The sequence below is a fragment of the Sporothrix brasiliensis genome (genome assembly GCF_000820605.1).
Source record: "Sporothrix brasiliensis 5110 chromosome Unknown Cont15, whole genome shotgun sequence".
Classification (NCBI taxonomy): domain Eukaryota; kingdom Fungi; phylum Ascomycota; class Sordariomycetes; order Ophiostomatales; family Ophiostomataceae; genus Sporothrix; species Sporothrix brasiliensis.
In genome coordinates, this window is record NW_024467134.1 from 2656917 (window position 1) to 2925966 (window position 269050).

General features: G+C 56.0%; 70 protein-coding genes across 70 annotated transcripts in view; 35 read left to right on the forward strand and 35 right to left on the reverse strand.

Moving 5' to 3' along the window:
* Positions 1-2197: 2197 nt before the first annotated feature.
* SPBR_05818 (sugar isomerase) lies at positions 2198-3880 on the forward strand (the record flags this gene model as incomplete). The annotated part of the gene is made up of 1 exon (XM_040764081.1): positions 2198-3880. One exon carries the CDS (start codon positions 2198-2200, stop codon positions 3878-3880), a length of 1683 nt encoding a protein of 560 aa, XP_040622497.1.
* Positions 3881-4591: 711 nt separating this feature from the next.
* On the reverse strand, positions 4592-5980 carry SPBR_05924 (uncharacterized protein; the record flags this gene model as incomplete). Its single annotated transcript, XM_040764187.1, has 1 exon — positions 4592-5980. One exon carries the CDS (start codon positions 5978-5980, stop codon positions 4592-4594), a length of 1389 nt encoding a protein of 462 aa, XP_040622498.1.
* Positions 5981-6878: 898 nt separating this feature from the next.
* Positions 6879-7820, forward strand: SPBR_06108 (20S proteasome subunit alpha 1; the record flags this gene model as incomplete). The annotated part of the gene is made up of 3 exons (XM_040764370.1): positions 6879-6885; positions 6989-7051; positions 7126-7820. The coding sequence occupies 3 exons, from the start codon at positions 6879-6881 to the stop codon at positions 7818-7820; spliced, it is 765 nt and encodes a 254-aa protein (XP_040622499.1).
* A 5933-nt stretch (positions 7821-13753) lies between these two features.
* SPBR_06182 (uncharacterized protein) lies at positions 13754-14457 on the forward strand (the record flags this gene model as incomplete). The annotated part of the gene is made up of 3 exons (XM_040764444.1): positions 13754-13763; positions 13853-14256; positions 14329-14457. 3 exons carry the CDS (start codon positions 13754-13756, stop codon positions 14455-14457), a joined length of 543 nt encoding a protein of 180 aa, XP_040622500.1.
* A 724-nt stretch (positions 14458-15181) lies between these two features.
* Positions 15182-16387, reverse strand: SPBR_05986 (uncharacterized protein; the record flags this gene model as incomplete). Its single annotated transcript, XM_040764248.1, has 3 exons — positions 15182-15249; positions 15343-15435; positions 16075-16387. 3 exons carry the CDS (start codon positions 16385-16387, stop codon positions 15182-15184), a joined length of 474 nt encoding a protein of 157 aa, XP_040622501.1.
* Positions 16388-19701: 3314 nt separating this feature from the next.
* On the forward strand, positions 19702-23150 carry SPBR_09197 (uncharacterized protein; the record flags this gene model as incomplete). Its single annotated transcript, XM_040767323.1, has 2 exons — positions 19702-19934; positions 20030-23150. The coding sequence occupies 2 exons, from the start codon at positions 19702-19704 to the stop codon at positions 23148-23150; spliced, it is 3354 nt and encodes a 1117-aa protein (XP_040622502.1).
* Positions 23151-23602: 452 nt separating this feature from the next.
* SPBR_05953 (oxidoreductase, 2OG-Fe(II) oxygenase family) lies at positions 23603-24914 on the reverse strand (the record flags this gene model as incomplete). The annotated part of the gene is made up of 3 exons (XM_040764215.1): positions 23603-24362; positions 24513-24658; positions 24741-24914. 3 exons carry the CDS (start codon positions 24912-24914, stop codon positions 23603-23605), a joined length of 1080 nt encoding a protein of 359 aa, XP_040622503.1.
* A 1394-nt stretch (positions 24915-26308) lies between these two features.
* On the forward strand, positions 26309-29218 carry SPBR_05593 (ino eighty subunit 1; the record flags this gene model as incomplete). The annotated part of the gene is made up of 2 exons (XM_040763856.1): positions 26309-26866; positions 27053-29218. The coding sequence occupies 2 exons, from the start codon at positions 26309-26311 to the stop codon at positions 29216-29218; spliced, it is 2724 nt and encodes a 907-aa protein (XP_040622504.1).
* Positions 29219-33396: 4178 nt separating this feature from the next.
* Positions 33397-38058, forward strand: SPBR_05491 (uncharacterized protein; the record flags this gene model as incomplete). Its single annotated transcript, XM_040763755.1, has 1 exon — positions 33397-38058. One exon carries the CDS (start codon positions 33397-33399, stop codon positions 38056-38058), a length of 4662 nt encoding a protein of 1553 aa, XP_040622505.1.
* A 1950-nt stretch (positions 38059-40008) lies between these two features.
* On the reverse strand, positions 40009-41169 carry SPBR_06008 (uncharacterized protein; the record flags this gene model as incomplete). The annotated part of the gene is made up of 1 exon (XM_040764270.1): positions 40009-41169. One exon carries the CDS (start codon positions 41167-41169, stop codon positions 40009-40011), a length of 1161 nt encoding a protein of 386 aa, XP_040622506.1.
* A 2024-nt stretch (positions 41170-43193) lies between these two features.
* SPBR_06030 (U3 small nucleolar RNA-associated protein 24) lies at positions 43194-44308 on the forward strand (the record flags this gene model as incomplete). Its single annotated transcript, XM_040764292.1, has 6 exons — positions 43194-43306; positions 43379-43454; positions 43554-43604; positions 43666-43842; positions 44070-44131; positions 44245-44308. The coding sequence occupies 6 exons, from the start codon at positions 43194-43196 to the stop codon at positions 44306-44308; spliced, it is 543 nt and encodes a 180-aa protein (XP_040622507.1).
* A 1022-nt stretch (positions 44309-45330) lies between these two features.
* On the reverse strand, positions 45331-46881 carry SPBR_05877 (uncharacterized protein; the record flags this gene model as incomplete). The annotated part of the gene is made up of 1 exon (XM_040764140.1): positions 45331-46881. One exon carries the CDS (start codon positions 46879-46881, stop codon positions 45331-45333), a length of 1551 nt encoding a protein of 516 aa, XP_040622508.1.
* Positions 46882-53468: 6587 nt separating this feature from the next.
* Positions 53469-56665, reverse strand: SPBR_05567 (uncharacterized protein; the record flags this gene model as incomplete). The annotated part of the gene is made up of 3 exons (XM_040763830.1): positions 53469-53815; positions 53877-55631; positions 55723-56665. 3 exons carry the CDS (start codon positions 56663-56665, stop codon positions 53469-53471), a joined length of 3045 nt encoding a protein of 1014 aa, XP_040622509.1.
* Positions 56666-57512: 847 nt separating this feature from the next.
* On the reverse strand, positions 57513-62616 carry SPBR_05480 (E3 ubiquitin-protein ligase SHPRH; the record flags this gene model as incomplete). Its single annotated transcript, XM_040763744.1, has 3 exons — positions 57513-58741; positions 58819-62295; positions 62523-62616. 3 exons carry the CDS (start codon positions 62614-62616, stop codon positions 57513-57515), a joined length of 4800 nt encoding a protein of 1599 aa, XP_040622510.1.
* A 1786-nt stretch (positions 62617-64402) lies between these two features.
* On the forward strand, positions 64403-65248 carry SPBR_06138 (uncharacterized protein; the record flags this gene model as incomplete). The annotated part of the gene is made up of 3 exons (XM_040764400.1): positions 64403-64578; positions 64862-64892; positions 65030-65248. The coding sequence occupies 3 exons, from the start codon at positions 64403-64405 to the stop codon at positions 65246-65248; spliced, it is 426 nt and encodes a 141-aa protein (XP_040622511.1).
* Positions 65249-65625: 377 nt separating this feature from the next.
* SPBR_06112 (hard surface induced protein) lies at positions 65626-66549 on the reverse strand (the record flags this gene model as incomplete). Its single annotated transcript, XM_040764374.1, has 1 exon — positions 65626-66549. The coding sequence occupies one exon, from the start codon at positions 66547-66549 to the stop codon at positions 65626-65628; it is 924 nt and encodes a 307-aa protein (XP_040622512.1).
* A 1916-nt stretch (positions 66550-68465) lies between these two features.
* On the reverse strand, positions 68466-71418 carry SPBR_05587 (uncharacterized protein; the record flags this gene model as incomplete). Its single annotated transcript, XM_040763850.1, has 9 exons — positions 68466-68581; positions 68686-69162; positions 69638-69766; positions 69838-69987; positions 70050-70112; positions 70174-70236; positions 70320-70397; positions 70478-70588; positions 70833-71418. 9 exons carry the CDS (start codon positions 71416-71418, stop codon positions 68466-68468), a joined length of 1773 nt encoding a protein of 590 aa, XP_040622513.1.
* Positions 71419-73157: 1739 nt separating this feature from the next.
* On the forward strand, positions 73158-73697 carry SPBR_06229 (methylated-DNA-protein-cysteine S-methyltransferase; the record flags this gene model as incomplete). The annotated part of the gene is made up of 1 exon (XM_040764491.1): positions 73158-73697. One exon carries the CDS (start codon positions 73158-73160, stop codon positions 73695-73697), a length of 540 nt encoding a protein of 179 aa, XP_040622514.1.
* Positions 73698-74353: 656 nt separating this feature from the next.
* SPBR_06223 (OsmC family protein) lies at positions 74354-74926 on the forward strand (the record flags this gene model as incomplete). Its single annotated transcript, XM_040764485.1, has 1 exon — positions 74354-74926. One exon carries the CDS (start codon positions 74354-74356, stop codon positions 74924-74926), a length of 573 nt encoding a protein of 190 aa, XP_040622515.1.
* A 1522-nt stretch (positions 74927-76448) lies between these two features.
* Positions 76449-76799, forward strand: SPBR_06277 (uncharacterized protein; the record flags this gene model as incomplete). Its single annotated transcript, XM_040764539.1, has 3 exons — positions 76449-76501; positions 76556-76617; positions 76705-76799. 3 exons carry the CDS (start codon positions 76449-76451, stop codon positions 76797-76799), a joined length of 210 nt encoding a protein of 69 aa, XP_040622516.1.
* Positions 76800-77028: 229 nt separating this feature from the next.
* On the reverse strand, positions 77029-79737 carry SPBR_05613 (het domain containing protein; the record flags this gene model as incomplete). Its single annotated transcript, XM_040763876.1, has 1 exon — positions 77029-79737. The coding sequence occupies one exon, from the start codon at positions 79735-79737 to the stop codon at positions 77029-77031; it is 2709 nt and encodes a 902-aa protein (XP_040622517.1).
* Positions 79738-80651: 914 nt separating this feature from the next.
* SPBR_05800 (uncharacterized protein) lies at positions 80652-82381 on the reverse strand (the record flags this gene model as incomplete). The annotated part of the gene is made up of 2 exons (XM_040764063.1): positions 80652-82230; positions 82290-82381. The coding sequence occupies 2 exons, from the start codon at positions 82379-82381 to the stop codon at positions 80652-80654; spliced, it is 1671 nt and encodes a 556-aa protein (XP_040622518.1).
* A 1097-nt stretch (positions 82382-83478) lies between these two features.
* Positions 83479-84664, reverse strand: SPBR_05993 (uncharacterized protein; the record flags this gene model as incomplete). The annotated part of the gene is made up of 2 exons (XM_040764255.1): positions 83479-84482; positions 84625-84664. 2 exons carry the CDS (start codon positions 84662-84664, stop codon positions 83479-83481), a joined length of 1044 nt encoding a protein of 347 aa, XP_040622519.1.
* Positions 84665-85752: 1088 nt separating this feature from the next.
* SPBR_05548 (uncharacterized protein) lies at positions 85753-89187 on the reverse strand (the record flags this gene model as incomplete). Its single annotated transcript, XM_040763811.1, has 1 exon — positions 85753-89187. The coding sequence occupies one exon, from the start codon at positions 89185-89187 to the stop codon at positions 85753-85755; it is 3435 nt and encodes a 1144-aa protein (XP_040622520.1).
* Positions 89188-90173: 986 nt separating this feature from the next.
* SPBR_05736 (uncharacterized protein) lies at positions 90174-92102 on the reverse strand (the record flags this gene model as incomplete). Its single annotated transcript, XM_040763999.1, has 1 exon — positions 90174-92102. One exon carries the CDS (start codon positions 92100-92102, stop codon positions 90174-90176), a length of 1929 nt encoding a protein of 642 aa, XP_040622521.1.
* A 255-nt stretch (positions 92103-92357) lies between these two features.
* SPBR_05637 (uncharacterized protein) lies at positions 92358-94888 on the reverse strand (the record flags this gene model as incomplete). Its single annotated transcript, XM_040763900.1, has 3 exons — positions 92358-94088; positions 94160-94752; positions 94861-94888. The coding sequence occupies 3 exons, from the start codon at positions 94886-94888 to the stop codon at positions 92358-92360; spliced, it is 2352 nt and encodes a 783-aa protein (XP_040622522.1).
* A 967-nt stretch (positions 94889-95855) lies between these two features.
* Positions 95856-98033, forward strand: SPBR_05684 (uncharacterized protein; the record flags this gene model as incomplete). Its single annotated transcript, XM_040763947.1, has 1 exon — positions 95856-98033. One exon carries the CDS (start codon positions 95856-95858, stop codon positions 98031-98033), a length of 2178 nt encoding a protein of 725 aa, XP_040622523.1.
* An 11912-nt stretch (positions 98034-109945) lies between these two features.
* Positions 109946-112455, forward strand: SPBR_05642 (c6 zinc finger domain containing protein; the record flags this gene model as incomplete). Its single annotated transcript, XM_040763905.1, has 3 exons — positions 109946-110702; positions 110729-110760; positions 110974-112455. The coding sequence occupies 3 exons, from the start codon at positions 109946-109948 to the stop codon at positions 112453-112455; spliced, it is 2271 nt and encodes a 756-aa protein (XP_040622524.1).
* Positions 112456-113371: 916 nt separating this feature from the next.
* On the reverse strand, positions 113372-115201 carry SPBR_05769 (allantoinase; the record flags this gene model as incomplete). Its single annotated transcript, XM_040764032.1, has 1 exon — positions 113372-115201. The coding sequence occupies one exon, from the start codon at positions 115199-115201 to the stop codon at positions 113372-113374; it is 1830 nt and encodes a 609-aa protein (XP_040622525.1).
* A 3225-nt stretch (positions 115202-118426) lies between these two features.
* SPBR_05677 (hexaprenyl-diphosphate synthase) lies at positions 118427-120655 on the reverse strand (the record flags this gene model as incomplete). Its single annotated transcript, XM_040763940.1, has 3 exons — positions 118427-118588; positions 118684-120229; positions 120603-120655. The coding sequence occupies 3 exons, from the start codon at positions 120653-120655 to the stop codon at positions 118427-118429; spliced, it is 1761 nt and encodes a 586-aa protein (XP_040622526.1).
* Positions 120656-120847: 192 nt separating this feature from the next.
* SPBR_06076 (uncharacterized protein) lies at positions 120848-121848 on the forward strand (the record flags this gene model as incomplete). The annotated part of the gene is made up of 2 exons (XM_040764338.1): positions 120848-121135; positions 121261-121848. The coding sequence occupies 2 exons, from the start codon at positions 120848-120850 to the stop codon at positions 121846-121848; spliced, it is 876 nt and encodes a 291-aa protein (XP_040622527.1).
* Positions 121849-122462: 614 nt separating this feature from the next.
* SPBR_09206 (uncharacterized protein) lies at positions 122463-123851 on the forward strand (the record flags this gene model as incomplete). The annotated part of the gene is made up of 1 exon (XM_040767332.1): positions 122463-123851. One exon carries the CDS (start codon positions 122463-122465, stop codon positions 123849-123851), a length of 1389 nt encoding a protein of 462 aa, XP_040622528.1.
* A 355-nt stretch (positions 123852-124206) lies between these two features.
* SPBR_06052 (uncharacterized protein) lies at positions 124207-125274 on the reverse strand (the record flags this gene model as incomplete). The annotated part of the gene is made up of 1 exon (XM_040764314.1): positions 124207-125274. One exon carries the CDS (start codon positions 125272-125274, stop codon positions 124207-124209), a length of 1068 nt encoding a protein of 355 aa, XP_040622529.1.
* Positions 125275-127457: 2183 nt separating this feature from the next.
* Positions 127458-128920, reverse strand: SPBR_05903 (phosphatidylserine decarboxylase; the record flags this gene model as incomplete). The annotated part of the gene is made up of 2 exons (XM_040764166.1): positions 127458-128763; positions 128865-128920. 2 exons carry the CDS (start codon positions 128918-128920, stop codon positions 127458-127460), a joined length of 1362 nt encoding a protein of 453 aa, XP_040622530.1.
* A 738-nt stretch (positions 128921-129658) lies between these two features.
* SPBR_06140 (uncharacterized protein) lies at positions 129659-130501 on the reverse strand (the record flags this gene model as incomplete). Its single annotated transcript, XM_040764402.1, has 1 exon — positions 129659-130501. The coding sequence occupies one exon, from the start codon at positions 130499-130501 to the stop codon at positions 129659-129661; it is 843 nt and encodes a 280-aa protein (XP_040622531.1).
* A 527-nt stretch (positions 130502-131028) lies between these two features.
* Positions 131029-133222, reverse strand: SPBR_05683 (2,4-dichlorophenol 6-monooxygenase; the record flags this gene model as incomplete). Its single annotated transcript, XM_040763946.1, has 2 exons — positions 131029-132528; positions 132614-133222. 2 exons carry the CDS (start codon positions 133220-133222, stop codon positions 131029-131031), a joined length of 2109 nt encoding a protein of 702 aa, XP_040622532.1.
* Positions 133223-134083: 861 nt separating this feature from the next.
* SPBR_06082 (uncharacterized protein) lies at positions 134084-135070 on the forward strand (the record flags this gene model as incomplete). The annotated part of the gene is made up of 4 exons (XM_040764344.1): positions 134084-134307; positions 134624-134816; positions 134866-134947; positions 135009-135070. The coding sequence occupies 4 exons, from the start codon at positions 134084-134086 to the stop codon at positions 135068-135070; spliced, it is 561 nt and encodes a 186-aa protein (XP_040622533.1).
* An 820-nt stretch (positions 135071-135890) lies between these two features.
* On the reverse strand, positions 135891-140967 carry SPBR_05481 (IQ motif containing GTPase activating protein; the record flags this gene model as incomplete). The annotated part of the gene is made up of 2 exons (XM_040763745.1): positions 135891-136281; positions 136379-140967. The coding sequence occupies 2 exons, from the start codon at positions 140965-140967 to the stop codon at positions 135891-135893; spliced, it is 4980 nt and encodes a 1659-aa protein (XP_040622534.1).
* Positions 140968-142518: 1551 nt separating this feature from the next.
* On the forward strand, positions 142519-144414 carry SPBR_05746 (IMP dehydrogenase; the record flags this gene model as incomplete). The annotated part of the gene is made up of 2 exons (XM_040764009.1): positions 142519-142996; positions 143276-144414. 2 exons carry the CDS (start codon positions 142519-142521, stop codon positions 144412-144414), a joined length of 1617 nt encoding a protein of 538 aa, XP_040622535.1.
* A 961-nt stretch (positions 144415-145375) lies between these two features.
* On the forward strand, positions 145376-147949 carry SPBR_05630 (uncharacterized protein; the record flags this gene model as incomplete). The annotated part of the gene is made up of 2 exons (XM_040763893.1): positions 145376-145553; positions 145623-147949. 2 exons carry the CDS (start codon positions 145376-145378, stop codon positions 147947-147949), a joined length of 2505 nt encoding a protein of 834 aa, XP_040622536.1.
* Positions 147950-148278: 329 nt separating this feature from the next.
* Positions 148279-148797, reverse strand: SPBR_06237 (uncharacterized protein; the record flags this gene model as incomplete). Its single annotated transcript, XM_040764499.1, has 2 exons — positions 148279-148382; positions 148443-148797. The coding sequence occupies 2 exons, from the start codon at positions 148795-148797 to the stop codon at positions 148279-148281; spliced, it is 459 nt and encodes a 152-aa protein (XP_040622537.1).
* Positions 148798-149577: 780 nt separating this feature from the next.
* SPBR_05774 (translation initiation factor 2 subunit 2) lies at positions 149578-151392 on the forward strand (the record flags this gene model as incomplete). The annotated part of the gene is made up of 4 exons (XM_040764037.1): positions 149578-149598; positions 149736-149765; positions 150252-151086; positions 151223-151392. The coding sequence occupies 4 exons, from the start codon at positions 149578-149580 to the stop codon at positions 151390-151392; spliced, it is 1056 nt and encodes a 351-aa protein (XP_040622538.1).
* A 1128-nt stretch (positions 151393-152520) lies between these two features.
* SPBR_05734 (uncharacterized protein) lies at positions 152521-154452 on the forward strand (the record flags this gene model as incomplete). The annotated part of the gene is made up of 1 exon (XM_040763997.1): positions 152521-154452. One exon carries the CDS (start codon positions 152521-152523, stop codon positions 154450-154452), a length of 1932 nt encoding a protein of 643 aa, XP_040622539.1.
* A 574-nt stretch (positions 154453-155026) lies between these two features.
* On the reverse strand, positions 155027-158800 carry SPBR_05521 (PX domain-containing protein; the record flags this gene model as incomplete). The annotated part of the gene is made up of 1 exon (XM_040763785.1): positions 155027-158800. One exon carries the CDS (start codon positions 158798-158800, stop codon positions 155027-155029), a length of 3774 nt encoding a protein of 1257 aa, XP_040622540.1.
* A 2246-nt stretch (positions 158801-161046) lies between these two features.
* On the forward strand, positions 161047-163502 carry SPBR_05648 (carbon catabolite-derepressing protein kinase; the record flags this gene model as incomplete). The annotated part of the gene is made up of 3 exons (XM_040763911.1): positions 161047-162355; positions 162432-163002; positions 163082-163502. The coding sequence occupies 3 exons, from the start codon at positions 161047-161049 to the stop codon at positions 163500-163502; spliced, it is 2301 nt and encodes a 766-aa protein (XP_040622541.1).
* A 503-nt stretch (positions 163503-164005) lies between these two features.
* On the reverse strand, positions 164006-164738 carry SPBR_06174 (uncharacterized protein; the record flags this gene model as incomplete). The annotated part of the gene is made up of 3 exons (XM_040764436.1): positions 164006-164269; positions 164341-164412; positions 164499-164738. The coding sequence occupies 3 exons, from the start codon at positions 164736-164738 to the stop codon at positions 164006-164008; spliced, it is 576 nt and encodes a 191-aa protein (XP_040622542.1).
* A 519-nt stretch (positions 164739-165257) lies between these two features.
* SPBR_06301 (uncharacterized protein) lies at positions 165258-165494 on the forward strand (the record flags this gene model as incomplete). Its single annotated transcript, XM_040764561.1, has 1 exon — positions 165258-165494. The coding sequence occupies one exon, from the start codon at positions 165258-165260 to the stop codon at positions 165492-165494; it is 237 nt and encodes a 78-aa protein (XP_040622543.1).
* A 31-nt stretch (positions 165495-165525) lies between these two features.
* On the forward strand, positions 165526-168654 carry SPBR_05570 (uncharacterized protein; the record flags this gene model as incomplete). Its single annotated transcript, XM_040763833.1, has 1 exon — positions 165526-168654. One exon carries the CDS (start codon positions 165526-165528, stop codon positions 168652-168654), a length of 3129 nt encoding a protein of 1042 aa, XP_040622544.1.
* Positions 168655-170907: 2253 nt separating this feature from the next.
* SPBR_05498 (cyclin dependent kinase (Pho85)) lies at positions 170908-175263 on the forward strand (the record flags this gene model as incomplete). Its single annotated transcript, XM_040763762.1, has 4 exons — positions 170908-170924; positions 170990-171108; positions 171415-175028; positions 175105-175263. The coding sequence occupies 4 exons, from the start codon at positions 170908-170910 to the stop codon at positions 175261-175263; spliced, it is 3909 nt and encodes a 1302-aa protein (XP_040622545.1).
* A 1400-nt stretch (positions 175264-176663) lies between these two features.
* Positions 176664-178270, forward strand: SPBR_05850 (uncharacterized protein; the record flags this gene model as incomplete). Its single annotated transcript, XM_040764113.1, has 2 exons — positions 176664-177053; positions 177131-178270. The coding sequence occupies 2 exons, from the start codon at positions 176664-176666 to the stop codon at positions 178268-178270; spliced, it is 1530 nt and encodes a 509-aa protein (XP_040622546.1).
* Positions 178271-178750: 480 nt separating this feature from the next.
* Positions 178751-179597, reverse strand: SPBR_06137 (uncharacterized protein; the record flags this gene model as incomplete). The annotated part of the gene is made up of 2 exons (XM_040764399.1): positions 178751-179212; positions 179274-179597. The coding sequence occupies 2 exons, from the start codon at positions 179595-179597 to the stop codon at positions 178751-178753; spliced, it is 786 nt and encodes a 261-aa protein (XP_040622547.1).
* Positions 179598-180513: 916 nt separating this feature from the next.
* SPBR_05657 (ATP-binding protein cassette, subfamily D (ALD), member 2) lies at positions 180514-182904 on the forward strand (the record flags this gene model as incomplete). Its single annotated transcript, XM_040763920.1, has 3 exons — positions 180514-181266; positions 181346-182088; positions 182166-182904. 3 exons carry the CDS (start codon positions 180514-180516, stop codon positions 182902-182904), a joined length of 2235 nt encoding a protein of 744 aa, XP_040622548.1.
* Positions 182905-183413: 509 nt separating this feature from the next.
* Positions 183414-184202, forward strand: SPBR_06161 (uncharacterized protein; the record flags this gene model as incomplete). The annotated part of the gene is made up of 1 exon (XM_040764423.1): positions 183414-184202. One exon carries the CDS (start codon positions 183414-183416, stop codon positions 184200-184202), a length of 789 nt encoding a protein of 262 aa, XP_040622549.1.
* A 191-nt stretch (positions 184203-184393) lies between these two features.
* SPBR_05940 (mevalonate kinase) lies at positions 184394-185740 on the reverse strand (the record flags this gene model as incomplete). The annotated part of the gene is made up of 1 exon (XM_040764203.1): positions 184394-185740. The coding sequence occupies one exon, from the start codon at positions 185738-185740 to the stop codon at positions 184394-184396; it is 1347 nt and encodes a 448-aa protein (XP_040622550.1).
* A 1553-nt stretch (positions 185741-187293) lies between these two features.
* On the forward strand, positions 187294-188922 carry SPBR_05840 (zinc finger protein; the record flags this gene model as incomplete). Its single annotated transcript, XM_040764103.1, has 1 exon — positions 187294-188922. The coding sequence occupies one exon, from the start codon at positions 187294-187296 to the stop codon at positions 188920-188922; it is 1629 nt and encodes a 542-aa protein (XP_040622551.1).
* Positions 188923-189402: 480 nt separating this feature from the next.
* On the reverse strand, positions 189403-190835 carry SPBR_05915 (chromatin spt2 protein; the record flags this gene model as incomplete). The annotated part of the gene is made up of 2 exons (XM_040764178.1): positions 189403-190752; positions 190833-190835. 2 exons carry the CDS (start codon positions 190833-190835, stop codon positions 189403-189405), a joined length of 1353 nt encoding a protein of 450 aa, XP_040622552.1.
* Positions 190836-192055: 1220 nt separating this feature from the next.
* SPBR_06280 (large subunit ribosomal protein LP2) lies at positions 192056-192391 on the forward strand (the record flags this gene model as incomplete). Its single annotated transcript, XM_040764542.1, has 1 exon — positions 192056-192391. The coding sequence occupies one exon, from the start codon at positions 192056-192058 to the stop codon at positions 192389-192391; it is 336 nt and encodes a 111-aa protein (XP_040622553.1).
* Positions 192392-193559: 1168 nt separating this feature from the next.
* Positions 193560-196891, forward strand: SPBR_05553 (checkpoint protein kinase; the record flags this gene model as incomplete). The annotated part of the gene is made up of 2 exons (XM_040763816.1): positions 193560-195935; positions 196007-196891. 2 exons carry the CDS (start codon positions 193560-193562, stop codon positions 196889-196891), a joined length of 3261 nt encoding a protein of 1086 aa, XP_040622554.1.
* Positions 196892-197445: 554 nt separating this feature from the next.
* On the reverse strand, positions 197446-198294 carry SPBR_06136 (uncharacterized protein; the record flags this gene model as incomplete). Its single annotated transcript, XM_040764398.1, has 1 exon — positions 197446-198294. One exon carries the CDS (start codon positions 198292-198294, stop codon positions 197446-197448), a length of 849 nt encoding a protein of 282 aa, XP_040622555.1.
* Positions 198295-199621: 1327 nt separating this feature from the next.
* On the reverse strand, positions 199622-201703 carry SPBR_05705 (uncharacterized protein; the record flags this gene model as incomplete). Its single annotated transcript, XM_040763968.1, has 1 exon — positions 199622-201703. The coding sequence occupies one exon, from the start codon at positions 201701-201703 to the stop codon at positions 199622-199624; it is 2082 nt and encodes a 693-aa protein (XP_040622556.1).
* A 1480-nt stretch (positions 201704-203183) lies between these two features.
* Positions 203184-203821, reverse strand: SPBR_06199 (uncharacterized protein; the record flags this gene model as incomplete). Its single annotated transcript, XM_040764461.1, has 2 exons — positions 203184-203235; positions 203337-203821. 2 exons carry the CDS (start codon positions 203819-203821, stop codon positions 203184-203186), a joined length of 537 nt encoding a protein of 178 aa, XP_040622557.1.
* Positions 203822-207227: 3406 nt separating this feature from the next.
* SPBR_05715 (tRNA splicing endonuclease subunit) lies at positions 207228-209252 on the reverse strand (the record flags this gene model as incomplete). Its single annotated transcript, XM_040763978.1, has 1 exon — positions 207228-209252. The coding sequence occupies one exon, from the start codon at positions 209250-209252 to the stop codon at positions 207228-207230; it is 2025 nt and encodes a 674-aa protein (XP_040622558.1).
* Positions 209253-210495: 1243 nt separating this feature from the next.
* Positions 210496-211873, reverse strand: SPBR_05930 (uncharacterized protein; the record flags this gene model as incomplete). Its single annotated transcript, XM_040764193.1, has 3 exons — positions 210496-210738; positions 210831-211715; positions 211796-211873. The coding sequence occupies 3 exons, from the start codon at positions 211871-211873 to the stop codon at positions 210496-210498; spliced, it is 1206 nt and encodes a 401-aa protein (XP_040622559.1).
* Positions 211874-215041: 3168 nt separating this feature from the next.
* Positions 215042-216626, forward strand: SPBR_05863 (small subunit ribosomal protein S4e; the record flags this gene model as incomplete). Its single annotated transcript, XM_040764126.1, has 3 exons — positions 215042-215055; positions 215247-215669; positions 216284-216626. 3 exons carry the CDS (start codon positions 215042-215044, stop codon positions 216624-216626), a joined length of 780 nt encoding a protein of 259 aa, XP_040622560.1.
* A 3622-nt stretch (positions 216627-220248) lies between these two features.
* Positions 220249-224352, forward strand: SPBR_05509 (D-lactate dehydrogenase (cytochrome); the record flags this gene model as incomplete). Its single annotated transcript, XM_040763773.1, has 4 exons — positions 220249-220294; positions 222415-222739; positions 222813-224240; positions 224307-224352. 4 exons carry the CDS (start codon positions 220249-220251, stop codon positions 224350-224352), a joined length of 1845 nt encoding a protein of 614 aa, XP_040622561.1.
* A 973-nt stretch (positions 224353-225325) lies between these two features.
* On the reverse strand, positions 225326-226129 carry SPBR_06154 (uncharacterized protein; the record flags this gene model as incomplete). The annotated part of the gene is made up of 1 exon (XM_040764416.1): positions 225326-226129. The coding sequence occupies one exon, from the start codon at positions 226127-226129 to the stop codon at positions 225326-225328; it is 804 nt and encodes a 267-aa protein (XP_040622562.1).
* Positions 226130-226961: 832 nt separating this feature from the next.
* On the forward strand, positions 226962-231740 carry SPBR_05487 (RNA-directed RNA polymerase; the record flags this gene model as incomplete). The annotated part of the gene is made up of 1 exon (XM_040763751.1): positions 226962-231740. The coding sequence occupies one exon, from the start codon at positions 226962-226964 to the stop codon at positions 231738-231740; it is 4779 nt and encodes a 1592-aa protein (XP_040622563.1).
* A 20177-nt stretch (positions 231741-251917) lies between these two features.
* SPBR_05957 (c2h2 finger domain containing protein) lies at positions 251918-253216 on the forward strand (the record flags this gene model as incomplete). Its single annotated transcript, XM_040764219.1, has 2 exons — positions 251918-252242; positions 252312-253216. 2 exons carry the CDS (start codon positions 251918-251920, stop codon positions 253214-253216), a joined length of 1230 nt encoding a protein of 409 aa, XP_040622564.1.
* Positions 253217-263552: 10336 nt separating this feature from the next.
* SPBR_05617 (uncharacterized protein) lies at positions 263553-266231 on the reverse strand (the record flags this gene model as incomplete). The annotated part of the gene is made up of 2 exons (XM_040763880.1): positions 263553-266095; positions 266189-266231. 2 exons carry the CDS (start codon positions 266229-266231, stop codon positions 263553-263555), a joined length of 2586 nt encoding a protein of 861 aa, XP_040622565.1.
* Positions 266232-267296: 1065 nt separating this feature from the next.
* SPBR_05690 (BTB/POZ domain containing protein) overlaps positions 267297-269050 on the forward strand; it is a gene marked incomplete at both ends in the record, with an annotated part of 2146 nt that continues 392 nt past the window's right edge. Inside the window, 2 exons of the mRNA XM_040763953.1 lie at positions 267297-267518; positions 267631-269050. The exon at positions 267631-269050 is cut by the window's right edge and continues 392 nt beyond it. Of these exons, the coding sequence (XP_040622566.1) occupies positions 267297-267518; positions 267631-269050 (1642 nt within the window). The remainder of the gene's footprint in view (positions 267519-267630) is intronic.

Sequence of the window (269050 nt, forward strand, 5' to 3'; positions counted from 1 at the left end):
AACTTGCAGCCCAGACAGAGCTGTGCCATGTCGACGGGTGCCAAAGTCCCCGAAGACCGTGAGCTTCGTCGAGAACGCAGCGCGAGAAGCCGATTCGCTTCCGTCGACGCAGATACGACTAACAAACCTCACAAACCAGTCGCCGGAGAGCCACCCTTCCTGCGCCGTACATTGTATTGTTCTGCGTTTCCACCCTGCTGCACATGTCATGTCCCGAGTCACGGCGCAGATTCGACGAGGAAACATCTCAAAGGAACTCCACAAGGACACCACCAATGAGACCCAGACGAGGCCAAGAAGGGGAGAAACGGCGGCGGACGCGAGCGCCGCGAGGCGGCGTGGTGGGCTGCACGGCCAATCTGATCGACAAATAGGCTTGGTGCGTCTCCTTAGCCTGGATCACGCAAGCCGCCGTTCCTGGCATTGGTGGCGATGGTGCTAGACGCCCTGCAGAAGACGATATAAGATCGGTGCATATTTTGGTGAGCAGATTAGGGATTTCTGCACGGGGAGGAAGTAGAGTCGGGACAATGGCAGCTGCCATTTGTCTACCGATTACTGACTCCTTCCGTTTGGTCTTTGATCTAGCCATTCGTTATGGCTGGGCTGGTCCTTCCGCACGGAGACATCTCACGTACTTCCTGCCGTTTTGTCCCACCGTTTGCCCCTCCGCGCCCACCCGTTCCTTCTTATTAATCGCTGCGACCGTTGCGATAGCGATTTCTCCGTCCCGCCGCTCCTTGCTACAATCGTGGCAAAGGAAGGGGCGCATCATGCTAAAATTGGAAAGAATGGACAAACACGCCCTACGGCCATCCCAGCCAAGAACTTCGTCCTCGGAAAACGTGCGCTTGCCAACGGAGTTAACACCGTGGGTAGCTCCTGCCCTCGCGTCGTCGTTCTTGCTCCGCGGGTATTCATCCGTGTTCTTGTTGTCGCCAAGTACCTGCCGCGGGTAGAATCTTTCTCCCATCCGAGCCGAGCTTCAGCGCTCTTTTGCGCTGTTTGAGAGGCGCCAATAGTCCCTTGCACGGCAAACAAGTCGAAAAATAGCTTTAGATTAAAACCAAAAAAAATCATAGTGAACCAAATATCAGAAAAGGGCCCTGCAAAGTGCAGATCCCCAGTGTCTTCTGGGCCAGACCCTTCCATTTCTGCCAGTCGTTCCGGCAGTATGTCGTTCCTTCCCTTTTCTTGTAGCGGTTGTTGACGCCCCTTCCACATTTGCATGTGCCCGCGCAATGCCATACAGGAAGGTAATCGACCCTGGCGCAGCTCGACACCCGTCGTTCCTGCCTCAAGATAGCAACGCTCTTTCCTTTTCGTTTCATTTTTGCTCCATCCTGCCCTCGCCTCTTGCTTACTCTCTGCTGTTCTGCCAATGCGCCTTCCTCTTCATCTTCCTCCTTTCTGCCTCCCCCGTACCTCCCCTTCTCGGCAATTATGCGAGTGAGCGTCCTTAGGCCAGACCTGCGGGATAAACAGCTTCAGTGCATTCCGAGCTCTCCCACTTGAGCTTCCTTTTCTTCCTTTTCCTCACTTCTCCCCGCCGGCTCGAGTTTTCGACCGCCCGTGCAGCCACTGTCAGCTAAACGAGAAAACGGTGGCCCCATTTAGGACTTCTGCCTCCGTCTTTGTTTCTGCTCCGCCCTTAGCGACAAACGGCCTCGAGCTAACGTTCCGTTACGTTCCTTGCGCCATCCAGCTTTCTTCACCGGCTTCCTTTATCTCTTCGTTCTGTTCTTCTACAGCTCTCTCTCTCGTCCTCTCCTACCTCCTCTTCGTCTTCATTCTGCTTCATTCCCTTCTTGGGCCTCATGCTCCAGTGTGCACTGTCGCTTGTCCCATAATATAGCGCAAGAGACCGCGCCACCATTGGAGACGGCCGTTCGTCCCGCAAATTCATCTCAAGAAAACAACATCTCCGGGAAACGGTGTACTTTGTTAGACCTTATTCACACAAGATGGGCGCTTTTTCGATCTAGTCCGCTGCTTCCCATAACCTTCTTTCCTTTCCTCCTTTCCTGCAATCCCCTTTTCCTTCCATTGCATGCCGCCGGCTGCGCCGTGCGACCTCTTTTCGGCCTCCATTCTCGGTTTCCTTCGGCTGTGTCTGCTCTGCTGCTCCGGGTTTCCTTATCTTTCACCAGACAACCCTCTGCCCCCCTGCCACACATAACACAGCCGTGCTGTCGCAATGGGCGAGCGAGTCGAGCGCTGCAGCGGGCCGGTCCAGACGAGCGCCGTCTACTTGCTCGGGACCTCTGCCTTCCCGGCAGTTCCACCGCCCTCGCCGCCCTCCCCTGTGACGCCGGGGAACGAGGAAGACCTTTGCAGCCCGATTGAGGACCTGTCGCTCGATGCTGTCGACAGCGTTACCATCACATCCCCTGTCGCGGTTGCGGCCTCAGCATCTGCTGCCCCACCAGCATTGGCCGCCGGGCCGTCTTCGTCCCCCAACAATACGACGGCCGCGGGCGTGCACGACGACACCGCTCTCTCATCACCGCCGGCCACAGCGCCAGCCTCGGCAACAGACTCGCCCGAGTTGTCTCCTTGTGTCCTGTCGCCAAATGTCTCCTCCACCTGCCTGAGCGTCACTACGGCTGCGACCTCGCCGGTAGCCTCTTCGTCCGCCTCTGCTTCTGTGTCCGGCAAGGCACCAGCATCGTCGGCCACTGCACGCCTGGCCGGCGCCGTGCATGTCCTTTCCACAGAGGCAACCGCCCTGCAGTCTGTTGCCCAGCTGTACGCCACATCACCGGCGGCGCAGGACGGCTTCCACCAGGCTGTTGAGGCCATTGTGCGCACGCAGACCTCGCAGCCACCAGGGAAGTTGGTGGTCGTCGGCGTCGGCAAGTCGGGCCACATTGGCAAGAAGCTGGTGGCCACATTCAACAGTCTAGCTGTGCCGGCCTCCTTCTTGCATCCGACCGAGGCGTTGCATGGCGACCTCGGCCACATCCGGCCACACGACGCCCTTCTGTTCATCACCTACTCGGGTAAGACACAGGAGCTCGTCACCCTCCTTCCGCACATCGATCCCGCCCTGCCGCTAATCATCTTGACGTCCCACGTCACCGCCGAGACCTGCGAGCTGGTCCGCCACCGCAACACCCTGCAGTCCGGTGCCAGAGCCAGCGGCGGCATCCCCGGCAGTGGCTCTCCTGCTGCGGCCGCCATCCTGCTGCCGGCGCCCATTCCTGTCGAGGAGAAGGTGTCCTTTGGCGTGGCCGCGCCCACCGCCAGCACGACCACGGCATTGGCCGTCGGCGATGCGTTGGCGATTGTCACGAGCACGGAGCTGCACCCGTCGACAGAGTCTGTGTTTCGCCGCAACCACCCTGGCGGTGCCATAGGTGCCGCCTTTCAGCATCCGGATGCCGCCGCCAACTCTCACCTACAGCAGCAGCAGCAAAAACAACAACAAAACGACACCATCCGCAACCTGGCCGTACCGTGGCGGGACATTCCCATTGTGCACTCCCAGCCCGACTGCGCCGACGTGCTGCGCGCCGGCTACAGCTCGGCCAATGGCTGGGTGCGTGTGGTGACGACGGCCGGCACGAACAGCGACGACAGCAACCTCGAGAGCATTGCCCCGCCGAGCCGCATCCGGGCCCTGCGGTCCGCCGACCTGGCCCGCCCTGTGCACGAGGTGCCCGGTCTTGTCATTGGCCGGCCTGATTTTGTTGCTGTGGCCGCTGACACAAAGGTGCGCAAAGCTGCGGAGTGGCTGCGGGCCGTTGCCGACGCGAGTGCCAGCGAGGAAGGCGTGGCGGCGGCCGATGCTGTCGTCGCCGTCATTGACAACGGTGAAGTCGCTGGCGTCCTGGAGCTCCAGGACCTGCTCAAAGCGTATGGCGATGTGCGTGCATGATTTGTTTGTGCTGGACAAGAGGTTGCGCCAGGTCAACGGCACTGGCGAGCCTTTTCTGTTTTTTTTTTTCTTTCCTTTTTTTCATTTTGTTTTTTGTTGTTGTTGATTGACTTGTTCTTGTTTTGTTAATGATGTTGCATCTTGTTGGTTTCATGGGAGGCAATGCTCTTCTCTTCCCGTTACGATTTACTGGTCATGTGCGTATTTGGATTTGGAATCATACTTTCGCCTTGCCCACATCAAGCGAAGATCCCGGAGATAAGTCCCGGGAACGGGTGGCTTTTTGCTTTTATACACATCTCATCACCGCATTTACAGTCTCTCGTAGACCTTGATTTGGGCGTTTACAGGACTTGCTCTTTGGTTATTATTTATGTTTATATGTCACGGGAACATAGACGTACAGCCAACACACAATGGCATCTCATAGTCAATTTCCGGTCCGTCATACGGAGCGTTTTACAGTTATCCATCATTACTTCGATGTTGCCGCCTCGTAATTGAAATAAGTCAATTCCCATTGCTCCATGTACTCCCATGATGAAGGACTGCATGAGCTGAACCAAATGGCTGGCATAAATAAAACAAAATAAAACAGCATCGTTTACCATGGTAACGCTATGAATTGTCGCTAGAGATGATTGACTCAGAATCGGTCACACGTTCTGTTGACAGTGTCTGTACGCCGGTTACTTTGTCTCTATCCAACTTCTAGTCGGAATCCGAGTCAGAATCAGACGCAGACGCCGGTGAGCTGCTGCTTGACGAAGACGATGATGTTTGTGCACCATTCGCCATGGATAAAGGCACCATCTCGTCGGACGAGTCGTCGGATGTGTCACTCGGCGAATCGGCGCCGCCTCCAACCTTTGCACCGTCGCCATCGTCGCCCGAGTCGGAATCCGAGTCCGTGTCTGAGTCCGAGTCCGAGTCGTCCGAGCTGGAGTCAACAGCCGTGCGCTGCTTTCGGCTCCGTTTCGGCTTCTGCGCCGAGCCATCGTTGAGCTTCACACGCTTGTCGTCGCCGCCGGATGTCGTTGCTGAAGACGACGACAGGTACGAGGCGCTCGGGACATCCGAGGTAGAGCCAGACTGCGCCGCCTTGGGTATTGACGCTGCTGCTGCTGCTGCTGCGGTCGCCGCCTCGCCGTCCTCCTCACTGCTCAGCTCATTCGCAACGTTCTCAGCCCGAATACGCCGCACCAGCCGCTTCTGCAGCACCGGGTCGGCAAACCGAAGGACATAGTCCACCTCGCTGAGACGCCGGAGCCGCTTGCCGTTGCCATTGACGGCGCCACTGGCGGCCTGGTCCCGGAAGCCGGCCACAATCTTGGCATACTCGGCTTCGGCCGCCGCTTCGGCCTCCGTCTTTGCCTTTTTCGGCGTCGCCTCTCCTGTCGCCGCTGTCGTTGTCGCTTTTGTTGACGTGCTAGTGCTGGTGCGTGGCGCATCTATTGTGTTGTCTGCCACGTCGTCCATCTTGCAAATGCTGGTCGCCTCGTCGCGAAGCCGTGTCCGGACGGCGCCTTGCAGCGAGCGGATGTAGTCGTAAAAGATGTCAATGTGCGATGTCGGAATGCCCGCGTTGTTGCTGCCGCCCGCAAAAACGTACTTGATCAGCAGCGTCTGGTGGTTCTTGTTGAACTTCCACGCGTCCCGTGCCGTCTTCCACTGCTGCAGGTACTCGAGTTCGCGGTCGAGGTTGGACGGCTCCTTGTTGGCCGGATTGGGCGCGGCCTTCTTCTTTTTGGCCTTCTTGGCCTTCTTGGCTTTCTTGAGTGCAGCCTCGCCGTTCGTCTTGTTGGCGGTGCCGCCCTCGGCGAATGAGACGGACTTTTGGCGTTTGGCGGCGGACGACGCGAGGGCCGACGCAGGCGGCTCTTTCCGCTTGCTGGGTGTGTTGGTCTGGGAGTAGGAGGAGGGCGATGATTGGTATGGCGGGCGTGTGGAGCCAGAGAAGGACGAAGGAGGAGGCGGTGGTGGTGGTACGGCAGTCGTGGCAGCGGGCGAGGCAGGATTGCCGTCCGACCCTTTGAGCTTGAGGCCCAACCGTTTCCAGGCCGGCACGCGCTGGGCTGGCGCAGTCGTTGGGTACGGCATGGCAGAGGTGGGGGTTGTATGCAACGTTGGAAGTATGCGAAGGCAGCGCCTTTTTAACAAAATACAAAGTAGAGCAGGGGACGTCTGACGGTCTGGAGAAGGAAAATGCAAAAAGTGCAGACAGAACCCAAGAAATGAGAGAATATGATTATCGTCAACAGGCGTCGTTTCCTGACGGCAGTCGGTCGGCAGTGTGCGGCGTTGTGCGTTCCACAAGGAAGCAATTGGCTCATAAACAATGAAAGGCAGATATACAATGTATATGCAATTCCAAAGTGTCGTCGCCTTAAGCTCCGTCGCCCTTCTGCTTGTTCGCCGCTCTCGTCGTTGCGTCTGGCATCAATGTAAATAGTACAGAGGCAGGAAGGAGAAAAACTAGGATCTTTTTAGCGGGTCCCTTATCGATAAGACGATTGGGCGGGAACTTTGCAGATCAGTCCACCGCCGTGACTTTTCACGTGATTCGGAATATTCAATTCTCCGGTTCCCTGCAAGCTCCCTCTGGAACTGGACGCACGGGCCAAGCATGCTTCCTGCCCCGTTCTAGCAGCACTTGCCTCTAGGCAAGCTCCTTGCCAACGCGTCGCAGCATTGAGTGTCGTCTGGCGGCAGGAGCAAGCGGGAAAACGAAGCTCTCCCTATCCAGCTCAGCCTCTCAGCAGCCTAGCCACCTCTATCGTCATCTACACATCCGCCACCACCATTGCATCGCCAAAGTAGCAAGCACACGATTTTTCTTTGCACCTTTCCTGTTTTTGTCCATCAATCTATCCATCTGACGAGCACATCCCATTCGAATTCGGTTTGCCGTTTCTGTGCGGCCTCCGTCCTCGTCTCCGCGAATCCCCGTACGAAGAAGAGAGGAAGCTCTTGAGGTCGCCTCAATCCGCGTGTCACCATGTCTGGTATGGCTGGACCTTCAGTCTCGATCTCGCATTGCGCTTGTCCCGTGACGTGCTTCATTGGAGGGCACACAAACGCAGGTGCAGCTAGCTAACAGGACCACAGGCAGCGCGGGCTTCGATCGGCACATTACCATCTTCTCCGAGCAGGGGCGACTCTACCAAGTCGGTACGACAGCGATCTCTTTCCGTCCTGCCGTCGATGGCGAGCCACCCACCATACTGACCTGTCTGTGTCTCTAGAATATGCATTCAAGGCCATCACGGCCGCCAACATCATGGCGGTGGGCGTGCGCGGCAAGGACTGCGCAGTAATTCTGTCGCAGAAGAAGGTCCCGGACAAGCTCATCGATCCGGCGTCCGTGTCCCACATCTTCCAGATCTCGCCGTCCGTCGGCTGCGTCATGACGGGCTCCATAGCCGACGCCCGCGCGTTTGCGCAGCGTGCGCAGGGCGAGGCGGCCGAGTACCGGTACAAGTACGGCTACGAGATGCCCTGCGACGTGCTGGCCAAGCGCCTGGCCAACATCAGCCAGGTGTACACGCAGCGTGCGTACATGCGGCCGTACGGGGTGGCGGCGACGCTGATCTCGCTCGACGCGGAGGTGGGGCCGCAGCTGTTCAAGTGCGACCCGGCAGGCTACTACACGGGCTACAAGGGCACGGCGGCAGGGCCCAAGCAGCAGGAGGCGCTGAACCACCTGGAGAAGAAGCTCAAGAACAAGGACCACGCCGAGGGCACATGGGAGGACGTCGTGGAGCTGGCCATCACGACGCTGAGCACGGTCCTGAGCATGGACTTTAAGAAGACGGAGATTGAGATTGGCATCGTGGGCGGCCCGCATGCCAACGGCGCCGAGGGCACGTACCCGGGCTTCCGGACGCTGACGGAGGAGGAGATTGACGAGCGGTTACAGGCGATTGCAGAGAAGGACTAAAGCGCGAGCGCCTTGTTTCCGAAGTGTGTGGCGGCAGCGGCGGCAATAAAGACGAGCGAGTCGACGTCGGTTGGCGTGCGCACGCCAGAGTGTATGGTGTGTGCGTCCGCGTGTGGGACCGGCGATCCGACAGGAAGGCATGGAAATGCGCGAATAACAAGACCATTAGCATCGCAAATGTACAACACAGATTTCTAAGCGAACAGCAAAAACGCTCCGCACGAACAAGTCGGCCAATGCCCGCACCCTGTCTTTCACAAACGACTCGACATCTGGCAGAGCTTGGCAGGACAGGAACGGCAAAAGAAAATGGAAGGTTCGATTCCAAAAATATGGGTGATTGGTCGGCTTCATCCCGGCCAACCATTCCATCGGACATGCCGCGATCGTCGCAAGGGACTGGATCCGATCCTGCATCCATCCTTTTGTAGTTGACTAGTCTTTTATGTGGCATTATCCTGGCATTTGCTCGTCTTGGATGGTATGCATATCGAGCCCCTTCTCCGGTCGCATCACCTCCCGCCGTGGCCCTCTCCATCCCTAAAAATCATCGCACACTGCTGCCAAGCGGTTCTTTGGACCAAGAACTAGCCATGCTGTATGTTGTAGGTCCAACAAAAAAAGTAAAATAAAATAAAACGACAGAAAAAAGAAGAAGCCAACTCAGAAAAAGCAAATCTACTTTGTGCTTTCGGCTCGCTTTCGTCCTTCGGTTGTTATGCTTCCGTGCAGTAGCCTGAGATCATTTACTGCAGCAGAAGAAGCAGGACCATCCAACCAGAGGTCAACATGGTGCCTCGACGTTGATGTGGAGGCCATCCAGGGGTCGGTTGTGCATGTGGCGCTAGGCCACGGAGAGGCTGGCACCCGGGAGGGAGGGCGTGGGATGGGCACCAGGAGAAGCCCACATCGAAGAAGCCAAGGAAGGAAAGAAAAACAGAGAGAAGGAAAAACGAGGTTCTTACGTGCAGGGCCCCATCAGACCCATCCATCCCATCCATCCCGTCCACCGTTCAGCCGGCTCTGTCTGTCGGGACGAGCTGAAAGACTGTTTCACGCGGAACCAGCGAGTCCACAAAAATGGATATACGGGGGGTTAAGGGAATGTAAGGTCCGGGCATGCATGTCCTCTGTTTCCTAATCCGTCCTGCTTCAAGACGTCATGTTCAATTGCGGATGTATATGTTTCGTTATCATTTGTTGTTTGCTGGCGATGTTTACCAGAAAGCAGCATGTTGATTTGCATGTGAGCAAAATATTGTAGCCCGAAATTATAATAACAAAACCTTAAACATAAGCACATAATAACTTCCCAGTTACTGTTTTCTTTGTCAATAGTTTTCTCTCTTTTTTAAAAAATAAAAAAAAGATAAAAATTAATTAATTAACGTAGAAAGGAAAGAAACTGTTCAACTTCCCACAACCACGAAAAGATGTTCTTTAGTGTGCCGTAACTTGGCTTACCCCCCCTGGTTGGACTATGTTGTATCCTCTCTCCTCTAACAGCCTTAAGTTGCCTCCCCAGGGCTTCGCCCCCGAATCTGTTGAGTTGGCCGTTTGAAACAGAACGTTGTGTAATTGTGGTTTGTGCTCGTCCCTTGTTTCCTTTTGTAGGGATTGACATTAAAAAGCATAACTGGGTTCGAGAACGTGATATTATTCGCCCTGTAGGGCGACCACTGAGACGACTGCATACAGTGTACTGCAGTGTACTAACAGCGGTTGGCAACGGGGAGGCGAAAACAAGGCAGGAGTTAGGGGAGGGGGGGTGAAGAACAACTGAGGTGGTAGTGGGGAGGGTGTCTGTGTTGTCAGTCGCCCCTTCCTCGCCGAAATTGTGAAGCATTCGGCTTGTTTCCCCATACTTTTCTACTCTGCACCATACACACAAATGTATGCAAAGCACGGATTAGGAGAATTGGAAGAGTTTATGAGACGGCAAAAATACGTAGAAAATACGTCATAATAATGTGGGGGACGAAACGAAACGGACGCCGTGCATCACGGGCCCAATCCAACGTGACGCATTATCAGATATGTCCTATTTCGGAATCGCACAAGGCAGACCAACTTGCCATGCAAGCGCAGGAACGCCTTCAAGCTGAGGAAGGCACGAGCAAAGGCATGAGGCAGGAAAGAACCATTTCGGGACACACTGAAAGCTTTGGAAGGATGGTAGCAGGTACGACCGACCGCCACCAACATCCGGAAGGGACGAACTGCAGCTCAAAGAACGAGAACCAAAAAGAGGGAAACAAGGGGGCCCCACAACCTTGCATGGCCCTCCACTGGCTCTTTCTCGTCCGTCGAGCTGGGATCACCCGTGATAGGCTAGGACGGCCCGGTGCAACGTACTGCGCCCATTTGCTCTTGCCGTTTTGGGCGAGTTCAGCGCTGTCTGGTTGTCAACTCGGGCTGGAGAGAGCCTGCTCTTATTTCTCCGGTAGGCATTGTCGGTGGGTTTGGACGCATTTGACGTGCTTTTCTGGTATTGTTTCGCGACGATTTTCGTAGTTGCACCACTTTGTTTGCAGTCCTTCCGCATCATGTCTTCTTGTTGCATCTTTGTTATTGTTCCTCGTACTACCGCTGCCAAGAAATATGATCGTCATCCAAAGATGCTCGGAGGGAGCCAAACAGGGCCAGGAAAAGAAAAGAGATATTTTCTTTAGCCGCATCGTCGTTCTTTTGATAATACATTGCAACGGGCCTGACAACAAGGGCATCGGCAGTTGTCGTCTGAAGGGCCATGCATATCGAGTCTTCGAGTGCATATCAGAGACCTCCACCGAAAGGTGAGGATGCGGTTTTTGCTGGCGTTTTAGCGTTTTGAGTGGAAATGCGCGGCCCCTCTTCAGCTCTGTGCTAGTAGGCCCGATCACCATCTGCTCTGTCATTGGAGCCCTCCTCTGGTGCGCCATTGGTCAAGTCAACACGGCCGGGCTTTTTTTGAAGCACGGACTTGTAGGTTACAAGTTTCTTGTACTCGTGAACTCTCTGTTTTGATTTTACTTCTCTCATCCGAAGAGAACCCACAACGGCAAAGTGTGATCTGGCACAAGAAGACAATGTCGAGTTTAACAATTATAAAAATTGATTTTAATTGGTTTGTCATTTTGTCAGTATCGCTGACTGTGGCTTTTGTTCTTGCGACTTGCAAGCTTCAATGTTACCTTTGCGTTTGACGGGTTTTTACTAACCTCGTTTGATTTTTTTTGATATGTTTTATCTATTTTCCCTCACGGTTTCCTTATTTCTCGGCTCTTTCCATAGTCTAAACCAAGGTTCGTCGTCAACATTTAGTGGGTGCAAGTGCCAGCTGCTGCTCCTTCTTCCTTCCCCAGGAGATTTATTTTGTCTTGCAAAGACAACTAATCCCAAGTAAAACAAACAATTGACCTGATATGCAGGATATAGTTGACGCATGACATTAGGAGGGGTGCAGAAGGGACTCACATAAAACAACAGGATTAAAGACAGAGAAAAAAAATATCCAAAAATACAATATCATCCTCTCACATCCCCGTGGTATTGGATACAAGCAACCCGTTTTATCCCCTTGGGCTGCTGCCCCTCGTTGCATAGCTTATATCGACCAGCCAAGAGCTAAGGGCGCAAAGCAACCCCTTCCAAAAAGAGGAGGACCTTCTTGAACCGAACTCGTATATCCGTCTACATCCTTTGTCTCTTTCCTCCTCTATTCTGTTTCCATTTTTATTCCTGACCCCCTGCCCCTCCCGCCTCTTATCCCTTCCTACCTTTTACACAATAGCACCTGCTTATTCTCTCCCAGTCCTCTAATTTCATTGGCTTCGTTATTGTAGCTGCAAGGTCGCCATGTCTCAGACACGTCCGGCCTCGTTCCATCTATTCACCCAAATATACAAGTGTGCTTTGGATTTCTTTCTTTATTTTATTTGCCACCGCCGCAATTTTAAAAGCTCGGATTCTTGTGTGAGAGAATATCCTGCTTGGGGACAAACATCATGTTAGGGACGAGGTACACAAAGAAGGACATGCCCATGCCGTGGTATGATATGCCGGTGCTTAACGAGGCCGTACAACGTGGAGACGGGGAAGAGGAACGAAGCTGGAAGAGGAAATCTAGAAGAGAACACATGGAAAATGGAGGGACGTGTACATAAACGTGGTGTGTATTTACACGACTCACAGACCACGGTCAACCGACCTCTCGAAATCCGATTGATCGCCAGGTCGGTCTCGTGCGAACGCTTCCTCTCCTCTAACGTTTATTGGATTGGTGACAATTGGCCGACTTGGCCACTGGGGTTAAACTAGAGCCTTTGCTACGTGTTTTCCAGGAAACGGCTTGGGGTCGGGGAGCTAAATTCAGGATTGTATATAGAGGCTTTCCTGCCAGAAGAGCTTTCATTTGGCGTGTTGGACGGACATACATCGTCTAGATTTCTCTTTATGGCTGACTTTGGTTTCTGGGTGACTTTCCTCCTTTTGCTTCTCATTCTCTGTTGATTACTTATTTTCTTGTTTACCTGTCATTTATCTGTTTCTTATTTTCTTTCTTTTTCACGTATCTCTCCACCAAAGTCGTCTCAAGCTCCAAAGCCAACCTATTACGGAGAGCTCTGAGGAGCTCCCCAGCTCTGACATTAACACGCCTCCCTCTCCACCGCACACCCCTTCTCGACTTTTTTACCCCTGCTCGGCTCCTTTTCGTTATTCTTATTATATCTCCATTTTCTGTTTTCCTTTTTCTTCCATTTTTCGTCTACTTTACTTCTTGTATCTATCCACACCTTCGTCCGAAGCCTTGTTTGGCTGCCAAGATACCTTCCCGCACCGGTGGCTTCCTCCGTCTCCCGCCTGAGCTTCATCAAAACAGGAATAGGGGCATGTACGTCGTCCATCACGCACGCCTATCCCTACCTTCTCCTTTCACCCTCGTCCTATCACGGTCCATTGCAAGCTCCTTGCTCGTTTTTCCACTCTCTTTCCTAGTGCCCGCTCGCGGCGTTCCTCAACAAGGGCAACAAGGCAATAAAAAGAAGAAAAAGAAAACCCAAGACAAGAGCAGCCGGTTGAGCCATCCAGCCTTACGCGCGCGTTCTTCTGTCTTCTATTTTCTGTCTGGTGTTTTCGGTCTTTCTAGGAATCCTGTTTCGGAAGACGACTTTGCGCTAGACAGGAGAGCCACGCTCACTCGGACGCCTTTTTTTCACGCACTCCGAAGCAGGCATTCAGAAACAACTGTGAAAAGAACCGACCAAAAAACGGTCCAAGAATAAGACCAAAAATCAGACCAAAACATCTGCATAACTACAGATGGGCAGGGCTGTCATCACATGTCTCGACCAACCAGAGCCCTTCATCACCATAATCAAACAGCTGCAAATTTTGATTCTTGGGCCCTCGCCATTTTTTGATTTGCTTTATTTCCCGCCCTTCCGTCTCCAGATTGCGTCTGCCTTGCCCACGTCCTTCTGGCATACCATCTACCAAGTCTGTCGTACCCAGAAGTGCACAATCCTCCTAAAATAACGAGTCGCTGGTCGGCTTTGTCTGCACCCCTTTCTTCGTTTCTTTTTCGTACCACACCCCTTTCCATACACCCCCTTCTTGCAACACGCTCGACATCCGTCGTGGCGCCCCCACCTGTCTCCATTTGCCTCCTCCACTTCAACGGCTGCCTCACCTATTTGATATCAATCTCTCAACAGACGTCTTCTCCAGGATCACTGCATCTTGCTACACCTTGGCGAAGAAGCGAAGAACCGGCCTCATCCAAGATAAAAGAACAACAGCCCCCTTCCTCTTGCCACCCGCACCTCTTCTATCCGTTTCCCATCTCCCCTTTCGACATCGGCAGCATCAGACAGCCTCCAACGGCCTCACGTATCCCGTCGCGATCCTCGACATCACACGACACGTGCGCACCTACACATTGTCCCGTCACAATGGACGGCCGTGAGTCCCGCCTTTCCTTCTTTCTCGCAGTATCTCTCCCTCCCCGAGACACAGCCCTAATACTGTTTGCTTTTGTGCAATCGCTCCAGTCAACGAGTACCGCCGCGCCCGCGTCGCCGAGCTCCTGGCCGACTTCACCAACCTCCAGTTTTTTATTGCTGCTGCGCCCGTCGACCCGCCCAGCCAGGAAGACTACTACACCGAGGGCTGGCGCGCCCTCCGCCAGTGCGCCGTCGACGGCCAGCACATTCTGAACACGGGCGCCGACACCCACGTCCCGACCACCAAGGGCGGCCACGAAGAGCAGTCGAAAGCCGAGCTCCAGCAAGTCCACCTCGACGCCCTCGCCCGCCGCCACCAGGGCCAAAAGATCTATCTGCGCCAAGCCGCTGCCCAGCGCTGGGTTGAGTGGCGCAACACCATCCTGCAGGGCCAAAAGCCGTCCGCCGAGCACCAGGACCAGCTGCGGGCCTGTGACGAGCAACTCTGGCTTGTAGGTGTCTTATTTTGGCTGTCCTCGCTTCGCTCGCTGGTGTACAGACCCGATCGTCCGCTGACAGACTAGGAACTGGCTCAAATCACCGACGAGGTGGTCTACGCCGAGCTTCAAAACTCCGACATCCAGATGGGCCGATGGGTCAGCGAGGACCCGAGCCTGCGAGCCGTCCAGCGCTGGGTCCGCTCTCGGCGGTGAAGACAGCGGCGTTGACGACGACATGGACGACGGTGGCACCAATCACCGATCACAACAATCAAAACCACTTAATATCACGACAGGCACTGGCTTGCTGTCTACGACCGTTTGACACGACTATTTCCTACAAAAGCGAACCGGACGAAACAAATATACAGGACACGACTTTTTCTTCTTTTCTTCTGCTCGTCTTCCTTATTCCTTATGTCTACTTCCTCCCTCTCTTCTTTTCACGGCTGCTTGCTTTTGAAAAGAGAGCTTGTTGATCTGTTTTGAGAGATACCATTTTTTGTACAGTGCCTTTACGCGTTTTGCTGGTCCTATATTTTGTTTCATATTTTTTTATACTTGCTTCGATCTTATTGGGTGGAAAGGGATACACCACTTGGCATACATCGGTCCACATTCTGCATACATCTTCATCTGCCTGGAGCAGATACTTGGTGCGGAGGTCGACCACGGAAACGGAATACACAATCATAGGGGCAAATATAAGAAAAGGAACATCACCAATAGAGACTACCAAAAACACCGAGAACGCCTCGCAACATGCAAACGAGACTACAGAGCAAAAGGGACAGCATGGCACGGGCAACATAATAACAAAGATCTCACGAATATAGTCGCAGTATAACGCATCAACACCACCGACGACGGGACGATATGTTGGGCCTTGTATACAGGACTGGCGGCCTCCTTTCGAATAGACACATTTGCGACATTTTCACGTCGTCTTACTATGAACACACAAGGCGATACCACACAGCGACAGAGCCATGCCGATGCACGTATCTTGATTGGCGAGGGGACAAACGTGTTAGTGGAACAAAGGCTGAATGCACGAGACAGGGGACAACGGAAAAGGCCGCTCGATCGGGGACGTACCACGGCTGATCACTTTGCTCTCAACCCACCACTCGCCAATGACGGTGAACAGGAAGGCCAAGGTATTGACGATAGGGACGGTCAAGCTTAGTTCTGTTGGGGAGCACACAAAAAAGAGGGCCAAGGCGGACGCAGCGCGCCATTGGCGAGGATTGGAAACGTGTTAGTTCTCCATAAAAAGAGGGACGTCAGGAAAAGGAAAAGGAAAACAAGAAAAAGAAAAAGAAAAAGGCGCCATGTTGCAAAACGAGTGCAGATCAGGTATCAGGTACGCATCACAAGGTAAGAGCAGGTTAGAGGTGTGGATGGTGTGTGGGGATGGACAGGGCTGGACGAATATAGACTGCATAGCGTGTTCGCCCAACCCAATGTTGCACCTGGACGACGCATGCAGGTGACGCTTGCAAAGGAGGACAAAAGGGGAGCAGACCACCAAACACCAATCAACAATGACGAGAGCAGAAGACAACAAGTCCGAAAGCATCTGACCCTTGACTAGGACGACGAAGAAAAGGAGACGTGCAGACGCCACGACGAAAGGTTACACAAGACGCTAACAGGTTGGATAGCATGTCGAAAAAGGAAAGGAAACAGGTGGACCGTGACCTCCGGAATACGCCGCGCCGTGACAAGACGAGGCTAACGGCAAAGGGTGAAGCGGGAAAGCACAGTAATACAGGACGAGAACGGGGCGCAAACAACCCAAAACAGAACGGTCGAAACGTATCTTACCCGCTTGGCCGATCAGCAGGAAAAACCACACGCTGCCAGTCAGGTTGAGCAGCAGCGGCACCGCGTAGCGCGGGTTGCGCAGCAGGTCGACCACCGCAAACACGGCCCCGTACACGCGCCGCTTCACCGTGCTGGCCTGGATGTCGGCACGCTCCAGCAGCGGGTGCGGTGGCGGCTTGTGGTCGCGCGCCGCTCTGCGAATAAAAGGCGTCGTGAAGCCCCAAGCAATGCCGACGAGCAGGAAGCCAAGCACGTAGTTGATGGCCGCTGGATGGGGCGTGTCCTCGGGGGGTGCAGCCGTGTCTGGACCCATGATTGGGATTAGCGTAGCGGTAGGGAGAGAGGATGTGGGCGGATGCGTTTGCGTTGGGAACGTGTCCAAAAGGGGTGTGTGGTGGGAGTTGAGTTTCAATGCGGTTGAAGATGTTTGCCTCGATTTAGGGGACAGCCACGACCTGCGGGAAAGAACGAGGCTGGATTAGGCGGCGCGCTAGCCTTGTTTGCAACGGGGGTTTGGGAAGGTGGGACCAACCAGAATGGCGATTGCCGTCTGGGATCCTTCCTCTCTTTGCACTTTCCACTTCTGGACCAAAACGACATCATCTCGACAAATCTATCTTACAATTGTTCCTTCCGAATTATTTTGCTTCGTGGCCCCTTTCCCCTTTCCCCTTTCCCCTTTCTCCGTACCTGCATCGAGGACGCTGCCCCATTTGCTGCATAGTGCCGGGACCCTCCCGAGGCTGAGAGCAAGGCTTTCTCGACCGCTGTGGTATGGGCTGCGTCCTGATTGGCTCCCCACACGCAGCCTTTCAGCTGGGACTGCCGCTCCGTGCCTGCGCAAACGAAAATAGGGCACGAACCACGGAGCCACCGCTCGGGGCGATCGTTCGATCATTCGGAGCATTTGCATCGCTTGCAACTACGTTCTCCTTTTTATTTTATTCAGCTGCCATGGCCACCCTCAATCGGCCCACGAGTGCCGGCCCTCGTCCGTGGGACGGGGTATGTCGGGGAGCAGGCCAATGAGCGAAGGCATTTTCCATGTGGAGCTAACAAACAGATCTGCTGCAGAAACATGGAACGAACAGTGGGAGCTTGAGCACGGGCAACGAGCAACAGCCGTTGGACACACCACGGGATGGGGGCCGTGAGCGAACAAGGCTCTTGTCTTCGTCTCGGCTCTGTGGTGGCTGATTGGTGTGGAAAAGACACGCTTTCCTCTGAACGTCACCATCGTCATGGACGCCCAGAAAAGTCCAAGGCTGGGAGGCCGCCCATTCAGGATTCTGCTCAGTATGACCGGGATCTGGATCGTTGAGCAGATAAACACCGCTCTGGTCTTTAGTCGTTCGTCTCTCGTTAGATTCTCGATTTCAAACTTTTCTTCCCTTTCGTCCTTTTCTTCCCCTGCATCCTTTTCTTTCCCTTGATATTCCCAACTGGCCACTGTGCCTGGCTTCCACTTACAAGCATGTCTCGGCTCAAGGCAACACCGCACACCACTACGTACAGTTCAAACTCAATTGGTAAGCCCCTTGCTAATATTTTAGAATAGAAATAGGCACTCGCCAAAATTCCCCGGCAGGGATTCCAATCCAACAACAGTCGTCATCTACGATTTCCCCACGCGGTCGCTGTCTACGAAAGCAAAAACCAAGTTAAAAATAGCAGCTTTCAAAAGTCGGATCCAGGCCGGAGACGGAAGACGGACGGATACACAGTCTCGCCGGCCTGCAGACAGTCCCTCTCCTCCCTGTCGCTGTTGACGAACTAGCTTACGCGTGCTGACATTATTGCTCTGACCCGTTGAGGCAGTTCAGGAGCGCCGGGTTTGCGATGAAGCCAAAGTCAATGCCATGGCACAATAGTAAGCTTGATCGAAGAACGCATAGATTTTCGTGTGTCTCCTTTATTCTCTGTCTCCTTTATTCCTCTTTTCGTCTACCAAGCCTTGTGGTGACGACAAAATACGACACACACCAAATACGACACTTTGTGCCCGCCAAAGTCGACTTTGCCGGGGGAGAACGCAAAAAGTTATAAATACAAATTAAAAGTAGAAAGAATCCGGCTGCCTGGACACAGTGAGACCCCGCAGGCTGTATTCGTAGGGTGTGGTCCCTTTTTGCTGTAGCTCCACGCCCCCAGCAACGCCGCTAAAGAGTGTAAAAATATCGAAAATAATACTGGAGATCACAGTCAACAACCAACCAGGATCGAGCAATCACAACATACATCGAACCGCCATCGGCGCACTCTGAGCGCTTTGTCCCTACGGAACGCGTACTGTCAACAACGACAGCAGCATTGACTCTGCAACATCGCTCTATTGAATTCAATTGGTGCTGTCCTAACGACGAGAAAAGGCTCACATATTGTTGGCTCCCGGTTCGCTCCAAACCAAGGGACACTTGAAACAAGGTGGCCAGCCGTTATTCGTGGATGGCCGCGGCCCGCACATCGGCTCTTACTTCTGTACAGTCTCGCGCTTGGGGCTCTGGGACGGCCTATGGCCCGGTAACGGTTCTCCGTTTGGCAGCATATAATTCTCTACGGAGAAGGCAATATTCTGCAATTTCTCAAGGAGTGGGATTTCCGCTCACGAACTCCTTGCCTCCTGCTCACGTATGGTATTATTCTATCCGAAGACTGCTTTACATCATAGACCCCTGTAAACAGTTAACAATTGTATCGAAACATCCCAGTTATGGTGTATGTATATTTTGTATGGTGGTACGTCGTCATACAATGCACAAAAAATTTACAGTGCATATGTCAAAAATAACGGTTGCTGTCGATTCACGCTGATCCCCTGTCGCTCCTTCTATGGGAACCCCTGGTTCGCTGTTGCCAGCCTCTGCTTTTTATTGTTGACAATAGCTCACTGGTTTGCCCCCTCCCCTTCTCGGGCGCGCCTGCCCCACCAGCCTCTCGAAGACGAGCACGGCACTGACAATCCTAGTCGCGAGGTACCTTCCCTGCAGATCTGGCCGCATGCGGTACCTTCCCTCTTGCCCAACCACAAAAGATTAAGTCGCACCTGATAGGCAGGCCGGCGCGCATGCATGGCAAGAGCTACCCACGGTCCCGCGCTAACTCGTCCAAGGCAGGATGGACAGGCAGCGCCTCCCCGAGGATGTCAACAAAGACTCATTTGCTTTGCGTCTCGACTATTTTGGTTTCCTTTCTATTCTGTAGCCTTCCAACCATTTCATCTTCGTCTTCATTCCGTTCCTTGTCGGCGAGCCTCTCTTTTCTCTCCGAGGACTGCTTGGAGGTTTTTCCCCCTCGGGATTCGTTCTTTTTTGTCACCTTTCTTATTGTCGTCTTTCTCTATCCGATTTTATTATACGCGATTGACGCCATTCTCTCCAATGGTTTATTTTGACTCGACATTTACGACTTCAACCAGACCACTTCAGATCACACCCAGCTCGACCTACTGCGACCACATGTTGTCGGCTCCCTAATCCAAACAACCGCGTGAACGAGCGGCTTGCTGCACCTTGACGACAAACAGACACGCCGGCCTGCGGCCCTCGCGAAGCCGCTTCTGCCTCCGTATGCGTCCGCCCGCCAGCAAGTAAACAAACCCGAATCCCCTCCACCTCCCCGCGTCTCGCAATGTCGTCCAAGTCAAAGTCCAATCCGCTCAACGGGGCACACACTGCCGGCATCTTCTCCGACCTCAGCGTCGACGGCCCCGTCATTGGCACCCTCGTGCTGGTCGTCGACCGTGCCAAGAACTTGCCAAACCGCAAGACCATTGGCAAGCAGGATCCGTACTGCGCGGCCCGCCTCGGCAAGGAGGCCAAGAAGACCAACACAGATATTCGTGGCGGCCAGACCCCGAGATGGTACGTTGGCTCCCGCTTCCAGCATCCCCATTCTGTGGCATTTGCCATTTGCCATTTGCCTATGGCCATGCCGCTCTTGCTGACACGCTGCACAGGGACCAGGAGCTGCGCTTCACCGTCCACGACTCTCCAGACTACTACCAGCTAAAACTGTCCGTCTTCAGCGACGACAAGAAGACCGAGCTGATTGGCGAGAACTGGGTCGACCTGCGGGACATTCTCGTCGCCGGCGGCGGCCAGAGCGACAAGTGGCAGTCTCTCAATTGCCGTGGCAAGTACGCTGGCGAAATCCGCATTGAGATCACCTACTACGACAGCAGACCCAAGCCCAAGCCAGCTGCCCCAGCTGCCGTCTCTGCACCTACGACGACAGCAGCGTCCAACACGGGGAGTGCCCGGGGACGGCCGACGGCGGATAACAGCGGACCAAACACAATGGGCCCGCGGGCGCCCATTGGCCCCAAACGGCGCCCTCTGCCGTCTGACCCAGTCACTGGCCAGCCGCCAGTCCAGCCGCCAGTCCAGCCACAGCCAGCAGCACAGTCGGCGCCTTCCCCTGGTCCCCCGGCACCAACACCGCAAGCGGCCCCTGCTGCTGCGCCGGCTGCAGTGCCATCGCCCGGCTTTGTTCAGCAGCAACAACTGCCCCAGCATATGCAGACACCACCGCGTCAGAGCTACACACCGAACCAGTCTCCGCTGCCCTCTGCCAACAACTACAGCTACAACAGCAGTGCCAACTCGCCAGCGCCGGTTACACCAGCAGGCCAGTACCAAGACTACCATGACCGGGATCCATACTTGGCGGGAGACGGCACTCGTTACGAAAGCACCCCCCCTGCTGTGCAACAACAGCAGCACCACGGGCACCAAAGCCAGCAATCCCACCACAGCGTCCACAGCCCCCACAGCCACTCACATGACAGGTCTCAGTACGGGAGTCGCGACTTCACCCCGGACAATGCCCACCAGCATCAGCAGCACCCATCGTACGACCAACAACAACAAGATTCTGGCGAGTACCATTTCGACGGCGCTCCTGCACACTCCATACCGCTCGCCATGCCGCCTTCGTTCCAAGACCCCAACTACGCGCAACCGGCCGACGACCGCCCACCGCCGCCGCCAGCTCACCGCAGTAGGAACAACAGCAGCGGAGCGCCGGGTACGGACAGCTCGTTCCGCACCAGCTTCAACTCCTCAACACAAAAAGATGGCATGCCCGCCATGCGTCGTGAAGTGCTGAGGAACGAGGCCCACCGGCACTCCGTCTCCACGGTGGCCTACCCAGGCCGTCCCACATACCGGCCAGCGGACGCGAGCCCCGTGTCGCCGGGTCCCCTGCCCGACCAGACATACCAGCCACCGGCTCCGCGCAACCTCTCTCATAGAGCCTCTTACGACGGACAATACGGGAGTGAGTTTGACAACACTCACGAGTCATCTTCTTTCCGTAAGAGCGGCAGCCGGCCCGCCCTTCCTCCAATTCCGCAGCAGCAACAGCCGGAGCCACCGCACCAAGAGCAATCCAACTACGATTATGGGTCGCAAGGATTCGAGAATGCGCCGAGCCCTGCACCTCTGAATCTGGGCTCGCATCGAGCCAGCTTTTCGGCGTCTCCGGCTCCTCTTTACTCTTCGTCCGCACAGTCACAGCATCGCCAGAGCGATGCAGGCCAGTACGTACACAGATCGCCGTCTCCCATGACTCCGCACGATTACGGTCGGAGAAGCCCAAGCCCGCTTCCCACGCATCCGGTCTTGTCGTCGTATGATTCATACGATGGCCAGGACGACCCGTACCAGAGCAATCACAACGAGCCGGATGCTACACATCACAGGGACAATCCGGACGCATATATGCTTCCTGCTGTCCCTGCGTCTCTTGTTCCTGGTGTACCTTCTTCGCTTGCCCTCGAACTTCGGTCCCGTATCCATAGTGAAGACCGCCGTGAGCCGCAGCTTCCGCAGCCGCCCCCGCAACAGCGGCGCTACACATCTGCCATGGATGCGCCTCCACAAGCAACACCTCCCCGTGGCCGCCAAATGCTCGAAGACCCATCGCCGGCCAGTCTCGACTACGACTATAACAAAGGGTCTCAGGTCCAGACGTACAGTACTCCGCAGCGCTCGCAATTCTCCCAGTCGTACAGCACACCGCCACAGCCCCGGTATGACCGTAGCCCGGGTCCGTATTCTTCAGGCGTTCCGTCGCCAGCTGTTGTTGCCAACGCTCAGGGCGCATCGCCGAAACCGCAACACACCATCAAGCGCAAGTCGGTCAGCCCGGCACCTCCTGCTGCCTCGCCCGAGGGTGAGCGTCGTTTGTCCGGCATTCCGTTCGGTCCTGACTCGTACGACTCCCTGAACCCGGCCCTGGCAGCATCCAAGGACCTGGCCCGGCCGGACTACAATGAAGCCAACGGCAAGATTATCGCACACGACGGCCGCGAGATCGACCCGTCCGATCATCTTCCTGTAGAATCATGGGCGCCGGAGCCCGAACCAAAGCCGAGCAATCCTGCGTCTGCCACAGCTTCCCCGGCCGACTACTCGACGCCGACGTCGGGGAGAAAGCAGCTACGCATTGCCGGCCGGCCGCAGTCCTCAATGGGCAGCTCAGGCGTGACATTCAGCTCAGCCGACGATCCCGGAACCACATACACACCGACAGCACGCAACCGTCTCCAGAAGAAGGCCAATCGCCAAAGTGTCGCCGCGATTTCGGTGAGTAGCGGCACGTTGTCTTCAGGCTCACCCCAGGGGTCTACTCCGCTCGCACCGCTCACCTATCCCCGCCAGCAGCAAGACAGTTTCACGCCACCACGGTCACTGGGACGCGCGAGCACGTTCGACTATCCCAGCGAGAACCACGCACCGTCGACGTATGGCAGCAGCCCAGGCCGCACTAGCTTTGGAAGCCCGGCGCCGCCTATTCCGGCCAAGGTCCCCGTCGGTAGCAGCCAGTACAATGGGGCATCCCATACCGGGAGCTTCAGAGGCAACAGCAGCTACGGTTATGATGACAGTGGAGACCGAAGCCCGGTGATGAGCGGCGCTTTGATGCCCACCGGACCCGCAACCAGAGCGCTGCCGTGGAATGACAACAGTACAAGTGGCGGCATGCATGGCGGCCCTGGGGAGATGGCTCTTTTGGAGGAGATGAGTCGAATCGATATTGGGACGGGCCGTGCTCGTCGTCACCAAGGTCGTTGAAGTCTCCGAACAGAAACTTTGAGAGTCGAGATGGGGAAGAAAGGGTGTGCATTTGTTTCAAAAGCCAATGCTTTCCTATGTATTGCTAAGCCACGATATGCGCATAGTGGCCGCCGACGTGGGCGGTGGTATCGATGGCGCTTGATTTCTTTCTTCTGTTATGTTTCGCATATAATTGGGATCTGGGGTGGGCCGGCTTCTTGTGTTTTTTTGTTTTTTTTCACCTTTGAGATACTGGGACTCTCTAATCTTGTACCTGTTTTACGTTTGCTCTATATTTTCCCGCATTTTGCCAGCAATCGATTGGTGCTGCTGAACACAATATACGAAAGTACAGCTCATCATAAATACCCCGAGATATGCTGGCACAGTGAAGGAAGCAGGAAAAGGAAGCAGGAACCAAACAATATCTTTTATATACAAAACGGCGGCTCGTATGCAAAGGTCATGTACTACTTTTCGTAGAGATCCAGGTACGTCGAGCGGAGGCGCATCTGCAGGTGCTCGTCCGCCGTCATGATCGTGCTGTCGGGCGCCGCAATGGCCTTGCCCTTGCCCTTCGCCTCGGCCACGGCCTCGGCTACGCGCTTGCTAGGGACTGCCGACAGCGGGCTCGCGCCCGCGGGGTGGCAGAAGAAGGCAATCGAGTACCGCGGCTCCTTGGTGCTCTCGCCGGGGGTCACGTTGGCGCTATCGACACCGGGCGGCGGGAAAATCACACGGTGCACGGTGCTCCGCAGCAGCCCCCCCGTCCAGTAGGACAGCAGGTCGCCAATATTCACGAGGATGGGAGGCGCGGCGTCGGTCTCGACGCCCGTGCCCGAGGGCAGCACGGGCACGGGGACCCAGCTGCCGTCGCGCGTGTTGATTTCCAGACCCGCCTGGCCGGCCAGCCGGAAGAGCAGCGTCATGGAACCGTAGTCGGAGTGCGCGCCCGCACGGACGCCGTCGGTGTCCTCGTCGGTGTCCTGACGCGCCGGGTAGTACAGCAGCCGCAGCGTGTTGCCCGACGGGCCGGCCGCCTTGCGGTGAGCGGCGGTGAAGAAATCGGGCGGGTTGACCTCGAGGCCGATGCCCAGCAGGTCGTTGAGCTTCAGACAGAGGCGGTAGCAGAGGTCGAAAAAGGCGTCAATCTGCGGCTCGTCCGAAGCGAGCGACGGGGGCAGCGGCTGCTGGGCCTTGCCGTCGACAAACTCGCCAAAGTTGAAGGCCCTGTGTCGGAGGAAGGCAAAAACACGCCTGTGTTAGCATGAAAAACGCTGCGGCCATGCAGTGGCGCATGTGCACCGCGAAATTCAGGATTCCCTTACTCTTTCGTGTCGCCGACCTGTATGAGCAGTAGCAGTTAGCAGACGAACACACGTGCTCAGGCACCAGTTATACGATGGACGCACCCGCTGTGTCTTGGGGTCGAGCGTCTCGACGTGCATGCCCGTCCAGCCGCGGTTGTTGGTCTGGATCTTGCAGGGCTCCTTCTCCTCGGCCGGCAGCTGGAACAGCTTGCGAGACTAGGAGAGTGGTTAGCGATGACGAACGGCAATGGGCCGGGCAGCCAATGCGCGACTGCACGGCTGGGACTGGAGAACGCACAATGTCAAAAGCGCCGTTGATGGCCGACGCTGGAATGTCCAGCCCCGTGTTGCGAATGTACACAAAGCCGTGCTCGACGGCAGCCTCGACGAGAGCACGGGCCACGGCGTCGCGGGCAGCACCGCCCTCGTCGGCACCGGTGAGGTCAATGACCGGAATCGGGGCAGCAGACATGGCGACGATTGTGGTTGTTGGGCTTTAATGCAGATAGAATTGGACGGGCTCTTTCTGAAGGTGGAAGTTGTCAGGCTGTCGAGTTGTGGCGGGGCGCTCCTCCCCCGGGCGATCTCTTTCCTCTTATACGTCAAGTTACAGTTGTACAGGGCCCAACGGCGTCGAGGCGCTCTTGCCCCAGACGTTTCTGTAGTAGCGGCAATGCAATGGATACAAGATAACACTCTTCACAAGTACAATGGATAGACTGCGGCCGCTCTCACAGCTCATCCGCTGGGGAGCCCGGAGCTGCCCGTCCTGGAGCTTAGCATGCCCAAGTTCCCCTCGATGGACCCTTAGCATGTTCTGCCATTCCGAATGAGGTAAAAAGGTGAAGTAAGTCAAGAGAAGCGCCGCCAGACAAGACTATCAAAATTAGGCAAAACGAGTCGCATTGGATCCGATGAGAATGCTCGGCAGGCCCTCAAAGCCAAGCCGCTTAGTCGCCGGCTTCTCGCCCGCTGGATACTGATATACTTACTCTGCTTTGCCTACTTTGTGCGCACTTGCCCCAGTTCTTACACATCAAGTCGACTGGGGCGCTGCTTCCCGTTTGGGCAACTTAAAACGACCAGTCAGAACCGTATTACTACATATCGCATATTGGCATACACACTGAGCCCTCTGTTATCGAGGCAGATCACGTGCAGCTAAGCTGGAGCGCAACGGGTGGAGTCCTTTGGATTCGCTCTGGACTCGGGACGTGTTCTCGCCAGAATTACGCGGTGTCTCGTACGAGGACCAGTGTGCGCTGAGGCGATCTACAGGTGATGGTTCGTCGCTCCTGCCGCTTGTCTCGTCGCCCATTTCCGGCACGAGCACAGGTGAAAAAAAAAGGAAAAAAAGAAGAAAAAAAAAATCAGGGCAACAGATCACCAGCCAATTCAGAGCTGGCCGTTTGCACTTTTTCTTTGGCCTGTCACTCGCTTCGCTCTCCCAACAATTCTATCCAGACCCCTTCACTGGCACTCGTTTCCTGGATCGTCAGCCCCGTCACTCGGCATCGTGATGACCTGCTCACCCAGCTCCTGCCTGGCGAGCTAATTTGCAGCCCCTTCCTTCCCTTTTCGACACCCATTTCTAGCAGCCAGTCGCCCTTTCCTTTTCCTTTTTCCTCTCCTTTTCTCAACACCACGTCGCTCCTTCTCTCCTTCCTTCAAAGCGCACCTACGCGATAAATAAATCTATTACGAAACGCAGAACGCCCCACAGCGCCATCATCCTTTTGTTTTCGACAACACAACTCCATCATCCATCGTCCCTGGCCACAACTTCATCACCGCGGCGATTTGGGTGGCATCCCCCATCAACCCACAGCCTCCCTGCATCTCCACGGCAGGCGCCATCAGCTCACAATGGCCTCTCCAAGCTCGGCCATGAGCACGACGGAAGTTGAGCCCCAAACGTCGCCTGCACCCAACGACAAGTCCTTTGCCGCAAACGCGGCGAATCTGACCGAAGACGACGCCAGCGACCGTGAAAATGGCACCCCGCGGAACACGTCACGGAACACGAGCCGCATGATTGACACACCCGACATATCAGAACGCCGCGGTGGTGCTGGCAGTGGGCGCGGTCGGGGCCGGGGCGGTCGTGACTCCTCGGCTGCCGGTGGTGCCAATGGCGCTGGGGGGCCCGGCGTGTTCAAGGACCCCAGCGCCATTGGCAAGATCCGGCATCTCAAGAAGGAGGATGGCGAGCCGCTGTGGCGTGTCGACATCCAGTACGACTTTCTGCGGGCCGTCTTCGCCGACGAGCACTGCGTTTTTACAAACAGCTACGAGCCCGACACGATGCCCAAGCAGTGCTTCGCGGACCTGTACATTGACACAATGGCCCGAAGCAGCAAGACCAGCAAGATTTTGCACGACAAGCTGCTGACGGACCGCGAAGCGGCCAAAAACATGGCCATGGTGTGTCTGCTGGTCAACATCGGCCGCATGAACACCACGTTGAATTGTGAGTCGTCCCTCTCTCTTTCCACACACACACTCTCTCTCTCTGAACGGTGCATGTCCTTTTCGCATTCTAACACCTGCTCAGTTTTCCCCGAGATGCGTGCGCAACTACGCACCTACCATGCGATTCCCTCTCTCCAGATCCACGAGAAGCCGCAGGACTACAAGCAATTGCAGGACGCGCCGCGCCTCAAGTCCATCCTCAAGGGCGGCACAGAAGACCGCGCCGAGCCGAGGTCGCTGGACCTCCTCAAGGACATGGACGTCCCGCGTACCAACCCGGTCAACCTTTTGTTCCTGATCTGCAACAATGCCTCTAAAGTAGCCGAGCTGCACTTCCCGCCGGGCCGCGAGTTCCACGATTTGATCATGAAGACCAACCTCACGAGCGCGTCGCGCGCGCGCGCGTTCCTCTGGGTCGTGTGGTTCTACCTCGAGTCCGACTTCACCGAGGAGGGCTGCGAAGAGAACCCGTTCGGTCCGGGCGTCGACTATGGCGTCGATGTCGCCAACCAGGGCGTCCCCGTCATGGAGGAGATGACGCCTGAGCAGGAGAAGCAAGAGAACATTGACACCATGGTCGAGATCGCCTTTGGCACAAGCAAGAAGCAGCTGCGCTCCCTTATTCTGCAAGACGAGCACTTTATTGACATGGCGTCGCAAAAGCGCAGCTCGCGCCCCTCGCGCCCGTCTGCGGCTGCTACGGCCGCGGCGGCGGCCAGGGACGCGGCGGCCGTCAAGGAATCAGCCGCTGAGCTCGCTGGCACGGACAATGAGCGGTCCCTACCGCCGGCTATCCTGCCGCGCATTCGCCCTTCCAAGCATGAGAGCGACGTCGAGAGCATGCGGTCCACGCCGCCGCCACGCTCGCTGATCCGCTCGTTTGGCGGCGGTGCCGCCGCAGGTTCTGCGCGTCGTGGCGGGCCGCACAAGTTTTCGTTGGGGGATGGGGGCGGGGGGCCGTCGCCGGTGCGTCAGCCTCCGCTGATACAGCAGCTTCACCAGCAGCAGCAGATGCAGCAGACGCGCCGCAAGCGCAAGTCGGCGAAGCCTGACGGCCGCAGCAGCCGGCACCGCCGCGACGACGACGACGATGACGGCGACGATGACGACGTCCGCGCCAACACATCGCTGGCGCCCAGCCGCAAGCCGCGCCCTCCGACGGCGCACCAGATTGCCGTGGAGAACAACCGCAAGCAGCGGATTGAGTACCTGCTGTCGCGCGGCATGCACCGCAAGCACCACCGGTCGCGCAAGACGCGGCGGACCGAGGGCGCGATTGTGCGGGCGCTGCGGCGCCTGGACGAGGTCGAGGACCCGTTTGAGAACAGCGAGGACGAATCCAACCTGGCGTTCAACCGTGAGCTGTTTACGTTTACAATGGGCGCGCCGCAGAGCATGGCGACGGGCACCGCGTTCCGCGAGCGCGGCTTCCACGGCCTGGTGCAGATCAAGACCGAGCCGGAGGACTTTGGCGAGGAAGTGTCGGCGTATGCCTCGGCGATGCGGCGCGCCTGCCGTCGGCTCAACCGCTGGGAGACGGACGGGATGGCCAAGAACATGGTGGTGCCGACAATCAAGCGGCCGCGCGTCAACGTGCCGGCGGTCGAGGACGAGTACCGGGACCCCAACGAGACGGAGGAGGAGCAAGACCTGGACCAGCCGGGCGGCGATGCCGACGCGTCCATGTCCATGTCGTTTGTCGAGACGACACCCGTTCCGGCAGCCAAGAAGCGGCGCGCGGCCGACGCAACGGGCCAGGTTCCGGCCGTGGCAGCCCTGAGCCGTGCGCGCGGCGGCCGCGTCTCGTCGGGCCGTGTTCCTAGCAACACACCGGCCGCCATTTCGGCGCGGCGGCGGCGCGCGGCCAAGGCAGCCGCGCTTCTGGCCAGTAGCGGCGGCGGCGACGTGGCGACGCGCGATGCCGGCGGCCGGAACGGCAGTGCGGGCATTGGCGCGGACGACGCCGGTGGCGAGGATACGACGGTCCTGGCCAGCGGCGCAGAGGGCGAGGGTGACGCCGACAACGATGTGGACGCTGCCGAAGGTGCCGACGGTGCTGACGGAGCCGACGACACAGAGGACGTGGCGTCGGTGTCGGCCGCGCCGGTCAACAAGACACGCGTGACGATCAAGAAGAAGACGTCCGGCGCGCCGGCCCGCGGCAGCAGTCGCGCGGCCAAGGTGAAGCGCGAGGACGAGGGAGGCGACGAGGCGGCCAATGGGGCCGGTGGCGGCGAGGACGACGAAGACGAGCTCAACGACGTGGATAAGGCGCTGCTCGGCATGGGCTCGGACTCGGAGTAGGCCTTTGCACAGACGATGCTGCATGAGGAAGAGAGCTGTTCCCTGAGTCTTGGTTCTTTTGGTTTGTAGACTTTGTACGAGAAAGACGGACGGAGTAGGATGTTCTTTTCACGGGTGTCTATTGTTCTTTTGTCTGGCTGGGGACAACTTTGTCTATTTTTTTTATTTTTTTATTTTATTTTTGTCACTCGTCGACTTGGGACAGCAACATTGGGGGTTATACAGACGATGTCGCTGGAGACTTTGAATCTGTTTCAGTATTGCGCTGCTTTCACTTTCACGTGGCGATGGATACGGGTTCTTACGAACAGGGTGCACGGTGTTTTGTTATTGTTGATGCTTGCATTTATTAATCGGTACATCCTAGCCTCATGTATATCGATGCGTTACTGTCGCCACTGTGATGTCTGAAATGTGGCTTGATGTCCTGTTTTATTAATAAATACACATTTTACAATTAGAGACTGCGCACCTGCCTTTCTTTACACCACCTGTGCTTCGCAAAAGGCAAATCATCGGTAACAGGCGTCGATGTCCGCCGATAACGGTGCCACTTCTTTACTCCTTCAGTATGTCTACGACGTAATGCTTTTTTCTCCTTCCGGAAGTGGCGTTCGCTCCACAGATGGGGAGGAGGGCAGCAAAACGGAAAACAAAACAGGAAACAAGGCTGGTCGATTCCATGCATTTATTTTATTTTATTTTATTTTATTACTTATTTTATTACTTATTTTATTTATTTATTTGGAGAGTCAGTCGCGCACACCAAGAGCCTGGTTTATGGTTCCGATAGCATGTCGGAAGGATTCCCTCAGGTGCCCTCGTGCCCTCCCATTGGCCCCCTCCCTCTGCTCCACATTTCTCGGACACCTTGTAGACGTGCTTTTCACCCCTGTAGGGCTAGTTGCAGTGGTCAAGTCATATTTCCTGCAGCATCCTTACAGGCTCCAATGAGCCGAGTGTGAGAGACGAATTCAGTCCCCAAGACGATCCAATTCCACAGCGGTATCTCTGTGGTCTTCAGCAGTGGCCATTCAGTTGTTTGACACTGGACAAATGTGTTTCTATAGTGAGCCTTCCCCTTGCTTTGGCCTGTATGATTGTATGGCACTGTTTGTCCGCCGTTTTGGGCCGTTCGTTTTCGTATTGTTTGCTTTCTTCGCTTTGTATTTTGTATTACCAATCAAGAGCGAAACCAAGCATTTTCGTCGTGCTGTTGGCGTTTTGGCGCACTTGTAGGACACAAGTCTAAATAAAAACCGGGGGTAATGCGAGTCCAACCGAAATGGACAAAACGTCGCCAATACTGCCCAATCCCTGCGGGAAGTCGGTGCAGATAACGTCCGACATTGCATTCTGTAGTGCGGAGCAATACTCCATACTCCGCAGGTGGTTCCTGGATCGCATTCTCTGGTGAGCTTTCTGAACGACACATTGCACTCCAGATATTCCGTCAGATGTGAGATGCGAATATCTTCGAATGTGCCCACCGCCCCAAGCAGTGCAGGTTGTCCACGCGATTGTCTGCTGTCGCAGTGGGTAACTGCCGGCATATGTCTGTGTCGTACCCACCCGCCCCGTCAAAGCTGGCCTGGAGAAGGAGCATGCGTCGGGGCCGGTGCCCGGCATACGCCGTCGAATATGTGGTGCATGAGGCGGATGGACTGACAGGTAGGCAACGATGGTCGGCACCGACTAGGGGGACAAGTCGAGTCATCTGGCGTCAACTGCCGCCAAGACTAAAGGTTGAGGGGGCCAGGGAGGTGGACGGTGCAGGGAGGTAAGGAAGATGAAGCAGGGAAGAAGGCGGAGGGACGGAAAGCAGGCCGGTGATGTTGGCCAGTCATGTTGCAAGGAAACATCGTACTCCAAGTCCCGTCTCCGAAAGCATGGGTAAGTCGGATCAGATGGCGGGGATTCAACAATTCAACGAGAACGGTTGTACGGTATGCCATGCAGGGCCATGCGCGTCAACGTTGCGCGCCCTGCCAGGTCGTGTCGTCGTGACGCGCCGCAACAGATGGAGCCTTGGTTTTTCTGTTTCCTTGGTTAATGGGGCTGGCCAGCCGTGCCGAAAAGCAGATACAACGTCGGAGCTTTTGCATGTCCGTGGCGCACATACGAAGTACTGTGTATTTTTTATTTTTTTGTAAAGGCTGCCGTGTGCCGTGCATGGACGGGAGTCGGACTCGAGTTTGTGCTTACTGTGTGCGCGGCCGTCTGGCTAGCCTGCTGCCAGCTTGCACCAACCTCGGAGTCCAAGTCCCATCCTCGGAGCACCAACCACGGGAGACGTCATTAGACGTCTTTCTTTCTCGTGGCCGGCACCGACACCGGCCAAGAAGCAGCCGCCTCATGGTGGCCGACTTGGACGAATCTTGGGGCTCGTCTTTGACTCTTCTTTGACTCACGGACGCTTGACTGGGCGGGTAGGATCCATTTCCTGCCCCGGCCCGTCATTGGTTCCCTGTGTTGTCTTTTGGTGCTGTGCGAGCCGTTGGATTTGTGGTGCGCATTCCCAGTCTCATTTTCGTGCGTCGTGGCGTTTTCGTCGAGTCTTTACCGCCTTTTTCTGCGCGGCCAGGGGTAAACAACGGCGATGCCCAAACGGAGATAGCACAAGCATCGTACGCGAAGACGTCCGCGAAAATACGCGACAGGGACAGCGTGGACGTCGTTTTCGCCATTCACCATTCGTAATGTGTTGCTCCGTATTTCCAGGAACAAAATCGCTTGTGGTTTACGCGAGCAACCCTGCCGGAATGCAGCAACCTCGCGTGTCCAAATCATTTTCTTCGATTTCGTTGCTTTGTTCCGCGCCAGTGTTGCTCCACAGTGGCTTTGCATTGGTCATGCAGTGGTGATAGCCTTTCCGGTGCCGATTTGCCGGGCCGTCCAACCAACCGCTGTTGGCCAACACAAGTACCCCCCTGCTGAAGGCTTGGCCTGGTCTCTCAACAAAGTCCATCTAGTAACTGCACGCCGTGGCTCGATATTCTCGTTGCGCTTTGGTGATTTCGTCCTGCGGCTCAGCTCAGCCTGGGACGGCAACCCATAACCCATGTGCCCGGTCGTTCCACACGCCGGCAGATTGACGAGCTGGCGACCTGCCCATTCGTTTGTGGACCGCCATGGTCAAATACCCAGACGGCTGCCGCTGTGACTCAGCTCCGATTGCGTGCGACACCGTTTTCTGAGAGATCCACGGCCGGAGCAAAAATCGGGGATAGGGCTTGTTCAGTGGTTGATCCAAGACCTGCATCAAGTCCTGCATCCTCAAGATTGACTGGAATTGTCGAGTCGGCTCCATTCACTGACTTTGCCATGTTTTCTTGTCGCCGGTTCAGGCAGTGTATGGGCGAAGGGGGCGACAGTGTGGCTAGCTTGCTGCCTGCCGCGGGCCCTTGCCGCAAAGAAAGCATCGGTTCTGTTTTCTGTGATGGTAGCGAACCAGTGGACGGTGACCCAGGAAATCAACGCAATCCTGACAAACCCATAACCCATCCCGCCTAGCACGGGCGGCCCACGCACCTGTCGGCACCCTCAGTCGCCGTCACCTCCGAGTCCTAGCACCGCACCACCTTCTGGAATCGGCCTAAGCGTCCTCCAGCCCGCTCTCCCCAGACGCCCTAGAAAAAGAACTAGTTAGATAATACCGTCGCATGTATTCTGTAACTCCGTACGACATCCATGACGGCTTGGAACACAGGAGAGAAAAAGAGGAGTGGCGGATAAAAAATAAAATAAAAAATAAAAGTCCGCCCGCAATCGATGCAAACTAACCACAACCCGCGTGGCAATCAGGACTTTGAGACGGAGAACCTACCTTGTATTTCTGTGCCGTAGTTTCCTCCTGTCTTTTCTTTTTCTTCTTTTTTTTTTGATCCGTTCCTTGTGTTCCTTTCTTTGTCGTGTTCAGCTGCTGTCGCTTTGGCTCGCTCCCTTCTTTATTTAATTAGTAGCCACGCTCCTTGTTTGTTTTGTATTGTCCCTCTCTGACGTCGACTGGCGCCGATCGACGGAACAAACCTTTAGGACAATCAAGACAAAATCAACAACGCATCATCGTCAGACCTATTGCCAAGGTGGACCATCTGAGCCGCCGTTTTGTTTGACCAGACGCCTTGGCAGCCGCATTTGGACGACATCGCCGCCCAACTGCGTGTAAGCCCACCATCATGGGCGACTCCGAATATGAAAACGAAAAGGAGCACGAGCGCGAGGTCGCCGATGTCCCCGACCCCATCAGCAGTTCCGTCGCCGCCGCTGCCGCCAACAAAAGCGACGAGGATGTCATAAGCGAAAAGGACGTTGCCATGGACGCCATGGGCGCCATGGACCAGGACTCCGACTTCGACGACGACGACGACAGCGGCCAGGTGGGCCGCGCCCAGCAGAGCCAGCAGGAGGAGATGCACCGCGTCCGCAGCACGGCCACCGACGCCAGCGCCACCAGCGCCGCCACCTCGGCTGCTGCTGCTGCTGCTTCCGCACTCCCGCCAAAGCGGTCGTTCATGCACAGAATCAACCCCTTGCGCTGGGGCAAGGTCCCCGCCGTCCCCGACGAGCGCACCGTGTGCCCGGAAGACAAGGCCAACTTCTTCAGCAAGCTCATCTTCCACTGGCAGGGCCCCCTCATGCGCACCGGCTACTCCCGCCCCCTCGAGCTCAACGACATCTGGCTCGTCAACCCCAGCCGCGCCGTCGAGCCCATGACCGACCGCGTCCGCGCCTCCTTCAAGCGTCGCGTCGCCCGCGGCGACAAGTACCCCCTCCTCTGGGCCATGCACGAGGCCTACTTCTTCGAGTTTTGGCTGGGCGGCATGTGCCAGCTCTCGTCCTCCATCTTCCAGGTCATGTCGCCCTTTACCCTGCGCTTCTTGATCCAGTTCGCCACCGATGCGTACAACGCCAGCAACAATGGCGGCCCGGCGCCCCACATCGGCCGCGGCCTCGGCCTCGTCTTTGGCGTCACCATCATGCAGATGCTCCAGAGCCTGGGCACAAACCACTTCATCTTCCGCGGCATGATGATCGGTGGCCAGGTCCGCGCCACGCTCATCAACCTCATCTATGAAAAGAGCATGGTTGTGTCTGGCCGCGCCAAGGCTGGCGGCCGCGCGCGCCCCGACGACCCTGCCGACGCATCCAAGGATGCCAGTGGCAAGGATGCGAGCGACGGCGATGACAAATCGGACAAGGAAAAGGCCAAGCGCATGAACATTGATGCTGCTGCTGCTGCTGCCGCCGCCGCCGCCGCCAAGTCGGGTGCTCTGGTGGCCGGCGACGGCATCGGATGGGGCAATGGTCGCATTGTCAACCTGATGAGCGTCGACACCTACCGCATCGACCAGGCCTGCGGCCTCTTCCACATCATTTGGTGTGCCCCCATCTCTTGCTTGATCACCCTTGTTCTCCTGCTCGTCAACTTGACCTATGCCGCCCTTGCGGGCTTTGGTCTGCTCGTCGTTGGCATTCCGGTGCTCACCCGGGCCATCAAGAGCCTCTTCAAACGCCGCAAGCTGATCAACCGCGTGACGGACCAGCGCGTCTCTCTTACGCAGGAAATCTTGCAGTCCGTGCGCTTCGTCAAGTACTTTGGCTGGGAGAGCTCGTTCTTGGCCCGTCTCGAGGAGTACCGCGCCAACGAGATTTCCATGATCCAGGTCCTGCTGTCCATCCGCAATGCCATCATGGCCATCAGCCTGTCCCTTCCCATTTTCGCCTCCATGCTGTCGTTCATCGCCTTCTCCCTGTCGCACCACAATCTCGCTCCCGCCAAGGTCTTCTCGTCTCTGGCCCTGTTCAATGGCCTGCGTATGCCGCTCAACCTCTTGCCCCTTGTCATTGGCCAGGTCACCGACGCCTGGACGTCCGTGAAGCGGATCCAGGAGTTCTTGCTTGCCGAGGAGCAGGAGGAGGACGTCGAGTGGAAGCCCGAAGGCCTCCATGCTGTCGAGATGCACGATGCCAGCTTTACCTGGGAGAGAACCCCTACGCAGGAGACCGACGACGGGCCGGGCAGTAAGAGACCAGGAGCCGCTCCCTCGAAGAAGGGTCAGAAGAAAAAAGAGGCGACCGCCAAGGCGGCCCGGCCGGCTTCGTCGGATGGGAGCGCTGGTGACACTGCCAGCACGCTTGTCGAGGAGCTCGACCCGTTCAAGCTCAACGACTTAAACTTCAGCATCGGCCGCAACGAATTGGTCGCTGTCATCGGCTCCGTCGGCAGCGGAAAGAGTTCTCTGTTGGCGGCGCTTGCCGGTGATATGCGCAAAACCAGTGGCGAGGTTGTCCTGGGCGCGTCCCGCGCCTTCTGTCCGCAGTACGCATGGATTCAGAACGCCACCCTCCGTAAGAACATCTTGTTCGGCAAGGAGTACAGCGACAAGTGGTACAAAGATGTTATCCAAGCGTGTGCCCTGCAGCCCGATTTGGACATGCTGCCGGCTGGCGACGCGACCGAGATTGGTGAGCGCGGTATCACCATCTCCGGAGGCCAGAAGCAGCGCCTGAACATTGCGCGTGCCATCTACTTTGACGCCGACATCGTGCTGATGGACGATCCCCTGAGTGCTGTCGATGCTCACGTTGGCCGCCACATCTTTGACCATGCCATCCTTGGTTTGCTAAAGGACAAGTGCCGTATTCTGGCCACCCACCAGCTCTGGGTGCTCAACCGCTGCGACCGTATCATCTGGATGGAGGCCGGCAAGATCCAGGCAGTCGACACGTTTGACAACCTGATGCGTGACCACGAGGGCTTCCAGCAGCTGATGGAGTCGACGTCGGTCGAGGAGGAGCAGGAGGCGAGCGCGCCCGCGGCAGCGTCTGCGGATGCCGAGGGCAAGAAGAAGAAGACGAAGAAGGGCAAGACCCTGATGCAGAGCGAAGAGCGCGCCGTCGCAAGTGTTCCGTGGTCCACCATCGCCGACTACATTCGGTCGTCTGGCTCCATTTTGAACGGCCCCTTGGTTGTCTTTTTGCTCATCCTCTCACAGGGCTCCAACATTGTGACGTCTCTGTGGCTCTCGTACTGGACGTCGGATAAATTCGGCTTCACGACGGGCGTGTACATTGGCGTGTATGCTGCTCTCGGTGCGGTCCAGGCCTTGCTTACTTTCAGCTTCATGGTGTCCTTGTCCATCTTTGGCACCAGCGCGTCCAAGGTCATGCTGCGTCGCGCCATTGGGCGTGTGCTGCGTGCGCCCATGTCCTTCTTCGACACGACTCCCCTTGGTCGTATCACCAACCGGTTCAGTCGCGATGTGGACGTCATGGACAACGCGCTGAGCGACGCCATGCGCATGTACTTCTTCAGCGTGGGCAGCATCGTCTCGGTTTTTGCCCTCATCATCGCCTTCTTCCACTACTTTGCCATTGCCCTTGGTCCGCTCTTCCTCATCTTCCTCTTCGCCACGTCCTTCTACCGGTCGTCGGCGCGCGAGGTGAAGCGCTTCGAGTCGGTGCTTCGGTCGACCGTCTTTGCCAAGTTTGGCGAGGGCCTCAGCGGCGTGGCCTGCATTCGGGCCTACGGCCTGCGGGAGCATTTCATGGCAGACCTGCGCAACGCCATTGACAACATGAACTCGGCATATTACCTGACGTTCAGCAACCAGCGCTGGCTGTCTGTGCGTCTCGACATGATTGGCAACCTGCTTGTATTCACAACCGGGATCCTCGTCGTGACGTCGCGCTTCAACGTCTCGCCGTCCATTGGCGGCCTTGTGTTGTCGTACATCCTGGCCATTGTGCAGATGATCCAGTTCACGGTGCGTCAGCTCGCCGAGGTGGAGAATGGTATGAACGCCGTCGAGCGCCTGCAGTACTACGGCCAGCAGCTGGAGGAAGAAGCACCGCTGCACACTGTTGACGTGCGCCAGAGCTGGCCGGAGAAGGGCGAGATTATCTTTGACAACGTGGAGATGCGCTACCGTGAGGGTCTTCCGCTCGTGCTGCGCGGCCTCAGCATCCACGTGCAGGGCGGCGAGCGTATCGGGATCGTCGGCCGGACCGGTGCTGGCAAGTCCAGCATCATGTCGACGCTGTTCCGTCTTGTCGAGATTAGCGGCGGCCGCATCAGCATCGATGGCATTGACATTGCGACCATTGGTCTCCACGATTTGCGCTCGCGCCTCGCAATTATTCCCCAGGATCCCACACTCTTCCGCGGCACGGTCCGCAGCAATTTGGATCCGTTCAATGAGCACAACGACTTGGAGTTGTGGTCGGCGCTCCGCCAAGCCGATCTGGTCACGGACGAGGCCGAGCAGCAGGCCATTTCCGGAGCCGCCAGTGGTGGCGCCAGTGGCAGCGGGAGTGGCAGTGGTAGTGGCAACAAGACTGGCGCTGTGAGCAGTTCTGTTGTGCCGGAGACGCACCCACCAGCGGCGGCTGGTCGTGATGCGACGCGCATCGGCTTGGACAGCGTTGTGGAGGAAGACGGCTTGAACTTCTCGTTGGGCCAGCGCCAGCTTATGGCCCTGGCACGTGCACTGGTGCGTGGCAGCCAGATTATCGTGTGCGACGAGGCCACGTCGTCGGTGGACATGGAGACGGACGACAAGATCCAGGCGACCATCGCCTCGGGCTTCCGTGGCAAGACGCTGCTGTGCATTGCGCATCGTCTGCGGACCATTATTGGTTACGACCGCATCTGTGTCATGGACCAGGGCGCCATTGCCGAGCTGGACAACCCGATGGTGCTGTACCAGAACGAGAACGGCATCTTCCGTGGCATGTGCGACCGGAGCGGCATTCGTGCGGACGACATCAGCGCTGCCCAGGACAAGCTGGAGAGCTATGTCGCCAGCCAGGCGGGCAAGGAGAAGGTGCAGTTGTAGGTGTAGAAGCAGCGTCTGCATGTTTGCTTGTCATATCGGCGGTCTTTTTGTTGAAACCAAGACGCCTAGTACCAATTATGATACCTTTGCTTTGTTATGTTTGACATTCTGAAATCCGAGAGACGGACCGGGAGAAGGAGAAGAAGAAAAGTCATTTGCCGTTAGTTACGTCTGCTCTTCGTCCATATAAAAGCCCATTGAGCGAGCTCATTGTTTATTACCCATAGAAAAAACACTGAAAGTAATACAATAAAACAGCAAACCAGGTTCGTTCCCTGTTCTAGTCGCATCGGGGTGACCTTGTACGCAAAAGCTGTTGCTGTTCGTAGCAAGACTCGCTAGACGTCGTTTGGGGGGTGGTGTCGTTTGACGATAAGAAAGATTGAGAAAAAGAGAGAATTTGAGAGTCCTTTGTTTTGTGGCGCAAAAGCAAGAAATCTAACGATCGACTCCATACGGCCCCAAATGGGCAGGAGTCAGACGGTCGTCCCTCCCCAGTGTTCCCCTGTGTAACGCCCCCCTGAAGCTCGTTCTTGCTCGTTTATCAGTCTTTGTTTTGTACAGGCAGGAACGACGATCCGTGCTCGTTTGCTCTTGCCACTGAAACAAACGGCTTCTCTTGCAGCGCGTTACGTGTTCTTTCCTCGTCTGACGAACCAAAAACAGCAGCTTTACGCGATGCTCACGTCTCACGGATCGCTCGTTCCCACACTTTCGGCCAATGAAGCCAGTAGTGGTTGTTATCGAGCCGTGAGCGAATACAAGGAAAGGTGTTAACACGGTGGCTACGATATGGTCAAATACCGCAATCAATAATACAAGACGAGGTGGGCTACAAGGCTCAATCGCAGAATGTAAGTGGAAGGTCCGGTGTGGCTATACATTGCCGTACATGACGACGAAGGATGCGGCCGAGACATTGGTGTCTCCAAACAGCCAACTGCTCAATTAACTCTGTATTTTAAAGGAGAGACAGGGCCGAGTCTCATGGCAGGAAAGGGTACGAACGTATGGCGTAGACCATTCCAAATGTTTACAGACACAGATACGATCTGTTTCTGATGTAAAGCAGCAGGCGGAAATCTGCGTCTGCCATCATCGAACGCAGGAGCACTTTGTCAAGATGTATTTATTTTGATGCTCGCCTGCCGACATGTCGGTGAGCAAGATGAGAAAATTTACGAAAATCTCGAGCCGGTTTTGGCCACCGGCGCGACATTGGAGCAATGATGGAACATAGTAAAATATATGGGATCTGAGGCTATGGCATATGCTACAAACGTACCACGAAACGGAAAGCGGACTAGTGAAGATAGGACAAAGATCATGACGAGATAATCAGTCGACCGCGACTCCTCTTTCATGCTGGGACACGCGTTGTCCAAAGAAAACAAGAACAGGGCAGGGGGGGCTGCTGCAGGAGAGTTGATGAGCAGTGCTGGGACGTGGCAACTGGGTCAGAAGGTGCCCACACATGCTACCTCTCGCTCCCCCAACGTCGCACCCCCCAGATTCCAAAATTAGGTTGACGAGCCGAGCCCATCTTTTGTAGAAAGCAACCAGGTAGATAGAAACAAAAGAGTAAAAAAAAAATCAGACTGAAAAGGGAAAAGCACAGAAGCCTTGGTAGACCAAAGGAAATGAATCGAACAGAGTAAAGAAATAAAACCGTTAGATCTGCCGCCGAAACCGTATAAAAACGCCGTCGAACTCATCGCGCTTAGAGATGGCCAAATATATCGAGAAGATAAAGCAGGGACAGGACGGAAACAAGCATGAACACTGCTGCCCTGCCGATATCCGTTCCCTCCCGCAAGGAAATGTATATTACGCAAATGTCATGTACAGAGTACAGATGCGTGCGGTGTACGTCGAGAAACACGCGCCGCAACACACCCCAACACGCCCCAACAGCTGTATCGCTCTAGCCCGAGAACCGACTAGAACCGACTAGAACCGGCTGCCACCGTGGCTGGACTGGCTGTACGAGTGATTGTGTGATGGGCCCGTGCCGGGAGGGAACAGATGCGGTTGGTCGTCCAGCAGGTCATCGAGAAACGCACTCGGGGCGCGGCCGCTCGCGGGGCGGTTGAGGCTGACGGAGCTGCCGCTCATGTTGCGACCAGCGAGGTTCGTGCGCATGGGGCCAAAGTTGGGCGAGTCGGGCGGGCTGGGCCCAATGTTCCGGCCGTGGCGCGAGTCGGGACGCAGGTTGGACATGTTGATAGCTTGTCCCTGTGCTGCACCTGCAGGCGAAGCAGTCCCGGCAGCGTAGAAGCCCGACGGCAGCAGTCGGGAGTCGCGGTTGCCGCCGGCACCCATGCCGCTCGCACCGGGAGCCGTGGGCGAGAAGAACAGGTTCGTCTGCGAAGGCGTGGCCGAGGGCGTAGGACCGCGGTTGGTACGGCGGACGCCGCGTCCGGAGCCAGCCACGCTGCCAGCACCGGCGGCGCCAACATTGAGCGACGATTCGCGATCCGAGTACTTGTAAAAGGGCGCGGCGGCGGGAGCAAAGGGAGCCTTGTCATTTGCAGCGTGCTGGGCCAGGGCAGCACGGGCGATGGAGCGGTGCAGCAGGTAGGCCACGACGGCTCGCCAGACAAGCAGCGCGGCGGCAAAGCCACCGAGAATGGCACCGACGGCAATGAAGACCGTGCCATCCGGCAGGTTGGAGTGCTGCATGAAGGGCGCGTTCTCAGTCGGGGGAACGGTCGGCGCCGGGTACGCGGGTATAGCGGTGTCGGTCGTCTTGAGCGTCGGCAGGTTCAGCAAGGTGGTGGTACCCGGAGTCGTCAGGGTAGGCACCGAGGCCGTCTCGGTCGGACTCTGACCGCCGGTCGGCGTGATGACGACAGTCCCCGCGGCGCTCGAGCTCTCGGGTGCGGGGGAGCTGGAGGCTGGATCGGGTGACGACTGCTGCTTGGGCGTGTTCTTGGGGGTCGACTTGGCCGGCGTCGAGGCAGGCGGAGGCGGATTCGAAGACTCTGGTGCGGGTGTGGACTTTTCTGCCGGGGTAGTAGGAGCACCCTTGGGGTTTGTCGTCGGTGTCTTCTGGGTTGCGGGCGTGTTGGTGTTGGTTGCCTTGTTCGGGGTGGTGGTGTCCGCGGCCATGGCGGTGGCGGAGAAGAGAGAGACAGCGACGACCGCCGAGAGGAGAAGCGTCCGCTTCAGTGAGACGCGTGACCGACTCATTTTCATAGTCGGTTGTGTTCTGAGGAGACGATGCAGGGGCAACGCTGTGGTGACGAGGTGAGCCAGACGCGGTGCAACGGCTGACACGCTGTCACGCTATGCTGTATCACGCGGAAAAGGGTGTGAAAGCGATGTGAAAGCGAGGGCAATAAGAGGCGAGCGTGCCCAATATAGCCAGCGAAGTACCGAAAGTCCGCAGATGGTTACGTATCAAACTTTGTATTGCGAGGAAGACGGCGTAGGAGATGGAAAGGAGGGCCGATGGAAAAGGTCGAAAAATGAGGCAAAAGCGCGCGTAAAAAAACGAAAGTAAGGCGGCGTGAAAGCGAAATCGAAATGAAATGAAAATCGAAATGAAGGAAAGAGAACGAAAGGACGCGGTCGAGAAGACAAGGTCGATGGCCGCCGGCAATACGATGAGCGGATGTCGATGTGTCGTTGTTGTTGTCGTGAGATGCTAAAGGAGAGGAAAAGAGAAATCGAAAGCTGAAGCAGAAGTTGAGAACAATTTACTGGGGACCAGCGGAAACGAGCGAACACGAGGCAGGAGGCAATGGGGCAGACCGAGAAAGGGGAAAGGATGTGCCAAATGAGGAAACAGGGAAAGTAGGCACAGTGGGTGTGGGCTGAAAGCTGCGGGCAAACTACGAAGTACAGCCAGAGCGGGACTCGACACTCTCGTATATTATGGAGACCAGGGCCAAAAAAAGAACGGAAAGCACGCCAAGCAACACGCAGGGGAAGGCAGGTGAGAAATGTAGAGTTGGACTGTGTCGAGGAAAGTACGCCATTTGGCGGGCAGACGGCAAGAGAGGAAGAGGGTCTCAATGGCATGTCTGAGAAGGACGGGAGAGCAGTTCTGGCGCCTGCATGGCCCTGGAGTGCCCTGACAGCGCCTCCATAGCGGCTACCGTAAGGGGAAACACAGGGCAAACAAGGGGGATAAAAAGGGGAAACAGTGCGCAGCGGGATGTTTTGCGCGGTGCCTTGCTCCTTCCCCGTGCCCCGTTTTAGTTTAGACAGCTGCCGATGCCACTTTGCGTTAGTGACAAACAAAGACAGTGCGAAGTAGATCACGGGCACTAGAGCACTGAGCTCGAAAAAGGTAGACGACAAGAACAAGACGATGCGCTGCTACAATGCCCGGATGCGATGGCTTTTCAACGGCCTGTGCCTGCATTTGTGATCCAGTCTCCTATCATGCTGCAGGCAATATGCCCTCCCCCAGCATTCGGTAAACGCGCCTTTGCGCGACGTTGCACGACTATCAAAAGCAGTCACGATTTGCATAGGTCAGTACTGTGATGGGATAGGGTGTGGCTGGGTATTCGCACGGTGCCGGCTGGTCTCTTTCTCAACCCGTCGAGAGAGGTGGGCCGGTCCTTCCTTGATCGTGCATTTTGGCAAATACTAGAGGAGCAAAACGTCAAACGGCGCCAACACACCCGCTGTGACAGTGGTTGAACTCTGCACTGTAAAAATGCACGGTGTAGATTACCTTATTGTACAAATTCGTAGGCCACAGCTCAGCCACGCATGACTGAGCATAGTGCCATTTTAGCGCGGATGCACTTCGCCCAGAACCATTCTCCCATTTTCGATTTTGGCGGGCCGTTATCGCGATAAGAAAAGTCGCCGCGCTCCAGCCAAAGAAAAAAGTCGAGATCCTTATCTACGGCTCGCATCACAGCATCGGACAGCGCTTCATCAATACAAAACACGGCACCCCGTCTTCGCCTCTTTGTGGTCTCATTCCATACCACCGAGCCATCACAACTGCACACGACCGCAAACATGGGTGTCGCCAAAAAGACAAGAAAGTTTGGGCAGGCAAGTTTTTTATTTGTTTTGTTGCACGGACGATGCATGTGGCCTCATCGTGAGATGGGCCCTCTGTGAGGACGCAGTGGCCGTCGGCTAACCCGTACCATCCACCCCGACAGATGAAGAGGGTGATCGGACAACGTGATGCCCGCTTGAAGAAGAACAAGGACAAGGCCGAGCTGGGGACGAAGAAGGCCGAGGCCGAGGCGTCATCCGAGCTCATCCGTTCCGTGTATGTGTTATGTTTTTGCCCTCCTTCTCTCACATCGCCTCCTCCTACCGTCGTATACTAACGCCGAGGCAGCCCGCAAATGTCCATCTCTCTCTTCCACAAGGCCAACACGGCGCTCGTACCGCCTTACCAGGTCCTCATTGACACAGTATGCCGCCTTCGTCTTGCCATGGCCGCTGGGCTGATTGTTCTTGCTTCATTGCATCATCGCAACATTGCATCATTTCATGCGCTGACGTCGCTGCAGAACTTCCTTTCACACACTGTTCAGCGTAAGCTGCCATTATTAGAAACGATGGTAGGCCATTTTTCTGGGCAGACGCGAGGTCCGCCAACGCCATCACTAACCGTGTGTGCAGATGGACTGCCTCTACGCAACATGCCGCCCCATCATGACCGACTGCGTCATGGCCGAGTTGGAGAAGCTCGGCCCCAAGTACCGTATCGCGCTCAAGATTGCCCGAGACGAGCGGTGGGAGCGGTCCAAGTGCACTCACAAGGGTATTTATGCCGATGACTGCATCTTTGACAGAATCGTCCGTCACCGGTATGTACCTCTTCCCTTTCCGTCTTCAGCTTGCCCCCTCCTCATTGCTTCGCTATCGATTCATGAGCTAACTTTTTTTGTAGTACTGTATGTTACATATTCTATTCACTGCTCGCGAAGCTTTCTTTCCATTGTTGGGCCGTGTGCACCGACACTACGACATGTGCGAACTCGTATGGCCAACGAAGGATGGCATGCTAACTTGAATGATCACAGTATATCGTGGCCACCAACGATCGCGACCTGAAACGACGAGTCCGCAAGGTGCCCGGCGTGCCGTGAGTGCAATCCGAATCCTTCCGTCCCCTGACCTGACTAGTCGTCTTCCAATTTCGTTCCAATGTTGTTCCACTTTTGTTGCCATTTCGAAACTAACATCTTGCCTGTCTAGAATCATGAGCGTCGCACGGGGCAAGTACGTCATCGAGAACCTGCCAGGTGCACCGGTGTCATAAGCCCATTGCCCTGGGAGTTGTCCCGAATGCGAAAGGCTGCTGTTGCTTTGTATTTGCGCGGTTCACTACTCTATCGCCCAAGTCATCTTTTTGTGCGGTGTTGGGCGTTCAGGTATCTCTCGCTGGTTCATAGTTTTGCATCGTTTACAATTCATAGATAATGGTCACGATTCACAGTTTTGCTTCTGCGGCATTTTGCGAAATAAGCAAGTGCAAAAGGCGCGTAGACGGGAACAACGTAAAGGGGAAGCATCTACGCCAGGGGCACATTTGCTTTCGTGATGCGTCATCATATGTAAAGAATTGTAATTTCGTTTGATTCCCTTGCTGTCATCTGCAGAGAAAACAATGCTATCCCAACATAAAGCGCAAAACCCCGCCGTTCCTGACACCCATAAAGTTCCAATCCACCTTTTTATTTCAACACGCCATGATTTTTTGTTTCTTTTCGATAACCAAACCGTACCCCTCTGTAAATGGAATAAAACGCCGTGGGCATGATGGGTCATTGCGAAGAGACCGTAACGCGGACAGTGTATATAAAATGTAAAACAGGACAAAGGAAAGCCTCGTCGAAAAAGACGGTAGATATATCAAGATGGAACATATGTAGATATGTCCACCGAATAGATAAACCCCGCGTCCCCCTCTCGCCCCTTTTCCATGACAATCAAGTGTCTGGTTTTCATAAAATTTCATCTCTCGTCGCCGTAAATTCAATTGCTTCTGGAACAAACAAGAGAATAATTTTTGGGTTTTGCTCTCCTTGTAAAACATGTCCCAAGCTCCAGCTCGCTTGCTGATGCTTTGAAAATAGAAACTGCTTGCTGAGTGACGGGCCTGTCTGCAAGATGGGGAAAATAAATGATTAACGTAACGACGGCAGGAATTGACACGAAACGGCAGGCAATGCGAGACCAGGTAGTATCGTTGGGAGAGGGTTGAATTAGCTCGCAATGACACCACAGAGGCGCTGCATGACCTGCCGCCATTAGTCGGTGGATTCGCAGATGGCTACGGCTCTAAGGCAGCCACTCTTCGTCGTCTCGTGCGGTAACGCGCATGACCAAGCCGTCGTCGTCTTCTTCGTCCTCGTCCTCGTCCTCCTGTTCGTTCTGCGCAACAACCAATTCGCCGACTGCACCACCATTCGAGCGTTGTGGCGGCATATGTAGCTGCTGATGCTCATTGCTCGGAGTGGGGTCGTCATCTTCCTCGCCATTGTCCTCTTCATCGTCCTCGTCCTCCTCCATCCATGTCAGGCCATTTGCCTGCTCCTCCAGAGGGAAGACCTCACGCGCGTACTCCTCGAGCCCACGTGGGGCCTCCCAGAGATTTAAGGCAACGGACGGCACATCCTCGTCGAGGGTTTGGCTGCCAAAGTATGGCGGCTGTTTCTTCGGGTCGTCGCCGCCGAGCATAAAAAGCTTCTCAAGGCCAACCAACTGCGCGCGGTACCCCTCGGGAACAGGCACGTTGATACGGATGGGGCCGCGCTTGTACTTGACGGGGCGGCCAACACCTCTTGAGAAGTGGCGGCAGGCCTCACGCGGTGAAAGCATCTCGTAAGCCAGGGCAATACGCTGACCACGCCCCCACTTTGCCACACCGTCCTTGAAAATCTGCAGAATGGCCGGACCAACATCGTGTTCTGCGTCAAGCCAGGGCAACTTGGCGTCTGGATGGAATGGTGCCTCCCAGAGGAAGGAGCCGTCTGGCTGCAGGTCCATACAGAAGAGCGGGTATTTGAGAGAGGTGAAGTTGTTGTTGTAGATGCCCGTGTAGACAAAGGTCGACGGGAGGCCGATCTTAAAGATGTACTCCTCCACCCGGTGCTTCGCCGCCCACAGCGGCAGTGACGGCCAGTACGCATCGTAGGCGTTGTGCGCGGGCATCGACGAGTAGACGTAGTGCTGGACACCAGCCTTCTTGGCAGCATCCGCGAGAGCCTGGCCAATCTCGAGCTCATCGCCATAGAAAGTCGTGTTGATAAAGGCCAACTGTGCTCCGCGGAAGAGCTCGTTGATCAGTTCGTGGTTGACGCCGATACCGGAGAGTGAAGGGCCTTCGCCCGTGACATCAATGTCCTCGGCGAGCGAGACGCCCTTGGCCTTGTCTGAGTCGGAGCGCGGCAGGCGCGTGTACAGCTCGCCCTCAAGGACTGTCACGTTCTCGTTTGTTGCAACCTCCGTAGCAATGACGCCTAGCCGGTTGCGCATCTGGGCGCGCACATGGTAGCCGACAGCCGTGGCATAGCGAATCAGCGAAGCTGCTTGGCGACCACTGGCATTGATGACGGCAATGGTCTTGCCTGGGGCCGGCATGGAGCGCTTTGCTGGCCGGAAAGTCAGAGAGTTGTTTCGAGAGATGAGCGGGGAGGCGTCCGAGTACGAGGACCGGGCGTGCTTTTGGCGCTTGTCTTCGAAGCTGTGGCCGTTGGCGGAGCCGTTCAGGATGGGAATGCCGACAGGAGCGCCGTTTGTACGAGCACTGCTGGCGCCGTTTATTACAATGTCGTGGTTATTTGTCGGAGCTGGCCGTATGGCAAGATCCGCGCGAAGTTCTCCAGGCATTCGAAGTGGTGCAAGCGGTCGCCCTCCTAAAATAGGAAAAGAAAGCTACCCCAGGGAAGGAAGGGTGGTAAGGTAGGAGTATTTTTATGCGGGTGAGCACACAGGGCGTTGTGTGTGTGTGTGTGTGTGTATGCGCGCGCGCGTTTCGTAAGGCGGGAGGGGCGGATGTCGAATCAAAGAGAGAGGGCTGTATGATGGAGGAAAAAATGAAGACGGAAAACCAAAAACGGTAAAAGAACGACAAGGTTGCGAAGAGAAAGGGAAACAGAGAAAACAGAATCGAGCTCCGAGGACTCTTCTCAGTCGTACCGTTTTAGATGGAGACCAGAATCAGCAAACTCCCACAAAAGTATGTGTTTTTCTCCTCTTTCTTTTTCTCGAGTTTCGTGGCTTGTCAGACTGTTGAGCCTATCGTGAATCACTCGGTTTGCGCGAACGGGAAAATACGCGGTCGTTAAGAAAATGAAAGTCATCGACCGACGGCAGTAATTAGTTTCCTATACAGGCAAAGCCAATGCACCCTGAGGGGTAGTGGTCAGGGGGCCAAAGCAAACGTCTCCTCTTTAAAATTTTCCAGCGCAACAAACGTGCTGCTACATTTTTTTTTGTTAGTGGATCCGGGAACCGTTTTCTTTCTTTCTTGCTGGGCGGGCTGAATGACACGGTTGGGGTCCATGCCAGTTTGGTAGTTTCGGCGGGAGAAAGGAAGGAAAGGAAAGGACTCCAGTCACTCATTATAAAACACGGCATGCAGTTAGCTTCAGTCTAGAGCTACTGGCTCTTTAGTTTGGCGGGTAATGCACCTGCTGGCCTTGACAGCAAAAAACCCCCATTGGCACGTAGCAAGCCCAGAAACTAAGACCGGGAAGCACGATCCTGCAGCATAAAGAGAACGGTAGACTGGACCTAGGAGTGAGAAATGGCAGGAGACGAAAAAGGTCTGCCTACAGACGCTGGAGGCCGTGGCAGCCAGAAGGAAGATGGAGTATGGTGAGGCCGAAGAATGGATTGTTGTCAGAGAAAGATGGCGATATCATGGCGACATTGATGCCCAGCTGGCAAGAGATTGACGGAAACAAAAGGCAGTCCGAAAAAAAAACGTAAAAAAAGTTGATATGACATGACGATATGGGTGAGAATAACAACGTGATGCGAGAGAGGGGTATGGAATTAGATCTAGCCGAACCCATCCACAACAACACAGGGAGTAAGACCACATCGGCCTAGAACGGAGGGGGGGTTGTTGAAGATGGTGGTGGCCAGGTTGCTAGACGAACAAGATGGCCAGGTCCAGGCAGATGAGGCAAATGCCCCCCGACCGAGTGTTGGTGTTTGGTCTTGGCCGTCGGTTTGGTTTGAAGGAAGTAGACCAGTGTAGGGCTAGGGATGGGGGGAGGGGGTGGGTGATGGAGGAAGGACGACGTTGGTGACTGGGGATCGTGGTAAGAGGGGTGGGAGCAAAGACGACGGATTTGCAGATTGTGGAGAAGGAAAAGGAATTGGTGGAGCAAGGAAATAAAGTAAAAAGGCTAACAACCAACGACACCCATGTGGCTACTTACAAGTGTTTTGAGGTTGGGCGGCGTCGTAGCCTGGGGTCTTTTCCGACTTATTGATTTCGGCCAATCGGCGTAAACAGGGCGCCGTCGTGGTATAAAGCTGTGGATGTGAGCAGGAAGAAATCAGAGGCGGCCGTCGAGTTGAATCACAAAATACAAAAATCAGAGCGGGGGGAAAATAAACAGATGGAATCGATGTAGGAGAAAGCAGTGCTCGTAAGAAAGTGGGCGGGAAGAGGGGAAAAGGGACCAAGGAAAGCGCGGAAGTATCGTGAGTTTTTCGAACGGTGTGTGTCGTACTCGTTGTGCTTCTTAGCCCGTCGGGCCGGCTGGACGCAAGGTCGAGACGAGCATCACAGGGCAATGAGAACCTAAGAGTAGCGCAGAATTAGCGGGGACTCAATTCTGTCCTCGTGGTCAATTTTTTTCGTCTGTCGCCAGGCACGATGCTGCTTCTTGTTGTGCTTGTCGTGCTTGTGGTTTTCGTCCCTTGTCTGTTCTCAGTTTATTCCCGCCCAGAGCCGTATCTTTTGTCCGCTTTCGTTTCCAGCCGGGAGGTTACCAAAAGGGCCCTCATTCAAAAGGAAATGTACTCGGCCACAGGGGAAGAAAATCCCGAGGCGACAAAGTGTCGTGTGATGCTGGCAGGATACTGGGGGCGTATTGATGAACCAATCGAGGCAAGTCCAGGAGTGAGATCTCGTGGGATCTAGAGTCGTTGCAGATGGGCTGGACAAAATGCAAATACAGCCAAAGGACGGGCCAGAACCATGTTGAGACGCGGATGCGGAGGAGATGGAAAGCGGAGTAAAGGAGATGGGAGGCCGCGAAAGGCAGGGGGAATGAAGGAAAGAAAAGGGGAAAACAAAGAGCAGAGGAAATTGTGGAATGATTAGAAAAGCAACGAAAAGCAACGAGAATTCAGAGAGTTATGACGCATGGCGTTGTCGCATGAAGAGCTGCAATAAGTGTTGCACTGCTGCTCCAGGCAGTTCGAGATAAGAAAAGGCCGTTTGCTTGCTTACCTTGTTCAAGTGATCAGCACAGACTGGAGAGATGAGCAAGGCGAAGAAAGACGAAAAAAAAAAAGACAAAGAGTAGGAATATCAGATCGAAAAGCAAAGATACCTCAAAGGTGAACTGGCAGTTGATCGCTGTTGCGAGGCACAATCGAAGCAACCGGTACGGAGTAAGAGGTGAAGGGATGCTTGTGTCACCCAAAGAGGCAGGTATTGTCGCGAAAGACCAGGACGAGATAAAGCACACAAGGTGAACTGCAAGAGGCGAAAGCCTTTGCAAAGAATGGCAGAATGGCCAACCGTGAGTGCGTGTGCCTCTGAGCGATGTCGCAATCTGTTCTTGTAATTTGCGCCCTGGGCTGGAAATAGTGTTGCGCTTTTAGGCTGACCTGACACACATTTGCACCGTTTCAATCAAGGGAACTGGCTGTATGTCGTAAGCCTGTTGTGTGAGGGAACGTAGTACCACGAGGCTAGGGACAAAGTAGGCGACTTGGGGCCAGCCTCGAGTACCTGATAAGACAAGGAGACGGTCGTCGGTTGCGCACCACAGTATTTCCCAAAGTGTTTCTCTGTCCGACAAGTGTTCAGGGCGGAGGTCTGTCGTACGCGGTGCTGAGATCGGCCTCGTGTAGTCCTTTTCGTCGTACGTGCAAGAAGCGATTCTCTGTCCAAAACGCTCCTGAGTGAGTTGAGGACAGGGAAGAGAGGGGCGACAGCGCAGGGGTGTGCCGTTTTTGCTGTCCTTGCGAATCTGATAAGAACCTTTCGATGGATGCGCACGCAATGTGATTGGTCGAAAGACACCGGGATCGCAAAAATGACGAACGCAAATTGTCAAAGGCCGAAGAGGTCTGTTAAAAAACAGCAGTGGAAATTAAGGAAAAGATGACGGGGCAAATAAACAAAGAACAGAGATGGCCAAAAAGGGGGCAAAAATTGGAATACGGGATAAAGCAGAGAGGAAAGACAGCAGCCGTACCTTCTGTTTGGGCCAAGGAAGGTGCAAACGGATGCTGGATGCGAAACGGGCAACTGCGAGTCAGCCTGTTCCAAAAGGGCCCCGAAACGGACAGGAAAACTTTTTCTCGCCTCTGGTTGGCTCTGCACGCTGCAAAACACACTGCTAAGACGGTGCCGCTCGGCATGGCTCATACGGGAGGAGGGGTGCAGGAATGGCAAAAAGATACGGCCGACTACTCCGTACAACAATGGTCGTTCACGTCTTTCGCCTTACTCTGATTCCTGTTCCCTTTGGGTTTGGGTGGCTCCGATTGGACCTTCCGATAAGCATTCCGGGAGTATCTGCAAAGTTCTTTCGCTGTTGGCCGATTGCACCTGCCGTTCCTCCCGCCCTGTCTTGCCACTTTCTGTTTTGGGGACATGTTGCTTAGAACGTTGCTCGCACAGGAAAGGGCTCGCACTGAGGATCGAACTTGCTTGGGAAAGAACGATGGGCGACGGACGGGAAGGCGGCGGAAGGGGGTTGAGATTAGGTAAAAAGCGAGCCGCGAATTGGTCGAAGGCAAAGCTGGTGCTGGGCTGAGCGTCAAATGCCGACCCCCAGTTTCTTCCTCCCTGGCGGCGCGCATGGGCCAAGTTTGACCCGGTAAACAAGCACATCGGCCCAGAAGAGGAGCAAAGAACAAATCCGTTTTGAGAGTGGGATGCCGCGATCGCAAAAGACGAAAAGATCGAGAGGAAAGAACGATCAGAGTGCTACGGAAGGAACATTGAGACACATAGGGGATTGTCTTAATTTAAGGACGTTTGAGACTGGCTCTTTCTCTCCTTATCCGTGATCGCTCAATCCGTTCTTTCCCCCCATGCCGCGGACATACTGATAACAATGCTGGCAACTTTCGTGGGTGAGGGAAGGCACGATCCAGAGACCCAGTGTGGAAGTTACGGAATAGGCTCGAGTCACTATCAATTCCCCACGGCGCGCGATAAAGCTGTGCAGCGCAGCGATGCAGCGAGAACTGTCGGTGTGCCTGCCTACCTGGTCATATCATATCTTTGCGTCTCTTGCAGAGTGGGATATCAAAGAGACACAGTCTGTGGGTAGGTCGAGAACAGCAAGGTGAATGTCTAAAATTGGGCGCGGCCGAACAGGGCCCAGAATTGGCCCAGAGCCATTCTCGCAGCTTCCTCTCCCAAAGCGCTACGAGGCTACTTGCTCCTTCCACCCTTCTGCGCGTCAATTGTCCATGGTTTGAAACAGAGGGCTGGCAACATTTGGCGGAAGACGCGTTGTGCACCGCCAGGCAAGAGCACGCCTGCGGTTCTTACAGGCAAGGCAATTACGATGAATGACGTTCGTCAGGGGGCTTGTCATACCGAGATTGGGTGCGTTCGCGACTTCCTCATTGGTACATTAGGATTGTTGATAACAATTTTGGAGCGCGACTGGTGAGACGGTCACAGTTGAACCCCGCATGCGATTTCCTGATTGAGACGGACGCATGCTGGCATGCTGTTTGTTGCTGTTTTCACAGCCTGACAACACGCCCCTCAGCTTCGATGTCTTGCCAAACGGTCGGGATTTGCTTTTGCCCGTTTCGTGCGGACCCACTTGCAAGGGATCTGCCTTTCCTTTTTCAATACGGAAGGACGGCGCACGTGAGTAGGTCAAAGGTTTGTCTGTTCCATTCAGGACGGGAATCTATCATCGTAGCATCGTGGCATCGCGGCATCGCGGCATCGTGGCATCGTGGCATCGTGGTCGCCATCGAGTGCCTGCATCCCGCGAGACGCCAACCAACACGTCAGAAGCAATCAGAATTTGCAAATGGGCCAGCGGACTGGATCTTCAGGTCACGAGCGCGGCATCAAGTGGATTCCATCTCGTTATAGATTGCTCGAAGAGAGGAATAGCAGGGGAACGAGGTCCAAGGCAGTGGACGTTCTTTGGGTCTTGACAATGTCAAAACATCAAATTAAAAAGCTCTTATCAGTTTCGTGGTCGATCGTGGACGCGCACCGTGATAGGTCCAAGGCTGAATGGTTGTCTAAGCGTTGTCTAAAGCCATAACTAACACAAAGGGCGGCAGCGAAACAGAATGCAGCGTTTTGCCATGCAAAGGCGTTTCCATTACACAAAGAAAGACGGGGAACGGGGCTCTAGGGGAGCAGAGTGGTAAGGCAAAGATCATTGTAAATGGTGGCGTGGCGGCCTGGCGGCCTGGCGGCTTGAACATCAGAAGAAAAAAAAGTCTGGGAAAAAGTAAGAAAAAACTGTGAGAAAGTGGGCCGTTCAACGTTTCGATTACGTACAATCGGCGTCTCTCCAGGCGTCCTGGGGCGACCTTTGGGCGGGCATTGGGCTTCTTAACGATAAGTCGACGACGTATGTCTTGGCTGGACGGACCTGAGAGAACCGTTTGAGCCGCGTTTTTGCTAGCGGCGAGGCGGACATCTCCGCGGAATGCCAACCTGCTGAATTCAGAGCCTGTGATTGGTCGACAGAAGGCTGTCAACACGGCGACAGTTTTCTTATCAGCGGCCTAACTTTTGGTGGGCCAGGACGCTGCTCACATGGTCTCGATGGTGTCTTTGTGCGAGATAGTTGGCTGTACGGCGTATGTCGTACTGAGCATGCCGCACACACATGCATGATTCGTGTTTTGACGCCGTCCTTTTCAACATTTGGATTGCTGGTGACGCGAGGGCCTCTAGCTGCAGTTGTATATTTTGAACTATTTTATCAATTAAATTTGAATTAATTTCAAATCGGCCGCTTTGCTGGTGGGCTCGAGACACCTTGTGCGTTCCCACTGCAGCGGACGGTGGGACTCGTCACAGCGACGCTGCTCACCGCCAGATGCCAAGGACGAGACGGCCTCGGCCGAGGAGGCGCTGCGCTGCGACGGAACATGTCTGGGACATGTACGGATCTTTATGGGCATATAACGAACGGCACGTCGGGCGAGTTTTGTAGTCTTCCGTGTCCTACTCCGTCACAGTAGTACGAGATACTACCTGTCCAAGTTCGCACACCAGCTCGCGCCTACTGCAAGCTTGGATCCGGCTGGTCCCACATGCCGGCGGCGACGTAGTTGATGTCGTTGATGACCGAGTTCTCGCCGGTCCACTCGGTTTCTTGGCTGTTGACGACGCGGATGCCACTGTCGACGGTGCCCCAGTCGAGGGCGTCGAGGGACAGCGGGATCCACGAGTCGTAGCGCGAGGGAGCGCCCATGTTGTTGGTGGCGCCGGCGGGCAGCTGGGAGGGCGGGACGAGATCGCGGCGAGAGAAGCCCATCTGGGCATCGCTGGCCGACATGTCGAGGGACGCCGGTGGCGGCGGCTGGCCCAGGGGATGGGCGGCGGGCATCACTGTGTCTTTTATGCCGACTGTCTTGTTAGGTGTCGTGTAGAGGAAAACAAAAATGACAGAAGGACAAAGATAGCTTACGAGTCTGGAGAGTGGCCTGCGACAGGGCCGGCACGCCGCCGACAAAGACCGGATCGACCTGGCCGTGCAGGCTCCCCATCCCTGTGGACTGCGGGGTGTTGTAAGAGTGGGAAGAGTGGCCCGGCTGCGACGACGGGTATGACCACTGCGCCGAGGCGGAGCGGGCGTTTTGTTGTTGCTGTTGCTGTTGCTGGTGGTGGTCGGGCTGGGTCTCTCGGCGGTTGTCAGGCGGCGGCGCCCAGTCGGGCGGGCTGCCGTTTTCGCGCATCTCGCGGGCGTAGATTTTGCGCAGCATGACGTTGAGCAGGTCGGCGGCCTTGAGGGTGTCGCTGTTCCTCTCGGCGGCGTCGGTCCAGATGCGGTGGGAGCGGCGCAGCAGTTCGATGAGGGCGTTGCGATCCACGGGTAGCGCCGGCGGGACATCGTAGTCTGCGGTGGCGGTGGCGGTGGTGGCGGCGGCGGTCGCTCCTGCTGGTGCTGCTGTGCCAGTCGACCCGGGCGCACCGCCTCCGGAGGAGGAGACCGAGGCAGACGCCATTGCGCCGCCGCTGCTGCCGCCGCTGCTATTGGTTGCTGGCCCGGACGGCGTCGCCGTTGCCGCCGCTTCAGTATTGCTCGTGGGGCAACTCGTACTGCCGCCACCGCCATCACGGCTCGTCAGCAGCTCCGACTCAAACAGGTTGTCGTTCTGCACCACCAGGTACACAATCATGGCCGCCAGCAGGAAGTCGTGCATGCCGAGCCCCGTGATGAACCAGCCAATGTGGTGCAGCAGGCCGCCCGGCTGCGTGGCCTCGTGGATGGCCTCGTGGTAGGCGAGCAGAGTCAGCGCGGACTGCAGGCATGTGCGGCGCGAGTAGGCGTGCTCGGGCAGCGGGACGGCCTCGACGAGGTAGGGCCGGTGCAGCACGCAGCGGCTCTTTTGGTAGAGCGAGGCGATGCCGAAGCGCTGGATGACCTGCATAGGCGGGTCGGCCACGCAGTCGCCGAGCGGGCGGACCTTCATAAAAGCCGGGATCTGGCGCCACTTGTCCTCGAGCAGGCGGTCGGTGCGCAGGACCTCGGCGTACTTGGGCGGCGTCAGCGTGTGGGCGAGGCGGGCGACCTGGCCGAAAATGCGGCAGAGCATGCTCTTGAAGATGGGGTAGCTCATGACGGTGTACTCGGAGTCGGGCCGCGGCGGCGGCAGCACGGGCGAGTCTTCGTTGAAGTCCTCGTCCAGCAGGTTGTGTGCCAGGCTCGTGTCGCTGGGAATGCCGTGGATCATGCTGGGCAGGCCGAGGTAGAAGGAGACGATGAGGTCGATCTGGATGGCCAGGTTCCACAGCCGACGGCGCATCTCGCCCTCAAAGGCGGAGATGTTGGGCAGGCGGCTGGGGTCGCGGTGCAGGCCCATCTTGAGCATGAGCCGGATGCACACCGCCAGCAGCAGGAAGCAGTTGGTCTGCGTGGCGCGGTTGACGAGGAACTCGGACTCGGCAAACATGAGCATCGCGCGGACCGTGTGCAGGTTGGGGCTCGAGAAGCGTGTCATGCCAAGCGCCGCCGAGGCCGCGCCCCGGTACACGCGGTACCGTTCCGTCGGGGTCATGCCTGTGCCGTCCATGTCGAGCTCGTGCGGCGCGGAATACGTCGAGAAGTGCACGCCCAACGCCAGGATGTTGAACAGCACGGCCAGAAAGTCGACGTCGGCGTTGGCCGGGTCCTGCCAGAACTCCTTGTACTTGCGCGAGAACGACGGTCGATGGAGGGTGTCTGGGATGTTAGTGTTGGTTCTCATAGGTCATAGGTCTCTCTAGTTATTCAAGTACACATAAGCTGCACCCCCCCACCCCCCGAAACTTACGCTGCGTCGGCGTGTTGGATCCAAAGTACCGCGCAATCAGCCGGTCCACCACAAGCCGCGGCGGCATCACTGCCAGCAGCTCGGCCCGCGTGCGCGGCTGCTGTCCGCCCAGCATCAAGTGCTCCGGCGAGTCGCCAGCCGCCGGCGACACGTCCTGCCACTCGTCCTCGGGGACGTTCTGCGGGTCGTCAAAGTAGGCCTTGAGGTCCTCGATGTCGTCGAGCATCGCCATAAAGTGCGTCGCGCCCACATACGTCGTCCCCCGCTTCCCCCGCACAACACGGCCCTTGCCGCGCGCCTGTGGCGTCGGGTGTGGATGCGAATTCGGATGGGCATGCGGATTCTGACTGCCGCCGGCATTGTCGCCCGCCGCCGTCGTGGCGGTCGGGGGGATCGGTCTGCCCATCCCGTCGTAGCCCTCGGCCTCAGCGTCGGTGAGCGTAGACACGAAGGACGGCTGGCCGTCGGTCGCGCCGTTTTTGACCCCGTTGGCCAGCAGGTCGGCGCTCGACACGCCAAAACTCGACATGGCTGCGGCTGCGGTGTCGTCGTCCATCATCTCGCGCAGCATGCCCTCGAGCCGCCGCAGCCGCGACGCCATGCCCTTGGCCGGCTTGGCGGGTTTCTTGGGCCGCGGCGCATACTCGCACAGGTCGATGCGGTCCTTTTTCAGGCAGTTGCCGCAGGGCGACTCGCGGTCGCACTTGAGCTTGGACACGCGACACGGCGCACAGCTCAGCAGCACGCGTGTTCGCTTCGGCTGCGCATTGTCTCCGCCGGCCGCACTGGCTGCCGGGTTGGCGGCCACGTTCGATGTGGTGCTCGCCACCGTACTTGCTGCCGTCGTCGACGCAACGCCGCTTCCTGCCCCAAAGCCGTCGCCGTCGCCGTACACCATGTCGTCGAGCATCACCAGGTTCCGTTCGACCTCCATTCTCGACATGGTACTTGCGTGGTGTAAGTGTGTTCCACGTTCCAAAACGGGCTCGACGGCAGATTCAGACGCATCCACAGCGCGCACTAATATGCGAGTCTCGTCTGTTTCTTGCCCCCCACTGTTGTCCAATGCGGTCCAATGTTGTCCGAGCCGGTCCAGAGTGAGATTTGCTGCCGTGTCGGGCCCTGGTTGTCCATGTTTTGCCTCCTCGCTCCGGCCTCCTTGCAGGTACCGGATTTTGGCTTGTCGTTAGCGGGTGCTCGTGCCGCATTACTAAGCCAGAGGGGCCATGCGTCGGTAATATCGCCCGCTGTATGTCGCAGCATGCCCCTGGCTGTCACATTTCAGCGCCCTAAATTAGGCATGCTAGCCAAGCGCCGTTCGCTAAGCCCTAGCAGGCGTCGGCCCTATTCAGCAACCTTGCAGGCATGCGACGTTTCTTTTCTTATTTCCACTTCCTGGTCTTGGTCGTATTCGGTTCCGATCTTCGCGTACTTTGGCAGGTGATGCGTCCTGCGGTTAGATGTTTCTTACTCTTAGAGTAAAGGGTAAAGACAAGTGTTGCCAAAGGGTGTCGTTGTCAAAAGACAAGGGTAAAAGAAAAGAAGTGTGGAAGCAGAGTCTAAAGAGGCAAAAGTAAAAGGTAAGAATAAAAAATGATATTCCAAGAAAATCGTTGCGTCATCACTTCGTAAAGAACATAAAAAACCATGAAGAGGAAATACCAAAAGAAACAAAGAAATGCTATCTCGCTCCGTCATCCCGACTCCGTATACAACGTACGACATGTACATAGCCCCCTCAGCCTCACGATTTTGAGTCCGGAGACTCTCGTCTCTGCACTTACCGCGGCCTATGCACTGCCAGACGCCTCGCCCTCGCCATTGTGTTGTTGCCTCTCTTCAGCCGCCGAGGCAGTCAAGTGCCGCCGGACAACCAGGTCGTTGCGCAGGCGGTCTTCGTTCAGGGCCGTGCGCGCTGCCTCGCTCGCGTTCGACGACGCATTGCCAAAGAGACACGTCCACAGATCGCCCTTGGCCACCTCTTCGCCTGCCATCTTGCCCTTGCTCATCAGCTTCGACAGCTGCGCCTGCTGCATCTCCAGCGAGTTGGCCAGCTCCAGACTGCTGTCCAGCAGCTCCGGTGTCTCGTTGCCTCGACCCTTGCCTTTTCCTCCGCTCTGCAGCACGCTGCTGCTGCTGCCACCGCCGCCCCTTCCGTCCCGGCCCATGTGCGCCACGCGCCGCTTCACCGACAAATCGTAGATGGACGCTTCCACTGTGCCGTCTACAATGTACAGCCACACCGTCGTCTCGTGCTGCTGCCCAATCCGGTGCACCCGCGCAATGGCCTGCAGCTCGATGGCCGTATTGAGCAGCGGCTCACACAGCAGCACGTGGCTGGCGTTCACCAAGTTGAGTCCGCTCGCGTGTGCGCGCGCGTGCAGCAGAAAACACTCGATGCTCGGGTCGTCTTTGAAGCGCTCGATACCGTTGCGGTCCGTGTAGCGCGAGAAGGCAATGTGGTAGCGCCGGAATGCCTCCGCCAAAATCGATAGAAACGCCGGGTACTGCGAAAACACAATCGATTTGGCGCCCGGGTCGGTGCTCCGCAGCCACAGCAGGTGCCGCACAATCGTATCCACCTTGGTTGTAAACGAAGGGCCAGGCAGGTCAATGTTTTTGATCTCCTCTAGCTTGTCCGTGCTAAAGGCTGCGTAGATGTTTGCCTTTTTTGACTCAGCTAGCTGTTCTCGTTGTTTTTGTTGTTCTTTCTCTTGTTGCTGCTCCTGCCGGTCTTGCTGGCTTCGCCCGTCCTGTCGGTCAGTAGCTCTGTTGCTGCCACCATGCTCGTCAGTCACCTTGAGCGCCTGTCGTTTCAGTGTGATGTCGTGCAGGTTGTCGATGGTGAGCTTGCGCTTGCACACCGGGCAGTTGCGGTGCGCCTTGAACCAGAGCGTGATGCATTCCTTGCAGAACTGATGCCCACAGACGGTCAAGACACCCGTCCAAAACTCCGTCTGGCAAATCACGCACATGCGTGACTCGTCTGCTTTCGATTCGGCCTCCTTGAGATGAACCACTGCGTATCGTTAGCTTCATGAGAGCAAACCCCAAAATAACCAAACAAAGGGGAAAGGAAAAATGGCAGAGACTGACAGTAACGATGCTTGGCCTCGGCTTTGGTCAGGACTTGGAGCAAGTCGTTCTCTTCGCGAATCTGCGTCGCAATCGTCTCCTCATCCTTCGGACCTTCGTATAGGGCCACCATGTCCGACACAGCCTGCAGCTGCCGGTAGAACGCGATGCGGGAGTTGAGCGCATTGCGCACCTTGTTTGCCTCCTTCTCGAGTGCCGCATTGACCTTGAGCTGCCGCGTCTGCTCATCCTGGGCGCGCTTGAGTTGCCGGGTCACGCACTCCAGCTCCATCTGTGCGCGCTGGCTGGTAATGTTGTTTAGGCTTGACCCGCTCGACAGCTGCCCGCGCAAACGCGACGCAATGTCGCGCAGATCAATCACAGCGGCGCGGAGGGATCGCACGACAGCACCACCTGTGGTCGGCTTCGGCAGCGTGGCCTGGCGCTCGGCGAACAGGCGGAGCGTAAGCTCGGGCGCCGGCCCCTCGTTGTCTTTGGCCATGCGCAGCGCCAGCCGTTCTTCGTAGAGCGCGAGACCGCTGGGCGCAAGGCCTGTGAGCAGCATGTTGCGGTCGCTGATGCCGGCTTTCAGAATCGTAATATACGCCTGGATCTCGTCTTGCACTTTGGTCGAGTCCTCGTACTCGTCGCCTGTAATCTCGACGGCCTCACCGGCCTTGTCTTCGTCGTCATCTACCAGATCTTTGAGAAGAAGTTGAATCACAGCCTCGCGCCACGCATCCATCTGTGCTGCCTGCGTGCTCAGGACCTCGGCAAGGTGGTCCAGCTCGTCGCTGATGCGCCGACCCTCAATGCCTTCGGGCTTGGCAAACTCGGTCTCGGGGATCTCCACGAAGCCCTGCGTCCCGGCTTTGCCTGCCAGATCAGCCATGAAGCGCATGGCCCTGCTGCGGTTGTCCGCCAAAATTTCCTGCCGAACGCGCTTGGCTCGCTCGTATCCTTCGACTTCGAGCTTTTCCAGCCGCCGAAACTCGTCCGAATCCGGCCGTGTCCATTCTGCGTTGGACTTGATCTGAAAATAGCCGTTGGCGCAGAAGAACTCGGCCTTGTGTAGAATTTCGAGGGCAAACCGCAGATCGCGCTGCGCCTCGCCAACACGTCCACCAGCCTTGCCACGACCATCTTCATCGCCCAGGAGGTCATCGTCATCGTCGGTGTCGGAGCTCTCGTCGCCTGGACTCGTTTTGTGGGGACCTGACGTGCCAGCCGCCTCCTCTTCCAGGGCCGTCTCCTTTTGTGCCTTTTCGAGCTTGTCACGTGCATCCTGGACGAGCGCTCTGCTTTCTTCCAGAACGTCTTGCCAAATGTCGACGGCGATCTTCGCGCGTGGCGAGTTCTCGAATAACTGGCCATGTTTCAGTTTGCATGACAGCATCGCGCGTCGGGTGGCAAGCAAAGCGCTCTCACTCTGCTCAATCATGGCGTTGAGCACCTCCTCCACTGTACGCATGGGCCCTGCACGATGCCCAACACGGGGATTGTGGACACCAATTTCGGGGTGCAAAGCAGTCTGGCGTAGGCGGCTGAGCGCCGTGCGCATGGCTTCGAGAACGGCACTGTCGTTGGGGTTCCAGTCAGGGGAGAGGGGGCCACCCGCCGTGTCGAGGCCGCACGCCTCGGTGAGCTGTTTAAAGAGGCTCTGGTAGTGTTGTTCCTCGACCGCCGTGAAGGGCATCGTGATGACATAGCGCTTCTGCGGTGGGATCACCAGCTCGTCGCCGACCGTTCGTTTGGAGTGGCGTAAGGCGATCCGCCCGAACAAGTTGCGGAACACACGCTTGTGGTTTCGTGTGAGATTCTGCCAAACTTTCGGTATGGAAGCATATGGCTCGTAGGAAAGAAATAGCAGCAAGCCGCGCAAATCCTGGACATCGTCCTTGACAGGCGTTCCAGTCACACCCCAAGCATTGACGCGCGGCACAATCCGCACGAGCGTCGCTGTATTGCTAACACCGTTTTCAATCTCCTGTGCCTCGTCGAGACACACGCGCCACCAGGACATCTGAACGAGCGGCGACCGCGGCCGGTATCGTTTTACGTCGTCGGATTGACTACGCATGTTGCGCTCAGGCGGGGCCACGGCAAAATGCAGTTCTGATTTGAGGTCCGAGTAGGTCGTCACAACCACATCGTGCGTCGCAAACTGCTCCACGACATTGGCTTCGTCCTCGGGGGTGGAGCATGACCGCGCCATGCCAGAGTACACCATGACACGCAGGTGCGGTGCGTGCTGCTGGATCTCGGAAATCCACTGGTTCTTGAGGGCCGGCGGAGCAATCACCAATGTTGCGCCTGTCGGGCGAGCGGATGGCGTTGGGCCTCTCGGCGAGGTTGGCGCATCCAGTTGGTCTGCTGGTCGAGGGTGCAGGAGAACCAGCGAGATGACTTCGACAGTCTTGCCGAGACCCATCTCCTCGGATAAAATGCCACCACGTATGCTGTTCTCGTAGGCTTCAAAGTAGGAGGGGTCGCGCGTCGCTGCGCCAAACAGTTGGCTGATGTAGCAGGGATTTCCGTCCGCATCCTTCACTGCGACAAAATGCGAGGTTGTCTCCCGGTCTTCTGGGGCCTTGTAGGGGACGACGACGGAGGGCTCGCTATCGTCGATAGTGCCACGCGATACAGACGTTGCTTCATCAGGCGCCCACCGAACACCTTCTCGCCGCAGGAGCCACTTGACGGCACGGCGCTGGAAGGGGAAGAGGTTGGCGGTGAGACCCGGCACATAGAGGTCGTCTGATTCGTCGTCGTCCTTGCGCGTCACATGAGCAGACTCGTAAAAGTCTTGGGGTGACCACGTATCGTTGTCGGTGGCGTTTTTATATTGATGCCCGCCGCCGTGCACAACATTTGGGAAGAGTGTCGCCAGGACCCGCGCCTGCCAAACACGCTCCGTTTCACTGTGCATGAGATTCGAGACATAGGAGCACAACATCCATCGCAGCTCCAGGTCAATGACCAAAGACACAGTGTCCGCGTTGCTATCCACATCAACGCTGAAAAAGTAGGCCGTAAACAAACAACCCGGCAGTGGATCGACCGACGTGCTCTTCTTTGCGAGGTGGTCCAGGATCAACCTGTCGGCATCGCTGAGGCCACCAATATCGTCTGGTGAAAATGCACCATCGCTGACGGCGGGGACCTTGCGGCCTCTGGCCGTAATCGAAAGGCCCTTGCCACTACTGTAGCGCAGAGCATAAAATGAGTTGGCTGGGATCCGGCGAAGCCGTTTTGGTGGCGGCGCGTCGTCCTCGGCTGCCCGCGAGAACCTCAGCGTGCATCTTGCGAGCGGGACATAGTCCTTGTGGGTGTCAGATCTGACGGTTTCCTCAGTCTTTGCACGTTTTGCTGGCGGTTGTGAGACTGCAATATCGTCGTCGTCGCTCGAGACGAGATTGATGAAATCTTGATGCGGAGGCGTATTGTTGCCCGCCCCCAGCTTCGCGATCTGGTGGACGGTAAAGAAAAACTCATCATCTACCGCGTTTGTCAGAGACTGGCGGCATTGTTCAACGCCGGATATCAGATATCATAAGACGAAACAAAAGCAATAAATTGATTCCACTCTCATGCTTGAGTTTCTTGCAGTATAGGGAAGAGGCAGTAAAGGTAGGCAGAGTGTGGCGATGCATGGCAGACATATTTGAGAAATGTAGATCGAGATGCAAGAGTAAAAAACAAACAGAAAAGAAATACAATCATACCTCGAAGGCCCAGTGGCAAAGGAGAAAGGAGACGGCCAGTGCTCACAGTGGAACCGAGACCGCGTCGCGCAATCGGACGGCGTGCCCGGCCCATGACTTTCGATGGTTTCCGTGATGGAAACCCGGGTCGTCCGACGCGTTTGTTGATGAGGCAAAAGGATAAAAACAATTTGTAGGAGGGAGAGTGCAGGAAGGGGGGAAGGGCTGCACGACGTTCGAGGTCGGAGTTGACTTAGACCAGGCAAGAGCCTTATCGCTTATCGGACCCCTGGCGCAATTCTGCCCGTGTTGCCTCACCGCCACGTGATGTCTGTCTCCACATATCGATAGAGTGCGTAGATTTGCCCGTCGCTCTTTCCTTCATAAGTCCGAATCGCCCGGCTGTAGACTCCGTAACTCCAGCCAAACTTCGCCCCCAGGCTCTGAATACAGTATTCTTCAAGAACGCTCCTCGTCTTGGAGGCATCTGCTCCTGTTACCTGCCAGGATGCCTAGCCCAACTCCCTTCTCCAGCCAGGACCAAGTCTTAGCGCTGTAACTGACAAGGCTTTGGTGGGGCCTTGTGATGGGAAAAAGAGGGACGCGACCTGTGCGTCACGGCAAGGGCGCGCCCCAACGCGGGTATTACATCCTCCATGGGCGGGAAGGATCGAGCGGACGAAACGAACGAAACGAGCCATTCTTTACGTCTTCCATAGCAATCTACGCCTGTAAATCAAGGAAGAGGCAACTACAAATCGAGAACGTACGGACGTCAGTCCGGCGCTCTTTCCTCTGGCGACGAAGCCTCAATTGCTCTTTCCTTTGGAGTACAAAGCCTCCGGCACACCTTCCTTTGGAGAACAAACCGCCGAAGTCGTAGCAGGTAAGAGCGAGTTGGCAGCAAGGAAAGAACAGGCCGTCAGGCCAACCCAACATGTGACCACGCGACAGGATGGTGCACCTTCTCAACGACCAAATTCAACGCAACCCCCGCCTGCCGTTAATGACGTCCGATAGAGTCGCTTCCTCTTCTCCTTCGACATTTCTCCCTGCCCCTCCATCTACCCCAACTGTGTCTCGCATCCGACATCGCCAACGAATTACGACGACGACGTCTGCCTTTCTGCCTTGCTGCCAGCCATGGACAGACTCGAATTTCGCACAATTGGCAAATGGCTAATGCAATAAAAGCAGAAACAAAAATCAACGACAGGAGAACCCGCGCCTCAGCGCAATCCACAAATCGCTGGATATCTCGTTGTCTTGGAGGCGAAAACAGATAAAGAAAACGAGGGAGAATTCAAGAGTCGGGCCCTGCAACGAATGTATATCCAAATCGGCCAGCATCCGAGCGTCTCGTGCATCGAATCTCCAGTCGCTCTCCACCGCCTGGCTTGCCGTTTCGGTGGTGCTCCGTGTCAGATACACCACTACTGTGAGTCACGGGCAGCGCTCAAATTACAGCAGCTCAACTCACAACTGACGGCAGTCTTGAAATCATTTTCCTGGTGTTTCAATCCATTTCGACTTCTTTTCATTTCATTCCCATTTTATTCATTTTTGATTGCCTTGTTTTGTCATCGCCTTTGTATTTACACCGCTGTTTTGACCCCTTTCCAAGACCTGTCATTTCATCTTTCTCCCAATGACTCGTCGATGACTGCGTCACACTTTTGGCTGATGACCCGTTTTTGTATTTGAACCGCGAGGCTTCTCTCTTTCTGTGAGTCTTTGTTCTGTCCGACAACTCGTCGCAATCAATTGTGTCAATTTATCTCCAAGTCATTGAATGATACCACTTCGACATCGCCACGGCCAGTCATCAGCGTTCTGACTCTTTGGCCTCACCTTTCCCCCCTTCTGTGTCCCATTCCTCTCTTTCTCTCTTCACATTCACCATGGAAGCTCGCTGTCAGTGTGGTGCTGTCAGTTTCATGACGCCCACTGCCAAACCACTCGCCCTCTACATCTGCCACTGCCACGACTGTCGTCGCCAGTCAAGCTCAGCCTTTGGCACCAGTGCCATCTTCCCGCGGTTTCCCCTGCCGGACGATTCTCTCATTAGCTGTTATACGTGAGTGACCCCGTCAAGCCATGTGCAAATGCCGAATCAGACCTCTCTGGCCTGTCTAACTGTTGGCAGCCGTCCAACGTCGTCTGGTGCCACCCTTTACTGGTACGCAACTTTTCTTTTCTTTGTATACTTGTTGTGTCATCTGTCTCCTGCCCCCTGAAACGGCTCATCCCGTTCTATATTAAGAAAAGGCATCCTGCCAAGTCCTCAACAAAGCCAATTGACATATCGGAACACGTTCTAACTCTTCTTATTACGTTTCCATTAGCTACTTTTGCAAAAGCTGTGGCACCCGTCTACTCCACACGACGCCGGTAAGATAATCTTGCATATTTTCCCTCTCCCCCAGATCCCCTAGATCCCCCCAATGATCGTACCTTTCCAGTTGCATGGATGACTCATGTGGGACCTGCATCTGACTGTGACTCATCCTTTCCCTTCTTGCTTCTAGGGTAAAAACGTCGTCTCCGTCAAAGGTGGCTGTCTTGAAGGCCTCGACTGGCGCAGTGCCATTCACATCTGGACAAAAACCGCCATGGTCCCCATCCCCGAGGGCAGCGAGAGCCACTCGGAAGAGGCCGACTATACTGAGTACGGCTCCAGCCAGGAAGAGCTGGACCAACCGGAGATGCTCCGTGGCAGCGGTGGTGACGGCGCGCTGGATGCTTAACTGTTGTCAGTCGTGACAGCACGGCCACTTCCGTCTTCCCGTTGATTGTTTTCCTTGGGGTTTGTCTCGTTCTTTTTCCTATTCCTTTCATTCTTCAACGAATGATGCATGCATGGCAACGATGCAGTAATGATGAGATTTTGTTGGGTTTGTTGGCATTAGGTTTGTTTGGACTAAAACGGTGTTTTGTTGGGTAGGGGTTGCCGGTCGTTGGTTGTTGGTCAGCGTATATGCCACTTCTGTTTGGACTATTTAACATACACATATCATAGGGTTTTTGTATGACGTTTTAATTTACTTTCCTGTGCGTTTCTCGGAATACACCTGCCTAGGACTATTGCAATTTTTCTCATATGCAACCAGCAGCACCTGAAAAACTAACCAACAATGACAGTTAACCCGTGTGCGTCTTCAACCTTCTTTGCCTCTGGACACAACCACGCCTCGTTGCCTCTGTCTGTTTGCAAACACACCTGCTCGACAGTGCGTCCCAGAGCCACAATCGGCGCGTCCACCAGCCGCCAGAACAGGTCCGCCAGCCAGACCACCAGGCTGCCCAGGAAGAGGAGACCCACAAGCCAAGCCGTCATCCGCTGTACGGCCGTCTCCATACCGATGGGCTTGACCGACCTGTCCGTCATGTCTTTCCAGTAATCCAGGGCTGGTCCGTGGACGAGATACACGGCGTAGCTGATGCGGCCGCAGTATTGCGGCAGGGGGCGCTCAAACTGCCGCCGTGCCGCGGCGAACTCACCGCACGACCACACCAAAAGCACAGCGGCCAAGCCGAACCAGAACTTCTGCTCCAAGAGGGCCTCGCCCCAGTCTTCCCTTTCAGTCAACGCCTCGTCTCGCCCATTGCTGAGAAACCACGCCGGCGTATTGGACAGGAGCGTCCGGATTCCTGGTGTCTTGTCGGCGTCCTCGTTGGGCCATCCGGCGACAAAAAGACAGGCGGCAAGCACTGTGCTGTGGAAAGCCCCTACAGCGAGATGACTCAACGTCGTAGACCGATGGTCACCAGGCACCGCCGTCGCCGCCCGCAGGACATGCACCTCCGCCAAAAAGAAGCCCGCCAGAAACTCAAATGCCGCCCATCGCCCGCATGCCAAGCAATACCCTGCGAGAACGCCAGTGAGCACCTGCCGTAAATGTGTGCGAAGCGGCGCCAGAGCGAGGAGCACGACAAACAGCAGCATGGCATGTGAAAACTCAATCGGAATGGTCCACAAGTGGATGTCATAGCCGGGCCGCAAGTCGCGGTCCCACGCCCACGGCCAAGCAATGCGGCCCGCATACATTTGAGCCCAACTGTGCAGCTGTCCAGCCCACGTGGTATCGGCGGCGTACAACTGACCGGTTTGGCAAAGAACAGCGACGGCGAGCGTTGACACGGCGCACGGCAGAAACAGGCGGATGGGTCGGCGAAAGGCCAAAGACGCGAGTGCAGAGTAACACGCTCCGAAACCTTCGGGGCCGTGGAGAAGGCGCAGTGGTTTGTAGGAGAGCACAAATCCAGAGATGACAAAAAAGACATGCACTGCCGGCCGACCAGAATAGAGAACACGAACAATCGGGACCTGAAGAAAGGATGAGGTGGGGGCAAGGCCAATATCGCCGCTGTCGATGCAAGGAAGCCGGTAGTGTCCGTAAGTGGGTAGCAAATGGTCGTGGCGCTTCTCAGTATAGTGACATATGAAGACAATAACGGAGGCAATACCGCGGAGGCCATCCAAGTAGGACGTTGAATGCAGCCTTGGAGAGCGGTGGCAAGAATGGTTGTGGCAGGGCTCTTTAGGCCACACGGCGTCGGCCACGAAGCTGGGTAGAAGGGATCGAAGGAAGTTGGATGGAGTGACTTGCCACACTCTTCGCGAGAACGCCATTGTGAGAGACTGATACGGCCTTGAAATGGAAGAGATGGCGTGTTGTGTTAGGTGTTCTGTTATCAAAGGTGCTCTTTCGAGGACATGTCATGACATGAGCGAGGTCAGTCGGCAGAATTAGAAAATGGAACGAGAATGCCGCCGAGTTTTTAAACGGCTAGTCCGATGCGTCTAGTCGTCGTCAAAAGAATGTGTCTCTCGAAGTGTTATTTTTGGTCGTTCGATATCTCGCTTCACTACCGCCCGTCTCTAGCGGGCCCTAATGGTTGTGTCTCCTTGTCGTGATCCTATTGATGGATCTGTCTGGATCATGCATTTCCGACTGCAGATGGCATTTGACAGAACAAAGTACGTAAGGTGCGGGTCCGTCATCCCGTATTGCACCTATTTGAGTCTGTATGGAAGATCAGGACAGCCGGCGGGTATAGGCTGAGAGATGACGGAAGCGGGACTGGGAGTGGAAGTGGAAGCGAAAATTGCAACTGTGAAAGTGTGAGAATGGAGTTATTGTTATCGGTCGTCTCATGAAACCCCTGAGCGACGTTTAATGTGCATAAACACGGAAAGAGCTGGCGAGTCTCGGACGGGAAGGATCGGAGGACACATGTTGGACAAGGCTTTTATTCCTTGTTTGGGAAGGTAAACGAAATTTGGACTGGTTGGCTCTCGAGTGGACGCAAAAGGAAGGAGCGACCACCTTAAAAACTAAATCCTTCGAGTATCACCATGTAAATTGGGAATATATCGAAAGCTACAATACTGGTTTCTTATTGATAATCAAGGATTTGTTTTGATTACGTGCGACTGGCGATTTCGTTTTATTAAAAAAATCAATTTCGTAAACAGAGAAATAAATAAATAATCATATAAAAAAGCAAGCAAAAATAAACAGACACACTCAGTAACGAATATACTGTTCCTCTCGATATATTTACCAACATTTTTTCCTGAATTCGGGGCAGAACACACTAAAACAAGAGTGGATCAAGTCTGGCCAATTGACTAACATGCTGGCAACGGCGACACGAGGCGAGATTAGTTGAAAGCTGCGAAATAAACCCCCCCCCCCCCGCCACCAAAAAAAATAAGAAGAAAACAAAACGAAAGCATCGAGTAACAAGTGAACAATACATGAAATACAAGTTTTGCCAGACTTTTTCGCTACTATATCTCTCTTGCTTCTCCGTCTCGTTCACCTTGGAGAGCCATATCCGTCACCGCTGTCTTCGTCGTCATACGACGCACGTTGTTGATGTATGATGGGCTCGTTGCCCGAGTTACCAAGCTGTGGTCCTCTGCTTACAAGGACAAAATTCTGACTTTGCCCATTGTTACTTGTGTTGGTATTTCCTGCGTTGGCAGAGTTGTTTCCGCCAGTCCCGGTGGGTGGCCTGGCTGCATTTTGATTCTGTGGCGTTGATCTGACCATCCCCGGCATCGACGGTTGCTGCTGGTGTTGCTGGTGTTGCTGGTGTTGCTGGTGTTGCTGTCTCTGCTGTTGCATGGGTCTATTTTGAGGCCCGGGATGACCTGTTGCTGATGGCATTGTACGTGGCGACTGCTTTGGCATCCCATGGCTGCTGGGGCTATTGTCGTCAAGGTCGTTGTTGTCGTGGTACCGGGAGCGCCCGGCATCCGAGGACGAGGGTGTGTGCATGTGGAAGTTGCCTTTGGAGCCTTCGTCACGGTGGCGACGGCCTTCAGGGCGAAAACGGTCTCCATCATAATCCTGCTCATCCCCCCAACCATCATCAAAGTCATGGTCGCCGTGCCATCGGCGCGGCGGCGACCCGCCTAGGCGCGATCCGGCAGACCGGTTGCTCATGGAAAGGTTGGATATGGGAAAATATCGTAGCGGGCGACGGGTCGGCTGGTCACCGTAGAGGCTGCCAGCACCGGATCCGACACCAACAGACACACCAAACGTGCTGGCCCACTGCTGGGTCTCACGCTGGACGGCGATCTTTGTGTCTTCGGTGTCCCGCCGAACAGCCGCCTTGGTTTGCTTTTTGTGCTTGTCTTTGAAGTCTTGGGAATGTGAGCATGAGGGCGTACGAGAGATAGCACTTGGAATACTTGGAACGAGCGTACGCTGAATGCAGCCGCCATCTTCGGCGACCTTGGCAACACATGTCTCGATTTCGCATTCGTCTGTGGTAAAGATAGAATGAGTGGCATGTTCAAGTTAACCGAATTTCAGAGGTTCTGTTGACTCACGGAGTCCACAGTATAGGTGCAAGTCAGGCACAGGTTCCGAGCAATCGATTTCTCGACAGAGGTCTATGTATTTTCATGTTAGTCGGAGAGAATGGTGGCGAAACAGGGTTGGGTGTTGGCGCACGGTTGAAGCAGTAATCCTCGCGGGTTTTTGCATCTTGCTTCCAGCCCTTGGGGCCCAAACACGATTTCATCCTACATCCGTCTTTTTGAATGTGAAGCAACGAGTCAGCAACGTACTACTGAAGTAAAGGCATTTGTGGGAACTGGCACAAAGTGGACATACGAGCTTCGCAGTATTTGAGGCCACTGCGACAGGGTTTGCGGCAGCCGAACTCAAGACAGGCATGCTTGCGGCAGTGCACACTGGAGCTGATGCGGAAGTTTGAGCACGATTTGTCGGCGCAGATGCCGTCTGAGTTGGTCAGACAGTGAATGCTAGGGGCGTTTATTAAAATGAGTGAAACGAGGACAAACAGAACGTACGATCTTTGCAGTAGGCCAGGTAGTATGTCAGGTAGTGGTCGCGGTCGTAGCGCTCAATCGAGCACTCCGCAACATCCTTGGGGTCGAGGACGCGGTCTGTGGGCACGACAAAGCGAGGACGCACGCAGGAACGCTCAGCACATTCGAGGTCTGTTCATGTTAGAGGAAAGAAAAAGACGAGCGACGACAACTTTCGTATCGAATGTGCGTACGCTTTTTGCAGAGCATGTAGCCGACGACGGCGATCTTTTGGCAATTGGTCGACCGACACCCATCTGAATGTGTGTTAGCTCCGCAATGGGCGTGAGGCCTGGCAGGGGCGAAATGAAGACATACGTTCGCCGCAGTATCCACGACCATCTTGGGCCTGCTTGACGCAACCTGTATAGTAGCATTTGTCTGGTTTCCGTTAGCAACGACGTTGAATGAGGCTCTTTGTCGCCTTGCTATGATCTTTGTGCCGTTCTGTTGACGTAACATACGCTTTGGGCAGAATTTTCCGAGAGAGTTGGGTTTGGTCTCGTCACACAGAAGCTCGCATTTGTCGACTTCGCATTTGTCTGATATAATGGTCAGAACGAGAAAGCACAGAGCACAGACGTAGATAAACAGACGGGAGAGCCAACAGGACCAAACACACGCTTTGGACAGAATTCGTGCCGCAGGAACTTGCTGGCGTTCTTCTCGGAATGCGTCAGGTCGGCGACCTGTCCTTTGACTTCGTGACAGCGAAACGCCGGACAGAAGGCATCTAGAGAGACGGTCAGCAGAGTGGTGGCGTTGTGGGTTGTGGTATGTGGAGGACAGAAGAGACTGCGAAAGGACAAAACAGACGTGTATTGCACATGGCGTCGTGCCTTGGCTTCTTGGTGGAGCAAAACTCCGTCGTAAAGAAGTAGCGACAGGTGTCTGCTGCGTCAGCAGGAACGACGGATGGTTGGAGTAGGAGCGACCCAGCGCAAACACACAAAAAAAAAAAAAGGGCAAGAACGAACGGTCTTCGCAAAAGTCGGAGAAAATGAGAGGCAGGTGCGACCTGCGCTGGCGGTAGTACCACTCCCGACGATCGCGCTCTATGCTGAACTGTGCACACATCCAAGCAACACTGCCCTGCAGCGGCGACTGCTGCGGCGTGGAAGACGAGGTCGGGCCGGGCTGAAGCGTTGCAAACGCGAGTGGCCTGTTGCCGAGGACGGGAAGGTCGCCCTGTGGCAAGCCCGTCGCCGACAAAATGTCGTACAGCTTCATCTGGACCTCCCGCGCCTCTTGGTTGGCGTGAAACGGGACGAGGGCAGAGCCCATGTTGCCGCTGTTGTGGTTGCTAGCGTTGTGGCCGTTGATTTCGGGGGCGATGCCGCCAATGTTGTCAACGTTGCGCCAGGCGACGGGCTTCCTGCAGTCCTTGTCCCTGCATTCATGCCGGTTGGAGGAGGAGATGCCCTGGCTGGTGCGCTGTTTCGTCCCATGGTAGTCGTGTTGGCTGCTGTCATTGGCCCCTGGCGGGCGTACGCCGACGCGACTGGCCCGGCCGCCATCTTCGTTGGCTCGAGCGCGAGTCGTGTCGTAAGAGGTAACATTCATTGCAAGAAGATAGAACGAGTCGTAGAGGCTTCCCGGTGGATTTGGCCTGTGTGGCGTATGCAATACTGTATAAGAAAATAAACTTGTGCAAGAACGAGGAGAGAACAAATAAACCAAAGTCGTTATAAAATGGCCGACAGGAACTGGCTCACATATAAATAGACGTTGATTTCATGCACACTATTATGATTACGGACGGACAGCTCAACAGGGATATGCGCCGCGACTGACAGGGCCGCCTTTAACAGAGCACAAGGGGGAAGCTGGCGAGGCTCGCTATCGGGGATCCTGATTTGGTATTTTCAGGTATGCGACGGCGCAAAGATGCGGCGGTCAGGCCAGAGAATGGTGAGCAGACGGGCCGAGAGCCTCATGTACTGTGGTGCATGATGCTTGATGCCGGGCACGAAACGGCATACACCATAGTTGACGACACCCTCATTTTGTGGCTGTGTAGCACACATCTCCCTGTGTTTTTCATGTCTGGCCGACTTTGTGTGAGGAACAGCGTGCTTTTGCCAAGGTTTTCCCGGGCTTCGTCGGATTTGCACGAGGCTGGACAGTGCCCGAGGGGACACAGTTGGTACCTCCTCGTCGTTGATTGGATGGTGGGCACAGGATGGACAGCCTCGTTTTCGCCATTGTGCTGATTTGCCTGGTTGGATGGAAGTTGGATGGAAGAGGAGATAAGGGGACGAAAGGAAAAGAGACCGACATCTGGGCGCAGAAAGAACACGTGCTTGAAATAAACTGCACGTTCATCCCACCCCGTCTTGCATTCTGCCGTCAATTGCACTTCCTGCTATTTTGACCACTGATACCGATACTTGCGACACCCTCTTTTCTGCTTCACCGCCGGATGCAGCTTGCCATGTGGTTCTCACCGCTTTCTCTCCTGCGTTCTTCGCTCATACATACCTTTGCCGTTCTTTTCTGTGTGCTTCTTTCTTTTCAGCACAGTGTAGGACTGACAGTCTGATGGGGTGCCTCGCCCATACGACCCGCAACGCCACATTGCATGATGAATTGTACCTCTAGGAAAACATCCTGGTCGGCATCTCTGCGTTTTCTCGTTTTTTTGTGCGGTCCGACATGTACTTTGTGGCGTAAACTTGCCATTCAAGCAAGCACTGCATGGACAACAAACATGCTCTGCTGGACATAGAGACAAATCACCGAATATTGGTACGAAAAACGAATGTCAAGGAAAGGATAGAACCTGGCTGGACAGCCACACCGTCGAGCCATTTTGAAAGCAAGCTTGTGTGAGTCAAGACCGGGTCGACGGCTAGGTCTGCTTTCTTGTAAGTGGTCACGTGGCCACGCGTCTCGTTGGTGCCGCGATACTGAAGGGCTGGACAGCAGGCGCGACCAAGGCATCCCCGCTTGCTCCCGGCTCCGCACATCCCGGCGCTGTGATTCGCCACATAGGCAGCAAGAGCCCCGTGCGCCTTCACTTTGGACAACGACAAACACTCATCCAGAGCAAAACCAAAACAGGCGACCTCGAAAGCAATGACTCTGCCTGCAATGACTGGGTGGCGACGCCGTTGAAGTCGAGTATTTAGACGCGCAGACCTGACGCGAACTTGCTTACCCCCTCGTCGCCTTTTCTCATCTCGCACCCACCAACATCCTCCTCGTCGCATCTTGTATCACGACACCAAATTACGACGGACATCCATCACCAGATCTCTGCCTATTTGCCCGTCCCAATAGTGCTACGTACTTCTGGCATCATGCCCCCGCGCACCAAGACGGCGACCGCCTCCAAGGTGGCGACGACGGCCAAGGCGAGCGCCGCTTCGGCCACGCCCCCCACCGACATCTCTTTTCAACCGTCGCCCGCCCTCTCCCACATGGACAACCAGCTTCGGCGCATCGCGGCGTCCCAGCGCACCCCGTTTGAAAAGAGCGTCTGGTCGCTGCTCTGCCAGATCCCGGCGGGCCATGTCACGACCTACGCCCTCATGGCCGCCCATCTGCGCTCGTCCCCGCGCGCCGTCGGCAACGCCCTGCGGCGCAACCCGTTTGCGCCCGACGTGCCGTGCCACCGGTGTGTCGCGACGGGCGGTGGCCTGGGCGGGTTCAAGGGCGTGGGCCCGCCGAAGAAGACGGTGTCCACAAACAAGGTGGACAAGAAGACGGGGCGGCCGGTGGTGGTGATGGGCCACGAGGGCATTACGCTGACCGAGAAGCGGACCCTGCTCCGGAAAGAGGGCGTGCGGTTTGACGACCGCGGCCGTGTGCTCGGGACGCCCTTTGAAGCTTTTGTGTAGAGGGGACCGGCACATGACGGGAAGCGAAGGCAATCCCGGTTGGACCGTCGGCTTGAACAAGGATCGCACATGAGGGTTTTACTTTTGTTTTTCCATTTTACATGTGCTCACTGTGAGCCTTTTGATTTGCTTTATTTTGTTGTATTTCTTTTATTCCCCCATTTCAGCATGTCTCTACGGAATAGTCTTGGCGGCGCATCCAGCTGGGCGCGGTGTTCGCCGTCATATGGCGTTATTTGGGCTAAAATGGCGGACTTTGGCCCAACTTGGCGGGACTTGGCGAATGCAATGAAACCATACTCTTTACTCTACGAAACATGTCGCCGAACGAATTGGCACAGTTACCGTCGAAAAGTCGACATTTACAGGTTATGCATGCGAGTCTGCGCCATGGTGAATCGAGAAAGATCTGGCGAAGAGAACCAAACGAAAGAAGATCTTCACTGGTTTGGTCGCTTGCGCCTGATGGCGACTTTCTCCAGTTTCGATGTCGTGCAACCAACGAGTCGTGTTATATAAACGGCGCATTGCGCCTCAACTGCGAATGGAGCTCCTCTCTGTATATGTCGTCAGTACTCTGTACGGCAGCACCGCTACACCCCGTACACCAGTTAGACCACCGTACACGCGGACTCTCTCACATTTATTACGGCACAATGTCCCGTGCTCTTGTCTCATCGACCCTGCGGCGTGGTCTGTCGGCTGCGGCCGCTCCCCGCATGACCTCCCGTGCCGCCTTTTCAGCAACTGCCCGCGCCGCGGACCAGATCTTGCCTGTGCGCGTCCACGGCGAGGGCTCCGGCACCCAGCAGTCGCTGTCGGTGCCCGACAAGCCCTACACGTTCTCGTCCGACACATACACGGCACTCGGCGGCGGCGATTCGGCGCCGTCGCCCGTTGTCTACTCTCTGGCCAGCCTCGGCTCTTGCAACCAAGTGACGGGCAGCATTGTGGGCCGTGACCACGGCGTGCGCCTGGGCCGCTGGAAGGTGGATGTGGAGGGCGCGCTGCCGACGGCCGTGCTCGTGCAGGGCGCGCCGGAGGGCAACCCGAACTGGGAGAGCGTGGTCCTCAAAGTTGCTGTGCAGACGGACATTGATGGCGGCAGCGACAGCCCCAAGTTCCAGCACTTTGTCAGCGAGGTCGAGCGCCGCTGTCCCATCACGGCTCTGTTCCGCCTGAGCGGCGTCAAGCTGACGAGCGAGTGGGTGAACGAGCCGCTGCCATAGGTGAGGTGGAAGAGGACATGTCGAAGGGGAGATGTCGCATAAAAGAACGCATACGATGAAAATTGGACGATCAAATACGTTGCTCTCTTCGCCGTTTGACATTGTGCCCAGTATATTGTAACTTGAACATTTGTCTCTCACATAGCCGTCAGACAGAGCCATTGTCTTCGAGAGAGAGGTGCAGCTCACTGCAGCTCACAGCACCTCACAATTCACAATGGACTTTAACATCGAAAAGAGCCGTCTCTCTGTATGAGGCACATTTATGACAGGAGCAAACACGTGATGTACGATCGTCTCATTTGTGCCTGCAAGGAAAGAGGGGTCCTGCCGCTCAGTTCGTGGGGTACTGCCATTCGCAGCTTCTGTATTAAGCGTCTTGTAAAATAGCGATTACTGGCCGGTTGCTCCTTCTATGGACCCCGCCTGTGGTACGTCTTGGCCTCTGGAGAACGTCACAGTAAAAAGCCAAGCTTTTTCTTTCCGTTTCCCGAGAGCCTCGTGTTCTTGGCAACAGTGGAACTCTGAAGATCATCTACATCGCTGTCTGACCGTGCTGGAAATGCAATGCATCTACTTTGCATCTTGTCTGTACCAGTCGGGGTTGGAAACGACAACCGAGTCAGGTGGTTTGCTGTGGTGCGTTGAAAAGAGTCACTTTTCTGGCCCTCTCCTTGGATTTTGAAGGGGGAAAAAGGCGAGCTTCACTTTACGGCTTCGTTGTTCTTCTTTGCCCCTGTTCTGCTGGTCGCCCCCTCTCTCTCCCTCCATACCCCTCGATCGTCTTATCGTCAAAGCCGGGATGGGCTAGTTTTGCGCCATTTTCCCCTTCTAGTCAACCGAAGAAATAGCCAGAAAACTGCAGCAGCAAATGCCGAAAAGACTGGGAAACCAGGACGACGTCGAACCAATCCCTGGCCGCCATATCTGTGTTTGCTGTTCACAGCTCGAGGTGGGGACAGGCCAGGTCACCAGCCCACCCGAGCTGACGGCGCTTTGCTGCTCTTATCATGCCATCGCACCATCGATCGAGGGCCATCCTTGAATCGACGGGGCAAGACAGACGGCGTGGGGCGGCGCAGGCCAAGTTCGTGCAGCTGAAGGGGGGAAAAGAGGGACAAGAAGGAGAAGAGGGGATGCTACGACGTGCAGCAAGCATGATAGCCGATCTATCACCCTTAGCGACCCGCTCCATGTCCTCTTATTTTCTTCATTCGCTGGTTTTTGTTAGGACGAACAGCTATCCAAGGAGCAAGCTGAAAAGGCACGGAGGGCGTGCTGCATGTGTACGATGTAGTGCTGTATCGTCGATATGAAGAGGGGGGGGGGGGGTGGGTTGACGCCAGATGAGGGGGTCTTGTGTATAAATACTGCGGCTGAATCTCCATCTATCTCCTCTCGTCTTTTTCTTTTTCTTTTCCCTTTTCTTGTCTCTATTGCTTTCTCTTGCCTTTTCTTTATCCAACGTCACATTGAGTCCTAACCGTTCACAACTCACAACCACTCATCACAATCAGTCACAATGGGTTTCGGCGACGAGATCAAGGAAGTCGAGAACGCCGTTGACGGCCAGACGTACGTACCAGTCTTTTTGGAGGATACTATCCACAGTCTTGCTGACCACACCAGCTCTGCCCAGCAGCAGACCCAGAACAAGTCCGACTCGGGCATCGACACCGTCCTCGACAGCGGTAAGTCGGTCCACCAAGAACGGTTGATGCATGTTTCGTCTCGTGGGCGTTTGGGGGACCTGTTGAACTGACTTTGCATCGTCTCAGCCGTCGACGGCCTGGCTTCGCGCGAGGGTGTTTCTGCCGCCCTGGACCCCGAGATCAACAACGTCGTCAACGACGAGGCCAACAAATTCCTGTAAACAAGGTTGACTCGTTCGTGTCATGTCGTGTCATGTCGTGTCACATCGTGTCATGTCGTCATGCTGCACCTTAGCATAGCACAATAAACAGGACCAGAAAAGCAGACGATGAAACGATGTTGTGCTGCCAAAGCCATGTAATGATGGACAGAATCCATGAACCCCCACGAAAACACAAAAACCAAGAACAAAGAGACCGTCAAAGAAAGACGCCTTGCCGATCCATCGACTACACCAGCACAATGTCCTGCTCGGTCAACCGCCCATCGGCCACCTGTGCCACCGCCTCGCCGTCCATGTAGCCGTGCACATACGCCGGACACACGTACTTGTAGTAGGCCGTCGTGCCGTCGTCTCCATCGCCTGCCCCTGTCGAGAGCGCCCCTGCGTCCTGCGCCCGCAGCACCACCGGCACCTTAGATCCGTCCAGGACCGCCACCACGTCGCCAGGCGCCGCCACGGCGCGCACCATCAGCAGCAGCCCGCCGCCGCTCGGCAGACGGCCATCCTGCACGGTGTGCGCCATGCCCCACCGCCGCGCCATGCGCCGCAGTATCCGCGTTGCCGGCAGCGTTTCAACGAGCGCCGTCGACGGCTGATCGTTATTGTACACCTTGTTTCTGCGGTATTTCTCCCACTCCTCGTCGGTCGTAAAGCCCTTTGTCTCGTTCCGTTCCTTCTCCAGCTCGGCCTCATGCAGTCGGCACACCTCCGCCAGGCCGCTGCTGCACTGCGCGCGCTCCTCCGCCGTCAGTCGGCGGATCGGGTAGGCCGTGCAGTCGCCGCTGATGGTGCGCCAAAAGGCGTCCCAAAACGGTTCGCCCGTGGCGGCATACACTGTTTTGCCGCTGCTGGGTTTGCCCTCTTCGCCCCGTTCGCCCCCTTCGACTCCTTCGACTCCTTCGACGCCTTCGATTGTGTCGTAGTATAATTTCTTGTAATGGGAAAACAGCGCAACGCCATCCCCGAAATCGACGTAGCTTTTGCCGTTCTCCTCCCAAGGCCCCTGCTTGAGCGGCGCCACGCGGCCAAGCATGGTGCCACGCAGACGGAGACTGCGAAACGTAATCGGCGCCTGCTCGTCGGCGTCGCCCCCCTCGCCCGCCACGCCACCAAACGAGCCCTCCTCCACCTGGAGCGGCAGCAGGTGCTTGCAGTCCGGCTTCCCCGCCGCATAAATCCCGCGCTGCGCAAACAGGATCGTCGCAAACTCGTCGTAAAAGTCCGTGTAGAAACTGCGGTCGAAATTCGGCGCCCACGACGGCAAGCCGGGTGCACGTCCTTTGGCACCAGTCTCATTATCGTCGTCATCGTCGTCGCCATCAAAAGGATTCTGGCTGATGACGTCCAGCGTGCCGCTGGTCTCGATGATGGCCTGGGCCGCATCGCTGTAGACACTAGCCACCGGCTGCTTGTAGTCGACGGGCGGGAGCCGCGGCGCTTCGGCGACCAGGCCGAGCAGCCCGTACACCTTGTCGCGCGCATCAGTCGCTTGTGTCCACTTGAAGCGGGCGAGCACATTGATGAGGCTCGGATCAGAGGGCGCCTCGTTGGCAACCGTCGACGCCTTCGCCTCCTTCGCCTCCTTCTTGCCCTCGACGCTGCCCTCGTCCACACTCGATTTCAGCAGCTCCCGCTCGAGCTCCTCCTCCTCTTGGAAGAACCCGCCCCGAGTAGACCGCCGCAGAAAGCCCGTGCCGCCATGCTCCGTCCTCGTTTTGCGGATGACCTGCCGCTGGAGATGGATCGACCGTACGCGCGAAAAGATTCTGTGCGCTGCAGGGCCAACAGTGCCGTGGCTCCACGACGAGTGGAAGGCATCTGCGTAGGCAAAGTCGTCGAGGAACCCGCCCACAATGTCCCGGTCCCAGTCGAGCGTGTCGAGAGTGTCGAGCATGTCGGCCTTTCCGCCCCCATCGTCCTCTGTGCCGGCGTCTGTTGGCACGTCCACAGCACCGCCCGTGTCGCCCTCGTCTTGGCCACCCCCATACGCATGGTGCTTGCCCACAGCCAAGAGCACGCGCGGCGCGCACGACAGCTCCTGCACAATCCACACGCGCGTCCACAGCTCTGCGTCCGAAAATGTCGCGTACAGGCTGCGGATCTGCTTGAAATCCAGGTACCGTTTCTGGCGCGAATCCTCTGGGTCGTACTCGTCTTTGACCGGCTTGGCCTTGTCCTTCTCCGCCGCCTCCTCGGCGTCGTCCATAAACGAAAAGCTCCCGATGTCTTTCCATCTCTGTACCATGACCGTCAGAGCTGCGGCGTCGCGGTCGGCAATCTGTCGCATCAGTGCCAGTCCGTCGCGCAATTTCTGTGCGCGTCTGCTGCTGTTCCCAACGCGACGTTGCTCGGCCCTGCTTCGTTTCCAGGCCTGCTTGGCCGCTAGCGTACGCGCCGCGGCTTGCTCGTCCGTCTCACCCGCCACGGCACCCACCTCTTGTGCCGCCCGGGCCTCGTCGGTGTCGCTGTCGACGTCCTCCACATCCTTGTCGGTGAGCGGCAGCGGCGGGTGGGGTCCGAGGTACGCCACGTCGGCCACGCACGACTCGTAGATGCGGCGCATCTGCTGTACCTGGCGGCTGCGCTCGGCCAGGTCTTGTTGGTTGATGCACAGAGCATCGACCCAAAGAATGCGGTCCTGGCCGCGAAAGCGCACTTGCCGGAGCGCCGTATCGAGGTAGGGCGTGATTGGGAGCGATGATAGCTCCGCGTCGTCGTCGTCGTCAGCGGCCTCGCGAGCGTCCGTCACCAGCACAGAGAAGTCACCCCAGGGCTTGCCCCAGACGTACGACAGAGCCTCATACTCAGGTGCGGCGTCAAGACTGGCGTGGAAGAGGCCAACCCGAAGTGGCGCATCAAACGACTCTGCTGGGTGCAGCCGCAGCAAGCGGAACTCGTTCCGGGCAACATCCAAAGGCTGGTGTGTGAAGACCATGTTGTTCACAGATCTTGTGGCTTGACTTCTTTCGTTTGTCTTCTTTTGTCTCGGATAGCAAGCTGTTGGACATCGACAGTCTCTTGCAGTGTTTTTATCTTTCTCCGCTCGCCGTTCGCTGGATCGATGTGTATTGTCGTTGTGGTAGCCTCCATCGGTGGATTGTGGCAGTGTAAGCCGCAACGAAACATTCTAAATGAAGATTACCCACAGAGGGGTCAGCCTGCATGAAAAAGCAGCCCAGCCCCAACCAAAACATCCAGGGGTGCTTTGTGCTGTGTTTGCCGCAGTAGTATGACGACGATGAATTGAAGGGTTGCAGGGGTTTGGACTCCAGAGTTTTGGCAATTTTGTTTTGGGAAGGATTCGAAGCGCTGACGGCGACCGGCAAGATCAATACGACGTAGATCAACGAAGAGCGTCCGGGCTTGTTCATATCAATGTTTGGCAAAAAGATGGGAGTTCAAAAAATACGGTAGTTAAAACAAAGGCCGTTAAAGGCGAATTGAAAACAAAAAAAGCAAGCAACAAAAGAGAGGTGCCAAATTCCGAGCCAAAAAGAGTCTCTCGTGGAGAACATATCGAGGTACCGCAGGCCGAGGCAGAATACCAACCCAAATCTCAAAACAAACGCCAACACGAGAGGTGAATCCCAAGAAACAGACCCAGGTATTAAGAAGCAAAAAGAAAAAAAAAAGAAAAAAAAATACAGAAAAGAAGTATCAAAGGTCCAATAAAAACACTTGGCCCAAAATAAGTTTCCCAGACCATTGGCCAAAATCAAAAATCAAAAAAGGAACCCAGAGAACGCAAAGCGTCCAAAAGATACTAGCTTCATTGTGAAGAGGCAAAAAAAACAAAAAAAAACAAGAGAAATCAAATGAAACAAACCGAGCATGGCCTCTCCTTTTTAACTACCGGCGCTCTTCAAAATCGAAGCTACCGAGGGGACCGCCTCCACTGCTGCCCGCTTGCTGGTCGTCGAACTCATGAGCTGCGTTCTGGACACTTTGTAAGGGCTGCTCGGTGGCTTCGTGCTCGCGGGACATGCCGCCGCCATATGATTGGCTTTGGTTGTGGCCGTGGTTGCGATTGTGGTTGTGATTGTGGTACTGGTTCTGTTGCTGCTGCTGATGAGACCGCGGCCGTTGTGTCTCGCGCAAGGCACTAGGGTGCGCCTGGATGATCGAGCCCATCAACGGCGGAGGAGCGGATGCAGCAGCCGCCGCTGAATTTGACATGGCTGCGTTAGCTGGACTGCCACCCACAGGGACCGGCCCGCGACCGGTAGTATCGACAAACACGTCGTCATCGGCAGCCGTCAAGGCCATGCCATCAATGAGACGCGCATCGTGTGAAGAAAGCACCGCGTTTCCGCTGTCGCTGTTGTTGCTCAGATTGCTGCTGCTGCCACCACCACTCATGTCGCGGAAATGCTCGAGTGGCGAGCGGACGAACTCGCGGCGCATGTTCAAGCCGTTGCCGCCACCACTTCCGCCGCTCCCCAACCCGGCCCCGAGCGAAGGTAGCGACGTAACCGGTGTGCCGGCTGTGGTGCTGGCGCCGCTGGTACTTCCCATAACAGCCACATCACTGAGGCCCGAGTTAGTGCGCTCGAGTGTCGTGGCCCAGGTCATGGCGTTGTTGGCAGCCATGGCGCCGGCCGATGACGTGGTCGGCGGCAACGGGCGGCGGTGGTAGATGGGGCCCGACACGGTGCTGCCGGCGCCCTCTCCAAACCCGACGAGGCTGGCAGTGCCGTCGTCACTCATGCGGTCGAATTCATAGCCATAACCGCCGGCCGAGCGGCTGGCCGTATCGAGGTTGTCATCGTCCAGCATCATCATAGTGTCGCCGACAGCACCGTGGCCTGTGCTGCCGCTGTAGTGGTAGTTGGTGCCCATGCTACGGATGTCGTCGTCGTCCATATCGTCGTCCTCGGTCATGGTCGAACCGTCGACGGTGTCGCCGTCGCCGAGCGTGCGGCCGCTGACGCTGTTCGTCGCGCTGGCGGTGCCCACCGTGCTCATTTTGGTGATGGCGACAGGCTGGCCCTGGGCATCAAAAAAGGCGGGTGTCAGAGGACCTGGGACAGCCATGCCGCTCGACATAAAAGCGCCACCACCGCCACCAGCGCCCGAAGAAGTAGGTGTTGTTTGAGTGGAGGAAACCCCACTGCTGAAGCGGTTACCAGCGCCTCCACCGCCGCCGCTTGTAACGCTGCCTCGATTGGGCGCATAGGTGGGTCGCAGGGTGGTCATGCCAGAGAGGCCGGCGAGGCGGGAGATGCGGTCGGCGCGCTCGGCCTCGAGGCTGTTGGTCGATGCATTGTGTTGGTGGCCGACGCGCTGGCCGCTGCCGGTGCTGCTGGTGCTGCCGGTTACGGCGCCTCCGCTGAGGAGAAGTGGAGGGATATGGCCGCCGCGGTGGCCGTCCTTGATTGCTGTCGTTGACACGGCGGAGAGAGAAGTCGTGGTGCTTGTTGGGGTGCCTCTGGAAACACAGTTAGCATTCTGTTGCGAGCCCTCCGATCTCGCATCGATATAACGTACGGAGTCTCCGATGGCGTATCTGGATTCGAAGGTGGCTGTGGGAGATTGATAAAGGTCGGCTGCGTGACCTGGAGAGGCTGAGAGGCTGACATTATCGATTGTGGTTGCTTGTGGATGAAATGTAGGAAATGTTGGATCTTGGGGTCGTTCTGCTCGCGACTTGACGAGCTGCTACTAGCCCTGCAATCAGCCGAGCCAGGACGTTGCAAAAGACAAATGAGTCTCTAAGAAGATGAGCACGGCAAAGCACGCTGCCGTTTGCCTTGTCTGTTGTCGTTTGCCGTTGGTCGTTCGATGCCAGTTTGCCTTTGGGTGCTATTCGGAAGAGTTACCAAAAACGTCTTCAGTGCATGCGTGGAATCTCTGTCGCGCCGCCCGTGCGAACACAGAACGTACTCGGTGTGATGGTGAACGCGCTGGATTGCGAGCAGCTGTGGGTTTTCGTTGTGTGTTTGATGAAGCCTCTCGGAATCCTCGACAATTGAATAGAGTGATTGTTGACGGATGCGTGATTGAAAAGAAAGGGAGGGGGGCGTCTTGGCCAACCTTGTCTCGAGCGATAGCTCTTTCCTTTGATCCTTTGCGAAGGAAGCCTTTGCAGTTGCTCTTTCTCCCTAAATCGAAAGTGGCGTGCCTGCTGCTTTGGGCCTGGTCTGGACTCGCCGGCGAAAGGTCAGTGGAGGGGAAGGAGCACATGGGCAATGAAAGAAGGAACACGAAAGGGCATCCAACCAGGAAGGCATGACGTAGAAAGTCCGCTACAGCAGCTTCGGGTCTAGCTCACAGCTGATCAGCCTATCCCGGCCGACCCTGGACCCCCACTAGAGCCCGTGCCAGCGTCCGGAAATGCGCTTAGGAAGGGCCTACAGTAAGACCTGCAGGATGTAAATGCAGTGTTTCCCTAGGATTAAGGGGAATACTTGGGGCTTTATCGCATGTCGTTTTCAAGATTGTCTTCTTGCCCAGCAAGACGAGGCATTATTTAGGATCGCTGGTTTCTTTCATTCGTGTCGTGTTTCTTTCGCTATCCTGCGCGTTGTGCGGCGAAATAATATACAAGCTAAGAGCTACAAAGTCAATGCAAACGCTGAAGGCATTGCTTTTATATCCAACAAGGCACATGGAGCTTTCGTGCCAGTCTTCATTACATGTCGTCAGTCCCCTCCTTTCACCCTTGTTTTCCTTGCACTTATCGACCACTGTTCGTCCTCCGTGACGATGACGAGAAAAAGGGCGTGGGCTGAAATGACGTGTGCCCGGCCTTACCCATGGGCAGCTGATGCTCGACAAGCGGCACCGTATCGCCCGACCCGCCGTGGCCGCTGCCGTCGTCCTGCACGGGCGGCGCCACCTTGATCTCGCCGCGTGCAATCTCGACCACCGAGATGAGAGGCAACAGAAGCATCAGCAGCGACAGCAGCTGACCAAAGCTCCACTGGGTCTCGCCGACGTCGGACAGCGATACGGACGGATGGCCAAAGGCCTGCGACAGCAGCACGATGCGAACGGCGACGCCAATGGCGACGGCGGCCATGAGGGCGAGACCCACTAGCTGCACGATACGGTAGAAGCGCTGCGCGCGGCTGTGGAGATACCACGTGGACAGGATGAAGACGACGCAGTTGCCGGCAACCACGGCCACGGTGGCTATAAACTGGAACGCACCGGCACTGCCCGACCACGCGGCCGTCGTGTCGCTCTTGCCGCCCTTGCCGTCTCCTGTGGCAATGGTCGTATTCTTGGGGACGCCCGACTCCAGCGCACACACCATTGGCAGCGTCTGCGGCAGACCGGCGGCGAGCTCGCGCAGCACAAATATGCCGTAGATGCAGCTGAGGGCGAGGTTGACGAACATGAGGGCCTGGCGGAGCCACCGTAGGACCCAGTCGCGGCGGAAGTCGTGGACGAGGGCGAGCAGGGCGGCGTTGTGGACGGCCGTCGATAGCAGGCCCAGCATCCAGATCAAAAAGAAGTGGTAGGGCACGAGCGAGCTGATCTGAGAAAGACCGAGGCTCTGGATGCCAATGCCCGTCACAATCTGCTGATCCGAGTAGCTGTTCAGCAGCTTGCGGCCGATGATGGCAAATGACGAGGTGGACGCGGACGACGAGCCGCTGGCTTTGCGCTGCCGGGCGGCACGGCCCCAGGTGTCTGAGAAAATGAGAACGGCACTGATGCTCAAAGCAACGGCGGCTGTGATAATGAAGGAAAGGAGCACCTAACATATTAGCAGAGGCGTTATGGATAAGAAAACGAAAAAAAAAAAGAAGAAGTCGACGATTTCACGCGAAGCGAGGGGCGAACCGTACTCCAGCACCAGCAATGCCTGAATTACTGGGCGTGCTCGTCGGCACAACCGAGCAGTCGGCCGCCATCGTCGCGTAAGGCTAAAAATATTTTCGAGAGGTAGAAGACGATGTCGTCTCGAGATGTTGGGATTTGTGCGAGTCGTCCAGATGCTGCGACGTGGCAAAGATTAGGAAAGAGAGAGAGCTTGAAGAACGAGGAAGGAGGACGTCACGAGAAGTCGACCAGGTCTTCCAGTCTGGAAGAGAGGAAGGTGCCCAATTTGGTAGGGACGTCTCACCGGAGCTGCGCCTGCCTGCTTATTATTCGTCCTATTTTGGCTGCGTCTGACTGTGCCAAAACAAAAATGACGGAGGCAAGTGCAAGCAAGGCTCGACTGGGCAGGCACGACGGGTCGAAGCGCGACAAATGGCCAAAATCAAGGCTAAAGTGATCGACACATAGGCCCAAAATGGCAATAACGGTCAAGTAAAGGGAGGGAAGGAGGAACCAAGGAGGCGAAAGTGAAATGAATTCGACGTCAATCTTCAAGAAGATCAGCGCCTTGCCCTTCCTCCCACTTTAAAAAGACTTGGGCCTCACTATGCGTGACAATGTCTGTTTGTGTTCGTCGTAATACGAAGCAAGTCTCGTATTAACACCGGTTAAGCGCCTGTCTCCGTTTTGCCAAGGGACGTTGTCTCAGGGTTCTCAGCCCTTCGTTCCTGCCCGTTCCTGACTGGCTCCGACGCGCCCAACATGAGACACCGAAACAAGCAATGACGACAGACGGAGCCCGAATGCAGGGTTCCGCCACGACGGAAGGCGCGAACAGTCGGTAGATAAAAGAAAAGAAAAGAAAAAATATAGAGAAGAAAAGAAAAAGAACAAAACATCGACCAGCGACGCGCGCCAGGCGACCTTGTTCGCAGAAGACAATCTAAATTCCGACAAGCGCTGGCGTCTAAGATGCACGGAGAACGCGTTACAACGTAGATGTATTTCGTAGAATGATGCGTTTTACACTTGGACTAGTCTCATACTAAAACGAGAAAGATAAAACGACCACCAATAAGTCCAAAATGTATAATATTAAGATAAAAAATACAGAAAATTCGCCTGTGATACAGCAGGGAGCACATTGATGTATAGACGTCATGCAACACCACGCTCTTCATTACTCTTGCCGCACCCGCTTGGAAGACCGTGGCAACAGAGACAGCGCGGCACGGGCGGCGCGCGATGTGAGGCTTCCACCGCCGTTGGATCGGGTCTGGCCGTTGTCGCTGACGTCTTCAATGTCGTCGACAATGCCGGGACCGGCGCCCTCTTCCTCGCCGTCACTGCCAGGGTCGGAGATCCACTGGGCCGACGTCAGTGAGCGCTTCTTTGTGCGCCGAGCCTCGCCGGGCCGTAGTGGTGTGAGTTTGGAGGCGGCCGATGTTGTGCCATCTGCCGGGAGAAAGCGGCTGGCCTGGGCGGTGCCATTGGTTTCGGGAGCGTCGCTGCGCCTCTGTTTCAGAGCGTTGAGCGGCCGACTGCGCGCTGTCGGCTTGTGGCGTGCCAGACCCGGTGACAGGGACAATGTCAGCGGCATCTCTCCGTCGTTTCCGTCGTTGTCCCCTTCCTGTTCTTCTTCGTCTCCGTTCCCGGCGTCCGCCCCCGTCAGCTTCTCGCCCATGCTAAGGTCGACGCTTGCTGCGCGGGCACGCTGACCAGTATGTTCGCCGTCGTCCTCGTTGTAGACTTCTTCAATATCCTCTGGTTGTGTGTTTGGCTGCGAGTTGGACGGTGTGCTTGCACCCTCAATGTCTGCGTAGATGTCGGTGAGCTTCTCGGCCTTTTTGGCTCTGGCTACAGCTGCGTTGGCGAGCCTGGTGCCTCGTCGCCGACCTCCTGTCCCATTCGTCTGCTCGGCCGGAACGTCCTCTGCCTCCGACTCAGATACGTGCCTCTCGGCGTTGCCGTTCGCCTTGACCGCTCGTCCCTTCCGTGTGCGTGAGCGTGGTTGTACCAGAGCCTCGGCTGCCTCTCCCGTGGACGATTGTGACCCAGCGGGGGCGGCATAGGTGCCATTTGTAGTCTTGGACTTACCGCCTTTGGCAGCGGCCATGGCGCGTACAACCGCGCCCGAAGAAGGAATCGCGGACGAGTCACTGCCCTCGTCTGCTTCGGCAGCGCCATCTGCCGCCGCCTCTTCACCCTCTGCACCGGCATTGGTTTCGACTTCGTTGTTTTCATCATCGTCGTCGTAGTTCATATCCCAGGCCTGGCCGACTGCTGCGTTCGCATCATACTCCTTGATCAGAGCCTCGCAGATCTGGCGCACAGACTTGCGATGGTAGTTCGGGATGGACCGCTTCAGCCGGCTCCACACCAGCTCACGAGCTGCTCGGTTGTATTTTTTCCGGTAGGGCGCGTCGACGATGCGCGTCCAAGGGATCTTGTCTTCGCGCCCAACATTGGACTCGCGGATTGAGAGTACCAGCCGGTGCTTGTCCTCGGTTGACATGGAACGCACCTGTTTCCGTGTGCGGTCATTGATGGGGCGCTCTGTTTCGGGTACTGTGAGGCCATCCTCGTCGGGCGTGATGCCGAGCAGCGGCAGGCTGGTTTTCGCAGGTGTATCCTTGGGTGTGCCTTCGGGTGTGCCATTGGGTGTGCCTTTCCCTGGCGCTGAACCGAAGTGGCCGTGCATCTTTTGGGCCTTGATCTGGCTGTTGGACAGCTCGACCGGGTCAGGTGGGCCCACAAACTCTCCATCCTCGTTGAAGTGGTAGGCTTCGTGGATCTGCCGCCACTTGATGCGACACTGCCGAGCCGTCCGCGTATGACCCATGCGCTCGCTCACCACGTGCCAGGGAATATCGCGCACAGCCGATGGCTGCAGCGTTGACGTGTCTTGGTTGCGTGAGCTCTGCACTTCACGTAGGATCTGGCCGACGATCTGGCCCAGCCACTTCTCCTCCTCGAACCGCCAGTAGGACAGGAGCACATTGTCGCCGCACGCCACGCGTTCGTCCCAGCGCTTCCGCACATCTTCGCTCGACCGGTCCATGGCGGCGCCAATCACCGACCATTTGTTGCCATGCTTGGCCACGAGCCCCGCGAGCTCAGCGTCTTGGTCGTCTGTCCAGTGATAGCGTTGCTTGAAGTTGTGGAAGATACGACGACACCGCAGAATGACCTGCAACCGCTTTTTATTTGGGAAGTCGAAGGCCATAGAATCCCAAAGTGCGGAGTGTTTCTGGGCATTGTCGTGGACCAGCTCGTTAAAGTCTGCCTGTGAAATTTGGTTCTCCTCCATGTACTTGGCCGCAGCGTCTTTCAGCAATTCCACCTCGTGTGGCTCAAAGTTGCCCTGGGGCCCCTTCTTCGACGAGCTTCCACCTCCAGCAGATGCAGCAACAGAGACCCGCGAGGCAGGTGTCCGTTCGGCGGCCCGCTTCTTTGCGCTGCGTGGGACGGGTGTCTCTGGATTCGCTTCGCCAGCGCCTTCCGCCACAACCGCAGCGGCCCGTTTCCGTTTCCGTGGGGACGTTGTAGCTGGCCGTTCGTCTGGTGTTGCTGGTACGTTTTGACGTCCTGGAACCTCGGCAGACTCAGCTGCCGGTTCTCCGCTGTTCAGGGCGTCGCCCAAGGCCGAGGATACAGTTTCTTCCGTCGCCACAGTCTGGTCAAGGTCTGAGACGTAAGGTGCCTTGGCAACTTGCCGTTTGGATCGTTGACGTACAGCACGATTCTGTGTTCGCACTGAATGAGACGCAATCGGTGGTGCTTCGTCGCTTGGCTGTTCTGCTGCTGGCCCCTCGTCTCCGGCCTCATCAGATTCAGCGTCGCCCGCGGCGTCCCGGCGCGAGCCTTGTGGGAGAACACTCGGGATGTCCTCAATTTCGTCATCCGAGCTCTCGACCTCGTCGCTGGCGGCCGCTCCAGAGGCCGTAACGGCCGGATCGTCTGCATCGTCCTCCGCCCCATCCGCGTCATCCTCTGGATTGCTGGTCTCCTCAGCCGCGACAACCTTGCTGGTTGGGACGTCGGCGCCCTCGCTCTCGGCGTCGTTAGACTCGGAGTCGGAGTCAGACTCTGAGTCGGAGTCGCTGCCAGACGAGCTGCTGTCGCTGTCGTCGTCCGAATCGTTGGAGTCGCCGGTGTCTAGTTTTGCGGGGGCGCCCGTAGCCTTAGCCTTCTTTCTTGAGATTGATGGCTTCTCCGAGGCGCTCTTATCGCCGTCTTCGTCGTCGCTATCACTGTCATCGTCGCTGGCAGACTCCTCTTCGCTCGAGCTGTCGCTGTCGCTGTCCCCGTCCGACGAGCTAGAAGAAGAGCTGGGTTTGCTTGCACTGGCCTTGCTGGCGTTCACTGCTGGCTTTGGCGGGGCGCTCTTGAACGTCATTCTCTGCACAGGTGGTGCATCGTCGTCCGAATCGTCGTCGTCCGAGTCATCGTTCTTATCGTTACTCGCGACTCGGCGACGGGACCCGCCATATCCCTGAGAGAACGCTGCTTCGTCCTCGTCGAGCTCGGTCTTGGTATTGGAGGGAGACAAAATGACGGACTCAGAGTCGGAGTCGGAGGACGCGGTGGCCGTGCGTCGTGTCGGCTTGGCCATGGGCGCTGTTGTGCTGTTGTGTTGGTGATGGTTGTTGATGGCCGTCGGCGAATTGTTGGCGCTAAGTGGTCTTGCCTCTGTAGGAGCAGCTCGACGAGGCTGCAGTTTTGGATGGCAGGCGCGTTGCGCTTCGGCCTGTCGGATAGTGTCGGTCTTGTCGGTTTTGCTGATCGGGTCGGTCGCGGTTTCTCGTCTTGTCGCGCGTATCCAAAATACTTTCGATTGCGCCCCATAAACGGAAGGCGCGACTGCACAGGGTATATTGCGTCCTCCCCCAGCCGGTCCTGCCTCTTAAAACATGCGCAAATGAAGACTTTGCCACGTCAATGAATTGCGCAGACTGTCGCGTCCTCTGCTGGCCGTGTGGCGTTCCGGGACCGCCGCTGCGTTGTTCTTTCGTGCGACGTGGTCTGAGGAGGCTGGGACTGTGAACGAACGTTTGGCGACCGAATAAAATTTAATGGAGAAAAAACATGAAAAACATAACAGACTAAAAGAGCCATTGAGAGAAAGTGGGGCGAGCTTGCGTGACAGAGGGGCCAATCTGCAAGCCAGCAAGAGGTCCCACTTTTGTTGGACGTCACTTCTCACTTACACCAAAGACAAAGACAGCACCTCCGCATAGTAAAACCAATTTACCGTCAATTTTGGGAGCAATGCATGAGCATTGAGAAGCATAAGAAGGAAGTGAATTGCAGTGTGCAGTGTTTCTGAGATGCAAACGGATTTCTCGATATGTGACTTCTTTATATCTGCGGGGTCCTATTCCTTCACCCTGCGCTTTCACTTGGAATTCCCTTTACCTAAAGTTTCCATGAAATCGTCTCCGCCCGCCATTTCTTCACCGCAACTGCGTCCGTCTTTGGCATAATGAAAACCCTCTACCGATGTCCCCACCGCATCATCTCATGCCGTCTTCCCTGTCTCCTCGTCCAACCTCTCAATATTGTCGGCTTCTTCTCCATCCTCGATCTTCTTCAAAAGCTCTATTCGTCGATCTTCTCACCATCTTTATCAACGTCTTCGTTAGTAAGCAGTTTGGGCCCCTCTCCCAGCTTGCAATCAATATTACCAACGCTGCCAACGCTGTCAACGCTGCCAACGATGCCCGTTACAGCACTTGCAGCAAGCGTCGTCTCCGCAGCTTCCAGCCTCTGCATGAGACTCCGGTCCCGTGCGTGGCGGCCTCCATGGGCCACGTTGGATTCAGGCGAAGAAGCAATCGGCTCGCCAGGGGAGTTGTGCATTTGATTTCCCAGTGGCGTTTCAGGCCGGCATCCCTCCCTGAAGTATTCTTCAAAAAAATCCGAGCTTTCCTGATCATCATCAGACAACAGCCCCTCCTCTTCACCGCTGTTATTCACCTCAGTGGCATGACTGGTCGTCCTTGATGGCGGTAGAGGCGGTAACGGGGACATTGGTGGTGGCGAAGCGGGCCCCAGTTGACGACAGATGGAGAGCTGCGTACCGGAGCTGGTCGGCCTCTCCGGGTTGCCAGTCACAAACAGTGGTAGGGGCGGCTCCGACGGACGCCGCTGGGGCGGGCGGATGGAAAGCAGGTCCAACAATTCTTCCTGGCTGAGCTTCTTCTCTTTGCGCGAAGGCACTGTCAGGTGGCTCACTTGTCCATTTCCCGAGACGGCGATATCCTGCGGCTGCGACTGCGGCTCTGGCTCCGACACGAGCTCGGCGGTCTTGTCTTGCACAATGCTATCATCCGAATCCTCGTCTACGCTGGTAAACGAGTTGCTGCTGTCACCTCGCTCCTTCAAAGGTGGCGCAGGCGGTGCTATTTTCTCTGCCATGTCACGCAGATCATATGTCGACTTGCGCGTGAGAAGAATGCGGCCAGTACCCTTCTTCAGCGTCGACCACGCTTTGGATAAGGTCGACGGAGGCGGTGGCGACTTGTCCGGCAAGACAACTTCCTTTTCAGCGCCGGCCGCTGTGCTCATGGATGACCCAGACGGTTTCTGCTTTTTGCTGGTCTTCTTCTGTCGTTCGTGGCGCACTCCGAGCACGATGTCGTTGAGCATGTTTCGCTCCCGGAGGCCCAGCTCGCGTGCTGCCTCCCGTTCCGTCTCGCGCCGCCGCTTCTCGTTGCGGCTGCGCATCTCCTGGTCGGCACGCTCGCGGAACCAGGCATCTCGTTTCTCACGGTTCTCCTTCGACTCTTCCGGCATCAGCATAAAGCTTCCTTCCATCTCGTTGGGTACGCGTGGAAGCGCGAAGTCGGCCATAGTAGCACAGGGGCCGGAACTGCTGTTGCTTCGAGTTCGCCCGCGGCCTGAGCTGTTGTCCTTACTCCTATTATCAGACGCCGTCTGGGGCCGGGGTTCTGGCTGGCTGACCGAGGATGCCTCTCTGTTGCGAAATCCCATGCGAAAACTGCGACCTCCTGTAACATGTTCAGCAGCGACATTGAAGCCATTGAAGTCATTGTTAGGCTGTGTAACAGACCGGACATGACCACGCCGAGAGGCACGACGCGGCGTGGAAAACAGTTTCTGCACGCCGCCTCCCAGACTGTCGCCGATCTTGCTCAAGGAGTTGCTGGCACTGAACGAGCTCCCCTTGCTCGCACAGCTGTTCTGGGTGCTACTTGGAGTGACAGGGCCCAAGGGCTCGCAAACCTCTATCAATCCAGCTTCCTTTCCTTTGTTATTCTGGATCAAATTGCCGAAATCGTTCTGGTTCTCTACTCTAGGGAGAACGGGATTGTTGTCTGTTTTCGTCAATGAGGGATGGTTGGTAATGTCCTCTCCCAAAAAAGGAGCGACGTCTTCAAGAAGCTTCAGCCTCTGCTGTCTCTGCTTGTTGCTTTCCATCTGCTTCTGGGCTGCCAGGAGCAACGACTGGCGTTGGAAGAGTTTGACATTGAGATCCAAGTTCTTACTGGACTCAGACCGGGCCATTTCGAATGTCAGTTTACCCACCTGCGGTGACACCATAGTTGTTTTGCTTTCATGCAGAGCTGCGTTGGTAGGCTGGTCCATTCTGTGTTTGGATTTGGAGTCGTCCTTTGCATCGACGATGACTGAATCGGGCCCTCTCGGTTGCATACTTCGTTTCCGGAGAAGTGTCCGCGGTCGTTTCTGCACAACAATTGACTCGGTAGCCGGTGGTAGTTTGGGTTGGACAGTGTCTTCGTCGTTGGCGTTGGGAGCCGACTAAGCTCCGACGGCCACTTGATTCAGCCCACTCATGCCGTGAAGAAGAATGCTGTCCAGGTCTCCGATGGAGCTCGGTGCGCCTGAAGCCATCGTCCTCACAGAGACACTGCTCTCGCTAGAAACTGTCCGCATGAGCGATGGTGTCCGTCCATGTCCCGAAATCATCTTATGGACGGCTTCGAGACCAGACCGGGGAGAGAAAATAGATTGGCGGCTAGGAACCCCGCCGTCCATTTCCTCGAACCATTCGGGAGAAGGTGAGGCAAGAGAACACTGCCGCCCTTCTTTACCTGCTTTGATTTTCTCCAAGAGGTAGTCACGGGTGTATTGCCATGGGTCGGAGGGTCGACGAGCTGAGCCGGATGGGCCGTTTCCGGCAACAGCGTCGCTGGCTTTGCCGTCGTGCCTGGTTGTAGAGAGCCGGTCCGGTGCATGTTCGAACGTAATCTCCGACAAGTGATCGGCCTCCAAGTCCTCTGACGCCGTCTGTTCATCCGAAAAGCGCACGGATTTCGATGGCCGGCGCTGTGAACACGGGCGCTTATCCTCAGTTGTCAAGGCGTTTGGAACAGCCGGAACACCATTGGCATTCTGCTCCTGTCCCCTGAATTTTGCAAACAGGCACTCGGTGGATTTCCAGCCCGACTTGATCAGATGCATGGTGCGCTCCGACGGTGTGGGTGTCGCGGGCACGGTTGGCCGCTCCCGCAAAGTCACTGCCGATTTAGCGACTTTGAGCACGGGAAGCTGAGGGAACTCGGTCAATCCATGAGGCTCGTCATTTTGTTGCAAGGCATGATCCATTAGGTCTTCCATCGACGATTCTTGCGGACTGAGGTCGACCACCTTGTCCTTTGCTTTCCGTCCAGTAGCTGTGGCAAACACATCGTCGTCTTCATTAACGGCTGTCGGCCCAGGCTGCGCAAGACCCTCTGGCACAATAGACGGCGAGTTGGAATCTGAGCCGAAGGAACAAGATGCGCGCTGTAGTTCGTCTGCTAGGTTGAGCTGCACTCTCAAGTTGGCTAGGACGAGCGGCGATGCAATGGAACTGTCAAAGGACGCTTGGTGGCTCCGAAGGCTGGCAGCTGGAAGGGCGAGCCCCATCCGAAGCAACTCGTGTTCATCGAGTCCACTCAAGTCTCTTGCCAGCGGGTGCATGACGAGCTCGGAACCAGACCCGTACGAAGACGCGTAGGTCGAAGTGGTCTGTCCGGACATAGAAGAAAAGGAGTTCTTAAGAATGGACTTTGTAGGCCCATGTTGAGAGCTGGCCGTGGAATCAGGACGGTCGTCTGGACCACGCACTGTGGCAATGGGCATACCTGAATCTGCCCCAAGCAAAGGCTCACCGTCAACAGGGTAGTCGGTCGTGGTATCTAAGCCGACCTCCGGTGTGCCATGGAGCCCCTCGTACGTCTTTTTCACAGACTCGACCCGGGCAAAATATTCGATGAGCGCAGGGTAGACCTCAGTCCTATAGCCGTCGATGCCGATCTGAGCGAGGAGATTCTTTTGCAGGATGGCCGCTTCTATTCCACCATCGTCACCTTCAAATTGGACATCCGAATCCATGAGAGCAAGGTAGACCGTCTCGCGCAAGGCGCGGACCTCCTGGACGTCGACGCATGGAACTGGGTACGTCGCGAGGTATGGAGGGAAGAGCGCATTCAGAAGCTGAAGCACAAACTGGATGTTGGTGTTCTCGTTGAGATGGTGGCAAATGGTCTGCGCACATAGTTGAGTCAGTTATAATATCCACTGGCACCTGTAATCACTTTGACAAGTTGTAAACGTACGCAAATTCGCGTCCCGAGAAAAATCGTGCGGAAGAGATATTCCGCCTGCGTGTTCTGGGCAATGAGGAGCTCAACAATGTCGAGCGATGGATCCATGCGGCGGCGGGCGATGGCAAGCTGGCCCGGGCTACAAATGCCGAGCTTTGTAGCAATGCTTTCGAGGTCTTGGCGCCGGCGATACTCAAGGCCAGTGATGGCGTCGATGCCGTTGACGAGGTCATGCTTGTCCCAAGCAACTTCCTCCTCGTCGACGAAGAAGACGGTGGTCAGCAAACGGAACGTTTCGCCCCGGATACTTTCCCGTTTGGGAACTTTGAGGTCGTACATGCTGCTGATGCTGCCTGCGAGCACGCTGAGATGCGAAGAGGGTTTCTTGAGCGCTTTGATGGCGGTGACAACCGTGCTCACGACGGACATGTTGCGGTCAAAAGCGGCTAGGCGGCTCTTGAGCGCATCTTCTCGGATCTCCCTGGCGTCAGACAGGAGAGGAGCGTCGCTGGTTTCGTTGTTATTGAGGTCCTCGCGACTCAAAAGCTCCGCGACAAGTTTCTTGGTCTCGACGTTGTTCGTCCACGCCTCGAGAAGGAGTGACGCTGGCGATGGTAATCGGGCTGGCGAGCAACATACGAGTTAATGAGTTAGTTTGTGCATCCTATGCTTTGTCAGACCGCTTGCAGATTGGCTGCGAATACAGAACGTACCCGGACTAGGCCCAAATAAAGAAGACATTTTATCGACCAGCCATCCTAGAGCGATCCAGACGGGTTCTCAGTTGCTGTGTCCTAAGTAGCACTGATTGAAAGCACCAAAACGAAGTAGATATATGTGGAGAGAAGTAAAGTCAAATCAAACAGGCGGTGAGATCTGTAGAGATGTGAAATTGTGGTGTGTAGATGGAAGAAATATTGCGGTGATGAGGATGTTGGCATTTGGATAGTATTTCGAATGGAAGGAGATGCTCGGGGCAACGGTAGATGAGGGGCGATGAGGGGCAGCTTAAAAGAAAAGGAAGGTACGACCGAGCATCGAAAAGCAAAATTACCAAGTATGGAAAGAGCGATCTGGGCCCGCGAACCGACTTTTGATGCTCAATGTAGGCAAGAACATCGTCGGACATGGAAGGAGCGGCTCCGTGTAAGTGCTTTCTAGCGGTGCAGGTGCCAGCAGCTGGCAGCTGGCAGCTTGTCGTCCCTGCCAAGCTGTGGACTTAAGTCGGGCGCCAAAGTCAAGCACCAATTGAGAAGTACGTCACGTGTGGGGAACTGTATTGTGGACGTCTTTGGTTTGCTCCACCAAGCCGTAGCTGCGCCCGCCAGTTGCAGCTGCCAGCTTTGGCAATCCAGCTTCTTTCCTGTTTAAGGCGCCTTGGCGCTCGTCAGCTATTGTGTGTAGGACAAGGAACCGCTTCCAAAATCTGAGGCAACCACGGCATTATTCCAGTTGCTAATTTCAGAAGCTCTTGGCTCAGCTTATCCCTTTTCCATCCTCGCCCGAGCATTCGATCTGTTGTACGGAGTAATTGCATTGTACTTTTGTTCTTTTTGTTCTGTATCATTATTCTGCATCCTTCGATCCTACGCATCCTTTCTTTGGGCTTCACCCGCCCCGTTAAGAGCATGGCATCGTTGTAGCGGAACATCACAACAACCGACAACAACGACGAAAAGCACGAGAAGCACAGCCTGTGGTCTTGACCATGCGGGCGCTGCGCCTCCACGCGTGGCCGTCGCAGGCGCGGACAGCGGTGGGCGCCCGATGCGGCTCGGTTCAGGCTCCAGGGTATACGCCACGACAGGGCGCAGCGTTTGGGATTGGCACAATGGATCACGGCCGCCAGACACTATGCACGGCTCACGGGACCATTCCGGACGTATACAGACTACGCGCCGAGCGCAATCGGTCACGGATACGGCGGTGCTACTCCTCGTCCGCACCCACGCCGCCGCCATCAGAGGCAAATGACAGCAGGGCCGGCAGCAATAGCAAGAGCCAGCAGAGCAGACATGGTGACAGCGCCGGTTCCGGTTCCTGCTCCGGCTCGCTGGGCGCCAAAATGCTCGAGTCGGCGGCAACATCGCTGGCGTCCATTCTGATGCTCGCGCTGGGCTTTGGCGCGGCGGGCTACGGGTACCACCGGTACTACAAGCACCTCGTGCTCCGCAAGATGGTCCTGGCGTTTGAGCCGGGCGACCCCGTGCTGGAGCTGGCGTCCATGGGCCGCGGCGTGCCGCAGCACCTGGCGGGCGCTGCGGCGGGCATGATGCACGCGGCCGACGAGAGTCACGACCTTGCGCTGGAAGAGGGCGAGGGCGAGGGTGCGGGTGAGGGTGGGGACGGCGACGACGGTCGCGGCAACTACTGGATCGAGCGGCCGGAGCAAAAAAAGGTCAACGACATTGTGAGCGGGCGCGAGATTGGGCACTACCACCTGTTTATTGGCGAAAAGGGCACGGGCAAGAGCAGCATGCAGCTGGAGGCGATGGCGCAAATCGACGGCGAGGGCGTGTCCATGTTCGACGCGCACGCCGACCTCGAGATCTTCCGGATCCGCCTGGGCAAGGCGCTGAACTACGAGTTCAACGAGGACTACATTGGCGGGTATTTCAGCGAGCGGGGGCCCCGCGAGAGCACGGCGCTGCTGGACATTGAGCGGGCGCTCAACAAACTCGAGAAGGTGGCGCTGCGGCGGCGCAACCGCACGCAGGCCGGCAAGGCACGCCGTCCGCTGGTCGTGATTGTCAACCAGATGCACCTGATTCGCGACGACGACGACGGGCGCGACCTCATCGAGCTGCTCCAACAGCGCGCCGAGCAGTGGGCGGCCGCCGGCCTTGTGACGATGGTGTTCAACAGCGACGACTACTGGGTGTACGAGCGGCTCAAGCAGCTGGCGGCGCGCATGGAGGTGCACAGCATCCAAGACCTCGCGCGGCACCCGGCCATGGTGACGCTGCAGCGGTTCCGGTGGCGGTACTTTGGCGAGCGCGTCAGCAACGCGACGGCGTCCGAGATATACGACCACGTTGGCGGGCGGCTGACGTTTCTGAACCGCGTGGCGCGCAGCTCGGACATGCTGGCAACGTGCCGGCGGATCATCGACGCAGAGAAGACGTGGTTCCTCAACCAGTGCTGGGTGCTGGGCGGCGACATGGACGACGATGTCATGGACCAGCAAAAGTGGGCCGCAGCGGCCATGGTCCTGGCTCAGGCGCTTGTCGACAAAGAGGCAGAGGAGGCGGCCGAGGCGACAGGCAAACCCAATGCCGGCGGTGACGAGGAGGAAGACCCAACCGCAGGTACGGCCGTTGCAGCCGCTGTGGCTGCGTCCGGGGCACCTGGAGCTTCTGGTGCTTCTGGTGCTCCCGGTGCTTCGGGCGTGACGGCGGTGCTCGCCACACACAACAGCAATACCAACGACAGCACGACGACGGACGCGCCGGTGGAGCGCAGGCAGCTGCCGTCGTTTGCGCTGCACGAGGCACAGCAGATTATGACGCGGGCCGACTTTGTGCGGGAGATGGACCGGCGCAACCTGTTTACGATTGCGAGCAACGCGCAGGTCCGGGCGTCCTCGGTGCCGATGCAAGAGGCGCTGCGGCAGATCTGCGGGGCGCCCGGGTTCCGGCAGCACCTGGATGCGACGGTGCAGCGGATCGCCGACATTGAGAGTCTCGGCCGCACGCGCGAGCTTGTGGCCAAGGATCTGGTGCTGGGCGGCCGATACGAGCTGTCGACGCCGGGCGCAGCTGGTGCCGGTTTGCTGTCGTCGGGCAAAGGCGCCTCCAAAAAGACGGAGGTCCGGTTCCGTGGCTGGAGTCCGCACGAGCGGCCGCCGCGCGATCAGCCGGAGCCAGGCACCGATGACGACACGTGATGTGAACGATCACTGTTCTTTCTTTCTTTTTTTTTTTTGGATTTCTTCTTTGCCTATTATCTCTACATGTCGTTATCAGATCTAAAAATACCCAGTGATACTTTTCATTTGTCTTGGCTTGGGCAAGAGACTTTAGGAATCGGAAAAGGTGGTGGTCGGCGCGAGCTGAATGCATGTCTCACATTTATTGGTTTCTGGATGTCTTTTGGGCTTTGGGCAGCCTGGGGCACGGGGGACAGAGCGAAAAAGATGGCGTTTTCGCAGAGTAAGGCCAACGACTGCGACATGCAGGACTTGGTGTGCCTCTTGTTCTTTCTACGTGAACAATTTTGCACTTTCTGTATACATTTTGAATACTTTTGTTTTGATGTGACTGCGATATTTTGCAAGTTGAAAGGCAGGAGACGATGAAAGTGCGAGACACGGCAGGGTATCACAACCCGTCAATGTGCGTGGCCCTTACTCGGAGCTTTTGTTGTCGCCTCTGCAGATAGACATGCTGATCGCGATGGTTCACCAGCCCTCCCTCTGCCGAGCTTTTCAGCTCTCCCTATCCAGCCTCCTTTCGGTTTTGGTTCTTGCCACCCACCCACACGCTTTCTTTTCCGCGTATTCGGCACAGAAATTGGGAGGGAGAGGAGGTAGTGTTTTTTTTTATTTTTATAACAGAAGACAGAAGACAACTATGCCTGGTATGCAACGCTGAATCATCACCGCATGAGACAAGACGACAAAGGAAGGATTGAAATGAAGCAAGGAGAAGCCCCCCAAGGATCGAGATTTGGCTGTCAACCTTTACAGCTTTACAGTTTGACAGTTGGATGTCTGACGGCTTCCAGGTTGCGCCCTCCTTGCCGCCCGACATCTGACAACGGTACATGCTGAGAGACAACAACAGTCGATGTATCGCAAGTATGTCTAGTTCGTCCAGCCGTTTGTGCCTCGCGAACAGGGTAGGTTCCGACTTGTGCGTTCCGTCGTATTCCTCTTTTGGCTGGTTTGCGCTTGGGTCTTTTCATTTTAATTGCTTCTTTCGTCATAGCCTCGTTTCGCTCGCATCTCAGCTCAGATCCCTCGTTCATTTGGCAGCTCATGGCTCTGTCCCAGTCCAAGGGAAAGCCCTGCTAGTCTTCTCGACATCCTGGTCCATGTGCAAGGTAAGAAAAGACTACAAAAAAGGAAAGAAAAGGATCTGCTTCATAAGTGCTTCAGCTGGCCGAACACCTGGCTCGAGGACCTGCGAATCACCAGCTGGAAACAGACAACAGGGGCTCAAGTTTACAAAAACATCTCAAGATTCCAAGAGCCCGTCCCGAAATCACCAAACCCATTGAAGCAAGGGGATGTGGATAAAAAGACAAAGGTGAGAGCAAGAGAAAGCTGTGGAGCGCCAGCAAGAGAGAAGATCGCCCAACCTTGAACAGGGGTTCAGGTGGTGGGTCGGCACGGCGTGTTCCTCCGCAACAAAGACCTCCGAACATGTATTACTCCGTACGACGTACGACATGGACTCCGGCTAATTCCTGCAGGCAGTACGAAGTAAAAGGCCCTCCTTGCGTCGGGGACCAATTTGTCCCTTTTGCTGGAATTTCTTCAAGACTAAACTCCAAAGTCCTGACAGACCAGACCCAAAAGGAACGACAAAACAAGACAAGGTGCATGACAAGAGGTCAAGCTAGCCTAGACGGGAACAGCCCAAAATGGGAGCCAGTAGGGAGATCGTGAGAAGCGAGAGGGAATGGCTTTCCGATATCGCCATCTCATTGGTTGGCAGGCAGAACAAAGGCGAAAATTGTAAATAATACTCAGCAACCGCTTGCGCATCAATTGGGAGAATCAGGTAGACGCAAGGGAGGGAACAATGCTCGAAGATGCGTGAATAACTCGGCAAAGGTTAGGATCTTGAAAAGTAGCTCAAAAGTCTCTTTTCGGATGATCACCAGGTCAGAAGTCCCCGAATACGGACGACCCCGACCCGATGGAAACTAAACAATGGCTCGAATGGTTAGCAATACTCGCTAACAGTCGTTAGTTATTTGCTAACATCAGCTAACACCGACTAGCAACAAGGCTAGGTCACCGCCAGATGGGAACAACAACATCCAAACAAATGGCCCTTCGAAGCGGCTTTCATCAGGCTTGGCGTGCTGGAACTCCAAGAAAACAAGTCCAGGACAACACCATGGAGCAAGTGGCTCCACGGTAGAGATCGCATCCCGTCCACATGGAGGGGTCAGGTGAGGTGCTAGTGTTGGTGCACTGTGCATCCTCTTACACTGTTCACGCTCACATCGCGATGTCTCGCCTCGCTTCGCCCTGTTATTGGCTTCGTTTTCGGGACGTCGATCGTTTTGGCTATTGCAGGTGTCGCTGTCGTCGGTATATTTCGGTCGTCACTCGTCTCTTTTTGTTCAAGGCGTCGTCAAGCGACCAACTCGATTTGTCGGTGAAGAGAGGCGGAATTTGGCGATGGCGATGGCGAGTTGGAAATCAAAGGAAGCGGGTAAACCAAGCGGAAGAGCCAAACTAGACAATGAATATGCCGTAGGGACTGTTGTCACTGGGGTCGATATCGACCGGCTTGGAAGCGGCCCGCTGCTCAGTCAACTAAAAGCCAACAATGGTGTCTCAAAACAACGAAAAAGAAAATAAAAAGTGATGAAAGCCTGCCGGGCTCGAACAACACACATCGCCTCCCGGGTACCTAGTCGACCCGCGATAACCCGTCGGTGTGAGCGCCATGGCGCCAACAGACAACTTGTTGGTGATGGTTGTGGTGACAAACCAAGCAAGTGTGGCCCTTTCTGTTTCCTGACTTTGTGGCTGCCTCACCTGGCATGCTGAGAACATAAAATACAAAAACAGGAAGGATCTGATGCGAGGGCGAGAGCTGAAGACTGAGAAAGACAGAAGAGGCAGGAGAGAATAATAACAGTTGTACCAGCACAAAACAACACAAAGGTACATTCGTTTGCTCTCGCTGCAACCATCACGGAGCTTGAGAAACAGCGAGAGGCAGACACGCGAATGCAGGGGTCGAGGCTGGCAGTAGCAAGGTCCGGCTTGTGTCTCGATCAATGCCCTCCTTTTTTCTCGCCTCCATTTATTGTCCAGACACAAATGCGCAATGCGGTACATCGAACGTCGCAGTTGGTTCTGAAATACAACCGCGCGCGGAGCAACCTTATGATGCAAGGCCGGCAGTCTCGTAAGGTTCCACGCATACAGAGTAACAATACCCCGTCTCGCCCGTTCTGCAAAGTGTGTCGATCGTCGCGGCCCTGGACATTTCCTCCGTGGCTCTTTCGTGTACTCCGATTGTGTCACTCATGTGATTCGGTCTCTGAAAGCCAAAGCCAGGTCGGTTCGTTCGTCACACTGTTCTGTGTTGCCCGACTCCCCGAATTCTTTCCTTTTCCCGTACCTCTCTTTCAGCTTCTCCCTTCTTAGTAGGGTGTAACGCTTCGTGCACCGTACTTGTACACACACCTATGCGCACATGTCCAGAAGCGGGGTGCGGAGCGTTCAAGGCATTTCGACAGGAGTGTCTTTCTGCTATTGCTGTCGTCGGATGGGCAGTTTCGTGTCTGCCAATACGAAAGCACGTCGGTCAAGCTCGGCAAGTCCCAATTATTTGCACCAATGGCTTTGAACGACGGATGTCAAGTTGCACCCTCAGCAGGGGCGAGACCAGAAAGCCAGGATCCAGAAGTCGGACTTCACATCAAAAAGGGAGGAGAAAATGAAGCTTGACCAGATAGAGGCATGCGGCACAAGACCTGGGGATGCAAACAGGCAAGGATGTTTCTTCCCAGCAAAAGCATCCTTGCAAAGAGAGGATGACCGTGCTCGTTTGGCCTCGTTAGGCTTTCCTATTTTCATCACCGGGCGTCAGCAATGAGTTTCGACGCTCCATTAGCTCCATGGCCCGGGCTTTCGTCCTGCGCACTAAAACTTAAGCTGGGGAATCGAGAAGCCAGTAAGAATGCACAGGAAATGAAAAGAAACAGAATAGAAGAAAGAGGAACAGGCTCGGATGTGAAAGAAGCAATCTTCTCCTTTACCAATACCACCGATTGCTTGGGGAGGATGGGACGGACGCGGATCTGGCTGCATGCAACGATAGGAATAAAGCAGAAAATCAAAATAGTCAAGGCTCTTACGTACCCCAAACGAGTCGTCTTCGCGACGTCTTTTCCGTAGTGCGGGGGTCAATCTCGCTTCCAGGTGGCCGGAGGACGAAAACGAATTGTCCTACTACTCCCTACTACTCCGTATGACAGAGATTCGTATGAGGTACTGCCCGCTTTGGTGGTGGCGAGCTGAGACGATACCTCAACATTCGACGCTTTTGAAGACTGGTAAACGTAATATACCGGTAAAACGTTTGATGTTCGGGCAGTACAAGCCCTGCTTTTGAACCTTTGATACCATCATTGAACGTGATTGGTGGGCACTGGTAATGTGCTGAGGGGGGAGGTGTAAGCGAGGAGTGAAGGGCGACGCGAGTTGCATGTCAGTTGCCCCAGAGGGGAACTCGTTTGAAAAGACACCTGACGCTGCCTGCCTTTTATCAGGCCGTTATTGACGTCGTTGGGTTTAGGGTCTCGGTGGTGTTGCACAACATGCACAGCAGAGACAGGCATGTAGGAGAAAGTTCCGTGTTACATATGGTGGAGCACAGGGAAGATTGGTCGGGGAATGGCGTCTTACCACCCCATGTCGACAAGAAAGTGAACCATTCAGCCCAAAATGACGCAGAAATAGAAACAACAGACTCAGGGAGACAAGGGAGGACGGAGAACGGGGTACACATGTCGCATGCTCGTGGGCTTGTGGTTGGATGCTTGCTTGCTTGTCTTCACTGCTCCGTACGTTGTAATGCTTCGCGTTATGCGTCTCGTTCTGTCGTTCTGCTTTGATAGAGAAGCCAATGAAACACGCTCCGTGCATTTGCAATCGTGCTGGCAGCTCAGGAAAAGAACAAATTTAAGCACCATTGGTTCGTGCGCGTGTGCATATGCAAATGCAACGGCAAAATGCACATAGTTCATTTCTTAAAAAGTGGAAGCCCCATGTCCAAAAAAAATTATGCAGAAGAGGTGAGGGGGGGTCAGCATATCCCGAAGTGCCAAGATGGATACGCGGCAGGGCTTCGGTCGTCGTGAGTGAACGAGCGTCGAGAGTCAAGTTCGTGGTCGTGGGACTTGGGAATCGGACACAAAAGCGACAGTGCGGCAGTACCTCCCGCAGAACAGTTGACAGTGGCCCATCCCACGGTGCGCCCTTCGTTCCTTTTTTCGTCTGTGTTGCTTCGTCAGTGCGCAAGATGTCTCTGGTCTGTCAAAGAAGGGGCAAACGTCTGATCTGAAATCAGTGCACAGTATGTCGTGGCTGATAAACTGCCACCTTAACAAGGGTTGTTCATTTTTGCCGGCGTGGGAAGTGGTGGGCACAACCTAGATATGCAGAGTCCTCAGGTAAACCCGACATGGGAAAAGTCGCATTCACGTTTTAGCCAACTGCCTTTGTAAGTTGAGGGCAGTGGGTGGCCGGTTGGCGTTGCAAGGGTCGCTCGCTCAGTTGTGCCAGGGGGGTAGTATTGAAATGGTGGTAACCATCACAACAAAATGATACTCATGCGAGTTCTCCATCTTGACTCAAACAAGTTTCTCAGAAAACACCATGACCACAATTGTCTCCAGGCTAACCTGGGTTGCCTATTCTGGTAAACCGGAAACCTGGCAGGTTCAGGCCGGCCTGATATTTGGGGAGGGTGGTTGGCCGGAGGGATAAAATCGATCAAGACGCACACAAATCGATTCTCGTACTGAAACATCTTTGGTCAGCCATTGAAGCGAACTTCCAAATATAAACAGAAACAGAAGCAGAACAGAAACAGAGGTCAGCTGGAGCATATCGTGAGTATGAAAGTCATACATGTAGTCAATCAGACATCGCGACAAAACTTGGGATATTTTTTGCGCCCAGCAAGTGTGAGCGGTGTAGGGGTACTGGACAAGTTTAAAGAGAAACTGACGGATCGGAGCGGGTACAAAGCTCGCTATTCAACAACCACGTCTTGCGCATTGGATTTTTCTTGCAAACAGAAACCCACTCCTCCTCGCCGGTTGTATCCTAGCCATACTTTGATTCGTACGGCGAAAGGCACTGGGGCATCTAGCCCATGCATCCAAGCACAGGCTGTCCAGTGCGGCTTGTAGACAGTTCGTAGGATTGAACAGGCGATCCTGAAGTAGTGTCGAGCACGGTAAGATACGACGCGAAGACAAAAGGGGAGACCATCATTTATGATGGCAAGTAAAAGGACGAGAAGAAAGGCAACAAAACAACGGAGTAGACGACGTCTCGGAGGGGGTGTGGTGAATGCAGGGAGGGAAAGATGCATAACCGGAGCACCGTAGCATGCAGTCGCAGATCAACAGATGAGGGAAAGAATTCAGAAATACCTGCTTGCTGTTATTGGCGCAATACCCGGTCCACACTCGATTGCCCGTCTGGACGATGCTTCCCCGCCTTGTATGGTCCCCGTTTATAGATTGGCCTACATTGCCTGTCGTACCGAAGCAAGTGAACAAATGCTAACAACGTCATCTTCTATTCTCCCGAGTCCGTTCCTTTTGGGCACGTTAACGTGAATGGAAAGCTTCTCGGTGGGCGATTGTTGGTTTCCCGGTTGATATCCCTGGCGAGTAGCAATGCGGACTCCTGACATTGCCGGCTGATATGAATGCGACTCGAGGCGGAGGGGAACAGGTTGTGAGTTGAACTGAATCCAATATTAGTGGTGCCCCCACGCTCGCATGCGTGCATTTGAAAATGATGCTAGGCCCGCCCTGTCAATCGACCCGGTAAATACTGCGTGCAAAATGTGGTAATAGGTCCAGCATCCAGCAGAGCCATAGGCAAGTGCTCCGTACCTCCACAAGGCAAATGGCTCACTTTCAGCAGAGCAAACCGGCTCATTCAAAGACGTTTGCTGGCCACATCCCAGATGCAGCAAAGGCATCCAGAGCGACTAGAACAAACGGTGGGTCTTCGCTGTCCGACTTGCTGCGAGAGCGAAAACCCCTCGGAACTCTCTCTTGTAAATAAAAGGGACAACGCAGTTTCACATCGTCTGCGCCCTGGCTTGCACTTATGATTCTCACTAGACTGGCCCAGCTTAATCCGGTCGCGACGTCCGTAAGTACACTGGCAGAAGCAAGAGGCAGCCACCACGAGCGAAAGGCGAGAAGGCCGAAGACGGAGGTAACCTTTCGTGCTCTTGTCATGAATCTTAAGTAGCTCAAACTGGTGCCATGCAACGGGCAGCGTCACGAAACGGCCGAGGCCACCACTCGCGGAGCTGGTTCTCATTAAAGACATCCGTCGTTTCGGTCTCTTGCTGAAATGATATCTGATGCAGGCACGGAACTTGCGGACAAGCCCAATCGTCAGTCTTGCATCATATAAGTCGCATGCGTCGCTCCTAAGGGAGCTGTTCGGAGGGTTGCATTCACTGGTGCGAATGGTGCGGCGGTTCTGTGGTTTTGGTAAGCCAGTAGTGCATTTAGGCTGTTCTTTGTACCTTTCATAATTATGGCCAGGCCAGGGCCGACGATGGGCTCTTGGCCTTTGATTTCTTTCTGTTCTGAACGAGCATGACGCTCCGACCACGAAGATGGCGGGTAATACTTGTGCATTAGCCTTCAGAGTAAGCGATTGTCAGCGAGTCGGCCAGCGAGGTTCTTGTGGCGTGAATTGTTTGCACACACATGTGCTGCTCTCGACATGTGCAATTGAAGTGGGAGCATTTGGATTCAGGGCACTTTTTGAACCTCGTATGGCGGCAGAGTTTCTAAACGTTGCACAGTTGGGCAAATGACAGAAAAAGAAAGAAAGAAAAAAGGAGCCCGTCAGCAAACGAGAAATTTCCGATACACCTTTGGTCCGCCGTTGCGCAGGGTTGGCCAGGTGTCAAGGACTTGTTTCTCTGTTGTCCTACATGCAATGTCTGAAGATGGTGACCAGGTTCGAGTCACACTGCATCGACCATGTTGTTCTGCCGCTACCTGTTCGTTCAAGCATTGTTGATGTGTCAAACGTTCCCTTTGCTGCAATTCCCATCTATCCGAAAGAGCGGCTTTGCAATAGCGTCGAGGTTTGCAAACTCCATACGAAGACGTAGCATGTGCACTGCGATAGCACGACAATGGCCACTGGCCCAGATTTGAGAGCGTCATTGTGGGGGCGTGGAGAAGCATCCTGTCGATTCCGCCATTCGTGCCTCACAGATAGAGCCCACTGTGGTCCACTGGGAATTGTCCGCTTTCTGCAGCAAATTTGGCTTTTGAGCTCGAAGCGGGCCCCTTACCCCTCCCCCTCCCTGGCTTGTCCGACCCTGAGAGCAATCATTCTGTAGCGTGCCAGCGTGCTTCCCGTTAGACTCCATGCCAGCGCGCACGTATCACAAATATAACCGTGCTTGTTGTCCCTGGCGCACTTTTGTGGACTGTTGGCGGTTGGTTGTTTGACTTGCGCAGGGCCTAATCCCGGCTAGGCAAGGCTTGGAGAGCTGTCGGACAGGTTAATGAGCAGCGGCTTGGATCTTCAGGAAAAACAAACAAAGTGGAAATATTCGGACAGACGCACGACATACGGAGGACTCAGGATGATGTCAGATACGAAAATTGCCATACTCCGTGATGGGTTGTTGGATTGATGACGAGAAGGGAAAGCATAGGAGAGAGATCGACCTTTCGTTGAGCGGAGCTGTCGGTGGGAAGCAAGGGGCCCGTTGGCAGAAATTCTTGCGAATGCAAAATGTGATTGACGGCACTTGTCTTGGTGATGATTGCGGAGAGGTGTGCCGAGAATGTGAATTGGAGGAGGAGAAGGAAAGGGGCAGCAAAACAGCAGATCAGGAGTCCAAAGCCCTCGGCGGCGAGAATATGGGAAGTGGCTGGCGGAGTTCGATTAATGCGGAAGGAGCTATCTTATGAATGTACGGGGCACAGAGAACGATGAGCATAGGTGTGTTTGCGTGTGCGAAAATCATCGTCATTTTGGGGCCGGGGACCAAAATGGGCGGCGGGCACCAATACGAATGGTGCTCCTATTTAGAGCTAAAAGGAAGGAACGGCCCACGACCCACGACCCACGACTTCGCCTATTGGGCCGAAGCATAGCCTGCCGCTGAGGGGTTCGGTCCAAACCAAAAACAGCGAGAGCTTCAGCTCTGTTCCCGATCGAAGCTAGCTGCAGTTTGCGCTTGCCAACCTGGAGAGTACGAGACGGGGTCTTTCCGTAAGGGACAGAGAATGAAGAAATGGAAAGAGCAAGAGGCCATTGGGGAAAGAGCATGGCCGATGGGAGTCAGAACGGGCAGGCGCGAGGCATTTCGACGGCAGCACTTTGAACATCATACGGAGCTCAGTCCGACTCGACTCTAATATTATGGGACGCAAAGCCACAAGCCGTATGTCCTGGGCAGACCTCTACATGTTTTATTTTCACTCACGGCTTGCTCCATATTAATCCTGGGCCGGGGTAAGTACTCTTTGATGAGACGCAGGCTGCAAGGAGGAGTGTTTACTGCGCGTCAGCTCGCAGACTAAAAAGGGCAATCGTCCCCTCCTCCACCCCCAATGCACCTGCCGCTAGCTCGCATGTACAAGGTGCGAGAGATGTGACTTGGGCCATGCAGCCAAGCCAGACCCTAGTCGCTCTTGCCTCCTTTTCCCATTCTTTTCATGTTCCCTCTGTCCTGTGGCTTCTTTCCTGTCTTTGCCCGCGAGCCCGGGTTTCCCTGTTGGTCGCTGTGTGCTGCTTTTCCGGTCGCGCCTTCCATGTACGTCGTACGCACGGAGGGCGGGTCTGGCGTGCATCTGCATCCATTGCAACGTTTGTACGGGGTTTTAGTCGTCAATCAACCTGGCGCCTTCCTGAGTCAATTGCTGCCCCAGTGCGTGCCTGCTCCCTGACGAACGTTCCAAGCCGAGTCGTGATTGCCCTGTCCCATGCACCTTCTCCGTTTCTGTGCTGCTCATCAGTCCCGCCCGGGTCGCTCTTTCTCCATGTCCCATTCTCACAGCTTGCCGTGTCCAGTTACTCCGTAAATTTCTCCTCTCCAGTCCTCCCTTCGACGCGCTCCTTCCATCCTTTGCAAACCCCCACCCTCAGTACCCTCCGCACCATCTTCCCATCTTCCCATCTTCCCATCTTCCCATAGTTCCATAGTTCACCTCCTCCTCCTCCCATTCTTCGCTTCAGTTTATTATTGCCTCGTGCATTCGCATCACACCCACACCACCGCACAACCCGTCTCGACTCGCAGTGGTCGGTTCACTTCTCGTCGTCTGTCGCGCACTCTCCCCAAATCGTCTTCCCCCACACCACCTTTGCTCTCCTGGCTCCACTCTGGTCTTGCCTGCACACCCTTTCTTTTCTCTCCCTGTCGAGCCTGTCTCGCTCCGTCTCTCCTGGTGCTCTCATCTCTTGTCTTGTCGTCTCCGCTTTCACCCTGGACCTCTCAGAGGAGTTAAGACAACCGAAGGAGAGCGCTGTTGCAACCGAGACGCCGCGCCTTTGCTGACCGTCCCCAAAGGGCCTCTTCCGACCACAATCCAGTTCTCACGATACCGTCTTCCCCTCAGTCTTTCCGGCCTTTGTTGCCTCCTTTCGTTCCCTTTCCGTCTCGTCAGCTCTCCTCGCCCGTTGCTCTCTTTTCGCATTTCATTCCTCCTCTCTCTCTGTCTCTCGCCCGGTGACATTCCGTCTCACTCTAGTCGCTCCTTGCGCTCTGCAGGCTCAATGCTCTGGGTGCCCAGACCTTTTGTTTTCCCCTTCTCGACAAACTCGACGCACTCGACCACCTAAACATCGTTCTACGTTTCTCGCGCCAGCTCCTCGGTTACCGCTGACCGCCACACCGCAGTCTGCTAGTCACCGCATTCGGCCCGTACTTGATTTTCATCGCAGACGAATTCAGCAAAATCCAACAAACAATAAATAGTCCACCTGCGTCAACAAACTACCAGCTGAGCTGCCTTACATCTACCAGCCTCACACGTTCCGGCTGTCGATTTTCTCGCCCCCAAAGCAAGGCTGGGAACTGGCCAAGTCCTATTCAAGCACCACGATTGGCAGGCGGTTCCTTTGCTCTGGACATTGCACCCACCTCTCGCGTGCTTTCTGTGGTGTGTTCTCGCGTTGGACAAGGTCCTTTCTTGCTTATGCCCTCCCAGAATCGTGATTAACCTTCTCCGGTCTCGTTGCACAGAATCCCCAACATCAGCCGCCATCCCCTCATCCCCCTTCGCTGTCGCCCTCGCTCTTTATTTCTTTTTCCTCGTCCATCCTTTTGCTGTCTATTTCACGTATTGCTGTCATTAAACCCCGCGCGCTCTGCCTATTTCATTCTTGATTTCTGTCTCCCCACCCTCTTGCTTCCATCCTCTCCGGGTCTCCCTGTTGGCCGCATAGAAACAAGCCAGACGCACCCCCTCGTCACCGTCTCAGCACTTGTTCTTGCCATATTTATTTCACTTCTCTCAGCATTCTCCACAATACGTGCACAATCTTTAGCCTGCCTCTATTCAGACTGGCTGAGAGGGAGGTAAATTTATCTGATCGACACAGCAAGCTGAACTCGCCGTGTTAAGACGAAAGATACTTCTACTGTCCGCCCGCCCATCTCCTTCCTGTCTTTTTCAGACTTGACGCCTCCGAATCGGGCTTGGGGCCCTCGTCTCCATCTCTCTTCTGTCCCTCCTCCCGCTCCTTTCACTCCCGCTTTCTTATTTGAATTCTTGAAACGGCCGCTTTCTGTTTCCAAAGACTTTATCTTTATCACGTCCCTACTGGCATGCAGTCGTTAGTGACGAGCCATGCATCAACCTTTGCCGGTTATGTCGGGCGACGCCGACTCTACATGGTCGGATTCTCACGCCACGGATTCAGATGACAACCGCCTCGCCTCAGATGTGCTCTCGAGGCCTGTCACATGGATCCGGGCAGACTCCAGCTCCAGCAGTCGCTCGACTCTCGTTTCTGATATCCAGCTATCGGAGGGCCAAATCTCACCCATCCGCATCGGCGTCGACATACCCGGCGCCCTTACGGACGTTGACCATTATCCGCTCACCGCGTCTACGAGCCTGTCGTCGGCACCGACTTTGGAGAACGCCACCTCGTTGTCCTCTCCAACGCTCGAAAATTCGACGTCGCCGTCGTCGAACTCTGAGACGCGAGATATCTTCGCCGATGGCCATGACCATTCCCTTGCTGGCGGCGATCCACACGAAAGCTTCATCGACGACGACGCACATTACGAAGATGACGTCCATGATCACCTAGACACTACCCACGATATGCAGTGGGAGGCGGACATTGGTGACGATCTTATTATCCCGAAACTAGAGCCGGTGGAAGAGGACAACTTCCGCCTCGACGACATTGACCAGGCACCGCCTAATCCCGAGCCCATTGGCACCACGGCTTCCACTGCGAGCACAAAGGTCAAGCGCCCTAGAGGTCGCCCTCGGAAACTCAACATCGTAGCGACGGCGTCCGCCAACTCCGGAAAAATCGCAAAGGGCCGGTCGAAGACGGGCTGCATCACTTGCAGAAAGCGCAAGAAGAAATGCGATGAAGCCAAGCCAAGATGTAAGTCGTCCCCATTTTGTCAAAAGCAACGGACATTGCCATGTTAACAAACGGCTTTGTAGGCTTGAACTGTGAAAAAAATGCTGTCGTATGCGAAGGCTATCCAGAAAAGCAAATCTGGAAGAGTGGCAAGGAAAAAGCTGAAGAAGGTATGCCCCTTGTACATTTTCACTGGTGCTCTCCGGAAGGTATCCCCCTAGTGTGCCACTCCGTCTCTGACCATGTTTCAGAGCTTCTGAAAAACCAGAGCCTTCCCGTCATCACCATGCAGCCCATCTTCACCGGCTTAGAGACAGCTGAAGATCGCGTTTTCTGGAGACACTACAATGACCATCTCAGTGCTGTCTTTACGGTCGAAGGCGAACACAATAATGCCTTCCGGGATATGCTGGTGCCTGTTGCAACTCGACACAAAGGCATGATGCACTCCATTCTGTCGCTTGCAAGTCGACATTTGGATTATGACACGCCGTATGGAGAGAAGATCCTCCGCCGCAACGCCAAACTGTCCATCGATTCTCTACGTCATCGCGGCGAATTCCACAACAACGCTGCCGTCAAAACGCTTCGTGAGGGTATGTGGAATGACGAAATGGACGATCCTGACACGAACGACGTCTTGGCCGTTCGCTATGGACAGATGCTCTGTCTTATTCTCGAACCCCTATCCGAAGGAGATAATAGTGGAACCCAGCGCCTTCATTACGAGGCGTTCCTCTACCTCATTCGGAACAACCCGCCTCAAGACGATGCTTTCCACGCCTTCATAGCTGAGATCTTTTACTACCATATCTTTGCCGATGATTTGGTGTACTACCCAAACCCGCCAGCTAAACGTCTCGTGACGGAGGACTGGGCCCCGGTCGCACCGATTCAGCGCCCCCGGTTGATCGGGGTGTCCGACGGATTGTTCACGTACCTATCTCAGATTACGACCATTCGCAACCGGATCCGGGCTAGAATCGAATGCAACGCCGACCCTCGGGTAGACTACGAAAGCCTATACAGGGCCTCCGACATTGAGGACCAGATCCTCGAATGGAAGCCAGAGTGGCCAGTGGGCGATAGCCGGGAACGAGTAACTCTTCTTTACAAACAGATGGCCTGGCTATACCTGAAGACAACAATTTGCCCGCCGACATCGGCATTCCCATCTATGTCAATGGCGAGGTCGTTCAACGCTCGATCAGGCGGTACAATCACCGAGACGCCTCTTCATTCCGCAGCTGCGAGCTGTGCATCCTCTCCCTCGCCCAGACTGGAGGCCATGGTTCCCCAGGAAAACCATTTCAACAATCCGCGCCGTCATTCCATCGCCAACCCGAGCAGATCGGGTGGAAGCCGTCCTTTCTTGAACGCTACGAACGAATTGTTTGGGCAGAAGTCCATGGGTGACAATGGCGTTCGGGCATCGCCACCGCCAATCCGGCGCCCATCAAATCACGAGCCCGGTGTCAGCATTGCTGTTGAGGAGTCGCTGACCCTTCTGGAGAGTTTTCAGCCAAGCGATCCAGCACAGGCACTCCTACTGATCGCGTGTGTCATCATCGGCACTGCCTGCTATTCTCCTGAAGAACAGGAACGAGTCCGCAACGCCATCCGTGTCACACACGGATACACGGGGCTGCGCAATACGTACAAAGCTCAGGAAGTTCTCAACGAAGTGTGGCGATTCATCGAACTTGGTGACTTCTTGAGCGCATGGGACTGGCAGGCCGTTGCAAACAGTCTCGGTATCAAGCACCTGTTCTAACGTCTATGACGGCTTCGGTTGCGGTTTTTTTTCGTTTCTTTTCTTGTCTTTACATTCTCATTCTGTTTTTATGCCCTTAGTTGTCCTTTTTATTTTTTTTATTTTTTTTTCACTGACATCCTCACAGCCAGCTCTTGGCTCCTATACCCCCAAAATGTCATACTTTCTTTGTTATATTTGACTTTTTTTACTCTCTCCACGCGCCTGTCCAGCCCAAGTTTTATTTCTGGTTTGCTTTTCGGTTCGTCTTTTTTCACTTTTCGACAAGGCTGGGACCGAGATGTAAGGCCGAGGGAGGACAATTGGGCTAGGATTTCTGAAATCTAATTTTTGGGTGTTTATTTTTGGTCGGATACGGGAAGGCTAGATTGAAGGTGGGTTATTTGGATTTTCTTGGATATGGCGGTGTTTACGATATCGGCTTTTTTTGGGTCGTCTTCTTTTGATGTCCTTGTTTCTCTCAGACACGATTCTGTCTCGCCTCATGTGTTTTATGTTTCCATGTTCATGTTTGAGTGTTTTCCGCAGGGCGGCTTTTTGACATTGTGAGTTTATATCCCATCTTTGCTGTTTATTTAACTAGTTTATGTCACTTCTCAATATTAAGTCACAATTTGGTTAATTAATTTTTATTTATTTCATTTTACGATGTACTACGTGATATCATATGGGTGTGGCTGGCTACCATATTCAAAATCATATGCTAGATGCGAGAAAGAACAAATGAGTTGGCAAAACGACGCTCAAAGCTAGCAGGTAAATGAAAAACAAGACAGGTTGAAACCAAAAAAAAAGAAAGAAAAAAAAAATGAGTATATGGCAAAAATCATTCGAAACATCGTCACGCTCTGGCGCCTCCTCTTGCTTTATTTTTCTCCCCTTTTCTTTCTGTTTCTTCTTTTTCTATTCGAGTCTCTTATGCCTCGACTTCTTTCGCCGTACCACGCTTCTCAATGAGCGGTGCACCCACGGGGCGGCCGCCAACAAAACCATCGTTGGTGCCGCCCAGGGCGAAGATGGCCTGGCCGCGCAGCCACGTGGCCCGCACGCGGCCCTCAAACGTGTGGCCCTCCCAGGGCGAGCAGCGGTTCTTCCAGCGCATATCGCCTTGCGTGAATGTCCACCGCATCGCGTCGTCAAAGACACAAACATCGGCGTCGAGGCCGACGCGCAGACCGCCCTTGCGGTGCGAGAGACCGACTTGCTCAGCAGTGGCCTGGCTGCAGAGACGGACAATGTCGATGATGTCAGGGACGGATGTGGATGCGACGGCAGACGTGGAGGACGCGGGCACGACCTTGTCGCAGTCGGCATCGGCGCACTGGTGGTGTTCGTTGCCGGCGCCGGCATGCGCCGCAGCGCGGCGGGCTTGAGCAGCCGTGTACATGATGGGCAGGCCGAGGCCGACAGACGAGATACCGCCCCAGGCGGCAAAGAAGTCGCCCTGCTTCTCGACGGCGGCGGCCATCTTGGCACGCTCCTCTTCGGCCGGGCTGGCCAGGACCGAGACGGCCTCGTCGACCGGGGTCGCGGCCTTGGCCGCCTTTGTCGTCTCTCCCTCGGGGGCCGTCAAGTCAACACCAGAGTCGGAGTGGAGCATGTCGGGCGCCACATTCTCAACCTGCAGAGAGGCAGCAGTACCTGGCGCAGGTGCGGCCAGGTGACCAGGCAACAGCTTCAGATCGGGTGTGCAGGGCGAGTGGTCGGACACGACAGTCTTGATGATGCTGTCCGGGCGGCCCAGCTCGGTCCACAGGCCGTCCTGGTTGATCTGGCTGCGGATGGGCGGGCAGCACTTGTGGCGGGTGTCGCCGTCTTCGATGGCATCCGAGGTTAGGCCCAGGTAGTGGAAGCAGGTCTCGGCGGTGATGTTGATGCCACGCTCGCGGGCGGCGCGCAAGATGGGGATGCACTCGGTGGCCGACAAGTGCACAATGTGCAGGTGCAGGTTGGGGGCAATGGGCGCCAGATACACGATTTCTTCAATGGCACACGTCTCAAAGACAGGCGGCCGGCTCTCGAGGAACGTGTTGTAGGCTTCGAGAGCGCCGTGCGGCGCGAGTGGCGGTTCGGACGTTTGGACGGCGTCGCCCACAGAGTCGGCAATGGGCGGGAGCATCTCGGCGTGGAACATGAGCGTTGTGTCGGCGTCTTTCAGGGTCTCCATGGCGAGGCTGATATCCTTGGCGGACACGGCCGGGAACTCATCGACGCCAGAGTGTATCAAAAATCCTTTGAAGCCGCGCACACCGGCGTCAACCAGAGGCAGCAGCTCGTCGGCGTTGCCCGGAACAACGCCACCATAGAAGCCGACGTCGACCCAGAGCTGGCCCTGGCTGGCGGCCAGCTTCTCCTTGAAGCCTTGGACGGTGGTGGTGGGCGGGATGGCGTTGAGCGGCATGTCGACAACGGTAGTGACACCGCCGGATGCCGCGGCACGGGTACCGGTATAGAAGCCCTCCCACTCCGTGCGGCCGGGCTCGTTCAGGTGCACATGGGCATCGACAATGCCGGGCATCAGCACGCTGGGCGAGTAGTCGACATACTGGGTGTTGGCGGGGAAGGCAGAGGCGGGCAGGACCGCGCGGGCTATGGACACAATGGTGCCTGTGACTGGCGAGATGGTGATCGTGGCGGGCGAGAGGATAAGCGAGTTGTCTGGCTGAGTGAGGACGGCACGTGTGGAGGCAAGGACCACCAGTTGGGAGTCCTGGCTAGGCGCCACGATCTCGACTGAGGGCACCATGGTGGGGGGTTTATGTGAGTGCGTTCGTGGGGGAGTATGCACTCTTGTACGGCAACCACTCTTATGGTTGGAAAGGCGTAGATTAAGTGTTTTAGGCCTTGCCCGATACAGAAGCAATACGATCTGAGGCAAATCTGGGGAAGAAGTGTGCGTGCACACAGTTTATCTGGTTATCTGAATCCGGGGTAGACAGGCCCAAGGTCGGATGATAAGATAGGGGTGCAGGACTGAGCCCGGGGACGAGGGGACTTTAGATGGTGTGGAGGAGACAGGGCAGAAAACGAAGCAAAAGGACCAGGAAAAGAAAAGATAACAGAGTTTCGTGGTTGTTGAAAAAGTTTCACTTGAATGGAGGCTTATCGCTTGAGCTCTGATGTGGCGTGAAGATGCCGAGAGATAAGAATATGCGGTCGTAGCGTGAGTCGGGCGTCTGCGCGATAGACGTGGATAAGGGTTGTTGTTGGCGATAGAGGTAAAGATGATGATAAGAAAAGGTCAGAGTTAAAGGCGGCAAAAGTCGTCCGACGAAAATGGTCAAAATAGAGGCCAGAAAGGACGAGAGTATTCAAAAGGGAAGGGGCCTCACGGCTGGGCAACGACTTCCCTTTAAGGAGCAAAGACGAAAGGGGAAGGGGAGCCAAGGGGATTCGCGGACCCAGCCAAGGGCAGGCACCAAAGGAGGAAAAAAAACAAAGAGAGAAAGAGAAACCGACGTCGAGGAGGCTAACGGACGGGTCCTCCCCGCCGCGACGACAACGCGCGCGAGGAAGGAGGACCCGCTGTCTGAGCCTGTGTTGGTGCCTTTTTTGGTGCGGATTTCTGGTAACAAGGGAAAGAGGCACTCGAGCCTGCGCCGGACCGGCATGACCTCGCTGCCTTAGTCGCTCTTTCCATATTTTACGTTATGCCTCCGGGCAGCCCCTCCGATGGGTCCAACTTCTGCCGCGGACGAGATTTGCGTACTTGCGCGCCAACCGCGAGAGCGACAGACGTATGGGCGCCCTGGACGCCGGCGACTACGTTTTGTGTTTGTGTTTATTTACTTTCTATGTACATGGCTTTACATGGCCTTGTAGCCTCGTGTTCAGCAGGATGCCTCGTCTCCAGACGTCCCGGTGATTCTGCGTCGTTCCCGTATCTTCCAGCGTTATCGTGAAAGTGGCAATTTGGCGCCTCGGCCGACGGTGGCAGGGACAAAAATTGTTAAGAGAACTAGTCCGCGGGCAAAGGCGAACGGCGTTGGTAGGGCCTATCGAGTTCTTCGTTTCGTATCTGGTGGCAAGGGACTGGCGGCTGGGTTGAAAGATACTTTGTGTCCTTCGCTCTTTCCTCAGTTTTACTTGTAGCGTTCCGGGTGTTAGTCGCTGCGCCCATCCCTATTAGGGTCGATCCTTTTTTTTTTTCATTATTCCTTGTCCATCACTGCATCCAGACCAGCACATCGGGTTGTTACGTCTTCTGCCGAATTGTTCTCACTCTTTCATAGTTGTAAGACGCCGATCGGCAGGGCATGGTAGACCCTTTTGCCGTCCGATTACGTATTTTGAAGTTTTCTGACAGGAATGCCAACAGCGGGGAAAGAGCAAGTGGTGAGGAGGGGGAGGGGTTGCTTGTCACTTATTTAGGAAGGCGCAGGCACAGAAGCAACAAGCAGGAACGCCCGCTCTCGTCAAAGTGCCATCGGCTCTGGCCGACTCCTACGACTTTTGCTTGAATCACACTGTAAACGGTGGTGGAAAGAGGCACGTGCAGATGGAACGACGCTAGGAGGTCGCCGTTGGTTTGCCACAGACTGGTAAATTTGTCCACCGAATTTAAGCGCTTGGTAACTGCAATTGCAGTTGCGCTGCGACGCTCTTGCTGTTTGTTCTTTTTCGTCTACGAGGCTAAAATAGAGCCTGTCGAGACGGAGGCCGATTCGTGTTGTTCGCCCTTTCCTCTTTGGGGTTTTGATCGAGTAACACGGGAAACAACGATCGAGTAACAGTCGAGTAAAGCCGGTCGGGTGAGAAAGGGAAGGCGCAGCTTCGGCTTGCCATCGAGTAATGGATTTCCTTTTTCGGCGCGGTTTTGAAGCCTTTCGGGACCCTCCATCGGTGTTTTCATTCTCGTTTTTCTCGTTTTCTCGTCGGCTCTGTTTCCCTGTATTTTCGTCGCAGATTTTGCATATTTTTTACTCGATTTCATTCCCTAGTCACGATCTTCATAGATATTCCTTGGTTTTGAAGTGGTTTTTATGCCTTTGCTTAATCATGCTCTTCCTCGGCTCGTCCTTTTTCTTTCCTGTCCTTCCCGATAGTCTCTATTTTACTTGTTTTTTATGAAATTGATGCAACAAATCAACAGAAAATACAAGTCGTTGTAAACCTGCCGATACTATTCGTGTAAAAAACTTGTTGTTCTCGTGACAATACTATTCCCATTACTCGATCGACACTTTGTCCATACCCAACAATTTACGTCTTGTTCTACCCTCCCGATCTACCCAACGGACACAGAACGCCGTCTAATGTGACCCATACACAGGTCTCTGCATTCCCTTGTCAACATCTTGGAACCGGCGGCAGGCAATGCAGACAATGCAAGCTGTGCAATGGTAGCAAATGGGAAACTGGAGACACCAAACCGGTTGTATTTTTGTTCTGTGATTCTTTGTTATGCCATTGGCTACCTGACTTTCCCTTACGTCGGGCGGCTCTGAATAATCGCACGTTACATTTATGGTCCTGTGCACAAACGGTGTTGGGGCAGCTCCCTCATTCTGCTCTACCTTTATTCTGTTGGAAACCGTCGTCCACCGCATCCTCTTTGAAACGCTGGAAAACCTGCACAAACTGTCGTCTCACGTAAACTGAAAACTAATAAATTCATAGTGTATGAGCGGGTTGTCTATGTATGACCAAGAAAGAAGACATAGCCTAGGATCACGCCGGCGTCTTGTCTTCCATTACCTCTTCCTATCCACCCCATCTTGCCGTGTCTACAGAAAGGCCAACGACTCAGCCTCGCCGAACCCATCCGCAAGGCGCTTCCTCAAAGTATGAAACCTATGCAATGCGTGTCGTTTTTATCGTTTTTGTCGTAGTCTTGTCTTTCCCCAATCCAATTGTCGCGAGGCCATTTTTTCTATTGTACAGACCAAAAAAAAGAAGAAAAAAGAAAGAAAAAGAAATAGATTTCAGAACCCTCTCTCTATTTTTTCCTTCACATGCTTATTTCGGTCCTTTACTTTTGCCGCTTCAGTGTCTTGACAGCCATCTCCACGAGACCGTCCTTGGCCTCGCTCGCGGGGAACACGGCGATGGACGCAATGGCCTGCTCGACGTAGTCTTGGGCGAGTGCCCGCGTCTGCTCAATGCCGTCTGTCGACAGAACAATTTCGCGTGCCTACGCTGTGGTTAGCATTGAGTAATGAGTAATGAGCCGAGCCGCGGTCTGTTTCTTTTACGTCACGTTCGGCGGGTCTACGTGGGAGGGCTCACCTTCTCTGCATCGCCGGGCTGGCTGAACTTGCGCCCGACGAGCTCGCCCAGCTCCGGCCGGTCGCGCCAGGCAAAGAGCAGCGGTGCCGTCGCCAGGCCCAGCTCCAGGTCGGCTCCCACAGGCTTGCCCAGCTGCTTGGCCGAGACCGTGTAGTCGAGCATGTCGTCGACCAGCTGGAAGGCCAGCCCCAGATTCTTGCCGTAGAGGTACGCGGCCTCGACGGTCGCATTGTCGACGCCGCCCAGCAGCGCGGCGGCGCGGCAGCTCTTGCTGATCAGCGACGCCGTCTTGAGGTACGTCTTTTGGAGGTAGTACTGCAGCGTGGCCTCGCTCCAGACGGGGTGGGCCTCGTCGCTGGCTGTGTTCTTGAGCTGCATGAACTCGCCTTCCACCAGGTTGGCAATGACGGTGGCCAGCAGCTCGACGACCTCGGCGTTGCGCAGGCGCGCGAGCGCGACAGACGCGCGGCCCAGCAGGAAGTCGCCCGCAAGCACGGCCATCTTGTTGCCAAACTCAAGGTTGGCCGACGGCGCGCCGCGCCGCGATTCGGAGTGGTCGATGACGTCGTCGTGCAGCAGCGATGCCGTGTGAATCAGCTCGGTGATCTCGGCCAGGCGGCGCTGCGTCGGCAGGATCTCGGGTTGGCTGGTCTCGTCAGGTGTCGACGAAGTAGACGCGGCAGAGGAGGCAGAGGAGGCAGAGGAGGAAGGCGACGCGGCAGAGGGATCGGTAAAAGGTGAAGTCGAGGACCAGGACGGGTTAAAGTCGGACAGGACGTTGACGGGCGAGATGGACACGTCGACGCCGGCCGACGCCTGGAGGGGCTGCTGCTGCTGCTGCTGTTGCTGCTGCTGGTGAACATAGACAGGCTGCAGCTGGGGCGCCTTGGGGCAAAGGTAGGTTGCGCGCGACATGAGCAGCACAATCAGTGGCCGCATGTGCTTGCCCTCGGCCTGTGTGTAGTACTTAGCTGCACGGTCCAGCGACGGGTGGCCCGAGCCCAGCAGCTTGCGTACGTCGCCGATCAGAAATTTCATCTCCTTGGCGACTGTCCTCAGCGGATCAATCGCCATCTCGTTCTTCTTGGCTCGGTTGAACGCATTGGACACCATGTTGCCGGCCACAGACACGGCGGCCGCCCATGCCGAGGAGGACCGACGGTTGGCAAGCTGGTTCTGGCGGAGGTAGTGTTGGAGGTGGGCGGAATGTGTGTGCTGCTGCGGAAACGGTCGTGCTGATGGCGTTCGTGCCAAACTGCTGGTTTCTTGTGGCGAAGTCGACTTCTGCTGGAGGCACGTTGCCGTCGAGGAGTACGCCGCCGAGCCGCATAACGGGCCGTGCGTCGGCAGCCGCCGAACGGCTGCCACACGCTGCGCCCGGCTCAGCGGCACACCCACGGCGCCCCTGATACGCACCACCATACTTCCGCCCTGTCGTTTGCAGTCTTGATGCTGCTTTGCTGCTTTGCTGTCGTTGCTGTCGTTGCTGTCGTCGGCGTGGTCGGAGCCGCCGGTCGAAGCTCGGGAACGCTCGTCTGCTCGAATGCTTTCGGTCAAATTACCTGCCGGCGAGAGCGCACGGCGAGCAGCAATACTGACCTAGATCGACGAGGCTTGGAGGTGAGAGTCGTCGGGATGGACGTGGTGGTGACAATGGCTTTGTTTTGTCGGCGGGCCCAGATAACACGGGTTGCTCTTTCCCTCCGGCGTTGATTCGATCTAGATTTTTCCTGCCATTACTGACGCCGGTCGTTCCTCCCCACCAAGCTGAAGCGTGCCCACAGGGAGGGCAAGGAAAACCGCGGTTTTGCGTCAATTGGGCAATTGAGACCGTCATTGAGCTGGTCCAGCCAATCACCGTGCGCCGTTTGTGTCCCGCCCTTTCCCGAGTAGCTAGCTTAATACGTCGAATTCGCTACCTCGTTATGCTGCAGAAGGCAGTTACAGCCCGTGCCTGCCCTGTGGCTTCCATCAGGTCTCCACTTTTACGCCTGGAGCTTGGCAGGTGCCAGTACAGGTGCAGCACAAGGCAGGTGGCAGGTGCATCCTCCCTGAAATGTCGAAAATACAGGAGCCTGGCTTCCCCGTACAGCCTCACGTTGTCGATACTCACATATCACCAAAGCGACCGTGCAGCCCCAACCCCGCGAGCAGGTCGCCAACAATGGTGCTCCTCACGATGACGCCCTCCATAGTGGAGGGCTTGAAGCGACTGGGAGCCAATGCACACTCGGCGGACAGCGCGCAGGGCACATTCCTTGTTGAAGAGGGCGAACCCGATCTCAGCTCACCAGACGTCGCGAAACCAATCTCCCACGTCCAAATCCTGCGCCTCGCGGCCGCTTTGGACGCGCTTCATGTACCGGAGCCGGCCGCCACCGTTACCACACTCGAGACGCTCCTGGTCGGTGCCCGCGTCCATGTACCGCCGCCACCGCCGAAAACCGAACCGGTACGTCGCACATTCTTCTGCGCCGTGCGCCGCTCTTCCACTCTTTTGTCTTCTTCTTCTTCTTCTTCTTTTTTTTTATTTTATTTTATTTTATTTTTTTAGTTCACATGCTTACCTCCGTATAGTCTGCCGAATACAAGGCCCTGATGGCCCGCCTTCGCCGCGACGAACAGGCCCGTGCCTACGAACGCATGGTCAACCCACCCGACGCCTACGACACCTCCACCTTTGCGCAGGTGCACCGCCCCGTCTACGCGTCTGACACCGGCGACGACGGCGTGACGCTCAGTGACGTCAACCGCCAGGTCATGCTCATCTTCAACTTTGTGCTGACCATGGCCGGCGTGGCATATGCGCTGTGGATGCTGGCGCGGTGGTGGCCGACGCCGTCGCGACTGTTTTTGGCCATGGGCGGCAGCATGGCCACGGGGCTTGTCGAGTACGGCTTGTATGCGGGCTACGTGTGGCATCTGGCCGACGCAGCACGGCGGGAGAAGAATGCACCAAAGGAGGTGCGCGAGGTGGTGAACACATGGGCTGTTGGGCCGGGCGGGAAGGGCAACACGGACAGCCCGCAGACAGAGAAGGAGACGACAAGAACGCACGACACAACGAGCCACCAGGACGTGCTATTGTCGGGGACGACAGGAGCAACTGGATTCGATAGCACGCAGGCACGGCGACGGAAACAAGACAGAGCGCCAGCATCGTAAGCCGTTTCGTTGTGGGTATGTGGCGGACCTGTTTCACGAAAGAATAGCGTATCGCTACACAATTTAGCTTGCAAAGTAAACCCGCAACAGTAAACGCGACGTTTTAATAATGAACTGTCGACGATAAAAACCACTTTAAGTCGTTGATGACATCACGTGGTTCACGCGAGTACGGAAGACGCGCTCCTTCCTCCAAAACGCGTCAGTTGGGGGAGGTACGATGCGCGTCGCCAAAGCGGGGCACCAAAATACATGAGCACAGGGACACAGCTCTCTCTTTTTCGCGACATGGGCAAACACACGACCTCTCCATTGAATTAAGAGATTTCTTACTCGTGCAAAGTACCTTGTACAGTCTTTTTTATTCAGCCTTCTATACCGTATACAATCGCACCATTTCTGCATCTTTCCATTACTTCTCATTGTCAACGCACCAAAGACTCAACTAAACACGGCACGTCTCACCAACATCAACATCAACAAAGCCGTTAATCAAAACATCCATTCAAGAACGACTTGAGAACCGTTTGAGATCGACTCGTCTGGCCCGAGCATCGTGCGCACTTGCGGCGGCCACTGTGCCCACCCATTCCACCACAGCTCGCCTGTCCGCTATGCGATACATGACACCGGACACGCCGGGCACGCGTTCGCTCGAGGAGCCACTGGTGACGAAGGAGACGACGGCGAAGGGCGCAGAAGCGACGCCGATCGGGCAAGATTTGAGCAAAATGGGGACAACCACGCCGTCTGCGACACCGACTCCGACGCCATCACCAACCAAAGTGCCGCAGCCGGCCGCCACAACAACCAAAAAGCCCTCACGACGCGCCATCCGGACCTATGGCAAGAAGCGTTCTCTTCCCGACGAGACGACCGAACAGCAAGCAAGCAAGCGACCAAAGACCGGTACAGTGATGCTGGTGGGCGTGCCAGGGGCAGTGGCAGTGGCAGCGGCAGCAGCGGCAGCACCGGCAACGGCGCCGCCACCCGTACGGCGCGACTCTGTTGCGGACGAAGTGTCGAGACAGCTGCAAAAGGAAGCGGACGAGGCTGCGTCGAGGAACAACAGCAGCAGCAGACGGCCGCAAACACCAGTCAAGGCGACGGGCCCCAAGACCGGCCCGCACAAGGCCGCGTCGCCACGAAGAGCAGCCAGCCCGCGCCGCGTGGGCATCTTGCGATATTTTCAGCCCGCGGCACGAAGCGCGCCTGCACCACCTCATGCACCGCCGCCACCATCTCTGCCGGAACCGAGCTCGCCTGCAGCGTCGATATCGTCAATGTCGTCTCTCTCGTCATGCCCGTCACCTGCCTCGTCCATCGCCTCGTTCCGGTCGACCGCATCATCGGCAGTGTCATCGCCCTCTGCCAGGTCTTCTGACTCAGTAGATGCGGCGGCGTTTGCGGCGGCGCTCGATCCTAATTCACCACCATCGTCACCTCTTTGGAAAGCTTTTGATCAGCGACCAAGGCAGAAGCGGCGGTTGACGATACGGCCCGACCAGCAGATGACGACAGCGACGCCCAACACAGGAGAGGTTGCCATGCCGACCGACAATGGCAACGAGAACGAGAACGACGCAAAGAAGCAGTCAGAACAGCTAGAGGAGCCAGACGAGGAGACGAAAGAAAACCGCCCGTTCGCCTTGGGCATGATGGCAGCATCAAGCACGCGCATGCGGGTGCGCCTGGGCTTGTCCAGCACGGCAACGTCAACAGCGACAACCGCAAGGAAGCGGAAAAAGACAGCGGGGGCACCATCGGTGCAGACAACCCTGAGCCTGGCTACCGCGTCCAGACACGGTGGAGGCAGCGACTCGGCATCGGTGCGGGAGTGCAAGGAGTGCAACATTCTCTACAACCCCTTGCACGAAAAGGATGCCAAGTTCCACGCACGCTACCATGCATCGGTGTGCCGGAAACAAAAGGAACAAAACGGCCACGATCGCTGGCAGTCGTCTTCGGCGGCTGCGTCGACTACGGGTGTGAGGTTACGATAAGGACGTGCTTAGCTTAGAAGGTCGCACTGGCGATTTCCGTGTGCATTTTCCGTCTCACCCAGCGTTTCATTCGGAGAGTTTTGTATTCTGGCGGATGTGGTACCCACACTACAATGGAGCATTGCGAACGGTCTACATAAGAATACACAGATTCCCCTTTTGTTTACGATTTCAGTTTCTTTTCGATTTTATTATATCATATAGAGAGCGCAAACAACAGTAGTGAAAAGCAACAACAGCGAATGATGCACCGCCCGATGGCCGATTTGTTGTGATTAATAAAAAATAAAAAAAGACGACCGCGAGAAAAAATTCATTCCAGCATTATTGCACCCGATGTCCCTTCTTCGACTTTCTACAGCTTCGAGGACTCATCGGGGTTCTTGATCTCCACCACCAGCTTGCCCGTGTTCACGCCCTTGAACAGGCCGACCAGCGCCTCCTCGGCCGCGCGCAGACCGCCCTTGACAATGTGCTCCTTGCTCTTGAGCTTGCCCTCGGCCACCCACTTGGCCAGCTCGCCAATGGCGGTCGCATTCTCCGCAGCGTAGTCAAAGACCAGGAAGCCCTGCATCTTGATGCGCTGCACGACGACCTGCAGGATGTTCTTGGGGCCCTTGACGTTGGTCGTGTTGTACTGGCTGATGCCGCCGCACATGACGAAGCGCGCGTACAGGTTGGCGCGGCCCAGGGCCATGTCGAGGATCTCGCCGCCGACGTTGTCCCAGTACACGTCGATCCGGTCGGTGGTCGCCGCCTTGAACTGCTGCGCAAAGTCGGCGTCCTTGTAGTTGAGGCCGACGTCAAAGCCCAGCTCCTCGGTCAGCCACTTGACCTTGTCGGCGCTGCCCGCAATGCCGACGACGCGCTTGGCGCCCAGGATCTTGGCGATCTGGCCCACCACGCTGCCGGTCGCGCCAGCGGCGCCCGACACAACAACCGTGTCGGTCGGCTTGATGCCGCCGGCGACCTTCATGAGGCCAAAGTAGGCCGTCAGGCCAGTGCCACCCAGGGCGCTGACCAGGTCGATGGGCCGCAGGCGGCTGCGCAGGGCGGCGGGCATGGCGGCAAAGGGGTTCTCAATCATCTTCTCGTGGATGACGGCGACCTCGGTCCAGCCGGAAAAGGACACGACAATGTCGCCCTCAGCGGCCTTGGAGGACTTGGTGGCCAGCACGCGGGCGACGGTGACACCGCGCATGACAGCGCCAATCTGGACGGGCGGCAGGTAGGACGGGCGGTCGTTGAGCCAGCCGCGCATAGCCGGGTCGAGGCTCAGGTAGAGAGCCTCGACGAGCAGGAAGCCATCCTTGAGATCGGCGGCGGTGGCTGCCGGGGCCGTCTCGATGCGAAAGGTCTGGCCGGGGATGATGTCAGTGGTGGGCCGCTCGGCGAGGACGACAGAGGTATTTTGGCGTGACATTGTGAGGTGTGAGGTTGTGCGCGGCGTTGAGTGTTGTGTGTGATGTGTGGTGTGTGGAGTGTGGTGGAAATGTGATAGAAGAAGGTCGGTGTTGGAGAGTGAGGAAAACTAAAGTCGATTTGAGGGGTGGCGATAAAGATGACCTGTTGTTAAATGCATGGCGTCCCAGACAGGAAAGCGCAGAGGTGCAACGTGGAACGAGGCTTCCGTCCTTTATCTATTCTTCGAGACACCCGGAAAGCACGACTGAAGCTCAAGGGAGGAGCGCGATGCGCTAACACGTATGGCAGTAGCGATCCCAGGGCTGGTAGCCACGCCATCGGCCACATCCTCGGCAGCCGCGTCCGTCCTAGTCATAGCCTCCGACCCCGTTCTTTCCTTGTTGTTAGTTGCTCCGTGCACATCTCACCCCTCCCCTTCTCAACATTGCTCCTTCCTGCATCCTTTTTCCCTCCTTCCTGCAGCACAGGCGCCGCAGGAACAGCAACTGCTCCGAAGTCCACCTGCGCAAAAAGGCACTAGGATGCCCAAATAGAATAAAATTAAATACGGCAGCTATCCCTCGCCTCGTCACTCCTTCCTTTCTGCGACATATGCCTGCATGCCTTCCGAATTGCCCCTCCCCGTTTAGTATCAACCATATTGCGAGGCAAGAACGAAGAACCTCTGTAATTGAAAAGATAGTAGGAAAATAAAATAAAATAAAAAGAAACCCATTCAAATGCGGTGGCGCAACAAAACGTAGGGCCCAGCAGCTACAAGGTTTTCTAAGAGGGGCTTCGGCGGCTACTGTTTTAGGAACTGGATCCCGCTATTCGTGTGTGGCGAGGCGCGCTTTAACGCATTTTGTCTTTGACGGGCCAAAAATTTGTGAGACCGGCGACCGGGAAACCGCTTAGGGACGGGGCGGATACAAAATTGGATATCAAAATGTTGAGAGCCAGGAAGGACGAATCTGTGAACATGGAAACAACGAAAACGGGAATCTGTCAGTTAGAGACCGCAAGTGCATGTCATGTTGTCGTGGTGCTCCCTGGTCTCTGTCAGTTGCTCTTTCCTGTGTTCGCAACGGTGTCCCAGACAGTCAGCCAAGACAATGCAATTGCCCCTTCCCTCTGCCTGTACCCGTACGACATACAACAGATGCAAGATGCGGGCATGCAGGAACACAGAGATAGCAGGAAGGTACGACATGTACGACAGATGCGGCAGGTCGGCCGGTCCCTTGTCTCTGCGGGCTGGCAAGCACCCCACAATCGGGCTGCACGGATTTTTATTTTATTTTATTTTATTTACATATTTTTGCTTGGCTCCGCGGAGCGCGCCGGAGACTTTCTCAGTCAAAATTCCCGTATTATAAATCGAGGAGGATGAAAGCAAAACGAATCAGAAGACAAGTAGAAGAAAGATGACAGCGGAGATGTTAAAGATAATGGGGCCGTCAAACATGGCGGCACATTGCCGTTGGCATCTTGAAACGATCAACGAATGCTTCCCGGGGCAAAGGTAGCCTACCGCTTGGCGGTGGCCCTTTTTGGCGGCCGAGGCTGGCCGTTTTGGTTCAGCACTGAGACCATCGACCGCCAGCGGCGGCACTTCCGCATTGGGGACAAGTGCTGGGCGTGGTAGCAGGGATTGATAGTGGAGTTCCGGGGGGGGAGGGTTGCTTAGGGGGTGCTTTTACTTCGTAGGACGCTTGCCGCTTTGTAGTGCTGTTCAACGCCCAAAACCAGTGGTGGGACAGGGCTTGATGGTGCCGAGGCTCACGTCTTCAGCTTTGTCATTTTTTCCCCCAAAATTTCGTAGCGCATCTAAGCTCGCATGTCATGTCTATATTAGGTAACTCTCCCGGGGCGGACAGCGGGATTCACGTCATTGCCGTTGGAATTCCATGCATGCTATTGTTTGCCCACCGGGTTTCGTATTGTGCAGCTTCAAACTTGGATTTCCAAAAACAGTTTTCAAGTACGATATACAATTCCAGCCGAGGCAGAACTATCCTTCTCGAACAATCTATATTGTAACCAAGATCGCACGATGCCATGGATGCCTTGACATCGTTTCCATCGTTTTCGTTTTTAGGCCTTTGCCGAGCACGCCGAGCACGCCGAGCACGCCGAACACGCCGAATGCACAGAGTTTGTTAGGCCCGCAGCCTGTTTCCGGCCCGTGCTCCCTGCACTCTACTTCGGCTCGACGTATCCCGTCACCTTGGCCAGAGCACTGCGCACCGGTACATTGGCGTTTGCGCCCGGCTTCGGGAAGCCGTCGATCTGAACGCCTTCGCGGAACAGCAGCACGTGCGACGAGCCGCCAAAGTGGAACATGCCGAGCTCGTCGCCCTTGTTGAAGTGCTGCCCCTCCTTGACGCCAATCTCGCAGGTGCTGACCTCGTCCATGCCGACGCCGATAAACGCCATCAGGCCAATGTCCTTGTTGTCGGCCTCGATGAAAATGACGGCGCGCGTGGCCAGAGCCGTCAGGTAGCCCTGGGCCACGGTAATGCCCTTGGCGTCGATCTCGTGGTGGCTGTGGCCCTCCTCGCCCTCGAACAGCGGCTCGCTGAAGTAGGTGCCGTCCTGCACAAACGCCCGCTTCACCGTGCCCGACACGGGCGCGTGCCAGCGGTGGTACGACAGGGCCGACAGGAACGCCTGGTAGACGGTGGCGTTCTGGAACTGCTGCGCCAGCGGGTCGTGCGCGAGCATGTCGAGCACGCTGTACGGCTGGCCCTTGATCCAGAAGCGGTCGCGCAGCTTGGCCTTGCGGGCCACGTCGAACGTGCGGCTCTCGCAGGCGTTGTTGATGACGGCCAGGTCGTCGGGGTCGGCGACGGGGCGGGCTTCTTCGCGGACGTGGCGCGTAAAGAAGTCGTCCCACGACTTGTAGCCGTAGTGCTTGGCGCTCGGGTCGCAGATGTACATGTCCTCAAACTTGTGGTCTGTCTTGTAGGGGGCGTTGGCGACCTCCATCAGGTCCTTGTAGCCGACTTTGCCCAACCAGCCGGTCTCGTGGTCTCCCAGCACCTCGGCCGACTCGGGCGTCGTCAGGTACTTGCCCCAGGCGTTGAGCACCTTTTTCAGCATGCGGTTGACGTCCGGGTCGAGGAACGCCGCGTGGCCGCTCGGTGTGCCCATGACGTAGTCAAAGATGGCGCACAGAGGCACGCCGACCATGCCGACGCTCTGGGCCGCGTTGGTCCACTCGGGCGCGCGGCCGAATACGTGGTTGAGCACGTCGAGCATGTGCATGTAGTCGCGGATCTGGCGACTGCCGGTGGGGTCGCGCTGGTAGACACGGCGGTGCGGCACCTCGTCCCACATGGCTGTAAAGTACATGTAGACGCGCGGGTTGGTCTCGATGAACTCCTTGAACTCCTGGAGAACAGGGACGAGAGCGGCGCGCTTGGACTTGCTGTCGACGTGCTTGACCGTCTTGCTCAGCCACTCGTGCTGCACGCGGTGGTCTGCCGGTAGCCAGCCGCCGGCACTGACGTTGTCAGTGTTGACATCATTGGACAAGACGCCGCAACAAAAGACCGCGGCGTCCAGAAGTAGAAAAGGAAAAACGACGACGTCTGAATGACTTACTGGTGCCGCTGGTAAATCTCCGGGATATCGTGCTCGTCGCCGTGTTGCCAAACCATGGTTGCGGTGTTGATGCGGGTGGTCTGCTACACGGTATTGCTTGTTTGTTGCTGCTTTTGTCAAATGATAGCAAGCTCGATTGGATGTGTTGTAAAATGCCAAGAAACGGGTTTCTGGCTTTCCAGAGCTCCCTGCTCTGAAGCTCTTAAATAGGGGGCGTAGTTCCCCGGATGCTCTTGCCGTGCAACATGCGCTGTAGAGGGGGGGGTTTCCTAAGAAAGGATGCTGACGTCATGACCTTTAGACTGTCAGGAGCGATCGTCTTGACACAGTTTGCATAACAAAGAGAAGGAAAGAGGGGCAGCCATCCCCGCGCTTGCAAACGTGTAGCACATTTCCGAAAATCCATTGACGTATCAGCGCAGCTGAGTGGATGGATCGCGATCGCAAGTATTCATACGTCAAAAAGAATAAGCTTCGTGCCAAGAATTTCGTTGTTTTGTTCAGCGCTTCTTTGGAGCGCCCCTCTCTTTTTGCCAAGGCAAAACAGGCCGTGCCAATGTCTAATTCTGGCACTTACACGCAGACCCGCTTTAACAAGGCATGGCTGTATGCATCTATCCGTACCTTCCGCCGCATGTCGTCACCATCCGTCCATATCGACCACCTTCCCCTTTAGCTTTGACCAGCTCCGGCTTCGCTCTCTGTATTGCTTTCTCACTATTTGCCTATTTGCCCTTTGCCCGTTGTGCTTTGCCCTTTACCCATTGCCCTTTACCCATCCCCTTTGCCTTGCCTTACAGCTTGCATGCTTTCGACCCGCACGAAGTCATCGTGTGCACATACCGCAGCTTGCCCCTTTCCAGCCGCAGCTCGTGGCTGTCGGACGCGTTCATCATGTGCTCCCACACGCAAAAGACACTCACAGATCCCATGGACTCGTCAATGACATAGCGTCGGCGTGTGTTGGGCGCCTGCTTGTGGTTCGACGGGATGCCCGCCTTGCACGAGTCGTCCGGCCGGTCGTGGCCCGTGTATGCAGAGCCCTCGAGGCGCGTGCACGGCGTGCCCCAAGGGACGGCCTCAGAGGCAGTGGCATTGCTCCACATGTCGAGGTAGGCGTCAGCCGCCGCCTGCAGCACGACACGGGTGTCGCGGGCACGCTCGGGCAGGATGACGGTCCAGTTCTCCTGGAGCACGTGTTGCAGCGTCTTCTTTGCATCAAACAACCAGGCGCCAGTCGTGGTCACAATCGAGTCGACGAGCACCACCTTCTGGGGCTCCGAAAGGTCCGTCGCATGGTGAATCTGCGTCCCGATGACGTACGGGTTGGCGGGGTCGGTGGCCGAGACGAGCTCCGTGTACGTCGCACAGGCCGTCAAGTCAAAGTTCGTGCGGCGGTGGTCGATCTTGAGCGCTTTGGCCACGATAATACCGGATGCTGAACGGGACGTGGCGATGCTCACGGCTTGGTTGTTCTCCTGGTAGGTCCAGTTGGCAGCCGTGACGGCCAGGAGGGGGGCAAGCTGACCGGTCGTTTGGGCAGCGATGTACGCGTCGGCCGCCTCGGCGAGCGTAGTGTGGTTACAAGTGACCGCCTGGCCTGCGGCTTCAAGGGCAAACAAAAACAGCCACTTCATGTTAAAAAAAGTTCGATTTTGTGAATCAAAGGTAAAGTCTTGTCTTTGAGTTGTTGTTGGCTGACCAGGTTATATTTTGAAGACCAAAATACAAAAGCCGGCGCGGGTATGCTCTTTTTATTCCCATACACACGTCAAGAATAGACTGTGCGGAGAAACGGATGAATTGCCGCTGGCCCAAGGCTGCTCGCCGCGCCATTATCTATCCGCCATAGTGAGCGGGCGACGCGACAGCTTTCGGCAAGTGACGGCCAAGACTCTCGTCGGAATTCATGTAGCATTTATCGTTGTGTTCACACATGGAAGAAAGCCTCTTATGCAACAGCACCACAGTCCACAGTTCTGGATACACCAGTTTGTGCCCCTGGAAAGGCACCAACTGATGCCACTCTGCCATGTTCCGTCACCTCGGTCTTATGGTCTTATATACAGTTCTGGCCAATCCAGCTGTCCTATTTATTCGATCCATACCTACGACGCGGTATAGCCACCGTCGACAGTCCAGTTGTACATCATCCTCCGTGCCACTACAGACCCAGAATAGATCGCATCACCGTCGCCAGCTTGGCCGCACACGCCGCCTCGTCGCCGGCCACCTCTTGTGCACGCCACGCAACAAAGCGGTCCGGGCGCACCAGCACAGCGCCCGACTCGCCGACGCCGCGCAGTTCGGCCCAGGCAAAGTAGAAGTCCTCCCACTGCTGGCGGAAGCCGACAGTGTGCACGTGGAGGGGAACGCCGCCCAGGGCCTCGGACACGCGAGACGCCGCACCATGCCAGGCGTCGCCGCCGATGCCCGTGAACAGCACAAACTTGCCGTGGCCGGCGATGTCAATGGTGGAGGTGGGCTTGGCGGACGGAATGGCGCCGTGGTTGAGCCAGACGTGGGGCAGGCGGCTGCCCGGGTACGTGTTGGGCTCGTGGTACAAGATGGGGTCGACGGCAGCACGGCCGGGCAGCGTCCAGGCCTCGCTCTCGTCGGCGACATAGATTCCCTGGCCGCTGTAGTGCTGGTTCATCTCGATACCCAGGCCATTGAACTCATGGGTTGTGTGATGAATGGCTTGGCGCAGCGTGTTGCGGCGAGCTTGCCCGGCCGGGGTGGGCGCCTCGAGTTCGTCCAGAACGGCCCGCCGGTCTTTGACCGTTCTGGGCAGCGCGCCCAGGGCCTCCCAGACATTGTAATGGTCGCGGAAGCCCTGGTTGGCGCGCGTGATGATGCCTTTGCCGACAGGCTGGCGCTCGACACTGTACGTGTCGAGCAGCTGCGGGCCGGCCAAGCCATTGTGCACATAGGCGACTTTCCAGGCGAGGTTGAAGGCGTCTTGAATACAGGTGTTCGATCCCAGGCCGTTCATGGGCGGGTGGCGGTGGACGGCGTCGCCGAGGCAGAAGACGTTGCCGACCGAGTAGGTCTCGGCGACAATCTCGTTGATGTACCACTTGCTGACATTCAGAATCTCGGCAGGCGTGTCGTCACCGATAAAGCCGCGCACGCGGGCCAGGTACTCCTCGTTGGTCGTCTTCGACAAGGATTCGAAGTTGTCGGCGCCGTCGACATCGCGACTCGGAAAGAGAATGAACATCCACTCGTGCCACGGCTTAACCATGCGTACAAGGCCCATCCAGCCAAAAGCCGGGTGCTCTCGGTCCGGCTGCATGACCCAGTGCAGGTTGCCCCGGCGGGCGTCCACCAAGTGCGACATGTCGGCGCGCACGAGTACGTTGACGGCCAGGCCCTGGCCGGGTTTCTTGATGAGCGGCAGGTCCAGCTGCTTGACGACCTGGCTCTGCGCACCGTCTGCACCAAAGATGTACTTGGTGCACACACGGTATTCGACATTGGCCAACTTGTCCCTCAGTGTCGCCGTGTACATGCCTGTGGTAGTGTCCCTGGTGAATCCGAGGAGAGCAGTGTCAAAACGCATTTTGTAGCCGGCATGGGTGGCATGCCGCACGAGCACAGGCTCCAGCAGCGTTTGTGGCAGGTCCATAGGCGCACAGGGACTCGCCGACTCATAATCGCCCTAGAGAGTCAGAAAGTGATGACAAGTGACAAGTGGCAACTAAAGAGTGACAGCAAAAATCTGTGACGAAGCCTGACGGGCTTACCTTCCGCTTAGGGTCGTTGCCCCAGGAGTAGATGCGGGCGTATTCGGCACCGGCCATGCTGTGGCACCAGCGCGTGTGCATCATGCAGCTGCCTTCGGACGACACCTGCTTGAGAGCCGCGTCGAGGCCGATGTCGCGCAAGCACTCGAGCGCGGCAATGTTGGTAATGTGTGCGCGCGGCGTGTTGGCTGTGCCGGGCGCCGCGCTGATAATGATACCTTTCAAGCCATACTCGGCAAGAAAACAAGCAAGTGAGGCGCCCGAGGGGCCGGCACCGACAATCAAAATCTCGGTCTCGATGACTTTGTTGCTGACGGCAGCAGGACAATCGGCAATGCCAGGTGGCGGTGGGGGATATGTGGAGGGGATGGAGGGCATAGTGGGCGCAACAACCTCGTGTGTACCGCTGGCAGCCGGAGGTGCTCCAGACACGGAGCTTGCGTCTGGGCCGACGATATGGAGCTCGCCATTGGGTGTGGATCCATTATTGGTCGACGACGATGTATGCTCCTGGGCACAGGGAATGGTAGACTGCGGTGAAGAGACTTGTATGCTAGCAGGAATTGAAGGCGTGGTGCTGGAGCCGATGTTGATGTCAGCCGGTGCCATTGTTTCGGACAGTCGGTGAAACAGGGTACGCCAGAAACTGAGATGTCGTGAGGGTTGAGGACCGAGGGAATGTAGTTCTGACGGTCGAAGTATGATGTCCGAATTTATCTGAATATTGCGCCGGTCTCTGTCTTTTGCAGTAACTTCTCTTGGCCTCTTTAGAAGCCTTGTACGATTGTCTTCCTCCTTTGAGACAGACAAAGGTTTAGTATGTACGTGACGATGCGGAGAGGATGAAGACAAGGGAAGGGGTTATGGGTGAGAAGGAGGAGAGAGAAAAGGTAAAAGAAACTCATAAAATAGATGAAAATAGGAAAATAAGGAACCACTGGGGAAAGACGTCAGCCGAAGAGCTCTCATAGTTTCGCAATCATTGTCCCGCGCAGATCAGATGGACAGGACTGGGCGTCGGGGTCGCAGGCTTGTGTGGACTGGAGTGCATCTGCAGGCACTCGAGCCATGGTTCATCTTCACAGACAACAACAGACGTCCACCCAACAAAGGCGGCTGCAATACCCTGGCCTGCCCGGTACGGATTCCCAGTGGAGATACGGGACGAAGTGCGGGATGGTGCGGGCGAATAACACGATGGGAAAATAAACAGAAAAAAAGCGTGGCCAAACGCAGCGAAAACAGTCCGAAGATCGTCCGCAGGCTAGTGTCTCCGCCGCCTTGGCTGCTGCGTTCAGTCTCGTTTTTCACATCGGTGCTTCCCGAGGGTGTCGTGTCGGCTTCTCAACTGTGGACAAACCAATATGTCAGTATGGGGTGACTATGGCATTGAAAAGCGACTGAAAGCGAAGAAGTAACGAGAGACAAAGACATTATGTACAGAAAATAGAGACGTACCCTAGCATCAAAATGTCGTCCGACGCAACTGCCCCGGGGCCCGAAGACCAGTTCGGCCGTGCCGCGTCTGTCGTCGAGTGGCGTGCAGACCTCGACCATGCAGCTGCCACGCTGCCCGGCGCACCGCCCGTGCACGCCATGGCGGACGAGCCGGGCGGAGGATATCGAGTGGCATTCAAAGACCCTGTCGACGGCTTGCCTTTCCACCTTGTGTACGGGCAGGCACCCGTGACCGCGTAAGGCGGCGTGCCGTCCTGCGACCGGGCATTCAACTTTGTCCGTTTTTTATCCCTGGTGCTGCGCTGTCGTCATTTGTGGGATTGCTGTGAGGTCGTTGTTGTTGCCATTGTTGTTGTTGTTGTCTAACAATTGTATCGGCTGCCCAAAAACATCGCGAAGGAAACGAGTTCCAGCATTTCAAAAGGGGTAAGTTGGCGCTGGCACCTTCCTCACTTCTCAAATCTCACATCCCCCACCACCTTCCTTCCATCCCTTCTACCCCTTTTCGCGCCTTCCTTCAACTCGTTTTCTGTCTTGCTCTTTCCTCGCCAGTCCACAGTCCTACCCGACGCTCTTTCCTTGTCTGACACGGCTTCACCCGGCAATAGGACCCGCCCCCGTCCACAAGTTTGGCCACTTTGGCATGTGTGTCACCGACTTTGCCGCGGCCTACCGCTTCTACACCACCCGCTTCAACTTTGTCTCCAGCGACGTTGTCTACGATGATACCGATACCAGCCGGGACGTGACGACGTTTTTACTACTGGGTCGACCCCTCGCGCTTTGTCCTCGAGCACTATGTGGACGGCGACCTGGTGAACCGCCAGTGCAAGCCAAACCGGTCGCAGGCCTCACCAGATGGTCTGCACATATGGGGTGCGCATCCTCCTTTGCTGTCTCTTTTGTTTGCTTTTTTGTTCATTGACAAGCTTTGCAGGGGCACGACCCGACTGCTGTAGAACGGACGGAGCCGATGGACGATGGTCGTCGAATGCGTGAAAAGTACAAAGGAAGGTGTTCACAGAACGTGCTGTCCGCAATATCTACGCGAGGATAGACCAGAAAGAGAATGAATTTAGGGAAATGGCCTGTTTCGTGTCAAAGACTGTGTGGCCGTTTCAAAAGTCTGACTAAATCAAGCTGTGCTCAGGTGACATTGCTGTGTCGCCATGTAATACCGACCATTCTATGTGGGGCATCTACTTAGAGTCTACGGAGCGCTGTGATGCACATATCCACACTCCAAATTATATTGGTGTTTACTTTTCTATTTTTGCTTATAGAGAGCGAAGAGGGCGTGGCACGAAGGGTAAAAAAGAGAGTGGTGGAAACCAAAAGATACCGAAGAAAAAAAAATGGCGTGTAAAACGGCCCTCTCACGCCTGTCTTCTCCCTTTCACAAAACACAAAAGCACATCCATCCGTTCGCCGATTTAATTGTATCCTCTTCTGTGTCCGCCCGTAACAGCCGAACGTCCTCCTTGAAATATCAAAACAACACGCCTATCCTGCCAAGTACGAAACAATGAAAGGAACAAAAACAATAACAAAAACCAAAGACACGGTGAAACGCACAAGTCCCATGCGCACGCAACAAAATGTTCCCACAATGCTCCCTAACCTCGTGAATGTGTGTTGCTTGGTGTTGGTGTACTCCTGCCCCTTATCCCTTATCGCTGGGGGTTGCCCCCTCTCAGCTTCTCCCTCCTCTTTCCTGGTATATCCTTTTCCTTTCCCCACCCCATCTAGTCGTTGTCTGTCGTGCATCGTACCGAGTCTTGTCGTCATCCTTGGGCCCCGCTGTGCCTTCCCTGTCCGTCTACTCTGTTCGATAAAACTTCTTGTACAGGAGGTGCAGCAGTAGGTTGACGTTGAGCCGCAGGTTGCCCTCGAAGACGTTCATGAACTGGTGCGCCTCGAACTGCGCCTGTAGCAGGTCCTCAATCGACACGAGCGCGCTAGCACCGGGAATCTGGATGTGGCCACGCGAGCCCTCGATGGAGAACACGCCGACCTCGTCGCAGGAAATGGTCAGGTTGATCTTGTCGTAGTCGCGGTCCATAACGCCCGTCCAGGACACCACGACGCCCTTCTCGGCCAGTGCCCGCACGCTGTACTTGTATGACCCAAACTTGGGCACCCGTCCGCTGCGCTCCAACTCGCGCTGATGGTTGTACTGCTTCGTGAATGGCAGGAGGAACCGTTTTTTGCTGTTGTTTTCATGGTTAGCATGGGTTCAAACGACTTGATAACACACCCGCGTATCCATTACCCCCCCCCCCCCCCCACCCCCACAAAAAAACGTACCCCTTCTTGTTTTGCAGCGTAGCCATTGCCTGCTCAATGTAGTCGTCGTAGCTCTTGCGCTTCTGCTCCAGGTACTTGGCCTTTTCGTGCAGGTTGCCTAGCGTAAGACGCACGCCTTCTAACTCGCGCTGCCGCTGCACGCGCCGCCGGCTCTTGGTGCGGATGTCCAGCGCAATCGCATTCAGCACGTCCTGATAGTGGTTGTGCTTGGATATCCGTCCCAGCTGCTCCAGACGCAGCACGTTCTCTAGTGCCGTGCGCTTGAGGTCGTAGTAGGACATGCGGGTCACGTCCACCATGTTGGCGTCCGAGTACGCGCCGCGCGTGTTGCTGCCCACCGCAAAGTCCTCTCGCAGCAGCGACTGCCATTTCTGCTCGTCCTGTGGGTGAATCGGCTTCACCAACACGTCCAGGAGATTCGCGCCAGTCTGCACACGGATAATATACAGAATGCATCGCTTTGTCTCCATGAACAGTGCCTTGACCTCCGCCTCGGGATCTTCCACGTCATGCAGCTTGGGTGTCAGGTACATTTGAATGTCCGACGAGCCGGCCGCCGTCATCTCGTTCTCGTTGTTCTTCGCACTGCCGAGTTCCTGCACAATCTCGCGCAGCATGTCGTCGCGGTTTGGGCAAATCGCGGGCAGCTCCGACACCACCAACTGGTGGATGGCAAAGATGTCCGTCATCTTGATGTACAGCGTCGGCTTGTTCTTGGCGTACAGGTCGTTGAACTCGTCAATGTCGAAAGTGCTCTCGGCGTCCGGCACCGACACAAGTGCCTCCATGATGCGGCCCAGGCGGGCAACCGAGTCGGAGATGAATGCATTCAGCGGCAGCAAGTGAATGTTGTCGCCGCCAAATGGCCGGCCGCTGGCAATCTGGCCAAGGGCCTTGGCCACTTCGCCCAGGTTGCGCTTCTGGAGCGGGCTGAGATTCTTGTCGATAACACCGACGTTCTCCGGCGACGTGACTGCCGGCTGCAGGTAGAAGCGCCAGAGCCAGTTGCCCACGAGCTGGAGATGGTACTGTGGGGGGTCGCGCTGGAAGTGCTGGCAAAGCGAATCGAACATCTGCCGGCAGATGAAACGAATACCATACGGTAGGCGTGGCAGGAGGTCCTCGAGGGACAGCAGGAACTGATCGGAGATCTCGCGCAGGTCGCGGAGGTGGTCGATAAACAGCTCCTGGGTCTCTGGGTCCTTGATGGCGTGCTCACGTGGGACGTCGCGCGGCCGATGGCTGGGCTGGCCTGTCCGGAGCTCTTCGTTGTTGATGGCCGACCGGTAGATTTGCAAGGGATCGCTCTCCAGGTCGAGTGCCGGGTCTTCGATAATGTTGTCGCGGATCATGGGACCCAAGAGGTCGCGCAGGTATTTGCGGTCGCGGGGTGATCGTGTGTAGTTGGTGAGAAGCTTCTGCCAGTAGTAGTTGCCACGGACGTACTCCTGGATGGAAGACGACCCGTCGATTTCTTCGCTGATCGACCGGGCAATCAGCTTGAGCAAGTAGTACTCCTCTCTCCGCTTCTGCGCATAGCCAAACAGGCTCATGATCAGAAGCTCAATCCGCCGCCCCTCCTTTTCGGATATGCCCTGCATGCGAATGCGACGGAACAGGCGCGCCAGGTACTGGGGCTGCGTCTGCAGGTTGAAGAAGAGCTGCTGGTACGATTCCAGCTTCTTGCGAGAACTCTTGTTCAACGCCTTCAGGTCGAACTGGTTGGCGGACGTCATGGGCGTGCTGGCAAGGATGTTTCCGGTGTGACCACCAAAGTTGCTCTGGTGCCGCACAACCTCGTCGAGGGTAATTTTGTTCTTGACGAGAAGTGCAATCTTGATGTCGAGTTGGTCAATGTACTGCTCCATCGTCTCGTTTTGGCGAACCTGCTGCACAACGGTCTTGCGCATCCGCTCAAACTCGACCTCCTCGTTGAAGTCAAAGTCGCTGTCGTTTAGCAGATGAACAAAGTTCTTCACGGCGTTGACCGGAGGGTTCTTGCCAGTGGTGAGGCTCTTGTATGCTTCACCCTGCATCTTGGCGCGGACAAAGCTTTGGATCTTGACAACGCGTTGCATATTCTCGTTGAAGAAGCGCTTCTTCTCGGCAAACCGGCGGCGGACGATAAAGGCCTTGGCGGCAGCTTGCAGGGCAACGATCGACTCCTCCTGCTCATCGAGCTGGTTGAGGAGCTCGCCGATCTCGCCGCGCAGCAACATGGCCCGGGCGAGAGCCTGCAGCTGGACAATTCCGGGTTCGGTGGAGTGCAGCTCGTCCAAGAAAGCAGAGTGTTTTTGACGGAAGATGAAGGCCCGCGCATTTGCTTGCAGCCGCGTGATTTGGCGTTCCTGGGCAGAGAGCGCGTTCAGATCGCCCGCGACCCGGAAGCGCTCGAGCATGCCGCGGGCATGTGACTGCAGTGCAATGAGCTCCGGCTCGCACTCTTGAAGGCCGTCGAGCGTATCGGTGATGTTGCGTCGAACAGCAGCGGCCCGGACACAGGCCTGCAGCGCCTCGATCTGGGGCACATGCTGGCGCAGCTCGGCTGTCAGGGCAGTGACGGACTGCCGGGCGGCGTTGCCTCGTACCACGGCCTGCACGTGCTCCCACTGAGGTGCAAAGCGTGCAAGTGCCTCTTTCTGCAGGTGAATCTGGTGTCTCGTTAGCATAGCCCTTGCGGCGGCCTGGAGGTCGGCTACTGCGTGACTCTCAGCAAAGAGCGCCGCCTGCTCGTCCTCCAGGCGCCTTCTCAGCAGCATGCCACGAACGGCAGCCTGCAGAGCTGTGGCCGAACCGGCCGCATGCTTTGCATCCTGCTTCTGAGAAAGCATTTTTCTGCGCGCCAAGTATCCCCGGAAAACCGCCTGAATGCCTCGCACGGGCCCTGAAGCGTGCTGTAGCTGAGAACGAACGTCTCGTACCTGGTTGCGGACCTTGTTGGCCCGAATGAGGCTCTGAAGCTCGAGGACATGACCTTCCATGCTCTCCAAGTAGTATTCTTTCTCATGCTGCCGCTGGCGGACAAGGAATCCGCGTGCAGCGCTTTGCAGGTCGATGGCGAAGCGCCGCATCTGCATTCGGTAGTCGATAATTTGTCTGGCAAAGTCACCGCGAATACGAGCCTGGAGGTCGATCAGCCAGTTCTCGTCGTCCCAGAGCTGCTGCATGGATTGGCCTAGCCGCATGCGCACGAGAGCGCCGCGTGCTTGTGCTTGCAGGTCCACGATCGAGGCCTCGTTCTCGGCCAGCTCGCGGTCGATGCGCTCCTCTTCCGTTTCGACGGGCTCAGGCTCTACATCAAAGTCGGCGCCGATGGTACCGAAACTGGGCATGTTGGCACCCAACTTATCGAGACCCTTTTGCACTGCTTCGAGTTCGTGGTGCTCGAATTCGAGCTGGCCAACGAGGTTGCCGATGCGGAAGTCAACAATGCCCTTGCGGAAGAGCAGCCAACTCAGGGCGTGAATGCAGTAGATGACCTTGGGGATGTTCTTCTTCTCGTACAGATCGATCATCTCGAAGCGGAACAGGTCGGGTAGCTCGACCTCGTCGAGGTAGCGGAAGAAGTTGGCAATGTTGTCCGAGTAGAGATACTGGAGTTTCTGGTGCCGAATGATACGGAACGGCCTGTCGGGGTTCAGAGCAGCCACAACTTCGGCGAGTGTGACACCGTCTCGCAGCGCCTCTTCAAGCTCGACAATGGGTGGGATGGTGCGGTGGATGACATCCTCAATCCACTCCTTGGCCTCGCCGATGTGGCAGAGATACTCGTAGGCCTGGAGAAATTGCCGTTGCTTCTCCATCCAATTCCAATCACCACCACCGCGGCCTCCGGACTTGGCGGGTGCGGCGTTCTGCAGCCGTCGCCGGCCGCGAAGACCCACGACTTCCTCTGATGTTGCGGCGAGAGCAAAGTCATCAGCGGAGCCAGACTGTGCCAGCTTTGAGAGGGTTCGCAGCTGATTTGTCGACGACTTGCCCAGAGTCTGGAAGTCGGGTGCGGTGATGGGTGCCGTGTGTGCATGGTGGAGAGTTGCGGGCATGCTAGCATGAGCGACAGCGGCGCTTCCGCCTCGATTGATCGAGTCGGACCGCGTGAGGAGCATGGAGTTGGGACGTATGGCGGAAAGCGGAGCTTGTGGACGGTTGCTGCCAAACCGGTCATTTTCGATATTGCTGCTGCGGTTGCCGCTGGAGAGGGAGCCAATGTCGACGCTCTGGCCGCGATCATGGCGCGAGAGGCTCTTCACTGGCGATGTCGGCGGGGAGGTGACGGAGGCAGCGGGCGCTTGAGGCAGCGGGCGCAGTGACCGCCGCGCATTGCCATATATGTTCTCGCCATGTGCCTTGGGAGGTGACGAGACGTGGAGGTTGGAGAAAGAGGTCGAGAGTCGGGCAGCCTCGCTCTGACCACGCTTGTGTCCCAGCGACGAGTACCCGCCAGAATACGATGTCATGCTACTGGCGGCCGAGCTCTGGTCGGAGACGTTGGAGTAGCCGGACGAGGCGGACGAAGACGCTGTTGATGGTTGGCGGGCAACCGAATAGTCAAACGTTTGTGACTGTCGGAGGGGATGCGGTCGGTGCATCTTTGTTGCTTGTGGATGCGGCAATCAATGTTGTGCCCGGAAGTCCGGCGGGTGTCAATGACAGCTTGCAAAACTGCTGGCAGCTCCGTTGGCTTCCATATGGACACAGTCCACGGGTGAAGGTACGTGGTGAAGGTACTGTTCAGAAAAGCAGCGGCGTAGACGGACGTGTGTAATCTGAAGAGAAGTGTATCGGTCGTGGACGAAACGGGGATTGCGACGTATTGGTTATGGCAGAGTCGAAAATGAAGCAAAACAAAAGATCGTGAGATCGCGGCGAAATGGTTCCTGCGTCGCGCTTGCTCGCCAGCGTCGGCTTGAAGAGAATAAGACACACTGGCAAAGAGTTACCAGGGCGTGCAATGAATAGAAAGCGTGTCGAAAAAGATGACGAGAAATGAAACTTTACATGCCAACGACCAGAGGGCAGTGGAGTGTTGGCGTATTGGCAAGGTCCAAGAGGTGCCGTGGGAAAAATTCGGACAAAATGGGCTACCGCAGAGCATCTCTCTTACAACAGGAAGGATCCAGCGACAATAGCTGGGCGGCGTTATTACTATACTGAGGGTAGGCACGGGTTTCTGTGTGCGGCAGGTGTGGACGAGGGGCGCTCCTTCTCGATCTGGATGGCCTGTCGCCCTGGAGATCGGGCCATCTTGTTTGTTTACATTGCGCCTGCCCTACTGGGGGCGGACTTTGGTGCTAGCGTAATTTACGTCACAAGGGGCCCAGGCCACGGCACATAGAGTGTCTTTGCGCACGGGCCACGAGTTGCGGCTGGTTAAATACATGAAACTTGCTATCTGCTTACCGGGGCGCTACGACAATTGATGGGCACAGTCAAACCGTTAGATTAGACGAGATAAACATTGTGTCACGTGCATTTCATCCACCGTCCAACAGATTCTCGTCGCGGTCAAATCGGACCCCTACCCGGCGACAGGCCGAATATCGGAATATCGTAGCCTTGGACAGACGTCAACATTGTCTTCACGGTTGTCAAAAGTCGCCAGGCGAGTTGCAATTGACAATGTCGCCGCCACGGGCAAACTGGCCCACCCAGATGGCCTTCCATCGCACCTGCCTCGCAAATAGTCATAGTGACTAAGCCTTGACGACGCGACTGCCCCGCTTTAATATTTTTCTGGCACGGCGATAAAGGTAAAAAATTTGCCTGCGGTGAGAGCAAGCGAAGTTCCCTTTTTTTCCTTCTTTCTTCTAATGGGGAGAAGAGAACTACGAACGGTACGTGAAACTGCCACTGGTCGAAAGTCCAATTGTAGACGTCTTCGAACTCAATCATACTGTTTTACGTTATCGGAACACGTCTTTCACACGGTATGTGCATTTTCCCTGCGCGAAAACGCGACTAAGACGCCTCCTAAGGGGGTTGACGTCGTTGCTGTCGATCTTTTCTCCGTGACTTCTCACCGTTCCGCAAGGCGTTGCCCCTCGAACGAGCGTGGTCCAGCCTCACACAGCCTCACATCGTGACCCGTATTCGCCTGCTAACATCTGACGTCTCCAGTTTCCGCTTCACACGCCGCAAACATGCCTGAAGCAGTCAACGGCATCGACCACTTCCTGAGCGCCTCCAAGGCCCTGGCCACGCTCGAGGAGTACGAGGAGCGCGATGGCCTGGGGATCAAGGATCTCATGAACGCCCGGGTGCACGGCGGCCTCACGTACAACGACTTCCTCGTTCTGCCCGGCTACATTGGCTTCCCCGCGTCCGAGGTGGCCCTCGACTCGCCCATCACGAAGCGCATCACGCTCAAGACGCCCTTTGTCTCGTCGCCCATGGACACGGTGACCGAGCACGAGATGGCCATCCACATGGCTCTGCAGGGTGGCCTGGGTGTCATCCACCACAACTGCTCGCCCGACGCGCAGGCCGACATGGTCCGCAAGGTCAAGCGGTACGAGAACGGCTTCATCCTGGACCCCGTTGTCATCAAGGTCGACACGACCGTTGGTGAGGCGAGAGCCCTCAAGGAGAAGTGGGGGTTCGGTGGTTTTCCTGTGACTGGTAAGCAAACCCCTCGAATTTTTCGTTCAATTTATGATATATATATATATATGTATTGCACTCGACCGCCCCTTCACAGACCTCCCGCGCAGCCTGCATACATTCATGCCTTGTTATGATTATTACCACTTTTTATTATAACTTTCGTTCCACCGTCAACGGCATAACGCCATGGGGATAACAAAGAATCTTTATGACACTTGGCACATTCATTTTTCGATGTTGTTTTTAAATCCGTCTTCGTTCTCGAAGGATCGAAACGTGACTAACTCGACACAGAGAACGGCACCTTGGGCTCCAAGCTCCTCGGCATTGTCACGAACCGCGACATCCAGTTCGAGGATGATGGCAACCGCCCCGTGTCCGACGTCATGGTCAAGGACCTTGTCACCGCCCCGGCTGGTGTGACCCTCGTCGAGGCCAACAAGATCCTGTCGCAGTCCAAGAAGGGCAAGCTGCCGATCGTTGACAAGGACGGCAACCTCGTGTCCATGATCTCGCGCTCCGATTTGACCAAGAACCTGCACTTCCCTCTCGCTTCCAAGCTGCCCGACTCCAAGCAGCTGATCTGCGCTGCCTCCATCGGCACGCGTCCCGAGGACAAGATCCGCCTGCAGAAGCTGGTGGACGCCGGCCTGGACATTGTCGTCCTCGACAGCAGCCAGGGCAACAGCATGTACCAGATCGAGATGATCAAGTACATCAAGGCGACCTACCCCGACCTGGACGTCATTGGCGGAAACGTCGTGACCCGGGAGCAGGCTGCTGCCCTCATTGACGCAGGTGTTGACGGCCTGCGCATCGGCATGGGCAGCGGTTCGGCCTGCATCACGCAGGAGGTCATGGCCGTCGGCCGCCCGCAGGCCACTGCTGTGTACAACGTGTGCGCTTTTGCTGCGCGCTTCGGCGTTCCCTGCATTGCCGACGGTGGCATCCAGAACGTCGGCCACATTGTCAAGGGTCTGTGCCTGGGCGCGTCCACGATCATGATGGGCGGTCTCCTGGCCGGCACGACCGAGTCGCCCGGCACGTCGTTTGTGTCGCGCGAGGGCAAGCTGGTCAAGGCGTACCGCGGCATGGGCAGCATCGACGCCATGCAGGACAAGAAGGCCGGCGGCGGCGGCAAGAACAGCCAGAAGAGCAACGCCGGCACGGCTCGCTACTTCTCCGAGGGCGACAGCGTGCTGGTCGCGCAGGGCGTGTCCGGCGCTGTGGCGCACCGCGGGTCCATCAACAAGTTCCTGCCGTACCTGGCTGCCGGCGTCAAGCACTCTATGCAGGACAGCGGCATCAAGAGCTTGCGAGAGCTCCACGAGAGCGTCTCCTCTGGCAAGTTGCGCTTCGAGATCCGGACGGCGAGCGCCCAGCTTGAGGGTGGCGTGAACATGGAGTCGTACGAGAAGAAGCTCTACGTGTAAGCGAGGGTGTGTTTCTTATTTGACGGATGACGACTAGGAACGGGATTTGGAGAAAGGGTACATTTCTTGATTATGTTTTGTCCCTTATTTTGGCAAAGCCTCTTTTTTGACGATTGGGGACATGAGGACTTGAAGAGGAGGATACGTATATACTCGTTGTCTTTTTGCTTTTTGCGTAACCCAGAAACATAAAAAAGACGTTGCAGTTCAGTAGAGTTCGCTTGATGTGCTTGAAGGCGGCCAAGACGGCAGGGCTACGGCCTGGCCGAACCAAGCGGCCACAAGCACGGAGAGCGGACTCTACGGCCGCTGCGAGATGGGGCGACCCATAGTAGGAAGAGGAGGAGACGAGGCGACGACAGACGAGCCATGCATGCGGCGTTGGGGGCGTTCTTTTGAGATTTTTGCCTCTTTGCTGCTTTTCTTTCTTTTTTTACATCTCTTTTTTTATCTTTCAATTTTGGCATCATGATAAACCTCCAAAATTTGGATATGTCCTTGTCACTTTCCTGACATTTGAGCCGCCTTTTACCGTTCTTGTTCGCCGTCGTTCTGGCTAACATTCCTGCAGGAGCAAAAGGCGGAGAATCTCCATTCAGTGTGGCTCTGGCCGTGCCTCGTCACAGACCCTCCAATGCGGCCACCCCGGCCCTTTTCTTCCTTACTGGCCACTCTATTGGACCAAACCAGTGTCGATATGCACAAAGACCAAAGCTGGGCAGGCTGACATGCACGATGCACAAGCAAACCTCTGTCGCGACGGAAGGCTGGTCAGGCGCACAGCCACAGAGCTGCCTAAAATGCGACCACCAAGAAGCTGGGACAGCAAAGAGCCATAAAAAGCTGTTCGCATTTTCTATGCTTGAAATCGGATTCCTTGCTTTTTGGGAAATATTGTGAGTTCCATATGTTGAATCTTCCCTTTCCGTCTCACAAGCACAGGTTCACGAAATCAGACAACATGCATCGCAGACCGCGTAACAGGAGAGGTTGGGAGGATGACTCCGACAGCGACTCAATCCAGATCACTACTGTGGACTATTCGCATTTGGCGGGCAGACATGCCTTTGGCATCGACAGAGTCCCCGACGTACTGTATTCGATCAAATATGTCGACAAATCCCGCCGTCATTATGGAAGTACGTACAGAAACGGGACAAGCTACCCAAGTAATTTGTGAATCAGAGCCTTTGCTAACCGAATTCTAGCGATTGGTTCCAACAAGAAGATCAACGTTGACGAATCCAATATCGGCGATGCTACGCCCGACTCGCAAAATTATCCGGTGATCGAGATCCACACAGTAGCGGTCTGCTCACCCAGACACGCCAGGACCAAGCTGGAGCCATTCCGCAACGTCTACCACGCGGAGAGCGGGGAGAGCAAGAACGGCGCGGAGGAGGACGCGGTCGACGTTAACATTGACGACGATGACAACATGCTGGAGCTGGCAATGCAGGCAAAGCTGCAGTCGCTGGATATTGCAGCCGTGCGCGACCGCTTTCAGGTGGACACGATCGACATCAAGGGCATGGTCATCCACTCGTCCTACCTACAGCACGCCATTAACGCCGTCAAGGAGTCGACAGTGCACCTGGAGGCATTGCTCAAGGAGCCGTACCCGGAGCTGTACCACATACGCGACGATCTGGCACACTTCCGCGACAACCAGCCGGCATGCCACAACGAGACGCAGCGGACCACGACGGCCAAGCACATCAACGTTCTCCTCGACTACCTGCAGAAGGAGCTCGGCGACCGGTGCCGCGACGAGGAGCGGCGCTATGCGCAAAGCCCGCCGATGGCGACATTCGATATGATGTGGTTGCTGTACAAGCCGTTTGGGGTGGCGTACGCGAAGCGGGCCGGGCGACAGCCCGGGGCGCCAATGCATTGGCGGGCCTACGTGATCAGTTCGGTGGACACGGACCTGCTCAAGGCGCGTGTGACGTGCTGGAGCATGGTGTACAACGCGGGGATGCTGAGACGCGAGACGATGGTATTTACCATCAACTCGTTCTCGGGCGAGCAGACGATCCAGGATCTGCCGCTGGTGCCGCAGCGATTCTTCCCCGAAGACTTGGACGCACAAGACGGACTGAGCATGGCAGACTGGCAGATCAAGCTGGGCCGCCAGTATTGGGACCTGGTGCAGGCGCCGGCGTACAAGGAATATGTGGTTCCGGACGACATCGTCGAGGAGGCGGCCAGCAAAGGAGCAGACAGTGCCCCCAACCACACCGCCAAAAGCAACCGCGAAAATAAAAACAAATCCAAGAGCGAGCTCGTCGAGCGCGTTGTCGTCGACGTGAAGGGCTTCGAGACGTTTGGTCTGCCGTCCTCGACGTCGTCAATGTCTCCGGCTGGCGCCAACGGAGGACTCATGGCGATGCCACCGCCGCCGCCGCCGCCGATTCCGACGCCCATGGATAATTTGGGCTTTCAGTTGCATTTTGCGCCGCGGTGCAGCTGCGACACGTGCCGGGACGACCCGAACAGCGAACCGAAGAACCCGGGCCGGTTTGCCGAGTTCAAGATGGCGGCGATCAGTTCGGGCAAGAAGCCGACAAACGACCTGTTCTATCTGCTGTGCGACGTCGACGTGCCTGCGTTTGTGTTGTCGAGGCGCGAGTGGGTGCATGTGCACCTGGCGCGGCTGCAGCCTGTGCAGACGGACCACGAGGCGTTTGAGAACCTGGTGCTGGACGCGGACGTCAAGACGACGGTGCGGGCGCTGGTGGGCAAGTTTGCGCACGACGTCGGCGAGGGACGGGCGGACAGCGGGCGTGTCGCGCCGTGGCCGCGGGACATTGTCAAGAACAAGGGCGAGGGCCGCATCTTTTTGCTGCACGGCTCGCCGGGCGTCGGCAAGACGTGCACGGCCGAGTGCATTGCCGAGCTGGCGCAGCGGCCGCTGCTGGCGCTGACGTCGGGCGACATCAGCACGGACATGAACGCCGACGTCGTGGAGCGCAACCTCGACACGTACCTGCGCCTGGGCGAGCGCTACGGCGCGCTCGTGCTGCTCGACGAGGCCGATGTGTTTCTGGAGGCGCGCCGCGCCAGCGACCTGCGCCGCAACGGGCTCGTGTCGGTGTTTCTGCGGGCGCTCGAATACTTCCGGGGCGTGCTGTTCCTGACGACGAATCGCGTCGAGACGTTTGACGATGCGTTTACGAGCCGCATCCACGTGGCGCTGCACTATCACCCGCTGTCGCCCGAGAGCCGGCGGCGCGTGTGGATGCAGCACTTTGCGCGCATCGAGCGAGACAGCGGCGGACGCATTTTTGTGCTGCGCAGCACGCGCGAGTATGCGTACGAGGACGCCGAGGTGCACGCGCTGGAGCTCAACGGGCGCGAAATTCGCAACGCACTGCAGACGGCGGTGGCCCTAGCCGAGGCGGACGCTCTGGACAAGGCAAACGAGGACGAGGGCCAAGTGACCGTGACAGAGGCGCACCTGCGGGCTGTGATCAAAATGAGCGCCGGCTTCAAGTTGTTTATGAACAAGGCGAAGTCGCAGCTTCACGAGTGAGCACCCACACGGACCAGTTGGACGAGACGGGCCGCATGTGATGGGATGGGTTAGGCAATTTCATATCCAAAATAAAATCAATAAAACAATAAAAAACGAACCACAAGACAACTAGTGTAGGCACCCCGTGTCCTTTGTGATAGCCCATACTGTGGCCTCTGTGGTGTATGTCTGCTGGACGGATGCTGCAGGCACAAAACAATGGTTGACATCCTCTTGAAACGCCGTCGGGATCGCGTAAAATACAAAGCAAAATAAAGCAAAATACAATCGGACTCGCAGCCCATTGGACGCTCCACGACGAGCGTCTCTGCACGCCTTTACGCCCCTCACAGCGTCGCCGCCGCTCCGACGGCACCGGCCACATTGAACGCCTTCTTGTTCGTCCACCGGATCTCGACGTCGTGTGCCCACTCCATGTACCGGGCCCAGCCTGTTTGGTCAGTTCTCCGCCTCGTCTTCGGCGCAAATCACAACCACGGAAGACACTCACTCCAGTAGGCAAACTTTCGGCCGAGATACTTGCCGGCAAACGGCACAAGCACCATGGTCAGCATCAGCTGCAGCTGCTCGAGGCTGGCCTCCCACTCGCGCTGGGCGTCAGACGTGTCGTCGGAGCTCGCGTCCGAGGGGCTGATCACGCTGGTCGAGATGGACGGCAGCGAGTCGAGCTCGCCGTCCTCATCGTCGTCCTCGTTCTCGTCAAGGCCTTCGTCGCCCGTCTCGGCATCGGCGTGCGGCCGCGGCAGTGTGGTCGTCGCCGCCGCGTCGGCCAGTACAAACGATTCAGACGTCGACGCAGACATCTGGGAGCCCGCGTCGGATATTGATATTGGTTCGGAAGACATTGTGTGTGGCAGGGGGGTTGCCAGACGCGGGTTTGTTGTCCGTCGCCGTCCATCGTGAAGGCAGCACGAGTTCGCTTGGGGCCGGAAGCTGCCCAGCTCTTTGCGGGGGCACCGATGGCAGCTGCTGATTGGCTAGAATGCCGGCGTCACCTGATTGACCTCTCTGCGACCAAAGGTGGCAGGTGGCCCTAAGGACGGCAACAGCCCACACTCCAGCTGCCCCGATCGTCCCTTCCACGCCATGCCAAACTGCCCCTCTGTCGCATGTCATCGTGCTGGTTCCAGGTCCCCTGGTCGCCTTTGCGCCTTCCTTGTTTGGCGCATGCCTTTACAGTACAAACCTCGCCTATCGGGAATTTCTTCTTTTGCTGGGAACATCTTCTTTTCTTCGTCTTCTTTTCTTCCACATCATCGTCAATTCCACTACCTCGACATCGACGGCCCCGACACATCCATCCTGGCTTCGCTGCATCCACTACACGCAGACTTGCATCGGTCTCATAACAAACAGTCTCGTCGCGGATTGGCTGCAACCCTGGCTGCAACCCTCCTATTGCCTTATTGTCTCATTGCCGCACCGCACTCACAACGCACAGCCGACAGCTCGTGGTCCCTGCTTCTGCGGTGTTTCTGACGGGCCAGCGGCCAACCGACTACCCGGCGCTCCGTTTCTTGTCTCGTCTCTTGGCTCAACAACCGTCTACGGCGTACGGCGTACTTCCAAAACTCTAAAGCCAACCACCCCTGGCCAACAATCAAACGACGCTCTGCACCGCCAACATGGCGACAACCGAGACTCCTGTACGTTGCATCCCTCGTTCTCGTGTTGTCGGTCTTGTCGGTCCCCTTGCTGGCTCGTTTCACTACACATTGTCGTCTGTAACTCTTTGTGGTTATTTACCCCTTTCACTGCGCATTCACGGTCCAGTGGCTTCCAGTGTCGCCGCAACCTGCAAGTGCGACCAGTGGTGAGTTGCTAGCGCGCCTTCCCTCCTGGTTTGAGAACACAAGTACAGAACAAGACACAGAAAGAGCACCCAATCACTCCTCAAGTGCTGGATGACTCAGAAGGCAGTCGCCGCCCCGCCCTCTCGTTGGTCGGCGCCGACCCCGCCACGGTTCGAATGCTACTGTATTTTTGTGAGGGCTAGTTTTGTAGGCCAAAATTGGCCCGCAGCCAGACCAAGAAAAAAATTACGAAGCACGACCATACATACCAACGCACGGCACACGACGTCTGGTGGCTCTGACTCTTTTCTGCTTTTGCCTCTCTTTCTCTCAACAACCACCCCCTCCACTCCCCGTTTCTGTCCCCGCTTATCTGGGCTCTTGGACAGCGCGTAGACGATTTTTCATTATCTCGTCTTTTGACAGTCTTTTTTTAAACTGTCACATCGATCCGCAATCTAACATCTACGCCTCCTTTTCTTTCCGTGCTCCCTCCCGCCGACTAGATCGCCGAACGCAAACCGCGGAAATCCGTCGCGTTTACCGAAGAAGCCCTTGTCATCGACGCCGACGGACACGTCACCATGCCTTCGACCGAGGCCATTGACGACACAAAGGACACGGCGGTGTCGCACAGCCCGCGCACGCCGCCGCTGTCGGCCGCGCTCGAGTCGTCTGCCGATGCTGCTGCTGCTGCCGCTGCCGCTGCCGCGACGGGCGAGGACGGCCTCGACCTGAGCCTCCTGAAGAAGAAGAAGAAGAAGTCGTCGACCAAGAAGAAGGCCGACGACGAGGCTGAGGGTGGCGATGACGACGCCGGCACGCCGGCCGGCGACGACGGCGGACTAGACCTGACGCTCAAGAAGAAGAAGAAGAAGAAGGCGAGCAAGGACAAGGCCGGCGCGGGCGAGGGCGACGAGTTTGCCGAGAAGCTCAAGGCGCTGGAGCTGCGCGAGGACGAGACGGTCGAGGTCGAGGAGGGCGACATGGACAAGGGCACGGGCATCTGGCAGCACGACGCGGCCACGCCGCCGATCCCCTTTGCCATGCTGCTGTCGCGCTTCTACCACGTGCTGGAGCTCAAGAACCCGGACCACGCGACCAGCGGCTCGCGCAGCTACAAGATCCCGCCGCCGCAGTGCATGCGCGAAGGCAACAAAAAGACCATCTTTGCCAACATCACCGAGGTGGCCAAGCGCATGAAGCGCACAGAAGACCACATTACGCTGTACCTGCTTGCCGAGTTGGGCACGACGGGCTCCGTCGACGGCAGCCGGCGCCTTGTCATCCGCGGTCGGTTCCAGCAGAAGCAGATTGAGAATGTCTTGCGGAAATACATCAGTACGTCGCCTGCCCTTTGGCTTTCCCTTTCTACCTATCCCCTATGCGTTTGACCTTTATGCCTTTTTATACCTTTTTTTCCCTTTTTTATCCCTTTTTTATTCCTTTTTTTCTTCTTCTTATTCTAACAAAACAGTCGAATACGTCGTCTGCAAAACGTGCAAGTCGCCCGACACCGAGCTCAGCAAGGGCGAGAACCGTCTGTACTTTATCACCTGCAACTCGTGCGGCTCCAGACGGTCTGTCACGGCCATCAAGACTGGTTTCTCTGCCCAGGTCGGCAAGAGAAAGAAGACCCAGGGCTAGAGGGGAGCTGGTGCGTGTTGTGTCATGTGTGGTTTGCGCATTTGCTTGTGGGATTGTGGGATCGGTTCGACAATCTGCCTCTCCTTCTTTCAGGTGTTTCGAACGTCTCTGTCCGTTCTGTCCGGTTTTTTGATACCTCGCATGTGGTCTTGGGCGGCTGTCTTGTGTCGATATATGCGCTTCGCAGGAGTATGAGAATGCGACTGCCGACACGGTGAAAACGTGAAAAAAGTACAAAGAGAAAGAACGGCAATATTGCATGGAGGAATGGAAACCGATGGACTTTTGCAGGACTTGATTTTCATGGGAATGCATGCTGTTGGGCCTGTTCCAAGGACGATAAAAATAGACGACAGAATGACAATGAAGGAATATGAAATAAAGACGATATGCGCTGTGTGTGAGCTTATGTGGAGGTGGAAGCTGTTTTGATGTTTCAGTGCTTGTTACTCTGCCGTGTCTTTTCAATTATTCTTATCTTCTTTTTGGCATACTTTCCGTCTCGTATTTTCTAATCGAATCTTATGTATTCTCGTACTATGTGTGCGCATTCTATCGTCATGTCGCCCTTACTTCGTTTTCTTTAATTTGTTTGCTGTTCTTTTCTGCAAAATAAATTGTCAGTAATTCATTTATACCTTTTTTTTATCCTCATTTTATTTTTTTTTTTTTTAAAAAAAAATAAAAAAAAAAAAAAAAAATAAAAAAAAAAAAAAAAAAAACCCAAAACCATAGCCTCACACCATTCCCCCCTTCTTTCCCACGCCCCTCTGTCGTCGTGAACGCTGCGGTACTTTTTCATAATGCCCAGAAAATGTTGAGCCACAGACTGCGCGATAGCTGGCTATTGATAGCATTCGAAGGTGGACACGTCATTCGCCCGCGTCCAATGCGATAGCTTCCCCTCATCTGCGTCCAGCTTCCTCTCTTGGAATCGTCAACGACTTATAAACCCCAAGGGCAGGCGTTGGGTGATGGCTATATTTTCTGGGAAATAAAAACTCACAAATTTCAAGGTAGTAGCCACACCAACTCCATTGCTTTATCGCGTCCTACCTCGTCCACCACAAATCGGACCATCTTTATCCCTGTCGTTCTTCCGCAACCACACTCTCCTCAACATCGATCATGACCATCTACGAAGAAGCCCCCAAGAATGGCACGGCCGCCTCGCTGGTGAGCACGGCGACCACTCATCCCGTCGCCGGCTTGCCCAACGACAACCCTTCCAGGTCGTACTGGCTGCAGGAGCCGTCCAAGCTGCTGCTGGGCCACCGCACGACGCCTGACCTGCCCGCTGAAGTCGATGTCGTCGTCGTCGGCAGCGGCATCACCGGCGCGTTTGCCGCGGATGCTCTCCTCGAGGACGTGGGCGGCGCCGCGTCCGCCACCCGCACTGTCCTCGTTCTCGAAGCCCGCGAGGCCTGTTTTGGCGCCACCGGCCGCAACGGCGGCCACTGCCAGCCCATGGTCTACTCGTCCGCCTCGGACGTCTCCGACTTTGAGCTTGCCACCTTCCGCTTTCTCCAGCGCTTTGTCGCCGAGCACCACATTCCCTGCGACTGGCGCACGCTGGCGGGCGGAGTGCACGCGTACCTGGACAAGGACCTGTTCGAGCTGGCCGAGGCGCTGGTCGCGACGCTGCGCGCCAAGCGGCCCGACTTGGCCGACCAAATCACCGTCGTGACCGCCGACGATGTCCGGAACGCAGCAGCAAACACCGCCCTCGACGACCTGCGCCTGCGCGGCGCCGCCGGTGCGCTCGTGCAGCGCAACGCCGCGTCGGTGTGGCCGTACAAGCTCGTGGCCTGGGTGCTGGAGCGGCTCGTGCAGCGGCACGCCGCCTCGGGCGCGTTCAACCTGCAGACCAACACGCCCGTCCTGCACGTTGCCCACGATCCCCAGATGCCGTCTTCGTCTGCTTCGCCCTGGGTTGTCAGGACACCCCGCGGCACCGTCCGAGCCCGCGCCGTGCTGCTCGCCACCAATGGTTACGCGTCGCGTCTGCTGCCGCGCAGCCTCGCCGACCTCGTCGTGCCCGTGCGCGCCCAGGTTGCCGCGCTGGTACCGCCAGACAGCGACACCAAGACGGAAACGACACAAACCACAGAGAGTGCGCCAGCCGGTGTGACGTCGTCGTCGACGTCGACGTCGTCTTCGTCGGCCAACGGTGCTTCCCGGGCGAGTGTCACGGTCGTCGAGACCAAGGACGGCCAGACGACCACGACCACGACCACGACGACCACCTCCAACGCGCCCGCCGACCGCTTAACGTACAGCTACGTCTTTGTCGGCCACGACCACGGCCAGACCCCCAGCGGGAACCGCGACGAGTACCTTGTTCAGAGGCCGTTTACCAGCGGCACCAGCGGCCGCGCAACAGCCACCTCGTCGAATGGCACTGCCTTTGCATCTGCCTTTTCGTCGTCGTCGTCGTCGTCGTCGTCGTCGGGCGGCCACTTCATCTGGGGCGGCGGCCGGCAGCGTGCCTCCAACGCCGGTGTCGGGGAGTGGCGCGACGACGAGGTCGAGTCGCCCGTGGCCGGCTACCTGCGCTCCCACCTGGCGCCGGTTCTCGCTGTCGGCGGCGACAACAGCCGGGGCGAGCCGCCCGCGCAGCTCGAGGCCGACTTCGAGTGGACCGGCATCATGGGCTTCTCGCGCGATGCGAACCCGTGGGTCGGTCACGTGCCGAGCAGCGAGAGCGGCGGCGACGGTCTCTACCTGGCCGCCGGCTTCTCGGGCCACGGCATGCCGTCCACGTCGCTGTGCGGCCGCGCCGTCGCTGGCATGATCAAGAGGCACCTGGGGTGGACGACGTCTTCGTCTTCGGACAGCCATGCTGCGAGCGGCGGCGACGACAATACGCACAGGGACAAGGTCGTCGTATCCCTGCCCTTGAGCGACGGTGGCCATGCCGAGCTGCCTCGCTGTTTCCTCCTGACGCCAGAACGCATTCTGGAGGCGCGGAGGACGTGCCAGCCCGTTAAGGAGGCCGATGCCCGTGGCTTCTTGGCCGAGCTCCAGCATCTCCTGGCCGCTCGTCGGGCAGAGCCGTGAGATGTGTTTCCTTGGGGGGCATACGTCAGTATCCGAAACGCAGCAACACAGCAAAACAGCAAACAACAACACAAATCTCATAGCAATATCGTACACTGGATAGCTGTCTGCCGAAACCAAGAGTCTAGAATACACAGAAATACAAAATTGCCAAGCGAAAACTGCCAAATCGTTTCCAAGTGCCCATATCATGCCAAGTAATAGGATCCAATTCCTGACACCAAGAGAAACAAAAAGAATGAAAAATTAATGCCACTGAGCGTGTGCATCTGTGTGTGTATTCGTTGACGCGTTTGTGTGCATGTTGAGGTGTCGTCTGGCGCCGCATGGCCGTTCTAATTCGTCTCGCATTTCCTTTATAAAACAAAACGCCAGAAAAGCCCCAGGCCGACGTCTTGGAACACAAAAACTTGCAGATGAACCCCACCAAACCAAATGTAATGAAAGCGTGTCTGTAAAATGTAAACAGGAAACGAAGAGGACAGTCGAACGCGGCAAGGAAGCAATGGGATACGTGAAAACGGCGTGAAGCCGAAGAAAGAGTCGTAGAGAATCAAAGAACGCCCCTAAACATTCAATGTGTCACGATCCGTGCTGCCTGCAGCATCAGTCCAAAGATCAGGCCCCGTGCCACCTCCTCGACCTGAAGGCAGTCGAAGATCCGGCCCAGCGCATCGGACGTCGCCGACTGGCCCATGACGCCCATCAGCGCCGCCGGCACGCCGCTGCGGATCAACAGCCGCCGCGCCTTGACCCGCAGCCTCTCCTTCTCCTCTGCCGTCATCTCCGCCGGCCACGCTGCCCGTTCCGCGTCCGTCGGCATCGTGTTCTCGCGCAACGTGTTGAGATACCCAGCCATGCCAGCGTCCGTCGTGTTGGCGTCGAGCACCGACGACTGCAGCAAGCTCTGGATCGACGCCAGAGACGGGTTGCCCGGCCGCAGCAAAAACGACTTGGCGGCCGTCAGCAGCGTGCGCCGGATGTTCCAGGCCGACGAGAGCGTGTACAGCTCGTTGATCACAGCAAACAGCAGCTCCACGGCCACGCGCGTCTCGCCCTCCGTCAACGCCGCAAACTGCTTGGCAATCGTCGTGCCGGACGTGGCCACGCGGTGCAACGGGCGCGTCCCGTGTGGTGTCGTTGCACCAGACCCAGACCCAGCGCCGCCCGCCGGCAGGCTCGTCAAGTTGTTGTATGAGCCGACACGCACCGGCGACGTCACCGACGAACCAGGCATGTCTTCTATAGCGTCGGTGGTAAAAGCAGAGGTCGCACCTATTGGAAGACGGGTTCCGCTCAGGCTTGTACTCGAGGGCGAGCGCGGGTAGCCGCCGCTCGACGAGGCACGGCTGTTGTGCTGACTTCCGCGGTTGCCGCTGCTGACTGGTGTGTAGTCACCCCACATATTGTTGCTATTGTTGTTGTTGTTGTTGTTGTTGTTGTTGTTGTTGTTGTTGTCAGTCCGGCCGCGCCCGTCGGCGCCGGCCTCGCCTACCTCGCCGTTCGCTCCAGCGTCCATGAGACCGCTCTGCGACTGGTAGCTCATACGCCGACCCATCGGCACAACACGGCCGGTCTGCGACGCTACAACCGACGACCGTTGGCTGTCCATGCTGTCGCGAGAGCGCCGCGAGCCCGCGCCAGAGAAGCCACTATCCATACGGGGTGGCGTCGAGACCGACAGCCGATTCGTGTACGCCGTGACGTCCTGCAGGACCGAGGCAGGGGGCGATGTCGTTGCGCCGTTGGGATTGGGGCTGCCCGCTACATTGGCCAGCGAACCCGAGCTGGCGTGCTGCTTCTTCTGGCCGCTGCTGCCGCCAAGACCGATGTTCGTGCCCAGGTTGCCCAGGTTGCCTAGGTTGCCAAACACGCCCGTAACGCCGCCTACCATGACCTTGCCACCTTCGGCCACGCCCTTGGGCGCGTTGGACAGTGCGTCCAGCATGTTCTTGCCCATGGTTTCGAACGCATTGAGACCCGTCTTGGAAGCCGCCGGCAGGTTGTTTGTGTCCTTTTCCAAAAACCGCTTCATGCCCTCGCTCTCGGCCAGTGGCTGGTACCAGCAGGCATCGCGCACATAGCGCTCCAGCTCGCCCCGCAGTGAGCCGCGGGTGTGGATCTTCCAGTTCGGGAGCACGCCGTGCTGCTCTGTAAACGCCGTGGCGCCCGAGATCGTCGCAATGCGCCGCAACACCTCGTGCAGCTTCTCAAAGTCCGCGTACTTGCGCACAATCATCCAGCCCGGGTAGTGCGCGTTGGCCGGCTCGATCTGGATCAGGAAATCCCATGCGGGCCGGCTCTTGATGCGTCCCTTGTCCGTCACCGGCTCGTCATGAATCGTGACGTTCGCGTTGTGGAGCGTCAGTGGCGGTGGTGCCTGCTCCTGTTTCTTGCGGCCCTCCGAGTCGCTCGACTCATCCTCTTCGCGCGCCGGCGGAACGAGTTGGTCGAAGCTGGTGAACTGGGAGGCTTCGTCGGCGGTCGGCGGGTGCGGGTTTTCTGTGTTCTCCGAGCGGTTCGCGGCTGTTCCGCTGGCTGCCTCAGACTTGGCAAAAGACGATTGGCTCGGTGACCCCTGCGTAGACGACCGTGGCGTGATGGGCGTCGAGACTGTTCTTGCTGTGCGCGTCGTGCTCTCGTCACCAGACAGGCTGAGAGACGCTTTGGGAGAGATCTGGTCAGAGGCGGCGCTGGGTGACGGGGGCCCGTGTCCGTGGTGGACTTTGCGTTCGTCGTTTGCTTGCATGCCAAGCTCGTCTGCGTTGTGCTGCATGGCGTCCGCCAACCTTTCTTCGGCTTCGGCAGCACTCTTGGTCTCCGTGGTGGTGCGCCGCGCCTTTTCTTCAGCGGCAATCATCTCATTCATGCGCTTCATTTCCTCCATGGCCTCCTCCATTTCCTCGTCAGCCCGGCTGAGCTGCTTCTTGTGTGACAATGGCACGGACTCCTTGCGCCTCGATTGGTGTGCCTTGTCCGCCTCAAATGAGCTGCGCCGGCTCTTTGGCAGCGCAATGTTGCCGACGTTGCCGTCAATGTCGATCGAAGCATGGTGCATGTGGGCCGCGGCGGAGTTGCTGGTTGCGTCTTTGCTGCTGCTGGCTGTCGCCGCGGCATCGGTGCGCGTCTGCATGCCCACATCGATGGCCTGGCTGAAGTCGGGCTCGCCACCCTCCAGCAGGTGCACAATCCAGCCGTTGATCCATTCGGGCTTGGAACAAGTCTGCAGCGTCGTCTCCAGCACGGAGGTGGCCGCAATCTCCCGGAGAAACGTCCGTGCCGGGTCGCAGTCGTAGCATTGCCGATCCAGGAAGCTCAGCAAATCGTCGGCTACCATGCGGAACTTGCTCGCCTGCTGGCGCTGGCTCAGCAGGTTGGCCAGGTTCGAGTTCGGGTGCGACGCGAGGTAGCTGTAGATGGCGTCGGCGGCAGATATTGTGGGGTTGGCATCGGGCCCCTGGGGCGGTGCCGAGCCCTGCTGTTGCGGTGTCTGTGCCGCATGCTCGGCAAATGCCGTGGCCAATTCGGAGAAGAGGACAATGACAATCGACGTGGAGTTGGTGAGGAAGTCGAGGAATGCGTCGGCGGGGCGTTTGCGGCTGAGGTGGTTCGAGACCGACACGAGAAACGAGGTAAGGACGCGCCGACAGGACAGCGGGAACGACTGGTCAGATGGCACAATGGGCTGGTACCACCACTTGACATAGTCGCGGACAACCGCCTCGACGAGGCCGTTCAGTGCTTGGCGGGTCTCGGGGCGGAAATTCTCAAAGGCGCGGCCGAGGGCCAGGTCTTCCTGGACAGGGTCAAAGGCAGCCTCGGGGCCCACGTTCTCGCCGCTGACCTCGGCGCCGTTCTTCTGGTCCTTTCTGCGGTATTCAATGACCCGGGCGAGCAGGTCCGAGCTGGCCTCCCCACGGATAGCACGGGTGACGTCGGGATTGCGTGCTTCCCATGCCACAAAAAGGGCAATGCCGCCAAATGCGCCGATCAGGACGAGGCCCACGCGGCCGAGCACAAAGTAGGTCGTTGCAGCGAGGCCGACGCCGACGGCACTGAGAGACTCAACAGTCGCCGTAGAGAGGAACCGGAAGATCCGGGTAGGGATGTCGTCGTCGGAGGCTGTGCTTCCTGGCTTCGTGTTCGGCGATGGGGACTGTGGAGAGTTTGGCAACGGCGAGGGAGGAGCGGAGGGCGATGGGGCCGCGAGGTTGGGTCGTTGTGGGAGTGGCGGCGAGGATACTGGAGAGAGGCCAGAGGGCGAAGAAGAAGCGGCAAAGGTTGGCGAAGCAGAATCGAGCGACAGGTCTCGATCCGGGTCGTTCACGCTGGTCTTGCGATCGTCCATGGCGGTGACGAGACAGAGTGCATCTTCCTGCCTCGACGGCGAAGCAGGGCAAGGCGGGAGGGCGCCGCTGTCGTGTGTCGTTCGTATATGGAGTGATTACTCGCAAGTCTGGATCTGTGCGTCGAGTTGGTGGACACGGCTGGATAGGCGGTAAAAATGGAAGCGTAATTGAGGCCAACGAAAAAGTTGGTGATAATGCTGAAGACAGCAAAACAAATGGCAAATGTGCTCAGAAGAAAGGAGAACAATACAAGAAAGGCAATACGATGTAACAAGCCAGGGACAAGATGCTAGCAACAACAAACTGCGAAATGAGGACGGCCAAGAAGACCAGGGAGAGTGAGAGCTGACAGGGGGTCTGGGGCGCTGCTGTGGGTAAAAATAATGATGTGCGTTGCCCCCCGTGTTTCGAAGCCCGAACGGGAGAATTGGCGATTCCTTGGGACTTTTTGTGGGAGCTTGGGTCCTTCCATTGCCTACTTCGTACATTCGTACTTGTTTCCCCTTTTGCGAACAAGCCCGGGGTCCGGAAAGAGCGAAGGGTGTGAGCAAACCTTGACTTGTTTCCATCGCACTTGCCTGAGATGTTAGAGTGGGCTTCGTATGTCTTACATGTGGCAGGCGCAGGTTCAGACCACCTGCCCAACTTACCCACTTGCGGCGAGTCGTGCTTTCCCACAACCTGCAATAGATTCGCTGATTCAAGAGCGCTCTGGGCAGGACCCAATGACGGGCAGATACGCGCAACAGCCCGTAACAGCTTCATGATTAGGCCACTCGCACGGCGCTACAACGTATCTTACAGTACTTGCCTATTTCGGGCAGAGCGACCCCGTATTGCTGCGCGATGACAGCGCACGAAAGTCCCCAGACGGACAACTGCACCACAGAAAGACACACAGACACCCGCTTCACTTCTGAAGCAGGCGGAGGAAACAGACGATCCCTGGCTCGGATCCTCTCATCTCCAGTCGCATTCCGTGAATCGTTTGACAACGTCTGCCGGCAATCGGGGAGATCCTGTCACAAAATGGAGCCCAGAAGCCATCACGGGTGCTACAGTGTGCATTTACTGTGTGAATAGTTTGCACTGTCTGACGGTCGCAAAAGGGCAAGAGCGTTCAACATAAGGCTCTCCAAGCAAAAAGTACGACTCTCTACGACATATATAAACAGCAGCCGGCTTTCGCCAGGCAACAATTCAAACTTGCTCGCTTATTGTCGTCTATGGTGCCGCTGGCTCATGCGGATAGGGCTCGCTGGGGCTCTGTAATATTGTTGAACCAATATCTGACGAACTTTTCATTTAGGAAAATTTACGATAATGAAAATAATATGGCATCCCGATACAGTGTCAGAATACAGTGCATATAATTGCTAGGGGCGGTCGTGCTTCTTTCGCGTCACGCCCGCATTCCATCGATAGCGCGCTCACTGAGCCCACCCCGCTAAAGATACGGAATACAGCACATAATTGCCAGGCACAGCGGGCACCAGTGTACTACTCAGCACATGCTGTGCTAGGTTCCACAGCGTTCATTATCGCCCTATATCGACTAAATGCAGCAAATGTCGCCTCCCGTCCATTATTACCCGCCACAGCCGCAGGGACCGCAAAAAAGGAGGCAGCTGCCAGAGCCTGGGGTCTGCCAATAGCGCCTCCCAGCATAGTGAGCCTGCCTCCTGCTCCTTCGGTCCTGCTCCCGCTGCTTCCCCGCCCGCTGCCCTGTCCATCGTGGCTTCCCCCACCGCCGTCTCAATTCCGAACCTGCCCTTCCACCAACCAGTCGCCACCCTTTCATCCCAATTCGCATCGTATCCCAAGTGGGTAACAAATCCCCTTCTGCCCTCAATTTGCCTGCCCACCATCGCACCTTTGCACCGAATCCGAAGACGTCCTCCGATTACGCTGTCTACGGTGGCCGGTACCCCGACCCAACAAGCAAACAGCCACGATCCTGCTCGCCCCGCGTTTCTCGCCCACACTCGCACCCCCCCGGCCCTACGTTCCAAGACACGGACCACACACAAAACGGCAATCCACTTTCCACATTCCACCTCCACAGCGTCAACAACCCGAGGCAACACAAGCACAAGCATACTCCGCCGCTGCATCGACGCCTCGCTGAAACGCCCTCGGCGAACGATAAAAATCAACGCATCAACGCTGACCAGCGGCAATCAGCAAACGCCGGCTGCCACATCTCGCCACAGACTCGTGCCGTCCGTCGCCGCGCGTTGTGATCATGGGCCCCAGCCGGCTCGAAGACGAGGAGCTGTCCATCTCGCTGCCACGTAATCAGAGCCGCCGGTCGCACGCCGCGCTCGCCGCGGCTGGCCAGGGTGGACACGCCGCACCGCCCACCATCAACGTCGTCGACCATGGCGCATCACCAGCACAAGGGGGCGCCGCGGAGGCGGCGGGTGCTGGTGCTGGTGCCGGCACGGGCTCTGGCAAGAGCAAGGGCAAGTCCGGCTCGCACCATCTGCCCGACCGCATCAAGTCGACCGATGCGCGGCTCGACCAGTACAATGTCGTGCGCACGCTGGGCGAGGGCTCGTTCGGCAAGGTCAAGCTGGCCATCCACAAGTCCACGGGCCAGAAGGTGGCCCTCAAGATCATTTCTCGCAAGAAGCTCATCAGCCGCGACATGACGGGCCGCGTGGAGCGCGAGATTGAGTTTCTGCAGCTGCTGCGGCACCCCCACATTATCAAGCTGTACACCGTTATTAAAGATTCCAACGACATCATCATGGTGTTGGAGTACGCCGGCAGCGAGCTGTTCGACTACATTGTCAAGAAGGGCCGCATGGCCGAGCCCGAGGCGCGCCGCTTCTTCCAGCAGATGCTGTGTGCTGTCGAGTACTGCCACCGCTACCGTGTGGTGCACCGTGACCTCAAGCCCGAGAATCTGCTGCTCGACGACAAGCTCAACGTCAAGATTGCCGATTTCGGCCTCAGCAACATTATGACCGACGGCAACTTTTTGAAGACGAGCTGCGGCAGCCCCAACTATGCTGCGCCCGAGGTCATCAACGGCAAGCTGTACGCCGGCCCCGAGGTGGACGTCTGGAGCTGCGGTGTCATCTTGTATGTGCTGCTCGTCGGACGCCTGCCCTTTGACGACGACCACATCCCCAGCCTGTTCGCCAAGATCGCCAAGGGCGCATACATCCTGCCGTCGTGGATGAGCGCCGGCGCCGCTACCTTGATCAAGAAGATGCTCGTTGTCAACCCCGTGCAGCGGGCCACCATCGACGAGATCCGCCAGGACCCGTGGTTCCTGGTGGACCTGCCCGACTACCTCCGCCCGCCCGCACAGCCCTTCTTCAACACGGGCATCGACCCAGAAAAGTCCATCAAGACGAGCGACATTGCCCCCAACGCGTCCACCAAGGTGCAAGAGAAGCTGCACAACGAAGTCACGGACAAGATTTCCAAGACCATGGGCTACGGCAAGAAGGACGTACAAGAAGCCCTCGAGGCCGACGAGCCATCGGCCATCAAGGACGCCTACATGATTGTTCGCGAGAACAAGTTGATGCAGATCAACCGTGAGTTTCCAAAAGACGCTCGGAAGAGAGCACGGCACACAGAAAGACATGGGAGCATACTGACAGTACGCGATAGCCAATTTTGGTGCCGACAACCCGTACTTTGCGACATCGCCAACATCGGGCAGCAGCTCCGGGTCCAACTCCATTGCAGCCGTGGTGTCCGGCAGCGGCGAGCTCGACCCAGGCTCCAGCCCGCTCGGTATGTCCTCCGGCCGCTCGATCGGCTCCAACAGCACCGGCAACTCGCCACGGCCGTACGTATCAAAAGTGGGTGTGCTGCCGAGCAGTTTGCCTGCCTACCACAAGGACTACATGGCTGGTAACATCAACGCCGATGTGGTTCCTGCACCCAACGACGCGCCGCCTGCGCCCGCGCGCACGCTGGCCGAGCAAGAGGAAACAGCCCGCCGGCTGCGGCCCCACTCGCGCAGCCAGATCCGGCTCGACGAGTCCAGCAAACGCCCGCAGGGCATGACACCCGTCAACCCGCCCAAAAAATCCAAACCCGTGCGGTGGCAGTTTGGTATCCGCTCACGCAACGTCGCCTGGGACGCCCTGCTGTGCATCTACAAGGCGTTAAATCGTCTAGGCTGCAGCTGGGTTGTTGACGAGGACTTTGACAAGTACAACGACGACGAGGGAGGGTATGTTGCACCCTTTCCTTCCTCTCTCTCTCTCTCTCTTTCTCGCTCTTCTTTTTCAATGACTAACATTCTGTAGCAGCACAAGGGGCGGCGATGACAGCTACGACGACGGCTACGGCGGCTCTCTGCGGCGCAGTAGCCGCGACGACGTCACCAAGAAATACCGCCTGCCCGCCGACCCGTGGCACATCCAGGTGCGCTGGACTACCGAGGGCATCCGCCAGTCCGCCGTCAAAAACAACGCCGCAAGCGCCGAGGACGTTGCCGCGGACAAGACCACGGTTAACAAGACGGACGACGACAGCCAATACCAGGTCGTGGCCGTGCGCCTCGACATCCAGATCTATGCTATGGAGCCGTCTGTGTACCTGGTCGATTTCAAGTGCAACGGATACGAGACTGCCGAGGGCTTTAGTCTCGAGGAGAAGGAAGTGTCGAGCGCGTTTCCCTTCTTGGACCTGGTGGCAAAGCTGATTCTGATGCTGGCAGACGGCGAATAGGCTGGCACTTGCTCTTAGCCGTCCCTGCGTTTCCCAGCATGGCGTTGCACCGTCCGCCCTTTACAGTTCTATTTTAATCTTTTTATTTTCATGCTCTCATCCCGTTTAGACTAGACTTGCGTTTTGTCGTTGTTTGATTGGTTTTCTTTTCACCTGCTGCTGCTCGGATGGCATATTTCGACGGAGAAGGTGACGTGGTGCTTGCTATTGCTTTACGCGTCATTTGACGGGAGAGAGATTGGCCTTTCTTGTATCACGAATCTCGTTTTTAAATACCCCAGTTAGAAGTGGCCGGGGAGCCGTTTACTGTGCGATTTTCGGTATCGGCGATATATCCAAATGTCAAACATTTTACCAAGTCGTGGTTCCTCTCAGAGGTGGTGCTTTGTTTCAACAGGGTTCATCACGTTTTCGTGTTCCGGCTCATATCAACAACGCTCAATACGTATACTCCCAAAAAGCACTTGCAAGTTTCCAAAACCCCTCAACTCCTTTCCACTGCTCTACGCCCGCTTAATCTCCCACTTCATCCCCTGGATGCTGACCTCCTCACCGGCTTTCTCGTCGTACTCGAACCAGTCGTCCGTCAGGTCGATGCCGGCAAACTTTGTGCTGGAGTCGACACCCTCGGCCAGCCAGTCGCCCTCCGGCTTGAACTCGACAAACTCGAGGCCGCGGCAGTCAAACTCGAGAATGTTCTGCGGCTTGGCCGGCTCAGCCTGCTCGTAGGGCTTGGCACCAGCCTTGATAGAGGCCGTCGATTCTCTCTGTTTGGCGTCAGAACATTGCCATGCCTTTTTTTTTTTGTTTGTTTGTTTGCTTCTAGTCTTCAGCTTACCTTGCAGTTCTTGCACTTCCAGACAAAGTTGGCCTCGCCGCGGCTGCCACTCATTTCATTTTGTTCCTGAGGCTGTCAGTAAAGCCTCAAGCTGTGCTTCCATCCACTCTTCCTCAAAAATTCCGCCCGGAACGGAATCAACGCACAAAACGGCTCACGCCGACCCAGTTGGCATGCGTCTCGCGGCAGGACGTGCACTGGACCTTAAATGTGTACCAGAACGGCACGTCCTCTGTGTCTGCCGGCCGCAGATTTGTCACCCTGGCTACGGTCAGTCGAGTGTCCTGGTATGAATGGGCTTTCTCAACATCCTCGACGCCATGAGATTCGTTTAGTAAAATGCCGTTGCGGCGACAAACATACCCCGCCAACTCCGCCGTCAGTGTGAGGCTAAACATTACGTGCGGAATGAGAGTGCCGTCGTTCGATGCGGATGTGCCGTCGTCTGTAGGTACCGTCGTCGAGATGATATACGAAGGCGGTGTTTTGTCCACGTCTCGTTTCAGCAGCTATCGACTTTGGAGGCTTCCCGCTTAGATGCTCTTTTGTCTGCACCTGCCTCTGAGCTTCGCTAAGACACAAACGTGGAAGGCACGAGGCTAGCGGCACAATTTTAGCGCACTTCTGGCTACGGCCAAACTCGGCAAGAGGCCAGCAGCGTGCTGGGAAGGAGCGCACATTCACAAGCTCAACCCCACACCTTCCCTGCGAGCACACCCTAAGCTCGCTTCCGTTTTAGTGGCATGATCTGAACAAAAACGTGCATCCGTCTCCGACAATACTCGAAGAAAATACGACTCGCACGACACACCTTTCCCCCTCCCCTCCTGGAACCGCCGCCAGCCCGACACTCGTCAATTGGTCTTTGAACCGACCTGACGAGCGAGTCATGCACCCACGATGCGCAATTTACGGTCATGGGCTCCGCAGAGCAGCATCTGCCACAGCTGCAGGCGAGAATGGCTTCGACGCAGCACCGAGCGTCGCGTGCCAGCTGGCCACGTGCCGGCCCGGGGCGTGCGGAGCTTCCACGCAGACGCAATGAGTCGGAGAGCGTCTCCGGGTGGTCTCGTCATGGCGGCATCTCCGTCTGGGACACGCATAACGGGTATTCGTCTCGCCCGGCGAGCGAGGCGAAGGATCGGATCGCATGACAACATTTATGCCGCTTTCTACACCACCATCATGGCCACTGTCGCCGCGGCTGACGCAGAGCGAAAGGTGCGGCAGCGCCGAGATCAGGGGCAGCGTCTCGACGATGCCCGCCAGGAACTGCTGCGCATCCTGCACGACCCGTCGCCGCTGGACTACAACCTGACTAATGGCCTGCCGCCGTCCTCCGTCGATGAATGGCCGCCATCGGACAACCCGACAGTACCTGCACCGACAATCGACAACACACCAACAACAACCTCGCGAAACGCTGTGATTGAGGCTATCAAAGCTATCTGTGTGCCACCCGCCCAATTGCGTCGGCATGCGGCCGATACAAAACAGCGCGAGGCCTATCTGACTTGGCTGCACGCTCAGTTTGGCATCCGGCGGCGCTGGTGGTCACCGCGGCCTGCGTTGGACGCAGGGCTCGAGAACTTGACCGAGGCTCTGCTGGAAGAAGAAATGGCGACGCAACATACCTTGTTAGAAGGCCAGCGCGAGCCGCAAAAGGCCGTACACTTTGCAAAGATGACAGAGGCCACGAACCGCCTTGTCGACAGCCTGATCATCGAGGGCCACCGTATCGGTAGCTTCGACGACCCCGTGGCCCAAAAGAGGTCCATGGAGAGCCTCGAATCGCCCTGGCACGCCATGCGCATGCTGCGCTCCGACGGCTACCCGAGTTTTCGGCTGCCCAACCTCGACCCCGCCGCCACGACTGCCGCCCGCCGCGAAGCCAACGAGGCCGCGCGCAACATCTTCCGGACCTGGTCCCAAGCTCGGATCTACGGTCGTCCCCGCGCTTCGGCATTGCAGATGGCCATGGGACGCACGCAGAACGTGACCCCGGCTGTCTGGAACGCCAAGGAGGTCAAATTCTGGGTTGCCAAGCTGTGCTACAACATGCTCGTCAGCAGCGCACCTCCCGGCATCCACAACTACAACACGCTCATACTGGGCTTTATCAGCGTCGGGCAGCACACGCTGGCGCAGCTCGTTGCTGACTCCTTGTTGTATGACACGCGGCTGCTGCCCACACAGCAAACGCTGGTCTGTCTCCTGCACCAAGCGCGCGCACAGGGTGATCTAGTCGGCTTTCACCGCGTGCTGCGACGCATCGTGGCCCTGGATCCGCGCGGCATCAAGATCCGCCGCCGCGCCACCCCCGACGTCGCCCGCTACGGCCTCCACCGCGAGTGGGCCCGCAACAACGACGTCAACCTGGCTTCGGGCTATGTCGTGCAGCGCGCCGATGTCGACGGTCCCGTGGTCGAGGCCGTCATCTGGGGCTTGCTCTCGCTGGACCAGGTGCGCCACGCGGCCGTGGTCTTTTCCACCTACCTCGACGACTGCACGCACATGGACGCGTCCACGCTCAACTCGGTGCTCGACCCGGTCCTGGACGCCGTGGACATTCCCGGCGCCCGCGTGCTTCTGCGCGGCTTTTCCAAGAACGCCAGCATCGTGAACAGGGTGCTCCTGAGCGAAACGCGCTCGGCGGAAAAGCTGGCGATGCGCATCCGCATCCTACTAGCCATAGCAACCGCGCCCGAGCCCGCACTACAGGCCCAGCCGAAACAAGAGCCTCCGCGGCCGCGCCAACGGCAGGCCGTTGTGACGCATGCCGCATCTGAGGCGGCGGACGACGAGCTACAGGAAACTACGCCGGAGCCGGGGGTAGAGGACGAGGACGAGTATTGGACCGAAGAGGTGGACGACTACGTGGAGCCCGCGTACGACAACATCCCGGAGCTCGCCTACGCAAGGAACCTACGAGCGGACGGCAAGCCGCTATCCAAGTCGCAGATCCGCATGCTTAAGCAGTTTGACGCCGCCACGGCCGCGTCCCGTGAAGTGGATATGGCAGCGGAAGAACAACGACTCGAGAGCCAGCGGTGGCTAGACAGAGCCGCAAAGAATATGCACAATGGCACAGGCTACGGCTACGGCTACGGCTCCGTCTATGGTGGGTACAGCAGTGGCGCCGACCAACTGGCCGCCGCCCTGTTTGTGGCAGAAACAAATGTCTACCTCATGCGCCTGTCCAAAGTCACGGACGCCGTACAAAAAGCCATTGACGCCTACGAAGACGAGTCTGCGCTTGCGGACCGCGCCGACGGCTGGTCGTCGCGCTTGGAAAGTCTGATCAACGTCCCACAGAGGCAGCGGCATGAGCAAGAGCAATACCGCCGCATGGCCCGCCTCAAGGCCGTCGACCAAACCGCCGAAGCCGTGCTCTCGTCGTGCTCTCATATCATGGAGCAGTTTATGGAAACCGTCACGGCCGATCTGGCCGCGACATCCGCTGCCGCGTCTGCTGCCGAGGCGGCTGCCGCGTCCGAAGCCCTGCAAATGAAAACAAACTACTCGTTCCTGTCCATTCTCCGGTCTTTTTTGAACCGCACCGGCTTGCCCTTTGGCGTGCGCTTGGCGGCGTACTTGTCGACTGCGAAGACTTACCAAGCGAACAAGTCTGAAGCCGCGGCCCAGGCTCATGCGGAGGCAGAGGCAAAGGCAGAGGCAAAGGCAGAGGCAGAGGCGGAACAGGCCGGCCATGCCGAGGCGGAGCAGTGGCACGGGGCAGGAGCCGAGGTTGACGCTGGTTGGTCGGACAATGGCTACGACCACAATTACGCTGAAAATTACGACTACGACCCCTATGACGACCCTGAGCGAAACCCCGATCGCGACTCCGGTGAGCAAGCGGTGCCGCCCACGCCACCCTCGCTGCTGCCCTTCTCGCTCTCGCCGTCTCTCGCGCAGCAAACGGCTCTCCTCGAGCGCCATGTAACTGAAGACATGCCCGCTGTCACGTCCCTTTACGAGAACCAGCTCAAGGAGGTCCTGCTGCAGGCCATCTTCCCCATCGCCGACAACAGCCGCAATAGTCTGGAGAAGACCTTTGCGCTGCGACGCGCCGCCCTCGACATGACACTTGAAGCTCTGATGGAGGCCCGCCTGCACCTCATCGAGTACGGTGCCACCATTGTCATGGAAGAAGCGCCAGCCCTGGCAATTACAGATGGAAGTGAGACGCATGCCGACGGCGTGAGCTGCGAGTCAGAGATGGCCGACGAATTTGCAGCCACCGAGTCTACGGGCGGAGGAGATAAGGATGCGTACGGTAACTTTCGAGTAGGCGCCGTCGTACCGAGTTGAGGGCAACTGACAAGCCACATTTTATCGGACGCACGATACCATAGAATATTAGAAGTACTTGCACGACATACATACCGGAATAGAGAGCCACCCCATTCCATGGAGTGGAACCAACACCGGCACATGACGACGATGCACTGGACGTCTTTTCATTTTGACTTTGAATTTGAATTTGCCCCCTCACACCCACCGCTAAGGCTCTTCGTCCCTCAACGAAGGCACGAGGCCCTGCATACACTAGCGTCAGGGACAGTATTGGAAAAAGGACCACGGAAACCCGAAAGTCGGGCAGCCCCTAACCAGAGGCGGCCGGAAGCGGGTAGAGCTTGCGAGCAGCTGGACAAGACGGGGTAACCTGTCAAGGCAGCAAGACCGACCCGAAAGAAACCTGGTGACGCGCTGAGGGCTCTGCCAGCAGCCACAAAACCGGCAGAGCGGCCAGGCCAGCAGCACATTCGAGCTCGTGACCATGGTCAAGTGACAGTTGTGCATTTCCGGCGCTACGAGCAAAGGAAGGGGACGGGGCGTTCCAGACCAGCAGAGAAGACGTGGAAGGGTCGACTCAGTTTCGCGGCTGCTCTTTCCCTTTGCGATTTTGCTTGGCAAAGCTGACGCCCTTCTCTCCTTCCCCCACGAAGCGCGGATAGAGCGGTGTGTTTTTTTTGGGTGTACTTTGTAAGGTATGAAATAAAACGGCTTTGCCGAACGGGAAGGTAGGCACACGACGCATGTCTTCAGTAGGCTAGTGCCGCAGCGAACAGGGTTGACGGTCTGCACGAGGACATTGTGTGCTGTTCTGCAACGAGCCAATGACTTACACGGTTTGTATTTCACATATTCGCGTGCTGCATAAAATCTCTTCTGATAATCGCATGAAGACGCGGCAAATTCTTGCGCCATCCTTCTGGAAGGACTTATCAACGCTCTTTCCCGCTTTGCTTCATGAATGCGCCCTTTCCTAATGGAAAGGCATCGTGTGTCTTGGTGAGCAAAGGGAAGCAGGGAAGGTACAATCCTGGCGAAATTCAGGTTGAGCCAGTGAGGAGCGGGGCCCGATCCACGGGACGCCACTGTGGCGCTCTGACTGGCTGCTGGTGGGGGCAATGTGGAGCCGTGTGGTACAAAGCAACTTTGCACTTTCTAGAAGGGACGAAAAAAAAGCTTTAAATGGCATGTGCGAAAAAGAAACCAGAAATGGAAGTCGTAAAAACACGAGCGGAAGAGATGGAAAGAGGCAGGGGCACCGTTCAGTCAAAGCCGACACCTGCGAACAAAAGGAAGGTGCGCACGAGGTAGGGCACAGGGAGTGTAGTCTTTGACTTTGGTCCTGGCACATCTGCAAAAGCACGAACATCACTAAGAATCCTCAAGCACACAGTAATACTGCTCAGACAAAGACACGGCGTTTGCGGTCTGATGTCAGCATGTTCCATCAAGTGCAGCTCGTAATTTCTATAAGCACACTAACTGCCAGCCGCTGTCCGTCTCTCCTTCCTCCTTTGGCGTCTTGCGCTCCACCTACGATTTCATACTAGCCCATCTATTTTCCCGTGCCTGTCTCGATACCTTCCTTCCGCAAAGGTGCTCGACGTCGCTACCTCGTATTGCTGTCGAGACGCAAAAAAATAAACGGAAAGACCCTTTTAGGACCATATCTGGACCTCCGACCACGGTGCACGAGCGTCGCACCTTCCTTCTCTACTCCCCCCTCAGAAGCGGTATGTTGTCGTGGTCGAGGAAGTCGAGCTCCATCTGCCGTCCCTCCTTCCCCCGATTCACCAGCTTAACCAACCAACCAGAACGTCGCATCCAAGCAGCTGCCACGACCCCAAACGTCGTCTTGCAGCTCGTCCGTCCCGCGTTCTTCTGTTTTGCTATCAAGCTCCGTCCCCCGACTTCGCCGCTCCTTGTGTTTGCTAGTCCTTTTTAAAATCTGTTTTGACATTTTGGCGTTTGACATTTGACATTTTGACATTTCATTTTTATCTTGGTTCGGCATCTCTCCGCTCCTTACTTCATGGCGAGCAGGTTTTGGCAACGTATCTGCCTCCAGACGACCGGCTTCTCCTGATACTCGCACGAGTACCTGCAAAGGACCTCTCGCCATTCTTTATCTCACGATCTGGGAGAGCTTCTCGAAAGAGCTGCTCTGCCCGCCTCTTGTTGAAACTCGACTGCGCTCGTCAATCCGCTGCGCATCATCAAAACAACAACCCCCTCTTTATCGAGCAACAACCGAAAGAAACCGGCGCCATGAAGTTCGGGAGAAAGTAAGTCTTGTGCCTCTGGCGACTCTCTTGTGCACTTACTCGACAAGACACTGACGCACGTGCAGCCTCCCTCGAAACCAGGTGCCCGAGTGGGCATCCTCGTACATCGACTACAAGGGCCTCAAGAAGCTCATCAGATCGGCTTCGGAAACGGCAGAAAGAGGAGAAACTGCGGATCTTGCAGGTGGGACTCCCCTTGCGCTCCATTGCGTTACATGACAGTCGTTCTTCGCTCCTTGGCCAGCAGTTGCGGCTCAGACATCATTGGCCTCGAGTTGTGGCTCACTCCGACGTGTATTCCCCATCGTGTATTCCCAGAGTCTCGACGTATCTCTCTCTGCCTGCTTTATTTTCGTTTCTGCATTGCCTCCCCTGGACACCCAGGGCACCCTCTGTTCCCACACTCTGCCCGCGCTCTTTGGGACCGACTATCGGGGCCATAGCCTAACGTATATTTTTTTTGGTTCCTTCTCCTCTTTGGCGAATATAGAATTCTTCTTCGCCCTGGACCGCAACCTCGAGGATGTCGACTCTTTCTACAACAAAAAATTCGCCGATATCGACCGCCGGCTCCGCCTCCTTCAAGGCCGTTATGGCACATCGCCCGACGTGGCCGCCAATCTCGACCAGGACGAGATCGAAGAGCTGATGGGGGCCCTGCTCGAACTGCGCAGCCAGCTGCGCAACTTGCAGTGGTTTGGCGAAATCAACCGGCGAGGCTTCGTCAAGATCACCAAAAAGCTGGACAAGAAGGTGCCCAACACCACCACCCAGCACCGCTACATTGCCACCAAGGTCGACCCCTGCCCGTTTGCACGCGACACAACCATTGCGCGTGTTATGGCCAGGGTCAATCGCTGGCTCCTGGCGCTCGGTGATGCCAACCAGGTCGACGACGCCCGCTCGGAGCGCTCCGTCCACTCACTCGGCCGTGCTTCGACAAAAGCAATGTTGAACTTGTCCAGCGCCGTCCTTGAACAGCTGAACCAAGCCATTCAAACCGACGACGTCAAGAGCCTGGAAGCTGGTCTCCGCGAGAGCCATCTTCTAGACTTGGGCGAGGGCCCTCCAGCCGAGACCAAGGCTCCCGCGCTGGAGAGATCGTATTCGGCATCCTCGTCCTCATCCACGATGCCCTCTTTAACGTCAGCAGCGTCATCCCACAGCCTGCTCCTCAACCTCCTGCAGCGTGCCATTTCCGTCCGCTCGAAGGAGACCATTCGCTACTTGCTCAGCCACATACCGTCACTGGACGAGCCTGACGATATCAACCAGCGCACTTGCATTCACCGGCTTGTCATCCACATTGGCCGAAGCAAATCTACGCCCCCTGAGACAGTGCAGCAGGATACAACCAGTCCGGCGAACCCAAAGTCGCACATCAACCACTACTCCACCCAGTTCGTCACACCGGCGACGTCTCCGATGCCCGTCCCTCGCGCAAGCTCCACAAACGAGGCCCGGCCGCTCGAGGCCGGTGACCCGCGTGTTCAGCTCCTCACCTTCCTCCTGGACAACCTCAGCCCCGCCCAGCGCCTCTCGCTCAGCGCCCGCGACTCGTTCGGGCGCATGCCTCTTCATTACGCCGCGCAGTTTGGCTTTGTTGTCGTGTGCCAGACGCTCATGTCTCGCATGCAATTGTGGGGTCAATACAATGTGGCGAACGGCATCGATTCGCCAGAGTGGCAGGACAATGAGGGCTACACGCCGTTGCACCTCAGCGTGATTGGCGGCCACCCCTTGACCACCAAGGCCCTGCTCGACAGCGAGGATTGGCAAGGTGTGAGTGAGCACAAGAGCGCGGTTCGGAAGACAATGGTCAAGTCCAGCGCGGTGCTTGCCATTGCTACAAAGCACAACCACTTCAGAATTGTGCAGATGCTTGTCGACGCGGGCGTCGACCTGAACTGGCAGGACGAAATCGGCGAGACCGCCCTGCACATCGCGGCGCGCTTTGGCCATGACGAATGCGCCAAAATCCTCCTCAAAGGAAGCGAGACGCAAAAGGCGGATCTGGAGCTCGCAGAAAAGTCCTATGCCTGGACAGCGCTTCACATTGCCGCCGTGGATGGCCATATCGGGGTCGCTCGCCTTGTCGTGGAGGCAGGGGCTGACGTCGACAAGGCCGATTCCTCCGGCTGGACTGCTCGGGAGCACGCAGCCCTGCGCGGCCACCTGGACATTGCACGGCTCCTGCTGCAGCACTCCCGGGCGCCGCCGGGAACAGAGGCATCTGTAGATGGAGCTGCCAGCGGCACGTCATCCAACGGCACGCCGCCGACCGCGGATCCAACCCCGAACCCCACACCCGCGCCTCTTGGTGCGGCAGCGCCGTTGTCGTCGGCACCACCCTCGTTAAGCACGTCGCCGGACAAGCACTCGTCCCTCGGCGATCGCCGGTCGAATGGGGCATCGCGACTGGCTTCGGCCCATGATGCAGCCCCGCCACCACAGCCCGTTCGCACGTACGGCCATCGTTATCTCACCGACGAATCGCTGGTCCTGGTCAGCCTGGGCTCCATGGATATGCGCAAGTCTGTTGAGGCAGTCAAACTGGACGATGTTCCGCTCACCGAAGCGCACCAGACGCAGCTTGACACGGCCTTGTCCGTTGTGGTGTCGGCCGTGGGAGCCACGGGCGAGCCGTCGGTGATTGACCTCCCTGTCCAGGAGAATATCTCGACGGAGCCGATTGTGTTCACAACGCGCAACCCCAGCGGCGTGAGATTCCAATTCGACATTGTCCCGACGTACTCTGGCAACGAGAAAAACAGAATTGGCCGCGGCGTTGCGCTCCTGGCACCGCTGCTTCCGGACCCGCATGCGTCGCTGTCTGGCCTGCAGAGGGACGTCTCTGTGCCGATCCAGTCGGCCGATTTCGACGTGATTGGCAAAGTGAACTTCAACTTTTTGGTGGTGACGCCCTTCACGCACCCCAAAATGGGTGTGCGATCGGAGCAGACGTACTGGAAGAAGGTGTCGTCGACGCCCATGGTCATTGGCCACCGCGGCCTCGGCAAAAACTCGTCGTCCAACCGGTCGCTGCAGCTCGGCGAGAACACCGTACCGTCGTTTATTGCGGCGGCCAACCTAGGCGCCAATTACGTCGAGTTTGACGTGCAACTCACCAAAGACCATGTGCCGGTGATCTACCACGACTTTTTGGTCAGTGAGACCGGCCTGGACGTGCCCGTGCACACACTGACGCTGGACCAATTCTTGCACATTAACGGCGGAAATGACCGCAGCAGCAAGAACAGCGGCGGCCGCACCAGCAGCGGCCATGCCGACGGCGTTAAAAAGGGGGACGGCGCAGCGGATGCCGGCGGGGCATCTGGGTCTCGACCCCAGGCTGCTGTTGTGGCCGAGACTGCCAGCGGTACTCTGGCGGTCGTCGGCGGTGGAGCTGGTGGTGGTGGCGTCCCTACCGTACACTTTGACACCAGCGTGGTTGATGCTCGCAGCCACAGCAAGGGCGATCGCAAGAACGGGTACCGCCTGCCTCGCCGGGCCATGTCGATGTCGATGGATGACTCGTTGGAGAAGCGCGACAATCTCAACGAGCGCATGAAGCACACGCGCGACTTCAAGGCCAAAGGCTTCAAGGCCAACTCGCGCGGCAACTTCATCCAGGCGCCGTTTGCGACGCTGGAAGACCTGTTCAAGCAGCTGCCTCCGTCGGTGGGCTTCAACATTGAGATGAAGTACCCCATGTTCCACGAGTCCCAGGAGCAAGGGATGGAGCCGTCGGCCGTCGAGCTCAACATCTTTTGCGACACGGTCTTGAAGACGGTCTACGACTTGGCCAACGGCCGCGACATTATCTTTTCGTCGTTCAACCCCGACATTTGTCTCTGCCTGTCGTCCAAGCAGCCCAACTTCCCGATCCTGTTTCTGACCGACGCAGGCGGCGCGCCCGTGGGCGACATCCGCGCAAGCAGCCTGCAGGAGGCCATCCGGTTTACGCGGCGCTGGAAGCTGCTGGGCCTCGTCAGCCTCGCGGACCCGTTCGTCATCAGCCCCCGGCTGGTGCGCGTGGTCAAGCAGAACGGGCTCGTCTGCGTCAGCTACGGCGCCGTGAACAACCAGCCCGAGATGGTGGAGGTTCGTAATCTGCCCCGCGTGCCTCGTATTCCCCTTTTACGTTGTATAGTGTTGGTGCCCGACGACATACTGACAGAAACAGCGCCAAGTCAAAGAAGGCATCGACGCCGTCATTGTGGACAGCGTGCTGGCCATTCGCAAGGGCCTGACAAAGGAGGAGGCAACGACGTCCAGTGTCGTCGTTGGCGACGACGTCGCTGAGTCAACTGATGTATCCGGCACGAAGTCGGAGTAAGAGCGGAAAGAAAGGAAAGAAAGGAAAGAAAAACCAAAGGAGAAGAAGATGTCATCCACCTGCAGCGATGTTTTGTTCACATTTAGGCCGCGAGGCTTGCTCTCGCATTTGGACAGCAATTGACTGACGACTAAACTCGTCAATGTTTCCACGCTCAACAACGTTCCACGCGACCAAGCAGCACACTTGTACCTCTCACCGCTCACCTCGGATTTGCGACCGTCCGTTCGGGCGTTGAGAGGCTAAATGCTGAGAGGCTGTGCCGGGGCTATTCTCATTGCAACTAACAAAAACGCTTTTTTTTTTTTTGCCTGTGGCCTGTAGGGGTGGTCTGCCGCCTCGTGTCGTCCTCCAGCGAGCTTGTTGTTCATCTTGAGATGGCCCATTGACGTGCGCGTCACGACAGACGATGCGCAAAAGCAGCGACAGTGTCGTGACAACGTCGCATTGTAGCCGCATTGCTGCCGTTTTGCGCATCTTTTGCGCATGTTTTGCGCATCTTTTGCGTGCTGTCGCCTTCGACACCTCATCCAGTAAAATACAGTGGTCGGGCGGTATCTCGCAGCGATTGTGCGCCACCAATCAGTGGCCGTCTCTGGTCTATTTTCGACCACAATCTGGCCACGCCGAAAAAAGACTTGGTGGCGGGGCGGCCTCCTGCCCTCGACAACGTCCGATTGCTTTGTTTCTGTGTCCCCAACAGGGAAGCTAAGGTACCTGTCGTCAACGAGACCCGCCGTTTCGGCCAGATCAAAGCACCTAGAACTGCAAGAGCTGCGGAGCGTAGGAAGCCAAGACGAATGTTGTAAACAGCCAGTCGTTCCTTCTCTCACCTCGTCCCCGTGCGTGAGTCGCTCCTGGCTTGTCTGGTGCGGCTCCTGCCCCCTCCTCCTCGCCTTCGCCTTCTCCTTCTTTCCCCTTGCGTGTTGTAGTTTATTGACAGTGGTTCTCTGTTTCCTTTGCTATCGTCCCCGTTCCTCCCCAATCTTTGGTCACCGTCCGCTTCCTTCCTGTGTTGGGCTGTCTGCTGCGGCACGCGCCTGCCTTAGCCCGGCCTAGAATTATAAGGAAAGTCACTGCCCCCGCCCGCATCAATTCGTGCCTGCCCCTCTGCCACAACAATAAGCTCCATCTTCCCACCCACCACCGTATCAGCCGGTGGTACCTGCTCCCGACGGTCTCTCGAGCCAATTCGCCAGAGCTTCCTCGTCACTTCCTGCCTCCCTTCTCCTTTGCCCTTGTTTCTCGCCTTTCTCTTGTTTCTTTCTCGTCCTTCTTCTTTATCCCTCCTCTACTCTCGTCACCGCCAATCCGAAGCGTCGCTCGCGATCCAGCAATCACACCACCCAACTCTGTCCCCCGCCTCCTCTTATCCTCTCCTCCTCTCCTCCACAATCAACATGGGCGGCCCCGCGTCCCCCGGCGGCGGCGCCGGTCCCTCGTTTGCCCCTCCGCCATTGCCTGCGGGCTGGATCGCGCAATGGGACAGCAGCAGCAGAAAGTACTACTTTGTGCAGTTGTCGACGGGTGTGTCGCAATGGGACACGCCGACCGACGCCGCGCCGGTGGGCGGCGGCACGCCCACGCCCAGCCATGCCGGCAACGACCACCCCTTTGGCATGCCCAACGGCGTCAACGGCGTCAAAGACAGCAACGGATCGACGTACATTACGCACGCCGACGGTTCTCAGACGATCCGGCACGCCGACGGCCGCATGGAGCCGGTCATGCCGAACGAGGAGGGCGGCACGCGGGGCGTCGACGGCCCTACCGGCGATCGCGGACTTGGGGTGAGTTTTGTGCCGACGCCACGTACTCCACAGCATGAGGTACGCTTTTGCCTAACCTGTATCTTCTCTTCGTCTAGTCCTTCGCAGTAAACATGCTCCAGAGCCAACTATCCCATGGCGGCAGCGGCAGTGGCAGTGGGAGCGGTGGAAATATGCTTGGCCAGCTGATCGGTGGCATCACGCACTCGGGCGGATCCAACAGCGGCGGCGGCAGTCATGGCGGAGGTGGCAGTGGCAGCAGTGGGCTCGGCGGCAAGCTCGTTGGCCAGCTCGCGTCCAACCTCTTCTCGCCCAACAGCAAGCCCGCGCCGCAGAACTACCACGGCAACCAACAGGCGCACACAAGCAACACGGGCGGTCTAGCGGGCGCCATGATGGGCGGTGTTGCCACTATGTTTGGCGGCAGCCACGGCCCGCAGAGCCAAGGCCAGAACCAGGGCTATGGCTACTCGGGTGCAGGACAGACCGGCACCTACTCGGGCACCGCACCACCGACGTCGTATCAGGCGACCACCCACACGCCGCAGTACAACACACCCGGCGGCGCGTCGTCCAACAATGGGGCGCCGTCCTACCAGCCGCCGCCTCCCAATAGCGGCAGCGGCGGCGGCAGTGGAGGCGCACCATCGTATCAGCCACCCAACTCTGGCGCACCGTCCTATGCACCTCCCCCGACTTCGGCCACCGGCCAGCCGCCTTCATCACAGTACCCGCCGTACGGCGGCCAGCCACCACCACAGCAGCAGCACCAACACCAACCGCCACCTGCTTCACAATACCAACAGTACAACCCACAACAACAAACACCTCAATCCTACCCGCCACCACCCGGACAGCCGCAGCAGCCGCCGCAGCAGCACTCGCCCTACCAGCCACAGCAACAACATCAACAGCAGCAGCCATCTCCCTATGGCAATGTTCCGCTTCCGCCGCCGCCGCCGCAGCAGGGTGGATATGGCGGACCACCGGGTGGCCAGCAAGGCGGTGCTGGTGGAGGGTACGGCGCCCCAGGCTACTTCCCGCCGCCACCGCAGCAGCAACAACAGCAACACCAGCAGCCACCGCAGTATGGTCAGCCGCAATACGCCGGCGGTGGAAGCAGCCAGACGCCATCCTACGGTGGGGCTCCGCCGCCGCAGCACCAGCAAAATATGTACGGACAAAGCGGCGGCGGCGCACCCGGAGGTTATCCAGGGAGCAGCGCACCACGGTACTAGTACACCGGCTATAAGGTGCCCGTTTTCAAAGTCATGAATTGTATTCCGGAGGTGCTGTAGTGCGATGGAAGGAGCGATGCCTTTCTCTTAAACCCCATGTGTTTTACTCTTCTCTTCTTGTAGGCTTTTTTCTCTCGCATTCTAGTTGTCCATTGTCATTTACGCTTTCTTTGTGGAATTTTCTTGTTCTTTTTACTATTATTATCATTCTACGTTCAACATATATCGTAGCTGCTCAACATTGCTTGCTTTGCACCTCATATTTTATCACACATTGTCTCCGCATGTACATTGAGGTTGTACATACCTTACTAAATCACTGCCCTTGTTGCTTTGGAGTGTCATGACTCAGCGCACATCCATTCTCAGAAGTATTTTATATCTTGTGGCGTGACCTCAAGCACAATCAGAAAATATGAACGCGGTACCCGTATCAAGTCACTCTATGAGCGCACTTTGTCACGACCCCGCTGTAGTTTATCATCTATCCTTATTCTGCGCTTTCTGCGCTTTGCGTCCTTTTGTTGGACGTACTCCAGCAGCACCAACAGCACCAGCACCGCCATCGGCAACGGCCCGCAGCTGCGGCAGAATTACGCGCCGCGCCAGCCACGCACTCGCGCCCGCGACAACCACAATCGCCGCCACGACCGGCAGAAGCGAGTGCGGTACCGCATTGAACAGGTACGGATCGAGAATGATGTCTGTGAGCACCGGCGGCACACGGTCCGGGTGCATGGCAGCGCGGTCGGCCGCTACAAAGTCGGCTGCAGCAACGATGCGAAGCAGGGAGGCTGTGGTTGTGGATGTCGTAGATGGCGTAGATGGTGCAGCTTTCGTCCCGGGGCCTCTCTCGACAAATGAGGCCAGCGACGCAGAGAGCGCCGGTGTCGCCGCGACAGTTGCCAGATCAAACACGTCGACGGAAAAGTCGGTAGGTTGCTGGCAGCAGTGTCCGTTAGAAAAGAGTGTCAACAGATAGGCAAGCCCATCGCAAACTCACAGACGCCGCCCAGCAGACGCGAAGCTCGTATCTCTGGCCCCCGGTCAGCTCGTCGAGCAGGAGCCATGTCGTGCCGTTGGTCGGGAAGTTGTCGGCCCAGGGGAACGCAGCGGGCAGGCTGGTCCGCCAGGCATTGCGGTCGGGCGTCAACCGGGGGAGAGAGGAGGCAATGCCGCTCAGCGCGATGCGATCAGCATCACCACCGTCAGGCCGTCGACTCTGGCCGTCGCCCGCCACAAAGACGGCCTTTTCGGTATTGGCAGCGACAAAGACGGCTCCGACCAGCAACGCCAGCCAAAGGCGTGCAACAAGGCGTGCAGCCATGGGGCCGTGGGTGTTGGTGAGTATAAGGGAGACGGTGGAGTGCGTGTGTTGAGAGCTCGCCGTTGTAGGGCGGAAGCTACCATCAGTAGGGATACTTGATAGCGTGTTTAACGCGCTGTGCTTTCAATGGCTCTTTGGCTCATCCGAGACGACCCATAAAACTCACCAGCCACAGCACAGCCACATTCACATGCAAAAGTGAATGTACGTAGTGACTCCACAAATTTCCACTTTTCGCTCCGTTTGGGAGCAGTGCCAATTGGCAGGGAAGAAACCTGGGGCGCCAGAACAACCGTAGACCCGCTTCTGCGCAGGTGCCGTCTGGATGGGCAACTTTCTTGGGGGCATTCCGGGGGCGGATTTGCGCTTTTGGCTCAGTTCTGGTGACGCAAAACGCCAGTTATTCCGCCAAGGGAAGTCACAGGCCAAAAGGTCACGCCTGAGAGCGACTCTGGGTAGACTCCACCAACCCCAAAAGAAGAAAGAACTCAAGCACGACTTGGTCGCCCTTTCTCTCATCCCCCCAATGCTCCAACCTCACCTTCCCATTTTCTCCAGTAATACATTCCAGACTATCTCCTGAATTTCTCTATAGTCACTTGTCTTCTACTCTAATATTTCCAACAACAACAGTCAACCGTTCTTCATCAAGCGCGCCAATCCCGACGTCGACGACAATTCGGTAGAACCGACATGCATACCCGCTCGTAAAGAGCCTCGGCGCTTTTTTACGACAACCGCTCTGCAGCCCACCCATCGCTGCAAGTCACAGTATCAATTGTCACGACTCTCGTGATACTTGTGTTTGGACGACTTCAAACTCCGTCCGAATTCGAATCCGCTTGATCCTTCGATTCTCTCAATCCAACGTGTGCCCCCCCATCTCGAACAACGTCCTCGTCCGGCGCCGCCCATCATGGCTGCCCAGTCCAAGCTGGCGCCCTTGCTGGGCGACCACGAGCGTCGAACACTGCGGAGTCTTCTGTCGTCGTTGACTCGTGGCTACCTCAACAACCGCACACGCATCTCGCGCGCCGTCTATGTGACGCTGTTCCTCGCACTCGTGAACCGCGTGCGGAACGCCATTGCAGAGCAGCGCGCGGCCGGCGAGGCCGAGAAGAAGGACCATGCGTCCGGGCTGGTCGACTCGTCCGCAACCTCCGGCGAGCCCGGCAGTGCCCCCAAGCGCAAAAAGGTCGAGCTCGACCGCGCCTTCTTCCGCTCCCTCTTCCGCCTGCTGCGCATCGTCGTGCCCGGGTGGCGCTCCAAGGAGGCCCGCCTGCTCGTCAGCCACAGCGTGTTCCTGGTCGTGCGCACACTGCTTAGTCTGCAGATCGCTGCCATGGACGGTGCCCTGGTCAAGAGTCTTGTACGCGGCCAGGGAAAGCAGTTCCTGAAGCGCATCGTGTGGTGGATGCTCATCGCCGTGCCGGCCACATTTACCAACTCCATGCTGGCCTACCACCAGGCCGAGCTGGCCCTGCGCTACCGCACGCGCCTGACGCACTTCATCCACGAGCGCTACCTGTCCAACATGACCTTTTACGGCCTGTCTGCGCTGGACGACCGCATCAAGAACCCGGACCAGCTGATTGCGGTCGACGTTGCCAAGTTCTCCAACAGCCTGGCAGAGCTCTACAGCAACCTGGCCAAGCCGATTCTCGACATGGTAAGTCGTGCAGCCCATTCTACGTCCACTATCACCGTATCACCGAGATACGCCAGAAGATTAACGCCTGCCTTCCTAGACAATATATACATACTCGCTGTCCAAGAGCGTCGGCGGCGAGGGCGTCGTGTTCATGTCGCTGCTCGTGCAGCTGTCGGCCATTGCCATGCGCGCCCTGACGCCGCCATTTGGCAAGTACGTCGCCGACGAGGCGCGTCTCGAGGGCGAGTTCCGCTTCCAGCACTCGCGCCTCATCGACCACAGCGAGGAGGTCGCGCTGTACGCGGGCCACTCGGCCGAAAAGGACACCCTGGACAAGGGCTACTTTACGCTGATCAAGCACGTCAACTACATCCTGCGTCAGCGCTTCTACCACGGCTTCATGGAGGACTATGTCATCAAGTACCTCTGGGGCGCCCTCGGCCTGCTGCTCTGCAGCATGCCCGTGTTCGTGCCCATCCCGGGCGTCGGCGGCGCTCCCCTCGCCGCGGCCGCAGGAGGCAGCAGCGCCGCGGCCAAGGCAGGGATGGCGTCGGTTGTGCGGCACATGGCCGACCGCACCGAGAGCTTCGTGACGAACCGCCGCATGCTGCTGTCGGCGTCCGATGCCTTTGGGCGCATCATGTTCTCGTACCGCGAGATCATGGAGCTGGCAGGCTACACGTCGCGCGTCTCTACCCTTCTCGACGTCATGAAGGACGTGCATGACGGCCACTTTGAGAAGAACCTGGTGTCGAGCAACGACAACACCGACGACCATGCCGCTGTCCTCAAGGGCCGCGGCACGGTCGTCGAGAGCGATGTCATTGAGTTTAAGGATGTGTACGTTCTTGTCACCCAAAGTGTTTTCTTTGTTAATTTGTACTACGCTTTTTTGCACGATACTAACCTTGCGACAGCCCCATCATTTCGCCCAACGGCGACGTTCTCGTCCCGGCACTCTCGTTTTGCCTGCGCGCCGGCGACCACCTGCTCGTCGTGGGCCCCAACGGCTGCGGCAAGTCGTCGCTGTTCCGTATCCTGGGCGGCCTGTGGCCCGTCTACGGCGGCTCCGTCCACCGACCGCCGCCCACCGACATCTTCTACATCCCGCAGCGCCCGTACCTGCCGCGCGGCACTCTGCGTCAGCAGATCATCTACCCGGACAGCCTGCGCAACATGCGGTCCAAGGGCGTCTCGGACGCGGACCTCGAGAAGCTGCTGCAGCTTCTGGGCCTCGAGGAGCTGCTGGCCAGCCAGGTCGACAACGGCGGGTGGGACGCGGTCGCCGAGTGGCGCGAGGTCCTGAGTGTTGGCTGGCAGCAGCGCGTGGCCATGGCGCGGCTGCTGTACCACCGGCCGCGCTACGCCATCCTCGACGAGTGCACGTCCAGTGTCACGCTGGAGATGGAAAAGACCATGTACGAGCAGGCCAAGGCCATGGGCGTCACGCTCATGACCGTCAGCCACCGCCGCAGCCTGTGGCAGTACCACAACCACATTCTGCAGTTTGACGGCCAGGGCAAGTACATTTTCACGCGCCTCGACGCAGAGCGCCGCCTGCGCCTGGAGGACGAGAAGGACGACCTCGACCTGCTGCTGCGGCAGGTGCCTGATGCGGAGAAGCGCATGGCCGAGCTGGAGGAGGCCATGGCGTGAGAATGGTGTGTGGTAGATGTAAGAGGTTTTTTTTATTTATTTTGTATAAAAGAGACGTTACAGTTTGTATAGTTTGGAGGGTATTTTCATTTTCATAATATCTGGTAGCGTTATTTATTTGTATAAATTGTTAAATTTCAAGGTGCATCTTTTCAAATTATATACATGTTTTGTAGCCAATAGTCAACTCGTAAGTGCTTTACATTTCAGGAAGCTTGGAAGTCAACTGAATAAGATTAAGTTCTGTGCACTACATTCGCTGACGATTAGTGTACACTTTCGAATTACAGCAGTGCACTCCGGCCCCTGTTGGGTGTCGTTTGGCGGCGTTAGTTCAGTACCGACAATTCTGAACAATCCTTAGCGGTGAGACTTAGTGTGCATTTTGCCGCCAGAATAAATGCTCATCAGAATTCGGCATCAGCCTCTCTCTACTATTCCATCCTCCCCTCATCGACAACCACAAACGCACTCCAAATGACTGTCGCACAACACCTTCACACACCAAAATGGCGGCTGCTACATCTGCACAGCTGCGTTTCCTCACAGACGCGGCGTATTTGATGCGACAGGCGGCGCCGCACACATCCGCCCATCTGATGCGCCGTCGAATCGACTTGGCCCTGACCGCACAAGCACAATCCCAGGCGCCAGGACAGGCAGCGACGGGCGCGTCTGTACCTGTCGCGGCGCTTCCCCAGACGGATGTTCAGCGCCAGCTTGTTTGCGCGAGCTGTGGCCTCGTCCTGATGCCCGGCAGCGACAACACGACACTGACGATCCTGTCCGGGCGGTCCTCGCAAAAGAATAGACGGAAACGGAAGCGGGACGAAAAGACCGGCACGGCTGCGTCTGAGCCGGACAAGAACAAGAAACCCCATGGTCCGGCAGCCGAGCCCCATGCGGGCATTACAAAGGTGTACAAATGCGGTCTCTGCCGCCGAGAGACACGAATTGTCCTGCCACCACCACCACCACTCTCGAAGCAACGAAAGCAGACAAAGCAAACAAAGCGCATGCCCGCAGCTGCAGCCAGGGCCAAAGACGACGACATCAAGCCGGCACCGGCTGCTGCCCAGACTGCGATACCACCGTCAGGAACGCCGAAACCAAGCACGGCGGCAAGGACAGCAGCCGTTCCTCCAGCACCAGCCAAGGCATCATCCAATGCCAGCAGCAAAAAGCGGGCCAAGAACAGAAAGGCCGGGCTTTTGGCCCTCCTCGACAAAAGCCGGAGTTCGGACAGCAGCGGATTGGGTGGCTTGAACCTGAGTTTCGACGATTTTCGCAGGAAATGAAGGGCTATTATACGTCTGGCCGCTGTGCGGCGATTTTTCTCTTTCCTCTTCCACCCAGAAATTGGCCCACATCAGTACATACGTGGGTTTAGCATGGCTTCCGGAAAGGCGTTCTATCTAGTCCGTCCACATCCCCATTCCTGTCCACAAAATACCATGGGACGTCGTCAAACCTGCATCGTGCTACGAGGTCACATCCAAAATTTCCATCCTTGCCGGTCTTCCCACGCGCCCACGCCGACCAGCTCCTCGATGCCGCGCGCGCCGACGGCGCTCTCGAACCGCTCCTGATCAATCTCTTCGCCCTTTTCCCCATCAGGACCGCTGCCAAAGACAGCAGGCCAAAGCACACCCACGCCGTTGGCGCCTAAAATGGCCTCGTACGTCGCAAACCCCTCCGCCGCGCACGCCCGCTCGAGCCCGCGCACCGCTTCCTCTTTGACGTCGGGCCGCAGAACAGTAATGGTGCATCCTCCACCACCGGCTCCTGTGAGCTTGGTCCAGCCCACGTCTGCATCGTTGGCCAGCTTGCAGACGCGCTCGAGGCGCGGGTGGGACACGCCGAGCGCGTCGAGCAGGGCGTGGTTGGCGCGCATCAGCGACCCCAGCTGGTGCATGGCGTCTCCTCCTGTGCTGTCGTCCTGGAAGGTGCCCGGCGACGAGACCAGCGCCAGGGCCGACGTGGTGAGCTGGCCGATGGCGTCCAAGGCGGGCTCGACGACGGCCGGCCGCGTCGTTTTCATCTGCCGCACTTTGTCCACCTGTGCGGCGGTGGAGCGCGGGTGTTTGGTGTCGACAAGGAGCAGCCGCAGCTTTGGGAAGTGGGCGAGCGGCGTGACGGAAGGCGAACGCCCCGCGGGGTGTTTGCAGAACCGCACGGCTTTGCCGCGGGACGAGACTGTGTTGTCCACGCCACTGGGATCTCCATGGATGCAAAGTTCGCCCACAAAAGCCCAGCGGTTGATGCGCTCGATTTGTTCCTCGGCTTCGTTGGCGGGTTGGTCGGGATGCGGGCCGGCCAAGGCGCGCATCTGCAGCAGCAGCGCCGTGCTCAAACAGACGCAGAAGCTGGCACTGCTGCCCAGGCCGCCGCCAACGGGGATCGTCGACCGGAGCGTATACGAGAAGCCGGGGCTGTGGGGGGCGCCCAGGGAAAGGAAGAGGTAGAGGAACGCGGTGGCAGACCGTACGTGGGCCTTGCGCTGCTCCTCGGCAAGATCGTGGGACACGGCCTCTGCGTGCGGTCGGATGGCGTCGAGCAAGTCTGGGTCGAGGGCGTCGACACGATCGTGGTAGAGCATTTTCTTCGCAGGGTGGCTGAAACGGGACCACGGAAGGACGTCAATGGGCCAGGTGTGGTGGAGTCCGATGTCTTTGAAGTTCAAGGTGACAGTGCGCTGGGACTTGGACAGCGTCCGGACCAGGAGGTACGACCGCAGCGAAACGGCGGCGGCGATGGCCGGCTTGTGGTACACCGCCGCATGTTCACCGAAGACGATGGCCTTGGCGGGCGCGGACACCATGAAGATGGGCGCCATGGGCGAGGAATGCTTTCTCTCCATGGCTGCAAATGTCTCGCGGAGCGGTATGAGGACTGTTTGCTGTTTGTGTGCGGGCTGCAGACGAAGGGGGAGATGGAATTTGAGGCTGGAATTATCACTCTACGATTTCAGGAGCTTCTAGGCAGCGATATTATTGGCCAAAGCTGCGAGGCAAGCTGTACGAAATACACGCTGGGGATGTGCACGTTCGACACGCTGTAATTACGGGTTTACAGCGCAGGGCCGGCCCGTTTTGGCTTTACAGCGATAAAGTACGCCCCATGTAGTTAGTCGTTGGTGAAGCTACAAGGCCAAGACACAGGAGGCTCCCGCCGCGGTATTGGAGCTTCACTTTGTAGGGCTGCAGGGGGTCAATAATCTACAAATTTGTTGCCTTTAGAAACATCTTATCTTGTAAAGGTAAGCACCAAAGACATTAAATTTTACTCTTGTATATATCGTGATATGCTATACTTTGTCACGTATTTATTATTTTATTTTATTTTATTTTTGTTTACAAAAGTGGTCATGGTTGAGCTTGAAGGGAGAGTGAAAAATGTTGAAATAAATTAAATGTGCAATATAATCAACGAAACTTATCATCAGTGCCTATATAACTGTCAGAACCGACTGGAGCATAACACGTTTATCCAAGTCGAGTGAAAGCAACAATCACCAAACTCTCCTCCCTGCAGCTTCAGGTGTCTTGACAGATCAAGGTCTGGGGAGTTCGGAGACTGAATCTGCCACTTGTAACTGCACCCTACACTCATACATATTGACCATGCAATGTAAGCTTCATATCCTAGAATTGACGAGTATTCAAGCTGATCATTCGTATTTATGACATATTTGTCCGTACGTGAAATACTACAGCATGGATGGAGGAGGGCGATCAACATCCAGTGCCAGTCGACCGGTCTTGCTATCTATCTACAATGTCAGAGTCTACCTCCCTCGTTCCATTATCGTACATCACCGGAAACATCTCTGTATCGTGGCGTGAAGAACCAAACTTCGAGCCCGTCTGATTCGCATCGGTCAATCGCTATAGGTGCCTATTCTTGCCTATTTGCCTATTCCAGCACTCCGTAGTGACGTAGCGGCTACTCTTACAGCCTAGAACCTTCCGGATGACTCAGGTGGGCCTGGCCGCCTGTCACTGGCCGTTTAGGCCTGCGGCAGCTTCTGAGTGCACGCAGGAACAGGACCGCTAGCGCGTCTTGCAGCTTATAAACCGCCCCGCTGTTTGCACTACAAGGATTTTCGCCGCCTTATCGACTAACACCCCTCCAAAAAAGTCTGCGATAAGGCTTCAAAAGTTGCGAGGCAGCCGAGTCGAGCGCTCCTGCCGGAAACGATCAACTGTGATTCAAGGGCACAAAGAGGATACAATCTGCACCTTCCTGCTCTCGACACAGAAAACGCAGCAAACAACATCTCAAATCCCTGGAGCCACCGCTGTCTCTCTGTCTCTCTGTCTCTCTGCCTCTCTGCCTCTCTGCCTATCTGCCCCTCTGCCTCTCTTTTCCCGCACACCGCACCACATCATGTCTCCCCCCGAGGAAAACATTGTGACTCCCGATCAGATCTTCGAGTCGATCGGCAGCCAGGTCGCCCACGTCGACGGGCCCACCGCCGGCCCCGATGGTGAGGTCGCCGACGCCGAAGCCGACGCCGACGCCGACGATGACGGCCGCGTGGTCGAAGAGATCGAGTCGCTGTGCATGAACTGCCACGAGAACGGCATGACCCGCCTGCTGCTCACCCGCATCCCCTACTTCCGCGAGGTCATTGTCATGTCCTTCCGCTGCGAGCACTGCGGCTTCCAGAACAACGAGATCCAGGCCGCCGGCTCCGTCCAGACCCGCGGCACCCACTACGAGCTGCGCCTGACCGCCCTCGACGACTTCTCGCGCCAGGTCGTCAAGTCCGACACCGCCGTGGCCAAGTTCATCGAGCTCGACATTGAAATCCCCGCCGGCCGCGGCCAGCTGACCAACGTCGAGGGCATGCTGAGCGGCATCGTCGAGGACCTCGAGATGGACCAGGACGCCCGCAAGGCGCAGCAGCCCGACGTCTACGAGAAGCTCAGCGAGGTCATTGTCAAGGCCAAGGCCATGCTCGCTGGCGAGTCCTTCCCCTTCCGCGTCAGCCTCGACGACCCGGCCGGCAACAGCTGGATCGCCCCCGACCTGCACGACGGTGTCGGCAAGTGGGAGAAGCGCGAGTACCTCCGCTCCGCCGAGCAGAACACGGCCCTGGGCCTGGTTGACACCGGTGCCGAGGCCGGCGACAGCGCCACGGCCGGCACCGTCACGTCGTCTACTGGCATGGCTGGCGGCTTGTCCGGCTCGGACGGGGTCATTCCCCTCGGCGGCCAGGGCCGCCTCAGCGAGAACGACGAAATCATCCCTAACGAGGTCTACACGTTCCCCGCAAGCTGCCCGGCGTGCATGCACCCGGCCGTCACCCACATGAAGATGGTCGACATTCCCCACTTCCAGCAGGTCGTCCTCATGTCGACGCTCTGCGACAGCTGCGGTTACCGGTCCAACGACGTTAAGACTGGCGGTGCCATCCCCGCCAAGGGCCGCCGCATCACCCTCAAGGTCGCGTCCGCCGAGGACCTGGCCCGTGACATTCTCAAGAGCGAGAGCTGCGCTCTCGAGTGCCCCGAGCTGAACCTGTCCGTCAACCCGGGCACGCTCGGCGGCCGGTTCACGACGGTCGAGGGCCTGCTCACACAGGTCCGCGGCGACCTGCACAACCAGATTTTCCAGGCCGACGGACCCGCACCCACGCCCACGCCCACTACTGGCGTGACCGCGGCCGGCGTGACGGCCCACCCGCCGCCCGTTTCGAACGAGGGCGGCGACTCTCTTGCTGCCGACGAGCGCACCCGCTGGAATGCCTTCTTCCAGGGCCTCGACGACGCCATTGCCGGCAAGCGACCCTTTTCCATTGTTCTCGAGGACCCCCTGGCGAGCTCCTACGTCCAGAGCCTCGCCGACGACCCGCGCGAGCCCGACGCCCAGATGACCGTGACCGAGTACGACCGGACGGCTGAAGAGGAGGAGGAGCTGGGCATCACCGACATGAAGACGGAGGGCTACGAGGGTGAGGCCGAGGCCAATGCTGCCGCCGCTGCTGCCGATGCCAAGGAGTCGAGCGCGTGAGAAAGGGCACGGAATAAAAATAAAAAAACATAAAAAATTGAAACGGAAAGAATGCTTTCCAATAAATGGTCATGAAAAGGTTGGGCGGGTGGAACAGGCACATGGGACGATTCATTTTTGCGAGTACTTTTATGATTTGCATTTACACACGTGCAGGATTTGGCACAAGTATACCTTTGAGTTACGAGAGACGACAGGCATGTTGCGAGGGGACACCAGTTAGAAAATAAAATGAACGTTTATAAATAAAATCTAAAAGGCTACGAGTACTGATTCCAGTTCGCTAATGCTATGTGTAAATGACTTCCTATGGAAGTGGACAGCGGGACAAAAACATGTACAGAAAGAAGGGGGGAAGAGAACGCTGAGGAAAGGATACTTTGAACCAAAATAACCCAAAATGCTGTAGTCAGTGATAGGCTGATACGCGGAAACACAGGAAACGCAAGAACAAATAGAACCGGCGGTGTCTGTCGACAATTACCGGCGAGACGAGGCTGCCATGAGTCTCCGCTTGCGCTCCTCCTTCTCTGCCTTGAGCCGCCGCTCCAATGCCTCCTGCTCGGCGTCTTCGCGCCGGGCCTGCCGCTCTGCACGCTGCTCTTCCTCGTCAATGTCGGAGAGACCGGCCTCCATGTCCGACTCGTCCTCTTCCTCGTCGCTATCATCGTAGCGGCCGCGGCCGCGGCCACTACCACCGCCATATCCGCCGTAGCGCCCGCCCACAGTCTGCTCTTCGTCCTCGTCCTCGTCGTACTCGATGAAGTCGTCCATCTCGTCGTCGTCGTCGTCGTCGTACCGCGACCGCCGGGGATTGCCAAATGGCATGCGCGGTGCACCGCGGTGGCGTGAGTCGCTGCCGCCCGACCGGCCAGCACCAGCACCAGCACCAGCACCATCTCGACCAGCGGGGCCGGTGCCGGACGAGGAGGACGTTGGTCGTGGCCGGGCGGTGCCCTGGTAGCCCGTCGTCGCTGTGGCGGCCTTCTTGGGCCGCTTCTCTTCTTCCTTGCCGTCAGCAGCGGCCGCACCGGTTTTACGCCGGCCCGCGTTCGAGGCGGATCCAGCACTACCTGTTCCTCTTCCTGTTCCTGCTTTGCCCAGAGGAGGAAGACCATTGCCTCGCCTTGGCCCCGCTGCAGCCGATGCCTTGCTGCCCAGTGGTGGTAGCCGGCCGCCTGGCCGTGGCCGGCCACCTCCGAGGGGCGGCAGGCCAGAACCGCGCTTCGTCACACCGGCACTTGCACGCGACGTCTCCTCGGCCTTGGTCATCATCCGCTCGCGTTTGGTGGGCATCTTTTCCAGTGGCTTGTGCTGGATCTTGCCCATCTGGCCCATGGCGGACTGTGCCGCCTTGGCCCGCTCCATGATTTCCTGGTACGAGCCCCGCTTCGGAGCCTTATTCGCGGACGCTGCCGCTGTGCGTCCCGTGGTGTCTTCATTGCTTGCGCTGCTGCTGGTCGGTCCACTGCGGACGCCACTGTTTGGCAGGGAGGGTCGAGGTGACGATGACGATGCCGATGCAGATGCTGAGGCGCCAGGGCGCTGTGCTGCCGAAGCCGGTTTCGAAGCACTCGTGCTCGGTAGTGGTCGACTCGATACGTTGGGCCGGGATTCGAGAGTCGGGTTGCGTGCTGTGCCTGTATATCCGTTTGGTCCTCCGCTTCGATCCCGGCCGCCCGCGGGCGTCATCGTCGTGGTCGTCGTCCGTGGCAGTTTGTTGGCCTGGCCGTTTGGCACATCGGCATTGGCCTTTCGTTTCGGCGGCAGCGCCGGCGTAGACGGCTTGGAGCCGCCCTCGCCGGATATCTGGGCGAGGAGATCGCTAATCTGGATGCGAGCATGCTGTTAGTCATTCAGGCATTGCTATCACGCCGTCCACGATATGAGCTGTAACAAAGGCGACGTACCATGTTGGAAAAGGTGAACCAATACAAGGAGCAGTCGGGTGTCTTCCCTGCTATGTCGAAATATCCTGCCCGTGACGGCGGTTGGAGAGGGCGGATGGTGAACCTGTACCGTTTGCCTTTTGCCAGCACCGTTAGGCGTCTGTCCGAACAGAGGCAAAGCGACACATTTGAAGGCCTCTCCCACAACGGGTTCTCGAATACAGTCTTGTCGTTGTCGTGCAGATGCGCGCAGGTGAGCCCGGCAGCACGACGAGAGGCTGTGGTCGATACGGAGTCGGGAAAAGACAAGACGAATCTGGTGGCAAAAGTTCGTGAAAAGGGAGACCCGCACCCGTGACGTGCGTTGGAGAAACGAGCGCAGGGAAGGTACGCAAGCGGAAGGCGCGCCAAGTGCTGAATAGCGGCAACACGGAAGGTGGCGTCCACACGGTTTGAAAAGGAAGGAAGGAGCGTTTTGCCGGTTGCGATGGTTGAGCACGAATGATGTCCGGAGTCTATTTAAAGATGCTAGACGTTTTCGCCGTTTGCAGACTTTGAGCTGGTTCTTTTTTGGACGGCTTTGCGTCTCCAAGCGCCAGCGACAGCGGTGCCGTTGGAAATAAGGCGCTTGGCCGTGTACGGCCTGGGGGGCAAATGAATCGGCTTTGGTATTGTCAACCGCCAAAAAAGTCCCACTGTTTGATAGGCGACGCGATTTGCGCTTGGTGATTGGCCGGCGCAGCCCGGGCCGCTAATGGCCCCGTTTTGAGCATAAATGATATGCGCTTGACGTGACTTGACGATATGCATGTATGCGGGCTAGTTGGCTCCCCGCTCGAAATTTAGTCACCTGATGTAGTGGGTCTCTTAGGGCTTCGGCGCAAGGTGCACCAGAACGGGATTGTGTGGGCTGGGGGGTTTGGCAGGCAAAAGCTAAAGAGGGTAGTTTTCGATATTTTTTCTTAGTCGCATTTTGATCTTTTCTTCGACATCCCGCAAAACCATCACCAAACTTCCACCACTTTTTGAGCAAGAAGGTTCAGTCTCCGCCACAAACTTGCGGTTAAATCGATTGAAATCTCGTGTTCTTTCCAACCAACACAACATCTGTACGTCTGCGAACGCTCCATCGCCTGTCTGCGAACATCGCCATCGCGTGTTTCGCGCCTCTCGCTTCTTCTTTCTTCCTTCTTCCTACATCCTTGTCGTCCCGGGACGCCATTTCTAACATTTTCCAGATCAAAATGAAGCACCTCGCAGCTTACCTCCTGCTCACCCTGGGCGGCAACGCCTCCCCCTCTGCCAAGGACATCGAGGCCGTCCTCGAGTCCGTCGGCATTGAGGCCGATGAGGAGCGCCTGAACACGCTCCTGTCGGAGCTCAAGGACAAGGACATCAACGAGCTGATCTCTGAGGGCAGCTCCAAGCTGGCGTCCGTCCCCTCGGGCGGTGCCGCTGCCGCTGCCTCGGGCGGTGCCGCCGCTGGCGGCGCTGCTGCCGCCGACGCCCCGGCCGAGGAGGCCAAGGAGGAGGAGAAGGAGGAGTCTGACGACGACATGGGCTTCGGCCTGTTTGACTAAGCGTTGCGCTCTCTTTCGAGAACTGCTAAGCGTCAAGTTCGCTCCAGCCAAATGTACCGACAACGACCAATACACTCGTCCATGCATTCGAACGAGGAATCTCGAGCACGGCCACCGCACACCCATTTTTCCGAATACACGAGCCGACGGGGCACCGGCGCGTTTTCTTTCACCAACCCCCCACACGGAAACCTGGCGGACTGCTCTCTCTGTCTTGCGTAGAGGGGCTTCTGCCATTTGCAACTGGATCTGGGAAGGAAAACACTGGCGCTTTGACGACATTCTAATTCGGTGGAAAAGAAGATGGCTGCGGCAGCCTTGCTTCATGGGTACATCTGGGGTTCAATCTGCTAGAAAACAAAAATTCAAAAAGTGGAAAGCAACGTGTGGTTAAACGTGAAATGGATGCACAAGTACGACGTAGAGAACGATGTACACAGGGACAGACATTGGCCGCCCCTTCACACATCTCGCCGAAAAGCAACTCCTACTTGGCTCGTGAAAATTCAGGCACTTTGTCTTATCTAATCAGTCACGTGGCCCATTTGCATAAATCTGACTAAGAACGGAAATTGGTACCTGCTATGCCGTTTACCAAAGTGGAGACGCCTGGTTGCTCACGGCAACGAAGTCGACGCGCTGATTGGCTGGACCCATCTACCAAAATAATACTGGGCCCCGTTATGGAGCCGTCCCCCCCAAAACAGAAGCTCTCAATCGAAACAAGTGCACGATGGCACCCGAACCAGGATGCCAGGGCGCCATGCACAATAACAATTACATGCTTGGGTAGGCTCCCGTACGATCCTCTGTTCCCTTTTCTTTTTTTTTCTTTTCCCTTGTTCTCCGCCTCGTTCATGAAACACCTTATTGCCAATCCCTGGCTGCCTCATTCCTACCTTTGTTTTTGCGTTTCGTTGTTTTCGCCTCTTTTCGATTTTCTTTTCGACGAAATCGTTCGCGTAACCTCGACCAGCACCTCTATATCAATATCGATTCTCGCGCCGTTGCCATTTGCCTTTCAAACGGTACTACCATAGGCACCCTTGACGCCATTCCCAACGACGGAGATCCAGCATTGCATCCGCCACCAAAACGACATCGCGAGCATATCATCATAGCCACGCGTATTGACATCTGACATCACCAACCCCTCGCCAACACCACAATGGCCACGGTGTCGCCCACACCCGCCGGCCAGGGGAGCCAGTTCACCTCGATGGGCCGCCGGACATCGGCTCGCCAGGCCTTGCGGCGCCCACCGTCGCGCTCGCAGATGAGCGGTGCCGCATCGGGTACGGCCTCGAAACGGACCTCGAACGCGGCGGCCGCCGGCGCTGCAACAGCGGCATCCGACTCGCAGCAGCAGCAGTACGCGGCACTGCACGACAGCTCGGATGACGAGATGCCAATTCCCATGAAGCTGAGCGCCCTCACCAAGGCGCTTCTGAGTGACGGGGCATCGGCTCCTGAAGGCACGGCGGCAGCAGCGGCAGCGGCAGCAGCACAAGAAGCGGCGGCGGCGACAGCGGCAGCGTCGTCAACAGGCACCGGTATGGCGACACGGCGAAGGAGTGCCCTGAACCGTTCAACATCGTCTACCGCAGGCGCCGAAACAGACGGCAGCAGCCAGCTCCCGTCACAGAACGACCGTCCAGGCGTGCGGCAGACAAGACGCCATGTTCGTGCTGGCAGTGTCCAGGCATCGGGCGGCGCTCCCTCGTCTGCATCGCGGCCGACCTCGCCGCCCACACTCCTGAGTGGCAACAGCAGTCCTGCACCGCGCAAGCGCGTCGTCCGTCTCAGTACCACTACGCCTGCCGGCGGCATGGGCCCTGTCCAGCCGCCCATCCGTCGGTCGCTGTCGGCATCCAAACACGCAACGCGACGCGGAACAGCCGCCGCGGCCGAGGAGAGGGGCGCTGAGTTGCCTCCTGCAGCTGCGGCTGTCTCGTCAATCGATGCCGTCATGTCGACTGCAGCACCGCCTGCCGCGCCTGCTGAGACCATCAACACACCTGCATCGGCCGTTCGTCGTGTGCAGATCGCCGTCGGCTCATCCGGCGGCCGGAGCGCCAGCCGTGCCACGCGTCTTTCCACGTCGTCGTCATCGTCGGCACTCCGGACCACCCGCCGTACCGAGTCGGCTGCTGGGCACCACAGCGACGCGGAGCAAGCCGCGCCGTCCCATGAGGAGCCTCCATCTACCGTCGGGCGTCCGTCGTCGCAGCATCAGCAACAGATGGGCAGCGCCCTGCGGTCGTACGCGGGCGGCAGTGGTTCGTCGGCCGGCACAACGGCTCGCAGTGGCAGCCGCGACATCGATCCCCAGCAGGCCCTCCAGAGCTCCATGCGTATCAAGCGTGTGGGCAAATCCCTGGGCGGTGGATTCCTGAGTGGCCCTGCGCGACGGGGCCGGAGACGGACGAGCGACGAGGAGGGCGAGGGCCACGGTCCTGAGGACATGCTGCAGCCACACCATGACAGCGACGCCGGCGGCCTGCTCATGTCGAGCCAAGAGAGCGAGGCAAACGCCATGTACAGCAGCCAAGGCGCGCACAGCGGCAGCGGCAGCGCCTCCCGGTCGCCGTACTTTGATCCTTATGCGCGAGGCGACCGTGCTGCAACGGGCAGCCCTGTGAGCGGCAGGACATCGTCTGCCCAGCGTGCAAGCAGTCTTCGCAGCCACGCGTCAAACGTCGATCTGCAGCAGCAGCAGCAGCAGCAACCGGAGATGATGCAATACGAGCCTAAGCAGCGATACGAGGCACCTGCTCCGCAGCAAGAGCCGGAGCAGCCAGACCTTGGCCTTTTGCGCCGACGATCATACCGTGCCGAGGACATTGCGACAGCAGCACCACCACCCAAGGCAGCACCACCACCACCTCCGCCTGTGTCGTCGAATCGGCCCAACTTGCCGTCTGCGCACGACCAAGAAAACGACCTCGCCTACCTGGGCCGCTCGGTCAAGCCTCTGGTTGTGTCCGGTATTGCCGGCCTTGGCGACAAGGAGTACAACGTGAACCAGATCCGCCCCCTGCGCGCAGCTCTGCAGCCGGCCGTGGCCGACGTGAAGCTGCCGTCTGTGTCTGCCGCTAAGGCGACCAGCGCCGCCGCAGCACCACCCGTCGTGTCACCCGAGCGCAAGGTTCTCTCGACAATCAGCCGCAACACGCCGCACCGGTCCGCACCGCCACCGCCACCACCGAAGATGTCCGTGCTCGAGACGGCAACAGGCGCCCCGGCTGGCGCTGCGGCTACGGCCCAGGCTGGCAAGAAGCCGCGGATCCTGCTCAAGGTCAACGGCCGCTCGTACCAGCGCGTAGACTGCGTGGGCCGCGGCGGCAGCGGAAAGGTCTACAAAGTGACGGCCGAGAACGGCAAGATGTTTGCCATGAAGCGCGTGTCGCTCGAAAACGCCGACGAGTCGACAATCCGTGGCTTCATGGGCGAGATCGACCTCCTGAAGAAGCTGTCGGGCGTGGACCGTGTGATTCAGCTGTTTGACTTTGAGATGAACAAGGAGAAGCAGATGCTGAGTTTGGTGAGTCTTCCCCCCCCGTGCCAACGTTCTTCCCATGCCCTCGTACGCCGACTAACTTTCCACGTGCGTAGCTTATGGAGCTTGGTGAGATGGACCTCAACTCACTTCTGCGGCTGCGCCAAAACCCCGAGAGCGCCAAGATGGACCCCGTGTTCGTGCGCTTCTACTGGAAGGAGATGCTGGAGTGCCTGCAGGCCGTCCATGTACACGACATTGTGCACTCTGACCTGAAGCCGGCCAACTTTGTGCTCGTCCAGGGCCGCCTCAAGCTGATCGACTTTGGCATTGCCAACGCCATCCAGACGGAGATGACGGTCAATGTGCACCGCGAGACGCAGGTCGGCACGCCCAGCTATATGTCGCCCGAGTCGCTGATGGACGCCCAGCAGTACGCCTTCACAGCGAACCACCACGGCGCCGGCGGCCGACCCGGCGTGGGCGGCTTTTTGGGCGCCCCCAAGAGCGCCACCAAGCTTGTGAAGCTCGGCAAGCCCAGCGACGTCTGGAGCCTGGGCTGCATCCTCTACCAAATGGTGTACGGCCTGCCGCCGTTTGGCCACATCCAGAACCAGATGGCCCGCTGCCAGGCTATCATCACCTGGACGCACACCATCGACTTCCCGGCGCGCGGTATGGGCGGCACGCCGGTGCCGCCGAGCCTGATCAACACGATGAAGCGCTGCCTCAACCGCGAGCAGCAGCTGCGCCCGACCTGCGACGAACTGCTGTCGCCCATGGATACCTTCCTGTTCCCCGAGGCCCAGTACATGAGCATCGGCGGCGGCGCCGAGTGCATGCCCATCTCCGAGGAGCTTCTGGGCCGCATCATCCAGAGCGTCGTCACCCGCTGCCGCGAGCGCATGCCCACCGATGCCGAGGCTGTTTCGGCCTGGCCGGCTGCCTACTGGTCGAGCGTGCGGCGAGCCGTGGCTGCGCGGGAAGAGAAGCAGCAGTAATGCTGGCGAAAAGCATGCTGGCGAAAAGCATGCTGGCGAAAAGCGCGCTGGAGACAGCTGCGCACAACACAAAATCCCCACCTCCTTGGATTGAATGATATACTGCGTAATTTGTTTCGGGCTCTTTTCTGGTTCTTGGTCACAAAAGAATGGCGTTCCTGCGAGAGTTTCAAAGCGGACCATTTGCATTTCATTGACGTTCTTTTGCATCTGCTTCACTTATGGGCCTTTCTCTTTTTTTCCTTTCTTTTCAGGGCGCACCCATACATTATATCCCTCCTACTTCTTTTTACTTTTGCTCTTTTTTCTGCTTTTGTCTTTTGGTTCTTTTTTTCTTGGAAACGACTTCACTTTTTTTGTATATATCGTTGCTGTTTCGTTTTGCGATGCCTTTCGTCCTCTTTTTGTTTAATCACCTTACGAATCAAGTCCTTTTCTGTTTGTTCCTCGCACTACTCGTCTTTTTGTTCGCCTTGGTTGTGATTCTTTTATTCTCATCCACTCTATCGTAAATACTGTACAAGATGCCATCCGCTGCAAACCAATGATGCTGCCTATGCCTCCGCCTCCACAGACACCTCCTGGATCCGCAGCACCGTAAACTGGTGCTTGCTCTTCACCGTCCGCTTCCGCCGCGTCCGCCGCTTCTTCTTCACCATTGTCCGCAGCGGCTCCGTCTCTACACCCAGCACCACGGCCTTGACACTCGCACCAGGCACATACGGCACGTCAAACGACTCGCCGTTGCTGCTGTTGTTGCTGGTGTTGTCGCGGCCGGCTTCTGCAGTCCCGGCTGACACAGTTTGCGACGTGCTCGCCGCCACCGCCGTCACCGTCCGGTTGCCCACCACGCCCACACGGTTCAGCAGCAGCTCGTCGCCCGGCTGCACGCCCGGCATCTTGAACGGCAGGCGCAGGCTGTCGCCCGGCGTGACGAGGTACGGCCGGCCGTGTATCTGCACGGTGGCGTAGACGGACGGGTGGTTGGACGTGACGGAGGCCACGGCGGCGGCGGTCGACGGCGTTGCGGACGAGGAGGAGGAGGAGGAGGACGACGACGACACTGGTGATGGTGCCGAGGAGGGCGCAAAGAGAATCTGAGAGAGGACCGACGTGGGAAGAGCGGGTGCCGCACCGGTCGAGGAGGAGGTTGACGAGGTCGAGGGAGAAGAAGAAGAAGAGGAGGAGGAGGATGAAACAGTCGGCTCGTTGTGTGAAGACCGGCGGGTCGAGGTGGAGAAAGACTGTGTTGCCGCGGTGTTTGCAACGGCCGGCAGCCGCAATGGTAGAGCAGCGGCCTGGGGGAACGGAGACACTGCCACCTGCCGGCCGGAACCGCCAGCGCCGCGGGCTGAGGTGAGCGCACTGCGGAAAGCAGCGCGCAGCGTGGGTTGCGAACGCATCGTTTTGCCGTTCTGTGTCGTCCTGGGTGCGTCGTCTTTCTGGCCCCTAGAGACTCAATTGGAGACCGCAGAATTGCCACTGCTGCCGGGTATGTATCGGTCGATCAGACAAGCGGTCTGCAAGTTGTAGCGGGACGCCGTGGTCGTCAAACACGCGACAGGATGAGGCGGTGCGTTAGGACAATCGGTCGGTTCGAGAAAAAACAGACGATCGCAGGGGAAAATTTGGAGCATGCCGGGTACCCACTTTTTACAAGGGAACATTAGCTAGGAAGTCGTGACTGGTCACGTGTTACTTCTGGTTCCACTTCACGAGGCCGGCAAGTGGAAGAAGGTTAAAATATCCTGCAAGCATGTAAACACAGACGCCCTGGGATTTCGAATTTACCCCGTGTAACTTATGATTTCGGGTTTGGTAAATAAGGTGGTGCGTTTTGACGAACGCAGTGTTGCTGGATGTGGCTCTCTTGTATCACGGCATCTAGAGTTGTCAACTAAACCAGCCAACCACAGGCGCTGAAAAAAGCCACTGCCGCGACCCAATACACAAAGCGTCGTAGAATATCATTCTCACAAGGGGAAGTCGCACGTCGTCCTACAACTTGCTTGTTTTTGTCTGTTTTCTGGTCACGCTCGTACATTCCGAAGTTGACATCACAAGAACAGCAACATCCCTTTTTTTTCTTTTTCTTTTTTGGATAAAAAGAGGTTTAGTGACTTACGTACCAGGAACGCTTTGTTCGCGCAAGTAAATATGATAGAATAACAAATGCTAGGGATGAATAAGAATGCTAGAATGACACTGTTGCAGCTTTCAGAAGAAGTAAAGAGTAAATCAGTCGCTCACAGGCGCGGAACAGGAAGCCAACAAGCCCAAGAGTGGATCAACACAAGCCACCAAACAAGGATCCTCAAATATCAGACAGCAACCCTCACATATTTACCTTTCCTCCCTAGTCCACCGATGGCATATATAGAGTGATAGGGTATAATAGTAGAGATGCAAAATAAACATACGGTAACAATGAGCAGGGTCAAGTAAGAAAAGCAGTGCTATGTAGTGCCAAAATTCCAGATATTGCAAATCAAATGGGTAATAGACAGAAAGAAACGACAAAAGGACAAAAGGACGAAAAAGACAAAAGAAACATCGGTCTCGAGAAGTGGTATTAAGAATCAAATAGTGTGGGTGGCGACCACAGCTGATCAAAGGCCAAAAGGACAAAAGGTAAATTGGACAAAGAATCAAAAGAGAACCGAGAAGATGTCAAAAAAGGAAAAAGGCAAAAAGAAGGGAGATGGATACATGGATCGGGACGATCACGTTTTAGAAAAAGGTCGGCTTCGTGAGAACGCGGTATTCAACATAGTCTTCGCCGTCAATCGACAGAATCGTGCCGGGGCTCACCAGCTTGCCCTTAAAGGGACCCGTCGGTTTGCGCTCATACTTGACGCCCATGTAGATCTTGGTGTCTTCGTTGCCGGTGCTGCGCAGCCGCGACGCCTCCTGCGACGCCCAGACCTTGTTAAGGCGGCCGATGTTCTCGTCGAAGGCCTGGCGACTGCTCTTACCGCCGCTTTCGTCGGCGCTGCTACCACCACCTGCACTACCGCCACCGTTCGTCGCTGCCTGAATACCGTTGTGGTGGCTGCCGGCCCGTTGCTCGTTGCGCTGCTGGATGCTCTCCATACGCGTGATCTCACGACGGGCGAGACTGTTAGTGCGCTCCACGCGATCGGTATTATCACCAACAAGCTGAGGCCGGTTCGCTGACAGGCCGGGCCCAGCGGGAAGAGAGTGCCGACCGCCACGGGGTGCAAGCGGGTTGGCCGACCCAACGCCACCAGGCGCAGCGGAAATCGACGCCGGGACCGCTGGCTCGCGGATGTCAAGGGTGGAGCGGCGGCTCTGGCGCAGCTCCGGACCCGAACTCTCGCGTCGGGCACGGCCGTCCAGGACGCCATCTGGATAGGAGGACGGCACCACGCCGTTCTTGTCCAAAGTAAGGTCACCACCAGTCCTGGCGAGCTCGTGACGGTCAACAATGCGACCCGCTTCCCGATTAAGGTTGGCCGCAGTGGCAAAACTGATAGTATCAAGTCGGCCAGAGGTGCCCAGGGTGCTTTGCGCAGCACCGCCTGCGTTGATAACACGGGCCTGGGCATCGTACACGGCATTTGCCTCGTTGGCGGTGCGCTCACTAGGCTTCTCGCCTTCGTCGATCTGACGCTGACGCACACGGACGTATTCCTTAACCTCGGGGCGGGACAGATGCCGGATGTGATTTTCGAACTCGACCTCGTCGTAATGGATCCACAGAGCGCCGGCGCCCTGTGGAAAGTTGCCGAGAACCGGTCGGCCGTCGCGCGTCTCGCGCGTCACTTTGACACGGAACATGTCGTTGGCACCGAGGATGCCAAAGACAGCGTGCTTGTCTTCGACTTTCTCCTCGCTCGAGCCGCGCCAGTAGCCCAACAGAATCTTGGTGGGCCGTGTGCCAGGCAGAAGGTCAATGGCAGACCTCTGGATGGCGGACGCCACGGAGGCCGACCCGATTTGCGCCAGGTGGCCGTTGGAGGGCAACGGGGCGTCGAGCGCGCTTGGGCCCGGGTCCATGGATGGCAAGGAAACACCGTAGTGGCTGCCCATACGCCGCTTCTTATCCGGACGGTTCGCGTTGACGACATAATCTGGTAGATCAACGCCGTATGCAATCTGGGCGGGTGGCTGGTTGTCAGGAATTGGGTGCATGGCCGCGCGACGCATCGCTTCCTTGACAGCGGCCTTTTCGGCCAGATCACTCTCCTCGGGTGTCTCAGGCACGCTAAGCGCATCGGTGCGAATTTTGACATACTCCTTGACCTGATTGTGGTCAAGGCCGATCAGGTGCTTCTCGAAGACGACGCGCTCGAATGTCACCCAGCTGCCACCGGGGCCCGGTGGGAGGGGGTACTCGGATGAGATAGGCTGACCGATACGGGTGAACTGGATGACCCGGGTGCGCAGCCGGTCGCGCGTGTCAATGAAACCAACGACTGCATGGCGCTCGGACACGTCAGGCACACTGGAGTCGCGCCAATAGCCGAGGGCAATGGATTTGGCGTTTGTCGTCGGCGCTTGAGGTGCTGCTGGCTGTGTTGTCTTGGGCGTCCGGCGCCACGCTTCAAAGTGCGTGGTTTCGTGCGATGGGGGACTGCGGTCTCTGCTGTCGTCGGCGGTATCGTTGTAGATAGACGATCGTTTCCGCTTGAGGTACAGGTCTGGGGACCGGTCCCGGGCGTCATCCATAGACAGGTCCTCATGGTCAGACGCGACACGGACGGGAGACGAATGAAAACCGTTGGATTGGGTATCGACAACAATCTCATCCTCGTATGCGCGGGCCGGAAAGTGGCCGTTGGTGTCCATTAGAGGCCGGTCACCGTTAGTGGTGAGTGGGCGCGACGTGACAGAGTTAATAGGATCCCCGGACGGGTCCCGGACGCCTCTGTCGGCCGCAGGCAACTTTTCTCGATGGTCTGATGGTGCGCTACATAAGAGGCAATGGAGATCAAATATTAGTCACGTGTCGTACCGAGCCTTTGTTTGACAATGAAAGATTCAAAAAAGGGTACAAGTGCCAAACGAAAAACAAAATAAAGGAAGGGGATTGGACTGGTTGCAGAGGCGGAGTATGTGAGCTCCCACTCAAATCACATATACGTTCACTCCTAAAAGTGAGACCGAGAACCAACGCCGAGGAGATCAGCAATGATATAAGAAATAACAGCCCAGCTAGAGAGAACAACACCAGCCCACTTGGTTTACCAATACGCCAACGGAGAATTAGGGAGACACGTCAGGCTTGGGGTGTGTGAGGTGACAAGAAAGTTGGCCTGAGATTCAAGATGAGTTGCGATTTGGACGAAGCAACGGCGCGGGGACAAAAATCGCTGCGAGAGGGAGAAAGGCAGCAAGGCACAAAACCCAACGTACACCTGATGGGAAATGGGAGGGAGGGGGGGGGCTTAGAACCAAAGTGAATAAGCCAAGAGACAAAGCCGGCACCTCGCCGTTGGCAATCCAAAGCCAGGTTGCACAAGTAAAAACACGTGTGGTGGGTAAATGCGAGGTTGGATGAAGCGGTTGAGAGATAAATATAGCAGACGCGGGAAGTCTCGAGGGCAGAGGCAAGGGGAGAGAGGACACCGAAAAGTAGCATGAGGTTTAAAAGTAAAAGGGTAAAACGAGAAGAACGGGACAGCGAAAGAAAATAGAAAATTAGGCAGGGTTGTGCAGAATCGGTTGAATAAAGTAGCAGGCGTTACGTTACGCACGTAACATGAAAAGGGCGGTTGGACACCAAAGCGACAACTCGTGCAACTTAAGCATACGATGGGAATAAAGAAGCGAATAGCAAAAGAGACAAATAATGAGTGCGAAGGAAAAAGAACGGCGGGTAGGAGCAGAAAGGTAACAGGCAGAAGTTGACAACCAAAGAGACACGACAAGCGGCAAAGAGGAGAAAAAAGTGGAACTCATCGTGGATGGGTAGGCAAAGGAGGGTGTTGTGTTAGAGTGGTTGCATTGGCACGCAATGGACGTCAAGTGACGGCAACCGTGAACCAGAGGCTTCGAGATAGGGGGGTGGAGGAGTTGCTGAGTCCAGCGTCTAGACAGCGTGTCTGCTTGTAGCTCCTCCAGCTCCTCGAACCTGCAACCCAAAGGGTAAATGAGGATAAATGGGGGCTAAATGAACTGTGATGAAGTAGATTCTGATGGCGGTCATTCGGTAGGCGCGAAGGTCGTTCTGTTCTGTGCAGTGGAGTGCATGAGAGCAAACGGCGAAAGAGAATGGTCTGTGCATGCCTTTCGTTTATGAGGACATTTCCACTTGGGGCGACATGAATTATGAGGCCTTATCAAGCTCATGATTGCAGCACGACAACGCGTCAAAACGACTTTGGAGAAGACGATCGGGATGCGGGCAAGGCGAGAAACATGACATGATGAACAAAAACAACCATAAACAAAATGCAAAGATGTGAAATGAAGTACATACCCAGACACGTAGGCTGTCGATGTCCGTCTCGGAAAGCCGGGGATGAGGCCTGTGGAGGCGGCCAGGTCGGCCGGTGCAGCCGACGGTAGCGGACGACGCACCTTAGGCGGCGGCGAGGGCACCGGCGACGGCTGTTGCTGCTGACCGCGAGATACGACTGGTGGCAGCTCAGCGGATGGTTGGGTGTGCTGGTTTTGCTGGGCTTGCAGGACTGGCTGAGATGGCTGCGCTGGCTGAGCAGTCGGCGGTGGCGGCGGGGACAAGCCCGAAGCATGAATTGTGCTCTCTCCAAAGTCCCTGTCCTTTTTGGCGGGTGACGCCGAGCCCGAGTGAGCAACCGATGCACGGCGTCCAGCAAGGGCAGCGATGGCGTCGAACGCAAGATCGGACTGGTTGGCCGCAACAGCCGGAGCAGTCGCAGCAGCCGGGGTCACAGTTGGCGAGGCTGTCGTGTTGCGCACACGCGCGACCACCTCGGAGTCCATGAGGCCGTCGGACACCCGGGGGGCGTGAAACGAGGAATGGCGATATCCGGGTCGTCAGGGATGTTGATATCTATGTTGATGTGAAAGGGGCCAAGCTTGAGGGCTTGGGGATCTGTTGGAAGGGAAGGGACGTTGCAAGACAGCACAAGGCAGAAGGCAAGGAGGCAGCAAGGAAGTTGCGCCCCCAAAAAGAAAAAGGGTGTAAGCTATGGAAGGGGCTTTTTGTTGACAACAAGACAGGAGAGAGCGAAACGAAGAAAACGAGCAGGAACGAACGAGCGAGCGAGGGGACGAAAGGGAAGGGGGGTATCAAAGAAGGAACAGGTGCCGGGCAGGCAGGGACGATGGACTGGTTGCTCGCGAGGCCTGCCGCCGTATGGACTCGACTCTGCCTGATTAAAATGGATATAATTGTGGAACAAGGTTAAAAATACTAAAAAGAAAGCAAGGATGGTAAAGAACAGCAGAGGCGCATACAACGTACGTTGGGCGCACGATGTATGTTGTATTTTGCAACGGGAAGAACGAGAGCCCGTTGGACCACAAAGGGAAGAGCGGGAAGATACCTCTTTGCGAAGAAGGCAGGGGGTGACGGGCGGGCTAGGGGAGTTGGTTGAGAAAGAGAAGTGGAGGAAATACGAAATTAGGCGTCTGTTTTGGTTGTCAATTATCATTAAGAATTTACCTTGGGGGGGTGGGGGGTGATCTAGGCCAGGTCATGTGTTCTGAATGGCCAGTAGTTAGGCCAAGCCAGCAACAGCAATGGTGTCGAATAGGGGCCGCGAAAGTGGGTGGGCACCAGAAAGCCCGCAAACTACAAAAAAGGAAAGAGCGGTGTTGCGAAACATCGAATTGGGAAACAACAATGGTACGGTGTTGGCAAACATACGTGCAACACGACGCGACAAGAGCAGACCACAGGCTGCTTCCAAATCAAGTGTAGGGAAGGAGACACCAAAAAACGGTGAGCAGGGCGCACAAGAGGGAAGGAGCGATGCAGCAAGCGCGTCGTTGGCGACGGCCGAGAGACACGATGCAGAATGGTCGTATCGGCAAGAGCCCTGTGGACAGAATAGGAAAGAGCGATGGTGCAGAAAACGGCCGATCTGCCCAGCCCGCCCAAGAGCCCAGCGACATGAGGTGAGAATGAGAATGAGAGATACAAAGGCACGCATTGCTAATACGAGCTTGTCAAGAGAGCGCTCTGTAGAACGGTCCTGCGGCTGCCGGACCGTGCATCTCTGGGCCCTTTTCGCGCCGTGGTGGAATGCAATACGCGAAGCGCAGCAGGACTTCGTTTCTTCCACTCGTGGTGCTCTCATCTCAGTGAAACGAACGTAGAATACGACAAAGTTGGTGGCTTGGTACTGTGTCTTGCGGTCTTTCCTCGTCGCAGCGGTCTCACTCCGAATTTAGGAAGCACGGAAGCCGTGTCTGTTGGTTCGGGAAGGCTGCCAGCCGAAGGACAAAAATAGGCAAGAGCGATGGCAAGCGGCGAAGGGGAAAGGCGGGAAGCAACGCTGGGCGCGAAACAGCAATAAATGAACATTGTAAACAAAGAAAACGACAGAGCTGCGACGTACGGAGTAAGGCCAAAGACCAAAGAGACGAGACGGCAAGACACGAGAAAGTAAATGAAGTCCCCTCCACGACGAGAAGCCCGTTTACGACGTGATATCCCGCAATCCTCAGTGTCAATTTACGCTGGTGGAAAGGAAGACGAAAAAGGCCCCAAAGAATACAGCCCACCAGGTTTGCGCCGGGTAGGCCTTTCCAAGACGGGCCAGGGGGTTGATGGTATTTGGAAGGGTCGCTATTTCCGAACCTACTCCGTATGCCGTACGGCAAGAGCAGTTTAGCGTTAGTGGCTCGAGACGAGAAGTGACGGTCGTCATGGAAGTCGCGCCTTCCTCAGGATCCTCCATTCCTGATAGGGCCGTCATCAATCGATCACTCCAGGCTTCATTTCCACAAAAACCGAGACGTAAATCCTTCAACCTCGTTGGTTCTACCGGGCCAGCCAGCTCAAGCCTGTCTACCTGTCTACCTGTCTACTTGACTACTTGTCTACAGGCTCACGAAGTCGCCAAGAAACGATATTACGATATTGCCAGAACCCTCACCGCCGTCACCCTCAGCCTGTGACGGTGTAACAGACGACGCTGCCACTTACCACGTTCTCTGTCCATTACTCGTTTCTCCTCTCCTTGTGGAAACGTGGAAACGAACTAAAAGTTGGCTGATTGCCAGTGATGGGAGCAGGTGAGTTGGGTATGTATCTTACGGAGTAGGGTGGCCGCCCTGCAATGTGTGGTTACGCAAGTCTGGTCGTGTCTCGCTGTTTTGTACGTGCAACTGTATTTCGTACCTGTACGATGTACCTCTGTCTCTTTCTGGTGTCTGTGCGGTCCTTTATTGCTGTCCATTTTATGCTTTCCATTTTGTTCTCCGTCTTTGTCTGTCGCCGTTTTCTCTACTTTCTCTACTTTCTCGTTCTTCACCTATGTCGTACATTTTTATCTCTTGATCGTCGCTTGCCGCCCAAGACTTGGCGCCTGGAAACACGGCTCTCGATTGCAACGATGGCAACGATCCAGGCTGCGGCGAGGACAACTCCTTTTCTCATGCGCACGCACGGCCATGCATACTACATAGCCTGGTTGGGTTGTCTCAACTTCCAACGCTTGTCAACTGCTTATTGGACAGACTTACATTAGCTCAATGGGTCACAAGAGACTATGAAAGAGCGGAAGAGGGCAAAGGAAGCTGGACACCACCCTGTGCCAAATAGGCGTGAACCAAAAGAGTGCTGGGCGGCAAATTGAAACGAAAGAAAGGCCAAGTAATTACTATTTCTCGAAAGAGGGCTCCATGAACAGCTCCTGTATGTCGTCCTTTGCGACGATGATACGTGGCTCTCTGTGCTCTCTGTCTATTCAATACTTTGTTCATTTATCCAGGAACGACGTGGTGAGGGAATAATAAACCCGAAAGATGTACAAAATAAATGAAGTGAAGCTCCCAAAAATGGCTCGTTGTCCAAAAACGCCCAATGCAATGCTGTGTTTCGTGAAAAAGTAAAACAATCAATGCAGCACCCAAGCAGCCAGGGCCAGGGCCAGGGTCAGAGGCGACCGACTTTGTCCAAAATATCCAGCCGCCAGGCTCGACACCCTTTTCCCGAAACGTTGACAACTCAGAGCGTGCCCCTGCGCCACCCAATCGTTGCAGTGGGGACACACAGGGAGCCAAGCCAAATTGGCCTGGACCAATGCCCAACGCCCTTTTTTTTTGGTTCTTTTGGTTCTTTTGGTTCTTCCACCTCAGCGGCTGGAAAAAGGCTGAAATAGCCGCCCACGGTAACCCTCTCTCTGGCATGTATTAGTGTGTTTTTGGGAACCCTTGTTCACAACTCTGGGCTTGGCTCTTTTGCTTCGTTCCTCTTGTTGCTGTTGTTGTCGCCTTTTCCCTCTGTGACAGAATCTTGGCCGGCGGCACTCTTAGCATCGCCATTCTTCTTCTTCTTCTTTTGGTTCTTGCCGCCACCCGCCTTGCCCTTGCTGCCGCCGTCGTCCCGGGCGCCTCTGCCGTTGCCGGCAGAAAACCGCCCCGCCGCCACAGCATCGAAGCGTGGCCACAGCGGGTCTGTGCTGAACGTGGTGTCGGAGAAGCGCATGTAGTTGACGAGGCCGTGGTCGACCACGGCCACGAGGACGCAGCGGCGGCCCAGCTTGAGGCGGCGGTAGATGGTAGGCAAGGGGGGGGAGGCAGAGGATTGCTTGGAGGGCGTCGACGACGGTGCCGGTTCGGCCGCAGTGGTGGCGGACTGCGCCGCCAGCCGGCTCCTCTTACTCAGATGTGCCGTGGCGGGCAAGGGAGGCACAGAGGCCAGCAGCTCCGAGACCTGCTCTAGTGTGGGCACGCCCGTGGCGTGCGCGTCGGCCACGGCCATGTAAAAGTCGGGCGGCGGGGGCCGAATCTTGGAAAATGACTTGGATGACGAGGTCGTCGACGTGCCGGACTTCCAGACGTGAAAGACGACGCGGAACGGGTTTTTGGGCCGCTGCGACACGTCCTCTGCCGGAGGACGTGCACCGTATCGATGTGGCCGTATGAGGCGCAACTGCGCATAGATCGGTCGATATGACCGGTAGAGGCCGGGCTGAACCAGCGCCCCGCGAGGGGCATGCTCTCGCAAAGGAAACGACGCAATGGTCGACGAGGGAGAGCTTGGCGACAGTAGAGAAAACAGCCATTGCCACAGGCTCGTCGGGGTTGGTGGACCTGGCGATACTGGTGGCTCTGTTGGTGCGTCCAGTGGAGTCTGGGGATTTGTCTTGACGGCCCGCAGCACCTGGTAGCCGGACCGGCGGAGGTGCGTGTAGACTTGGTAGGTCGGCAGCGGGATGCGGCCGTGCTGGGGATCGTCGTCCGGCCCGATGAGGAGGGCGTATGCCGCCTGCAGACTGAGCGGGATGCCGTGCTCTTCGTCGGCGTCGGTGTCGGTGTCGCCGCGGCCGCCGCGCAGGCCCAAAATCGCCTCCATCTCCCTCAGCGGCCACCACAGCTCCATGGTCCCACGCTCCACCAGGAACAGGGCCTCTTCGGGCAGTAGCCACACGCGGTCGTACCCAGGTCGTGGTGTTGGCTGCTGGTCCTTGGGCAAGGTCGGAATCCATTTGGGCTTGCCCGGGACGGCACCGACCGACGCAAACATGGGCCCTCGGTGGATCTCGACCATGACGACGCGGTGGCGCGTGTGTGCAAAGCGGCGGCGGGTCTCGCCGGCCTCATTGTCCTCGCCGGCCTCGTTGTCTTCATGGTCCCTGTTGCGCTCGGCCGGGCCCCCTTCGTGATCTGCCTCGTCCTCCGGCTCGTCCTGCCAGGCCTCGGGGAAATACCAGCCGCGCACAACGTCGTTGCTACCAGCGTTCTTACCGCCGCCCGCCGTGTAGTGCGTGCGCGTGTGCGCCAGGACCGTCTCCATGACGGCGCGGCTCTGCTCGAGAGCATCGCGCTGGGCGCGTGTGCCGTGTTCTTCAAAGTCCTTTTCGCCCTTGCGGATGGTCTGCGAAGAGATGTGCGGTTTGCGGTTCCGAGCAGGCGTGGGCGTCGCAGAGGGTGCCGACACGCTTGCATCGCCGCTGACATTGGCTCCGACAAACGCAGCAAACGCGCGATAGTCCTGGACCTCGACGCCGCCGTCCTCGTCATCATCGTTGTCGTCGTCCTCGTTGTCGTCGCCGCCGCCGCCGCCGCCTCTCCGAGATGGTCCAGCAGCATTGCGGCGCCTGCCTGGGGGAAGGGCTGCTTCATCATCGTCGTCGCCACCCACCAGCAGAGGGTCCTCGCCCTCGTCCGCTATCGTATCATCCGAGACAGCGACAGGGCTTGAACTGTCGCCGTCCTGTCGTATTTGCGCCGGAGGCATTTGTGAGATTATGTGAGTGTAGGGGCAAAGATGGCGAAAATACAGAGATATAAAATACTATGGGCAAGCGCAAGTCATGGTCGTCGAAAAGTTGTCGTTTCTTTCTTTGGCAAGAACAAGAACTTTATGATTGTGATGTTGTGTTGTGAGTATCAGCTAAAGAATGCCTTTCCATTCAGTGACTGGTAAGGCTTTAGTTCGAAAAGGCGAAAAAAATTACAGCGGGCTACCATCCACTAAGATAGCCTCGGGGGAGCCAGCTGCCCGTCTTTTCATATAAGGCTCCACTTTTGCCCCATACAGAGCCTCACGCCGTCAAAACCTCACAGCCTTCTCAGAACGTCGTGTACCTTGATCAACTTCCTACGCCGTAGAGCTGTAAGTTGATATTACATGGTTTCTATTGGGAGTTGTGCATTCAGGAGGAAGATGAAAGTAACTCCTTCGGAAAGTAAGAATACTGGGCACATGGGCGAGAAAAGCGAGACAAATGATTGGGAATATGGCACAAAATACAAGACAAAATCGGGTCGTAAAACGTCGCCTCTTTGCCAGGCGCGGATCCTTCTCCATCTTGTGCCTGGCAACGCATCACATATCTAGCTGGAATCCCAGCTGCGTCTCCACTGTGCCTTCCGTAGCCTCGCGTGTCCCGTTTCAAGGCTTGACTCCAAAAACACCAAACGGCCTGCCCCATAGTCCCCAAGAACCAGAAAAATAGAATGTATATATGTACGACACATTGTGAAGTAAGAAGATGAAAATGAAGATGATGAAAATGCGCGGCAGAAGTGAATCGAAAATGCCAACGAGGCCAAGAAGCCAAGAAGCCAAGAGGCCAGAACAAGTGGCCAAGACCCGGGCTCGGTCCGTAAGTGGAGGCCTGAGCGGCCGTGTAAATGCGTTCGCTGATATCGTGGTATATAACAAGTCATCAGGAGTTCGCTTCGTTTGGTAGAGCAGATAATCACTGTCTCGCGGGAGGCATGAGAAGCAGTTGCTGCAGCTGTTGTGCCCTCGACGACTGGCTCTGTCGGTGGTCCGTTTCAATCGGGAGGGACAGATCCAGGCCATGCGCAGCATCGGTGCACACGTGCTCGGTTAACGTGCAGCGGTGATGGATTGGGGCTGCTATTGCTGCCGTTATGCCATCGATGGCGAACTCTTCGTCGCCTCGTTGTGAAAATAAAAGGCTGAGAACGAGTGAAGCCTAGCGTGATCGCCGTGCTGCCGGCTGCCGGTTTCACTCGATCAGTGGCTTCTTCTGGCCGGCCACCATGCACAGGCCGAGATGACGGAGCGAGTCGCGGTCGTTGGCGAGGACAATGGTCCGGGCGGGGAGCATAGGGTTGTTGGGGTCGACCTGAGAGGCGTCCTTCGCGGCCTGCTCGATGGCATCCATTTCCTCCTTACAGGCTTGGTGATCGAGAGGGCAGATGACGATGGGTAACCGCAGGGTGATGTCGCGTGCCGAGCTCATTTGGGCCTGAACGTCAGTGGTGTCAGTGGTGTCAGTGGTTGCGGAACGGAAGAGACTGGAATGGACAAGGACAACAAAACAGTACAAGGGAAAGCTACCTTTATTGCCAAAAAGTACTCGACTTTGTAAAGAGTGGACGTGGTTGTAAAGGATGTCACCTCGTACATGGGAAAGGCCGGCTTCCCCCGGCGGATGATGCCGTCGCTGTCGCGCAGGTCGCGTGCCGGGAAGACGAGTCCGAGGTTCGTGACGTAGCCGGCCTCGGGCATTTTTAATTGCACGTTTTGTGTGTGCTTGGCAATCTTGTTGATCTTTTTGGTCGGCTCGTCACCTTCCGGGTTGAACGTGATCTCCTCTTCGATGCCCAGTGTAATCTTCTGGATGGTCACGCGCTTGGCTTTGCTGAGCCAGTCTGGGTTCGGTGCCAGCTTGATGTATACGGTAATGGGGTCGAGCGGACCGTAGCTCCACCGCGGCAGGGAGATGGCCAGCGTCACGATGTTGTCGGCAGCCACGACGCGGTTCTCCTGCTTGTTGTACATGCCGAACGTCGACAGCGTGTCATAGCGCTGCAGTGGGATGGGGAAGGCGTATTTGTTCTGCATGCTGGCTCCTTGCTGGACCGTGACCACGAGCTCGTAGTAGGTTTCGGCGATGCGGCTCGGCAGTTGTAATGAGGCGGGTGGTATGCGACGGTTCGATTCTTCGCCGCCGCGGCCGAATGGGATGAAGAGGACAAAGGGCAAGTCCATGGCGATGACGTTTTCGGACTCTTTTCCCGGCGGACATCGGAAAAGGAGGAGTTCTTTGCCGACGACGTCGGTGGTGTCGCGGCGGGGGGTGCCAAGGTGCTTCTTGGCCATGTTGTCGGCAGCGGGATGAATGGTCTCGCGGCGCTGCAGGCATATTCGCACGAGCGACACGGCCACGGGCATAGAGAAGCCTTGTGACGGACGAATTTCGACCTTGCCTTCGATGCGAGGCTGTGTAGAGCCCGGTTAGTGATGCAACGTCAGGAAAGAGGAGTGCTTGCTTTCTCAGTCTCAGCAAACTTGAAACGCACCAGAGTTGCAGAGATGCCCGGGTAGCCAACAAGGAAGTTGCTGTTGGGCGGGCCCGAGACCCTCACAAAGGCAGCCATGGTGCTCGCGGCCCCCGAGGGTCCAGAGGGTAGCGGCGGCGACGGAAGCGGGCACGGAGGATGCTGGGACAGAGACGGCCGTGCCGTGCGGGACCTGGGTGTGCGACAAGCGCCAGCAGGTAGGAGAGGAGAGGCAGGGAGGGCGAGGGGAAGTCAACAGCAAAAGGAGCTGTGGATGCCGCGGATACCGTGGACGCGGTCGAGGCCGAGAGAAAGAGATCAAGCGGCCTGGATGGCAAAGGCGCGTCGGAGTGAGCGAATGGTCGTCGAAGTGGCGGTCCGTGAGGCTGCGGTGTCGTCGTTTTGTCTGTCGAGCGTCAACCGACGAAAAACTAAAAACGGCACCTCTATTCGCACCCGGTCGACGTCTGTTCTCGTCGCGGCCAGGTCCTGATCGCCTTGTCCGGACGGAGGCGTTGGTGGGTGTGGCTGTGGTGGAGCGATCGGACTCTGGAGTGCGCAAAGTGGCATCGGACGTGGTGCCCAGCGCGGGCGATGGACGGTCGTGGCCGCGTCTGTGGTCGCGCGTGTGGTCGCAGTCGCAGTCGCAGCTGCAGTCGACGTCGCCAGAAAACTGAAACGATCAAAGAAGTTGCGGAAGAAGAAATCAGAATGTCGTCAGATCAGGCTTTCGTCGGAGTCTTGGCTGCTGGCTGACGCTGATCGAGCCTGTTGGCAGGGCGCTGTTTGACGCTGCGGCTGCCACAATGTGGGGTATTGTTTGCGAAACGGGCCAAGTGCTGTTGTTGTCACCGTCCAAGAGGTCGCTCGTCCTTTGCGGTGCGCTGTAGGAGTTGTCCTGTTGTAGAACTAGAGTAATACAACAAAGGCTGTTCCGTTGCATCCAAGAGCGCTAAGCGCCCTGGCAATTTCTCCGTCACTAATTGGCTTGGGCCAGGCGAAACACTCGGTCCGCTGTTTCTGGTGGGACAGTCGGCCTGGTTTTGCGTGGCGTCGACCAGGAGCTGTGGCCTTCAGCGTTGGCGTTGGAGGTCGAGAGTGATTTGAGCGGAGGAGAAGGCAAAACCCAATTGAAATCAGGAAATGAGGATCGAAAATAGAGTCAACAGATGGTGTTGACAGGCAAGGCGGAATGATGCACCGTTTGGGGCAGGCACGACTGTGGTGTGCTGTGAAGTGCTGGTGCTGGTGCAGGCAGGTGCAGCAACAGTATCTTAGTTGGCTGGCCCCCGTGGTGCGGAAGGTGCAATCGTGCAGCGTAGTCTCTCACTATTTTCAACCTCGTTTTCGTCGCTTTGTTTTCTGTGTTTCCTGTTTCCTGTTTCCGGTTTACGTCGTACACATTACCCGTGCCAGTATGTGGGAAAGACGGCCTGTAGCGAACTGCGCCTGCCTGTTTGCCTCTGCAGCTCCTTCCGTCGCGGGCCTCTTTCCTGTCTGACGACGGGCATGCCTGCCTCTTTTGATGTTTGCAGCGGTTCTGCACACCGTTCCTTGCAAGCCGCCCTTTCTTATTTGATGTAATTTTCAAGGGATCGACTCCGGAACCTCCTTCCCCAATCCCACGCTCTCACGCACACTCCACCCGCAAGCCACCCTCTCGCAATACGCCCCTGCCATCCTTCCCATCCATAGGGCTGTTTATCGGTGCAGCGGGCGGCAGAGTTGGCCGACCGCATCAGGTCTCCCATAAGAGTTCCGCGCACACAACGCTCGTCACGCTTTAGCCTTTATACGCTGACAAAACGTTGTCCACCACTCTCCATAAGTTTCCAGAGGACGTGGCCAGGAAACAACACTGACGAGCAGCAACATTGACCCCAGGATGCAGACAGAGTCTGTTGTCGGTTTCATATTATACTGGCGTCTCAAGAAACACCTTTCTGGTGGCGTTGACTCCTCCAGAGTTTGGCTAGTGTTGGTCGACGACCACTGTGAAAACTCGCTTGTTTGACAGTTTTAGTGAGCTCTACCATCCCAACACTTGAGCCTTTACTGCCAGAGAGCCGCAAACTGCGTATTCCGTACAGCTGGACGCACAGTATGGGCAGCTGCGCATCTGCAAAAGGGAGGCCGGCATCGGGTGCTCACTGGACCCTGGGCTCTCTTGACTCTCGTTTTGCGGTGCTCCTGCAGACTTGCCAAACTCACCCCGCCAGCACTCCAGTCAGGGTCCTCACCATTGGGCCACCTGGCCTGGCCGACGTCACATCGTAGCGGCGAAGGCGATGGTGTTGGTAACCCAATGACCGCCCACCCGAACCACCCCAGCCGTCATCAAGCGCTTCGCTCTGTTCCATGTGCACACGTGACCTGCTGTGGAGTTGATCGTGAGCTGGACACATTGACAAGCATCACGAAACTCGGAGCAGGCCATTGTATCTTGTCATCTTCTGTCGTCACTTCTCGTCATTGTTGCAGAGACCATCATCTTGTCACCAAGCCACTGTGCCACTTTCATTCAACTATGTGCGGCTGAAGGAAGCGGGATGGCAACTTGGACTTGGTTTGCTCTCCTCAGCACGCTGGGGCTTAGCTGCAGTCGTGCACTAGCATAAGGCTTTCTCTGGTCTTTTGTGAATTTCTTTGCGAAACACACCCTTGCCAACCCAAATACAACAGATATTCTCGTCTTGGGTTCCCGTAGCATCAACCCGCCGCACCAAATCAAATAATCTTACAACTAAAGGAGAATACGGACTAAGTGGACATTGTCGTGAGATGACGATGACTTTGTCTTTTCGAATGCAGTCCAGAGTACTCTGTCTTATTTTTCGGCACTCGTAGTCCTTCCTCAAGGGCGACCGTAATTATTAAGAATATGGATTTCCTGACATAGATTCTAGATGCCAATGTCGTGGAGGGCAGAGATGAGTTGTGAGTTTGAGAACCATGAATATCAACAAGATACACCGTGCCCAAAGTATTTTGCATATAGTAATGCACTGTGTGTCTTACTCCATCGTACAACACGTGACTATTTAAGGACCAGGGCAATTAAGGGCTCGAAGCCCTTGGCCCCGCCAATGAGAGGCGCGTGGGCTCCTGCCCCAACAACTAGCGTATTTTCTCCCAATTAATTTTTTTTTCGCCTTAGCTTGTCTCTTTCCCAAGTAGTCGATTTTCCTTGCAGCGGGTTTTGCATCGTTACTTTTTTCTCCATTCTCCCATCACGACCACCTCGACAACCACATCACAACCGCCAACATGGGTAAGGGAATGTAAGTATCATACATACGAGCAGAAGGAAGGGCAGGAGAAGAAAGGACGGAGAGAGGGCATTGTCACTGGCCACTGCGGCGAGCGGACGTGGAGGACGGAAATAAAACGAAGCAAAAGAAAGAGAACCAAAAACAAAGGACGACGAGACACATCACGAACATCAACTGACTCTTGCTCTCCCCTCCTTCAGGAAGAAGCACCAGAAGCGCCTTAGCGCGCCCTCGCACTGGCTCCTGGACAAACTGTCCGGTGTCTACGCACCCAAGGCCTCCCCCGGCCCGCACAAGTCCCGCGAGTGCCTGCCGCTCATCATCTTCCTGCGCAACCGCCTCAAGTACGCGCTCAACTTCCGCGAGACGCGCGCCATCCTGCAGCAGCGCCTGATCAAGGTCGACCACAAGGTCCGCACGGACATGACCTACCCCACTGGCTTCATGGACGTCATCGGCATCGAGAAGACGGGCGAGAACTTCCGTCTGATCTACGACACCAAGGGCCGCTTCACCGTCCACCGCATCCAGGAGGAGGAGGCTGAGTACAAGCTCGGCAAGGTCCGCCGCGTCCAGCTCGGCCGCGGTGGCATTCCATTCTTGGTTACGCATGATGCGAGAACGTACGTTTTTTTGTTCCCCCACAAAACAGAAAACGATCTCTTTCTCTGCAATCTATCAGCCGTTGGATCAAGCTTTGGAAGGCCGCTCGACGGGGACGAGGATACGGGCAAAAGAAGGCTCCATTGGCAAAAGAGAGAATGAGCAGAATTGAGAGATGAGATGAGAGGTGAGGCGACAGCCGTCGGCGGCGTCGTTCGAGAGACAGTCATGGGAAAGGGTTGACGAACGGTGGGTAGAGACGCATGGCGACAGAATTGAGAAGGGCAGGGAACTCTTCAGAGGGGCTGCGTGTGCCGTTCGCCGGGGCACGTAGTTTCCTAGGCTGTAGTTTTTTGCACCTGGGGACGGCTAGCATGCAGCTCTGACGGAGAACCCTTTCCTTTTCACTCTGTCGGCAGTGTTCTCTCCGCTGCCTTGGTGGCATACTTTTCTCATCACAGTTCACATACCACGTCTCTCACTCTCTTTCTCTATCTCTTTTATTCTCACACCTTTGGCGGTCCTTCTTTCCCGTCGTCCTGTCCCCAAGAGTGGCTGGAAGGAATGCTTGGAACAGCGGCTGGTAGGTTCTCCCTGGTTCCCTACTTGAAAACTAACATGTTCTCTTTTACAGCATCCGCTACCCTGACCCGGCCATCAAGGTCAACGACACCGTCAAGATCGATCTTGCCACTGGCAAGATCACCGACTTTGTCAAGTTCGACACCGGCGCCCTGGCCATGGTCACCGGCGGCCGCAACATGGGTCGTGTTGGTGTCATCACCCACCGTGAGCGCCACGACGGTGGTTTCAACATTGTCCACCTCAAGGACGCCATCGACAACTCGTTCGCCACCCGTGAGGCCAACGTGTTTGTCATCGGCACGGAGAAGCCGTGGATCTCGCTGCCCAAGGGCCGCGGTGTCAAGCTGTCGATCGCCGAGGAGCGCGACCGCCGGCGCGCCAAGGGCAACTAAGCGTGTCGCTCTCGTTTTGTGACGTCTTAGCTGTGCTTGTTGTGCGTTGCGTGTTCCATGGTGAAGATTGAAATACAAAATTAGGGCGAGGATCGGCGTTGTTTGTTTACGTCTTTGGTCGACTTCTCTGGAAAAAGGTTGGCGATGCCCCCAAAGCCGAGTACGCACATTTCATCTACCTCCTGCTGTAGCTGTCTGCCTCACCCTTTGGGCAAGCCGCGGATCCATTGCTTAGTTATAATGCCCGTGGCCGAAAAGAAGAAAAAAATGCCAAATTTATGAAATCATGATATTTTGTCTACGTGTAAAGTGAAGTGACCCGGAGTGCGCTCTGTCTGGCTTGTCGACGAGGAAGCCGCTCACATACGAGCGCTGCTGTACCTTCCTCTGTCTCTGTACATTGCCTCGGTAGTCGACGATGTTGACGGTGCTTCTTCACCGTCTCTGTTGTCACATCATGCATGGAGCAGGGCATGGGGGTTTCCACGAGGGCAGCAAATCGCTGGCAAACATTATTCTGTTTTCACACATATTACTAAACTGTCTCAGTGTCATCGTACATACTTCATTCAATAGTTTTATTATTCTTTCATTCTTTCATTCCTTCATCCCGCACTGGCCTGGCGGTGAGCGAACAGTGCATGTCCGCATGCATCATGCATCATCCCCCTTTTGCTGCAATCAAACGTGGGGGCTCTCCAAAGCGTGGGATGTGGTACCAATGGCCCAAGGGACATTCTTGCGAAGGAGTGCATAGACAAGAGGAAAGTAAAAGGCAATGTTACGAGGCAATGCTACGAGGCAATCTGCTTAACCTTTCCATGGCGCATCTCGGCGGCGGAACTCTGCACGCCCTCGGTGCATTCTTGCGTCATTCACTCAGTATCGTCTTGGACTGAGTCGTGCCAATTTTGATGCTTCACATAGCCTCAAAAACGATGTGCCCCCATCTCATCCTCCTACTTATGTAACAGGACGACTAATAACGAGAGTCCTATGTTAGACGTACCGAGGGGAGGGCGGAGAAGATGGCATCTGAGAGGATATCGTGGTAGACTCGATTGCGCCATTTTGAGCCCAGAGTTGGACTGTTTCCATCCCACGCTCTCTCCTTGAATTTGCCCTGCCGTCACCGCACGTTCTCTGAGACGGTCGACGTGCACCTTGCTGGTACGGCATGGTCGAGACCAATCCAGGCCGTATTTGGTCTCCCGCGTCATCTGTCCCCGGATGTTTTTAAGTGTTTTGAGAGAATTAGCTTTGCTTGACTAATACACCGGTCGATCCGCCTACAATTCTGACCGTTATTTGCCGTGTGAATTACCCATGACGCCTTGCGCGAGGATGCGCATTGCCCTCTGAGAAAGTCATAACTTTGCCACAAGTTTTTTGTCCCCATTTACCCAGCAGAGCCTCGTCCGTCCAGTTGCCTGCCGAGGCGATGCAGTGCATGAAAACGATGTAATAGAATTTTACGCTGGCCGTTCAACGCAAAATTATTCCGGGTTTCATGTACCGGGAAAATGTTTTTTTTGTCGGTTTTGTAATCTTGTGACTGCCCAACATACACGTTCCGTGCAGAGAGAATGACTCGAGTTCCTTGGTCTCTCTCCTACACGGCGTAAATTATTCGTTTTTGTCTTTTCGTGGTGGTCAGCTCGCCTGCGGCACGGCATGCAAGCGAGAGAAAACGGACAGCAGATTGCAGCTGCGCCCCGATGCCTCCATTGAGGACGACGGCAAAGTCAGTTCTGTGCGTCGTAGGAGCGATGCTTTTGGCTAGCATCTTATACTCTCGCAGCACCGGCTGCACCCCGTATAACGTTGCAGCATCCCCATACACTGTCTGCAGTCCCTCTTTGCCCTCCACCCATTACGAGAAAGTGGTCTCGTGGCCACTACCTGCATTTGACGAAAACAACACTCAAGAGCACAGCATCAAGCGGTCCACGCACCCCGAAAAAGAGTCGAAAGAAACTGAAGAGATCGCTGGCTGGATCCCACAAACGATCGGCTGCAATCCATAATTGCGGACCACGTGGTACAGCGGACGTGCAGGTGAGGCGTGCAGTGCATCCTATGGTGCATTTTGCAGGTGCAATACGACACCAAAACGAGGAGAAGGAATTTTATAGGGAGTATATATTAGGACAAACAGCAAGGCAAGAAGGGAGTAATACTCCGAACATGGCAAGGAGAGCTCGTTACCAGGCTCGAGGTAATTCACAGTACGTAAGAGGCAACAGGGCCGAAAACGACGAGAGAACACGCCCGGGCTGCAACCTCCCCAGAGTCATACAAAGAGTAATGGAATGGGGAACGTCAGTCGGGTGAGGGGAAGAGAGTGCTGCTTTCTTCGGCACAAGCTGCCGTGTTCGAGGAGGCGCCCGTCTCGTGCCATTTGCTCTGCACGCTTTGCAGCCCGCAACGGTCTGGCATCCCTCATTCTCTCTTGGCTGTCGTACCAGGGGCACGGGGTCAGGTCTGTCACATATCACGCTGATCCGCAGCCCTCCGAATCATTCTGAAAATCAAAAGGAACAACTGGAGCACGACGTACTCCGTACGATGTACTCAGTGGAACATGGAATCCACAAACGGGCTGCTTCCGTATGTCGAAAATTGGTCTCATTTGTTTCGCCCCGGTGGCGGTGGAGATCTTTTCCCATTCGCAACGGCCGACAAGCGGGCTGGGCAGCAGGGGTCTTGTCGTCGGTGATGGGTTTCCGACGCAGACAGCCACAAAGGTGTCCTGTGGCAGCCACCTGGTCCCAATGTGGGATGCGACCGAACAGGGATTGCCAGCTTGGCTCGGTGTGTGCTTTCACAATACGAATGCACCTCGACCGTTGCCTCTTTTGCCTTCACCGACAGTCGCTGCAGCCTTGTTTTTCGTCGACTGCCGGCCTCGCCGTCCGGTGTTCGCATTGGAGTCAACTGTTTTCTTTCTCACTCCGAGCAGCAGACGCATGTTGGCTCTCCGTTTACTTCCAGTCACTCCCGGATGTTGTGGTGCTGGACGCTGCACATCAGGCATCACCATTTGACTGACTCTTCATTTCGTGCGACCTCGTGCGACCTGCTTTGCTGCTGAGCTGTAATTACGTCGCACGCTGACACGGTTCCCCGCCTTTGCCCCAGAAAATGAATTGTCTGAGTCTAGGTCTGGGCCACAGTCGTACAGCATATTCGTATCTGTCCGGGACGTGTGGATTTCTTTTTCCTGTATGTCGTACTCTGTGCGCTATAGTCTCTGACTTCCCGTTCGATGTCCTGTGTCTGTTGGTAAGAGCCTGTTGGTCTTGGTAAGCCGAAAACCCGTTTGTGTCGTATTGGATATGCACTGGCCACAACAGGTCGTGAAACCGTCACCCGGACTGACAGGACAGAGAATGTAAAACTAGGGGCTGCAGGCAAGAATAAAAATATAGTAAATAAATCAAAGGAAAAGAAAACAGCGGTGTGATGGGAACACAACAGGGCTACGAACGAGGAAGAGGCATGGGAAAAGCAAAACAAAGTGTTCTCCAGCTCACCACAAAAACCAATACATCCTGTATGTCGTCGGCGCCCGATTGGGTTCCCACGTCAGTGCAAGTTTCGCAATGAGTGCCTTCAGCCGATGACCAGCCACCAAGACCGGGTTCCGCAGCGTGGTTTGTCTGATGGTATGAATATCTGGTAAATGTGCAAATACTTACATTTGTTCGAATGCCTGTGAAAGAGTTGTTTTGGCGCATGTCGCTGCAGCGGAGACATAGTAGGCACATGAACAAGCTCGGCAGCCAGACACAGGGACGTTCCCCATACATGTCGGCGCCGCAAGCGACCGCGCTTCTGGTGTCATTGCTGCAGAGGATAGCAAGCTCGTTGTATCTCTTCCCACACAAAAATGCAACGTCGTGAGATTAGGAATCTGGGTTGCGACAAAGGGAAAGCACCAACCATGCATGGGCTGGCGAGGGTAGGGCGTACAAAAAGAAAGAGCGGACGGCTAAAGATGCTCAAAAGGAAGGGACTGCAGCAAATGAAGACGAGTCAAACACTTCCAATATAGGAAAGAGCTTTGTGGGCGTGAAGACCAGAAAAAGACGGTGCCTCCTTCCAGAAAACACCCGTGTCAAAACAATACCGAGCCAGTAATTGCTCCATTCAATGCCCCTCCTTTCCGTTTGCTTCCTCGCCCCTTCCCTCGCGCCTGTCTCATCGTCTCCTTTTCGCCTTTCGGGAAAGAACCACCAAAATAGCAACATAACGAAAGAACGATGGACACAAACAGAAAAAAAAAAAAGAAGCTCGTCCACAAAAAGGAAGGACCAAACCGAGCACAGATGTGGCTCGAAGAAGACATCTAGACTTTCGTCTACTACGTCACCAAGTTCACTTCCTCATCTTCTTCTGCCTCTCAGCTTCTAGACCCTCGCATGCAGACTTTTCCCATCAACAAATATAATTTACCCGATTCGTAACGCCCACTCGTGCCCAACGGAGTCTCTCACACAGCGACCCTCTCGCACCGTTTCTGAGGTGGCCTTCCCTTGCCAGCTGTTGACAAAATACTGGATTCACTCGACATTGCAAAGACCCGTTTTTTCTTTTTTTTCTTTTTTTCTTTTTTTCTTTTCACCTTCTCTTTTCTCGTATTTTTCCATTCTATTTCAGCCGCAGATGACCGGCCTACAGACGGCCAACTTTCGAGTTCCCTCCCTCCCGAATTTCAGTTGGCCTTGCGCTCTGCTGCCTTTGTCCCGTGTGTTCTTTTCTCCTTTCGGTTGTGTCCTGAAAGGCCTTTCATCGTGTAAGTTGGCAGTCTCCTTCCCAGCTGCACGTAGCCGTGTCCCCATACATATAAGAACAACTACTGTACAGCTAGCGTGTGTTGGGAGGAACAGGGGTGCAAGAAGAAAGGAAAAGTTTGAGGAAGCTCAGACCCTTTCCACTGTTATATAAACATCTCATCACTCGCACTTTATTCTTTTGCCAGCCTTCCATACGAGCCCAAGCCTTCATTTCCCTCGCCCTCGGGGTTTTTTTTTTTTTTTTCTCTTATTATTTTCTTTCTTTCTCCCTTGTTTCTGCACATCTACTCTGCTCCCTTTCTTCTCTTGTTGCTTTATCTCTCACTGCTCACACCTTGTCGCTCGCTTACTTTTGTCCCTCGTGACCCCTCGCTCTGGAAGGGTCTTGATACTGAACGACAAGCCGCTCCCCACAACTTACAATACCGAACTAAAACGACTCCGATTTAGTACAGAGAAGCGAAAACAAACTCGGTGGCTCCGGAGGAGGGTCCTCAAGAAAAGTAGGCCCGAACGAAGACGCCATAAAGAGCGCCGTTCCCCTCTTTACCAAAGTCGTCGTTGTGCCATCCACGGCCTGTTCCGCACATTTGTCAACGGCAGGGAAAACGAACATAACTCTGCTTTCATACCGTATCTGTGTTCCTCAGTTGGGTGTTTATCTTAGCAGACAATACAACGACTCGTCGAGAATAAGAATCCTTGACAACCCCAGAAGGACGAAAAAGGAAAAGGGAAGCAAGACCAACATCTGTGATCCAAGCGCCAGTGCGCATGACAAGTCGAATACGTACCGCCAAGGACCCCGGCTACAAAACGTCGTGCCGGAAAATCGGTCGCCCTTGTCGCTCAACACGGCACAGTCTTGTTTCGGAAGATAGAAAGGGAAAGCCGAAATCACGAGAAGGGTAAAAAAGGCCATAAGAGCAGTCACACCTCGTCCTTCTTGTCGTCCTGCCTCTTTCTGGCCTTGACATGAACGGTGGCAGAAACCGTGGAATACAATTTGCAGAAACAATTACACGATGGCTTCACCCGTCCTAAGCCGAGCGGCAGCCTCGTTTGCCCGCTCTTGCAGCAGACGGGCACCATCAGCAACAGAGACGCTACGAAATACTTCACCAATATCCAGACGCATCAGGCAACGAACATTTACTGCATTTGCGCCCCGGCGCCAACAGTCAAGTTCACCAACGGCAACAAAGTCAAGGTCAACACCAAAACCATCAACATCAACGGCTGGCACCACAGCGACGGCTTCCCCAATCTCCTGGTGGACGGGCCAGCGAGCTTTCGCCGCTGCGGCCGCTGCTGGTTTGGCTGGCTGGGGTCTAGCGGCCGTCTACTTTGGCGGCTGGCGCGGTGGCGCGGCCATGCGACTCGACAGCGAGCGCACGACCGTATCGCGTTACGCCAACATGCGGGGCATGGAGGTCGCCATCGATGAGATCCGCAGGGAGATCAAGACAGCCGGATTTGAAGACAGCGATGATATTATTTCCACCGACCCAGAGGATCTGCTTGCTCACGGCTATTCCGAGTGGTCCAGCACAAACCCGGACGGCCTACCGGTCGCCGTGGCGTATCCGCGGTCTACCGAGCAGGTATCCGTCATCATGCGTATTTGCCACGCCCACCGCGTGCCGGTGATCCCCTTCTCTGGCGGCACGAGTCTCGAAGGCAACTTTTCCGCGCCCTACGGTGGCATCAGCGTCGACTTTGCCTACATGGACCAGATCATACAGTTCAACAAGAGCGATATGGACATCGTCGTGCAGCCAAGCATCGGCTGGCAGGACCTCAACGACCAGCTGGCGAAAATGGACAGCGGCCTCTTCTTCCCCATTGATCCTGGTCCGAGCGCCAAGATTGGTGGCATGATCGGTACAAACTGCTCCGGCACCAACGCCGTCAAATACGGCACGATGAAGGACTGGGTCATCAACCTGACTGTCGTGCTGGCCGACGGCACCGTCATCAAGACCCGCCGCCGCCCACGCAAGTCGTCTGCTGGCTACAACCTCAACAGTCTCTTTGTCGGCTCCGAGGGCACTCTGGGCCTGGTCACGGAAGCGACGCTCAAGCTGACCGTCATACCCGAGGAGCTGTCTGTGGCCGTTGTGACATTCCCCACCATTCGCGATGCAGCGTCGGCTGCCGCCGAGGTCATGCAGACCGGCATACCCGTCGCTGCCATGGAGATCATGGACGAGGTCCAGATGCATGTCGTAAACCTCGGTGGCGCCACCGCGCCCCGCGTGTGGAAAGAGATGCCTACGCTCTTCTTCAAGTTTGCCGGCACCAAGGCCAGCGTGCGCGACAATATTCAGAACGTCGCCAAGATTACAGCTCGCAACCGCGGCTCCAACTTTGAGTTTGCCAAGGACGCCCGTGAGCAGAAGCTCTTGTGGTCCGCGCGCAAAGAGTCCTTGTGGTCCATGCTGGCGCTGCGCAAAGCCGGCGAGGAGGTCTGGAGCACCGACGTGGCCGTGCCGTTCAGCCGCCTGGCCGACATCATCGAGGTCAGCAAGAAGGAGATGGACGATCTGGGCTTGTTTGCCAGCATTCTGGGCCACATTGGCGACGGCAACTTCCATGAGAGCATCATCTACAACCGTGCCGACGTGGGCGAGCGCGCCAAGGTCGAAGCGTGTGTCAAGAACATGGTCAGGCGCGCGCTGGACATGGAGGGCACCTGCACGGGAGAGCACTCTATCGGCTGGGGCAAGAAGGACTCGCTCCTGCTCGAAGTCGGGCCGGCGACCTTGGGCGTTATGAAGGCCATCAAGGCGGCTCTGGACCCGCACTGGATTTTGTATGTCATCCTCTTCGCCGCCTCTCGCCTCTCCCCTTTACCTCCATGCCAATACTAATCATATAGGAACCCTGGCAAGATCTTTGACCAGCAATACCTAGTCCAGACGTAGCAGTGGGGTTGGAAAGAGACACGACGAGCTGTGCAAAAGCAGGTGCGCCGAGAGTGAGAGGAGAAGACAGAATGGGTTTTTTTTTACTTCATACTTGATCCATGTATTTTCTATTTATTTGCCTCATATCATCGATTCCCTATTTCTGTTTTATCTATACGTCATAAGGGCAACCATATCATGATTCGAGATACAGCCGGTGAACGTGGATGACTGTCGAAGGAAGAATATTGGGCCAAAACGTCGTTGAGGGGTGAGGGCCGTTTCTTTTCCTTGCTATTATTTCCTTTCCATTGCTTCTTATTTATATTCTTGGCTTTCTATGTCTTTTCTCTCATATGTCGTTGTTTTGTCTCTCTGAATAGTTTACGTTTTCTGAATTGTTTGTAAACGATCTACATCATCATAGTGTCAGCATTGAAGCGGGCGGCGGTTTGGCACTTGTTCGTGTTTCCTTCCACGTAATATCCATATTGCATTGGCCTTTGTATTTCTGTTTGTATTTCGTCATTCCCCTTTTTTCAAACTGGCAGAGTCCATTTTGCACGCATTGCGTTTTAGGGCTGCCTTGATAAACAGACAGACTCAGGTTTGTATCAACTTCTTAAGCTAACCACAGCCGGTCACCAACGAGTGCACAACTCCCTCTTGTACGAGACTGAAATGAAAGTCACGATACCCAGGGATTCAGTCTCGTGGAGAGCCGAGGGGCTGCTCATGACGACGTGACACTATCGCACTTATCCGCGATTTCCAGCGACCAGCACACCTACGCCTTCCACTTTGACACAGGTAACTAGTTGCCTTGATGTTTTGGTATTTAATTTCTCAGCCCAATGTAAAACTGGTACCTTTTCGCGGTGTCCTGGACACGTATTGGTTTTAGTAAGGAAACCAAGACCAGTCTACCGTTGTGTCCGTCGTTCTGTCCATCTGCCGTTCTGTCGTGTTTATGATCATGTCCTCTGCTATGCTACCTCCGGCCTTTCCACGGCCAATACCAAGCCGTATTGTTCTTGTCGACTTTTTGGTCGACATTTCGGTCTTTGTTTTGGTCTTCTTTTTGTCCCTCCTCTTGCTTCCCTCTGTCCAGCGTCTTCACCACAGACCTTGCATATTCAACGTAATTTCTTGACTCGTCGCCTGCACACCCATAGACCGCTGTCAGACACTGCGCATACTTGGGAAGCAGCTCCTTCAGACGCTTGGCCGCCGCATGTGCCAAGAATCGGCCACGGAACGCGTGGTAATCAAGGACATTCGAGATGAGATTTCGTACCAGAGGTGCTTTGAAGACATCCGCGTGGGCCGGAAAATTAGATTGTGTTACGAGCAGCTGCAACTGAACCGTGTATCTGTGCGTGAGCACATTGCACATGGAACTATATGCCGCTTCCTCGTCCACCTCGTCGCCGTCGCCGTCGGCGGCCAAAGTGGCGCTCACTTTCACCAACATGCTGACCAGCAGCTCCGTCGTTTGATCGTAGCCTTGTTCAGGCAAGAGAGCGATCGTGCCGCCCAGTCCCTCTAGTATGTCGACGAGTATGTTGGCATGCTGGAGGGCTAATCTTTTGTCCTCCTCTTCCGTTTTAGCTGCAACGTGATCGTCGAGAATAAGCTTGTACGTATCCAGGATGCTCTTCCGAATGAACGACAGCATTTCCTTGGTCATGTTGACTGTATTCTCAAGGCTCTTATTGTTGTCGGGGTTGAGGTCCGGGTATGATGAAGAGGACGGGCCGTCGCCGACAACCGTGTATTCGCTTGTGTCGGACATGGCGTGGAACGAGACGATCAGAATGGGCTCGTCGACAGGAAGCTGGATGACTTTGCGGTGAATTTGGCGAATTTGGTGAACTGGATGATGATGGGATAGACACAGGAAAGCACAAAACGTTGGGAACGTGGGAGACGACCAGCTAGTCAAAACGGCCACCGGCCCTTTTCATCTCGAGGAGTTGTTAGCACACGTAATACACCACTTGTGCTGAGTGAGAGACGGCGACGTATGATTGTATGTACTTGTCTTTCAGGCCAGTGTGACGTCGTGGTCACGGGAACTCAAGTCATCCAGGAGCCATGGAGCTTGTATCATACGCGTCGATGTTCGATGTTGGTGCGTTTGGCCGTGTCAGGGAATGCAGCACGTGCTGCCACCGAAGGTGTACCTGCAAACGAGCATCGCAGCTCCTCGCTGCCCGGCAGGCTTTATAAAGTGCGACGGGTGCAACAGAATATGCCACGCATCCCTTCCATTCTGGGCAATTTGCACGCATCAACCATGTTCCACGCGTGCCTTCCATTCTCGGCAATTACACGCACACCCGCACGCTCAACAACGTTTCAGGCGTCCCTTCCATTTTGGGCAATTACACGCACAGCCGCAGCCCTCAATAACGTTTCAAGCGTCCCTTCCATTTTGGGCAATTACACACCCACATTCATGTCTCCATGTGCTCCTTCCTCGTCTCATGCCCCACAATGCTACCACAAAACACAAACGCCCAGTCACCAATTGACCTCCGTCTCACCTCTCCCACTTCCCTTCGTTACTTTGCATTTTCACGATACACATGCTACCGTGACGAGGTATCCTTTGACCTGCCACCATGGCCGGCCACGTTGCCGCAGAGATCTCGCCTCCTGGTGCTGAGAACAAAACTCCTCGCCCGGCCGCTTGGCGTGGCCGCGGCTTTGTCTCCATGACCATCATTCTCGGCTCTCTCCCACCTCAGACCACTACTCTCGACATTTACAAATCCATGATGCCGCTGGCCATCACGTCGATCGATATCCTGGAGGACAACCGCGGCGAGCGCTCGGGCACCGCCCGCGTGCGGATGGTGCCTCCGGACAGCGACTACTGGTACGACCGCTGCTGGCGTCTCGAGCTGGAGGACGCCACCGCACCACAGCGCTTTCCCAGGGTGTCGGCCCGTGTCGACAATCACGGTTTCCGCTCGGCCACAGAGGAAAGCATCAAGACGCCGCTCAATACATGGGTCCCGGCCCGTAAGGAGATCGAGCTAGCCCTGCTTGGCCAGGGGTTTATGCGCCAGAAGCGTGCCATGATGGTGATGGACCAAGTTGAGCACGACGGTGAGGACGTGCTGGTCAAGCTGCGTGTCAACTTTAGCCGCCGCGACCTATCCATTTTTGTGACACGCGTCCTGGAGGAGACGTCATCACCAAACAGCGGCGAAGGCACAAGCAGCAACCCACGTCCGCCGCCGCGCCGTCTCAAGGCCGAGTACCGCATCGACATACGCTTTTCTTGGGTCAAGAACATTTGGGAGCAGCAGCTCCCTGGCGGACGCGTCTGCGTCGCTCTCGCACTCGACTCGCCTCCCGAGTACTGGCGCATCACCCGGGACGCCACCCAAACGCACGGCAGCGGCCGCACCAGCTGGAACAACATGGAGCAGTGGGTGCGCATGGCGTACCTCACCATGAACCAGCGCGCCGTCCGCGATGCGTCCGTCTCGCTGAACGGTGTCTTCCCAGCGGGACAGGCTGTGGACCTTGGTCGATGGACCGTCTTCCGCCTTGGCTTCCGTCCGTCCACGGTGGGCGACTGGCAGGATGTTGCCGGCGCTCTGCGTGACTACGACCTGCGTGCCAAGCCCTGCCCAGAGTTCCGTTTTCTGCCTCGCGACGACCGGACCATGTGGGACTGTGTGCAGGCTGACCACGGCGCTCTGCCCATGTCTGCGGCCAGCAACATGCATCACCTTTCCCGCCGTCTCTCGTACGACGTTGCGTACCAGCTGGAGGTGTGCATCTCGCACAACATTCTCAACGAGAGCACGCTCGACGTCGTCTTTCTAGAGAGTCTCGCAGCTCTTACCCCGGATCGTGCCACACGTATGCTCGAGTATGTGGCCGAGCGCGGCAAGCGCATCTACCAGCCGCACAGTATCTTCCGCGATCCCCGGGCCGCATCGTACTGGCGCAAGTCCTCTCCCGATGCGTCGCTCGACAAAGACCGTGCCGTCTACATCCGCAAAGCCATCGTGACCCCGACCACAATCATCTACTCCACGCCCGCACTCGAACCCGGAAACCGCGTGCTGCGCCATTTCCGCGAGCACCACGACCGTTTTCTCCGTGTTCAGTTTACCGACGAGCTCCTCATTGGGCGGCTCAGTGGTGGTCGTGACGGCAGGCGGACGGATGAGTGCTTTGTGCGGGCCTTTCGGGCACTGAAAAACGGCATCCGCGTCGGTGGCCGCTGGTTCGAGTTCCTGGCCTTTGGCAACTCGCAGCTGCGCGAGAACAGCACCTACTTCTTTGCGCCGACCGAGCTTGTCTCGTGCCAAGACATCCGGGACTGGATGGGCGACTTTCGGAGCATCAAAACCGTCGCCAAATATGCAGCACGGCTGGGCCAGTGCCTGTCGACCACGCGGCCTGTGCCTACCTTTGGTGTGCCGACGACGGTGCAGCGCATTGCCGATGTCGAAAACGACCGGTTTTGCTTCACGGACGGCGTCGGCAAGATCTCCAAGTGGTGGGCTCGCGTCATTGCCAGCCATCTGCGGGTCGACAATGTGCCCTCGGCCGTGCAGTTCCGCATGGGCGGCTGCAAGGGAATCCTCGTCGTCTGGCCCGACGTGCCTTCTGGCCAAGTGGTGCAAATCCGGCCGTCGCAAGAAAAGTTTCCAACTCTGGACAATGCCAACATCCTCGAGATCGTCCGCTGCTCGGAGACTGCCACGGCGACTCTCAACCAGCAGACCATCATCTTGCTGTCCACACTCGGGGTCCCGTTGTCCGTCTTCCTAGACTTGCTCCACGAGGAACTGGCCGGTCTCGATGCCGTCATGAACGACCCGCAGAAGGCGGTGGACCAACTGATGGTGCGCGTCGACCAGAACCACATCACACCCATGATTGCCGACATGGTCAAGGCCGGCTTCATGGCATCCGACGAACCATTTGTCTGGTCCATGCTGCAGCTCTGGCGCTCCTGGACACTCAAGGCCCTCAAAGAGAAGGCACGCATCAGCGTCGAGAAGAGTGCTTTTGTGCTGGGGTGCGTCGACGAAACAGATACGCTGCGTGGCCATACGCAACCCCGTGACGGGACACGCCGCAACCGTGCTGGCGAGCCAGGCGGGCCACCCGAGCTCCCTCAGATTTTCCTACAAATCCCAGACCTGACCAGCAAGCCTCAGGGCGGCGTCCACATCTTGGCGCGCGGAAGCAACAACAACAACAGATACAACATTGGTGCGGCCAAGGGTGGCCAAACGTACAGGGTCATCACCGGCCTTTGCCTGGTGGGCCGCAACCCATCGCTTCACCCGGGCGATCTACGGGTCGTGGAAGCCGTCGACGTACCGGCCCTGCACCACCTTCGGGACGTGGTCGTCTTTCCGCGTACGGGTGACCGTGACATTCCCAGCATGTGCTCTGGTGGCGACCTTGACGGCGATGACTACTTTGTTTTCTGGGACGAGCGCCTGCTCCCACCGCGCGAATTCTGGAACTACGATGCAATGAACTACGATGCTGCCCGCGAGCCGGACGTCGACGAGGTGACACCGCGCCATCTAATTTCCTTCTTCGTGCAGCACATGAAGCACGACACGCTGCCGCGCATTGCCATGTCGCACCGGGCGTATGCCGACCAGCTCGAGGACAGCGCCATGAACCCGCGCTGCCTGGAGCTCGCACAGCTGCACTCGCAGGCCGTCGACTACGCCAAGACCGGCGTGCCTGCGCTCATGCCGCACCGACTGGCGCCCAAGGGCTGGCCGCACTGGATGGGCCGGACGTTCAAGCGAACGTACCACTCGAGGTCGGCCCTCGGCCAAATTTACGACGAGGTGCAGGTGGAGACGTTTGAGCCGGCGTACGACAAGCCCTTTGACAAGCGCATCCTCGAGCAGTATCCCGACCTGGATGCGGATCTCATGCGCCGTGCCCGGCGCATCAAGACGCAGTACGACCTGGCGCTGCGGCGTGCCATGGCGCAAAAGGACATTGAAAGCGAGTTCGAGATGTGGTCTGGCTTTGCCATGAACAAGCCGCGTGTCGGTTCCGATTACAAAGCTGCCGAGAACCTGGCGCGTCTCTTCCGTGTGATCACAACGCGATTCCGCCGCGTGTGTCTGCGCGAGGCCGGCGGCGACTCGCAGGACCTTGCGAAGCTAGGGCCTTTCCTGGCGGCCATGTACAAGGTTACGTCGGAGGAGGTTCGCATTGCCCTGCACGAGTTTGCTCTGGCCAAGAAGCGCGCGCGTCCAGTCCCAGCGGACATCGACAACGAGGCGTCGGCCGCGTCTCCGAAGGATCGGTTCAGTCACCACAGTGCGCCGCTCATCAGCTTCCCATGGATCTTTTCGCACGAGCTGTGCTCCATTGCAACGACGGCCGATCCGGCTTGCGCGGTCGACACCATCGGGCGTGACGACAAAGCGAAGGCAACGGACAACAAGACGAAACCCACCGAGACAAACACGGGTCAACCAGACCACCTGTTGACAGCTTCTGAGCTACGTGCCATGGAATACCGCGTAGTGAACGGTGTGCCCACGCACTACGGCATCCCGCTCGACACTTCGGCATACGATGGGTCCCGCGAGGAGGAGGAAGAGGGGGCCGACATGGACGCGGGCGAGTATGAGCCGATGTGGACGCTGCCGCCAGGCAAGTCGGAGAGTGACGTCGTGATTGAGATGGTTGCGTCGACAAAGACGAAGCCTGAGAAGCCTGAGGAGAGCGACGACGACGACGGCGGCGACGACGGCGAGCAAGCCTACAAAGACGCCGGCTACGAGTTTTTCACGGGGCGTATGAGCGGCCGGGCCGTCCAGCGTGGCCAGCTCAGTCACCAGCAGGTCAAGCTGCTCCGCCAATTGCAAACGTCCATGGCAGGCAAGACTGGCGGTAACGGGCATGCTGTCGACCATGGTAATTTCCCCTGGGCGGAGATGGAGGACGACATCTTGTCGACCACGAGCGAGGAGAGCCAGGACGAGAAGGTCCCTGAGACGATCATCATCAGGCGAGAGGACGACGAAGAGGACGAGGAAGTGCAGGCTGCGGTCGAAAAGGCGACCCACGAACTACCTGGTGGACTGGCGAAACCGCTCGTGCAGACTACGGAGATTATTACGGCGCATACTACGGCGCAGAGCGCATCACTGCTAGACACCATTGACACGGTCGAGCCTGTTGCCCTCTCGCAGGATGTGCACGACGACGCCGATGACGAGGACGACGAGAACGACGAGAACGACGACGAGAACGACGACGAGAACGACATCTTTGCTACGATTGACAATCTCTTTGGCGGGCGCGAAAAGAAGGCCAGGCAGGGCCAAAAGAATGCGGAGCATCACAGTCCGGTGCAGGCGGCAACCATCGCGACTCTCATTTGATGTTCAGTTGTCTGGAATGGCCATTTGTTTACAAGGACGAATATGGGATGGGGCATACGAGGGCGGGTATGGCGGCGGGGACGACGGTGGCGAGATGATTCACACAGAGACAGACAGTTGGACCAACTATGCGAGCATATGGAGTGCTTCGTGGTCAACGAAACAAGGATAGCTGCAATACGAAGTATGACCAGACCCTTTGATTATGCTGTACGGAGTGCTTGACTGCTATGTCTGCTCCGATAAAATCAACTTTGTCGTAATGATCGCTGTTGATGGCAGCCGTGTCAAGGCCCACGTCTCCTTTCCTGGGGCCTGAGCTCATTGCCCTTGCCATGCTACCATGTTGCGTTGCCCTCGCTTATCCAGTGTTTTGAAACCGGGCGTTTCAAAGGACTTGCGCCATCAAAGCGCAGGTTGTAGTAAATGTTGCGAAACAATATTGTCTGTCTGCAATTTGCACACACAAAAAAGTACGTCGTCCAGATCTTGCTCATTGTTAAGCTTTTCTTAGCACGCCGTCCCTGTGTTTCTTTCGAAGCAAATCGCGTGGTTTTGTATGCCAACGTACTTTTGTTGGACGACGTTTCGTCCCCCGCGCTTTCAGACGGCGTTCCCTGTGCAGCCAACGAGGCATTGTACCAGTTGCCAGCAAGAGCACGTCTCGTCACTCACGGCTTCCCCGTGAACGTGAAATCATCGTGGGTTCTCTTTTCATTGGACGCCCAACGATGATGGGGTAGTCCTGGAAAGAAGAATGCGCCGGGCGGCTGCCTCCTGGACGAAAGACGAGCGAAAAACACGCCACAAAAGGGGATGTGAGTATTTTTGCTCAGGGAGGATCTTGGTCTGCTCGGACGAGGGGGGAGTCCAAGCCCGACTCTTCCCCCAGGAAGCACCGTGAGTTTAGGTTGGCAGTTGGCAGGACGTGACGAGACGTGACGGACGGTCCGGTCTTGAATAGGCGATAGCTGTCGTCGACAGAGAGTGAGTACTTTGTTGTCCTCCGCAGGTGGGCACGTAGAAAAGGGGGATTCAATAAAGTGCAGTCGAACATGCCCCGTGGGGGGTCTAGACCTTTGTTTTAACTGGACAAACCTCGTTGGACGTCGTCGTATGTTGCAAATATGGCGCGGAGCTGGCAGTCAAAAGCAACGATCGGTGGCGAACGAGACCACTGGGCTCGGCGATGCTCCCGCGTCTTGTGTTTGTTCCACTTTCCGACGTGGATAATGGTACGACGGTGTTCTTTGCTCGTAGACCCAATGAGCCAACGCACCAGGAAAGACAGGCCCCAGGGATCTCGATAACCTTTGTGGGACGATTGCTGTTCTGCTCCGGATCCGGGCGTACGTGTACATGTACATCGCACTGTTCAATGTTTTGTCTTCTTCTTTTTTGGCGCAGAAACAATGCGGATGCAGATTGCCAATTGACCAAACTGGTCTGACAAGGACGTTTGGAATGACCAAATGACAACCTTGCTGTCAACCAAGAGCCACACCCACACACCCACACTCCATTGGTGAAGGATACTGGTGTCCTACATTTCCGGATTTCTTTCCAGCATGCCAACTTTCCACGGCCAACGACGATCCGAGGAAGACGACAGCCGGCAGGCAGTTCTGGTCGTCAGGCAGGTAGTCGTCAAGGCATGCATTTGTCCGGAGTACGTCGTGCCGGTGATCAACTGACGGAGGACGGAATCGCGACCGTTGCACGTTGTATTCCGGCGAGGCGCCTTGCAGGATGTGTGCATGCAGGGCCGTTGATCGTCGGGCGACGGGCAGGGGCGCCAGGACGCTCGCGGCCGGCGGAGACGACATACTTTCCCGATTCATATCAAGAATTTGTCAATCGCATTCTCCTGGATCGTATTGCGTCGTAAGATTGTCTTCCGCCTTGTTTCGTTTTTAAACAAAAATGGCCTTATTGTCGCTTCCTTTGCCAGTCTTGGATAGTGATCTACAGCTGGGTCGGGTGTTGATGGTTGGTTTTGGAGGGTACATTCAAGGATGTGGCCCATGATGCTGGCTCGTGGACGGCCACAGAGGATTCGCCGCTTTGTTTCCCGATCGCCTTGCAGAATGGATGATGAAAGTGTTGGTATTTTGCCCACAGCCAACCAAGAAAACTGAGTGGGAGAGAGTGGGAGTGGGAGAGTGGGAGTGGGAAACAACGTCGGGTAGATCATTCTCCACCCCACTTAGCCAGCCTCCCAACCACCAGAAAAGGAAGGGTAGCGAGGGCAGGCAAACTGCAGGAAGGAGCCAGGCGCCAGGGAGCGCACCACACGATTTGCTTGCGCACGTTGTGCCGCACTTTAGGGCGGCGACGACCGCTGGAGCGCTGCTCCGCTGGAGAGCGCTTTCCCTCGCATGCATCGAAAGGTGCTAAGCGAGGTGGGCTTGGTGGGCTTGGTGGGCAGGGGAGCGCGATAAGGGAAGGCGCGACGAACCTTTTTGCGCAAAAGAGGAAAGCGCAAGGGATCGCCGAAGGGCAGGGTGGTCAGCCCGTTTTTCCTGGTCCCACGGCACAGGGTTGCATCCTTCCGGTGCCCATGTCTTAAAGCGTCCTGCCCTGCCACCTGCCACCTGCCACCTGCCACCTGCAACTTGCCACTTGCCTCCTGGCCTGCCACCTGTCTCTTGCCAGCCTGCCATTTGCTTCCGAGTTCTGTATCCGCATTTTTGCAGATGTACATCGAGAGACCAGCGTCCCAGGAAAGCATCATACAACGTACAGACCATTTGTGACCCGATGCTCTATCCGCCAGTCCCAGTTATCGAGCAAAGCCCCTCCAAACTCGGCCGAGTAGCGTGCTCCATCGCCACCGACGGCCTACTTCGTATATCCGTGTGCCGTCTCACATGGATGAGGGATGCTTCTTGCAAATCAATGGGGCTCACATCAATGGGGCACCAATGGGGCACACAATGAACAAGGGACCGGACGGCGCGTTGATGAGCACCTGTACAATTTACAAAAGTATGGCGTGGGTGGTTGGAAGGTGGCTCGGGTGGAGGACGCTTGTGCACCAAGGCTCTGGGGGCCCCAAAAACGACGAGGGACAGGTGGAAGCGACACGTCACAAAAAGTTTAAATCAAGAGACAGCAATGAGAACATGTTTCGGGGGATTGGGGTCGGGGAAGGGAGCGCTCCACCACTACGAAAGTACTGTTTTGCGTACTTTTCTTTGTTTCTCTTTTTGCTTCCTCTTCCCCGTCTCCCTTTTCTTTTCTTTTTCTTCTTCTTTTTTTCTCTTTTTCTTCTTTTTTTTTTTCGAAATGTCGGTCAAGACAGCCGCCAGCGGTTAACGCGGGATAAAACAAAGGGCAGATCCTCACAATGACGAACAATGGGCACTACCATGTACGACACGATATAGTTTCCCAATTGGGAAAAAACAATATGTCTCGGTGCTGAGTGGCGCTTGTGCTGCATGCTTTGGGGGTTTCCTTGTGCAGATGAGCTGAGGTGTAGGAAAGGTATATTTCGTACATGTACAACATACAGAATATGCATTTAATTCTTTTAGGTATGGGTTGCATTGAAGAAGAGAGAAAGTGATCGACAGACATACATGTACACGACAGTGGGTACAGGAATCTCTCTTTCTTTTGGTCTGCTTGTCACAGTGCTGCTTTCCTTTATTTTCACAGACTTCTCGCCAAAAAAACTTGAAACTGACAACCCCAAGCAGAGTTCCGAAGCCTCTAGACGTGATCAATGAGCTGATGAGCTCCTAAACCAGGCGAGCCAGGATCAGGATTCAACGGGCGCTCCAAAATAGGCGATGGGAAACGCCACCGTTACCTTTTGGCGATCCAACCCATGGTAGACGCCGTTTAACGGAGTCGGTTTAGCAAGGGGTGTATGTATAAAGGGAGAGGCTACAGTGGCAGAGTGTCAAGCAACAGTGACAATTGACAAGACAGTGTGACAGCGGGTGGAGAGCAAGAGATCACTTGCACTTTGAATGTGGTGACGAATGGGCACAGACTCATCTGTAATTGCAGGATCTTCAGGTAAGAGCATCTCGACCGTAGTTCATCCCTTTATTTGGCTCAGAATTTGGCATCGTACGATGCACGTACGCTTTCTTTTCCCTCTCTTCTTCAACATGCCACGACCTTTGCATTCTTCACGTGCATGAGCAAATTCTTTTTTTATTTCCTTCCAAGATGAGATCGTCTCGTCGGAGATTCTACCTGCATGTGCTTTAGACGATAGGAGCAGGAGAGGAGGTTAAACAAACGATGTGCATTGTGATCCGATTACAATGGGGGTGGCTGAACAACAAACGGCACATGAGCAGACATCGGGGAGGAGTCCTTCAGGACATCCATAGCCAATTCTACCCAACTCAATACGAAGTATTTCGTAGTGTAATTATTCCTTACAACGTACACATACGGCGGTCGGCAATAATGTGGGCACACATCCCTGTGATCGACAACTCCCGACGATGCTGGCGATGCATTCCCTGTGTTGGTGAAAGTGGAGCCGATGCCTTCGTGTTCTAATCGTACGCATAACCATTCCAGTCAGGAAGGGAGATATTCGGGGGCAGTTAGGTAATAAGACCAGGCTCGCGTTAGCGATGAGGGAGTGACAGAAGCATAAAGGTATCAATTTTAAAGTTATCCGATGTTTGAAATGAGAGTGAATATATAAGCAAGTGAATAAATGGGTATTTCCGGGGTTCGATGCGTTTATATTGCTGTTATTCCTAACCTTCTTTTCTGCGATATTAACTCTATCATTGAGAAACATATTCAAGTACGATGTACAAAAAAGATGTCAAAAAGCCTTTGCAGGATCGTGACGCTCCCGAAAAAACAGCGTTCCCACTGCCCAATACGACTTGTTCTCTGCGAATAGCTACGTCTTGCTGTTTGCAGTCAATGCCCAACGTTTGCCATCCGACGATTCACACCATTGGTCTGGCCGTCGAGCCGACGGTACTGGCGCATGCTGTGTCCGGTGGCGCCACTCACTCTCGACACTATGACACACAGATAATCACAGGGCAGACGATCGCATGGTCGCGCGACTTGGCCGCACCATATTTGGCCTTTATGCGCTAATCTAGCCGCGCTTTTACATTCCATTCGCAGGTACGATTGACACTGCGCGGGGCGTCTGAGCTTCAGCAGCGTCGACCCTCGACCATCTCGACCATCTCGACCATCTCGACATCTCGACAGCCGATTGTGCCCTTTGACTTTGGGTCGCTCTTTGATATAGCCGCCAATGTCGACTCGAATACGGCCGAGGGCGCACCCCGGGACTTGCGGATGGCAAAAGGACTTGGCTGCGCTTGAGAGTGAGGGCTAGTGTCAATATCGGCGTCAGCACGGGTCGCAGCCAACCCATTCCATCCAGACACAAAAGGCTGAACGCTCCAACGGCGTTTGCGCCAGAAAAGAAACGAAACAAAGGGACCCCTGACCCGACAAAAAGGATCACCTTCGTAGTGGCCCCCGCTCGACTTTGAACGGCGAAAATGGTGAGAAACAAGGGAAGGCGCTCCGTACGCCGGCATACGAGACTCGTTCTGCCGTACGAAGTAGTCACGTATGCCAGGACAAGCGTGTCTGTTGGCGACTCGGTAGTTGCTGTGCACTTGTGTAGTCCGGCGTCATTACTGTGCTGTGGTGGTGGTGCAAATAGCGTATTGGGCCGTGTCTCCGATGCGCTCTCAACAGGCTGTTGCCCGATGCAAGGGGAAGGAAGAAAGAGCGGTGACGTGCGGAGGAGGGTCATTGCTAGACAGACGCCGTTGAACGGGAAGGTGAAGACGAGGCATGGAAAGCAAGAGACGAAGCGACAAGAACGCACAGAACGAGCAAATTCGTTGGCTGCACCTTCCTCGCTTACACCACTTGGGCGGATTCCGAGACCCACCGGCCTGGGGGTCCGTGAAGAACGAGGAAAGAACAAAGGGCAATGGAGGATCGCGAGGAAAGAGGCAAGAGCAACTGCCGAAGCGCCGATCATGGCGAGTACGAAAGCGCATCGAGCGACAAAGGAGGTGATGGAAGCAGTAGAAGCAAAAAGACGAGGCCTGGAAGAGCAGGGCTACAGCGGTTTGTCAGAATGTGGACGCCGTAGTTTCGTTTCTTTTCTTGGCAGTGCGTTCTTTTCTTTTTCTGCCGGCGTACAACGTAGTCCTAAATAGTGCTTCCGCGTTTCGTCTGTCTCCAAGTCCATGGGACGCTCACAGCGCTACCGTTGTAGCATTGTCCCGTTGTGGTATCGCCGGATTATCCTAGCCAGCAGCGCTTCGTATCTTACAAATTGTGAGGTTGATCCGGATTTGCTGGCTGTCGTGGACAAGCTCCGGAGTATGGAGTACTCCGTAATTACTGTACCTCTTATCACAAGACGGACGGATGCAGAACGCTCATGGAAACTCCGCGACAAACGTTGAGCACTGGCGTTGGCGCATCGCCCGGCCCCTTAGCGTTGGGGGCTAGAAAATTCACAGGAACCTAGGCTGCAAAGAAAAGGGTGCTAATGCGGTCTTCAGTTGTGGAGTTCCTTCTGGCCTCTGGATATGAGATGTTTTCTCTGTCACTGTTAACATATGCTGTCCTCAAGGCTAGCCAGATGCATGTCTCAAGTTGCTTCCCACTGTCCTGCCGTTCCTCGTTTTCGGCAATGGCTGGGGCCGACCTCGCACTGGACCGAAAGTCACATCAATATCGTAACTTTGAGTGAGGTTTCTGCTTGGCCCGTAACTAATTCTTTGTCCGCAGCGTGCTACGTAAGTGCTTCAACGTTTATTGTTGGTGTTAACGTCGGACGCCATACGGAGTACGTGGACCCCCAAAGTAGTACCCCGTAGCTCAGCCACTGGGAGCTAGTTTGTTTTATTTGTTAGGTGCTCACGTTGGTACGGAGGATTCCTTCTTCTTTGTCCCCGCTGGGGGCTTGCCACGAGTTCTCAGGGGAAATGGCCCCACTCAAAGAAGAAACGGAATAACGGATCTAGCGGGCAGCCATCGGTGAGAGTTTTAAGTCATAACAAACATGAAAGGGCAGTCTCAAGGAGAGGAGCTGGTTTGAACAGGAAAGGTTGGAAAAAAGAAAACGAACTGGGGACAAAACAAAATACTTACAACAGAGAACATGACCACGAGTCTCCCTCTAGAAACGAGAAAATGAAAATAAACCGACGAAGAGGAACCAGGGGGAAGGGGATTTCGTATGTTTTAGCTGTCTCCGTGAGCGGAGTACATGAAGACGGCGCCTCGTTACCTAATCTGTCTTTACGCGGGACCAGTTCCCATCTCGTACCTTGCGGCAACTGGGACAATACATCGTACGTGCAATGGCTGACTAGCACACTTCCAACTCTCACGTACACTGCTCCCACACGCCAAACCCAAGCTACCGCCTTAGCTGCATACCATCCAATTTGCCGGTGCGTGCTTTTCACGTGGATGAACCAGGGCTGGCGAGCCAGGGGGTGGTTCTGTAGGTGGACGTGGTAATTACGGAGTACAACATACAAACGACACATTACGAAGCATGTTGTACACAGCTACGAAATACAAAGATTCCAGCTGGTCTACTGTGTATGGTGCACTGCGTACAAAGTGCACATAATTTTCTTCGACGGTCGGGATTCGGAGTAGGCTCATGCAAGGAGTCGGTGGCATGCGTCCGCCCGTGCGTTTGTATAAATATCGCAACGCAAAAAATAGAGGCGCGCAATAAGACAAAGAGTGTAAATACAACACTGCTGGTTTACTTTGCTTGTGATGCGGTCCCCCTCAAAGCAAGATTTTGTTTCTTTCTTTTTTCAACATTGATGCATGACACCACATTCCAGCGAGAGGCCGAGGCACACAATCCGCCTGTCATTCTATTCTGACCCTATTATCCTGACTCTTTCGCTACTCTTGTCTCTCATTTCCCCTTTTTGCTGCAGAGCAATGTACTAATTTATGGACGTTGAACCCGCGCTGGTGCGTCGAGTCCACTTAATTGTCTCACTTTGGCCTTCCTTCGGCTTGCTTTTGATTGTTTCGTTGAATAGTTTTCTAGCCCTGCAGCCGCGAGCCTTTACGTCGCTTTCACAACGAAGCGAAGGAAGATTGGAAGAAAAAAAAATGAGAAAAAAATCGATAAAAAAACCAATAGGGAATACTCAGTAAAAAGGTGTGTAGCGCAACTGGAGGTTTGGTTTGTCATTGTGGTAGGAGTGTGAGTGGGGTGGTCGAGGCGCAGAAACACCAACAGAAATAAAAGAATACATATATAACATATATACGAACATATCTATGAGAGGAGGATAAAAAAAACCGTCACTTTGCACAGCATCTCCAGTAACTGTCGTACATGTAGACCGATGGATTGGCGACCAGACCTCGCCAGACCAGCAACAGGGATCAAAGGTGAAGTCCGTTGCGAGTGGGGGGATACAATTGACAGGGGGGTGGGCCGGTGGATGCACCCCTTGGTGATCGGCAAGGGAAGGACAGAACCACGCGACGATCAGAGGGACTGCGTCCAAGAAAGTAGTCAACATGAAATGGGATCTGAGTTGGGAGAGAGACCTGGGCGAACATTTCGTGAGTTTGTTCCTCGGCATGTGTGAATCTCGTAAGCCGTATGCCGTGTGTCGCACCTTCCGTCTTTTGTGTCGTGTTCAGAGGCTTCATGTCCTGTCACTTGCCTGTCTGTGATACTTTTGTATACCGTATACGGAAGGAGCCTGCACTGCATCATGGAAGGAGCCCATCTGTGTCCCGCCGCGCGCGTCCCGTCTCTCCGGCTTCACCCATCTCCTGACGCCGCCATCACTCCTTCCATATTTGACTCTCTGGATCATGCCATTTCCACAAAGTTTCCTCGCTTTCCCATTTTGGCAATCATTTCTCTCGCTTCTCCGCGCCTCGCCATTATGCCCGTATCTGGTATGGATTCCGCAACTCAATGGGATCCGTGTGGCCCGAGAGCGCGACGGCGTCAGGGCCCAGCAGAATAGCGAGGCAAGGTAAGACATGTGCGGACGTTGGACTAGACAGAAAGAAGAATCCGCAGCTTTCTGGAAATGTGGCTGCTTCTCCACACCACCACGGCCCAGCGCTAGGAGCTCACAAAAGAAAAAGTAAATCGGTAAATGAGACAAAAAAAAAGTACAAATAATGTCAAGGTAAAGTTAAAAAATAAAAAAAAAAAAAAAAACGGAATGAAAAAAGGGAAAAAAAAAAGTCAATAAAAGTGGACTTCATAATATGTCACCAGTACATACAAAGACAGAACGATGGTAGAACGGCGTGGTGAAATCGTGTTACGTGAGATGTGCAGTTTAAGGGGTAGAACACAGCTTAGTTTGTTTCTGTTTATGAAAGCTCATGCAGCATGCAGTTCTTGCAGTTTTCGTGCAGTGTTTCGTAGTGACAAGCAAGGGATGTCCTGGAGAATACCTAACACCGCGACGCAACGATTAGAGCCGGCTGATACTAGTATGGACCAGAGAGGAATGAAGACTGGTGGATGTCTCATCGAGTATCTTCGATTCTCTTGACATGAAGACATTGCAGTACACTGCTATGAGTGGGCAGTAGCGCCGCAACTAATATTCATAGTCGCTGCTTTTTCTCTTCCTTCTCTTGTACCTCTTTCTTTACCTTTTCTGTTTCCCTTTCCCTTTCCTTTTCTTTTTCTCGTTACATTTGCTTGTACTTTGCTTTTCACCTGATTTTCTTCTGCCCCTTTTCATCCCTTGCTTGTTTCCTGCTAATGAATCCCATCCGCCGGCTCGCTACTGGGGTTCGGGCGACGGAGTGAGACAAAAAGCATAGAAAGTGGTAAAAAGACAAACAATGTTAGGTGTCAAGCGTATTAGTCTGCCAAAACAGCATCTGAGCTAAAAAAAATGTGTACTAAGTGTAAAGAGAAACGGGCGAACGATGAGGCCAACAGATTCAGGTTAAGGCAAGGAGTCGGGCGTAACCAACAATGTCCGATGTGTTTATATACTCTCTTTTTGGCAACATCGACTGTCGACACATGCAGTTCTGATATCTTTTCTGCTCATTTCATGCTGCCTTAAAATACCCAATATCAAACGGCCTTGGTCGACAACACTCGATTCACTCAACACAACTCGGAACGTGGCTGTCGAGCACCACCGAAAAAAATACCTTGTGAACTTGTGGACGGGCCCCGAACACTGGACAAAGCAGCTGTGCAAGTTGCTTTTTCTGTGCGCCGAGGAACCTATTGTGCGATGTCACATTATAAGACTGCAATAATAGTGAAAAATACTGTGAAGCTGCAGTCTACAGTGTTCATACAGAGTGCTGTAAATAGTGTCGTATCTTATTTTCCAATCAGGCAAAAGGGTTCACAAACGGGATTGTTTCTTTTGGGCCTTTTTCGAGCCTTTTTTTTTTTTTTTATCTCCGTATCCTCTGTCACATAGTGTTTTGCTTTCTTTTTGATGCCCGTCCCTCCACAGCACCAGAATGGAACCTGCCGTCCAACAGCACAAAACACAGCAAAATTAACAGCCACTTTGCACCCGGACTGGGAAACAGCTCCGGGAGTGGGGATGTCACCGTCATCCGAATTGGTCTCCCGACCAGTGTTTGCTGCTGTGGGCGTGCCCTTACTACTGTCCGTTGAGCTAAGCGAACTCCGATAAGATTGGCAATGAGATGCTCTGATTTTCGCGGACAAGCAAAACGATATTCATACTTGGCTTTCTTGTACTCTGTAGTGTTGCCCAATTTGCCCAATTTGCCCAATTTGCCCTCTTTCCCATCTCTTGCCCATTCTCCTGAGATTACTCGCCCGAGTCGTCACTTTGACCTGCCACGCCTGCCAAAGGACGGCAATAAAGGGTTGCTCTAATCTCACCTGTTATCTCTTTCAAGTCTGCCGTAGATGACCTCCATAATGTCCGCTTTTGATTCTCTTTGATTCTCTTTGATATTCCTGATACTCCTGATCCTGTCCCTCGGACACTCTTGATGCCCAGAAATACCCCGTCGAACGTGATCGACACGTCCGGCATAATACACGTACAGAGCAAGAAACAGACTCGACAGAATAGCATTTTGCCGATGTTACAAAAAGGGTGTGTTGTTATTGTTTGCTCCTCCCCGGGCGATCAGACGCTATCCTTCGCATGGTTCAAAACCGGGGGCAAGGACAACCCGTGCAGTCAGTCAGCCGTCCATCAGATGTGCCGCCCCCTTCCACCCCTAGGCCCTTGTCGAGGGCCACCCGATGCAAACTCGCAGACCTTGGGGGGCAAAGTGATGCACGGCGCATCTTGCTCTTTTTTATTTTTATTTTTTATTTTTTATTTTTTATTTTTTTATGCCCCGTAATGCACTGACGATCGGTTGGTCATGTCCCGTGCAGGCATTGCCTTCCATGCCCTGTGTTTGTGTTGCTGGGTTCTCTCTCGCTCTCACCTCTGCTACTTCTCGTCTTCTCTCTTCTCCCCCCCCTGTGAATATCCGTTAGGGCAGAAACAAGGTCAACCCAAGTCTGGGAGCATGATGTCGGTCAGGCAAGTTAGAACATCTGTCTATCCCCCATTCTGAGCGCACGAACCATACAGGATGGCAAGAGAAGAATTCTTTGAGACCTTCTGGAACGCTTCGATGGCGTTTCAAAAACATTGGGTGCGAACAAGAAGACGGACGATGATATTGGGATTGACATTGTCTCTAACCAAACTCTACACCTTACTGCGACATGACGTTTCCAGTGTAGGCGACTCCGAGCCGTCTGTCAGGTGGTCGGTTGTCAGGTCGTATTGTGGACCGCCAATGTTTTCTCTTTTCATACCCTGCTAATTACAACAAGAAAAGAGACGGCACATGGAAAATCGAGATTAAACTCAATCCAGCAACCTGGACTGGGTACGTGCTAGGGCTGACAGGGAAGCACACAAGATAAAATGTAAAGAAAGCCATTCATGAGATGAGATATCGGCAGGGTCCGACCCCTCTCACATTCACACCGTCCTCATCCCCTCCCTCTTTCCCTCTGCTCGGCCCTCCGTCTCCTGTCGATTTCACAGCAGTTACCCAGGCTGACTCGTTTGTCCGACTTCCGTTTGTTCCTGACTCGGTTTCCTAATGACTTTTTACATTCTCCGTCCGAATCGTATGTAAGTACAGGCGAAATTGGCCGGTGGACAGGGGCCATCACCGGCAGGCAAGAAGGAAGGAAGCAAGATCTGCACAAACGGACTATGTGAGCTGCAAATAACCGTTGCACACATGTACGACGTGCAACGCATTAAGTAAGACCTGTTCACGAAAAACAGTGAGAAGAGGAATATTATGCAGAAGGAAAACAAGCCTAGACGGAACAAGCCTGGCTCCTTCCTAGCGCTGGAGTTGGAGATTTATAAGCTAGGCGATCATGTTCAGCAGGGGAAAGAAGGAACAAACGCCTACTTGTAGTAGCGTGCCTGCCGGGGAAGAGATTTGGGGGCACTTTGAGAAGGAGCGGTGGGGGGGCAGAGCGACACAGTAAATAGGCAGGGGCGCCGGGTGGGCTAAACACTGCTATACTATACAGTGGGCAACAAGCGCAACCGCACTTTGGAGAGTCGCCAACGTGCCCGAGAAACACACGAGACACACTACCAACATGTTTCCCGGGGCTATGGCTGGATATGGTAAGGCGGTCCGAAGAAACTAAACAAACCAGAACAAAAAGAAGTGGAAAACGAAAAATGCCTTTCCAGCTGGGCAGACACATGGAAGAAATGGAGACACATTGGCGTACACAAATAGAGGCAAGAACAAAGCAAGAACGAACGAGTGATGGGGCAGGAATGGAAATGGAAAAGGGAGTGACGGGAGATTGAAGGGGAAAGAGCGGATGAGGGCGTGTACGGGGTTCACCGTGGCTTCTGTCTCTCTTCTCCATATCGACGACGATCCATTTGTCACGATGTTTCGTGTGTTTGTATTTCAACGTCGCTGAGAAGTGATGCCCCCAGCGTTTTCCAGGTCGCCTTGGACGTTTCTGTCTCTGCCAGTGCCGATCGGTGCGGCTGTGAAAACAAGGGACGACACGCGGCAGATTAGACACGCAGACGTGGGAAATATGTGCGCTGGGGAAATGAAATAGGGGCTGTGGAGGTGCTAGGGAGAACGTGACGACCGAGACTAAAAAAGAAAAGAGCGACCAGAGCGACAAGTCGACAAGAGCGACAAAAGCGGCAAGAGCGACAAGATGGACAAGCCAGACAAAAGGAAGGCACCAAGTGAACAACCGTTCGGAATGGGAAAAAAGAAAAAGGAAGCCTCCACAGAAGGAACAGAAGGAAAAAGTGGGTACATGACGATGAAAACTACTGTAATAGGCAATTGCGTGACGGCGGGAAGTGAGTGACGAGCTAAAAAAGGGCACATTCGTCCAAAGTAGTCACCAAAGAGACGAACGCGGACCGAGACAAAACAAGACTCGAATGTCTCAGCACCTTTGGGTTGGTGCTCGTCACAGAAGCTGAAAATGAGAATATAAACACAAAAAAAGAAACCAAAAAGAACAAAATAAAACTATGTAATACGGAGAAAAAAAGGACTGCGAGACAAAGTGCCAATATGTGCCGTACAAGGCCCTCTTCCTGGCATGTGGGAAGGAACAGCCGGCCTGTCAAAGTCAGTCTGGCAAGTGCACAAAGTGGAGTCACAGGGAATAACATAGTGTGCACAAAATGTACATCGTAAGATACGACGAGGCAGGATTGTCTTTCCCTTGCACATAGCGTACTAATACTGCCTCTGGGCAAGGTGTGGCACGTGGAAATTGTAGTTTAATTTTGCTGTGGCGCCGGATTAATGCATGGCGCGTTCCCTGCCGGATCGACTTTTTTTCCGTCCTTTGTGTGGCGGATTCACTGCCGGTGATTTATGAAAACGGCATAAAAAACACAGAGCCACAGTTGACGTGCTACGCGACAGAGGCAAGAGACGGAAAAGACTGTCCAGAGGTGGCTGACCAGCAGAGCGAGGCAGCATTGCCACAGCAAAGGAGCAAACATTCCTAGCGCACGATGTTGGTTTCGAGATGCAACAGATCGTCCCGTTTCCATTGCCACCATGTGACGAACGAGGCGATAGACCATAAAGCCGACAAAAGACAAACATGGCCTAAGAAGGTCTAGCAAAGTCTAACAAAGTCTAATGGTCTGCAGTCATACGACGTCACGACTCTAGGAGATTAACTACGCTTCACAAGTACGACGGAGCTTTTCGAAGCCTGGGATCCTGAATGAAGAAGACGATCGCTCGAGAGCTACCTTTTTACCTTGACTCGCCAATGATTTTTATTATAATTGGTGTTAAATACCGTACCTATGGTGAGCGCGTGGCGACCGGTTTGGACAGGTTCAATGTTCGACAGGGGGTGTCTTAGAACAGTGTTTCCAAGAGAGACAGCCACGAATTCCAGCGAGTTGAGGGCGACACGGACAGCAGGCCAAGCGATTCGGCAGGTCGGTATTCGACATACTCCGTACTTTGTTGTCGCCAGACAGCCAACACAGGCTCCAAGCAATTGGAATGCCGTTTGGGCATGCCGGCCACGCGCATTGTCAATTGGAGGGAGACATGCTCCACACGGGGACGGAGAACGTAAAAGGGAAATGGATGAACATTCGTATGGCCGTTGAGAGGATACGCAAAGGAATGTTGACAAGCGACGAGAGGAATAAGGGCAGAGGGCAGAGATAACAGAAAAGGCAGAAACGCGGATAAAGACATTCGTATCGTGACATGGGCGATGGGCGATGTGCCGTCGAGGGCCAAGGCCATCCCAAGGCGTCATCCATATCATGTCAGTGTCAGTGTCAACCGCATCGGGAGCGCCCCGGGATTGTCGCAGACTCGATTTAAGCATGCTCGCGAGAGCACTGTATCTGACTAACGATGGCGGAACTCTGTGCTGCAGCGCCCAATCAACCGAGCGGTGTGCTGTGGCGCATAATTATCCCCTGTAGTATTACGTCGTAGGCCCAAACCAGGGGCAGGACCATGCGCTGCTCCGGAGGATTAACGATTGCCGCTGTCGCAATCTCTCCGTCAAATCTGTAACTCTGCAACTCTGCAACTCTGCAACTCTCTGCAACTCTGCTGCTCTTTTTTTGTTGCTCCGTCGCTCGTTTTGCAACTCATTGCAGCTCATCGTTGCTCGTCCCCGTTATTTCCTGCCCTCGTCTGAGATTGTCAAACAGCCGTCTGTCGATGGCTCCTGCGGTCTGCAGTGCGCAGGTGCACATCTGCTACTGCCAAGAAGCTCAAGACACTCCAGAGCCGCACAGTGCCGCGTTTCCCACATGTCTGTTCGCACCGCCAAACCTTGTGAGCATTGCACTCTATTTTGTGCACCAGCCTTCCCCCTCAAACCCCAGCCCTCAGACGGACTTGCCCGGCCAGGAATCCAGGCCAAGGGTCCCCCCCTCTCCCCTTGTAGCAAAGGGACGGATGATTTGTCCCGCACTGCGACCGCTCGTCTTGTTTGCGTCGTCTGTCCAAACAGGACCAGCTTCGTTCCGGTGCCGACCCCTGCACTCTGACGTCGTTGGGGTTGCTCCTTTCCCAGACGGCTTGTGTTATGTGCCACCTGCCTTCCTGCCTTCCTGCCTTCCCAATGCTGTAACACATTCGATGTATTGAGAACATGTACGAACCATCTGACCTGCCACCTGAACTTGCATTCCTTTTCCAAAAGGGTATGTGCGTTATCACATTCCTTTCGTCTGTACAATTTACGATGAGATGGATTCTTTGTGCCGTCTGTGTGGCGTTTTACGACAGGACGGGTTCTATTTTCAGCTTGTCTCGTGTCTTGTCGTTTTTCTGTCTCTCTGCCCGTCTCTGAGACACCACGGGCATCTGTTGAACCCGCCAACCCGTGCCTGCCTCACGGGGACGTCGTCCTCGCTCATTCCTCATGGGACAGAATCGACACACAAGTTGACCCGTTGCACTTTCCCTTTTGATGCTGTTTTTCTCTTGTACACCAACAGGCCTCTCCCTCTGATCGTACTTAGAGTGGGGTCGTTGCGGACGGGTATGGAAAGGGAAGCGTCGATCATAGGAGATTAGCCTTTGTTTCTGGCATGCCCCAGTCGACTCAGAACTGTCCCCCCCCCTTCCCCCTTCTCCAATTTGGAGGACACGGCGTCCTCCGTCTCCCCTTGTCACACGTTCTCTGCGTTTCCCTTACCCTCCCGCCATTTCGACCCAACTTTTGGGCACACACCACACACCCCCGAGACAACGCAGCCTTTCCAGTTGGCGTTTTCCTTTTCTTATTTTGCTTTGCATTTCGCATTTTTCCGACGAGAAACGTGCAGCACGGAAACGGTACACGCCGAAACAGCCCTGTCAGACGTCAGACGTGGGCTCAAATTCTTTCTTGGCTTTGCTTGTCCCTCCCAGTCACTTGTACAGCGGAATGCCGGCCGCCATTTCGTCCTTCTTCATCGGATTCTTTTTTGTTGATGTGTCGCACGCAGTAGCGCAATGCACAGCGCATCAGTCTTGTTTCGCCTGGCACCAATCGTGATGCGACCGGACGACTTGTGCGACTTGGCGAAAAAGGTCATTCACCGTCTCTTCCCCCCCTTCCCCCACTCTCGCTACAATAGACGGATCGATCTGTCCTGTCCCAGAATGCTATTGGTTCCGTGCAAGGCGCTTGTGGCATGAACAGCGTCCTGTCACGCAGGTATGTCAAATACGTTTGTACACGTACGTCGTTCTCTCGGTGCAAATGCCAAAAACAGTACGACATACGCAGCCCTTCGTGCAATATATGCTGGATCCAGTCCAGTGGTGAGTGGGTAGCGTTAGCTTCATTGGTCTCGTGGCTTTCCAAATTTCGCGGCGCCGGCGCCATTTGGCCTTGCTGGCAGCCGGCAGGCAAGCGGCAAACAAAGTAAGATACGAAATACAGTAGCAGGTTATGGCTGACTACTCCACCATACAATAGCATACATATCCGCGGAAGCGACGCAGAATTCGCCTGCGCTTCCCGCTCACATCCAACGCTCATCTCAGCAGTCTTTGTCCACTGCTGACCTGTCGCCGTCGATCACGGTTGACGAATGTCTAACTGGTTTTGGTGCACCACGTCAAGACGACATACTGGTCCCTGGCTCTAAAACTGCCGAGCACCCGAGTGGCAATGGCAAGAATAGGACAATGGTGACAACACTTTGCATCAGAATTACAAAAGGGCCAAAATGCAAAGGGTCGTCTGGGCTGGCAGGTCCGGGGGAAGACGACGAGGGAAGCAAAACTGATGGGGAAAACACGAAAAAATAAAAGTGCACAATTGAGGACCAAGGCCAGGAAAAAAGAGTACGAGTCACGGGCCAAAACGATCAAGATCTGACAATCGCCACAGATCAAAAAGTGTTCTGGAACAATGAAAAAAGAGGGAACATGCCCAGCGTCGCCCAGCGTCGCCCAGCGTCGCCCAGAACCGCCCAGAGGCACACACAGAAACATGAAAACGTATCCCGAAACTGCTTTGCAAAGACAACCTGGGGCAACAAGAGCCGCACGGCATAAGATCCGCCTGACAATCCGGTCACAGCCTTGACGCGGTGGTGGCCTCACTTACTGCTGCTGTGTACTCTCGCAGTCTCTTTTTTGAAACTATTTTTGTGCGTTCCCATCTGTTCGAACGGCCGTCTCAAGTTTGCACATCCGTTCTCCGTTCGATGTCAAAGGGGGTTTTGCTTTTTTTGGGCTGTTTGGGAACAGGGGAGCAGGAGACCATGAGAACAGGGGGCAGAACGAACAGGGGTGTGGAGAGTGGGGGCGTGCGCGTGTGCAGCTTTGTGTGCCGGCCGAGTGTACGAGCTGCAGTGTACGAGCACTCACTGTACGACGCATTGCTACCCCGTATTCTGTAGCACACGTAAGGCGACGTACCCTTTGTGCGACACCCCGCACAAAAAGTACTCTTACATGTCGTTTGCAGACAGCCGACGAGAGAAACGGCCATGGCCATGGTCCGTGACGTTGCGACCAGGATAGCAATGACGGCAGACGTCTGTCGACACTTTACCATCGCATCTTCAGCATCTTCATCCGACAAGAGATAGGACGTAACAAAAACCACAACAGAAGATACATGTGATGGAACGAGGTTTGGGAGCAGGCGCCAGCAAACGATGAACCAACTCGCCGTCTTCGTACAGCGGGTCAAGACGCCCGCCTTGGCATGTCTCCCTGGTCTGGCTGGCTTTATGAATGTACTCTGTAGTGTAAATAGTGCAAATAGTGTATGTAGTGCTGAAGAACCACGGAATTGCAGGGCAAGAGAAAGGCGACAAGGCGCATAAAAAGCAAAGAGCCCAATCGTCGCCCATCATAAAGGTACAAAGAATAGAAAAGAAAGAACAGAATAACTGGAGAATTTCCCGAAACACGCTCCCGGACCAAAACCGCCTCCGGAGCCTTACAAGTACAGAGATGTAAGATACATGCATCTTGGCCATCGCACCTTTTTCACCGATTACCGTGGGAATGGTTTTGGCTAGTTGCTAGTGCTCTCAACCGGTTCGCCGGTCACAACGTCCGCCTTTGTCTTTGTCGTCTTCACCATCTGCCTCGTGGTCACCCGCCCTGCCCCTTCGTATCGGTTATGCACTGGTAGACGCTACGGGCCAAAGGCTCTCGCCACCGTGTGCTTCATCCCATTATGCAGCTTACGGCATCGTCCTTCGTCCTTCGTACATCTGCCGTGTACGCCATGCACCATCGTATTCGACCGTCTGTCGTCGACTGCCTGGCCGGCTGCCTGGCTTGGTCCTGCATGTCGCTCCTGCGAGTTGGCATGGATAGGCTCATGCCCGCCTCCGTAAACCACCTCATGTTTCTGGATCGAGCGGCCCCCGGTGGCAGATGCCAGTGGCGCGTTTCCGAGAAATGCTCGAGCGCAGCTTCCCTCGCAACTGCCCAGGCTCCTTCCTGCTCCGAGCGCACAATGTGCAAAACTGCAAACCTGCAAAACAGAAAGGCAGCAGAACGAGGACGGCGCAGGAAAGAGCATACGGTGGGCGCGCCTGCATACTTTTGCTTCTACCTTCCTCTCTGCCGGATGTCAATGCATCCTTCGTCTCTTGCTCTCCTGCAACCCTTCTTTTCGCCTTCTCTGCTTCTGCATCCTGTTCTCCAGTTTCTTGCTCTTGATCGGCACCTGGGTTCGCCCTTTTCTCCCCCTCCCTTCCTGCAGAAAGTCTTCAAAGAGAGAGCCTCCAAAAAGAGCACACCCCTCCTCTGCCAATGGCAACACCTCACACCCCCCCAAGGGGCGCTCTCGGGTCAGGCCTACACATTTTTTGTGACAGATGGGCTCCGTTGGACGCACATCGCCTAGGGGATCAACGGTGTGGATTTTTTTTTTTGGAGAAGGGGTGGGGGGGGCGTGTACGCACTGAGGCACTGCAGCACAAACGTCTTCGACTAGCGGCCTGCTTTGACCACCAGAAAGGGATCTGATGAAATAACGCACAACTGGAGACTGGCGTTCGCCCCAGTTCCACCAGCTAGCTCCCAGAAAAGAACGGTCCGGTGCTAAAGACATCCCAGGCGACGACAGACCCCCTGGAGAATGGAGACGGAGTGCCACCTGGTCCCTGCACTGACCAGTGTCAAGCGTACTCGCTTGCTGTCGTCCTTGCTCTACCTGGTCCAACACCACGCAATGTTGGTCCTAACGCCTTGCCTTGTGCTTTCTACCTTGTTGTTCGTCGACTCCCGATTGTCGATGCAAGCTTATAAGATTCCCGCCCCTCCCCTCCACTTCTTCTTGTTTTCTTTGCTCTCCTCCTCTTCTTTTTTTCCTTTGTTTTTTTCTTTTATATTCTTACAATCATTCTTACATCTTTCTGTAATCTCGATCTTCAGAACAACTTCACAACAGCAAGACATACATTGCAACAACATCCCAGCTGGTTCTTGGTTGAATATTTATTGACTGTCCTCGACATACTCGACCCGAACTCTTACTCTAATTCTCGCCATCTTTGACATTCACCACCTTCACTACACGTCAAAATAATATTCTTCACCACATCCGTCTTTCCTACTACATAACTTGACAACTTCACCATAATACCCTAATACCTATTTCTCCCATTTCTCCTTCACATCCGCACAACATGGCAGCCGGTCTGTTGTCAAACCCCTACGCCGGGCAGGCCAGCCTCTCGCAGCACGTTTCCCACGTCTCGCAATATGCCACATACCCCAGCCAGCAAATGCAGCAGCAGCAGCAGCAGCCACAACAACAACAACCACACGGCCCTCCCTCGCCTCCCATGGACGACAACAAGTGCTCGCTGCCCTCAATCTCCAACCTGCTGGACCTGGCCGACCAGGGCTCGCCCACCTCCGAGACGTCTCCCCAGTCCCAGCAGATGCAGCAGCAGTCTTCACAACAACATCTGCAGCAGCAGGTCCTGCAGCAGGAGTTCTCTTTCAATGGTGAGCATTTGCCTGGGCTCGCCCCGTTGCCTGTTTCTGTGACGAGCAGCCATCTAACTGTTTTGCCAGCCTCCTCTCGGCCAAGCACCCGGCCCAATTCATCCCACTACTCTAGCAACCCCATGAGCCTGCGGGGCGGCGTTCTGCCGCCCACGCCGCCCATGATGTCCGAGGCCAGCTTTGGCACCGGCTACGACTCTCCCTCGACCAAGTCCGTCAACCAGCTGCCGCACTCCGTGGCCGCCGCCGCCATTGCCGCTGCCGCCGCCACAAACAACTACTACTTTGAGGCAACACCGCCGCCGCAGCAGCCCTACAGCCACGAGTCTGCAACGTCTGAGCCGCGGCACGCCTCGCAACCGCCCAGCTCCCACCCGCAACAGTACCAGTCGCCGTCCCAGTCGCAGTCGCAGGCGCAACAATCACAACAACCCCAGATCCACCACCAGCCGCAGCCGCAGCGCAGCATCTCGATGCACGCGACGACGACCTATGGTGCTCCCGCCTACCCCACCCAGGCTTCTTACTTGAGCCAAACGCCCGCCGCCGCCGCCATCTACTACCCGGCCATGCAGCAGCCAACACCGCCGCCACAGCAGTCGGTCCAGGCACCACAGGCACAGCAGCTTTCGGGCCTCTACTACCAGCGTCCTCTGCCGCAGGTCGGCGCCAGCACATTTCCGCCGATGCACCACGCACACCACCACCCGCACCACCAGCCGTCGCCGTGGCAGCACCACCACTACATCTCTCCCTCGGCCGCCGCCGCCTTCCCGCAGTCGCAGGACCGCTACATCTGCCCAACGTGCAACAAGGCCTTCTCTCGCCCAAGCTCCCTGCGGATCCACAGCCACTCGCACACCGGCGAGAAGCCCTTCAAGTGCCCACACCAGGGCTGCGGCAAGGCCTTTAGTGTGCGCAGCAATATGAAGCGTCACGAGCGCGGCTGCCACAACTTTGACAGTGGAAACTAAAACTCCCTGCTCTCCCTTTCGCCTCTTGTCATACTTTTCTAGTGTCATTTTCTGTGCGATCTGCTTTTTGTTTTCTGCAAGCGTTTCTTTACAGCTGTCTACTGGGTTTCCTATTTGGAGGAATAAAACCGGGACCGGGTTTCTTTCATCTTGTTTTTAGAACTAAATCTCGTTTTTACGGGCTTTCTTATATTGCCACGCGTTGGGTTGGGGCGCACCTGGGTTGGATTGGGTTAACCATTTTTACGGATACAAATCTAGGCTGATGTTTTTGTACACAATTGGGACCGGGAAAAATGCAAAGAAGAAGATTTTGCGTCTTACACGGCCTTTCCTCGCTATGTGTTTTTATTTTATTTGTCTCGTCATTACCACCATTGGAGTTTGCGTATTCTTCGAAAAGATGGTCCATTTTGGGAATCGGCGCTCAATGGCTTTTTGGGAGCTGTCCTTGCTATAGAAAAGAAAGAGAAGGGGTCTTTTTTCCAGCGTTTACCAGTACAATACCACACTTGCATTTACTGTGAACTGTTTCCAAATTCGAGAAGTCTATATTATTGTGTGAGACGCATTACGAGCAGAACAATATAACGTAACCCTCTAAAAAAAGACGAGCATTCGCAATCCGTTCTGGTTGAAAAACCCTCGTAAAACGCTTGTATCCTACATGTAGCATTCATGTGTCCAGACCCTTGGTGTTCCAAAACAAGCGAAAACACGGGGAAGAACGAGAAGACCAACTTTTTATTTTGTGTCTTGCTTCCTCATAGGCGCAAAGAGCTCCGTGATGAAGCTGGACCGTCAGCCGGATGCTCTATCCCTTCGTTGTTGCCTCCTAAAATCAATCATGTGTTCCCCGCGGAAGTTGCGACCGACTGTTGGGGAGGTGAGGGCTACTCCTTCCTCCCCAAAGGGATGCCCGATTGGGATGAAAAGTGACGAGCTTTTGGTCCATCGTCGAGAAGTGACCGCGTAAAGACAAATTACGATAATTCTGGGACATGATGTTCCCATCACGCATACGACATATAACATGGTCATGAACCGTGCATAAAATATTATTTTTTACGGAGGCCTTTTATCATGGCTTTCGTTCCGATTTCCTCGTGGCCGGCCTAATCTCCAAGATTGGATATGATACACATTCGATCTCGATCGTTCTTTATTGTCCACTCCACGCGATCGTTCTGTATATCCTAGAACAAAGAAGTAAAAGAGGAGCACCGGCTTGAACAAACTCTGTATGGCTGCATATGCAGCGTGGTTGGTCCTTCCAGGGCAGTGAAGGCACTGTTGATCGGGGCCCTGGCATCATGGCAATGGCATCATTGACTTTGATAAATTGGTGCAGCCTGTTCAGCGCTAAATAAAGTTGGTACCGACGTCACGCCAAAAAAAAAAAAAAAAAAAAAAATAATAATAATAATAATAATAATAATAATTAGAAGAATTAAGAAAAGACAGAAAATCGACACAAAAAGTGGAGACACAAACGAGGGCAGAGAATGCCAACTCTTACAAGCACATTGGCAGACGCGCAAACAAACCCAATATTTTTTCTTGATCGTTTATACCAGCCAAGAGAGAGAGGTTTCATCCAAGTCTGTTGACCTCGACTCGATTATTTTATCAATCATATCTCAACCTTGCATTCCGTACGCAGCACGTTCTCCAGTGTTGGTTCATTTACACTGTTTTGTCCTGTCGCTTCCGCGTCTTGGTCGACGAAGTGTTTGTAATTCAACTTTGTCGATCTTCTGTGGCCCTCGACTTTTCCGTCTCCTCGTCTTTTTCTATTTTGGCATATCTGTTCTAGGCTTTTCGGACGGTCTAGAACAAATGGAGGAGGCGGACTGAAATGAACAAACCGGTTTTATTTTATATTTTCTTTTCTTTTCGAATGAAGCTTTTGGCAGCTGTTTCACAATCATCTTCCACCGTTCGTTTTTCATTTCTGCTATCCCTTGCATCCGAACGTTGACAAACTCTCACCGGTTGTTCCTCGTTGGAAACCTTCATCGCGTTTTTGCCACACATGTTCACCGAGCGGCAGGTTCCAGGTCCCAGGCCACTATCACTGGAATGTGTACCGCTGAGATGCGGGCCGGATCTCACTCGTAATGCCTCTCCGGATGTTTTCGAACGTGCGACGTATTCGTCGTTATAGAGTCCCGCCTTTTCTTGTCGTCGCACTACATTGCTTGTATTTGATTTCTTGCATTTTTCCACATGCACTGCCCTAGCCCAATCAAGGCGAAGCCGTGATGAAAAGAAACGAGCAAGGCGAAAGGAGCCACGAAATGGAAATCGAGGGCGGGCGAACGTAATCAAAACGGCCACGGCCTGGTTTGGAGACGTGCAATAACCGGACTGTTGTTGTAGCCCGGAGATCTCAGATGGTGGTCACGATTGTCTTTGGCCTGTGAAAGGCTCGTAATAGTGGTCGGCGGTGCATTTGGTCCATTGTTTCCTTCATTGTCTCCTTGCCTTGGGGTGGATGTATGAGTGTAAAAAGGGCAGTGGACTTTTCAGAAAACACACCAAAAATATACTCCGTTTTCTTCGTACGTCGCTCATACTCAGCGTGATACAAATGGCGGTGTAAGGGCCCGACTTCTCGCCAACCTCGTTTGGGCATCGGGCGTGTGGGGGCAAGTCGCGGTGCGCCATCTCCATATAAACGAGGATCTGGGGGTGCTGGCTGAAGTATCATGGACCGTTTGACTTGGGAATTGGAGATTGTCTCTGTGCCATCAAAAAGAATACAGCCACAATATAAAACAAGGCGCTCCAAGACATGAGTACTAAACCCTGCTGCAATACGGAGTATATGACGCCCACCTGGTTTGAGACAGTATCTGCAAGAAAATCTTCCTGCTACTGATTCCGCGCCATCAGAGTACTGACGTATCGTTGTTGTGGCTTTGTTGGACGACTGGTTTTATTGGTCTTTCATAGAGCGTCGTAGTTTCTTGTAAGTCATCCTTCCTGCCATTTTTACGTGCGTGCCGCACGATCTCCGACTTCCGACCTCCCATGGCGGCGCAACTTGCGTCCGCAGCTATTTGGGGTGGTGTTAAACGAGACATGCGCTTCGCGGACGGTTCGTTGGGTAGACGCAACGGACAAAGAAAAAAAGAGTGAGCAACCAAGTCAAGGATAGAAAGGGCGGGCGATTGGCGGTGTGCCGACGTAGGTCTGTTGGAGGCTGTTGGATGCTATTGAGAACACTCGAAAAAGAAGTTAATAGACGAGTGAAATGCCTCATCCGGCGTGCTGGGCCCCCCATGCTGCCTCGCTTGTAATCATGATGGCCGGCCGGCAAAAATGTCTGTTGGCCGCTCTAGTATTCTGTATCGGATTGTGGTGAGTACCACCGTGTGTTGGAGGTAAGATTACTTACTCCGCGGAAACGGGTTTGCGGCAGTTGCTGGTTCACTGTGGGCGGCTCTCTTCTGCCCATGTGTCTGTTGGCGCTAAAACCGAGACGGCGACAATGATTTGCACACTATTCGTCGTAATACGTGGTAGGTCTCCCGAGTCAGTTGTATTGAATACGTCGAGTGAAGTGACGATTGTACGGATCTGTTGCCCAAATGGGACAAGGCAGCCAACGGACATGTGTTCGATCGGGACGGGATATCGGACAAATCGGAAGTATTGATCCATTTGCACAGTCGCAACAAATGGACAACACATAACATCGAACATGAAGTTTCCAGTGCCAATCCAGGGCACAAAGCGCATCTCAACCAACAGGACAAAAGGGAAGGGAAGTAATCGCGCTGGATGGATGCATTGAGTGTATCGTCAATGAAATTGGTGCTAGGGGTTGGCTCGATTGCGATGGAGGGCATGTAATCCACCTGTCTGTCGTTTCTCTTTTTGATATCGCTTGCGTTTGTGTTGCCATAGGCCTTGGCGCAGCCTAGCCAACTTCATCATGCCCAACAGTCAAATCGCCCTCAATAAGTGGGTTAAGAGTGAGCCGATGCTTCGGCTCCGAACCATCGTGATCTATTTTCGATGGGCTCGGGTATGTTTCTCTTGGCCTGGATTTTTTCCACATCTTGTCCGTGCGGTTTTTGAATCACCCCTGTCTCTTGCCTCTCAGCGTTCATCTATGCGAATCTCGCTTTCGCGCTTTTCATGCAGTGCTTTGGCTTCGTGAGAATTGGTGGCCATTGGTGGCCTCTGGCGACCGTTGGCGCTCAACGCAAGTATTTCTATGGTTTCTCCGATTTTCTTTACCGCAAGATGCTATTTTGCTGAGCGTGGTGACAAGCAAGACAAGCCAGCCCCTCCAGTCTTAGTTCTAGCTTCTGCTGCATGTCTGAGACAAGGTGGACTGTCCGGGAGAAAATGGAACACATGAGGTCAAGGGATGCAGAGAGCACCCGTAGACACAGAAAACAAGAATGGAACTGGGAAGCAACAACAGAAACAAACAGAGCGTGGTACTTTCACGGTGGTAGGGAACCTCGGAACGAGGATAGCAAACTCGACCGGCTTCCGTGGCGTGGACGAGTGGCTTTTGAAGCCACTAGTGGAAAGGTTCTGTTGTAGGCGACAAAGCCAGCGAATCGTCGATGCTCTGCAGGTCGGCGAGGATGACGCAGTACTCCTTTTTTCCACAGGTCAAAACACGTACATGTATTTCCAGGCATGGAGTGGAGATTTGCAGGCACATATCCTCACGACGTACGATTAGTAGGACCGCACATATCTTGTCTTGCATTGTCCGTCGTTCGTCGACATGAAGACAGTAACGGTTCCAAACAGTGGAGTAAACTTTCTGCCTTGCTCGGCTCTGAAACGAACTGCTGATCTGCGATTGGGTCAGTGCATGGCTGGCGAGGCGGGTGGGAGACCGCTTCCACGACCCGAAGCACGAGGCAAAAGCAGCCTAAGCAGACGAGCGACTGTTGATCGCCCGTGATTAACCCGGGGAGTCGTGGCGTCTCGTGATAGTAGAAGAAGCGGGCTCGTTAGGTGTACATCCAGGCTTTGTGGGTTTCTGCGTGTTCCTAGGAAGTCGGCCTGGTGGAACAACCACGAGAAGACGACCAGAATGCCGTCAAGATACCACTGCAATTTCCACGAGAAAACGATATCGAAGACGTAAGAATTTGCTGGCCGGGTTCAGGTGAGAAGACGGAAAATGGACGAAAGAGGAAGGCAAACTACACATGCAGATGTTGAAATGGACAAATGATGCAAAACAACTGGGTTTGCTGGCAGAGGACTTACAAAAGCAGGCGAGCAAAATGCTGAACTTGGCAGATGGGGGCCAGTGGAGTGGCTCGAGTGGTTCCGGGAGATGAAAGAAACGACATCGAAAGGGCTAAATTGCCGCGGGCAAAGTCGGTTGGCAAAACACGATGGCATCGAAGAAGAAACGTACTTCCGTAGGAGAAAGCTCACCAAAGAAACATCCTGGACAAGCCGCTTGACAAGTGGCCCACATCCCTGTCACATCCCCGAAAGAACGAGGACGATCCTCCCTTGCCTCGTGCGGATCCCGATAACCATGCTTCCTTTGGTGTATTTCGTGTTCGATGGTGGATTGGCGGAGGTTTGCGATGGTTAGGGCAGGGGTTGCAAGAGACATTTTGGTCAGTTTTCACATTTTGTTGTGGATTCCCGACCCAAATATTCTGTACGGTGCCTTCTTTTTCTGCACTTGTGTCCTGCAGCTCTCTCAAGTGCTCCTTCCTTTTCCTTCCTGTCCACCCCACAATGCACTTTTGCCGGCCCCTCGCTCCTTCCATTTACTCTGGCTCTGTGTTGTACTACAGTATTATTTCAGCCCATCGTTGCTTCCCTTGGACTCGGCGCCGGTTGGGGAACTCTTATGATCCGCCGGCGGCTGTCGATCATGGAGCTACATATACGCCTCGTCCGTGGGCCAGCCCCTATAATATAAAAGGCGGAATGCAGGGAGAAAGAAAAGAAAATGCAAAGAGCAAAGACAAAGACTAAAAGCGGTCGCGCCTGGTCTTCTGTGACGCAAAAGGCTACTGTCCGTTCGGTGCCAAAGGAACGAAGCCGGTTTCGTCGTGCACGCGACTGGGAAAGAGCGATGGTCTACTGGTGTGTATTTCGTACTTGCACTTTCATACCACACTGGCTTGCAAGGAACGAAATGGAAGGAACGAAGCCGAGGAAGTAGCATTGGTGAAGACGCCGCCAAAAAGAAAGAGACGAGATGCATTATTGCCAGGAGCCAGTCTCGCGAATGCACCTGCAACATACGGCGTAATAACCAGTTTGTCATCACATCTGATTCGTTTTGTCCGTTGTCGTTTAGCCCTGTGCATCTTGTCATCTTGTCCAATGCAGTGTTTACGTGCATGCTTGACAAAGTACGCGGACAGATCCAGTTTAGGCAAGTGCAACCTCAAGAGCAGACGGAAGCGACGACTAAAGGTGACAAATTGCCTACACTTCATCACAGAACATGCCAAGAGCCGATCGCATCGTGCAAAGAACGCCGGAGGATTTTTAAGCTATCGCTCAGAACGGGTATGCATTTCGTGACCACATTGGGAACGAGAAGCAGGCCTGCACAGGCCAGGTCAGAGGCCAGTCAGAGTCGTGGTTGCAGTGGCCTGGCCAGTGCGTGACAGCGGGTTGGGCCTCCTCCTTGTCACTCACTAATCATTGAGCTAATGTGGTGTCCAGGACTTCAGTGGTGACAGGCGTCACTGGCTGGCACCTGCCTCCGACCTCGCTGCTGCAATTCGGAGATGCACCCCGACCAAGAGGGCAAGAACACCGAACGGCAGTTGCGATGCAGTGCAAAAAGCGACTTCCTATTGTGTCCGTTGGTTCTTGATGTGGCATTGCTCAACCCCCTGACCAATTCACCTTATTTTTGCTCTTCTCCCTTTTCCAACATAGTTCTTCTATGTCACTCTTTCGGACCCAACAGCCCGATCATTTCCTTTCAGCTACGAAAGGGATGTTCCCAACAGTATTTACGTTTCTTCCGGGAGTTCCTGATCTCTTCAAACCTCATGTGCACATACTCGGCATGGGTCACCCAATACCTGGTGGCTTGCAATATACTATGACCGCTATTTTTTGCACTTCTGCAATGGATTGCACTGGGCATGGTTCATGAAGGCCAGAACAAACACAGCCTGACAGACAGCATCTCAGAGGCCAGGCGTCTGCTAAAATCTGACACCCGACAACTCAGTTCCTGTCCGGAACTCGAAGGAAACGGCCGAGTCACCTAAACCCTGCACCCCTTGCCAATATTGCCAAAAAGAAACCCTGAGGCCCCTGCAAGAATCCTGCTTTATGTGCCGCTATCAAAAACCCCATCCCCTGCACTCTTCCCTACTCCCTGCTGCTGATCTTCACGCTGGGGACGGACCCTGACAGCCTGGCTGACCTCGTTTTCCACAACACCAATGCAAAGCTGCGCAGAAGCGGACGACGTATTGACCGGCAGGCCAGTGAATTGCCTCGCAGGAACCTCACCTGTTCCCTAGCTGCAGGACAAGGCATGAGCTAACGGCCAGGGCAGCTTGGGGGGAGCGACTTTGCCAGTTGGAGACAAAAGAGGTGAGCTCAACCAAGAAATGGGCGTCCAACGCTTCGTCGATCATGATTTCTCCATTTATTGCAGGAGAGGAAAGGACAAGATCTCGTAGAGAAAGACACGCAGTTTTTTTGTTCAGATGGTGCAGAAGCGAAAGTGCGATGCGACATTGGTTTCGCCACATTCAGCCTGGCCCGTATGTGCGCCGTGCGTCTGAAACGAGAAGAAACAAAAGAACGAGCAAAAAAAAACAGAAGTGAGTAGGGAGACAAGGGAGGCGGAGAACTTCCAAAAGAAAGCACAAAACGAGAGGCCCAGTGTGAGACATGACTGCCATCTCCCGTTGCAAAATGGAAAATGCCCCGAGGAGAGTCATCGAAAAGAAAATATGAACACACAAGGAGAGAAAGAAAAAGAAAAGAAGAAAAAAAACCGAAACGGCCCGACGATCCCAACAAGAGTGGTCCAAAATAGAACTCCCCATCTCATCATCATCCCCACCGGCACAACCACCGCACACGACACACAACAAACACTATCCCATGAGCAAACCGCAATGCCTTCGATATTCAGCGCGCCCTTGATGCCCACATCACAGCCTATCAGACATTTCAAAACACCTAGGCCGGGATTGGTAAGTTCTCCGGGACACGCGAATGTATACATAGTCGATCAAAGGGAGGAGCTCCCTCGAGGGAAAACATGAGGAATCGAAAGGATTACCAGACGGCTAGAACGACTCCACTGCCAGGAGAGTACCTGAAAGACGTGACAGTTGCGGGCACTACAACATACGACCGTTCACCTTTCGACTTATGAACACCATCAGCATCAAGTGGAACACGGGAAAGACGAAAAGAAGACAAAACCAACGACGATCCTGGCTGCCTTCCCATAAAGGAACGTGAAAGGTATTTCACAGGTGGTGAGCCCATTTGCCATTTTGTTTCACCACCTCCGCCCAACGACGGCGCTGGTCGTGGGCTTGTCAAAACACGAGAGACGGCGCACGCGACTCGGCTTCCATCCGCACCAAGTAAATCAGCTCGCCGCCTCCCTCTCTCAGAGGAAAAATACGCGACGAAAGGCATGTGAAGTCGGTCGTGAGTTACGGGGACAAGCCCAGACATCGTTCACAAGTCCCTTGCAGATACATGTGTGACACAATCTACATTTCGTCTGTATTCGTTTTCATCTCACCTGCGTCAGAAAGTACCTGCAGCTGCATTCCGTGGGGAGAGTTACAAATTAAGAAGTTGCTTAATGGCTTCAGAATTGAATTGCTTCAGAAAGAAGACAAGGGACCTCGGCTGCTCGAGTCAAGAGACGAGCAATCAACCTCACGAATGTCAGGAATGCACCGAGAGACAGCCAGGCAGATGCGCGACAATATGACGACAAAGATGCATGTGTCATTTGTGCATAAAGAGACACAAGGTGTTTTGTTTCATGCGTCTCTTCAGATTCCCATTGCAGTTTTGTCCACCGTGCACCGCAACCGGCGGTGTTCTATTTCGAGAGGCTCGTCTCATCGTCTTCGTTTCGTCGCTTGTCGCGTGTCGCTTGTTTCCGACAGATTTCCAAAACACAACTCAGGCGTTTTCTGTGCTGCGGATATTTACAGTATCCTGCACCTGTTTCGGGCCAAGCTTGTTTTTTCCTTCTTTTTTTCTTTTCTTTTTTTTTCTTGCGAAAACTTATTTTTACTCCACGGCGACGGTTTTGTTTCCAATTCGTTCCGCGATGTGACCTTCTGCGACGTGATGTCAGACTAAAAAGGTTCAAAGCGGCACTGCCAAAGGGCTCGATTTAGAATGGAGTACAGAATATTATGCATATTTTCCTGCGACACTTTGGAGGCGGATTCACCCCATGTTCAAACTCTCCGTGTAAGTGTCAAGTGACGTGAATTAATAATAACAAAAAAACACAATGGGAAAAGTTTCAACATGTCCCACTGTCAGCCATTTTGTTCGAAAAAAATATGTTACAAAAACTGGAAGCGACTTGCTCGATGAAATTAAAGAGGAAAGTAGGTTGTTGAGAAGAGCAACTCTTGGCCTCCTACACGCAAAAGATATACATCATCGCAAAACATGCAACGGACCTTGCCTTCATTCAAATGTAATTGTCTTTGTTTGGTTTTGTGTAGTCAAATCAATGCCCCGTTGTCCGCTTGGTACGCCGACGCCCAAAAATAAAGAACAGAAAAATGAAAACAAACCAAAAACGGGTCATAAAAAAGGAACAAAAAAGAGGAGAGCAGGTCCAAAATAAATGGACGTGAAGAAAAACCAAAAAACCAAAACAGATCCGTGTCCTTTATCCTTTCTCTGCCCTACGCCTTCCCCGTGCAGCAGATGATAATGCTCAAGAGTCGACATCCGGCGTCCATCACCGGTTCTTCGTCGGCCTATCGTGTCCCGTCGAGTTCGGCGGGTTCCCCAGGGCTTCTCGTAGCTGGTCGTAGGGATTTGTGATTTTCGTCATCGGTCCTTGTTCGTTCACATCTTCCCTCGTCTGCTCTGCACGTCCTCTACCTGCATTCAATGTCCCGTGTCTCTTCTCCCATCTGCTTCGTATCGGTTGCCATCCTTCCGGGGCTAAAAAGACAAAGGAAATGTAAAACAAAAAAAGTGTAGAGACTGGTAGACAGTCGCATGGTATGTAGCAGAGACAAACGAACGTGTATGTATATGTGTGTGTGTGTGTGTATATGTGTTCTGGGTCGCAGAGAGCGGGTAGAAGGCATGCACCGCATAGCAGCGCAATCGACGCCCGCGACTATGCCTTTGCACCCGCCGCAGGGCCGCCAATAATCACCTTGCGGCGCACCAGGAACGGGCTCGGCATGTCGTCCTGCTCTGGGTCCCAGACCGCCGCGGGCTCGAGGTGGCCGCGGTTGGCCGCCATGGCATGCTCGCGGAAGGGCCGTTTGGGGCTGACATTGACGTTGCCGTTGCCGTTGCTGTTGACGTTGCCATCCATAACGGCACTCAACGGGCGACCGCCCGCACGCGCCTGCTGCAGCTCGACCAGCGTGCGGCCGCGGATGCCGGGTTTCTGCTTGCTGACGAGGCCAACAGCCGTCTGTTGTTGTGAGGCTTGCTGTTGCTGCTGTTCTGGCTGCGATCCCGACGCCTGCTGCTGCTCAGGCTGCACGTCACCAGCGTCTTTCCAGTTGAAAGAGCCCTTGCGGGCCAGCGCGCGACCGCCGCTCTCTGCTGTGTGCTCGGCACCCATGTTGGCGGCCGAGGGAATCTTGCTCAGCCGCCGGCTAGGCGACTGTGCACGCTCCCGCAGCGCGCCGCCGCTCAGAGCAGAGCGCAGGTTGCCGTCGACGGCCGAGGTGGTCTTGGCCCCCGTGGCCTCCAGGCCGACCTTGGATCGTGCTGCGCGGCTGAAGAGCGGTGCCGACTTTTGCGATGCAATGCCTGGACGCTGCTGGCCGGGTTGTCCTTGCGGCTGCTGTCCATGTTGTTGTTGCTGTTGCTGCTGCTGCAGCAGCTTTTGCTTAGACGAAAAGGGGTTCTTGCGCGACTTGATCATGCGTGTCGGCGAGGGGATGGCCACGTCGTCGTCCGAGTCCCAGTCGGACGGCACACCGCCCGACGACTCGCGCGGACCGTTCCATCGTAGGTCATCGGGCGCCGCGGTAAAGATGGAGCCGTTGTTCGTGGTCGGCGCCTTGGTCGCGGCGTTCCGGCGCGGCGAGAGAGATAGGGACGCGATGGCCATGGGCGATGGTGAAGCCATCTCGACGTCCATTGGGGTGCCGGCGGGACCAGCAAACATGGTCTGCGCGCGGCCAAACGGTGTCCGGGCCTGGGGCGCAGGGGCCGCTTGTTTCTTCATAAAGGCTGCCGTCGCCGATGCGACGACCACGCCGTTGTTGTTGTTGCTGTTGCCGTTGCTGCTGGCGCAAGCGGCCGCCGATTCTGCAGACGTTGGCTGGATGAGTGACTCGTCCACAGACAGCTCGGTGATGTCGGTCGTGGACGGGAACTCGCCGTCACCCATGGACGAGTACAGGTAGTCGGACTTGTAATCGGACTTGCAGATTGACGACGACAGCTCATGGCCCGCCGACGAGGCCAGCGACATGGGCGGCGGCAGGTGTGGCGGCGGCATCTGGAGGAGCAGGGGATCGTCGAGGGCGGACGCAGGGCGCGATGACGATGACGATGTTGCTGTTGTTGGTGCTGCGGCGGCTGCGTTTCGCAGAGCCTCGGCCAGGTCCTTTTCGACACGCGCGCGCACCTCCTCCTCAAACTTGCTCTGCAGCTGGTCCAGCTCCGCGTTGACGAGGCGGTCAATCTCGAGGCGCGCCTTGACCTCCCACTCGCGGCGCAAGCTGGCGTCAATCTCCTGGCGCAGCAGCGCCTTGTCGGACTCGGCCTTGCGCTCGAGCTCGCGCGCTCGCTTGTTGAGCTGCTCTTCTTTGGACTTGATCGTCTTGCTGAGCTCGACAACCTCCTTCTCCTTGCGCATCAGGCGCACGACGGGCAGGTTGAGCAGCTGCGCCGTGTCCGGGCGGCGGTCGGGATTGACCTTGAGGCAGTCGCGCACGACGGCGCACAGCTCGGGCGAGTAGACGACGGGCAGCGGCGCCAGCTTGCCCTCCTTGATCTTCTGGACGAGCTGGTAGTGCGACTTGGCATTGAAGGGCGGCTCCCGCGCGCAGAGCTCGTAGATGATGCAGCCGAGCGACCAGATGTCCGACTTGAGCGTGTACTTTTCGGCGGCGCAGATCTCGGGCGACATGTAAAAGGGCGTGCCGACATAGGTCGAGGCAAAGTCATGTGACTGGATCATCTTGGCGAGGCCAAAGTCGCCGAGCTTGACCGAGTTGTCCTCGCCCAAAAAGACGTTTTCCGGCTTGAGATCGCGGTGCAGGATCGTGACGCCGCCTGTCGGCACCTTGGGCTTGGCCGCCACGCCGAGGCCCAGCACGTTCTTGCCGACGTCGGGCGGGTCGACGCCGTAGTGGCAGCGGTACAGCGCGGTGACGAGCTGTGCAAAGATGCTCCACACAAACGACTCCTCGGCGTACTGGTTGCGGTGGGCCAAGTCGCGGATCACGCGGCCGAGGTCGCCGTTGCCGCAGTACTCCATGTACAGGTGCAGATCCTGCGTGGCCTTGAGGTGCTCGCGGTGGTAGTAGCCGACAATGTTGGCGTGCCGCAGCGTCGAGAGGATCTGGAACTCGGCGTGCAGCTGCTCACGCTCCTTCTGGGACATCTTGAGGTAGCTGATCTCTTTGCGGCACAGCACCATGCCGTCAGCCTTGCGGCGCACCTTTCGGATGATGCCAAACGAGCCATGGCCTGTGAGGGAGAGGAGAGGTTAGAGCGAGAGTTTTTGTGAGTCTTGCGGCACCGTGTGGACGTCGTGTGGTATGCCAAACGACCAGAACGCACCTATCTTCTCCAGCACATCGTATTTCAGCTCGCTCTCCGCCATGTTGGCATGGAGTGACTGGATGCCGGGGGAGAGTTGGAAGAGGGAGAGTTTTGAGGATCGATTTGAGGCGGAGGAAGAACAAAGAAAGAAGAACCGGCGGAAGCAGCGTGGATGGAAGGAAGCAACGACCGGGCGCTGCGGTTGGCGGAAGGAGTGCGGTCGCAGCTGCTGCCAACGTCTGTCGGGACAATCCGCCGCGTCTCAAGGAAAGGTCGACGTCGTCGGTGGCGCTGTTGACATCGACCACGACCACGATCACGACCACGACGACAAAGTCAATCAATGACCGTGCCGATGCTGCTGAAAAGGTTAGTAGAGACAAAAGGCCCGGTGCCTTGGTGCTTGTTGTCGTGCAATAAACCGCAAAGAGAGAAGATGCTGGATCGTCGGGATATTCAAGAACAACAACAAAAGAGGCGGAACACGGCTCAGGCACAAAAACGGCGGGAGTCTCGTTTCAGTCGGTTGCCGAGCTTGTCGTGCACGGAAGCCTCCCAGACGACCCCCCGACCCACTGCTGAGTGAGATGTTTACAGTGTGGAGTCGGTTTCCACGGCAACTAGTCACGTGTCTCCTATGTCGTGATATATCACGTGGGTTTGCTGATCTCGGACTTAACAGTAGACGACATTTGTAGTGAACCCATCGCAGCTGCCCGTGGCGGGGATCCTAGTGGGGCGATTTCCGTCAATCGCCAACGACCGCGGGCAAGTGCTCTGAGGCGCTGTTGCCTCATCTGTGCTTGTCCGGTTCGTTTCGCGACCGGTGCGGCAGGAGTTCAGTGGCAGCTGCCCTCTCTCGTTTTTGTGCATTTTGGGGTTTGTTTATATACATGCGTACATATTTGCTTCATTTTGTTTCTTTACTCAGGGAGCTTAGACGGTTGGTTTTTGGTACTTTTTAGAGCTGCACTATTACGTCGTTCAGGCATCTCCATCGCGCAGTTCACTGCCTCATTTGGCATCCAGATAGCCATAAAGTCGACAGCACACGACAAGAGCCGACGAGATACAAAGATACAAAAGAAAAACAACGAATTGGGCGACACGTACGACGTTCGAGACGATGGCGATGCCCAAGGGCCAGCTGGAGGCGAAGCTCAAGGAGGAGCACGACATGATCAACCGCGGGGTGCTGCGCGAGGAGAACCCGCTGGATCTCACAGAAGACTTCGGCAAGTTTCTCGAGGCCTGCCGACGAGGCGATCTCAAGACGTGCCAGAACTACATCTTGGGCGGTGTCAACATCAACGGCAAAGACGAGTTTGATTACACGCCTCTCATTATTGTGAGTGTAGGGGATGAATCCGAGACCGCACGATGAACGCACGATGAACGCACGATGAACGCACGATGAACACACGACAAATGCATGACAGAACGCCTGCTGACCGTCGCAGGCAAGTTTGTGCGGACACTATGAAGTGGCCCAGCTGCTGCTCGAATCCGGCGCGTTGGCGGAGCGCAACACGTTCCAGGGCGAGCGCTGTCTGTACAACGCCCTCAACGACCGCATCCGCAACCTGCTGCTGCAGTATGACTTTTCCAAGTCGGCCGACCCGCTGCAGCCCTGGTCGTCGCACATCACATCGCTGCTCTCGCGGCGCGAGCCCAAGACGTCCGACATTACGCTGACGGCCAGCGCGGCGCCGGGTCTGACGGCCGAGGAGTTCCAGCTGCACAAGTTCTTCCTGGCCGCCCGCACGCCGTATTTCCACCGAAAGCTGACGGAGGCACCCGACCTGGCCACCTGGAAGATGTCGAATCACGTCGCGGCCGAGGCGTTCCGCATCGTCCTGCACTATCTGTACCTGGACGACCTGACGCCGCACACGGCCGCCCTGTCCGACGAGGAGGAGCTGTTCCGCAGCATCGACAAGATCACGAAGCAGCTGGAGGTGGAGCAGCTGTGGGAGGCCATGCTGGCCGGCAACGACCGGCGGCTGGCACGGCAGCGGTACGAGGACGAGGTCGAGCGGGCACAGCAGCAGATCGAGGCCTTCTTCCGACGGCACGTCATGGGCAACAAGATGGTCGTCGAGACGAGCAAGGTCAACGACGTCAAGTGGCCGCACGACAACTTCATCTTTGCGGACTGCTTGCTGTGCGCGGACGAAGCGACAGACGAGACGGATGCGCCGGACGACGCAAATGACGACACCATGAACGCGCCGGAGCGGACAAACAGCATCCCGATCGGCCCGGCGGCGAGCAGTGCATCGGCGGCACCAAGAACACAAGAGACGGGCGCGTCATTGTCCTCATCCACGTCAGCATCAGCACCAGTGTCAAAAACAAACGGAGAGCGGCCGTCGCGGAAGCCCCGCCGTTCCATTTTGTATCCTGCGCACAAGGCCCTGCTCGTGCGTGCCGACTACTTTGCGACCATGTTTTCCAGTGCGTTCCTCGAAGCGCAGGCTTCCGAGCACCTGCGCATCATCAAGATGGACTGTGCGCCCGAGGTTCTCGAGATTGTCCTGTCGTTCTTGTACACGGAGCAGGCAGACATCCCGCTGGAACTGGCACTGGACGTGCTGTACATGGCCGACATGCTGTTCCTGGAAAAGCTCAAGACGAAGGCGGCTGTTATCATCAGCACCCTCGGCAGCGGCAACCGGTTCGCGATGAACGACCCGACGCACCAAGAGGAATCGGCCTCGGCCGCGACGTCGAATGGACAAAACGGCCAGGGTGGCGCCGGCGGTGTCGGGGACTCTGGCGACTTCAACGTGTTTGAAGTTCTGCGCGCGGCGTGGGACCTCAAGGTGCAGCGACTGGAAGAGTTTGCGGCGCGGTTCCTGGCGGCGCGACTGGAGCACT